Genomic DNA, 288,358 nt, shown 5'->3' with positions numbered 1-288,358 from the left:
TGTAATCTAATTTGATTATTTTTGTATTCAAATTATTTTTTTCAAAAATAAATTCATAAATATATTTATATATAAAATATTTTTTACAGTGATTTAAAATTGTTAAAATATTTCTATAAAATAAAAATTTATGTCATAAATATTCTTCAAAAATATAAATCAAACTTTTTTTATTTTTTGTTTTATAGTTTGTGATAGCGTAAAATGTAACACATAATAATTTAATAATTTTCTTTTTTTTTTATTTATATACGATTATCTGTTTTCATTTTTTTTTATAATTTTAATGAATTTTTTGCACTTAAAAATGATAATTTAATATAGAATAACTTAATTAAAAAAAAATTTTAAGCTTTTTTATTTTAGCTATAATTATTTTTTACCAATTGCATTTATTTTTTTTAAAAAATGCTATTTATGTTTTTTTTAAATGACCTATCGGAAGTGTTGAAATAAAAAATATAGAAATCTTAAAGGATACTTTACTCCAATATCTTTGTAGAAACTATTTAATTACTGCGTCTAAATTGAAAAGTAAACTTATTTTCTAAATTTTTTAATAACTTTTATACTATTTTTTACCATTCGTTTTATTTAATATTATTATAAAATGGATGTCACAGATCACATTGAAGATTTGGAAGAAGATAAAGTCCCTTACAATGCAGAGGAAGCAAAAATTCGTGAAGAACAAAATCAGGAGATTCTTGAGGATGATATTTTTACATATCTTTGTAACTGTGGAGCTTTAGCTGTTGTAAGTGAACTTCAATTGGAAAGACTTCCTTTAAGAAAAGATGATCTTAGTCGAGTTTTTGATGTAAATATTCATAAAATTAAGCCTTTTTTTATTGAAGGTAAAATTGTATATTTAAAAAGGTTAGTTATTTTAAAAAAAAAATATAATTTAGTTATAGAGGGCAGGATAAATATGAATTAATAAGCGTAAAAAATTGCTCAAAATGTTTATTTCCAATATTCTATCAAAGTTTATCTTCTCCAACACAACAACCTATGCCAACAACATATTATATAATTCATAATTCAGTACGTTTAAATAAATCAGAAAAAGATGCAGAAAATGAAAAAACAATATTAAACAAAAGGAACATTAAAGGAGGTGGAAAAGGAAAAGTTGTAGTATCAACTATGATTGAGAAATGTTCTGCCAGTGATGAACCTGATTCAATTAACACAACAGATAACTACAACCTTAATGCTAAATTAATAAAACAAGAGCTTGAAAGAAAGAATGTATGGTATGCAGAAAAAATGAATCAATATAAAAAGTTAGGTGAAAATAATTTAGCTAAAAAAAAACGTGGTACACTTTGTATATAAGTTTTTATGCTTGTACTTACTTTGTAACACTTTAATTATTTTATATTGCATATTGTAAATATGATAAAAATTGAATAAAAGGATTTTTTAAAAAAAAAAAAGTTTTTTTAATTTATTTCTTTTAATTTTAATTCTTTGAAACATTTGCATAACATTAATTTGAAATTTTAAATATGTTTTAGTGATTTCTTTTAGTGTCACTGACATACTTAATTAATAAGCAATAAATAAATTAAGTACTCGAAAAGTTATTAAAAATTTTTTTCATTTTATTCAAATAAAAAAAAAATTCTTACATAAATAATCAAAGTTATCATATAAATAAATAAAATTAACAAAATTGGTGGTAGATTTTTCAATAAAATTTTAAATTCATTTACTTTTTTTTAATTTATTTAATATGTTAGTTTTAAAATTTATTATAAAATCATTATTGTATTTTTAAGAAAAATTTCTAATACAAACGTGAATATAAATTAAAGCTATTGTTAATTATTTAAAAATTTATCCCATTTCAAAAGCTATCGAATGACTATAGTGGCATATTCAATTTTTAAAAAAAGTTGCTTTTCTTTGTTCTTATTTTTAGAGGTAAAATCGGAAAGCTAGAAAATTTTCAGCCAATTTTTATATCTCTGAAAATATTTATGTAATAGCTATGAAAATTAATATTCAAGACCTACTTTTGAAAAGAAATCGAATGAAACTGGTCCCATCTTCATAGAATAAGTATTTGCTGAGATACTGGAAAGTCAGGAACAATGAATATTTTAGAAAAATTTTCGCCTTTGTTTATATCTCGCTTCAAAATCAAGATAAATGAAATCAGATTTTTGCAGATAACTTCAAATGAGTTTTCAAATGGGGTCTACCTTCAAAATTTTTTTATATCTTAAACCACTTTCGAGATATAAAAAAATGGTGACAATAGATTACGCGCGAAAAAATACCAAGCATAATATTTCAAGAACGGTTGAATATTTTAAAAACTTTTCAACGTAGGGTACACCTAAATTCACGAATAAAGCACAGCGCATCAAATTTCATGGACCTGTGACCTCATTAACTTGAGTTATCACTTAATTCTTAAAACTTTTGTTTAATCATATTTCTTATCATATCTTCATTTTTAGAAGTCCTATAAAGATGTGGATAGGCTTAATGAATTTCTCATAAAAAACTGATCTAGAATAAAGTATTTATTTTTTAAATTTACAATGTTATCATAAAAATCATGATTTACAAAAAAATATTCCCCAATTTCGCCCGCATCTTTGAATCCTTATAACTCCTGAAATTTCAATTTTCGAATATTGTTGATTATATTCAAAATTCATCCCATTTCGAGAGCTATCGAATGACTATAGTTGCATATTCAAATTCCAAAAAAAGTTGTTTTTTTTAGTTCACATTTTTAGAGGCAAAGTCGGAAATCTAGAAAATTTTCAGCCATTTTTCATATCTCTGAAAAAAAAAATGTTATAGCTCTGAAAATTAATATTCTAGACCTACTTTTAAATAGAAATCAAATGAAGCTAGTCCCATCTTCACAGGATAATTATTTGCTGAGATACTGGAAAGTCGGAAACAATGAATATTTTAGATAAATTTCCGCCCTTGGTCATATCTCGCTTCAAAATCAGGATAAATACAAGCAGATTTCTGCAATCGTCTTCAAATGAATTTTCAAATCGGGTCTACCTTCAAAATTTTTTTATATCTTAAAGCACTTTCGAGATATAAAAAAATGGTGACAATGGATTACGCGCGAAAAAGTACCAAGCATAGTATTTGAAGAACGGCTGAAAATTTAAAAAACTTTTTAACGTAGGGTACACCTTAAATCACGAAAGAAACCCAGCGCATCAAATTTCATGGACCTGTGACCTCATTTACTTGAGTTATCACAAAATTCTTAAAACTTTTTTTTAAACATATTTCTTATCATATCTTCATTTTTATAAGTCCTATGAAGATGTGAATTGGCTTAATGAATTTCTCGTAAAAAAGTGATCTAGAATAAAGTATTTATCTTAAAAATTTGCAACATTATCATGGAAGTCGAAATTTACAAAAAAATATTCCCCAATTTCGCCCTCATCTTTGAATCCTTATAACTCCTGAAGTTTTAATTTTTGAATATTGTTGATTATATTCAAAATTCATCCCATTTCAAGAGCTATCGAATGACTATAGTAGCATATTCAAATTCCAAAAAAAGTTGTTCATTTTTAGTCGCAATTTTAAAGGAAGAATCAGAAATCTAGAAAATTTTCAGCCATTTTTCATATCTCTGAAAAAAAAAATGTTATAGCTCTGAAAATTAATATTCTAGACCAACGTTTGAATATAAATCGAATGAAGCTAGTTCCATCCTCATAGGTTAAATATTTGCTGAGATACTGAAAAGTCGGGAACAATGAATATTTTAGAAAAATTTCCGCCTTTGTTCATATCTCGCTTCAAAAACAAGATAAATGCAATCAGATTTCTTCAATCGTCTTCAAATGCGTTTTCAAATCGGGTCTACCTTCAAAATTTTTTTATATCTTAAAGCACTTTCGAGATATAAAAAAATGGTGACAATGGATTACGCGCGAAAAAGTACCAAGCATAGTATTTGAAGAACGGCTGAAAATTTAAAAAACTTTTCAACGTAGGGTATACCTAAATTCACGAATGAAGCACAGCGCATCCAATTTCATAAACCTATGACTTCATTAACTTGAGTTATCACTTAATTCTTAAAACTTTTTTTTAATCATATTTCTTATCATATCTTCATTTTTAGAAGTCCTATAAAGATGTGGATAGGCTTAATGAATTTCTCATAAAAAACTGATCTAGAATAAAGTATTTATTTTTTAAATTTACAATGTTATCATAAAAATCATGATTTACAAAAAAATATTCCCCAATTTCGCCCGCATCTTTGAATCCCTATAACTCCTGAAGTTTCAATTTTTGAATATTGTTGATTATATTCAAAATTCATCCTGTTTCAAGGGCTATCGAATAACTATAGTTACAGATTGAAATTCCAAAAAAAGTTTTTTTTTTTTAATTATTTATTTTTCTTTATTTATTTGTTTTTTTAGTATAAAAATTTTTATTTAATCAACATTGTAATTTTAAAAAAAATTATACACATGTATAATCTTCAAATGTTCAAAAAAAAAAATTTCTACTAATTTAGTGGATCAAAAATTTAGTCAAGTTTTAGATTCTATATAAAAAATTATGAAGAAAATTTACTTTATAGTAGAAATATTTTATTATAAAGCAAAAAATATATTGTTATATTTTATTAAATCAAATTTTAACATTCATGATATTAATTTATCATAAAGAAACCTTAAAAATGCAAAAATATTTGGAGATATGGGGAATCGAACCCCAGCCCTCTCCCATGCTAAGGGAGCGCTCTACCCCTGAGCTATATCCCCAGTGACAAGGAGGTTTTCTTAATTACACACAAAATAACTCAAATATTAAAAATTTATATTTTAATTTACTTATTTTAGCAAGTGACTATGATAATTATATATATATGCTCTTAATAAGTCACATATTATAAAATTATAATTTTATATTTATTTTTCAATTTTAATGACTTTTTTTTATTGTGACCAACAAGAAAGTTCCTCAAGAATGCGCCACATTGGCTCAGTGGTAGTAGCGTCGGTCTTGTAAACCGAAGGTCGCTGGTTCAATCCCAGCATGTGGCAATTTAACTTTTTTTTCCATTTTATAACTATTTTTAATAATTGCAATATTTTTCTCCATGAAAATATAATATATTATTCGATAATTTTCATAAAATATCATTTTAATATTAAAAATTTATAAATTCAATCACAAAAATGTCACTAATATAATTTTTTATTCTTTAAATCAACCTACTTTTGTAAATAATAAAACATTTTCTAAAAACATTATTTTTTTTTCATAAAATATATTTATCTAAAAAATTATTTTTTTCTAGATTTTTATAGTTTTAGTTTGAAAGTAAAAATATTGTGTAATAAATATTAAGAAAATTTGAAGATATTAAATTAAAAAATAACATTTTTATAAGCCAAGATTTATTTGAATAAAAAAAGTAATAAATAATCCTGGAACTTTATATAACTTAATAACATTAAATAACAAAAAAAATACTGTTTTTGTTTTGTTTGTTTTCTTAATTTTTAATAGAAAGTTGATGATGAATCAAAAAAAATTTAGATTATAAAAGTTAAAAATTTTTTTGATGTAAATAAGATTGTATAAAAATTAATGTGCATTAATTATAATATCACATAATTTTTTTGGTATCTTTTTAACAATTTTTATTTTAAGGCAATATTTCAATCTAGTTTTATAATATTACATTTTCCATTATAATGAATATATATCTAAAATTGGTTTGTTATAATTGAAAGAAGTTTCACACTTTAATCTTTTTCTTGCCATATATAAAAGTAAGTGTAATTGTTTAGCTTTATCAACATACATAAAAATACTTTGAACGAGCATTGTTATTTCTGTAAATCTTGTTGCACCTTTAACTTCACCATATTCTAATTGAAGATATTTTAATAGAATTGATGAATAATATTCTTTTTCAAGTCTTATAATTTCAAGTGATTCTTCAGTAAATGATGTAAGATTTCCTGACAAAAAAAGTAATATTTTTAGTAAACAAAATTCTTCTTGTTTTAGCTCAAGTCTAAAAAATGGTTTGAGTGAATTAATATTAACGTCAATTTCTAACGGATGTGGTTTCTCAAATAATCTTATAGGACAATAACCGTCTGGATATGATATGTAATGTTGTTTTTTTTCAAAAGCATAATAACAATTAACCAAAACATTAACAGCAATTCCTGTACTCATATATAATTCAATTTGTTCTTCATTACTCAATTTACTAAAAAAAGGGATTGTTTTAATGAAATCTAAAATTAAACTCATATCATAAGCTTTCCATAATTTATGTTCAAATTTATAATTTTTTCTTTCTTCTTGATACTCTTCTCGAGTACATGTAAATATATGATGTTTAAATGTTTTTGTTTCTATTGGCCAGTTTGAGGGTTTTTTAAATTTATCAACTCCTGAAAGAACAGATTTTTTTTGTAGTAGAAAATTAAGATCAGCACAAAGTAAAACACCAGGATCATAAGAACTTTCACGTACAGCCTTGAATTTACTTTCTAGAACACATAATTGTTTTATCGTTTTTAACAAACTTTCATTTTTAAAAAGTGGTGAATTTTTATTAACATTAAATTGTTGAACTTTTAATTGTTCATTACGATCAAATATACTTAGTACTTTCATACTATTATTTCTTGAGCCAATTATTTTTTTTTCATTTTTAACAGCTTAAAATATAATTTAAAAGTTTAATATAAAAAAGAAATAAATCTTACATAGTGGTTCCATACCCATTTCTAAACATTTAACAAATCTACAATATTTACATCTTTTATTCTCATTAAGATTACATTTTCCTGTTAGTGATTTGCATTTATATACTTTTCCAGTAACAATAATTCTACGAAAAAATTGTTTACATCCATTACATGAAGAGATACCATAATGATAAAAAGATGTTGGACCATTACAAATAACACACTTAGTTGGAGCAATTTTATCTGACAAATCTTTTGTCGTTTTCAAATCATTAGTAACAACATTCGTAGAAAATGTTTTTACCATTTTAAAAAATTTTTATTTACATCAAAATTTTCTACAAAAAGAAAAGAATTTAATATTGAAAATATTAATATTTTTTAAGATGTATTAAAGAAATAAAATGCGCATATATATAAAGTACATAAAAAATAACTATTAATTTGTGAGAATATTTTTTTAAGTAATCATGCTTTATTATTTTAAATGAATTTTATTAGATATGTATATTTATTAATGAATTAATAACTAAAAAAACTTTTTAATATTAAATATTTAAAAGTAATATTATTAACAATTATGAATAAGAATAAACAAATTTGAAATTATAAAATGAATAACATACATATTTTAGGATAACTTTTTTTATTTTAAAAAGTTAAAATAAAAAATAAAAACTTGATTAATTTATATAAGATTAATGATAAAAAATATTGGATATGAATATTAATTATCTATATTGTATAGTAAAGATATTTTTGTAAAAGTATTTAAAAATAATTTTTATAATCAAATGACAGATGTAAATAATATTGTAATATAATTTTATAATATAAAACCTAAATGTAATAAAAGACAAAAGTTTTAATTACCTTTTTTTTATATTTATTTAGTAATAAAAATTTTCGCAATAATTACTAGAAAAAATTAATATTCAATTATAGAATAATATGACTATTACAAGACATATATGTCCTTCAAATAATTAAAGATACATTTTAAATATCTAATTATAAATAAATATTTGTGTATATTTTTAACAAACATTTTGTAATATATGTCTTATTAAAAATGTAATATTTCATTTTTTGAGGTTATTTAAATCAATTCTAATCAAAACAACGAACCATGACAAAATAGTTGATAATCATTTTTTCAATATTTAAAAACAAATATTTATTTTAAAACAATATGTTTATTTCATATTTTGATAAAATATATTAATAAAATAATTATTAGTCTTGTTATAAATTACCTTAAATATAATTAATTTTTTTAACTTTTTTAGATATAAATAATTATAACTAACATAAAATCAACTTTTTATATTTTTTAAATATAACAAAAATAATTTAAAAATAATATTTTAATAAAAAAAATGTATTAACTTTATACAAAAATATATATATATATATATATATCTTTAAAATTTTTACTTTTTATAATATGTTACATATAACTAAAGAAAACTATATGTATTCATTTTGTAACTGTCAATAATTTAATATTTTTATGTCAAAATTTTAAATTATACTTTGATAAATTACAATACTATTTAAAAATTATTTAACTTTTTTTTAACTAAATAATTAAAAAAATACTAATTTTTTTACTAGAAAAATATAAAAAAATATTGCAGTTTATTAACAATTTTAGTAATTTAAACAAATATGATCTATCACTTTTGTTGATTAATCTAGTTATACAAGTTTCTTTTCTAATATACATATAAATTTGTGTCTGTCTTGTAATAGTGATTACTATAAATAATTTTAATTCTTATCAAATTCTTTGTAGTAGTTAATATTTAAACTACTATTTTAATTTTAGTATTATAACTTTTTTTTTTAATTTTGTTATCAATATTTTATAAATAAATTAAATTACTATTGACTTTATAATTTAGTATATTTTAAAAAACTGTTTAAGATTTTTAATATTATTTTGTAAATATTAACTATTATAAATAAATTTTTTTTTAAAAATACTTTCATTAGACTTGTGTATGATAAAAATTTTTTTTTTATTCATAATATCTATTTATAAATTTTTTCAAGATTTACATTTTTAATTTTAATAAATGTCATGTAATTTTCTAAAAAAAATGAAAGTATTTGTAAACATTTAAAAATTTTATAAATACTGTTTATCTTATAACACTATTTGAAAGTTAATTTAAATAGAAAATTTTTCCGTTTAAAAAAATTTATGTTTATTTTACAAAAATTTAAATGTCTTTTTTTCTAATATATATGTTATATATTATCAATGTACTTTACGAAATTTTAATTTCGAGTAATAACTCAAAATACATGAAAATTGTCACATTTTTACTTTTAACATTTAACATGAAAAAATATTTTAAATCAATGGAATTATTAAAATATAAAATAACTTATTACTTGGTAAATAATATTCGTTTTTAAGTTTTAAATGAAAATATTAGTATAAAAATTTTTTTAATATATATAATAATAAATTATATAAATATATATGAAAAAATCGGTTTTTTTTTTATAAGGATTAAAGTTCTTTATATTATTTTAAAGGAAATACGTATTTTTACATAATTATTTTATACAAACTATGATACAAAAAAGATTAGAAATAATTTTTAAAATACAGTATTATTAATTTACTCAAAAATAAATTAAAATATAAAAAAAAATTTATTAATATTATAATTACGTAAATTTAAATTTTTTATAATTTTTGTAACATAAGTATTGATAAAAATAATTTATATTATTAAATTTCATTAATTAAAAAAAAAACAATGTTTATTGAATTGATACTTTTATATTTATTACATAAATTTAATTAAAATTTTATAACTTTGATTTCAATATTATTGTTATTTGTTATGAAAAACTTTTATTATTAATGTCCTAAAAAGATTTTAATTTTAAATGTAACCATTTTATTTGTATCTTCATCAAAATAAATTTCATTATTACCTGTTTAATTAACCAATTATTTATTAATTTTTTTTTTTTTAATTCATATATAAAATTTTTAAAACATTATTATTTAATATCTAACAAAAGATGAATGAATATCAAGAAAGGATACGCAGTGAAACAATTGGTGTAGAAAGATATAGTTTTCCATATATGATTAAAAGATTTTCATACTTATATAAACCATATTTATTTACTGATGAAAGAGATAAATTTTACAATGAATTTTTTAAAAATTCTAATAATTATATAACTAATGAAATCTTAGAATATGAAGAAGTACATTTATTACGTAAAAATATACAAAGTTATGTTGTTAAATATGCATTATATCCAAATGAACTATTTAATTTATCATTAGAAATGATAAAAACAATCTTTCCTTATGAATTTTATAAAAATGTTAATGAAAAACAATTTTGTATGTTTATATTAGAATGGTTAAATTATCAGATAAATGTTTTAGAAAAACCAATAAAAGAAAATGTTATGGAAATTATAAGTTTTATTAATTTAAGTAGATTTGACAGTCTATTTATAAAAAATATTATTTTTAAAAACAATTACATTAATCAATGTGAATATGCTTTAATTGAGTTGTTTTTTAAATTATCAGAAAAAGTAGATTTAATCAATAGTGATGATGATATAAATATTGATGATATATCTATATCGTCTAATATTTTTACAGTAATAGATCTTTTTAAAATTTGTGGTATAGATGACAATTATGATTATTTTGAACCATATGATGATTCAACAGAATGTTTATTTTTTAAGAAACCACTTAAACCAGGAGATCGTTTATATATTTTTGGTGGTTTAGATAATGATAACAAATATTTTAATTATTGTATTAGATGGAATATTCCTTATAATGTTATAACATTATCTAAAGAAATTTCATTAAATTTATATGGTGGTAATTGTATTGTAGAAGAAATAAAAGGTAGAAATGTTTATTTATTTGGTGGATATGAAAAGAATGAAAGTGATATAAATGTGTTGTCAAATAAAATTATAAAATATGATTTGGTTGATGAAACTCTCGAAAATATAGAAACTAATTTAATGTGTAAACGTGTTAATGTTGGTTTATGTAAAGAAAATGATAATTATTTTATATATGGAGGATATAATGAACATGAAGATGTATGTTGTGAAATTGAAGAAATATCATTCCCCAATGATTCAACTAAAATTGAAATTAAAATAATAGGAAAAGCTTCTTTTAGAAAATTTGACAAAGTTGGAAATGGAATAAAATGTGAAGATTTTATTTATACTATTGGAAAAAGATTTAATGAAAATTATCTTGTACAAATTAATTTTAATGTAGATGATAGTAAATGGAAAATATTTAAACTTCCAAATTTATTTTTTGATTCTAAATTAATTCCACACAAAAATTTAATTATTTGTACAGGGGGAACAAATATATATGGAGAGATACAAAAAACTGCTTTTATGGTAAATGTTGATAATGGAAATATTATAACTCTTCCTGAAATGAATTGTAAACGAAGAGAACATGGAATATTTATATTTAATGATTATTTATATGTTTTTGGTGGGTCAACTGAAGAGAATATGTCTTGGGAAAGAATATTTATAAAATCTCCTGATCAATGGAAGATATGTTACTTTGAAGGTCTTAAAAACATAAGAAATTTTTGTTTTACAACTTTAATTAAAAGTTAAAACAATTAAATTATTTCATGGGTCTCTTTAAATTTTAACTTCTTTTTTAAACTATTTTTTAATAATAAATAAATAAATATTTAAAATTTTCTATTTTATAATTTATATTTTTATATTTTAAGTGTCTTTCAATTATGTTTTAAAATGATATTTAAGTTATTTTTATATTATTTTTTATTATTGAAATTTATTTTTGTTTTTTAAATACACGATATAATATATTTAGCACAAAAAGTACATTATTAAGAAATATTATATTTTTTTAAAAAGTTTATTATAATAATTCATGAAGAAAAAGTATAAAATTTAACTGATTAGTATTCTGTTAAATGAAATAATAATGTTATAAATTATTAACGCTATAAAATATTTTATGACTTCTTTTTATCAATTAATTATATTTTCTTTCTTTTAAATTATGTATTATTTGTTTTGATAATACTTTAATATAATTAAATTAATTATTTATCACTACTATCACCAAACATTAGCATAAACTTTAAAATAACTTTTTTGATCGTAATCCATTGGAATAAGTGTATTGTTGGCATTAATAATTTTTAGACTTTGGCTTCCGTTATTTTTCTGACTATTATCACTGGTTTTTAATGCCGGATCATTGGTCTGTAAATTTAAAACTTTATTCCTTCCTAAACGATATTGTAGATTAAGTCTTTCTTTATATTGATATAATATAAAAATAAAAAAACATATATAACAATAAGCAAGAGATCCATAGTTAATTAAAGTTATAATTTCATCTTCAGTTGGTGTTAATGTATATATATTAAAAATTATATTAAATGCATAATTATCTAGTACAAATAAAATAGATACAGGGAGACTAATCTTAGTAAGTCTAATATTTTCAGCAACCTACAAAAAAAAAAAAATTCTTTTAATAATAAAATTAATTTACAAACCTGAAATTTTTCAGATAACGTTAACATTTTTTTATGATGTAATTGATGAAGTTTTCTGTTTAAAACTAAAAGAATTATAAAAACAATTAATATTGTACAATCAAATGCTATACAAAAATTGACATAATTTTTTCTAAAAAATGGCCATGCATTACCAATATTATCAATATTAAAACCATAAGCAAATGGTGTGACAATAATTATTAATATAAAAATATAACTATTATAATCTTCATAATTTTTCTTTTTAATAGTAGCAACTGTTCTTTCAATACCCATTATCCATATACAAATTCTAACAGTACCACAACTTCCTTTTAAAAGTAATCTTGTTACACTATAAATTCCAACTAATTCAAATTCAGTACCAAGAACAGGTACATAATTTATTTTAAAAATAACTATAAAAATGATTATAGAAGATAAACCATGAATAATAAATGCAACAACTAATGATGAAAATATACTTCTATAATAAATGTGCCATTCTTTTCGGTAATAAATAAATTTTATAATTATAGGTATACATATTAATAATCCAATATTTCCAATTGTTTCCAAAATTACAAAAATAAGAATAACAATTTCCATAATAATATAATTAATAAAATACAATAAAACAAAAATATTTTAATTTTTTAGACTTATATTAATATATATATATATATATATATTAATATGTATATATATTCTACAATTTTTTTAAATATACTTATATAAAAAAAAACGTACTTTTGAGAAAGACGTAGATTACCATATGAAGTATTCTAAAAAAAATTATTTTATATAATTTTTTAATGCTTTTAAAAAAAAAATTAAATTTAGACTAATTGTTATGAAGTAAAATATTTTTTTCATCGAAACTAAAAGTAATTATCTATATTAAACTACATAATAAAGGTTTAATTAACGCAATTTTATAAGAATACAATATCTTTTTTAATTTTATTAAAATATTTGTAGAAAATTTTAACAATTTAATTAAATATATAATTTAGTCAATGAATCAAAATATTTAAATTGATTATCAAAAAATAAATAATTTTCTCAAAATACAAAACTTTTCTAACATTTTTCTTCTTTTATATTACAATAAAAAAAATTATTCATAACATTAATTTATAGAGGCGGAAAGTTTACTCTCAGATTTTTTTAAAAAATAAATAAAATTAAAATATAAAAGATAAAAAATTTAAAGTAAATACGATATACTATAATTTTATAGTAGTAATTTTTATAGTAGTAAATTTTATACATGACCACATTAAATTTTATTTATATTCAAATTAGTATCTATTAAATGTTAATTTGTGATATCTCAACATAATTACATTAATAAATTTGCTATTTAAAAAAAAAATAATTTTGATAAACATTTGATTAAAAATCAAAATAATTTTTTTAAAGTACAAATATTTATTATAAAAAATTTTATTTAGATTAGAAATTAATTATGAAATATATTTTAAAAATGTAATAGTAGCTGTATTTTTGAGAAAAATGATAATATTATTATCAACAAAAAATGTTTAATGAGACTTAAATTTTTATTCATAAAAAACAAAAAAAAAACTATTTTAATTTCTATTATATGTGTGATTTTTTTGAAAGTTTTCTAGTAAATCCATTTATTTTTTTCAACAACTTGGTTAGTAACTATAATTTAGATACTGTATAAAGTTATTAATAAAATTGTAAATTTTTTAATTTCGTTTGAGTAGTTATATTAATATTAATTCAAAAACATTTTATATAATAATAAAAAAGTTTATTGTTAATAAAATGAATAAGTGGAAATGTTAGTGCTATTACAACCAGACGAAAATGAAAAAAATATAAATTATTATTTGAATACTTTTGTAGTAAATAGCGGATTAATAAAATGATAAAAACAAAGTTAGATGATAATAAAACTTTTTTATGTTTATTAAAGTTTAATTTTTTTAGGGAATATTTATTTATTATAAAGAATTATAATAATCAGATATAAAAACTATTATTTAAAAAATTTTATCATAAATTTATGTTTCTAATAATAATTTTAACAATTAAAAATTTATACTATTGGTATAAAAAACTTTAAAATAAAAAAAACTATTGTTCAATAAAAAAGTTAATAAAAAAAATGAAATATAATAAAATGATTTTAATATTACTTCTTACTATTGTATTTTTATGAAAAACAAATGTAATAAATAATATTATTTTTTGTTAAGTAAAAAAAATTTAAATATATTTATTAAAACTTTTAATAAGTAGTTTTTTAATTTGATTTGTAAATAAAATTTTTTGTAACTAACAATACAAAAATTTGAGTTGATTTTTTTAATAATAATAAGGAAAAAATTAAATAAAATGTTTTGTAACATATATTTATCATAAAAATAGTAATATTTTTATTCTTAAACCATATGATTTAAAATTTTTAGTTTTACTAAAAAAAAAGTTTTTTAAAAGAAAGAAAACTTGTTAATTAAATTATCACATAAATTTTTATGACAAAAATTTTTATAAAATTTAAAAGTTAAAAATAAAACACTCATTTATAAAAAATAACAAAATAGAACAATTAAATATTCATTGGTAAATGTTACATATATGGCAGAAAATTTTTAAAATATCTTTTTTTCTTTTCTTTATTGCAAATTAATATTTTAAAAATAATTTAATGATGATTTTTTTTTAAATATTGAATGATTTAAAAATATAAAAAATTTTTTTTCTATAAAAAATATAATACTAACTGTTTTAAAATGTAATAAAACTTATAAATAAAATGTTAATTAATATATTTTTATATTTTTTAATTGCAATTTTTTCTTTAATTACGTAATAGAATAAAAATAATCGCATAAAAAACAATATTTTTTAAATATAATTATTATTTTTTTTTTCTCAAAAACGTATTATTTATTTTATTGTTTAATTTACCAAATCAACGTAGTTTCTTTTTAATTATAAAATATAGTTTTATTTATTAAAAATATACATTTTTATTTACATAATTATCAATAATTTATTTTTTTTAAAATATATTTTTCATAATAATTACAAATTATTTTTACACCTGTTCTAGAAATTCAATTAAATAATAACACTAAAATTTGTTAAACAAACCAATTAATATATTTTAGAAGTATATAATTTAGTAACTATATCTTTTATACAATTTAATTTTTATAAATATCATAAATTATATATTTTACAAAAGATTTATTTTTTATATTTACAAAAATTTAACTTTAAAAATAATGAATATTATGTTTTTGTTATATTTTTTACAGTTATTAAAGTTTTTTTTAATGATTGTTTCCTTAAAAAACATAACTTTTTTAATTGTGAACTAGAAATAAATATAAATATAAAAATAATTTAAAAATACCTAGTAATACATGAGAGATAAAAAAGTCCAAAGGTAGCTGCATCAACAACATATGGAATAATTTGTTGGCCAATAATAGCTATTAATTCTATATCAACAAAAAATGCTATTGCTCGTGATATATAAATAGTACCAAAAATAAAAAATATAATAAAACTTATTACTGAAAAGTATTGTAAATTTACATCAGCTTTATTATTTATTGATGAATCAATTTTTTTCATTTTTAATTGACCAACAGCAATTGAATTTAATATTAAAGATGTTATTAATAAAGGAAGATATAATCCTAATGTATAACCAGCTATAAAATAAGATGAATCTGAATTAATATAAAGTGGTAACAATCTATCATTTCCTAAATCAAAAACATATTTACTTTCATAAGTTGCTGAAACTGAACCAATAATTAATCCAATACAAATAGAAATTACAATATATAAATAAATTTTTTTATTAGAAACCCATAATTCATATTTAGTTGGTTTACAAATAGCTATTGCTCTTGTATAAGAAGTTATAAACATAAGTTCAAACATTATAGTATAACATGTGGTAGTTAAAAAATGAAATACATTTAATAGATAATTATTATTTATATAAAAAGAATAAAATTTTGATATAGTTGTTAATCGTGATAATAACATAGCAGATATTATGTCAATTATATCAACACATCCTTTAGCAAATATAAGAATAAAAAAAGAATTTTTAAAATTTGAATCTTTTTTTACTATTATTTTATTACCAAGTCGTATTAAAAATATACTGTACAATATAAGTGAAGGAATTGTATAACACCATTGAATAATCTCAATAACATTCAACATTTTATTAAATACAAAAATATATTATATGTATTTACCATAAGTTTATTCTTAAATAATAAAAAATGATATTAGTAGATTTTATTGTTGTAAAAAATTTTTTTAAAATGCTAAAGTAATTATATATTTATAAATGTTCAGGTTTGTTTTTGAAAAAAAAAATAATTTTATTTTTTTTTCTGTAAATTATTAATTTAATTACCAATAAACAGTTAATGACAATGTTTTATATTTAAATCTTTTATATATAAATAGTTAGAAATATTTAAAAATATTTTGTAAATTAAATTACATTGAGTAAAAAACAAAATAATTAAGTTATTAGTATCATAATTACTTTGCCTTTTAATTAATAGTTTTTTTATTCTTTTTTATATACTTTAAAAATCAATTTTAAAGTTTATTTTTTTTAAGATAATCAATTATTATATTATTTCTTAAATAACATTATTTTACTAAAATATATATTATTATATTTTAAGATAAAAAAGACAAAATTTTCTTTGACCATTTTTCTTTATTATAATTACTATTATTATTTTAATGATATTAAAGCTATAATTATTAATATTAATATAAATATTCTAAAAAAAAATATGTACAAAATTTAACATCTAATTTAGTAATATTAATTATATAAACCAAAAACATTTATATAATATTTGTACTTTTAAAACAAAAAACTTTTTAAACAGCTTTCTTTTATTCAATATCAAAATCTTTTTTTATATGTTAGAAAAATATAAAAATCAAATAAAAGTTTGTATTATTTTAAGATTTAAATATATATTACTTTCATTGTTATATATTTTATCATGTTATAAAAGTAAATTTAATATATTATTTTTATTTGATATGTAAATTTGTAAAATAAATGAAGATATTTTTTTTACATTGTTAAAGTTAAAAAATTAATATTATTTGTATTTGTATGACCATAAGATATTAATAATACGAGAGTATATAATAGTAACTTTTAAATTATTATAATATTCATTTTACTATACATTCTTTTATAAGAATGAGGAAAAATATTTTAATTATTTTTCTACTGATAACTTTTTTTACAATATTTATATCGGTAATATTATTTTACAATAAATTTTTATTCTAATAATTTTAGACGGCTGAGAATAATTCAAAAATTCCAGCTGAAGATAGAGGAAACTTTGAAATTACAAAATATATTCAAAGTTTCTTAGGCAAAATTTATTCATTCGTATTTGGAGGACAAAAAAAAAACGATGAAAATAAAACCAATAATGTAAATAATAGATCGTTAGAAAATAACAATTTGTTTGAAGGTGACATAATGCTTACCGAAGAACAAGCTGATGATATTGTTGATAAGGTTGTTGAAAAAGGAGCTGAAGATGGAATTGATATTTCTAAAGTATTAGAAAATGAAACTGATGTTAGACTAAAAAGAAAATTAGTTGCTAGTAGAAGTAATTGGCAATTTCCAATTCAATTTTGGGTAAGAAATAATAATGGAAAAGTAATCCGTAATGCAATAAAAAAAATTGAACAAAAAACATGTATTACATTTGAAGAAATTTTTTGGCAACCATTTGGTAAACCAGGATTACAATTTATTAATGGACCCGCATGTTATAGTTTTGTGGGAAAAATTTATAATGACAAATTTCAAGATGTAAGTATTCCAGCAGGATGTGATACACTTGGAAAAGTTCAACACGAAATTATGCATGCTTTAGGATCAGAACATGAACAATGTAGAACTGATAGAGATAAATATTTAACAATTATACCAGAAAATGTAAAACGTGGAATGATGGTTAATTATGATAAAATTCAAGCTAATGATAGCAAAACATTTGGTATAAAATATGAATATGGATCAAATATGCATTATCGTGCACGTGCTTTTGGTATAAATGATATGATAACTATGTTACCTAAAGATGGTCTTTATAATAAAACAATAGGTCATTTAGGTGGGCTTACTTTTCTTGATACAAAATTATTAAATCTTCAATATTGTTCACATATTTGTAAAGATAATATGAAATGTTATAATGGTGGATATCAAAATCCTAAAAGATGTGGTTATTGTAAATGTGTTAGAGGTTATGGAGGAAGAAAATGTACTAAGATTCAAGAAAATATAAATAAATGTGGACAACAATTATATTTTGTAAATTCAACTCAACAAAATATAAATGTTATAGGTGAAAGCAAATGTCTTTATCATTTAAAAGCTAATTATGGTAAAAAAATTAAAATAGATGTTACATACTTGTTTGGATTTTTATTAAACGAGAGATATACTTGTGATAAAAAAGATGCTGTTGAAATAAAATACTATAAAGATAAAACATTAACTGGAGCTTTAATTTGTCAAACTATGGGCAATGTTTCTATTGTAACTGAAAATAATCATGCTATTATTCATGTTAGAAGTGCAGAAGATTTTAACAAGATAAATATGACTTTTTCACTTTATTAATTTTATTTTAAATGAAAAAGTATCTAAATTTGGTCAGTAATATTTTATTAATTAAATAATTATTATATAATATTACAAATTTTATTATACTTTATATAATAAAATATTTTTAATAATAACATATTTAACTATATATTTTTTTTTATAAATTAACTTTTTTACTATGCAAAAAAAATAATTTTAATTACAACATGATACATAAGTAAAGTAAAAATTACAATAAAAAATATATTTTTTTTTAATAATAAATTGTACTAAAGTTTTATCATAACATGCTTTAAAAGTACATGAAAGTATTTAGGTAAAAAAAAATATTATTTATTCTAACAAGTTATATAATTTAAAAAAAAATTTACATTAAAATAATATTAATTAGCACATTTAGAATAGTCAACTTTTCTTTTAAATTAAAAAGTGGATTACAAAAAGCTTATATATATTTTTGAAATAATAATAATTTGTTAATATATATAAAATAATAAAATAAATTTTAAATTATAATAGATTATCAATTTAAAATAAACATGGAATTTTTTAATGATATTATTATTTGCTGTTTATAAATTTTAGACTTTTTTTATATTATAAAAGATTTAAAAGATTATCATTATTAAAGTTTTTTTTTAATTAAAAATATGGGAAATGTTTTTGTTTAACATTTATTTTTGATATTATGAAATATTATAAAATTTTATTATTATTATTAATTAATTTTATAAATATTTTATCTTTAAATTTAACTGATATTAGTTATATTAACGATAATATTAAACTTTTCCCTCCTTGCTATATTTGTAGTATCATAAATCGATACCTATCAAATTACACATATGATGTTTTAGGAAGTTTTACAAATTCTTCAACTACAAATGCAATGACTTCTACAGTTATTATACCTGTTACTTCAATACCATACATATCTAGTAATTTTTTAACTTCTACAGATATTATTTCAAGTACATTAAAAGATGAAAATGTTTCTACAACATCATTTCTTTCAACAACCTTACCATCAACAGATATAATAAAATTAACTACATTATCCATATTTCCAGTGACAAAAAGTAAAATTGCAAATCCTTTTTTAATTAAATTAAACAGAACAACATCACAAGTACCCCTCACATCATCTCCTTTAACATCAACTTCTAACTCAACATTATCATTAACTACAACAGAAAAAACAATTGAAAATATTATAGAAATTCCTATTTTTTCACTCAAACAAATATCTAATTTAATTTCAAATATTGAAACAAATATTACAAATATTATTCATAATACTAATTTAACAAATATTCAAGATATTAATTCATTTTTAGCAACTTTTAATTCTCAAATACAAAGTGTTTTTATTAATAGTTTATTCATTCTTAGAAATGATATAATTTTAAACAATACCATTTTTCAATGATCTGAATAGTAAAATTATAAAATTTGTTTTATAATAAAAATGAATATTTATCAAATTAAAAATTATTAAAAACTTTTTTTTTTAAAAAAATTTATATTAATGTATTAAAATATAATCATATAAAAATAAAAGTTTATTTATGATATATTAAAAATAATAAATAATATTTGTTGAAATAACTCCATTGTTATGATAAAAATTAATATTTTAAATATATTTTTTCTTGATAAAATTTGTCGTTTATTCAATATATACTAAAATATAGTTTAAAATTTAATTGTTAATATTATATTAACAAAAAAGCATACCCAAGATAGATATAATTGTAATAAAAAAATTATACAAGTTATGATGAATGCTAATACTTTAAAAACATACATATTCATATATTTTTAAAATAAAATATTATTCTTACATGATTAAGCTTTTAAATAACTTTTATTATGAAAAGATTTTTTTTAAGTATATACTGATCATGAATTAAAGTACAACTTCTAAAATATTTATTGTTAATAAATATTTTTCATATTAATTATTTATATTCTTGTATCAATAGTAATAAATTTTAAAAATATTAAACAAAAATGTCTTTAAAAAAAATTTTTTTTTTAATAATATTCATATAGTAAGAAAGACATAGTTAATTGAAAATAAAAAAAAAAGATAAATTTTAAAATAATAAAAAAAAAAGTATTATTAATTTTATTTTATTTACATAATTTGTAATTATTTTCTAATTTAAATTATTATCTTTATAATCTTTTTTAACCATAAAGTATTTTCTATATGATTTGTTTAAATTTTATTAAGAATTAAAATGATAAAGTTTAGAAATATGAATCAAATATTTTCATATTTTATTTATTATATTTATGTTACATACTTAAAATAATATATAGTAATTTTAACGTTTTTAATAAAAACTAAAAAAAAACAACTATGAATAAAATTTATTATTCTTTAATAAACTATTCAAACATAAATAAATATGTAATGTTAATTAAAAAAGATTATTTCATTTTTATAGTTAAATTTACTTCCTTATATAAATCATAAAAAACATTTTTTAATTTTTTTTAAAATTAACAAAAATTTTTTTATTATCCTTCCAATTTTTCACATTCATTTTTATCTACAACCACAATTTTTTTAATAGTTGTAAAACCATTTATTTTGTTACATGTTTTTTTTGTTTGTAAATGATGAACCATATTTGGATTGACAAAATCAAGAATAGCAAGACGAAATGGTTTCATAAAACAAACCAAAAATATTGGATTTGATCCACCAATAAATGATAATAATATTTCAGAGATATTCCATAATGAACGTGAAACATGAGCTATTTTAAAAAAAAACAAAAAATGAAGTAGAAATGTTAATAATGAGGCAACTATTGGTGGTATAGAACATATTATTAATGAAATAGTTACATTTTTTGTCATTTTATCTGTACTTGATAATGTAATACTTTGACCACATCTATTTCTTACTTTTCTTATAATTTCAAAAATAAAAAAGAATGTTACAAATGGGGAAATTATTTGTGGCCATACAAAAACAAAAAAAATAAATTTATATGAAAATGTATAAGTTTGAGAAAAAATATCACCATCAATTAAATTTTTTGAGACTAAACTTGAGTCATACAATTCAATACCATTTGGTAACAATAAAACAATATATATTACTGTACAAAATATCATTGAAATATATTTTCTATGAGCAATCATCATATATCTCCAGAATGATAAAATAAATGGTGTTAAAAAAATCATATTCATACCAATATATCTTAAATGTTCAACAATATTAGTTAAATGTATTGATATAGCCTTATCTGTAAAATATGAAAACCACCAAAAGTAAGTAAATAATGCATATAAATTTCTTGATATAAATGTAGTTATTGTATTAAAAAGAATTATATTAAATACTTCAGGTAATGATCTTAATCTTTTTGAAAATATTGTAAATGAAAATATAATAATATTTATAGGTAAAAATAGAATATGAAAGAATGTTATTATTAAAGCAGAATTAATATATTCACTTCTTGCTTTTACTTCTATATCATAAATCATTTTGAAATTATACTTAAATTTAATAAAATAATATCTTATTAAAATATTTCTAACTTTATATAATCATAAGTTAAGTAATTATTAAAACATATGTTGTTTTTAAAAATTTAATTTTTTTTATTAATATTTTACTATATTATAATGTAAATTATTATCAGTAATATTTCTTTCATATTCTTAGTTATTTATTCTTTACATTTGTTGTTTGATGCACTAAATTTTTAAATATTTGTATTTTCATTAAAAATAATTTTAATTTTTAAATAAATCATTTTTTTAAATTTTATATTAAGAATATATTAGAAAAAAATATGAAATATGAAATTTATAGAAGTTTATTAGTTATAAATTTTAGTAATATCAAAATGAGTAGGAGTTTTAACCATAATATTTGTACTTTTTTTAATAATAACTAATCGTAAAACATTTCTTTTAACATAAAAAACGTAAAATTTTAACAATTTATTATATTTAATATTCATTGATATTAATATATTAAAAATATTCGTATCTATATAATTGTGAATCAAATATTACTGTAAATATTAAAAATATTACGAAAATGATATATAATATTAAAAAATAAAAATAAATCTATGATCTATAAGAAATTTTATAATTAAGATAGTTTGAAAGAAAATTACTAAAACTATTTTTTAGATAATAGAAGTTTTTTACAATTTAAATTTTATTACAATTATTTAATATAATCTTAACATTATGTAATCAGTTGTCACTTTTAATAGGTTGATTAATAAAACTTACTAGAAGTATGATATTTTTTTATTTAATCAAAAAATTTTAAAAATTTAACTTACTAACAAAAAAAAAATAACATAAATTCTTAAATTTGAATTGTTTACACTACTATTAATATTTAAAGTATCAAAGTACAACATTGATCAAGAATAATTTTTTAAAAAAATTGTCACATCTTTATTATATTTTTTATTAATATTGATAATTTATTTAAAAATTTTAAAATATTTTAAAATACAAAATGTTTTTATTGTATTTTTTTTATCAATTTCTCTTACTTCACATATAGTTTTTAAAACATATTATTTTTATTCAAAAACATTTCATAAAATAATAAATAAAGTAAGAAATATATGTTAAAAGTTATTTAATTTTTAATGATTGTTAAAATTAAAAAAATATAATGATAAGCGAATTATAAATACTGATCGTATCAATATACAAATATTCGAATGTTTTTATAAAGAAATATAAAATACATATTTATAATTTTTTTAAATAATTAATTACATTTAAAATTCATAATACAAGTCTATATTTTACTAGTTTCGTAACAATTATTGTACATAAAATTTTGAAAAGAAAAAACATATGACTCTATAAAGTTAAATGTTTCTAACTATTTATATTTTTATTTAATAAAAAAAAAGTTTTTTTTAAACAAAAACAATTTTGATAAACTGATTTTAAAACTATTAATTGATATTTACAGATATTATATTTAAAAAGAAAAAAATGTGATTTTAAATTAATTTTTCATGTAAAGCATGAAAGTTATTTTAAAATAATAAATACATTTTTTTGTAAATTATATTTTATGTTTATATATGCATAAATGTTATTATAAAGTATTGAAAAATTTTAAGAATTTTAGAAAAATAATTTTTTATTACAATAAAAATGATTTTTATATACTTTTGTACTGTAAACTTTAAAATTTATTACGTAAAAAAAATTTTTGATTATATAAAAATTAACAAAGAAATTACTTACTTTTATCATTTCAATAAAACATTCAAATTAGTATGCAAAAATATTTTTTTAAAAATAAAATATATTTCATTATTTAATATTATTTAATGTTTGTACAGAGATTATTCATTAATGTTTTTTAATGATTAAAAGTAAATTAAAATAATAAAAATTAAAGTATTCAAAAGCGAAAATGTTCAAATTTTAAAGTTTTCACAAAATTATACATAATAATAAATTTAATTTAAACAGGTGTAAAAAATTTTTTATATAATAGAATTTTATTTATTATTTTATATTATTAATCACTAATAAAATGATATTAATCAACATATTAACTTTATTAATTTATAATTATCTAATAAAAGCAACTAAGGTATGGTAAAAAAAATTAAAGTTGAATGATATATCTTTTTTATTAATTAAATTTTATTTCATATATCATTTTTATTATAATTTAAAATTTATTCTTTTTTTATAGAAAAAAAAATATTATTTAAAAATTTATATTTCAACATTTTATTATACTGATTATATGAGAAAAAAAAATATTTTATAGAATAGTTTTTATTTCTTAAAATATTGAAAAATTAAATAATTTTATATTTTGTAGATAATAGATTATGAAAATAATTTTTTAATTCAAAGAAATAAAAGAGCTATACACAAGAATTCAGATTACACCTGGCAACAATATAAAATATATTATAAAGTAGATCCTACAATAACAGATCAATCAAATATACACTTTGCCTTAGAAGAAATTTCATCATTGTCATGTTTTACATTTGAAAGATTATTAAGAAATGATAGTACTGATAATAGAAAACAAGGTTTATATTTTCGTGTGCATGATAACTATGGAACTCATTTAGGAAGAAAATTAAATTTTGGCCGATTTCAAAATATTTCTTTAAATGCAGCACAGTCACCTGCTTTTACTGTTATGAGATGGGTATTATATGCTCTTGGTATGGATTTTGAGCATAACAGACCTGATAGAAATGATTACCTTATTATTAACAAGGATAACATACAAAAGCAATTTCATAAATACTTAAGAAGAAACAAAAAAAAAAGAATGGAAACATTTGGCTTAAACTATGACTATAATTCTATTATGTCACTAGGTGAATTTGACATGGGAATAGATCAATCAAAAAAAACTTTTGAAAGAATACAAAAAGTAGATTATCGTTTAAATAAAAATAACGAACATCTTTCGGAAAATGATGTTTACCTTTTAAATAAAAATTATTGTTTAAGACATTGTGAAAACAGATTGTATTGTTTTAATGGTGGAATTCAAAGTCATAGAAATTGTTATGCATGTCTATGTCCAAAATACTTTAAAGGAAAATATTGCCAAATGTTTATATTTAACACAATCTCAAAATGTCCACTTCTTGATTTTGAAGCAAAAGCTGAATATGATCAAATAACCATTCATTTAATAAATCAATGTACATATAGTTTAACATCAAAACCAGGAACAATAATTGAAATGAACTATGAATTCTATGAAGTTAAAGAGAGAAAAGAATATTTATCGGATGAACATAATATTGGTTATATTGAAATTTTATTTGAAGAAGATAAATCAAGCAAAGGAATTGTCTTAAGTAATTCAAAAGCGAAAGGACGACTTTATTCCGAGGATAATTATATTATGATAATGGCAAATGGTAGTCTACCAAATAAAATAGTTGTAGTTAGATATCGACAAATTCCACGTAACACTAGAACTGATGATTTAGAGACTAAGACATAGAGATGATTGATATTTTTATGACAAGAAAATATAAAAAAATATCTTTTACTCTTTTTGCAATTAAAACATTTTTTTTTATTTTATAGTAAAAAAGTAAAATTAAAATTCTATTCTAGTAAATCAAATTTATAATTACTAAGTATTATGCGTTATTAATTAAAAAAAGAAATATAAAAGTTCATATAAACAAAAACAAAATAGTACAAAAGAAAAGTTAAAATCACAATAGTTATATTTAATTATATAATTATTTTTTTATAAGATATTTATACTATTTGTTTCAAGATTTTTTTTGTTTGTTAGAAAAAATTTATTTTTCCTAATTTTGGAATAATCATATTAAATAAAACTAAAAGTCTCATTTATTTAAAAAAAATCAGATGTTGTTTAGTTATTTTTTAGTTAACAATAACAATCATAATTTATATTTTTTTAATAAATAAGTTTTATTTCTTTTTTTTATATGATACAAAAAAAGAATGGTAAAAATAATTTATAACGAATTTAAATTTCTTTAAAAAAATGTGAAGTTTTTTGAATTGATGTATTATTTTTGAATTTTTTAAAATTTTTGATAAATTATTTAAATATTAACTATGTGTTTATACAAAATTACAACCAAAACTAATTACTTTTAATCAAATTTATATTAAAAAAATTAAAAAAATTGTGTTAACAAAAAATTAAAAAAAAAATAATTTAATTTAAACAGGTGTAAAAATTTTTTTATATAATGGAACTATGTTAATTATTTTAAAATTTTATTTACTGATAAAATGATATTAATCAACATATTAATTTTATTAATTAATAATCATCTAATAAGAGCTTTTGAGGTATGGTTTATTTAAAAAAAAAATATATATATATATATTTTTAAAAATTAAAATTTTTTTAGTAAAAAATAGTTATTATAATTATAATTTATTTAATAATTTAAAAACATATAATTTAAAAAAATATATTTTTATATTTATTGAATATATTATTTTACAATACATAATAAAAAAAAAACTTTTTTTTAATATAATTTTTATTGATTATAATATAAATAAAATATTTTTTAGAATTTAATATATGAAAATGATTTTTTTATTCAAAGAAATAAAAGAGTTGCTTTAAGAAATTTAAATTTTAGATGGAATGAAACAAAAATATATTATGTGATTGATTCTAAACTTGGTCATTCTTTTGAATTACATAGAGCTATTAGTGAAATTGCATATAAATCATGTCTTAAATTTGAAAAACTTCAAAACAATGAATTTAATATTAATAAAACAGGTTTATATTTTCGTTCAGGACAAGAAAGTGATAATCTTTTTGGAAGAAGACTTAAAACAAATTATTATCAAAATATTACAATAAATATAAAAAATGCAACTCCACTTAATTTTATAAGATGGATATTATATGCTCTTGGTATTGATTTTAAACATAATAGACCAGATGCAGATGATTATATAATTATTCATAGAAAAAATATTAATGATAGTTTTCTTAAACATGTAAAACAAAAAACTAGAAAATTTGTAAATACATATGGATTAAAATATGATTTTGAATCTGTTATGGCATTAAATGAATTTGAATATGCAAAAAATAATAAAAAAAAAACTTTTGAAGTAATTGATTTCAAAAATAAAAAAAAAAATATTACAAATCATTTTCTTTCACAAACTGATATATTAATTTTAAATAAATATTATTGTGAAGATAAATGTAATCCAATGTATCAATGTTTAAATAAAGGTGTTCCAGATTATGATTCATGTAATAAATGTATATGTCAATTTACTCATACTGGAAGATATTGTCAACATCCTACATATCTTAGAACAAAATATTGTCAAGATTTAGATTTAAAAGCAGATAAAAATTATAAAGAATTTACATTAGATTTAAGTTCTAATTGTTCAATTAGTATAACATCATCACCTGAAACATCAATTATGATTGAATATACATTTTTTGGTAATAATCAAGGAAATGAATATACTTGTAATACAAAAACTGGTTATATTGAAATTAGATATGAAAGAAATAAATATCATGAAGGACTTATTTTATGTAGTTATATTATAAATGGAGGATTTTTAACAGAAGATAATTATGGTTTATTATTTTTTCGTGGAATAAAATCAGGACAACATGTCAAAATTAAATATAAAGAAATAAGTAGTGATAAAATAATACCTCCATCAGCAGATAGAACAAAAAAATAATTATAAAATTTTAAGAAAATAAAATAATATATAAAAATTTATGTGAATTATGAATTATCTCATAAATTTTTTTAAAATATATTCAACATATTATTTATATAAAAAAAAATATAATTTAACAAACTTTTATTAAAATCATCTGTTATCTTAAGTATTAAAATTTATTAAATTTATTGAAATCGTATATATAAACAAAAATAATTAAATAGAAAAAAAAACAGTAATATTTGAAATAATTATAAAATTATTTTGACTAAATAATTATTTTTATATAATTTAAGAATGTCTTATGAAATTTGTAAATATTTTTTTTTACTATTTTTAACAAAAAAAAACTTTTGAATGATTGATGTTAAAATCATTTTACAATAATTTTGAAAATGATTATTTAGCTGATGAAGATGTTTCTTTAATAAACAAACATTATTGTAAAAATAATTGTTTTTCATTTTTCATACGTCTTATTGGTGGAAATACAGATTTTACTAATTGTGATAATTGTTTTTGTCATAATAGATATAATGGAAGATATTGTCAAACTCGTAGATCAACGGTATCTGATAAATGTGGATTTTTATATTTGACAGCAGTCAAACATTATATGAAATTAAGTCTGTTATAAGTCATAATTGTGAATTTAGTATTACATCATCACCTGAAACATTTATTCATTAAAGCTATATTTTCGATAAAAACTAAATTTCATTATAATAATGATTTTAATCAGATAAATAATTTTTTTAATTTAAAATGTGAGAAAGATAAAATTGTTATTAGACTTATCTTATGTAATTTTATGAAAGCAGAAGTTTAATTATTAAAATTTAAAAAAATTGTTATTAGTTTTCTTTTTCTAAATTATTTTTTTACTAATTATTTACGTAAAATAATTTTAAAGCTTTTATTGTGTCTAACTACCCGTTTCTAAAGTATTACACATTATTAAATTAATTGAAGTCGTACAAATTTATGTAAACAAAAAAAAGTTTTTTAAAATTACAGTAATATTATATTGATTTTAAAATTATTTTTATTAGATATATATTTTACTTTTGTTGAATTATATTATTTCAAATAAACAAAAGTATAATTTAATTTGTTTTTTAAATTAAAAAAACACTTATTTTCACCTTAGTAAACTTTATATTTAATAAAATAATATAATCCCAGTAATGATTTGTGAAAAGATATATTAAAAGCTCCAAGAAGATTAATTTTTGAAAATATACGCATAGTTTGGCAAAGTATTTTAATTATTATAAACAATGTTTAAAAATAAACAAAAGTATATAAATAAATGTGAAATAGGGTAATCTCTCTTTTTTATATTATGATGCCTCAGACATTACTGTTTGATGACAATATAAATTTCTTATTTTAATTCAATATAAATTATTAATTAATATTTAGTTATTTTTTTGTTTTACACTTACAATTATAGTTTATGTTTTAAATGTTTTAATATTTATGTATAAAAATCAATTAATTATTGTTAAATAAGATTTAAAATATTATGTCTATAATATAAACACATGATTAAATATATTTAAAAAATTTTTTTAATTCATTAGTTATTTTGATTTACTTGACAGTATATTAAAGTCTTAGATTAAAAAATATTTATACAAATTATCTTTTAAAATAACAAATGATTGAAAATTTTTTAATTTTGTAAAAACTAATAAAAAGTTTTTATACTATTATATATTCCAATCTGTCTGAAGTGATAACAATTGTATTATATGTAGAGTAAAACTAATTATAATGAACAATAATCACATTATTTAGTAATATATTAAACTTCACTTTTATCTATTATGCAAAAATTGATATCATTATCAATTTTTTTAAAAATATATTGATATCAAATATGTTAACTTTATTTAAAACATTTTTCTTATTTAATAAGCACATGATATAAATGAAATACTTATTTTGTAGATAATTAACTTTTTTATTTTTTCTAATTTAAATTGTTTTTAATAAAAATAGATTTAATAATAAAATTATAATATTAAATATTTTATATATATTAAAGTTTAATACTTTTAAGAAAATTATATTCAATTAAGGCAAATAAAAAAAAATATTAAAGTTTATTAAAATTAATGTTTTTTTTTAATTATAGCTTAAAAATAAAAAAAAATTACTATAAATATTATAAGTGAAACAATTGAAATATTGTTAGAGAAACTAGCAATTTTTGTAACTGTTTCAATAGTTTTAGTTGTTGTTGTAGTTATAGTTACATATGGCATTAAATTAGGAATTGTTGGGAATTGTGGAGCATATGTGCTGTTTGGAACATAACAATTAACATACCAATAATATGATGACGAACCATTTTTGGATAATGATTGAAAACTTGTCTTATCAACACAAATAGGTCCAATATTATTTAAGTTTAAAAGTAAAGCATCATTAAACATTACATTATAATTTTTTGATATAACATAAATAACGTTAATTAAATCATTTGGGCAATATTGAAATTGCAATGAATTTTGACTTTTTCCTTCTAGTGTTATAGATGCAATCTCAGCCATTGCACAATATCCTTCACTACAAGTTGAAATTTTCTTATCATTCATACATAAAACAGGAATAGAATCAATTAAAGGGGGATAATATTTTACTCCTTGATTCAAATATAATTCATTTTGTTTATAACAATGAACAAAAAAATTACCTGGACCTGTCATTGTATTTATAATATATGGTTGATCTCCATCTAATGAACGCTAAAAAAAATTAAATAAAAATTTATTAAATTAAATTTACCTCACAAAGTAAATTATGATCAATTATTTTAGTATTATTATTAAAAATATTCTTAAATTCTGCAAGAAGATCAGTTCTTAAAGCAAATATTCCACTTAAAAGTAAATCTGCATTTTCAGGACAACCAGAAAAATATCCAATTACAAAACCAGGAATATTTAATGATATATAAGTACAAGTATCTTGTTCATTATTACATGGTAATGTTGTTGTATTAGAATTATATACTTTACCAAGTAATTTGTAACTATTATATGTAGTACAAGTGCCGTTAACGTGATAAAATATATTAAATAATATTATAAAAATATAAAATATTATCAACATTATTAAAAAAAATTATTAGTAAATAAATAATTTTAAATAAAATTTTTATCTTATATATACTTGAGTATTTTATTTGATAAAATTTTATATGAATCATATCAATGTATTAGTAATATTAACGTTTTTCTTAAATGTCAATATAATTATATCGTTACTTAAACATTTTGTTTTATAAATATATGATAAAAAAATTATAACATAATGTAGTATTATTTTATTAGTAATATTGCCATGAGATTTGTAGTCATCAAAATTATTCTTCAATAGTTAGAATATTAAAAAATTTATCATTTAAAAAAAATGTAAAAATATTTCTATAAAATATTATACCAACAATGAATTCTATAATAAAATAGGATTATATTTTAAATATTTTTGAAATTTTTTGAAATTTTAAAAAATTTAAATTGACAAATACTTTTTAAATACTTTAAGTATTAACATATACTGAAAACAGTTCTCGAAATGATGTCTGTCAATATTTGTTATATAAATAAAATGATCCAATATTAATGCATCACCTAATACTGTAAAAAAAAATTTTTTTAATTTTAAACCAAATTTTTATTTTTCTAACAATTATTGAAAAATTTAAAAATTTAAATGTAGACATAAATATAAAGGATATAAAAGCTTAAAAAATGAAAAGTGATAATAAGTAATATTTAAAGAAAAATTAATTTTTAAAATAAAATTAATAATATTAAAATTAAAAAAAAAATTATATTTAAATTTATCTTTTAATATTTTATCTATAAATTTTTATACTTCAAAAGTTTTTAAAGATATAAAAAATTATTAAAAACTAAATTATATTATAAAAATTTATAAAAAATTAAATAAAAAAAATACTTGTTTTTATTATAATTTAAAAACAAAATATAATCATAAATAAAAATGTTTTTAAATATTTTAATTGAAATTAATCATATAATGAAAATATTTTCTTTTAAAAAGTTTTCCAGAATAAAATATATGTATTGAAATCTATTTTATTGTTTCAGATATTGGTTAAAATAATTCTAAACTTTAAACGTAAATATTAATAAATTTCTTTATATTTTTTTGTTATTAAGATAATTTACAAATTTTTTTTTTATTTATTATAAAAATTTTTAATATCAATTAAAAAAAATAAAAAAAGAATAGAAAAAATGAAAGAGAAAATGTCAAATAAACATTTGAAGATGAATTTTTTGTTGTTGTAGATATTTTTTCTGTTGTATATTTAGATTCTTCAGAAATTGTTACTGATGTCATTGATATAGAAGTAGTAGTATCTCCTGACATTGGTTGATTATTTAAACTAGGAAAAGGTGGTAAAACTGGAATACTACCAATGTTTGGATCATAGCAATTTGTATATAAATAATATGAAAATGTCTCACTATTTGAAAGTATTCTTGTACTACTTTTTGCAATACAATGACTACATGCATCTTCTGTTTTTGATTGAAAATCTTTATTTGAAATTAGATCATTAATTTGACTAATTTCATAAACTTTATTTACTAAATCATTAGGACATGATTGATATGTTATATTAATTTGTGATAAGTTAGATTGTGAAATATATCCAACTTCCATCATTCCACAATAACCTTCATAACATATTGTTTTTTTAACACCATCAGAACAAGTTACAGGAATAACAGGACTACTTGGAGGATAAAATGAAGTTGGTGGTGATATATATATAATATTTTGTAAATAACAATGTATAAAAAATTCTGATTTTCCAGTTAATGTTTCAAACATTATAAATGGTTTTATTTCAAAAGTATACTATTAAATATATATTACTATGTATTTTTTTAACTTACTTTACAAAGTGATGGTATATCAATTTTATTTGAAGTACTATTTATAAAATTGTGAAAAATATTGGCTAAATCTTTTCTTTCATTAATTATATTTGATAAATATTTTTCAACACTTTTTTGACAGCCTGATATTATACCTATTGCATATCCAGGAACATTAAATGTAGTATAAATACACATATCCATATCATTCTCACATACTTCTGTAGTTGTAGTTGTATTTGTTAATGTACCAAGAAAATTATAATTAAATGATTTTGTACAAAATCCACATACATTATAAATACAGTTAAATAAAATAAATAATAAAAATATAAAGTTCATAATTTTTCTGTTATTTCCTGAATAAAAACATTTCTAAACATCAAGTTTATAAATACTCAAGTTTTTGATGATAAGATTTTAATACATTATATCAGTATTAGTAATATTAAAGTCCTCTTCATAATACTTATTATGATTTCTTTTAAAAAAAAAGTTAAGCTTTGCATATTATAATTGTGAAACATTTTAATGATTCATATGATAAAAACTATTATTTAATGTACCAAATAAAAAATTAATTCAAGATAAATTGTGCAATCTTGAATATACTCGTTTGTTCTGTTATCACAAATATACTCATATTATGATTCATAATATACCAAATGTTGATAAAAACTATTGTTATATCTATGCAATTTTACAATTGTATCATTTTTACCTTATTTTGTATTAAATACAAAAAAAAATGGTTTTTTTTTTCTAATAAAATAAACAACTTAAATTTTTAAAAAAAATTATTGTGTAAACATTTTTAAATTTCATTGTTTTAAAAATAAAAAAATCTTATAAACTTAATGAAAAAAAAATGGCATTCTAATATTTTCTTACCTAAAAATTTTTTTTAATTTATATATTAATTTATATATTAATTTAAATAAAAAAATAATATAAGTTTACGACATAAAAAAAATTGTTATACTGTATAATAATTGTTATTAATAATAAAAATATGATACAGTAAATTTATGTAAATATTTTTTTTGGTATTTAAAAGTATTAATTTTATATCATGTTACTATATTAGTGAACCAATTTTTAATTGAAATATAAATAACTATTGATGTCATTTAAAATGATAAAAGTTAATTTTCTAATAATATTGTTAAGATAGTAACTTTTATAAATAAAAGCTTTACTTAAAAATTATGTAAAAAAAATTAAAATTTTTTTGATAAAAATAATGCTTAGATGTAAATGTTTATCAGTTAACTGTTGTTTTAATTAAATTTTGTACTTATAAAATCTTTTGAGAAGTTTTTATGTAATTAAATCTTTAAATAAAGTAAAGATTATATGGTACTTCATTTTTGATAAAAAAAAAATTTTTATAATTAAACAAAAATACATGCAAAAACAAATTTTACTTTACTTAATTGAATAAACTATATTATAATTTAAATGTTTTTTAGTTTTTTAAATTTAAAACATTTTAAATAATACAATTTTTTTAAATGATTTTTATTAAAAAATTTTTATGTATTCTCTTTATCTCTTATTAAATAATAATCAATTAAAATTATAAAGATTTTTAAATAATTTAAAAATAAATGAAATAATTTTATTTATCTTTTAAAAATAAAATGTTAAAATGCCCAACAAGGATTAGGACAATATCTTATATATGAAACATATTCTCCTGTAGTTATTGACATTAAAGTTGAATGAACTGTTGTTTTATTTAATGTTGGTCTTGATGATAAAACTTCAAAAATACCTCTCATACTTACACTACTTTTACCAAGTTTTTTCATACAATTATGTCCTGGTGTTCTTCTATCATCTAAATATAAAGGTTTCTTATCTGGATCATAATTTGTTTGAAGAATATACCAACCATCATTATTAGATTCATTTAATTGAACTGTTGCATCAACCCAACTATCATTTTTAACTAAAACACTACCAATTCCTGGTTGTGATCCACCAACAATAAAATAGACACCTGTTAATTGTGGAACAGAAGATAATTTGGCAATTGCTTCATCATATGTATTACATGTTTCCATAACTTCACGTTCAATCCACATTGCAAAATGAACATCAGTTTCACCACCCATTAACCATGTAACAACATTACTTATATCAGGAACAAGTCTAGAATTCATAGTTAATGAAAATGCACCAGGTTTCATAGAACTTATAAAACCAACATGTCCTGCAAATGTAGTACCCTTAAATAAAAGTTTGCCATTTTTTATAAAATTTAAATTAACTGATGCTTTTTTTAAAGTATCTGTAAGTTGATAAGATTGAGATGATATATTCCAAATAAATAATTGACCAAAGTCAAGATTTCTAGCATGAAATATTTCATTATTATTATTATCAGCAATAATAGAAGTACAAAATCTTGATAATTCATAAAAAATATTCATTAATGCCATATCAGCAATAGGAACTCCACTAGCCTGTGATATACCTTCAATTTCTTCTCTATATGTAAGAGGAAAATGATTTTCATAAGCATTTTGCATAACATTTTCTAATATTTCCATAGGTAATGGTCCAAGAATACCAATCATTTCTTTTAATGTTGCTATAACATCTCTCATTTCTTTACCTAAAGCTCCAGCAACAATTTTATATCTTTCATTAGGTGGAAGATCTAAATTAATATTAAACCAGGGAACATGTTGTAATGTTTCAGGTGTATATAAATTATTTCCAACTTCACAATGTGGTGTAAATTCTTCACCAACTCCATTAACTTGATAATTAGAAATAAATAAAAAAAATATTATAAAAGTAAACAATATTTTTGATGTCATAATTATATTTATATAAAAATATACTATTAAATAACATTTATTTTTAAATTTATTAATTTTATCATTCTTCATTAAATTTCTTATCGTTGATTATGTATATTATATCATTAGGTGTTTTATATAATATTTCATAAGTTTTTGAATATATTTTTATCAATCTATCATATTAATTACTATATAATAAATTATAAATAAATTATTTATTAAAATTTTTTTTCTTACCATTTCTTATCATTTCTTAACAATTGATAAACATTTTTTTTATCAATAATAATGTTAATTTTGTTTATAATAAAAAAAGGTAATAGTTAATATAGTAATATCTTTTATAAATATTTAAACTTAATTAATTGTTATCTCAGAAATATTTTTAATCTTATGCTCATTTGAAATAGATTCTTTTTTTTTAAATTTATTTAATATTTTATTGACAACCATTTTCATTTCTTCAGATACAAGAAGAATAAAATAAAAGTCAGATAAATATACAATTTCATATATTATTTTATCAAGATATTTATATAAAATAATAAACAAATTCATTTGAAAGTTTTTTCCAACAAAGCATGATATCAAATATATTTCCAATAAACATAACATAATTAATAAAAAAAAAGTATAAAAAAGATACAATATTTCTCTAGATGAGATTATTACACGATAAGAGTGGTTATCAAAAAATTCTTTAACAGCTAATAAATTCATCATAAATGTTATAAATATAATACTTCCATAAAAAATAAATATACATACAAATTCATAGTACAAAATATATGAACTATTATATATTGCTACAACAAAACCACTCTCAATTGAATAAGTATAATAAGATTTAAAAAAAAATGATGGTAATGAAAATATAATACTTAAAATTAATAAACCAAAAAATGGAAATATTTTTAATTTAAATATAACAATATTATCAATTGATGATGAGAATCTTGATGATAAATATCTATTAAATGCAATAAAACAACTTATTAAATATAATAATGTTGTTTGTTGTGTTGTTAAAAAAAAATAAAATGATGATAAATAGTAGTAATTTAAAAATGATATTTCATAAATACCAATTTTAGGTAATTGATAAAGAAAATGATAGGTAATAAAATAAAAAATACTATTTATATGTTTTAAACATATAAGAAGATATAATTGTTTTTTAAAAGAAAATGTTTTATCTTTTACCTGATAAATAAATATTATAATTGATGGTATCATCAAGATAAATGTTATTATTACAAAAAACATACTGATATAGTTATAATATATTTTTTTTTAATAACTTTCTATTTTCTAATAAATAATTATATATAAAATAAATAAAAAAAATGTTGTTTGTACATTTAAATAAAGATGATTTATTTAGTAATTTTTTTTTAAAATAAAATTTATATATTGAATATTAAAGAAATTGTTATATAATTTTATAGGTATATTAAGTTTTTTTTTTTCTAATAATAAAATAATCTCACGCAATACTTTTATAGAAATAAAAAAGGTTTAAGCTTGTAGTTGCTTATATATATATATATATTCATAAACATATATATTTAAATATATATATAAATGAGAGTTATGTATAAGAAATTTCTAATTTTATGTATAGAAGATAATTACTTACATTATATTAATATACCATTATATTTAAAAGATTCTTCTTTTAGTAAATATTTACATTACAACATTCAATAATAATAAATTTTTTAATTTTTAAAAAAAAAACATAAAAAAGTAGTTTTCAATATAGTTTGCAAATTAAAATTAAATAAGTAAAAAAAAAAGTTTCTAAAATAAGTCAAAAATTAAAAAAAAATATATATTAATAATAAAAGTTAATATTTTAACAATAAAAAATTTAAAAATAAAAAAGCTAATATAAAATACTATTAATAATAATATTTAAAAATAAATAACGTTACAATTTAGAGTATATAATTCTATCAACTATTAAAAAAAATTATACTTAGCTATAAATACAAATAATTATTGTTAAAAGATTATTAGTTATTTATCATAATAATTCTTGATCTTTTAGACTATTAAATTTAAATTAAAGTCATTTTAAAATAATAAGACTTATTTGTAAAATTGAATTTTGCATAAAAAATGAAACAATCAACTCTAATAATATTAATTTTTTTTTATTTTGATAATCATTTTTATGAATTAAATATATATTTTTAACAAAGGAAACATTTTAGAATATATTTTATTTGCATATATTATTTGATATATTTTATAAATTAATTTTTTGATTAATATACCAAATAGTAAATAATAATAAAAAATTAGTAATATTTTAAAGTTTTATTTTAAACAAAAAAATATACGTATATAATAAGAATAAAATAATATAAATTGTTTCTAAAAATTCATGAGAAGTCAAGTAATTGTTAAAATAAATTGTAAAATGAGATTTTAAAAAAAAGTATTTGTTTCATTTGTTGTAAATATAATACTATAATAATGTTAAAGAATATGTCTAAATATATTTTTTTTATGTAATATCATGAAAACATAAATAAATTGAAGACAAGAAAAATCATTTTAAAGAAAAATTTTAAAAAAAAAAGACTGAAAAAAATTATTTATGTTAGAGAAAAAGAAAGATTTTAAAAAAAAAAGTTTGAAAATATTAACAGTTTATTTATAGATCAATAAACCATTTAATAATAAATTAAATTATTTTTTTGTTATCACACTATAAATTAATTAAATTTTATTACCTATAAATATTAATTAAATACTAAAATGATTATAAATATATATATTTTCATTGTTTTTCATTCTTCTTCAACTATATCTGATTTTAATAAAAAACATTTATAAATTATAACTTTTTAATGTATTTTATGAAAAGTACTTGTTATTTTTATATTGTTTTTTTTTCTTCAGAAATATTAGTTAGAAAAATATTTTTTTTTTATCAAAAAAGAAAAATTACATTCTTTTAGTCATATCTAAAAATTTTTTTTAGGTAAACGTTTATGCATACTTTTAAATATCTGTCTTCTTAATATTAGCTGATGATAATAAATTTTTAAAAACAAATATTATTTTTATATACTATAATTTAATATATATTCAAAAATTATTTTTTATAAAACTTTTTTTGTTAATTTTATTTAATACTACATAATAAAAAAAGTACATTCAGATTTTAATATATATTCAATGTGGATAAATATAATTATAGTATATGATATTTAATAATTATTTATAAAATAATTGTTAACATTTAAATAATGCTTTTTTTTTAAATTGATAAAGTAAAAAAATATTTGAATATTCATATTAAATTTAATAACATAACTATACTTATTAAAGTTTAAAGAAATAAAAAATATTAGTTAAAAATACATAATTATTACGCATTTTTTAAAAATAATAATAAACTATATTAAATAACTAATGTTAAAAACAAATTTTTCTTTATTAAAAAAATTATTTAATGATTCTGTAATCAAAATCAAATAATAAAACTTATTATTATTCAAAAATTCACCTTAATGTTATCCAAAAAGAAATTTTTATAAAATATTTTTAAATCTATGTTACACTTCTGAAAAATAATTATAATTTTTTTCATAAAAATTACATTCTAAAATTTAATAAAGTAATGAAAATTTAATAATTTTAACAACGAATTTACATAAAAATACTTTTTTTTTTATAAAAAATATAAAAGTAATGATAAGAATTAGAAAATAAAAATAAACAAATATTGCAAACTTTTTTAATTATATATGATCATTAATTTCTTATTTAAATTCTATTTTATATATTATTATTGAAATAATAAATCAAAAAAGATAATCATTTATATGTATACTTTTAAATTCTTATTTTTAGTTATATTAAATCATTGATTCAACATTTGAATAAAGAATTATTACACCATGAAAAAAACTAGTAATAATTATAATATTGTAAATAATGAAATATTAATTTAATAGAAGTTAAATAAAAAAATCACATTTCTATAATACTTCACCTAGATATAAAACTTTTTCACCTATTTCAAATTATTCAACTTATTGTACAAAGTATATTTATAGTAATATTTTTATATTTATAATTTATTTTTATATTATTAATATATATTATCATTTTATAATATTTTATTGATACTATATTATTAAACTAAGAAATAAAATTCTTTACCACAAATTAATCCCCAATAAATAAAAATAAGTATAATTGTTAAACATTGAATAACCAAATCAGTTCCCATATAAAAAAGAAGAAAACCATCAATCATTGTTCTAGGCAATCCAAATTTACCAACTGCTTCCTCTTCGGTTAAATTAACAAACTCTTAAAAGAATTATGTTAGATATTAAAAATAGAAACATACGATAAAATTTGTGTTTTCCAACAATCAATAACCAATCAGAAAAGAATGTTGATATAACTTGAATTGTTGATATAAAAAGAAGAATTTTAACAAAATGTGTTTTTCCCCACATACAAAAAAACATGCACAAAATTATAGGTATTTTTAATAAAGCAATAACATCAGCAATAAACATATAATTTCTCCATTGAATCATGTTTCTATTTTTTGTAGTTCTTAATTTTAAACAAATATCTATTGTTCTATTATCATCTGTTGTTACAATAAGGCTAACATTTATTGAATCTACACGTAAACCATACTCTTTTGGATCCTTTTTAGAGTAGTAACAATTATTGTAATCATAATAAACATAACCTTTTTTAACTACTTGATTGTCAACTTTTATAATTGTTTCATTAGGTAATTTTTCAATTTTCACAGCATAAGATAAATCTACAAATAATCATCAATAGTGATAAATAAAATTTTAAATTTACTTGGAGAATAAAATATACCATTAGTATTATAATAATATTTGGATCCTAATTCATAACAAGAAGATATAAGTATAATAATAAAAACCCAAAATTTTGCTCCAAAATTCATATATATATGTGTATAAATATTATCTCTTAAATGATATGATATATCCTAAATCAAAAATACATTAAAATACAAATTGTAATAAAGAAAACCAGTCGTCATTAATATAATATTTTAAAATTAAAAGTCATTGAAGATAATAAATAGAACAAATAATAAATAATTATTGAAAAAAAAAATAAAATATTTATAATTTATTATCATGATAATATCTATTTTAAACAAAATATTTAACACATCTTGTTTAATATTAAAAGTTTTTTTTAATGAAAACATGTGATTTTAAAAAATAAAATTGAAGACATACAAAAAAGTTTGCTCTTTATTTAGAATGAAAAATTATTTATTTTATGTACTAACAAAATTATAAAAAAAAAAGTGAATTCAAATGTAATTTGACTGTAACATTATTTTTCACATGAAAAAATAACAAAGATATATTTTATAAATAATATTAAAATGAATTTTTGAAATACTATTTGTTAGTATTGTTAAATATAAGATAATTAACACATATAAGACAGTTTTAAAGAAGAATGATTTGATAAAAACATATCTTTTATTTATAATAAACAGGAAATTTTTATTTATAGTATTTTCTGATCACGTTATTTTATAACAATCATTTTTTTTACATTCTTTTAAAAAAATTATGGCATGTTTTATCAGGATGTCAATGCCATCATAATTAACAAAATTGTTTTAAAAAATTACTAATAATTTTTAACATGATAATTAACTTCATTAATATTTATTTTTATATTCAAAGGCCAAAAAAATATTACTTATAAAAATTTTTTTTTGGAAATCATTAATTGATTATATCTTAAAATTTTTTAAAATAAAAATTTAACATTGTTGTTTTTTAAAATGAGATTAAATTTTTAATAAGTCCAATAATAAACAATTCTATATATCTACATTAAAAATTTATATTTATCTCTAAGTATGAAGTATTATATACTTCAAACTTTTTTCTACAATTTTTTAAAATCAGATTGTTATTACTTTGATTTGAAAAGATATGAAAAACGTCTTTTTCTTATCAATTATCTTTTTTAAATTTTTCTTGTCAAGAACATAGTCTCAATAATTAAATTTATTTTATATAAATTTTATACAATTTGTAAGAGTTTGGTTGCAATAAATTTTTTCATTTTGTAATTTTAATATTTTTAAAGTAATTTTTTTCTTTTTCATATAACATAATTAGATGATTTTACATCATATGCCAGTTTATTTTTTGCATTTTAAAAAAGACGACAAAAGTTAACATAGAAAAATTATAACCATACAATTGCATTAACTATTCATATTTTAATATATAAAAAAAAAATAATCAACTTTAAACATTAATATTTATTTCTTTTTAAAATTAAAAATAATTGTCATCACGATTATCTCATGGAATAAAGATAATTTAAAAAAATTACAGTTATATAGATAAAAAATACTGATTCCCAATAATATTTTGTTAATTCTTAGTCAAATATATTTTGCAAAAAATGTTATGGCGATTTAAAATTTCTTTAGTTCTAATTTTTAGTCAAAAAGTTAATTTTTCTAATTTTGCTTTGCGTTTTTGAAATTATATCTTAGCCAAAATAAAATTTTCTTTCATGAAAATCTTTCTCTTTGTAATCAACGCAATTTATCTTGACAAAAAAGTTTATCAAAAGTTTGAAAATCATAGAGTTTATCATTTTGTCTATATAAAAAAAAGAATTATTGAGATCAATAATAAATAGTTAGTAGTATAAACAATAAGTAATAAAAAAAATGATCACCGATTAGTTATTGGACTCGTGTAACCAGAAGGCATTTCTTCATCATAATCAGGTGTCCACCAAATAAGATCTGTTTCTGCTGTTATTAGCATAAAATAACTTTCATGAAAAACAACTTTTTCTATAAGACCACTGTGAGATGATTTGAATGTTTTAAGAAGATGACCATTATCAGCATTATAACAATGAAGTTCGCCAAAATTGCTACCGGCTATAATATGTGTATTACAGGGTGAAAAATCAACTCCAAAACTTTTTTTATCAGGGTTACTAATGCCTTCAAAAAGACGTTTTTTTTCTCCGGTAAATGCATTGTATGTATAAAAATAATTACCATTAGTAGTTATAAGAATTGTCCTACCATTAGGAGAAAATTTTATGTTATTAATTTTATGTTTAGATGATTTAATTTCAAATGTTTTAAATGGTTGACAATCAAGACCTCTTGAATCATAAAGTTTTACAATATTTGTATCATCAGCTACAGCAAATATTTTTCCATAAGGATCATAAGTAACTTTAGGATTTAAATGATTATAATTAGTTCCACAACAATTATGACTTCTGATATCCCATAACTTTATTGTACCATCTTTACTACTTGATAAAAATTGTTTACCATTTGGAGATATTGTTAATGATAAAACAGTATCTTTATGATCATCAAAATATCTTATATATGCTTTATTTTCTAAAGATAAATATCTAATAACATTATTTATTTTTGTTGATGTATGTAAGGCATTAAAATCTCCTTTCGTAAACATTACATGATCACAACCGTATTTTTTACTTAATACCTAGAAATTTATTTGTTTTATAAAAAATTAAAAATATAAATATAATCTTACAACTTTAATTTCACATCCTTGTAAAATATCAAATACTGTCAATTTATCGTCATCATCAGAAGTAACCATGTAATTTCCACAGGTTGAAATATCTAGCGAATTTATTCTTCTTGTATTTAAATCAAATTTTTTGCGCATTTCAAACATTTTGTAATCACATTTTGTAAATGGTACCAATTCAACAGCACTAAAATAAAATAGTCGTTTTTTTATTGTATAAATAAAACTTACTCAAAGTCTCTACCATTTCCATCTACGTTAGGTGATTCAATCTTATCATAATCAACAATTTCTCCCATAATATTTATTTATCACAATAAATATAACTTTGTTTTACTTAATCATACACATATTTCCAAGAATGTTGCAAGAATTTAGGGGGATAATTTTTTTTTAATATAAAAAAGTTTTTAAATTTAAAAAAAATTAAACTTTCTAAAGATATTTTATTTTATAATTTTATTAAATATGGAAAAATACTTTTTGATAAATTTGCATAATTACACACTTTTATCATTTATAAAAAAAATATCTTTTTTTAATCGTTTTATTTGTTCTTATTATTATCAAGAAAGTTATTTTATTTTATAAAAATGTTACACTTAGGTTTATTTATCTAAAAATAATTTTACCATATATTAGTCTTAGTTGCAACGTAATAAAACTTAGAAAAAATTTTCATAATAATTATATAATTTGCATGAACAATTTTCTATTATTTTTAATTTTTAAGCACGAATATTTTAAAAATATTGTATTTTATTTGCAAAAATAATGTTTTTTGTATCTGTTTAAATTTAAAAAGAAAATTTTTTTAAAATTATTTAATAAAAAAATTTATTATTGATAAAAATAATAATAATTGCATTCTTTAATAAGAATAAAAATTATACCTTTCTAATTAACATTTTAATATATAGGTGTAAAGTAAGTATTGTATTATTTTATTAATTTTTAGTTGAAAAGTTATATAATTTTCTTTAAACACGTAAAAAATATTTCTTTTTTATCGGTTTATTTTTATAAAATTTTTTTTTTTTTTAAATTTATTCACACGTAAATGATTGTAATAATACAAATAAGGGTAGATAATAAATAGTTCTATGAAATTAATTGAAAAATTTTTTGTTTCTTAAAAAATGAAATAATCATATATTTATATAATTGAATCTCTCATGTAATCATGATGTTAAGTTTAATTTTTTGGATATAAATTAGTAAAAAAAGTAATATAAATTAAAAATAGAGATAATTATTTAATTTATTTAAAAGTAAACACTTTTAGAGAATGGTTAAACCATATTTATATATTTCAATTATTACAAGTTTTATTTCTATTGGACTTACTATTGTCTCAATATTAATTTTATTTAGAAAAAAGGTAAAATTTAAATTAAATCATTTTATACAATTATTTTAGATGTTTGGAAAAAATTTTAGAATTCTTCTTTTTTTTAATTTAACTCTTTGTATTTTAGCTCAAATTTTTTCTCTTGGTAGAGAATTTTTGTATACCTATATAAAAAATTTATTTTTAAGCAATATTTTTAATGAAATTTCTTTAACATTCTCATTAATGGTAACACTGTCTAATGTTACAATTTGTGTAGAAAGAATTTATTCTTATTTATTTAGAAAAAATTATGAAAAACATGAAAATAAAAAAATTACAAAATTGGTTGTTATTTGTATAGTTTTTATTATTATAGAAGCTCCTTTAGCAAAAATTTTAGTAATTAAAAAGTTTTTGTCTTCTTTGTTTAATATGACGTCACATTTATTTTTGCAATTTACATTTTTAATTGTAGGTTTTTAATATTAAAAGTAAGTATCTTTTTAAAGTTACTATGTATTGTAATATATAAAAATAACAAAATTTATCAAGCAAAAATGACAGAAAATGGCATTCAAAAATCATTGTCTGAAAAATATCAAATAGTAGAAATGTACAAAACAAGAAAATCAATATCATTAATTGCATTTGTTAGCATTTTATTTTCATTTTCTACAAATATATACTTAATAGTAATAACAAAAGGAAACTTTAACTTTTTATTAGCATATGATAATTCTTTAACATGGCAAATCTTTTGTAATGTAGGCCTAATAATAAAAACAATAGTAATAATATTTACTGATGAAAATATTAGAAAGTTCTTTGTTAAAAATTGTTTGATAATAGCGAAGACTAATAAACCAATTAATGATAACCAAAATAAAATTTGTGAAAACGGGGAGATATATTTCAAAACATACGCTTCCAATTGGTAAAAAAATTATCTTAATAAATTGTTTTATACAAAGATTGATTTACTATTTATTAAAAGATTAATGATAAATTCTTTATAATTAGAATAGATATATAACATATAATGTTTTTTACAGTAATCTAAATAAGAATAAAAAATGATTATTGTTAATAAAGTAAGCCGATGATAAACTTTGTATTATTTGCAATTTTTACACTAAAAATTTCCTATTTCTTCTCAGTTTTAAAAAGGAATTCCGATGCCGGGAATCGGACCCGGGCCTTGCGGGTGAGAGCCGCAAATCATAACCACTAGACTACATCGGATGGTAACCTTGCATTTCTAATATCATTATGTTTCTAACTTTATACACATACATATTATTATTTTTTTTTAAAAATTTAGAAGTAATTATTAAACATATAAAGTAAATATTATATTTATTATTAAAAATAAATTTATTTTTAATGTGATAACGTTTTACAAATAGTTTTTCGTAAATTTAAAAAGAAAAAAATTTATAGTAATAAATAAAACTATATTTATTAATTCAATATGAAAAAATATAAATTTAAGAAAAAAAAAGTATGACAAATGCGTTTATCGGGAATCGAACCCGAATCGGCCGCTTGGAAGGCGGCCATGCTGACCATTACACCATAAACGCCTGATCTTCCTTCATTATGCTACAAAATATCTTCTAAAAATATACCAAAAGTGGTTTTTTTCTTTTAAATTTTTAAATGGGTTATTAAAATACTTTTATCGTAAAAAGAATAATAAATATATGTAAATAATCATTTGAATAGTTATAATCACATGTATAACTATTTATATGTATCATTAGAAGTTTTTTCACAATACTTTTTTTCTCTTTTATGCTATATTTTTAAAATAACTACTTTTTATATTGTTAGTTTAAATACTAATAAAACTTATAAATAGAAATATCATAGATAAATATTTTATTACATTAAATAACTTCTTATAATAAAAAAATAGTAAAAGATTTTTGTGTTATTTAAATTATAACTATTGAAAATATATAAAAGAATAATTTTTTATCTTAAAATAATTTTATTTTACATAACTTAAAGAAAAAAAAGTATTTTTATTGGGTATTTTAATTAAGCAAATGTTGCAACTGCCTAAAAAAACGTCAATTAATTTAATAGTTGCAACACAAACCGTGACAAACGTGTGTTGCTGTACACTCAAAATCAACGTGTTACTTGTGGATAAGAATACGAATATTGCCATCTACAATTGAAATTATTTTTAACTTTTTTTACTTTGGATTCATTCATTATGTCTTTCATTTAAAAATCTAATGGCTAAAGAAACTTGAAAAATTATAAAAAAATATCACCACATATGGTTAAAGACTGATAATATTTTTTATTTTTGTAAATAACAGTGTTTTTGCTGAATAAAAATTGTAAATTTGGCAACTTTAGTTAACATATGTGTTTTAATTGTAGTTTATTCGGTTTAAAAATGAGTATGATAAGTTTAAAGTCGTAGATTCGATTCCTGTTGGCACCAAAAGATTTTATTTTCAAATTATTTTATTTAAAAAACAAATAGAAGTGTTCTGATTTTTTTTCAAAAACTTTATGTTACTAAGTACAATAAAAAACATGAATGAATAATTTATAATTAAAAATATTACATACAAGTAATTTATTTAATCAAAATTAAAAGTTTTAGACAATCGAATTGGAATAATCTTTTTATTAAAATAAATATTTTAGATCAGCAACGTATTATTCAATACATGTTTATTGCTGTTTTATCTTTGTCAAATATATGAAAAAAACTTTTATTAAAAAGATATAACACAAAAATTAACTAAAATTAATATTATAATTTCTTGCTTTTAAAAAAATTAGAATAATTTTACACTTATTAAATTTTTTATATAATTTATTTTTCAACGATAACACAAAAATTATTTGTTTATTTAATGTTTTTAATTTAATGTGTTTAATAAATTATTCTGATAGATTTTTTTAAGAAAAAAAAAAGACTACTTTTACAAATTTATTTAACTTATATGAAGCATGTTATAATGATATTCACTTAAAATAGAAAAAAAATTAAAAGAAATTTTTAAAGTTATTGAAATTAGAAAAATATAAAAAAACAATAAACTATTTTGCAAAAGTAAGCATTTTTATGATTATAATAAATAATTTAAAGTACAAAAAAAGACTTTGTTTTTATTAAATAAAAAAGAAATTCTTAAAATTGTTAAATTTAATAAAATTACCAATATTTAAATTTATTAATAGAATATTTTTTTTTTTAAATCTTATTATTTTGATGAATAACTTTAGAAACTAAGTATAATAATATAAATGTTAATTTAAAAATTAAATGTATGTCGTCATGAAGTCAAAGCTATTATTAATGTACAAAACGTGTTAAAAAAGTTAAATATCTGTTTCAAGTTTTATAATACCATGATTATATAATCTATATTTTTCCCCTTTAATATGAACCAGTTGTTTTTTTTATCATTAGATAATTGTATCTGGTTACCATAAATATTATCTGAAAATAATTGACATGTAGCCGTAGGGTTCCAATTTTTTTAGTATAAAAAGATTTTTTTTAAATTTATTTATTTATCATTATATATTTTTATTACATTTTCTTTTTTTGATATATAGTAGAACTTTTTTTAGTATGAAATTTTTAAAATTAGTCACTCCAATTCTTATTGGAGCAGTTGTCTCTGAAGCATTCCTCTTTGGAGGTGGTGGTGGTGGTGGAGGTTGTGGATGCTCAGCACCAGCACCAAGTTGTGGAGGAGGATGTTCTGCACCAGCTCCAAGTTGTGGTGGAGGTTGCTCTGCACCAGCTCCAAGTTGTGGTGGAGGCTGTGGAGGAGGTTAGTTATTTTTGAAAAAAAAACTTTTATTATTGTTTTCAAAAAAAAATCAATGTATTTTTTTAAAATAATAATTATTCTAGGAGGTGGAAGTAGTTGTGGAGGAGGTGGCGGTGGAGGCTGCGGAGGTAAGTAATTTTTATTACAAATTCATTGGATTTTATCAATTGAAAAAAGTTTTCATGGCATTGTAATTAATAAATGAATTTTTAGGAGGAGGAAGTAGTTGTGGAGGAGGTGGCGGTGGAGGCTGCGGAGGTAAGTAATATTTTTAGAAATTTTTGTAATTTTGATCTATTAAAAAAATTTTTTTATGATATATAAATTACAATTGATTTTTAGGAGGTGAAAGTAGTTGTGGAGGAGGCTGTGGTGGAGGCGGCGGCGGTGGTGGCTGTGGAGGTAAGTAATATCCTTTTAAATTTATTAGATTTTTACCTGTTAAATATTTTTATTATCTTTTGTAAAAATTGTTTATTTTATTTAATATATATATATATATATAATCTTTTAGGAGGTGGAAGTAGCTGTGGAGGAGGTGGCGGTGGAGGCTGCGGAGGAGGTGGCGGTGATAGTTGTGGAGGTAAATATATTAAAAATTTTTATGTTTCAAGAGTTAAAAATTTTGCATAGTTTCAAATATAATTATATAATTTTTTTTAGGAGGTGGCGGTGGTTGTGGTGGAGGATGTTCTGCTCCAGCTCCAGCTCCAAGTTGTGGAGGAGGCTGTTCTGCACCAGCTCCAGCTCCAAGTTGTGGTGGAGGATGTTCAGCACCAGCTCCAGCTCCAAGTTGTGGAGGAGGTTGTTCCGCACCAGCTCCAGCTCCAAGTTGTGGAGGTGGATGTTCAGCACCAGCTCCAGCTCCAAGTTGTGGTGGAGGATGTTCTGCACCTCCTCCACCTCCTCCTCCTGCTCCAAGTTGTGGAGGAGGTTGTTCTGCACCAGCTCCAGCTCCAAGTTGTGGTGGAGGATGTTCTGCACCTCCCCCACCTCCTCCTCCAGCTCCAAGTTGTGGAGGTGGTGGTGGAGGAGGATATTCTGCCGGACCTTCAGGAGGTGGTGGATGTGGTGGAGGTGCCCCAATGCCTCAACCAGCTCCAGCACCTATGCCTCAACCAGCTCCAGCACCAATGCCAGCACCACAAAGTTCAGGTGGATACTCTAGTGGCGGAGGTGGTGGCGGAGGCGGAGGTGGAGGTTATTCTTCCGGTGGTGGCGGAGGTGGAGGTGGAGGTTATTCTTCCGGTGGTGGATTCCGCAGAAAATATTTCAGATTTGCTCGTACTTAAATATATTCAATATACACCTATAAATTTAGATGCCATTAATTTTGCAATAAACTTTTCAATACTTTTATTTAATAATTTTTGTAAAAAAAAAAAAATTTTTAAACATTTTAAATTTTATTTACTTTTATAAATTTAAATGTACATTAATATATATGTAAAAAAAAATTACTATTAAATTATTCATTAGTAAATGAACGTGCTTGCACCATTGTACATGAAGTTTCTCCTGTAGGGATATCAGTTAATTTAAACATTAACTGATATGGAGCATCATTTTTTAATAGAGATATAATTGATTCAAACTTTGTAAAATCAATTGTAACTTTAAGATTTTGATTTTTTCCCGATGCTATTGGACAAGGAACACCATGTTTACAAGCATCTAAATTTGAAAGAAGTCCAAAAGTTGGAATTTGATGCCATGAACAACCTTGCCATCCTCCCCATTGATACAATTCAAGATCAAGTCTTATTGAACTAAAAGTATTACCATTGTTATCTATATTAACATTAACATAAACAGGCTCCTTTAATTTAATTGGATATTCTTTATTATTATTTCCATCAACTGTAACTACAGAATTAAATATAACTAGTTTTGAATCTGGACAATTAAACCAATTTAATTTTGTATCTGTTCCATTTGGAAAAGTTTCACAACAAATGGAATACTGAATTAAAGCAATAATAAATAGAGAAACAATTTTAAAAATCATTTTAAAAATACCTTTTTAAGAAGTGTAAAATTTTTTTGTTACTAATAATTTATATAATAATATAATACGGATTACTTCTAACCTATTAAGATAAGATAAGGAAAAGAAATTTTTACTACTAAGTAAAATAAATTATTTGGTGATAATTCAAAAAAAAAAATTATTATACATATTTAATTCTTCTTTTATAAATTCTTTATACTGATTGAATAATATTTTAACATATAGTAATAAAAGATAAGTTTCTTAATGAACTAAAATCACATGTCACAATATTATAATGATGTGATATAAATAATAAAGTTATATATAATTATAAAAAATAGTATTTTAGGAAAACAATTTTTTAAAGACAAAATATATTTAATTATCTTTCTGAAAGATTATTTATTTGTTATATAAGTTCCAGGTGTAATTTTAATAGTTTTTTAACTCTAAATAATATTTTTTTAGTAATTTTCTAAGCAAATTTTCTTTTTAAAAAATATGATGCCATTTTTTTTGTCAATAAAATGCTTATGAAAAATATAGATAAAGTAGATGAATAAATATTTTCTATTAACGATAAGTTTTATTTTACTAAACAAATTATTGTACATATTACTGAAGTAGTGTTGTAAGTTTATTAAAATTCACTTTCTAAAAATAAAAACCATTAATTTTGTCAAATATTCTAGCTATAAATAATTTTTCTACTTATGTTTTAAAGCTTAAAAATTTTAAAACATTTATCTCTTTAAATAAATTATTTAAATTTGATGCATAAAAACAACGTTCTTTAAAATTAATATTTTTTTTTGAAGAATAATAATAATCCTTTTCTTTTAGCTAATAATATTATACTTAATATTGTTATTTGAAATTTCGTCTTAAACAAAAAGTTTTTTTTTCATAATAAATTTCCATACTATTTTTTTGTATCTAACGGTATTATTTTTAAATTTTTAACAATATAAAACTTTAAAAAAAATTTCAAATGGAATTCATTATTTCTCAATATAGTGATAACACTTTAAATTATAATTTACAATATTATTTAATACTCATAGAAAAAAAAATTTTATTTTATAATTTTAATAAGAAAAAGAAGTATTATTAGGAAAAAGTAAATTCATGTTATTAGCAGAATCAATAGCTTTTGATACTTTAAAAAACTTTGCAACTGCAGACCAATTAAAATTCTTAGTTAAAAAATCAAAATCACCAAAAATAAACAATGCACATCGTGCTCTAGAAATAGCAACATTAATACGTCTTGAATCTCCTAAGAAATCAGAACATTTATCAAAATTATTCTTGGCAGTTTTTGAAGTGCAAATAATGATAATGTCTTTTTCATTTCCTTGAAAAGCGTCAACAGTATCAATGGTTATTTGTGGATTTAATAAAAAATTGTATATTTTTGATACTTGAGCTTTATACATACATATAATTCCTATTTGTGACGGTTGATATCCAGAAGCTAGAAGCAGCTTAACAAATTCCGTAGTAAAATAAGCCTCTTTATCATTTGATGTTGATGTTTTCATATCCATACGATGTTCACATCCTTTTGTATCAAACCATGCCATTGGGGAATTGTTTGGCATTTTTAAACGACTGACAACAATACTTCTCATAGTTTCAGGAACACCTGGAAACAGTTTATTATCATAAAATGTACGTGATACAAGACCGAGAAGTTCTGGGTGCATTCTATAAGATACATTAAGTTCAACTTTTGGTGTCTCATCCATAAACTCAAGAAAATCAATTATAGAATATGTCAAAACTCTATGTGTTAATTCAGGAGTGTATTCAATTGGTAAATATGGAGGAAGTTGTTTTGTATCACCAAAAATTGCAAATTTAGCATATGGGAAACAAGCAGCAAGAAGTATAAAATGCCACAAAGACATTTGACCACCTTCATCGACAATAACTACATCGGGATCTTTGCAATCACTATAATTTCTTTTGAAATGTTTAACAGCATATCTTGTTGTCATAATATAAGCATTTGGATCATATACTCTCATAAATATTTTTGATCTTCTATCTTCTAATACTGAAAGAGATTTTTTTAATTTAGATATTTCATTAAATGTAAGTTGATGCCTTTTTCTTTCTTCAATAACTTGTGATACTTTAGCATACTCTGACAATACAGAAAAATCAACCGGAGATAATTTCTCAGAAAAAATAAATTCTCTCGAAAGTTTTAATTTTGACTCACAATAATTACTTATATTTCTTTTTTTGATCTTAGCTGTAGCTGAGTAAATTCTTACTGGTTTAACTTTTTTAGCATTACAAGCATATAAATCATTAAATGAAGAAATATATGGTCGCATTTTTTTCATCTTTTCTATTGTATCAGAAATTGCATCACATCCTTTATTTGATTCAGCGGTTATCACATATTTATATTGTGGATTAGCATAAACAATTGAAGATGCAGTAGTTGTCTTACCAGTTCCTGGTGGAGATTGTATAAAAGAAAGAGGATATCCATTTTCAACAAGAGTAAGAGCATTACTTTGTTCTTTGTTCAAACCAAGAGCTGTAGCAACCCAGTGTTCATTTGTGTTGAAATCTTTATATACTTCATGACAATGAAAATATCCATCAATTAAAAGCATTTTAAGAGTTCTACCAAGATTTGTTTTCCAAAGAGGTTCCAAAAAAGAACACATCTTATCAAAAGATTCAAAACAAATGCCATTTTCAGGATCTAACGATATTTTGATAATATCTGTCTCAGCAATTAATTTTTTTAACTCTTCTTCATCTTCTGGTGCTCCAATATTTCTTTCAAATTCAAAAGATGCTTGAATAGTTTCTGACATTTCATCTTTGAATTCAAGAAAGCATATGTTTGCATAAAATTTAAGAATTTTTTCATATTCATTGTTTCCTTTTTTTCCTACAACAATAAATTGTAATATGCAACGTTCACCAACTTCATATCCTACTTTTGATAATGAATAAAAGTCAACTGATCTTTCGAAATCAATATAACCTGATAGGCGAGTGGCACTACAGTCTTTCAAACAATTTTGGTATTTTGGATAATCTAATGTATATTCAGATAAATCTTTGTTAAGTTGTTCTAAATTACGCATATTATCAGTAAATTCATAGCATGAAGTCAATAAATCTTCCATCGATTTAAATGGACGTTTTTTGGTATAAGATGGAAATAGTGTATTAATTTTTTTTTGGGTAATATTTGCATTATTTAAATAATCATTATGTTCAGTATCTTTGCTAATAGAAAGTGCCTGAAGTCTTTGAGATAATATTCGCATCATCTCATCATCAGAAGAAGACCATAAATCTTCCATTGTGAAATTTTTTAAGAATATACTTTATTAAAACTAAATAATTTTTTACCGTTATAAAACAATATCATACCTATATTTTAAACATGCAGTTTTGTTTAAAAAAAATTTAACAAATCATTAAAAAAAATAATACAGGAATCTGCAGCGACTAAAAAAAAATTAAAAAATTACTGATAAAAATAAAATATTTCAACCAATATATATCCTGTTGTAGTAGTAGCTCTTAAAAAGAAATTTTTCAAATAGTACTCACTTCTCCAAACAAATTATAATTTAAAATAATTATTTTTTGTATAGTAGATTTACCAGTAAAAGTTTATAGTTATATGGTTTAGGTAAGTCTATTACCATGGTAATTAGTAATTTCAATGTTTAGAATGCCTACTAACGAAGAACTCAATAAAACGCTGGAAAGATATATTAATGAACTGCAAGAATGTACAACCGATGATTTGGTAAAATTATCTGAAATAGAAGAAACATTAAGAAATGAAAATGCATTAGATTACAAATTGCTTCATACTAAAAATTTAATAGATTTTTGTGAGAAAAATTTTGACTGTTGTCTTGGATATGATCTTTTAAATGAAAAGGCAAAAGAAGAAGATCTTACAGATTTTATAACAATATCTTTTTGCAAAAATTCATTACTTTCTTGTCATAGTTCAACAAGACTTATTGCTTTAGAATTTTTAAAAAAATTTAACCATGCAAATGGTGAATATTTAGATTATCTTATTAGTGGTGAGAAACAAATTGCGGATCTTAATTATTTTCAAGAAAAAGCTAAGATATTTCGTAAATTACAATATGGAAATCATAAAAAGTTTATTACAAATTCAGAGGATGAAGAGATTATTTTACATGTTTTGCTAGCACAATACTCTGTTAATTTTTCAATTTTTTGGCCTAAAATTGATGAAATTGTTACAACCTATGCACGTGGGATGGAGGGAAACAAATTTTATAACATTTGGAAATCATTTTATGATTTTACTACAAAAAACAAAGATATAGATCCTTATGCTGTTTCTAACATTATTTCAAGTAAGAAAAACAAGAATCAAAATCGTGGAGATAGATATTTAATAAGACTTTCATTAGTTAAAACACTCTCATTTTCAGTATCCGTTATGGAGAACAATTTTGTAGATATTGTTAATCTACTTAGTGATTTATACTTTAAGGAGTTTAAATGTAAAGATCCAAATTTGTTTCTTACTGTTAATTTAATAAATCCAATTATCAAAGAAAAAGAAATTCCATTAGATGAAGCATTAGCACATGGTCGTGCTATTAAAACAAAAGATACGGTTATTGAATTTTGTAATCATTTGGCTAGGATACCAAAGTTATTTGCTCATGACAAAAAAAATATAGTCAAAGATATTGTTGATCATATGTTATTAGATGGTGATTCAAGACTTCTTAATCCAGCTATTAGTGTAATTAAAAATTTTCGATATAAGTATGTTCATTCATATATTGAAACATTTGAAGGATTAGGAGATCAACATAAGTTTAAGAATACATTATTAAAATTTCAACTTGCTTTTGATGAATTGTCAACAGATAAATTTGTTCATGACAATCATAGGAGTGAATTGATGAAACTTATTGTGAAAATACTTTATGGAAAAATAATTCATTCTAAGGCTGATTTAAGAAAATCAATTTTTCAATTTCTTGCGGTTTTAAATAAAGATGAAGTAAATATGTTTCTTGAACTTATTTACAAGAAGATTATTAATTATTTTGGTAAATACTTTGAAAATAATAATTTTAATGTAGAAAAATTTGAAAATGATTGTCTTAATTTTGACATGCATTCTTTCATTAATCCTTATATTATTAAGAATATGCTTGATTATACGGGTCTTATTATTCAAAATATGCGTATGAAATTATCTCCAGAAAATATTATACATATATCTGATGTTTGCTTGCTAATGTTAGCCTGTGTTACAAAATATTTTGAATTTTTCAAGAAAATAGAAAAAGAAGATAGTAATATTTCTGATGAAATACATATAGATTTCAAATACAATGGAATGTTAAAAGACATTCGAAAACAAGTGACTCAAATTTGGGTTCAAATATTTTCAAATTTTGGACATCAACCTTTTTTAACAGAATCAAAGTTTAAATTTTTTTGGAATGAGCTTGTAACAAAGCATACTGCAATGAAAATTAAGTCAGTTGGTCATTTAGATTATTCAAATTCAATTAATGTTATTTTTCCAGACCATATCTTAAAGTTTTTCAATCCTTTGTTTGCCTTCATAGATATGCTACCATTATTCAATTTGAAGATTGCATTGAAGAGTAGTAAATATTCTGATATGTATCCTATTTTGTTTAATATAGATGTCACTGAAGTATTAACTAACTCACTACTTTCTAATTATACAATGGCTCCTCTTAAAGATGAGATAGTTACTGGATTTTGTAAGATTGCTGAACTTTGTGTAGTTCAGAAAACTTCTGATTTTCTAGATAAATATAATACTATTACAGGAAATAACTTAATTAAAAAATATGCAAGAAATATTGGAAATTATCTTTCGTTGTATTTAGAAAGCAATGAACCTTATAAGAAAATGAAAATTATAGAATTAAAATTATTATCAATAATTAGTAGAAATATTCCTCATGAACTGGCTAGCCAATTTATTAAATTATTTATTTATTATCTTCAATATAACTCTTATTCTGATGAAACAGTTGTTGTTGATATTTTAAAAATAATTTCACAACTTCTTGTTCTCGTTAATGGATCGGCAAATAAAGATAACTATATTTGGATGATACCTATAATTATTCCTTTAATTTCTTCAAGACTTTTGCGTATTGGATTTATCAAAATACTTAAAACTATTAAAACTTTAAAAATTATTATAAATGATAAAGACTTGATTCAACAAATAGATATTCTTGAAATGTTAAATGATCCTGGAACAAGCAATATTGGATTTGAAACTTTTGATAAAAGATTGGATGGATATGATTTATTAAAAAAATTTGATGAGACTAAGAAATTGCTCAACAAAGATATATTCAAGTCTCTTCTCCTTGTAAATGACTTTTTTATTACAAAAAATACTGATCTTTCCTGTAATCAATCTGCGGAATATTCTCTTTCAGATCTTCTTATCCACTTAGCTTCTAGCTCATATACAGAAGAGTACAAAAAAGAAATATTAGCTTTGTATGAATCATTGATTTCAAGAAGAGTTCGGGCTAAACAAGAAGATGTGCGAAATAGTTACATTAAAATTTTATCTACATATGTAACATCATTTCAAAATGGTTATAAATTCTCTCCTTTATATGCCTTGAAAACACTTGCTCCAGATTTTGATTTCTTTGAAGAGATAGTTTCAATTCAATTAAATATAAAACAGAAAGCATTTACACTTCTTACAGATTGGATTCGTAAAAATGGGAGCATGCTAAATGAAGTTATTTTTTATCAAATTATTGTTCCTATTGCTAAACCTTATATGGATGATATTCATAAAGATAAAACAACATTATCAGATGAAGCAATAAAGTTGTTTGGTGCTGTTATAGAACATACAAAGTGGAACAAATTTAATTTTGTTATAAATGGACTTATAGGTAGATTGTTAAAAACTACTGAAAATGTTCAAGTTAGATTACTAGTAAAACAGCTTAATGTCTGTTTAGATGGATTTAAAACAGATTTGAGAAATATTAAAGAGGAAGAAGCATTATTTGATACATCTTTGGAACGTAAAAGGCGTAATGATGAGATGGATGATGTTGTTATTCATGATACGATAGAAGATATAAATACCTGTGAAGAGGAAGAATCTTTAGAAAATATGGATGTTACAGAAGATGAGACAATAAACGAAAATATAACAAATTATAATGAATCACTTAAAATTGTAAGACAATTTGAATTATTTACAATACCAAAATTAGTTTCCATTATAAATTGTGATAATTTAAATATCAAAAAAAATACAAGTGATGGTAAAAGAGTTTATATGGAAGACTATTATATTCTTCGTGCACCAATAGTTCTTCCACTTGTCAGAGTTTTAATTAAGATGCCTGAATATGTTATAAAAAAATATAAACATGGAGTTGTTAGCAAATTATGTTCACTACTTATTTGTCATACACCAGAAATTCGTGAAAAAGCAAGAAAAATAATGGTTGATGTTAGTTTAACATTTGGTCCATCTTACCTTTCTTTCATAATATATGAAATAAGTAGATTATTAAAAAAAGGTTTTCAAGCTCATGTTGGTATTTATACAATTCATACAATTCTTATTAGTCAGAAAAATCTTAAACCTGGTGATCTGGATAAATGTTATAAACTTTTAATTGACAATTGTTTTCTAGACCAATTTGGTGTTGTTGCTGAAGAAAAAGAGGTTCAACAAATTATTATAAAATGTCCAGAAGCTAAAGAAAATAAATCTAAATATATTTATAGAATTTTAGGACAAAATTGTAACATTGATGCTTTTGAATATTTTGAAATGATGTCTTTAAATCAATTAAATGAAACTCCAGATTCAGAAACATTTAGAAAAATTTATAGTAATTGTGAAAGTTTAGCTCATGGATCAGCTAAAAATATTTGTATATCTCCTAGTGATATGATGAAATATGCTTTAAGTATTTTTGATAAACATCTAGAGAATTGTTTAAAAAAAAATAATTCTCAAAATGATGAGGATGAATGGGCAAATCGTAGACCAAGAGATTGTTATTTACTTGAAGCAGAGCCTAAAAGATTAGGACAAATGGCAAAAACTGCACAAAAAAGTAGGAATACAGTATTTATTGCACTTGCACTTCAATTAGCTGCCGGTACTTTAGAAAAGAAAAAATTAGATTCAAGTAAAGAGGAAAATTTAAAAATGATTGAGAAATTTGTACCAATTTTACTTAAATGTATGGAGTTACGTAGTGACAAACTTCAAAATTATAGTTTAAATTGTATTCTAAATCTTTTTAATAATTTTGATCTTCCTGTTCTTTATAATCATATGAATGACTTTTTAAATCAATTGTTTGTAATTCTTAAAAATGTTTCTGGCGTAACATCAACTAATAATGATTTAAAGCAAAAATTATTTGTTGCCTTTAAATTGTTTGTAGGAAACAAAAAACCAGTGTCTTTTTCAGATAAACAAATAAAAATTCTATTTGCAAATATCAAGATAGAAATGTTTTCACAAAGTGTTCAAGCTAATGCAATGAATATTTTAAAAGAAGTAGTAAAATCAAAAATTGGTTATGATCAAATTGGAGAAATAATGGAATTTTGTATATCACAGGCTATTCAAAGTACAATGGAAAAATTACGTGATGCTACAAGGAATGTTATAAAGGTATATGTTAAACATAATCCTAAAATTGATCACAGTAAATTAATGTCATTTGTTATGGATCAATTTCAATATTCATTACCTCATGGTAGAAAAAGTGCTTTAGAGTTGTTCTTAATTTTTTTAGATTATTTAGATAATTCTACATGGGATAAAGAGGGTTTAACTTGTTTTATACGGTTATCATTACTTTTTGATGATGATAATGATGAAGTTCAAAATTATGCAAGATTAACAATGGTTAATCTTTTTGAAAAATCATCTGGTTCTGTTCAATCTGATATAATGGAGGGAATAATGAAACTTATCTCTAGTAAAAAGATTCAAATCTTTTTGTCGGGAATGAAAGGATTAGTTTCTATATCACGTTCTTCCTGTTCAAAAAATATTCCAAAAGAATTGTTAGATAATTTTATGAGAATTATCAAAATAAAATTTGCTAATGCATCAACAATTTTTACAGACAAGTATTTTGAAGTATTTATTCAAGAATTTTTTATGTTTTTTGAAAGAATGCATTCTCACTATGAAATAAAAGATGTTTTTGATAACGAGTTTCTGGAAATATTACTAAATATAACAATAAGTGTTGAAAATGAACATATTATTCAAAATGTTTATAAACTTTTTTTTATATATTTCAATTTAAATCAATTAGAAAGTAATTGTTATGAGAAGTTTTTTGAGGGAATCCATTTTCAATGTCAAAGTTATACTTTTAACCTTAAAATTGTTAATGTTATAGCAAAAAATTTAGTCTTACTTATTAGTAAGTCTAATGATGATAATTTTAAGACAAAAATTATAAAATTACTGGATGATATTGGGAAGGAAGATTTAAAAACTCCTACTACAACATTTACCAAAAGATGTCTGACACTTCTTGTCCTCCAACATCTTATTATAATAAAAGAAAATATCAGTGATAAAGAAATGGAATGGAATAGAATGTTGTTTGATACTTTATTTCATTTTATTTATAGACACGATGTTATTAAAAAAAGTGGATCACTTGATGTTCTACCCACTCATCAATCAGAAGTGATAAAAGATTTTGAAGAACTTGTCAATGTTAACATAAAAAAATTTAGTTCATTGTTAGGTGGTGAATATACCACGCGACTTGGTATAATAAAAAATCAATTAGAAAATAAAAGATTAGAGAGAAAGAAAGCTAAATTTGAGGAGAGAATTCGTGATCCTCAAAGAGCAGCAGAAAAAAAGATTTCAAATAAACAAAAACAAATGGAACGTGAAAAATTGAAAAGGAAAAGAGTTCAAGAATTAAAGTCAGCTGGTGTTTATGAACACAAAAAAAAGAAAAAAAAAAGTGTTCAAATTTCTTTTATTGAATAATCATATTTACTTACATATAATATATATGTATGTTATTTGTTATTAGTATATTTTGTTATGTTTTAATGTTGTTATATATAAATATAAATGTTTTGATGATGAGAAATTTTTTATCGTGTAACTTTTTGCTTGATATATAAAATTTTAAAAGTAATAACTACGGTATTATGTTTTAAAGTTTATCAATAAATATATATTTTATTTTAATATTTTTTTATCATTTCTTAGCTTTTAAAAATAAAATAATTAACCAAGCAAAAATATTTATTAAAAACAACAAACTTTGAAATATTCACTATTAAATAATTATATAATGTTTAATATATAACAATCATTAAAGATTAAAGATTCTACTATTTATTTTCAACATACAAATCATTGCACAAAATTATTTTCATTATAAGATTAAACTGTCATGATAACTTTATAAAAAAACCACTTTTGTTTAAATTCCATGTTGAAAATTTAGATATAAAATCTTACAAAAGAAACAATTTTATGACAACCTTTAACATTTTATGTAACAAAAAATATTTTTTAAAATTAAAAGATTAAATGAAAGAAAATAGAAGTGTAAAAAAAAAAAATAAATAAAAACAAATGTGTGAAAAACAAGGATTATTATTATTATCGAAAAATAAAAAACATTTTTCGGGAAACATTAAAAATCATTAAGTATCAAATTTTTCTCATTAGAATTAAATATCTCTGAATCATTTAACCATCAATAAAAACAGATAAATACTTTAAAATATTAATTTAATTAATATTATAAAAATTAAAAAATAAAAACTTTAAATTATTCAAAACATTTTAATTTAAATAATATACAAAGATACTTTATGTTAAAATATCCCATTTTATTTATTAACAACATCTTCAATTTTTACTAAATAATTTAATTTTTTTTTCCAAAAAATTAATAACGCATGATGATAGATTTATCTTGCATGAATAATTTTTTGCTAAAAAATGATAATAGAAAAATAACAAGTTGGTAAAGAGTATACAAACGTTTAATTTAAACCAGTAATGATAGTATAAATTAAACATTTTAGAAAATAAAGAAAAAATATTAAATTAATTACAATGAGTAAAATATAATAACTAAAAATAAAATAATCAATTTTATAAAATTTAAATTAAAATAAATTTATCTAGACTATTGAAAAATATTACTACTTTTTTTTTCTTCTCTCATTGAAATTTTTAGTAGGATTATATAAATGTTTAAAAAAATTGACTATACATAAAAAAAAAACAAAATTCACACTTAGTTTGAACTATAATCAAAAATTTATAAGATAATTAAAATAATTTTTTTAAAATAAAAAATTAATATTTATTTTTAATATATCTTTTAATTTAAATTAAAAATAAAGTTTATCTTTAGTATAAAAATTGTTAAATGATAAAATTCTATTTATTTATGTTTTAAAGTATACCCTTAACATATTCATTCATTAATTTATCTAAATGAATGACATATTATTTTTTACAATCTTGAAATCACAAATGAATTTAACTAATAATTATATTGTGAATGTACATTATGCAAAAATTTTGAATCATGTGACAATGGCAAAATGTTGCCGATTTTTTCTTAAATTTGATAATGAAAATTAAAAAAAAATTAACTAATTTAAAAATTTTATTCTTACTAGTAAATTGAATTTTTTGCTGAAGTGATAAATTTTATTAAAATAGTTATAAAATATGATACATTAAAATATTATAATATTTTAAGAACTTTAAATATATTTGATTTTAATAACAGCCTAAGGCACCATAACCTGTAGTAAAATCAGTGGTCCATTTTTTTTTTCAAAAGTATTATTAATTATGTTTCTTATCGCATTTTATATAAAAACTAGTTTTGGTCCGAAATTATTAAAGGACACTTTTTACAAGAAAAAAAAAATTTTATTCAATAAATGGTCATAATTTATTAAGCGCTTAAAATTACGTGAACGGCCAGACAATAACACTACTACTGTTCACTGGATATATTTAATAATGGAAATTTACTTTAAATAATATCACTAATATTTAAATTTTTTAAATAAAGTTCCATAAAAAAGTAGTATTTATTTTTCTAATTAATTAAAGTGAGATTATCATAATTCATTTATTGTTAATTATGTAACTTTCCATCATTATTTTTTTTTGTTATCACCTCTTGTTGATTTGTTATCTAAATATTATAAAATAAATAATGCTATAGAAACATAAAGTAATGGAGATCCCATCGATTGTTTTTTTTTCCATTACATATGTAAGATATATAGAATACATATATATAACCCCTTGAAATACCAGCTTCAAATATTCGCGCAGGGCATGTCTATAATAGCTTGAACACCATCAAAAGGCGCTTCAAACATAAGTTACTTTCCCAAATAGACTATAAAAGGCGGTGTTTTGTTATTCTACATTCACATTCAATTGTTTATTCGTGAAATTGGTGTTCTCTGCTAACACTTTATATTTATATTATTTTAATCATCACAAAAATACAATGACGTCTAATATTTGTAATATTGATGAACTTGCGACTTCCTCTTCAACTAAATCATCCATTTCGATAGAGGGTATGTTTATTTTTCTATATATTTTATATTTATATTTAGATACAAAAAATAAAAAACATATAGTACTAACTAATGACTCTGAATGTTATGCATCATTTAGAATCGACTTACCACAGTGTAGAGAATTTCTTATCGAACCATCTTTAGAAAATATACCACCTTTAAATAAAAAAATTGTTACCATCTCCAATTGTTGTAAGAATGAGGCAGGAGGAGTTGTTAATCAACTTATGACTACGAATACAAAGTATGTCACAGAATGTGCTGATTGCATTACTTTTGGGACCGCAGCTGAAGACAATAATACTAGTAAACGTTATTTAACTATTATGTCTCCTGAAGATGAGGATAGTGGAATTGAAAATTCTATTTATGATAGTAATAATAATGACATAAATATTTCAATGAATAGTTTGTCAACAATTTCACTTGATAATAATACTCTATCAAGAACTGTTTCAGAATCTTCTAGTGAGGATATCTTTTGTGAGTTATCTACACCAATTGTTTTATTTCATTGTGGTAAAAGTTATATTGTTCATAAGACAATTCTTCAATCAAAGTCAAAAAAATTTGATAGAATATTTGAAAAAGACAATGAAATATGTAGGTATTTTTTTTTTAAACCAAATTATTATCAATAAAAATAATTTTACAGCATCTTTTAAAATACCTCGTCCATTTGTAAGTGAACATGTTGATGAGATGATCAATTATCTAACAGTTAACCTTTGCAATTTTTCAACTAGAAATATTTATGGTATTTTACGCCTAGCTCTTTACTATGAAATTGAAGAACTTGTTATGGATGGAGAAAACTGGGTTGAAGCAAATTTTTATTACCTGAATTTATCTGTTTTATATCATTTTCTAACTGAATTTGAAAGGGAAAATTTAATATCCTCTTTACTAGAATATATTAGAACAAATTTTGAAAATCTTCTCCAAAATGATATTTTTATGGAATTTGATTTTATATTTTTTTCAAAAATTTTTTGTGAAATTATTCTTCCTGATGTCGATATACATAAAGCAGTTGTTATTTTTATGGAATGGATTAATTATGATTATGTTAAACGTTTATTACATTTTAAATGGTTAGTTTCTTTAGATGAAATGAGATTTTTGTCGAAGAATTTTATTATGAATATGGGTACTTATTATTTTCATTTTATGAGTGATATTGACTTTAACATTCAATATGTTATTCTTCTAACTAAAGCTTGTGGTGGTTTGGAAAAATAATCCAGATTTCTATTAGATCTGGTGTCCCCTAAAATATATTTTTTTTAAATAAAATTTTTTTTCAAATTTTCTTACTTTTTCTAAAATAAAAACACATGGGGAATCAGATAAAAAAGAATTTGAAGTTTTAAAAAAATTTTTTTTTTACACTAAGTAAAAAATATTTAGTGGCGCCCACACTTTATTATTGTCTAGGTATAAATTCAGAAATTCAAAACACAATTAACTTAATTAATATTTTATTATAATTAAATTATAATAATACAAAACAATAGAAACTGTGATATATTCAAAATTATGATTTTATGAAATATGAATGATAAGAAGAAATAATAATATTAAATATACTATTTAAATACCTTTAATTTTTATATATTATGTATTGTTTTTATTGTTGTTAATAAATGAAGTTTCCTTCTTAAATACACTTCAAAAACGTTTCTATCTCTTCCAAATGAATCCATAGAAAATTTTTACACAATAAAATAATAACTTACTAATTTCTACTAAATAGAATATTTTGAGAACAACGAATTTCCCTTATATGGGATATACACAATATTAAAACAAAACCCCTAAAATAATTAATTAAAAGTATTAAAATTTCCTAAAAAAGAAGAGATGAAACAACTAATAAAATAATAATAATATTTTACAAAATTCAGTCTTATTATATAATATTTAATAATTAAAAGATACAAAGTATCTTAACTTGATAGTTCACAAATCACCAAGACATTTAAAACATTACACAATAACAATAATATAACATAGTTATATTACTATTAAAAAACAAAAAAAATAGGAAAAAAAATTTTGGTACCTTATAATTTTAATCCCCCCTTCATTTTCCGTTTTTTTTTTGCATTTTCAAACATTACATGATAAATTGTAAAAAATATTATAAATTAATGAAAAAAGTTAATTGATAATTGAATTTTAATAAATAATTTTATAAACAATAAAATTTGAATTTTTTGATAAAAAAAGGTAATTATTATTTAATTTGTACTAATTACTTTCTAATATAGTTAAATTATTTTTAGCTTGCCATCAATTTTTTTAATCTCTTTTCTGTTCTATTTTAATCATTTTTGTTTATTACATAAAAAATTTTTTTTAATTTCTTTAAAAATAATTTTTTTTACTTTTTTAAAAATTTTGAAAATATTTTTTTTTAATTACAAAAAGAAATTGGAAATGAATCTCATTTTTCAAAAAATAATAAAAAAAATGAATGTTGAAGGAAGTTATGACAAATATAAAATGGAGGAATAAAATTATAAAGTACCGAAAATCTTTATACATTTTGTATACTCCATATAGATTTGAACCAGGTTTCATTTATATGCATATTTTTAGATAATAAATTATATATATTATCTTATCAATTTTAATGTGATCATTATTACTGAGATTATTGTTATATTATTAATGGACAAAAATAAATTTAATTTTCGTGGTGAAAATTTTGCTGAATCAGTAAAAGAACATTATATAAAACAAGAAGATGCTGAAAAAAAAAGGAAACAATACAGATATTGGATTTTTGCAATAGGAATACTTGGTATTTTTTATTTTTTAATGACATCAATAAAAATTCCACAACATAATAAATTTATTTCTAAAAACGATATTGAAAAATTTGTTAATAAAACAAAGTCAAATTTTGTTAAAGCTGATAATTGTAGTAAATGTTTTAGTCAATTAAATGAAAATAATTTTTTAGGAAAACATTCAAATTTTCGTGTTAATATTAAAGAGCTTTGTAAATGGGATGACCAAAACATAACTATTGAAACTCCAGAATTTCCGGTTTCTGTTATTTTTAAAGCTACAAATAATCTTGTTATTTTTGAAACTGAATTAAATTTGATCTATCATCCAAAACATTTTTATTGTATTATTATTGATGATAAAAATATTTCTGATGTTATTAGAAAATATATATTGAGAATGAGTCAATGTTTACCTAATATTTTTGTAACAAATAAAAGAGACAACATCAGAGGTCATGGATTAGAATGTTTAGATATTCTAATTCATTATAAATGGAATTATACAATTATATTTAATGAAAATGATATACCAATAAAAAGTATAAAGGAAATAATCAAAGATTTAAAACTTTTAAATGGAACATCTGATGTTCCAATATATTCTATTTATTCTAAGAATATTTTAGCTTCTCAACAAAATACTTATAGTACAATTGGTATATTTAAGGACAAAAATATACTTATTAATAATAATTATATTCGAGATAAAGAATTAATGATAGCAAGAACAATTGTTTCAATAACATTGTCACGAGATGATGTAGATTATTATTATAATTATTTAGATAATGATAATTATATTAAATTTATAAATTTAAATTCTATAATAAGAAAAAATAATGTTTTTTGGCCTACATTACTTGCAAATAAGGAACTAAACTTTCCATCACATAATATTAAATTACAAAATAGTCCTTTTATAAATATAGGATTTTTAAGCTTTATGAAAAACAAAACATACTGAAATTTACAGTCAAAGTAAATAATATTTTATATCTTGTTTCACTATAATTTATCAAATATAATAAAAAAATACTTCTTTTTTTTAATTATATTTAATCTTAAGACAAATTAATTGGACAAACAATTTTAAATAAATATAAATGCAATAGAAAAAATAGTTTAATTGTTTGATAAAGAACAACTTGATAATTTTTAAATCAATTAGATGAAATTAATAATTATTATAATAATAATTTGACTAAACAATTAATTGTTTACACAATTTAAATGCTAACTACATATTACTTAAAGAAGATTAATTAAAATGAATAGGAAGCATTTATTAAACAAATTACATAATTATGATTATTAAAACAAAAAAAATAATAAGATAAAGTATTATCCAAAGTTGTATTATATAAATTAAAAAATTTTCTTAGAATAATCCAATCTTTTAAAGTATCCAATGAATATGTCATTGTAATTATAAAAAATATTTCATCTAAAAGCAATACTTAAAGTTTTATAATTAATGCTTATTATCAAAAAGTATGTCTTACAAACTTATACCCTGTCATTAGTTTACATAACCAATAATAATGTATAACTATTAAAAAATAATTATCTTTTAGATTAAAAAATTTCACAATAAAAATAAACAATTTTTATAAAACTTTTTTTGAAGAACAAAAAAAATTGAAATTAATCTTAGTCAGTGTGCCAAAATTTGTGAAACCTATGAAATTTTTTTTCCAAAGAGCAGCAATTAAATAAGAAAGTGACCATAATATGTTTACCAATAAATAATTCCAGATAAGCTTTTAAAAATATTAATATGAATCACTATTTTTGTTTTAAAAGTAATGTATACACTTGTTTTAAAAAGAATAATTTTTCTGTTCCAATTAATGATAACGCTAACAAGTTAATTTACTTTTATTATAAACTCTAATGTTGCGTAGTTATTTGTCATCTCTACCTGATGTTAAAGAAATATAAACAATATTAGGATTAAAAAAAAAAGTGATTATATAATATTGTTTAATAATATATAGTTAAAAATTGTTTTTATTTAATATAAATTACTAATTGTTTATTTTTAATAAATTATTATTGTTTTTATAAATAAATTGATATATTTATTGTATTTTTATAGTAAAAAAAAATCTTTTAAACTTTTTAAAATTTATTATTTGCATTAAAAGTTTTATTGCAAAAAGAAAATTGTAAAAAGTTTATGTAGAATTCAATAAAAAAAATTTTTGGCTAAAAACAAATTAAGGAATGCTATACTAAAAAAAAATTTTCTTTTGATTCAAATTCATAATCATACTTTATCATATAATTTTTCATTCTTCTTTTTTAACATATTTTTTTCTGATCTCTCTCATTTTATATATTTTATATCATTTACATTTGTAAAATGAATGTTTGAAAAGCGTACCGTTTTTCAGGATTAAAGTTGTATGTGCAAATTTATCAAATTAATTTATGATAAAATAATTACATCCTGAAAAGGAAGGATCAATTTATAAAGTATCAAAATTATTATTTTTTTACTTTTAATAATATAAAATGTTATACAAGTAAAAATATTTACAAAGCAATGTTTTTAAAAAAGTATACATTTAAATCTGACTTTTGAAATTATCTTACATCTGGTTATAAACTGTATATGATATAGAACTAATATACAGTAAAAAAAATTTTTTTATAAAAATAAATTTAAATTAAAAAAAAATTAAATTCGAGAAGTCAAATTCATTGCCGAGATTCATTGATTTCTTCATTGACTACTATTACAGTTAGTACATATAAAAAATGCTTACTTTTCAAAAATTTGGCTTTTGAAATTTTTATTAGTTTGCTTCCAGAGATTCTCGAATAACCAAAGTAGGATTTAAAAAAGTTTCATTGTTTTTTTTTATTTTTAACTACATCTTTTTTTCACTAAATTTTTTTACAACTTCAACTACCTGCAACTCTATTCAAGCAAATTTCTGCTCCATACAGTTTCATTCTTTTTTTCATACTTTTGAAATTATTCTTTACTTTCTCTAAGGATTGGATTGCTTAAAAAATTTTACCATCTTTTTTCATTTTTATTTGAAGATAAAATTTAATTCTTTTTTCAACTTTAGTTTTTTTCTATTTTTAATTCTTAAACAAAAATTTTAATAATAATAAAATAAAGAAAAGTATCAAAAACAAAGTGGTTTTTAAACTTATTTTTTATCAATTTTATAAATTGTTGCTACAAAATCATCTTCGCTATATTTTTTGTTTTTTAAGCTTTCTCTTGACTTCTTCTTGAAAAATTATCAGAAAATTCAGATTGATCACGTTTTATACTAAGGATTTTTGTTTCTATTTTTATAATCAAATATTTAGTTAAACTAACAGATAAATTTATGTGAAATTTTAATTCTTATGTATCAATTTTTTTTAAACATACTATGCATATTATCTTTTATCCTTTTAATAAAATATCTTTTTTAACAATATTCAATGACCAATTACCATATAACTTTTAAATTCTGTTGACTTTATTTTTTTTATATGTAAAAAATCTACTTATTTATTGTAAAAGAAACATTCATTAACTGATAATGCATTATATTGCTTGTTACAAAAGATTTGAGAGGTAAAAAAAATTAACAATAAGAATAGTTGGTTTTTTTTATCATTTATCACAAACTTATTTATATAAAAATATGTAAATTTAAACAAAAAAAATCAGAATATCACTTTTACTATGAAATTAAAATAAAAAATTTATTTTTTTAACATAAATACATTTTAAAAACAATTAAATATAAAAAAATTTAAAACAATATTTTTTAGAAAATTAATCAAATTATATATCATAATAACTGTTCCCTTTGTGTATATAAATTCTTTGTTCTTTACAGTCAGAAATTGATCCTTGAATTTAGCAATTTCGATTAAGAAATAAGAATTTCATCTTATGAATAACAACAATTTTTAAAAAAAAATTTACTTTTGACAACTGTTATAAAGTTTTTAGTTGAATTACAAACATTTTGAATATGAAAATCTTTTTAAAAAAAAAACTTATTTTATTCAAAACCTTTGCTTATTAAATCATAATCTAATCTAAACTATATTTGTCCAATGTTACATTCTTTCAAACAATATTAAATTGATTATTTTAAAACATTTTTATTTAAATTTTTTTATGTGTTAAGTACTCATTCAATAAAAAAATTTTTAGCAGTATTTTAATTGTATACCTGTACCTAAAACACATTTCTCTAATCACAACTGTATAGTTTTAGAGTAAATATATTGGTTGTATCCTGTATGCTAACTTTCACTGGTAACCGGGTATGTTATTAAATAATAAATTTTGTATCTTTCCACGAAGAGCCCAATGCATCTGTGACCAATCAGCTTTTTTGAATGTTTCACATTCTGAAATACTACCATCATTTCTTTCGTATAACTTTACCTCATTTGGGTAATCTCTAAGAACTACTGCTTTTCCAGTTATATCTGGTCTACTATCTGTATCTTTCAAGGAAAATACAAATTCATGTTGATTGTTATACGAGTATGTCATTGAAATATCCATATCTTTGGCAATAGAAAGAAGATTATGAAAACAATTTTCATCCGCTAGGACAAATTTTGAATTTGACTGACCAGAAGAAATTTCTTTTTTCGGAGTTACTGGAACATTTTTATTGAATATACTTAAAGGACTACTTTGAACATTATTTGATATTTGAGCTAAAATATTTGGTGTAACTGTATTAGAATTTTGTGCCATGGTTGTTGAAAAAAGTAATGGATTTAGTGCCGCTAACTTAAGAGCATCATTAAGTCTTGAACCCTCTGTTTTTTTAACTTCTGATTGAGCTATATTTATAAATGTATCAAAATTAAGATTACTTTGCTGATTTTCTACTGCTTGTTTCACAAATGGATCATCATTCTCTGTCTTTTGTTTAAAAACGCCATTAAAATTATCACTATTAACATCTATAGTTGGACTTTTTCCTATCTGATTATTTGCAGCAAGTGATGCAAACAATTCAAGTGGATTAATTCCAGTATTGCCTATACTACTATTATTACTTATCTTCGATGGAATTGAAGGTTGATCAAACCCCTCATTAGCTCTTTTTCTTTTTGCATATGGTTGTGTTGGAGTATTTGCTAAAGCTTCGCAATATTTTTCATAAATTCCATCTTCGGCATGACATTTCTTTAAGTGGATCTTGAGATTATTTGGACTTTTGTCGGTACCTTTCCAATCACAATGTAAACAAACAATGCCGACATCATCTAAACCACTATCTTTTAGATCTTTAAAAAATAACCATACAGGATGAGTTTTTTTTCTTCCTGGTGCTCTTCCCCAATTATTAGAACCATTTGGATCATTAAAATTATCACCACTACCATTTATACCACCCTCACCGCTATGTGGTGAATTTGATTTACTTGAATGCCCATTTTCCTTTTCTCCATATAAATTATTTTGATTATCTATTGTGTCTCCATGATCAAGACCTTCTGTACTGACATTTGAAGAAGTTTCATCAGCTGACATTTGATCACCACTTTTTAATACATCTCCTAAAGTTCTTGGTTTAGATATATTTGAAGAATTTCCTTCCACCCCGCCATCAATATCACTTTCCATAGATTGTGTTACAAATTTTAAAAAAGAAAGTGAATTATTTGATAGATCAAAATCTTTATTTAGTTGAATATTCGTTTCTGTAGGTACTGAGACCATTATATTTTCTAAAAAAAAAAAAGTAGTTAACAAAAAAAAAAGGCAAAAAAAAATTTTTTTTAAAGGTTACTACACAATGATTAATGTTCCAAATAAAATAATAAAACTTATTTATAATAAATATAAATGAAACAAATCAAGATATTTATTATTGTATAGGCTAAGATAATATATAATACAAAAACAAACACACATACACACACAATCATAAAACATTCACTTAATCGCGCAATATATGGGGGAGGCCTTAAAATATAATAACAAAATGTTTGGCCACCCTATATCTCTCGTAATAAAACAATTTTAATTACGAAATTAGGTCACGACAATGCCCATCAAATTTACTATCTTGCCATTTTTTTTAACCGCGCTTAACTCATAACTTTAATTATATATACATTTTATTAATATAATCTTACGATATATAAAAACATAGGCGGGTTTAAATGTATGATATAAATTATTTATTAATAATATCTTACTTTCACTTGATGTAATAAATTGCCTTCATAAAAAAGTAACAATCCCCAATAGGTCATCTTTTTTAAATATAAAAAAAAACAAACAACTTTATTTTGTGAACGGGATAACATTACTTTTAAACATACTTAAAAGGTGACAATCACTGTGTTGTTACTGTGCCAACTTTTATAGTAATATTATTTAAGTGATAAAAGTTTTCACATCTTTTTTTTGTTAACATGAAAAATGTTTTATAATACAGTTTGTTCAAAACACATTTAATAATATAAAAAGAAAGTTCATAAATAAAAAAATCTTTTTATAATATTTATTCATTAAAGTTTTTTACTTTTTTCTCAAATTTATAAATTTCAAAATTTCTGATTACTTCACAAATTTTTTAAATATCAATTTATATAATTCACAATTGGAAAATGAGGATACACACTTCCAAATTAAAAAAACATCGTTTTAGAAAATATTCATTGGTATTTTGTCTCATTCTTCTAAGATTTTTATCAACATTTCTTAACACTTATTAGTTCTTTAAAAATTTTTTAGTTAATTAAACTAGCAAGATGGATCCAAAAAATATGGGATTTGCAAAGAAGATTTTATCTATGGGATCAGGAAAAGGACTTCCAATAATGTCTTTAGCTTTAGCTGGTGGTATTGGATATGTGGGAATGCATTCTATGTATACTGGTATTTTATAATTATTTTTATTTCTTTTAATAAAAATATATTTTTTTAATATTTTAGTTGAGGCTGGTCACCGTGCTATTATGTTCAATAGAATTGGTGGACTTGGTAATGAAGTTGTTAAAGAAGGTTTACATTTCCGTATTCCATGGTTCCAATATCCAATTATTTATGATATTCGTGCTCGTCCAAATCAAATACGTTCACCAACAGGATCAAAAGATCTTCAAATGGTTAACATTGGTCTTCGTGTTCTCTCACGCCCAAGTCCTGACAGACTTCCAGATATGTATAGAGTTTTAGGACAAAATTGGGAAGAAAGAGTACTTCCATCTATTTGTAATGAAGTTTTAAAATCTGTTGTAGCAAAATTTAATGCTTCTCAACTAATTACTCAACGTAGTCAAGTTAGTATGCTTGTAAGAAAAGCTTTGATTGACAGAGCAATGGAATGGAATATTATTCTTGATGATGTTGCTATAACTGAACTTGCCTTCTCACCACAATATTCAGCAGCTGTTGAAGCTAAACAAGTTGCAGCACAAGAAGCACAAAGAGCTACTTTCTTAGTTGAAAAAGCTAAACAAATGAGGCAAGAGAAAATTGTACAAGCTGAAGGAGAAGCTCAATCAGCCAAACTGTTGGGAGAATCAATGAAACATGATGCTGGATTTTTGAAATTACGTAAGATTCGTGCCGCTCAAAAAATTGCATCTTTGATGGCTGAATCTAATAACAAGGTTTATCTTCCATCTGATGGTTTAATGCTCAATATTGCTGATGAAGATTACATCAAATCTTGTGATATAAGTAAGAAACGTTAAAAATTTGAAAATACCTATCATATCAATAATTGTTTTTTGGTTATCTGTTGATTTATTATATTTTGTGTCAAAAGGTTGGTATTTTTAATTTAGTAAAATGAATGAAAACATTTTTAGTAGGATTTATTTTAAAATATTCATTGGGAAATAAAATTGTTGATAACATTTCATTTAATATTTGTAGGTTACTGAATTATGTTAATATTTACATTATTAGTTGACTCTATTTATTAATTGCAATCATATTAGCACTATAAATTTTTCTTTTTCTATGAAGAAAAGCTAATACTTGGTTATTTTCAGATTTAGATAATTTTTTTTCTTTTATTGGTACTATAGTTACTATTTCTTTTACATTATCGTAATCTTTTGAAACAATAGTAAATATACCCTCTGGTTCTTCTTCTATATCCTTTTCATCTTTAAATATTTGTTGAAATCTTTTGATATTTCCAAATGCTAAAGTATCACTCATTCCATATAAAGTTCTTTCTTCTCTTTTTTTAATTGGAATAGAATTAAGGCTTGATGGGAGTAAATAATTACTTGTTGCTGTTGCCAATTCTTTAATGGACCCATTTTTTCTAATATGAAATTTATTCGTTGGATACCTTTTACATTTTCTTTTTGGTTTATTTTTTTCCATCGGAATAATGTCTTGTAAAATTTTTGGTTTCTTTGCATCTGCTGTATTTTCTTTTTTTGATTCATTTTTATTGTTTTTCTCATTTTTATTATTTCTACTGGAACATCCGAAAATAAAATTAAAAAATGTAAACAACGTGATGGTGGCATAAAATATTAGCATTAATAACATTAGTTAACATTATAAATTTAAAAATAAATATAAGAGACATATATGTATGTAAGTTAAAATTTAAATTACCAATATTATTTGGTTTAATAATTTTAAGAAATATTTTGAATTTCTAATATTATTTTATTCTAACATTTATAAAAAAAAAATAGTCAAGTTATGTTCAGTAAAAATGGTGATTTAGAGTTGTCAGATGACAATGAAAGTTTAGAAGATGAAGTTATTGATAAGAATGCCAATGAAACATGTCAAATTTGGATTTTACGATATTTAAAAATGTTTTTAAATGATGTAGAGGAAGAATATTTAATAGATTTCATTCAACATAATGATATTTCACCAATGAAAAATTTTATATTTAATTTTTTACCAATGTCTGTTATATTTATTAAAATAAGAAGACCTAAGAAAATTGACAAAATACAAAAGGTTCCTGAAATTGTTTCTCAACAATCTGAAACATTGTTAAAAAATCTTGATGAAAAGAAAAAAAAACGTGTTTATTGTAAATTTTAAATTAATAAAAATTTATAAATTTTTTTAGCTATGAAAATAAATAAAAAAAAGAAAAGGAAAAAATCCAAAAAGAAAGAACAAAATAAGAAGGGAGAAAAAATTGTTGAAGATATATCAATTCTGAAAGAAGATGTAGAACCAGCAGAAATAATTTTAGAATGGAGTTTGGATAAACTTATACCTAATGATGAATTTATTTTTATTACTGTTCAAAATTTAGCTAAAACAACTGAGACAGAGTTAGATGAAGAAAACGAAGAATCATTTGATAATAATTTTTTTGTTGGATATGTTGAAAATACCTCTAGATTAAACAATCTTTTTGATATAGGTAGAATATTATTTGGGGATGATTTTAATTTTAACTCAAAAATGGAACTTTTGATAAGATTTATATCTATCAATTCAACATGTTCTTTCTCTGAATATCAAAGATGGGATTGTAATATTGACCAATTTATGGATTTTATTTATGATTGTATTGTTAAATCATTTACAAGAACACTGTCAATTGAAATTCTTTCAGACTTTATAATGGTTGAATCTATAGAAGAACTTCTTAAACCACGAATTGATAACTTTGTAAAACATTGTTTATTAGAAAAACGCAATCAAATATTAATGGAACTTTCACTTTTTGAATTAAAATATATTCCAACAAATCCTTCTCTAGTTTGTACGGTAAATGATATAAACAGAATTTTAAAAACTTTACTTGTTCTTTACAAATTATTTACTGATGACCAGTCAAATGAATGGTACCGTAAAATTTTCTTTCGGCTTGTAGAAATAAGTTGTGGTTTATATGGAGATTTTTTAAAAGCTAAATGTAAATGGTTACTTATTGACATTGAAGAAATAAGACCTAAAAGAATAAATGTTAAAGAAATAATATTTGAATCTGTTAAAAATATTATTGAACTAACAATTCAATATGCTGTTAAAGAAGTAGAACAAAATGTTTGGATGGAAAAAATTAAATCATGCTTAAAAATTATGATAGTATTAGAAGAAGAATTAGATGAGTTATTAGAAATTGCTGATTTTATTAGTGATGAAAAATGGGATACATTAATTGACAGAAGTGTTATTAATGAATGTATTCAAAAATTTAAAGATATTTGGAAAATTATTGAATATAGTTGTATAGAAACAGCTTTTGAAAGTGGAAATAATGAGGCATTAAAAGAATTATGCTTTTCTATGATGAAGGAAGCAGAATCAGTAAAAAAAATTATAAAGATTGGATTTATGAACGGAAAATTTAAATAATGTTATATTATTCACTTTTTTTTTTGAATTTTAAAATATAAAGGATTTTAAACAAATATACATTTTAACAATCATCTAATTTTAATGTATCTCATACTTTGGATATTATTATTAATGTTATGGATATGTCTGGAACCATCAAGTGAAGAAAAGTTTGTTTTTAATAGTTTTAATAAAAATGTTAACAAGGACTATGTTAAAATGTTAGTTGATGAAGCAATTGAACGTCTTCAACAAAAATATGACAAAGAAACATTGACATATAGAAAAGCAGCTCAAGAATATTATAAATATTTAGATGATAAAATAAATACTATTAAAATTAATAATAACACACTATTAAAAGAAAATGAAATTTTAAGAAAGGAATATAAAAGAATGAATAAAAATTTGTTTTATAATGAAGATTTTATTGAAATGCCTGAAGATTATGAAATTGAAATGAAAAAAAAGAAATATAAAAGTTTCGAAGATATATTAACGAAAAGATATACCTCGAAGCAATTAACAGATATACAAAATTCACAAAAAAATAACAGAATAAATACTAAAATTAAAAAAATAGATTCAAATATTAAATTAAAGACCATTAAATCTAAATGGTATTTATAAAATTTAATTTTGAATTACTTTTAAAATTTATATATTTACATAATTATAAAAATATTTAATTAATTATTATACAATAATCAGAATTACCAATATTTTTATTAACATTATAATTATATTATAGTATGTATGAATGAATTCTAAGATTAATTTTAAAAAAAATAATATTCCTCTGAAGTTAAATGGAAAGGTAAAAAATTTATTGATATTTTAACTATTATTGATAATCAAAAGTTAGTTAATTTTCAAACGCATAAACTTAAAAACTTTTATATTATAATCAAAATAAAGACTTTAAAAGTTAGGATTTTTTTTAATTTTTTTGTTTTGAATTAATATATTTTTTTTAAAAACAAAGGATTTTTTTCAAATTCTTAGTATAATGTACTTCAAATCCTTCTTCATCGTCCTTGAAATTAGATTGATTATATCTTCATCTTTCAAGAAATTAAAAAACTTTTTTTTCTTATCAATTAATTTTTAAAAATTGTTCTGTTAGAAACAAAATTTCGAGAATTAAAATAATTTTTACCCTATATTTTATTTTTTTGTTACAATAAAACAATTTAAAATGATATTTCTTATCGTTATATATTTTATTTTGATACTTAGAAATTTTATATGAAATATTTTTTGAAATTTAACGGAAAAACATAACTTCACTGTAAAAATCTATTTTGAGTGATAGTTCTTTTGTAGTTTAGAAAAATTGTTTATTCTTCAAAGATTAAAAAAAACATCACAATTTAAACTAACATATTTTAAATATATAAAAACTTTTTTAAAAAATAAAAATCTATCTCAAGTACAATTTATTAAAATCTTAGTAGATAATTAAAAATTGACATTGAAATTAAATAAAATAATAAAAAATATAGTTTACAAAAATTAAACAGTACCAAAATGTTTTTCTTCATATGTATTAAAGTAAAAATTTCGTTGAATAATAAGTTTTTAGTTAACCATTTTGTACACCAATAATCACTATTGCTTTTGACGGGCAAAATTTGTTTTTACCGTTGACCCTGATATCATTTTGTGATTCAACTAAAATTATAGTTATTAAATAAAAAATTAAAAAATACCCCTGTAACAGCTTTTTCGGCACTTTCACGATTATCAAATTCAGCAAAAGCAGATTTTTTATCTTGTGGGATATAAATTTTTATAATTTTCCCATAAACTTCGCAGGCTTCTTTAACATCAGTATATATTAAATCGTTTCCACGAATATATATTGTATTAGAAGTAACACCACTCCTTTTTCTTTCAGTTGATGATGTTTCTTGTGAAAGATCTGGAGATCTAATAGGACTATTTATCTCTCCATCACTAAGTTTTTCGTCTTCTTCTCTTTTTGAGTCAAATGCTACTGTTTCAATAACACGTTTATTGCCTACAAGTTTTGATCGTTTGAATGTTTCTTTTTTTTGAGATTTCAATTCTCCAGAATGAATTAGCCGTGCTATATCTGCAGCTGTACAATTTGGTGATGTTTCAACAGATCTTTTTAATCCTCTTTTACTAACATCATCAATTAAAATACTAGCTGATAAAGGTTTTTTATTTGCAAATTTTTCAGAACTTGTTTGTAATTTCTAAAAGATTACAAAAAATGTTTCATAGATTTAACTTACAAATTGTTTAAAAAATTCAAATTTTTCTTTTAATCTTTTTTCTTCATCAGAAAAATGTGATGGAACAATAAGCATGCTATTTGATGGCATAATTGAAGTAAACAAATGCCTTTTTTATTATTGGACTAACGTGTATTTTGAATTGAAAATAGATTAATAGAAAATGAAAATAATTTTTAATCGGTACTTTTGAAAGATGTTAAGATATTTTTATAGGTATTATAAATTGACAAAGGTTAAAATTTTTTTTTATTTTACAACTTTTGATATAATCATTTAAAAAAAAACAAAGATTTTTATTACAGTTTTTTTTCTTCTAAATCATTTCAATGAATAATAGTTATTTTTTTATTATTAAAACAGTTAATTAAAATTTTATATGGTGATAAATTATACCTATTCAATTTTAACTTAAAACATCATATGTCGTAGTTTTACATTCGATTTAAAAAATACTTATATTTCGTACATCAAAAGTATCATTTTTAAATCCAACAGATGATTGTATTTGATATATTAAAGGTTAAATAATCGTATATACATTTTCTTAACAAATATACTATAAAATAAAGTTTCAACAATTATAAACTATTTGCATCATTTGAACATAATAACTTAATTAATTTTTCCATTTATGTATAAAATTATATGTTAAAACATAATACGATTATTTATTTCAGCATATGAATTTGTAGATCAAGATAAGAATTCTAAATACTTATTAATAAATTATTAATACGTTATTCTTTATGTCATTTAAAAAAAATTTTTTTTTTAAATTTAATTAATGTATTATTTGTATAAAAGTTTTATATTAAAAAATTTTGGCATTAATCATAATTTAGATTAATATATAAATTTTTAAAAGTTAATATCAAAAAAATATTATCAATTTCTAATGAAGTTTAATGCCGTTATACTTATTTTTATTTTACAATATTTGAATTTACAATCTAATATTTATATGTTAACTTTGTTTGATGAATTTTTAATACATTAGTTGATATTAGACATAATGTTACCTAATTCTTTGAAACATAATCCAAAAACTAAGTATTTAGGTGCAAATAAGGAAAAAAATTTATATTGTACAAGCAGATCAAGAAGTTTTAGAAATATAAACTAATGATACAAAAAGTGATAAAGTGTGTGAACTTTCAGATTGTTTTTGAGCGCATTTAAATATATGAAATGCATCTAAATTAACCTATAATTAAATTAAACCATTTTTTTAGATGATATCAAACATGTTTGAAGGTCAATATAAAGCTTTTATCAGCATTTTTAATAACAATAATCTAGATAAGTTTATTAAGAGTCAACAATTTGATTTAGAAATAGGTGAATTGGTTAATAATTATATGTTTGGACTTTTAAAAGCATGAAATATTAGTGCTAATACTTTTGTTATTAAAATGTCTTTGATGAAAATTGTTACCAAGACAATTAGATTGCACTATTCATCGAGTGATTTATCAAATTATAATAAATCCATATAAAAAATAAATTGACATATTTTCAAAAACATAATAATATGTTATTAACCACATTTTCAAGAGTAGCATTGCGTGTAATTTTTTCATAAAACATTTTTATAAGACAGTTTTAAGAAATATATTGTGTTGGTTTTTTCATACCTAAAAGTAAATGTTGATAAATTGTTTTTATTCATAAACTCAAACTCTTAATTTGATATTCTTACTTTATGGCCACTAAAAATGATAGATATTTTAAGTTATGCAACATTTAAAAAGAAGTTATTACATGGTCAACTGAATAAAAAATTATCCACTAGAATATACAATGATCAAAGTTATTACTATGTTACAAAAAAAAAATTCTTAAACGTAATAATTATTTGGAAATATAAATTTCTGAGGATAATTTAGCACATCAATAAATGTCAATTTCAAAGTGGAGTTCTTTATTGTAATAGCTTATCATACATTACAATTCATTGTGACTTAAAAATATAACTAAATTTACTTATTCAAGTACTCCAAGCATTTTTAATCTAAATATTTGAAGATCAGTTGAACAATTTTTGCTTTTTAGAAAATGATGAGAATCATCTTTAGAGAAACTAATGTACTAAATTAATAAAAATAAAAAAAATAAAGTATTTAATAAGTTTTACAAAATTAAATTAAATATATAGTAAATGAGGTATTTGATAGTTGAAAGAAAGTCTAAAGAATTTTTATCATATTCAAGATTTAAAAAAAATATTTACATAAATAATCAAAATTATCATATAAAAAAATAAAAAAACAAATTTTTATTATAAAAATATTTAAAAACTATTTACTTTTTTTTATTTATTTGTTTTACATGTTAGTTTAAAAATTATAAAAAATCATTATTGTATTTTTAAAAAAAATTATACATATATTTAATATTCGAATTTCAAAAAAAAGTTTTTATTATGTCACATTCTTAGAGGTAAAGTAAGAAATTTAGAATATTTTCAGCCAATTTCCGAATTTCTGAAAATAATGATGTTATAGCTATAAAAATTATTAATCTTGATCAACTTTTGAATATAAATCGAATGAAACTAGTCCCATCTTCATAGGATAATTATTTGCTGAGATACTAAAAAGTCGGGAACAATGAATATTTTAGAAAAATTTCCGCCTTTATTCATATCTCGCTTCAAAAACAAGATAAATGCAAGCAGATTTCTGCAATCGTCTTAAACTAAGTTTTCAAGTGGGGTCTACCTTTAAAATATTTTTATACCTTTAAGTACTTTCGAGATATAAAAAAATGGTGACAATGGATTAGGCGCGAAAAAGTACCAAGCATAGTATTTCAAGAACGGTTGAAAATTTAAAAAAGTTTTCAACATAAGGTATCACTTAAATTATGAAAGAAGCCCAGCGCATCAAATTTCATGGACCTGTGACCTCATATACTTGAGTTATCACTAAATTCTTAAAACTTTTTTTTAAACATATTTCTTATCATAACTTCATTTTTAGAAGTCCTATAAAGATGTGAATAGGCTTAATGAATTTCTCGTAAAAAGTTGGTCTAGAATCAACTGTTTATTTTTAACATTTACAATATTATCATAAAAATCGAGATTTGCAAAAAAATATTCCACAATTTCGCCCCTCATTTTTGAATCCATATAACTCCTGAAGTTTCAATTTTTGAATACTGTTGATTATATTCAAAATTCATCTCGTTTCAAGGGCTATCGAATGACTATAGTAGCATATTCAATTTCCAAAAAAAGTTGTCTTTCTTTGTTAACATTTTTAGAGGTAAAGTCGGAAATTTAGAATATTTTCAGCCAATTTCTGAATCTCTAAAAATAACAATGCTATAGCTATGAAAATTAATATTCTAGACCTAATTTAGAATATAAATCGAATGAAACTAGTTTCATCTTAATAGGATAATTATTTGCTGAGATACTGAAAAGTTGGGAACAATGAATATTTTAGAAAAATTTCCGCCCTTGGTCATATCTCGCTTCAAAAACAAGATAAATCCAAGCAGATTTCTGCAATCGTCTTAAATTGAGTTTTCAAATGAGGTCTACCTTTAAAATATTTTTATACCTTTAAGTACTTTCGAGATATAAAAAAATGGTGACAATGGATTAGGCGCGAAAAAGTACCAAGCATAGTATTTCAAGAACGGTTGAAAATTTAAAAAACTTTTCAACGTAGGGTATACCTAAATTCACGAATGAAGAACAGCGCATCCAATTTCATGGACCTGTGACCTCATATACTTGAGTTATCACTAAATTCCTAAAACTTTTTTTAAACATATTTCTTATCATATCTTCATTTTTAGAAGTCCTATGAAGATGTGAATAGGCTTAATGAATTTCTTGTAAAAAAGTGATCTAGAATCAACTATTTATTTTTAAAATTTACAATATTATCATGAAAATCGAAATTCAAAAAAAATATTCTACAATTTCGCCCCTTAACTTTAAATCCTTATAACTTCTGAAGTTTCAATTTTCAAATATTGTTGATTATATTCAAAATTCATCCTGTTTCATAGGCTATCGAATGACTATACTGTCATATTCAAATTCCAAAAAAAGTTGCTTTTTTTCTGTCATATTTTTATTAAAAATGTTTTAAATACGTCAGTTATTTTAAAGTTATGCCAATGATGAAATTAAAATTGTAATATGGAAAGAATTTTTTTTATGCATTATAATTTCTTAGCTAAATATATAATGTTGAAAAATTTCATTTATAAAACAATAATATAAGTTATCCAAATTTTTTTATGATAAGAAATTAAATATCATAACTTTACTCATTAAACATATATATTGCACTCATAAATTTTATAGGTTTCAAATGTTGGATTTAAAGTGCAGATTTATGTATAATATTACTTATCATAATTTAACTATAATTCTACTAATTATTTTAATTATCATTACAATTTTATATTTGACAGTAATTCTTCTTCTCAAGTTATTTTAAAAATGTTATGAAAGTTTGGTTAAAACAAATCAGAAACCAACTTGTATCAATCACATTTATCGAAAATTGTCACTGTCTAATTCATAACTTGTAATTAAAGTATATTGAAATAATTAACAAAAGTTATTTTTTACAAATATAGTTACAAAGTCCAAATGATAAAAAAAATATATTTAAAAAAATTAACAATAATTAAAAAGATTTTTTTTTTAAAAAATTTTATTTGATAAAAAAATTAATTATAAATTTTCTCGTTGGTATTCAGTTTTTGAAAAAAAATATGTGTTTAGATTTTTATTGAGCCAGTTTTCAACTATAGCATATTTATTTTGGAAAAAAAATAATGTTTAAGAATATTAAAAAGAATCTTAGAAAGTGAATCAATAAAATAAACTATTTAAAACTTATTTTAAAGCCATGAAATAAGTGTTAATTGAGTAATTATGTGATGTAACATCATAATACATATTTTAAAACAATTTCTATATTTGAAAATTGGATTTTGAAATTAGTCTTTAACAATGTAGTATTTTTATGAAAATATTAATAACTTCTTTAAAAGTAATTGATACGAAATTTTATATAAAAGATAAATAAAACTTTGGATCATATGATATTAAAGATTCAGAAACAATTTTAAATTCTGAAAATAGTTATAAAAATGTAAATTAAATAATAAATTTATACATTTTTATATGTGTAGTAATATATATTTAATAACTTTTTTAAAATCCAAAATATTAAGAATTTGATTTAAGATTCATCTTACGATATAATCAATTAATAGTTTTAAAAAACATTCTTCAAAAAAAATTTATTTTGATTTTTTTAAATTTAAAAACAAAAACTAAAATTTTATTTTCACATTGAAAATTTTTAATTGTATTTCGAAATATTTTTGTTAACTATGGTAATTAAAGATACACTTTTATTTGCACAAACATTACTTGAATAAATGTTATCTGTACGTACCTAATGATAAAAAAAATACTACTTTTTTTTTTAAAAAAAAATTTAAAAAAATAACATAGTATCAATTAATATTATGTAATTTAAAGTTGTCTATAGAATATAAAAGTTGTTTATTGTGACATTGTATATTGTAAGTTGATAAAATTATTTTTATCATATGTTTGTATCAAGAAGAATATAAATAATTTAATGATATTTTGTAAAAACTTTTTTACAAATTAATAATATTAATTTATGTTAGTTGATTAAAGAAAATATCTTAACATATTTATCGAGAAATAAATAAGAAAACCATGTGATTTTTTTGACAGACATTATTATATATTAAAAAAAAAATTTTTTTTTTTAAATAAAGCTTTTAAAAATTTATTTAATAGTTATATTAAAATAATTATATAATATAAATGCAAAAGAGATATAGAGACAGGAGGTGTTTTTTTTTTGAGTTTATAATACAAAAATTTAAATAATTTTACTTAAATGATATAGGCTTGTTTTATTATTTTGTGATCCATTTGCCATATCAAATTCCATTGTATATAGAAATGTTACAATAGCAAGGCAAAGAGTAATACCAAGTAATTGACGGGATTCATAATTTAATTCATCAATTGCTTGTCCAGAGACAAACTCTGGAATTTCACTTCTATTTTTATACATTCCTGTTAATAAAAATAATACTTTTTGAAAATCCGTTGGTCTAATAATTTTATGTGAATTTGTACTCGTAGTATGTAATGTTTTTGATTGTAAATTACTAAGATTTGATTTTTTCATAAAAGATGAATAGTCACCAATTTTATTATTCTTTAAAAATTTATTCTTTATCATACATTAAAATATGATATAACTTACAACATGATCAGAATCTTTATTAGATCCTGATATTGAGTTAATTCCTGCAGTAGAATTTCTTATAAGAATATTCCTAATACTTTTAGGATAAATATTTCTCGTAACATAAATTATAGGTTTATGCATGTTAATTAAATTAATAATTATAAAAGATGAAATGTGTCTATAAAATGAATATATGTAAGCTTTCATTTATATACCCACAAACTGACAATTAAATACACATTTAGATCACCGTAATATTCATAGACTTGAAAAACATGTTTTCAAATTTGGGCTTCCCCCTTTAGCTCTAGTGTAAATTAATCATCCCACAATATAATATTTCCAAATGTAAAGAAAGAGGAATGTCTATGTTTGGTGTGAGATAAATATAGTGAAGCAAATAACAACATGGGGTGCATGATAGTGTTTAACCTTTACTTATTCATCATAGATCATCTAAAATGACAAGATATAACAATAAAGAGAAAAGTTTTTTTTTTTTTTAATAAACATTATAAAATAATTTAAAAGGTTAAAACCAAAATTATTTATCTTAAGAAACCTAATTTTTTAAATATAATTAATCTTATATTATTTACAGTTAATCTTGTTTAACATAAATAATATTAATTCTTCATAATAAGTATAATTTTATTTATTTAATATTCTATTTAATAAATTAATCTTCATCTAATAAATATGTTTTTTTTACAAATAAAAAATTAGCAATAAAGTTTTATCTTAACTTTAATTTGTTTTATATCAAATTGCATTAATTATTACTCATTTTTTACAAAAAAATTCTTTTTCAAAGAAATATTATATTTAATAAATATTTTTAATCTGATTCTTACCATTTTATTAAAAACAATTAATTAATATTACCTTGGATTGTTTACCCATACCATTATAAAATTTAAAAGAAAAGTAAATATTCTTAAAACTTTTTTTTAACATTCTCACATATATATAATATATGCATATATTATATAAATGTTTAATAAACTTCCAGTTAATGATATAATAGGCATGCTGTTTTCATATGATTTACTATATATGAATGTCTCAAAACTTCACGTGCTTAAAGTAATATAAAGTATAAAACTTATTTTTTAATATACAAATAAAACTTTATTTATTGATAATTTTATTTAGAGTAATAAAAATAAATACCTTTTTAAAAATTAATAATTATATTTTATTCATATGTAATAATTAAAGTAAAGGTGGCAAAATTTTTGATTTTACAGAAGTCAACAATTTATTATGAAATATTTTGAAATTAATTTTTGTTTAAGATAAAGTTTTATATATAAAATAAAATTTTACTAAAAAAAATTTTTTTTTACTATTATTTTATGTAATTTGTAATTAGTTTTTATTGGAAAAAAAAAGTTATTTTATCAAATTGACATAATTAAATGTAGACGTCCATGAAAAATAATCATACTTTCTTATACTATGCAATCATCTACTTAATGCGAAAAAATATAGAAATTCACTTGGAATGATTCCATTTTTTTTTTGGAAATATCGTCTAATCAATTAGTATACTAAAGGGGTTTTCTTTAAAATAAACTGGTGTTGTATTATGAATCAAAGTATTACTACTATTTTAAAAAACGGTGTTTTCTTTACATTTACATTTTAACTTTATTATTCATTATATCATTACAAAAAAATATAAATGGATATTACAACGTTTTTATTTTAAAGTATAAAAAATCTATTATAGTAATTTAATTAAAAAAAAAAACATTTTATAAAAAAATTGTTTATATAGTAGCACTTTTAATTCAAGTACAAAAAAATTATAATGAAACAAAAAAAAAATTATTGCATCACATGTATCAATTTAAAAAAATAACATGTTATCTATATTTTCTTTATATTTTATTTAATTTAGTAAAATAAATTATTGTTAACTATTATAGTAAAAAAAATATTAAATTTTGCAGGACGACAATTTTTTTTATTTTATGTGTTTTAATAATATTATATTTGTGTTATTTTTTTATTTTTTATAATTGTAAGCATGATTGTTTTTATAATGATGAAATAATAAACTTTTAAAGGACAAAAAAGTAATAGCAAATCTTTTTTTTTTGATCATATTTTAAGATGTTTTCTTATTTACCTGCATCTGATAAAATGATTAAAAAAAGGGCAATTAGGGTAAATCAAGTTTAAAACTAAAGTACACATAAATGTTAGAATACATTTATCAAATAATTATAATTAATTATATATAATAAAATTTAAATAGTATGTTAAATAAATTTATTTAACATAACTATTTTCCTTAATTTTTATTAGAAAATCTGATTTATAACTATTTAACGGGAAATTAAAAAAATTTTTTAATTGTAGTCGCCAATAGGAATTTATATAATTATATTATATATATAACCACAAACTTTCGCCAAACTTTTATCAAGGACAATTTTTCATAATTTTATTATTACCAGGTATTGTATGTGTAAAAAAAAATATGAAATATTACAATTGACCTCAAAGAACATATATTTAAACAAAATGTCTATTTGTATTGCAAAAAAAAAGAAAAAAATATATTAGACAATATACTTATTTAATTGAATTTTTTATTTTATAAAATTTTAATTAATAATCTAAAAATCAAAATACTTTGATCATTTATTTAATAAAACCATTATAAAATAGAATCATTTGATCTACTTCAATTTTATATATATCAAAATGTACTAATGTTTCATTAATGTATCACTATTTAATGTATATGATGTGTAACTTTCTTTATGTTTAAATTACATGTGAATATAATGTGATTTTATAATACAACGTAAAATAAAAAGATTTATAAAAAAAATAATATTATTAAAACTTGATTACCATGGAATACTATAGTTATACCTAGAAATTATTTTAAAAAAAAAAAGAAAACTTTTTCCACATTTTTAAAACATGTTTATTGAGTAATAAAATTATTAAAATAAATTTATGAAATTTTTTTTTATCAAAAAGTTTTTATTTTTTATATTACAAATAATATTAAAAAATTTTTTTTAAAATCAAATATTTAAAATGTATATGAATACAAAATTTCAATTAAACATATAACATTAACTTTGAAATAATAAATAAAAAAAAAATTCTTTAGAAAGAATAAATTTATTTATTTGGTAGATAAAGATATTTACCAAACAATGGAATAAATAATTATTATATATGTATAGGAGAACGGAAGATGTAATATAAAATATTTTGATCAGAAATCATTTGAAAATATATCAAACAAGTTAAAATATCAATCTAATAAGTATGTTGTTTATATACTTAAAGAATATTTTTATGAACGTGAAAATTATGATATAAGGTAAATTTTTAATTTTAATGTTTTAATAAAAATTTTATTATCAATAAAAATTATTTTTTAAAAGTATTTGATGCAATGAAAAAATGTAACAATTATAAATGTATTCAAGAACCAATTATGTAATTATGAATATTTTTATCTTTTAATAAAATAACTGATAATTTTATGTTAAAGTTTTCTGGTAACAATTATAAAGAAAGATTTTATTACAATTTGCAAACTTTTTGTTACCTATTTAGAAAATGATGTTTATGATAGTAGATTTAGATCATTTATCAAAAGGATATTGTCTCTTTTATCAATTGATTTTGAGATATTTTAAGAATGTGTATACCATTTGACTAGGGCAAAGTCAAAACAGAATTATATATCAAAGAAGAGTATCTTTTTTAACTATTAAATAATGTTTACCAAAATATAAAAATAATGAAAATTCAATCATACAAAATACAAAAAATCAAAGTATTAGAAACTTTATTTTAATTGATATTTCTGAATTAATTTGTACCACTTTAGTTAATATAACCTGTGGTTATGCTGCACAATCAAATATATTTGAAACTGGTCCTATTTTGAGAACACAAATAATTACAAGAAATACTATAATAGCTGCTGTAACTATTTTAGGCACATATTTTGAAATTACTAGTGTAATTTTAACAGGTTATAAAATAAAAACATGTATGAGTGATACAAAAAATATTAAATTTATTCTAATATCAAATAAAAAAAATTTTCATACATTGATAAAAATTTCTGATTAATTATTGAACATAAAAAAAATAATATTAATAGTAATATTAATTTTTTATTAAAAGGTAAATGTAGAAAAAGAATTTATAAAACAATGAAGATGATTAAGAATTACAAAAAAGTGATGTATATTTTCTAATGGAAATAAAACTTTTAAAGTCTGAAGATTAATTTAATATTTTAAGTTAAAATTTAATAAAAACTTAAACATTGTCAATAATTCAAACGAAAATTTCAGATGTTATTTATAATTCATAGAATATTAGCAAAAAAATTGTAAAGTTATTATTTAAATTTTTGATTTGTCAGATAAATTTATTGAATCCTATGTTATTATTAGAATTTTCTGTTAGCTTGCTTTTTATATTTTATTGTCTTAAGAAAATTATTGAAAATATATTTAATTTACTTTGTACACCAATTGTAAAACTACCAGAAAACTAAGAAAATTCTTCCAAAGTTTTTTCTGAACAAAATATTAACGGTTATTCTACCAATGACTTAGAATTAAATTTTTTACATGGTATAATGAGTTTAAAATTTTTCAATTATTGGTAATCAACTTAATAAAGTTTCTCATAATCAGAAGAATGGTTTATTATAATTTGCCAAGTGTTTTTGAAAGGCATTTTAAATGTAGAGATAAGGTAGACATTATTATGATAAAAAAAAAAGTTTTAAGACTCATGAATGATATTTTTTATAATCAGAAAAAATGTAATTAAAAAAAAGTAGATATATCAATATTTTATAGAACTTTTATAATCATTTTTTATTTTTATATTTATTTATTTACAAATTGAATTATCAATTGTCATCTAAAAAATGTTTAATTTTATAAATATTGCATTATTTATGATCATGCGATAAACTAGTATGCAATTATTTTAATTTCAATTTTTATTACATGGATGTATCACTTTTTTGTTTATAAAAAAATAATAATCTTTAAAAAAAAATGATGTCATTTAAATTAAGTTATATATAGTATTTCAAAATTTTGGTGGAAACCTTGATAATACTATTTTTAAACAATTATTATACTTAAGTTCCGGTGATTTTTAAACTATCTAAATTTCGAAATTTTGATATTTTTAAAAGAACAAAATTATAGTGATTTTGTTAGGTAATAGTAAACAAATGTATAATAATAAAATATAAAACTACATTAAGGGATTATATGAAAATATTATATTAAGAAATTTAGATAATATTTTTATTTGGAATTATCTTAATTAATCAGAATATAAAATATTTTAATATTAATTTCCAATAATTACTTGGTACTTTTAGTTTTGATAGGGACAGTATTTTTGTAACTCTTATATAAAATAAAATGTAATTGATAAAAAACTATTTTGTTTTGATAAAAAACTTTATAATCAGTTTTTTTTTTAAAATTTTAACACATTAATTTTTTTTTAAGCATTTGATAAAAAAAATTCTTAGCAAGGACAATTTTTTTTTCTTTAAAATATGTCTTTTTAAAGCTATAATTCTAGCAAAAAGTATACTATTGACTTTCTAGTGAAGCAAAAGTATACATGTTGTAGAAAAAATATATCCAGAATATATTCAATAAAGTTTTATTAGGAACAAAAATAATAGAAAGTAATAAATATAGCAATTTATATCTATAAATTTTATATAATATAATGTTTTAATTATCTTATTAAATTAAATTTTTTATTATATAATTAAAAAAAATTATTTTTTTTACTTTTTCGTAGCTAAAAGTATTATATCTTTTAAATAAAAAAATTTGATAATTTTTTATTTTTTTTGTATATTGATTTAAAAAAATAATTGTTCCTATTGAAACTAAAAAGTTCCATTTATTTTCTATAATATTATATTTATATAGGACGGTACTAGATAAATAATAGTGAAAACTGCTGATAAATTTACCTTTAAGGAATTCTCTTTATCTTTCAATTAAAGATATTCCAAAACTATTAAATAATAGGTCAAACATTATTTAATGAATAAAGGCAATATATTGTGATAGTGATATATCCAATTTATAAAAAAGTAATTTTTTAAATAATTAATAATTAAAATAGGACGGTTTACTGTTTCATTTAAACAATTACTATGTTATTCTTATTGTAAAAATTTATAAAACATCTTCTTTCAAATATTAATGAAATTTTGTGATCTGAAGTATCATATATTAGGTCAATTTATGACCGTTGGCAAAAGTTTATAAAATGTATAAAAGAAATGTTAGCGAGATATATCATGATATTTTGTTAACATTTTAATTATGTTGCATAAAGTTTTCCTTTTTATTATTTATTTTGTGACTTTATTATCAACAACTTATGGTTGTATGTCATCTAAACCAACAGATTCTCCAATTGTAAGTACAACAACATCTGCAACCATAACATCATCAACAACCACCAGTCCAAAATGTCAAAAAAAAGACAATAAAGTTATGGTTTATCTTGATCCTAGTGTTAATGCTGCAAATGTACCAAATCCTGCTATTGCTGGATCTAAAACTGGAACACGTATGTTTTTTCTATTTTATTTAGTAAAAAAAAATTTATTATAGCATGTCCTGAATGTGCAAATACTCAATACTTTGATCCTGCTGCAGCTGATACTTTTGCTGGTACTGATGCTATCAACACATATCAATGTCCAGATGCTCAACCATTATGTATTTGTGATACAAGTAAATGTTACAAAGAAACAGATAAATCAGTTTCAGTTTCTCTTTATCCATACTGTACTACAGGTAAGTATAAATACTTACAAATATATTATATTTATTTTTTTTTTAGCTGCTGATTGTAATGCTTACGCTATTCTTTCAGCACAACAAGATACAATGGGAGTTGGTGGTGCTACTGGTGGTCCAGTATGGACACCTGATGGTACACTTGATGCAAATTTCAATTTTCTTCCTGTTTCAAGTGGTAAATTTATGAAAGTTAGTGCAATTGGTTGTGGAACATGTCCAGTACCTTTAGATAGTCCTTCTTGTTTACCAACAACTCTTACAATGGCCTAATTTTTATTTAGAAAAAAAATATTTTATATAATAATTTTAATAATTGTAGTTTAATTAGAATTAAATGTTTTTTAAATTGATATGTTAACAAAATTTATTATAAACTTAACAATATGTTTTATATGTAATATTAATTAAAAAGTTGGCTGATTTGGTAAACATTTCTTATCTGATAAATTAACTGGGCATCCATTACATGAAATTGCTGATACTTTTTCAAAAACTCCCGATCTTAAAAAATATTTACTTTTTAAAAAAAATTTTTTTAATATAAAATTTACCTGACACTTTTAAATGTAAAATTAGGAGTTGTTGTATTAGCTGGAGTCCATCCTTTACCACCACCAGAAGGAAATACACCATTTGCGTCACTCTGTAAATTTATTATAATAATATAATTATAATTATAATTTTATTACCTGTGCAGAAAGTATAGAATATACATAACAACTAGTAGCTATAAATATATTTAAATAAAAAAATAAAAATATTTTAATAAATTTACGTGTTGTACAGTATGGATATAAAGTTGTTCCTACAGTAGGATTATTTTCCTCAAAACACTTAAAATTTTGATCACATAAACATAATTTTTGATCAATAGGACACTTAAAAAAAATGTAATTATTTTTATTATTTGTTTTTTTTTACCTGATATGTATTGATTGCTCCAGATGTATCAGAACCATCAAATACATCACTTTGTGCGGATGCAAAATATTTTGTATTACCACATAATGGACATTCTAAAATATTTAATTTAATTAAAAAAAGAAATTATTTAATTATATACCTATACCAGCTTTAGTTCCAAAAATAGAATTTGTTACACCGGTAGCTGTGGCACTAGGATCAATGTATAATCTAGCTCTACCTCTTATATTTCCACAAAATGGTCTTTTAGTAGTTGTAGTTGTAATAGAAGCAATAGTAGTACTAGTAGATTGCCTTCTTGTTGTTGTTCTGGTAACAGAACGTGTAGTTGTACGTGGAAATCGTCTTGTAGTTACAGTATCATCAATCCGAGCTCTAATGCAAGTCTCAATAAAATATAATTTACATAAAAAATAGATTAATAGAAAATTATTTACTTTCATAATTATAAAATGGAAAATTTATTAACACCTAATTGTTTTTATATAACAAAAAAAAATAGCGTTTTTTTTACTGACCTACCTACACAACATACTTGTTTACTTTTTTTTTGAGATATTCTAGTTATTTTTTACTTATTTTAAATTTAAAAAAAATATTTTAAATAATAGGATAAAATTTACTTATCATAATAATTTTATTTAAATCAATCGTTGAATTATATATAAAAAATAAATAAAGGCATAAATAATAATTCCTATAATTGTAAACAATTGATCGGTTTTTTTTTTTTTCAAATTTTGAAATGGTATTCCAGATACTTGGTAAATTTTTTTTATTTATAAAAATGGCATTTTATCTTCAAACTGTATGTTGATTGTATGAAAAAATAGAAATTGGAAACTTTTTATGTCTAAATGCTTAATCTTATATTCAATATTATCTTTATTACTTCATTTGGTTATTTTTGCTTCTTTTTGTTTTTTTTTTTTTTAAATTTATTTGCAAGTTTTCAAATACTACTTAATAATCTGAAGAAAACATTACTTTTAAAAATTGTATTAATGTTTGTTACAATAATTGCTCTTATAATTAAATTTATTCATTTATATGCCTTTCGAAGCAAAAATATTGGGATTGTTTTAACTATTTAATAAATAAAACTAAATTTTCTAAGTTTCTTTTTAATTTGTTAAATTTTTGGAAATCACATTTATTAAGCTTTCTTTTCTTGCTGTTTATAAAGTTTTTCTAAAGCAACATTTTCTTAATTTTATTTATTACAACCATCTTAGAAAGTTTTAAAATTTGCCATAGAAGCCTTTGAATTTTAAATATAATTCTAAGTGGTAGTTATTGCAACTGAATATTTTAATAATAATTGACTATGTTTTTTAGCAAATTTTTTATATTCCAAGGTTAAAATTTTTTTTATATAAAAAAATGAAATTTCATCTTAATCTTTAATTTATTATTTGATAAAATCTTAAATTCTTACTCCAAAATTTTGATTTTTTTTTTAAAATTATAACTATTCATACAGTTACATTTTATTTTTAATTTATCTTCGTACCTTTTTATTGTGATTTTCATATTTCATTGGGACTTTTTTTTATCCATTTTAAGATAAATAAATATTTTGAAGATTTAGAATATATAAAATGATGAAAAAAAATTTATTACTTAATATTATGGAATAGTAAATAAATATAAAACATAAGTGGACCATAATATATTACTGGTATGCAAAAATATAATGACAGTTTCATTAGATCAAAATAATTGTACTTTCCAAGAAAACAATTTATATTAATTTTTTTATAAAAAAAAGTTTACATTAACTTAATTTTAAGCTTTGCTTTTGTAATTTTATATACGGAATTAAAAAAAAAAAACTAAAAGACACATTAAACTTTTATATTTTATTTGTTTTTTATGACGTAAGATTATCCATTATTTTATCCACTTCTTTTTTTTATTAATACCAATAAATCTTTTTAAAAATTAAATATAAAGAAAAAATAAAATATCAAAAATGTATTTTTTTTTTTAAAAAATGATATAATTATTTTTTCAATTCAATGTTAATAAAATAAAATGTTTAAAATAATTTCACACATTTTTCTTATTTGTTTAGTATATTAAATTTCTTTTTAATTTCGATTAGATAAATTATATCTTTTAATGACATTAATTTATTTTAAACAAATAAAAAAATTGGCATTAAAACCGGAAAAAAAAAATAAATTTAATAAATTTTGAATTTTTCTCATTGTTTTTTCTTTTTAACCTGGATTAATACTTCGTTTTAATGTAAATGATTTACTGATACCAAAATTTATCAACTGCATAATAACAATAATGATTATCATAAATATTTATACTCAAAAATAATTTTATCAATAAAATAACTTTGTTATCATCTATTAAAATGTTATTTTTTAAACATTTTATAATAATTAACATATTTTTTATAAGTTAAATTTTACTTTTAGTTTTTAAAATATTATTTATTTCTTGAAAAAAAAGAAACTTTTTTTGTATTTCTTCTTAAAGGAAAAAAAGAATTTTTTTTAATAAATTTAAGTACAATCGTCTTGATTCATTTATTGATTATTTACATGTTTTTCTGTGGCCTTTCTGGTGCTTCTAGTTTCTACTTTTTTATTGTTTGGTCTTTTTATTTTATTTTTTTGAATCATATTTTTGTATTTGGTAAATGTGATATATTTTTAAGACAATTTCAACGATTTATACTTAGCTTTGAATGAATCTACATAAACAATTTATGATTAATTATATCTTTAAATACTTAAAAAGAGTTAGTTATTAATTGTGGATCAGTTAAAATTGTGAAACTTTTATTATTTACCACTTTTTTTTTGTTATATAATTAATTTTTATAATTTTTATTAATTATAAATGACTTTACAACAGATTTATAAACATTCATAAAAATAGTAAAATGAAATTAATGATATAAAATTTGTTTTCTCTTTATAATAATTTTTTTTTAAATTTACACTAATATTTTTTATGCTAATAATTTCTGCATTTTAATAGATCAGAACATTTTTTTAGCTAATTTAATAAAATGTTTAAAAGAGATATTTATCATTAATAAAATAAAATGAACAATTTATTAGCTATTTTATTTCCTTATTAATATTAAATACATAATTTTTGTTTAGTTGAGATTTAATGACGTTTAATATTAAATTGTTTCTGGAAAAGAATATTATTTTAAATTTAAAATAATTATTCTTAATAATTTTTCTATTTTTAATATTGTTTTTTTTAATTACATTTGTTTACTTCAATTTATCAAATTATAGTATTTTTCTTTAACAAATTAAAATTTTTTTGATAATTAATATTTATATTATGCTATTAAATAACTAAAAATTTTAAAGATGAAACACTTTCAATGAAATAATAATTTTATTTTTCATTAGTATGCTACATATTTCAAAGAAGGATAATATTTTTTGTTTTCATTATTCACTTAAAATATTTTAAGTAGCACATGATAAAAATTGCTTTAATAATGAATAAACAATTTACAAAATAAATAATGTTTTTAAAATATAAATTTATCCAATTTTTTTTGTTTTATAAGCATATTCTAATAACAAAAAGCATTTTAAAATAATTTTAGAAATTTGTTTCAAACATTATATTTTCAATGAAATAAATTATTATAATTATAAAGTATAAATAGTATATTATTTTTTTCTTCATAAATAATAATAATTTAAACATACATTTTACTTTTAAAAATAATTTTTATTAAGATAAATGTTTATTTTTTTATTTGCAACAACAAGAAATTATGTATATATCTATTTTTTATTTAGAAACAATTAAATATATACATAAATATATATTACGCAAGTATTATAAATATGAATAGTGATAAATTATTTGAAATGACGTAATTTTTAAACAGGAAATATTTTTAATATGAAATTTAAAATAAATAAAAAAAAAGTGAAAAAATTTATATATACAATTATTATTTCATTAAAAGAATTTTATTTTTATATTACAAACAATAATTATTTCTAAATTTAAATTTCTGAATGATTAATAATTTTAAAATGTAATTTGCTTATATTATTTAAACAAAGAATTAAAAATTAATGTTAATTATATATAAAATTATATAAGTCAAAGAAAAATAAACATAAAAATGCAAAAGAAAAAGAAAAAAAATATATTTTTTTATTGTTTTTATAAAAATCACATTTGATACATAAAAGTTTACAATTATACATAAAATTTCTACATTTCAAAGAAGAATTTAATTTTAATTATCAAGCAAGAATATTAGTAACAACTGCATTTTTTAGCTATAAGATTATTTAATGTTCTTGTCTCAATAGTTAGACCACTTTTGAATATACTAACATTTAATGGAATATATTCTGTTGGATAGCAACAACTTTTGTGTTCAATATCTTGAAGATGCTTTAATTTATTTAAAACACCACTAAGTAACATATTGTTGCTAGAATGATAACAATCACCTTGACAAAATTGTGCTTGAAAATTTTTTGGTGATACTATAAAATTCCAACCAATTTCTTCAAAATTAATATTTGATTTTTTTATACAACATAAATTTTTATCTAACTCATTATCACAACTTTTTTCATTATGTCGTTTGACACGATCATTACTATCTGTAACTACTGCTTCAAGGTACACGTTTTCTATTTCTATTATTGTTGGAATTGTTGTTTCTTTAAATTTAATTAAAAATTTTATTTTTTCTCCAATTTGAGAAATAACATTTTTAAAAATTGTTAAATTTAACGGTATTTGAAGGGTAAAAGTTTTTTTTGAATTAATATTTTTATTGTATTTAAAAATAAAATCACCAAGATTTTCTTTTTCATTATCAATATCATTTAACAATAAAATTATTTTAGCACTCAATGGTTCTTCATCAAATTTATCTATAAAAATATAATCAATTTTTAAGGATAGGCTAATAATATTTATAGAATCTTTAATTAAATCAACACTTCTAAATACAATGAAGGGATGATCATATGAAATAGGTTCAATTTGTAAATATTTTTTAATTTTATTATCATTTTCTTCTATACTAATAGTATTTTTAATATTTCTTGTTACACTTAATAAATCTTTTTTTGGAATATCAAGATATATTGGTTTTTCTAGACCAAAACTTTTTAAAACTTGTTGTAATATTGTATTTCTTTCTGGATCATTATACCATGTTTCAGTTGAGATTTGTATCTATTAAAAAATTAAATATTATTTGTATTTTCATTATATAAACATACCTGATAAAAAACAATCGAAACAATTACCATTAAATATAAATATTTCATTATTTTATTTTTAAAAAAAAAATTAAAAGACTTAAATGGAAAAAATTAAAAGAATGGCAAAAAAAATTTAGAATAAATTTTATTTATATAATGAATAAATATTCTGTTATTGTGGAAAGCTATTGTTAAGAATTAAAAAATATCAATTAATTAATTTTGTTGGCAAAGAATTTTTATTCTCAAAACATTATAATTATTATATGATTATAATTTAACAACAAAAAATGTTTATGAAAACGAAAATACTAATAAATGAGTTATATTCATAGTAATGTTTGGATATTGGTGAATAAATATATATATATATATACAAATATACATGATCAAAATATAATTATTGATGTATATTTATATTATGTAAAATAATTCTAAATGATTTTAAAAAATAACTTTTTTTTTTGTGGTATTTTAAAGAATCACTATAATTTTTATCTAAAAGTACTTTTATATAAAAATTGAATTCTTAAAAAATATATTTTAATTTTTAAAGTTATATAGAATTATTTATGCCTTATTTATTCATCTATATTTAATATCATTTTATTTATGTCCACCTCTTATAAATATCCCTATTTTCATATTTGTTATTGTGATAGATGAATATTTTCAATAGAAAATAAAGTAAGAAAAAATTAAAATGTAATAACAAAGTTTAATCATCAAATGAAATGTAAAGCAAAATAATTTTAAGATACATTAATTGTATTATTTATCTCTACCATATTTCATGAGTAAGTATTTATTTTAATATAATAAATTATTATTAAATTTAAAAAAAAATAAAAATATATGCATATTAACCTATTTTTAATCTTTAATGTATTGTAAATTAAAAAATTTCATTCTTACAAAATATAAAAAAAATTTTTTAAACTATTATTTAAAATTTTTTTCTGTTTTTTTGTTACAACATATATAATTTATAAATAACTTACCTTCAAGTATATGAAACATAATTATTAATATTTTGTTAAAATAATATATACATTTACTAATGTTTATAATAATTACTAGATCTTTAAGCTTTATATTTTAATAATAATATGTTTCATGAAAAAAAAAAACTTTTTTTTAAAAAATTAACATATCATGTATTATTAACAAACTGAAAAATAAATTTAAAAAACATTTAATTATTTATTTGTAATAACTTTTTTATTAATTTATCACATGTTCAATAAAAGGAAATATCTTGAATTTGTCATTAAATTATATACATTCTAAGAAAAAATATATATTAATTGGTAGCACGATAAAACTATTAAGTTATGCTTAATTAATTATACCAACTTTTTTTTAAATTTTTAAAATAAATTAATAAATAATTAACCTATAATTTTTCTCGGTAATTAGAAAAAAAAATGTTAATTTAAATATAAAATATCATAAAGTTTAAAATTTATATTTTATAAAAAAAAAAAATTAAATAAATATGATTTATTTCTTTATAGTATATTTGTATTAAAAAAATAGCAGTTTTTAAATTTTTATTAAATTAACAATTTATATAAAATTATTTACACCTTAAAATTAATAATTACTTTACTTAAAAATTTAAAATTAGTAATTAAACAAACTTATAAATATTAAATGTTTTTTAATTTGATTACGTTAATGTTAATAAGATTACAATCGTGATATCATTAAAATTAAAAAAATATGGTACAAATTATTAATACTTATATTATTAATTTTTTTTATATTTTTATTAATCATAATTTATATCATTGTATTTTCATCTTCAAAAGTTGTTCCATTTAGTTTCAATATAAACTTTAAAAATTTTTTTAAATTATAGTTTTGTTATAGAATTAATTGGTAGTTTTGAAAATAAATGGTTTTTATTATATACTAATTTTCAAAGTGCAAAAATATAATAAAATTGTTTAATATTAAATATACTAACATTATCAATTTCATATTTTAAAGATAAACTTCCTGTTACATAATAATTTTTTTTTTAAAAAATGTTTTAATATATGTTTTTAAAAAATTATCTTTGTATTACAAATTTTTTTAAAAAAATAGTATAAATAAATTATTAACTTCATTGCAAAAAAAAACAAAACTATGTGATTTAAAAGCAAAATATTTTTTTGAAGATCAAATTTTGAACAATAAATATAAAATTTGCGTACTTCTAAAATTGAAAAATATATACATTTTCTAACTTACACAATATTCTTCTGATTATATATAATACTTTAATAATATAATATAGTTATAAATAACTTTAGTTCATAATACATTTTATATAATGGTTTTTAAAATTAACTTTATTCACTGTTCATCTATTATTAATAACAGATATATAAAATATTTTAAAATTACTATGATTTTAAGATGATATAAATATAATATAATAGTTGGCAAAATTTTTATAATAAACTTTAACATCGTTGATGAAGTTAGATCTGTCATATAAAACAAATGAAAACAAACTTTTTAATCATTTTAAACTTATCTCTAATCTACTATATTTTTAAGCTTTGTTTATTAAGAATAAATATATCTAGTAATTGACAATGGCATTTATATACCATTTTATTTTTTTTTTAACAATGAAACAACTTTTTTAGTAATATTTTTATTTTATTTTATGATATTATTTTAGATATTTATATAAAGAATTAAAAAAAAATGAATGAAGAAGAAGAAATTCCATCTGTCAAAAAAGCATTATCAGAAAATTTAATTATTCAATCAATTTTAAAATATTTTGATAGTTTAACAGACTTACAAAATGTTTCTTTAGTTAACAAATTTTTGTATGAAGAAGTAATGAAAATTCAGGTACCTGAATGTATAATAAAACCTTCAAATAAATTAGAAATAAATTTTGACTATACCTATGAATCTCATTTAGTTGGAGAATTTTGTGAAGAAAAAGAAAGATATCAATATTTTGATGAAATATATAAAAATTTATCTTTATACTGTAAAGAAGATTTATCATTAACTAAAGAAATAATTATCTATTATGCATTTAATATTGGGGAAAATAATGTATCTGTTCTGGAAGAACTTGGAAAAGAAGGTGCAAATTTTATTGATAAAATATTTGATTTATTTGAAAATGCTGAATGTTTACAATTTATTGATAACTCATCTGAGAATGAAGGAGCATTATTATCATTTATTATAAAAGAATTGAAAAGTAAAAAAATTAAAATTATTAATGGTATTGATATTAATTCATTGGAAAAATTTTTTCTTTATTATGATAATAATGATGATGATAAAAATGAAAGTTGCAAAAATATTTTTTATAATATTACTAATTTAAAAGCTCTTTCATTAAAAAAATGTAACAACATTGAAGTATGTAATATTGAAAGATTAATTAATAGTTTAATGAACAAAGATGTTATTGTTATTAAATTAAATATTTTTTTTAATGAAAATAATATTAATTTTTTAAAAAATATTATTTTATCTATTCCTAACGATAGTGAAATACAATTTGATTTAATTTTTGATGAAGAAATGTCTTTAGAAAAGTTAGAATATTTTATGGAGTCAATACCAGATGATTGTTATGATAAAATATGTTCTATTACTGCAACATGTAAAACAATTGAAGTTATAAAAAAATTAAATGATTTAATAAATAATTTAATTGAATTAAGATCCCTTCATCTTAAAATAATGTTTGTTAATGAAGATTCAAGGATGTTTGATGAATTAATCCAAGGAAATGGTCATTATGAATATATAAAAGAAAATTTTTCTTTAATTGAAATTAAAAAAAATATAAATATTAAGAAAGTGTCAATAACATTTAATGATGCAAAGTCAATGTTTACCAAACAACAAATAAATGATAGAGAAATGGCCAAATATTATTTTACAAAATCAGTTTTATCTTCAACACCTTTCATTGAGACATTAGAATTAGATAACATTCAACAAACAGATAAATTAGCATCTGTATTAGTTGATAATAATAGAAAATTAACTAATCTTCTTCTTTATAATGTTATGTTATCAGGTAGATGTTTAACTGAACTAAAAAGTGTAAAATTTTTATTTTTATCACCACCAAATTTAATTCCAATTCCAAATTTTATTGAATTATTAATTGTTGTAATGAAGAAAGGAACATATATGTGTGGTGTTGATTCATCCCAAAGAATTATTCAATTATCAAATGAAGAATTACAACTAAAATTAAAGAAAAGATATAAATTTAAATATGTATCAAAAATAATTAATGAAAATAAAGACACATACTTTCTTTTCTTTAATAATCCACTTTTTTTTAAAAAGTATTTGAAGAATAATGATATTACAATTTAACTATATCATCATACTTTTTTTTTATGTTACCTATAAATATAAAAGTACATTTTAATAAAATATAGATAAATGAATTTTTATTGAATATATTTTTTTTATTTTATATTTTTTTTCCTAAGTAAACTTAGTTTGCCACGTTTTTTTTAGTTAATGTATTTCATTTCAAACTATTTAAAGAATCCATTTATATTGTATAATAAATAGTTTCAATAAGAAATTTGTTTTTAATAATTATTTTCAAAAAGTATATGCAAATATTAATATATATAAATACTTTTTTAAAAATTGATTTTTTCTTATTTTATTATTTCTATGAAAATTAAATTTTACTAAAATAAAAATTTATATAGTATATTTTGCTATAAACTTTTAATATAACTATACTTTTGAACATTCGAGAATAATAAATTATTTTTGAAACTAATTTTAATTATTCTACTTCCACAACAAATTAACATAAATTACCAAATTATATAAAAATTTTTTTATTGTTATTGTTAACACATATTATTTTCCAGAGTTTAAATTTTGATTCAAGTTAATTAAAAATGTGTTTATATTTTATAATTGATATTTTAATTTTTTTTTTTTATGAAATCTTGATTCAAAAATATGTTAGTATATCATATATATTATAAATTTTATTTTATAATCAAAAAATTATTCGTAAAATTTTTTTATGAGTGGGAGAATAAATGATGATTAATTACATATCAATTTACGCTTCAAATGTTATAGAGAAGAAATAAAAAAAAAATTAAATAATTTTAGTTAAGAAATTGTATTATTTATTGATCAATTATTAAAGATCTACTTAGATAGAACAATGTTAAATTCTTAAAAATTCACAAAATATGTGGAAATTTTAAAATTATATATAGATTAAAAATCTTAGAATAAAAACTCGATAACTGAAACTTTAAATTATCAAAATACTTTGTTTTAATTAAAAAAAAATTTTTTTTATAATAGATCAAAAATTTATATATGATACATTTAAATAATTTGATTGAAATTAATATTATTGTTTGTAATTTGCCATTACTATCAAATAACTTAAGTTATATTTATAGTTTTGAAAATTATTAACAATTTTGCCATTTAATTTATTATAAACATTTGATAATTTTATTGTAAATAATATAAATAATTTTTTGAAGAAAAATTTAGATGTCTCATTTGTATTCAATTATTTTTCCAAGGTTGTGTTATTGTAAAATTTTAACACATATACTATGGGCTATTTCAGTGGATGAGTTTGACGAATGATATGATATTTAAATACATCTAGTATAAAACTTAATTTTTTCCTTAATTTCTTAAAAATCATATTATCCATAATCGTTAAAATATAAAAAAAAAAATTTTATTAAAAATATATAAACTTATATGTTTCAAAACAATTGGTGTTGTAATTTTTTAAAGTGGTTTAGAAAAATTAATTTACAAAATTATTCAAAGACATATTTAAGATTTTTATAAGTATTTATTATATTAAATGTACAATATAAATATGTTATTTATATCGAGGTTATATTAAATTTTTTATTACGTATTTTTTAAAAATGCGTATTATACAGAAAAATCGGATAACAGTGTTAATCATATTAAAAATTATCGTTTAAAATATTCAGTAAATTCTCTTAAAATATTAGAATAAATAAAAGTTTCAGTAAAAAACATTTTTTTTTGTTTTAAAGCTAAATCTTTTTTTATTAACAACATAATTATTGATGACTTAATAATATTATGAAAATGTTTTATGTTTAATAGATAATAATAATAAAAAAATTTTTGATATAATTAAAAACAGTGTCAATTAAAAAGCCTTAATAAAAAGGATATAAATAAATATATTAAATTATAAAAAAAAAATCTCCCTACATGAATTGTTTTTTGATGTTTTTTTTTTAAAAAAAATATTTAAAAATAATGTTATAGCTGTAATTATATACTTGAACTATTTTGTATTTGTACTATCACTTATTTTCTATCTACTTATCAAAAATACATTGTAGATAATATTTTTTTATGCACTACTTTTAAGATTAATATTATGTTATTTTTTATTTTGTTAAGTATTAAGCCTAAAATTTTTTAATTTTTTTTTTTTTTGCACTTTATAAGTTTATAAAAAAAAAGTATAGCTTTTAAAATTTTTAATCACAAATATAGAGTTTACACAAGATATTTTATTAAAATTATTTAGATTAACTATTTGCATTGTACTATTTTTACATTTTTCATTGCTTTTTTTAATAATGATAAATAATATGTATGTATATATATATCAAATATTCCATTTGAAATTAACAATTATTATTATAATATATTACTATCATACTTTTGATTATTATGTAAAATGCTCATATTGTTAAAAAAAATACTTATTATTTTAATTTGCTTTAATACAGCCTTGATAAATATATTTTTTGTATTAATTGCCATTTATTTTTTAAATAACTTTTACTTTTTCTTTAATGATAAAATTTCTTATCCAATAAAATATTGTTATTAAGTATAGGTTATAGGTAAGATAATATATAAAACATAATTAATGTTAGAAATTAATAAAAGAAAAAATAATAAAAACATTAACATTAAAAAAAAATCTATATTCTTACCATAAAATATAAATTTAAATTAGGTAAAGGTAAATTAAAAGATAAGAAGTAAAGATGAAAAATATTTTTTTATGTTCCTATCTATCTTTTTAACCTGTCATAATTATTTAATAATACAATAAATTTTGATAAAATACAAAAATCTCCTACAAAAAAGGAATAATGAATAGTATTATAAAAAAAAAAAGAATGATGTTGAAATCAAAAATATTCATTTTAATTGACAATCATGTTGAATGATGTTGTTAATATTATTAAGTAAATATTTGTTACAACGAAAAATTGTTTTGCAATTTTATTTACAAAATAACAAGAAAAATTTTTATTACCTTTGATAAAACATATGAAACATCAATGATTATTCTTAAAAATAAATAAACAAAATATAAAAAAATATTTTTTTTTGTTCTTTTATTTATAACAAACAACTTAATTTTAAAAATATATTAAACATTATTTAATAATACAAAAAATATAATTTCGATAATAAAAGTAAAAAAAATTTATTATTTTAAAAGAAATTATTATTTTATTTTTGTTTAAACTTTATTTTATCCTTCATTTTATCCTTCATAACTTTTTTTTTCCAAACAACAAATGTATAGTTATTTTTAAAATATTTACTAAAAAAATTTGTACTTTAGAAAAGTATAGATTTAAAATCATTAATATAAAAATGTTATTCTAAAATAATTACAATAAAAGTTGTCTATTTGTTATCCAATCATTATTTATAAGTTTTATTGTTATCAGAAACAAGTATTAAAGATTGATTAATAAAAAGTAATATTAACTTTAAAGTTTCATTTTTTTAACAAAAATAATTAAAAATTTTTATTTAATGATTGATATGCACGAAAAAAAAATGATAATAATACAATGAGTTTAGAAGAAAAGTATAAAAATATAACAAAAAAAAATGGATAAAGACTAGTTTAAAATAATTAAAAAATAAAATTAAAACTTTGTTCATTAAAAGAATGCGCTTTTTTTCTCTTATATTTAGAAATTAAGTTTTTTTAAAGGAGATCTAACAATACCATCAAGACGATCCTTTCCTTCTTCTGCCTCCAAAGGTACATTATCATTTCTAATTGTTGTCAAAATGACACGTTCTCTATTATCTGGATTAGCAAGAATTGGATTTGTAGCATCAACATTAGGCATAGTATCTGTTAATTTAATTACTTTTCCAAATCCATCACTTCCCTCATTAATTGGTTCTTCATTTTTTAATTTAAATTCAAAAGAAGAATCATTAGGTCTTTTTTCTTGTTTTGATAAATTATAAACTTTTTGAAAACCATCTACTGCAGCAGCAAAATTATCTGTTTCCTCTTTTTTTTCAACTAAAAAAGGTGATGGTAAAGTTGTTGTACTTTTTTTCATCTCTTCAGATGATGATGTTCCCCAACCTGGATAAAGTTTAGGATCTTTAACACATATTGGTACAGATTTTTTTTTACAACATGATTGTTCCCATAAACCTGTTGAGGTATCAATTTTAATACATCTTTTTCCTCTTCTAAATGATGGTCTTTTACCATAATTCCATTTTTCATAATTAAATGGTGAACCATCTGCATAAACATAATTAGGATTATTTCCAAATTGTGCAGCTCCAACCCATATATATTTACCAATACGTCTTCCTAATTCCCATAAAAATTGATTTTGTTCTAATGAATGAATTGAAGCAAGATGACCACCAATAAAAGCACAATTATATTCTCCAACATTCCATCCAGAAAGGGTATTTGAAACTTTATAACATTTAGAATCATGAGGTGAAAATATCCAACCATCTGGGCATCCACAAAATATACATTGTACTAAAACATATAATTAAATAATTAATTAATATTAAAAAAAAAACTTACAAATTGATAAGATAATAAAAGTAACAAAAATTAATTTCATTTTTTTTTGTTAATGTTAATCTCTAGTCAGTTATATGTCTACAATTATTAAAGACAAATATAAAAGAAATTTGTTGAAGAGAAAAGATTATAATGATTTTTACCCTTCCAACTACCGTCTTTATATAATAACGAAACTTAGAAGCAATTAAAGATAGTTCAAAGTTCTTACTAATATAATTAAAAACGTCCTAAAATGAATAAGGCTATTCTTTTGTTGTATACAAAAGTAATAACAAAAAAAAAGTAAAGAATAGGCGTAACATATTGGTATTATTAAAAATGTTTCTGTCCTTCATAACAACCCATTAAATAATTTTGATATATCTTTTCTTCAATACATATTTTTCATTTATAAAAATATTCGGGAATGATAGAAAAAAATATATAAATATATAACATAAAAATTTTGTCTCTTTTTATGGATAAGTAATACTTGTTGAAAAGATAGTTTCTTACAAATTTTAATGAATAGATCATCCGCCTCCGTTTTCCTATTAACATTTTTATTTTATATCATAAATAGAAATATATATATATTTTTTTTCAAGTAATAACTGTCTTATATTGTATTATTTTAAATGATTTATACAAACCAAATAATATGGTGAACATTTCTATTAATTTTTATTTTTTGCTAAAAAAAAAATAAAGGTTATCTTAAAATAGTTCCTTGTTAAATAACAACAAAAAAATTATTTATATATAAAAAAAAAAATATATAAATATTTTATTTTTAAATTTTCTTTAAAAGTATAATTTAATTTGTAATTAATTTGCAATAATCTATACAATATTGTAAGAATAATCTTCAATCATTTAAACAAAATATTATTAAAAAAAATTTTTTTATTTAAAATATTTTATGTGTATGCCTGTTAAACATCAAATTCTCGTATCATAAATTATACTTAAAAATGAATATACAGGAAAAGTTGTCTTTTTCTTAGAAATAAAATTATAAATGTCCTTGATCATCATATTTAAAAGAATTTTAACATTTAATTTTAAGTACAAAAAGTTTGACACTAAAAAAATTTGAAAGAATTGAAACATGATTTATTAAAATTTATAGTGATATATTATAAAATTAGCAAAAAAATTTTTTATATTATTTAATTTAATAATTGTGTATATTAAAACTAGTCTTGAATATTTTATAATTTTTAGTATTAACGGGTAATTAAAAGAATTCATAAATCATTATATTGATTATACTTTTTTTTTAATTTTAATTACTTTTTAGATAATTAAAATTACTAATGAAAAAAGGAAGTTTAAAATGTAGACATTTATTTTTAAGAAAATTTAATTTTTATAGTTATCATATTTTATAATTTACTTCCTTATATTTATCAAAAGTAATGAGAAATAATTTTTATTTCAAATATTTCAGCATTATTTTTATATATTTTATTTTAATAGATAAAGTAAACTTTAAAAACTAAAAAAAAAGAATAATAAAAGAATAAAAAATAACAAATTATGCAATTTCATTTTTTTAATTTTACAAATATTCATCTTTATTTTGATATGTTATTGAAGAATCATTAAATAATTCTTTATTTTCACCATATAAATCAATTATTTCAACAATACTTCTAATTTCTTCAATTTCTTTTTCAGTAAATTTTCTCTTAACTTGATGTTCTTTAATTGAAGATATTTCAGGTATTGAAAACTGATTTAATAAACCACAATTTTTTAAAAAATGAGTTATTGTAATATAGGGATCAGATACCTATAAAAATAATTTTTAAAGTAATATAATACTACTAATAAAGAAATTTTTTTTTATTATTTTTTAAAACTAAAACAGGAAGTAATTATTTTTGGGTAATCAAAGATCTTTCAAATTTTAGTTATAATACAATTAATGTTATATTAAAAAAAATGTCAACGAAATTATTCATATATACTAAATAAAACTTACAAATTGTTCATAATAAATAATATTATTAATAAAATACTTTTTATGTAACCTATAATCAAGTATTGATTTTGAGATCAATGTTAATGCCAATTGAAGAGGATTTTGTGGTTTAACACGATTAAGAATTGTTTCTTCAAATGATGTTTTCCATGTAAAAAATGTCATTATTTTTTTTAATTTTTTTCTCATAACTAATAATTCTTTTAATTGTTTATCTTTATAATCATGTTCTTTTAAATAATATAATATTGCTTGATCAATTTTATCTCTTCCATAAAAAGCATATAATATTGATGAAGTTGATGGTGAATGAATATAAGGAATTAATGATATACTTTCTGATGCCATTTCAATAATCCATATTTCATTACTTTTTTGATTTTTCATTATACATCTCATGACATTTAATAAAATTTTTTTACATTCTTCATGTGTTAAATTATCATTAGTATTAACTAATCTTAAAACACTATTTAATGATGAGTAATCTTTAAATATTTTAATTGTTTTGTCATCATGTTTTGGGGCTGGTATTAAATTATATAAAAGTGAAAGAAAATCATTAACACATGAAAAAGGCATATCATATAATATTATTGATTTTCCATTTAAATTTTTGATAATATTTGTTGTACTTAGAAAATCAGATGCATTTACTTTAGCTAAAAAAACTCCATTTTTGAAAGTGTACGTTGTGAAAGAACTATTTGATTGAAAAGTATATGATTGTGGGAGATAAATAAAGTAGGCGTAATAATTGTTAAGTGAATAAAAATGCCAATTATTTGATGAAATAATTTTATCATAACTTGTAAATGAATTAAAAAAACATATAAAATCAGTTTCTTTTGATGGATCAGTATGATAAAATTTGTATCTAAAATATGTTTGTTAAATAATATAAATAATTATAAAAAAAAAAAAAATTTGTTTTATGAATATCAGTTGAATAAATAGATATAGAAAAAATAAAATTTAAATATTAAAATTTACCTCATAAGAATATCATAAACTTTTACATCTTTACCATCATCCTCCTCTTTTTCTTGATATATTATATTTTTTAAAATCATCCATATTAATGATTCTATATGAATAATAGTTCTTATTATACGGAAAATGAGGTATATTATAATTTTTATAATAAAATATTGAAATAAAACTTCTTTCCCCATAATATTTTTATAAAACATTTTTAATTTCTATTTAATAATTTTCTTATATTATTATTGATAACCGAAAGAATATATATATAACTAAAGAATTTTATTGTATCTTTAGTTAAAATAATGATTTAAAAAATTTTTTTAAATATCTTCTATTGCTATCAAAAGCATTATTATATATCTATTAAATAAATCTTGTCTCTCTTTACAAAATCCGTGAATAATATCTTATACAATAAAAAAAAAAGATCGTTAAAATTATTCTTATTTACTTTAAGATAGTAATGATAAAACTGTGGTTAATAATAAATTGAAAAATTTTTCTTTCTTCTTACCTTAACTAATTTTACATTAAAGAGAGTTAAAAAGAAATTTCAAATTCTTTTTTTTTTTTTTCTACTAAGATAAGTTAAAATAAAATATTATAAATTAAGTATTAAATTATAAAATAAAAACGTCGAGATAAAAATTTTTAAATATTTGATTTAATTTTTTAGAAAAAAAATTTTATTATAATATATATTAAAATTATTAATATTATTAATCTGTTTTTCTGAAAAAAAAAATTTAAAGAATTCTTTAGTAAGTTTTGAGATAATAATATAAATTTTTGTAAATACTAAAATAAAGATAATTTATGTTATCAATAATCATTGTTCTTTTTATATATCATTTACCTCTTTGTATATTATATATACATATATAAATTAATATGAATGGCAGAATTTATTACTCTATTACACATTTGATAAATATTTTATTAACTTTTATTAAAAAAAGATTTAACATAAATTAGTTGGTATAATACTTTTATAATAACACCACATTCTTATTATCTTATTTCATATGATATTATAATTATATTATCATTATTTTCACTTGTATCTATATAACATTACATTATATATAAATATATATATATATATATATATATAAATGATAAGAAAATTAGAATGAAGAAAGAGGTTGAATGAAGAAAAGTAATTTTTAAAAATGTTTCTAAAGAGAATATTCTACAAACAAAAATTTAACCTAGGAAAGGAATTTTTTTTACTTTACACTTATTATAAGAAAAAATCGTTACATTTCTTATCTTTTTACCACTACTATCATCACATAACAATCATTAAAATTATAAAAAGAAGGAGCCGTTCATATTCTACCTACAATTATTTTATATATATATATAAATACAAATGTAAAATATATATTTAATATTATTTTATCATACCAACAAAATTTTTAGTATTTTAAATATTTTATGTAGATATGTATAGTATATATATTAAATAATCTTCTTTTTATCTGATTTTTTAATACTATATTAATAACATTTTAGCAAACCTTCCATCAATAACTAATATTAATATTATTTATTTGTTATATAAAGAATTAATAAAATGATTTTTAAATATGTAGAACGCTTATAAAGTTATAATACCTTTGAAAATTTTAATAGCTTTCTTTAAATGTAATATATTTCTATTTGTTGATTATATCATTATTTAATAGGTGAAATTTTTTAATAGTTTAATAACTATTTTATTAATTCAATAACTATAAAAAATAACTATATTTTCTTATAATCAAAAATATTTTTATAATTTTATTGGTAAATTTTATTATAACAGTTATTTTATGTCATCCTATAATTGATGTTTATATTAAAATCACATTTGATTTCTTATCATCATATATCCCAAAAAAAATAGTTGACGATAAAGAAATTGATAAATGTTTTCTATATATTAGATTTAAATGTCTATTTAAATAAATGTTGATAATTTTATTTTAAAAATAATATTATGGTAAAAAGATCATAATTTTTTTTTTTTTTAATATTTATGATATTGTTTATAGATATTGTATTATATTAAAATATTAAATTATTTAAAATAAAAATTTATTAATTGATAGTAAAAATAAAAAAAAATATTAATTATAAAAACATTATTAAATATTTTGAGAATACTATAACATTATAAGCACTTTGTATATGAATATTAAAAAAAAAAGGTAGCTAAATGTTAACATTTTTGTCATAAAGATCAGTAGTCAAAATAATATATTTTTGAATGTTGGATCCTTTTTGTTAATGTTTATATCATTTTCTATTGACTTTTGACTATTCACAAATTTTAAAAAGAAATGTTTTACTAAACATATTGGTAGAAAAATAATATATATATATATATATGCATATATTATATATTTATTTATTTGCTACTTTGTACATAAAAATTTAAAATGTGGAGATTTTTCTATTGAAAATTCCATGTCGTTGTATTATAATTTTAATAATAATAATATTAATGTTATATTATTAAATTATTATTTCACCACATTTAAAATAAAATGTTAAATATCTTTTAGGTATAAAAATGTTTCTCAAATACGTTTAATTATTAAAATGTTATATATATATATATATATTTAATTTTTTAGCATTTTATTGTACCACTGAAAAATACCACAAAATTTTTATCTATTTATATTTCAAACCAGTCATTAGTATTATTATATATAGAAAGAATGTCGTGAATAATTTGTTGATGTATGTATCTTTTTAATGATAAAATCATTCAATATAAGTTACCTAAACTATCCATTTATCAATTAATTTAATTTATATAATTAAAAAAAAAAACTATATTATATAAAAGTTTTTTTTTTTAACTTTTAGAAATATATAAAGCTAGAATGAAATTATAATTTAAATCACCCTATTTTTTTCAAAATTTAATATTATATATTTATATATGTTTTAACATACATACTGTCACATTTAGAATCTAGAAAAAGAATTATCATGTACATTTTCTTAATTCTTTAACACTTTCAAATACCTTTGAAAAATGTATTATTTATATATTTTTAAAGAAAGTAATAGCGTACATTTTTTTTTCTCCCAACATCTTTTGGATTCTCTGCTTTTTTTTTGAAAATAGTTTTTGTTAACATAACAGTTGAAAGATAGCTTCTTACTAGTTTATGTATACTTTTTTTATCAATCTTTAAATAAGTATAATCTTAGGAGTGGCGTTATTTTGTAATGACTGAGTCTAAATTCATATCACACACCTTTATTTCGTAATACTTTTATAGTTAAAATGATATTTAACTTTTATTAAAATATCTATATTATTATATATTTTACATTAAATGTTTTATCTAATAATTTAACTTTTTTTTTTTTATTTTTCATATTAATCGAAATAAATATATAAATATTTGACTTTTTTTTTTGTTTTTCTTAATTATTTAGAAAAACTATTAAGTGTATGATTTATTATCTTATAAAATAATGGAGGAAAATGTATATATACATATACATTATATTTTTTTAAACCAAAAATAAATTTATAAATATAAAATATCTATTGTTACACAATGTTTTATTATTTTTTAACGATTGAAGTGTTTAATATTAACTTGCAGCTATATTATATAAATATTTTTAAAAAAAAATTTGGTTTATGAAGACAAAATATTTAATTAAGAGAGTTTATTGGTCGTCAAAGAGAGAAGTGCGAGGTGAAAGAGAAAATAGATACACTTTAAATTTCCATGCATATGTTGGTTTGGTAGTATATTATCATTTTTCAATTAAACAAAAATGTAATCAAAATATGGTTATGTTTGAAAAAATGTGATATATTTTCAAATAACTGATAGATTTTGTCATTTTCAGTATATACGTGTATTTTTTTTTTAAAATAAAATAGAAAACAGAATGATTTAAATGGTAGTTTCTTTCAACAGTATGTCTATTTCATTCATATGGAAGATGGAAAATTTAAAGAAAATAAATATTTTAAAATATTTATATTAAGATTGAATAAGAAGGTGATATTATTGTTGTAAAATATTTATTTCATATATATTGACAATACACTCCTTTTCGTTTGCTAATATTTGTTTCTAGAAAATATAGGAAATGAATAAGGAGAATATTGTTGATAGGTTAAATGATGTCAGTATTATTTTATTTTAATACTTTATAAATTTATATATATTATTTTTTTTTGTTTTGAAATTATATTATTTAACAAATATAATATTAAATTTATTTTCAATTATTTCAAGTAAGTTTATATCATATTTAATTACATTTTATCAATATAAACAATAATCAACTCTTTTTATTTTCTCATTTTAAGAAGAATACTTCATATAAATATATATACAAATGCTTCATCCAAATTATTTGAAAAACTTCTAATCATCAATATATATATATATATATATATATCGAAAACGAAAAGTCATTCTCTACAAAATGAATAATCTTGAATTTCAAGTTATATTTGCACATAACTATACATAAACGATACGTTATGTTAAGTTGATTGACAAGAACGGAAAACTTTATTATATATGTATTTTATTTTTAAATATTATTAGAAATGTTATTTTAAAATTATATGTATATATATACTATTGTAAAATATTTGCTATTTACCTTTTTTTTATATAAAAATTAATGATAGTTTTTTGATAATTAAAATAATTTACATGATTATATTTTTAAAAACAATAGTTATTTTTAAAATACAATCTAATGTTATAAAATGTTTTGTGGTTTTAAATATTAATTTATATTTTATATAACATTCAAGTTGATAGATTTTTTTTTTTTCAAATCAATTTTTTTTAGTATTGAATTTGATGTAAGATCAATGATGGTTAAAGAAATTAAAAGAGACCAAATATTTGACAATATATGTTATTATTGAATGTCGTTTGAGGTGAAATTTGTAAGTAATAAATATGGTCCACAAATATTTATATTAATGCAAAAGAAGGAGAAATAAATAGTGTATACATATGTATATTAATGACAATAAAATGCTTAGTTAACATTAATAAAATTTTCTTATTAAAATATAATAAAATAATTTTTATTTTATAATTTACCTAAAAAAAAAATAAATTTCTATTAATATTTTTATAATATTAAAAAAAAAATAATTTAATTTATTGGTATATTTCTTTTATTAAATTATCTTTATCATACCTCAAATCTCCTTACCTATTTATCGATTCCTTATATTGACCTTCGTTTATCATATGCCCTTTATTCCTCACAACTGACAGCCGGTTTAATCAAAAGTTTTTTTTTTTTAAAATAGACATGTTCACTTTTATGGATTGTTTATATATAAATATATTTTAAATAAAATTAATTTTTTATCCTAAATTAAAATCAAATTAAATTTAAAATATTCATTAACCTAAAATATAAATTCTTACAACTATTATTTTATTATATTTTATACTAACTATTGTATATAAAATTACCTCAGCAATATTTTTGTAATAAAAATGAAAAAGAAAGAATTTTAGAAAAATAAAAACTATTTTTACTCTTCACTAGTCAATTTAACATAACTATTTTTTTTTTGTATATAAACTAAAAATTTTAGTTTATTTTGTATTATAATAATATTATGTAAGAACTAGTTTCAGCAAAGTGTTGCTGTTATTAAATACCTATAATTAAAATATGTCTTATTATTTTATAAAATAAAACATATATATATATAATATAATATAATAATTAATTTTTAAAAAAATTTTTTATTTTTTTTATTATTTATAATATATTTTTTTTTAATCTACATTCTAGCAACATTTGTCATAATTGCCTAAAAGAAATTTGTTATCATTTAATAATCTATATAAATTAAATTTACCTGTTCTAAAATTCTATATAATTTTCCCCATACATGTATTTTACATTCTTTCATATTATTGTCTCCCATAATAATTGTTAATGCATATATCAAAGCATTATTAAAAGCTTTTCTAAATACCATAGGACATATTGTAATTAAAGCATGATTAAAAGTAAAATCAGTTAATAATTCTGGTAAACTAGCAAAACCATCTGCAAAAGAGTAATGTTGTATTGCTATTTGAAGACCATAAATAAGTTGATGAGATATTTCTTTAATCTTTTTATATTCTTCTTCCATATCAGTTGGTAATTCTATATCCATATTTTTAAGTATCACTATATATTTAAATTTCATTCTATTATAGATAAGATCACCTATCTTATCAAGACCATACATTTCAATCTTTTCCCAATCATTTGTTATCGTTAACATATCATCTATTGTGATTGCTGTTTTAAGATAGGTATGTCTTTGTAAAGCAACTCCATATGACATATTTTCTTTTAATTCTTCAAATAATGCATTCCATGATTCTTCTATTTTTTTATCAATTTCTTCTGTTGTATTAACTAAAAGTTTTTTAGCTGTAATCATAAAATAAGTATGAAATAATTCAAAATGTGGTTCAAATGCTTCATAAAAAAAATGATATGAACCAAATTCTCTTATTACTTTAATTAAAGATTTATAATCATCAACATTATCCATCATTATAGTTATAGCTGCTTGAACTGTAGATATATGATTATTAAATTTATGTTCATTATTAATTTTTAAGTTTGCTGTTATATATGTTGAACTGTCTTGAAGAACACCTGAACTTATAACTTGTTTAACATCTTCATCTAATGATTCTGTATCATCTTCAACATTATTTACTTTTATTGTTTCAAATGGTTTTGATGTTCTCATAAATATCCAATAAGGTTTTAAATGTGGATGTTCATCAATTATATTTAAAAATGTTTGAGCAATTATTGTATGCTATAATTAAAAAAAAAAACTTAAAAATTATTAGTAACTTTTTTTTTTTATATTAAAAAATATTATAATACTTTTTGATAAGTAAGTATATATTTATCAATTATATTTATAAAGAATAAATATTAAAAAAATAATTAATATTGATAAGATATTACCTGCATATTAACTTTAAATAATTGAATCCAATGAGCTCTTGCTATATAAAATAATTTTTTTTGTTCATCATATTGAGTAAATTCATCATATTTCTTTTTAAATATAGCCATAATTTTTATAATATTAGCAATATAAAAATTTTTTTTTAGTATTTTAAAATTATAACTTTCTTATCTGGATTTTTATTTTTATATAAAATGATATATACATATAAATATATGAATATTTTGTTTATTAAAATTCATATGAACTAGAATTTAAAAAGCATTTGATAGATGACGGAAATTTATGCTAACGTGCATCTTATGGTTTAAAAATTTTTATCATTTGACTTGTTATTATGAGAATGATTATATATCAATTCTTTTAAATAATTTTAATGTATTATATTATATTTTTTTTTAAAAGTATACATCTTAACTACTTTTGATTACATTTTAAAATAATATTTAATGTTTATTTGATATTTAATTAACATTTAACAAATTTTTAAATAAGAAATAAGGTTGTTTATGGATAAGAGATGTTTGCTTTAAACTTCTCTGACGTCACAAAATTTTTATTAAAGTAACAAATTTTTAACAAAATAAAAACAAATAATGTTATTTAATGTACTTGTAATTAATTCACTATTTTTATACAAATCTTACTACATTACAATTACTTTCCTTCATAGTATATTAAATTAAAAACAAACTAATATTAGTTAATAAGTTAAAAAAATAATCTACTGTTATTATGTAATCTTTCTTTACATATATCTTTATCCAGCTTATCATTTCTCACAAATAATGTGAACAGTTTTCTTGTTTTATGACGTAACATTTAAATAATCTACTTTTCCATGTAATAATACAAATTTGATCTCTAACTTTTTTAAAAATTTTATTAAAAGATAATCGTATCATAATATCATACAATAAAAATTTTAATAAAAAAAAAATATAAATCATTTAATAATGTTATTAATTTTTGTTACATATTTATTAAAATTTTTATTGATCTACACATAAATAGAAATATTAAAATCAAAACTTTTATAGAAGAAAAAAAAAGAAATAATATCAAAAGTTTAATAATAATATTGATAATAATATTTTTTCGATTTTTTTTCTGAGAAAATAATATATTACAATATTTTTCTTTTAATTTTTTTTGAATATTTTATATTATAATTTTCCACATCTTTTTTAATTTTTATTGATGTTATATTATCATGCTCATTCATAAATAAAAAGTCAAAATTTTTTTATTTATTTCGTGACCATTTAAAAATATATTTAAAATTTCTAATTGAAATATATCATGAAAATTACTAATAATTTATCACCATATTTCTTTAGTCGAATGCTGGGAGGAAATAGACAGCAGGATATAAAAAATCTTCAAAATGAAAAAGCTGAGTTAAGAGCTCAGTTGGAAAGAGAGCAAAATGAGAAACAAGAACTTTTTACACAGGTACTTATCACAATATTTTTTCTTTTATAATTTGCTACCTTTTCGGTATCATCAAAAAAAAAAAGATTTTTCTTGTCTTCTTTTTTGTCATTAATTAAATATTTTTTTAGATGAATGTTCTTATTGCGGAAGTTGCCGAAATGGATACAAAATTACAAGTGGCAGAGATGTCAAAAAATAGTTATGAATTAAGGAGAGATGAAATAGAAAGTGAACTTCAATTGTTATTACTTGAAAAAAAAAAGTATGAGAATGAAACTCAAAAATATAAAATGGATTTAGATTTAAAAGAAGAACAAATTGAAAATATTAAAAAAAAATATGAAGAAGAGAAGAGAGAACTTGAAAAAGATATACAAATGAAAACTGCAGCACTGCAAAGTTTAAAACTAGCTAAACAAGAAAAAAAAGAAGATTCAGATAAAGTATTAAAATTAACAAAAGAAAAAGGTGAACTAGAAATAGAAGTTGAACAATTACAAAAAGAAATAGAAAGAAAAAACAAAAATATTTCTAGTAATGAAAAACAAATTTTAGATTTAGAGGAAGGAATAAAATTAAAAAAAGAAGAAGTTGATCAACTGGATAGTTTAATACAACAAAAAGAAAATTTATTAATTGAAGCAAAAAAAGAAAGTAATATAATTAAAGAAAAACTAAAAAATTTTGAATTTGATAAAAAAACATCTGATGAAGTAATAAAAAATTTAGAAGAAAAACTTGAGTCAATGAAAGAGGAACTTCACAAAAAATTACAGAATGATGATGATAATGGTAAAGAAAAACTTGAATTGTTGTCGAAGATAGATAAGTTAGAAGAACTAGTTCAGATTGGAAATTTAGAAAAACGTGAATATGAAAGTCAACTTAAAAGTAAAGAAGATGAAGTAAAAAATTTAGTAGGTGAAAAAGATAATGCTATAAAAAAACTTAATGATAAGATTGTTGAATTAAAAGATTTAATTGAAGCTAATGAAAAAAAAATTATACATTTAGAAGAAGAAAAAAAAATAACAACCAAAAAAATGGAAGAAATGGAAACAAAAAACGATGAAAATAAGTTATTATTAAAGAATAAAAATGGTGAAATTTTATTATTAAATGAGAAAATAGAAAGTACAAAAACAGAAGTGCTTGAAAATAATGATCGTGTAAATAATTTTGAAAAAGAGATAAAACAATTAAATGAAAAGTTATTAAAACTTACAAAAGATTATGATGATTGTAAAGTTGCTTTAGAAGAAGAAAAATCTAATAAGGCACATTTAATAGAAAATGAAAAAAAAGAAAAAAAAAAGTTGTTGAAAAAAGTAGAAGATTTAGAGAGAGAGATAATTGAGAAAAAAAATGAATGGATGGAAGAGAGAGAAAAATTGAAAAAAGATATAGAAGAACAGTTACAAAAGATGATTAAAATTGCTAGTGAAAATGAGATGTTAAAGAATGAAGTTAAAAATGATGCCAAATTAGAGCAGGTAAAGAAAGATTGGGAAGAGAAGGAGAAGATACTTCAAATGAGTTTGCAAAAACTTGAAAATGAAGCGTTATCTCAAAAGAAGGATCTTGAAAGTCAAATAAATTTTTTGAAGAATGAATTAACCAGTGTAAATAAGGTAAAAGATGAAGAAATTCATAATTTACGAGAAGAGAATGCTACTAACTTTGATTTGGTTCAAAAACTTTCCTCTAAAAATGAACTCTTAACATTAGAATTAAATTCTGAAGATAAAGTAAAAGCAATTAAAGAACAATATGATCAAAAAGAATTATCATTAATTGAAACGCATAATATTGAATTACAAAAGTACAAAGATATTGCTGAAAAAAATGAAAAAATGAATGAAGAAAATCATAATCTTATTAATACACTTAAAGAAGAAATAAATAAACTTAAAAATGAAAATGAGAAAAATTTTAGCCTACTAGAAAAAATTTCATCTGAAAATGAACAATTAAAAATAGAACTTAAAAATGAAGATAAAATTAATAATGTTAAAGATGAATTTGAAAAACAACAAAATGAATTATTAAATTCTCATAATAATGAAATTGAAAAATTAAAGAAGATAATTGATGATCAAAAATTAGTTATTAAAACATTAAATGAAGAAGCAGCAAACTTTGGTGTTGTTATGAAAAAGATGAGTATTGAAAATGAAGAATTAAAACATGAAGCTATAAATGAAAGTAAAATAAATAGCGTAAAAAATGAATTTGAGAAAAAACAAATGAAATTGTTAAACACTCATACAGAGGAGGTAGAACAATTGAAAAAAATAATTGAAAAACAAGAATTAGATATTAAAATATTAAGAACAGATGCAGATAATGTTGATAGTATTATGAGAAAATTAAGTGTTGAAAATGATGAATTGAAAAAAACAGTAAAAGGTTTAGAAAATATTAATGAATTAAAAGAAGAGTATACAAAAAAAGAAAATATTGTAAATAATAATTATTCCTTAGAAATTGATAAACATTTGGCACAAATCAAAGAAAAAGATTTAGAAATTGAAAAACTTAAAGAAGAACTTTCAGAAAAAGAAAATTATGATAAAATGTTACAAGAATTACATGAACTAAAAGAATCGTTAGTTAAATCAAAACTTCAATTAAAAAATTTAGAAGAAGAAAATACAAAATTACGTGAACAGTATGTATCTGATGAAGAGATAGTTGAATTAGAATCAGAACTTTCAGAAGTTAGAACAGAATTAGAAGAACGTGAAAAGGAAATTGTTAAATTAAAAGAAATAGTATCTAAAAAAGAGATTGAATGGAAAGAATTGTTAGAAAAAGAAGCTCTTAGATATCGGGAGTTATCAAAAGATAAGAGAGATCTTGAATTAGAAATGTCTAAATTAAGAGATGAAAATCATACATTGAAAAATGAATATCAATCAAATCATATCATTAATAATTCTTCTTCAAATAACATTGTATTATCAGAGAAACAAAATAGTGCCGGTCAAAATTTATCACAATACAAGAGAACGATGTCTTCAATGACGACAATGTCAGTCAAATCTCTTCATGCTTTTCAATATGATGGTGATGATATTAATGTATACAAAGATTATATTCAGAAGTATGTTTTACCTTTATCATATTATATATTTAACAAAAATTTATTAAAAAGGAATTTTTTTTTATTCTATTTTTTAACACAGATATTATTCTCTAGATAATTTATTTACTTTCCCTTTTATGTAATCAAATTTCAATTCTTTTGTGTATTTAATATAAATTTAATACATATCTAATTATCGGTAATTGGCCTTTGAACATAGATCATAAGTACAATATCGGAAGTTTTTTTAAATTGTAATGAACTTATTATTATAAGTGTTTATATTACATAAACTTTGTCGTTCATTCTTTTATGAAACAGTAGTTAGGATTAAACAAATCACTTCCGGTATCTCTTTTAAAAAATTATAAGTACCTATACCTTAATTATAATTTTTCTTTTATTATGACATAATATTATCCTTAAAATTATGTTTACTTATTATTTTTTAAAACTTTTTAAAACATTTGAAATTAATAATAATATTATTATTATATATAATTTTTTTTTTATTATTATAGACAAATACGATTGATTGCTGTTTTGAGAAAAAAACTTCAAGGAACGAAAAAATAAATAGAAGAAATATTTAATTTTTAATCAAGAAATATATTTTTTCACTATAAATATTTTGTTAATTTTATAAATAATTATCTTATTTATCAATATTTATGTTATCATATAAAAACAAAAGTATATAAAAAGTTTTTATCAAAAAATTTTCAATCGTTTTTTTTTTTTGTTATTTCACCCCTTAATCACATGAATGTTATACCTTCCCTTATTTCTATTCTCAATTATATATATATATATATATATATATATATATATATTCTCATCTTCAACTATACCAAAAAGTCTAAGTCATCTCAATACTGTGTAAATATTGACATAAGCGAATTTAAATGAGGAATAGAAGGGTGTGATAAAAGAAAATTATCGAGGTTAAGTCTTTTGCCAGTATATGACGATAGTGATGATTGTGATGATGAAGATATTCATTCATATATATACGTATTTTATAGGCATCATTTACTATGAGAGAATGTTAGAAGACAATTGTTATTGAAAAAAATTTTTAGAAGAAAGAGAAGAAGATTATAGTATATATGTATATATAGAATACCCATAAATATATTTATTATATTTATATCACTGGGTACACACATATATATATTCATTGATACTCTTCACGTACAACCACGAGATTTTTATGATAATAAAAAAGAGAAAAATTTAAAGTTAAAAATAGAATTTGATTGATTTTAAAAAGAATAAGTTTTATAGCAAATAGTTAAAAAAAAAAAAATTTTTTTTTAACATAAGCTAATACATATATTAGTGTGATTTCATTTTGTTTTTGTATTAAAAAAAAAAGAAGATTACTGTAAAATCGTTGACTTATAGAAGGCAAAATAAAATTATTAGATTATATAATCTAGGTAAAGTAAAAATTAAATTTTTTTTTTATAGTAAATATAAAAAGAGTAAATGATTATATAAAATATTATTTATTAAATTTAATAAAAAAAAATTATTAAAATTTTTAATATAATAAAATAAAAAATATTACATAAACTGTTAACAACAAGGTAAGAAAAGGTTTTTTAAAGAAAAATTGATACTAAATTTTTCTTCTATCGTTTTACTCTTAAATACAATTATCCTCCCAACTTGATACACAAAGTCTGTTTTAAAAGCTAATATTTGTGTTTTCTTAAAAATATATGAAAATTATATTTACAATGTATTTACGCATCCTAGAAATTCTTTTTACAAATTTATTGATACATTTATATTTGTACATCAATTTCAATTAATATTTTATACACTTAAAAAGTATACATTCAGCTTCTTATTGACATTTCTCATTTTAATTTTTTCTTTAATTAAAAAAAAAAACTTTTTTTTTTGTTATTATTTGTATAATATAAAATATTTTAACACCTTATACAATTTTATAAATTGAATAAGATTATGAATAACTTTATAATAATATAATAACAATTGTTTAATTATTAATTAATATTTATTTATATAAGATATTTATAAACTTTTTTTTTTTCACATACTCACATTAATCTATCCTGCTGTTCGTGATTGCAAATAATAAAGTTCATTTATAGTATAATAATTAAAATTTTTAAAGATAATATTGTTTGTTTTAATCATCTATATTTCATTACTTATTAAAAGTTAAAAAAAAATTAATATTTCAAGCTGTGATTTGACATTCTCTTAAACAAAAAATACATAATATACTATTCAATTAATTTATATTATATATTACTTAAATTTTAATTGAACTTTATAAAAAAAATATTTAATAATAATAAAAAAAAGATTTTATTTTCAATAACATATATATATACTTAATATTTACAAATAAATTCTTTCAAGTAATTAAAAAAACATTTCCAAGATATGATTATATTATAGTTATAAAAAAAAAATAAATGATACTGGGATAGGTAAAATTAATATGCCTTGAAACATAACTTATAATATAAAATGGAATAAAAACAAAAAAAATTTATAGTAACTTGAAAGAAGATAACAGGAACTAGTATTATTAAAAAAAAAACAGATATAGTTATTTTTTTTTATAATAATAATATTTTTTAATTTTTTTTTTTTTGTTAATTTTTAAAACAAGTAATTGATTATATATATATAAATATATATTATGAAAAGTAAAATTATAGTTGAATAAAACGATATTTAAAAAAAAAAGATTAAAATTTTAATTTTTAAAGACTTGATTGTTGATTATTGATACTTCCATTATCATTATATAAACTTTGTGTATAACTACTATAATCTAATACATTGCCACTATTCATTGGTGTAAAATATTGTATTTGATTTCCTGTTGTATAAAGATTATTTTCAAAAAATGTTTTAGAATCCATTAATGAATCTATAGTTAATTGACTTGCAGATGTATTGACAGTATTACAAAAACCACCACCTATCGTTGTTGTAGGAGTACAATATAAATTTTGAAATGATGTTGGATTTGTATATTGTTGATGTTGTTGTTGTTGTGGATAGGTAGTCGATGACATCTGTGGTAGGGATGCTGCTGAGGAGATGACAGTTGTTGGTGATGTTGAGATTACCGTACCAATAGGTTGAAGGATGGTAGTGGCTGACTCGGATTTCAGTTGTTGTGGAATAATTGAGGCTAATTGAGTACCGGGAGAATTTGTTGTTGATATATTTTCAATATTTGAAGATGGTGATGCTGTTGTTGGAGAGTTATTGAGATTATCTACTTCTTGTTTTGTTGATATCATCCTATCATCTTTTAATGTTACTTCTCTTTGTTGTTGTTGGTCCTCTCTAGGTGAGGCATTTGATGATGATCTAATAATTCTTCTATTTCTTTTTGCCTCCTTATCTTGTAGTTTAAATCGTTTTTGTCTTCTTAAATAACAACCATTCTCAAACATATTACCACATAATTGATGAAGTGTCCAGAATGAACCTTTACCTGGTCTATCAGGTGTACGGGGAACTTTAACAAAACAATCATTGAAAGATAAAGAATGTCTAATACTATTTTGCCATCTTTGTTGATTTTGTCTATAGTATGGAAATAAATCCATAATCCAGTTATATATTTCACTTAAAGTTAACATTTTACTTTCACTTCTTTGTATAGCCATTGTAATTAAACTAATATAACTATACGGTGGTTTAGCTTGCCCATAACCATTTTTCTTAATTCTAGCTAACTCTGCAGCTGTTAAAGTTTGCTCACCAGACTTAATGTTAGTTGTTGAGGTAAAACTATTATCGCTATTATTACTATCAGTCCTACTTTGTTCAGACATATCAATATTACTATGAGTCATACTATTTAAAGTTTGTCCATTTTGAAAGAAGGCAGGATTTGTTTGAAAAGCACCATAATTAGTACCATTTGTGGTTGTGTATGGTGTAGTATAGGCAGCAGTTACAGGATTGTATGGATATGTATAATTACTATATCCATTTAATGCTGCAGTTGAGTATGAAGGCATCATTGCGGCTGTTGTATAATCTTGACCAGCCATTATATATATATAGATATATATATATTCTAAAATATATTTATTTAAAATTTAAAAAAAAAAAATTAATAATAATTAGTAAAAACAAAAAGAAAAAAAAAAACTAATTTAAAATATTTATCTATAGGTATATATTTTTCATTATATATTAATATATAAAGAATTTTTTTATTTTTTTTAATATTCATTGATGATTAAATATTAAAGAGTATGATGATGTCTAAAACATTTTGATAGAGATAATTTTTAACTAATAATAAAAAAAAATGGAAAAAGGCGTAAAAGAATAATATGTTTATATATGGAGAAGGAGAATGAGAAAAAAAAAATAAAATTAAAAACATCATAAGAATGAAAAAAAAAGGGTTAAAAAAAAATATATAGTTCTGGAAAAATTTATATATAATATTTTCTATTTATCATGTAAACAGTATGTATCACTATAAATATTACTATTATTATCCTAAAAACAATAATAAGTAAGGCAAAAAAACAGTATATTATTAAGGGCAATGTATAACTAACATGTGTTATCAAAGGAAGTTTAGAAGGTATCGGATGATATATGATAAGATAAAAAAATTTATGAAGAAAAGGGTAGAAAAGTGGATAGATTGTTGAAGACTAATAATAGTGGGTTAATCATTATTTTTTGATGAAGCGTCATTTTCTTACTATATAAAAGTTTTTGATTAAGAATATAAAAAAAAAATATGTGAAAAAGAATATTCTTAATAATATAAATAAAAAAGATTTTAATTATCATTACATTTAAATAATAGTATTTGTAGTAGTTTTTTTTTTTTTTATTTTTAGATATTAATTTGAATGCTTGAAATATATTGGTAAACTAATATTAAAATAAAATTATGCTTCTATTGGTTAGGTAAATTTGATTTTACTCAAATTTAAAAAAAATAGATAAATGTTAATAATTTTATAGTGTTTTATAATATTTATATAATAAAATGAGAACAAAAATAAAAGAATAGAAAGATACTTCATTTAATAGATAAAAGAACGTTATTGTAAATAATAAGCATATACCCTTTTTAGGAGGTTAAAAAAAAAAAGAGATAGAGAGAGGTAGTTTTGGCAAAGATAGGACCATAATGTGATTGGATATGATAATAGTTAGTATATAGAAACTCTCTATGTATATAAATAGTAGGGACATTCAAGTATACATATATACAGCTATATATGAAGAAATAGGAGGAGGAAGGCAGAGTTTATTGTTAGTTATGAGAATTATATATTGGAAGAAGATATAAATGTAAATGAGAGTAAAAGTGAAGCTAACAAAAATCATGAATATATGAAGATGGAGATAGAGAAAGACATATATATTTCAATAAAATAATAGAATAATATCAATAAATATTAGCTTGTGACAATCTTCATTACTCATATAAATATATATATATGGGATGTATGAATGTATATTAAAATTTACCAAAATAAAATGTTGTAAAATCGTTTTGTGGATAGAGATTAAACAAATATAAATTTAAAAGAGAATAGTCAACTTAATCTACCTTTTTTTTTTCTTCATATACATATATGTATCATGATTCTTTATAAGAGGTATATTCAATTTAGATTTAAAAAAAAAAAATAGGTAGTAAAAATATTTATAATAAATAGGATGAGGAAAAAAAAAAGAAGAAGAAAAATAGTTATAACTAAATAAAGTAAAAACTTTTAAAAAAATAATGATAAAGTATGATTATTTTCTTTTTTTTTAACTTTATCATTATAGTATGCAAGTAACAGTAGGAAGAAATTTTGAAGTAAAAGTGTATCGTATTAATATATATGTAAATAGAGAGTATAAAAATAAAAATCTTTCCGCAAAAGATTTTTTGACAAATGCTTTGAATAAGAAAATAAAAGTATTAAGAATAGAAAGTAATTGTGAGTGTTGTATCTTGAGTTTTTGGTAAGATACAAAAAAAAAAAAAAGAAAAAGAAGAAGAAATGTATAATATATTATTAAGAAATGTATAAGACTATTAAATTGAAAGAGAGAGATAGATAGATAGAATGGTGTGAGGAAGTAAGGGAAAATAATATATCTGACAGGAGAAAGAGATGATAAAGTAGAAGAAATCAAGTTTTATTTAAAGAAAAGCTTTTCAAGAAGTTTCATTTAAGTTAAAGGTATTGATGATTATGAGAAAACGGTGATTGTGTGATAGAAGATATATGTTTAAGAAATAATACAAAATAACAGGAAGAAGTTTTTGGGTGGTTTTTGTGCTATTCAGATAGGAAGTGTTATTTGTGTATGTGGTAGTGGTCTTGTCAAAACTAGGTAATACTAGGATACTAGTAAAAAAGAAGTAGATAGTGTCTCATTTTTGAAGGTATATATAATATATTTATTGTTAGTAAAGAAAGAGGATTTAAAGAAGTTTTTCAAGAATGATAGTTTTCTATAAAGACTAGTATTTGATTATTTGAAAAAGTATCAAAAACACATTTCCTGTTCCTTATTATTATTTTACAATACATGTAACTTTCTTATATAACGTTACTTTAATGATACATCTTTTTTTCTTTCTTCTCTTTTTTCATTTCAACAATTTTCAAGTTAACACTATATATATATATATATTAGTCATCAACAAAAATTTTTAAAGTTTCAATATTATTTACTATTAGAAATGAGGGACATATTCATAAAAATTATTAGTATTAACAAAAAAAAAAAAAAAGAAGAAAGAAATAGAAAAAAAAAATAATACATATATAGTTGGAGAAAAAGATTATAAAAGATGTTAAGAAGTTTTATCTTCCATTTACGGAGCAAATTTTAAGCCGGAAAGCCACTCTTTAAACAAATTCTTAAAAGGCGTTATAACAAGAAAGTTTCAAGTTCACAGCCACCTGATATGCAGGTTTTTGAATAACCGTCAATTTTTTGTTTACTTATCACTTTGTCGGAAAATCATGTATATTTACTTACCTTGGAAGTAGTAAAACGGCAAGAGTACGTTAATAAGTTATGAAGTTTATTAATTTAATTCTAACTTTGTTCTCTTTTACTTTAATTAACTCTTTTTTTTTTCTTCTGTTATTCACATTTATAAATAAAAGTTCAGAATTAATAGATTTTCCGGATTAGGTAAAATTTTGTTATGTAATCATAGTTCAAATTCTTAAACTAATCCTTAATTATGTATACACTTATTTATAATTAAATTTTCTTTTTTATTTTCTTCAAATAATAAAATTTATTAAATGAATTGCTTGTAATATTGAATCAATTTTGGTAACCTTCTTCCATAAGACATTGACATGGTAAAAAAAAAAAGAATTGATATAAATATATACATATACATTTATATATATATATATTTTATTTTTGTGTCATTTTCTAATGATTGATATTAAAATAATAATAATCAGTGATACTGTAAGTATCACTTATATGGCATTCAATGACCTAAAATATGTAATAAAAGTATTTAACACATTGATGGTGGTCATAAAATAATTCAAAAGAAAAGATATGAAACATGAAAAGAAGATTGTTATGTGATGTAATTATATTAATATGTAAAATGAGCGGCTATTATTTTGAAGGTGGTAATAGTTATGATAAATTTTTTTTTAATATCTTCTTTTAATATCTATTTATATATATAAAAGAAATAAAGAAAGGTAAATTATTTAATTATGTTTTTTTTATATATTAATGTTTTTATAATAATAACATAGTTTATTAATCTTTTATTATTATTATTATTTGATTATAAATTTTATTTTATTATTTTATCAATTACTAGTACTCTTTTAATTAACTATACAATTAGTTATATTATAATAATAAAATTATGGCTCATATTTCAAGATAAATGTAATATACATTAAGAGGTATGTGTTTATCCTATATATCTTAAATTTTTAAAAAGCAAAATGTTATACATATATATAAAATTTTTTCCTTTTTCATATGTTTTCCACTGTCATTTCTCATATTATAAAATGTAATAATGATACTGTGTAAATATTTACTTAAGCTCTGATGGAAAAGGGTGGGGGTATGAATGATTATGATAAAGTGAAATCCTACATTTTATATAGAGTAATATATATATATATATTTAATGTTTGTAATCATATATGGAATGTTTTTTTTTTTCCTTAAATTATAGATGGATAAAAATTTTAATTTAAAACTTTAAGGTATAAAGAAAATAAATTTTTATTTTTATATAATAAAAGATAATAAAGAAAATATATATATATATAATATCATTAAAATTTATATATATATTTAAAATATTTTACTATAATATTATTAAAAATTTTATCTTTATCATATAAATAAAATATTTTTTAATATTATATATTAAAATTCAATACAATAAATAACAATATGAGTACTAAGATAAAGAAAATAAAAAGAAGTAATAAGTTTAAAGAAATAAAAAAAAAAGTTTGAAAAATAACAATATTTGGCAAAAAAAAAAAAGTATATATATTAATGGTATAAATAATAATTGCGATGGTTAACAATAAAACGAAAAGTTTATAATGTAGGGAGTATGTGGTGGAGCTTCCATCTTATAGTAGCGAAAGGCTAATATTTGTTGATGTAATATTTGTCAATATTAACATCTCAAACATTTACATTTTGACCTTTGGAGAAAATAAGATTAAATTGAGAAAAAGAATAATTAAATTATTATATTTAAAGATAATACTTATACAATATATATATTTTTTTTCATCTAACATTATTAACATTATAAATGATAATAATATTTTAATAATACCCAATCTTTTTTATATTATTGTTGATTATATGAAATATTATTGTTACTAATATATTTATGATAAAGTTATTTATTTTTAAACAAAAGCAAATGAGTTATCTATTATATTATGTTATCAATTCTTTAAAAAATTATGATGACATTTTTATAATATATATATTTATATATATAGATACTCTTTTTAACAACAGTCTTTAATATAGAAAAATGATTTAACAAAAAAAAAAAGGCAACTATTTAAAATTAATTTTGTTTTTGACATATTAAATTCACAGTTTTGTTTTTTGAAGATAAAGGTTATAATTAAAAAATTAATAAGGTACATAATTATAAACAATAATTTTACAGATTTTTTTTTATATAAAAATATTAATCAATACCGCATCTTATGATTTTTTAATTTAATTTCACTTTTTTTGTTTTATATTATTTTTAAAATCTGTATCAATCCAAATTTGGTATAATCCTTTGTTCAAGATTTTGTCCTGATGTTGTAGCATACGTATTTTGATAGGTAGAATAACTATTATTATTACCGGTACCTTGATTAGTATACATATTGAATTGATTACTATTTCCAGTTGTATAAAATGATGATGGATCTAAAAGATTTTTTCCATCAAATAATGTATTAATGGTGAAAGCTGATTGATTTGGAATATTTGTAGTAAAATCTTGTGAACCATAAATATTTGTAAATGTTGAACCATTATATGGTATATAGCTAGCAGACATTGATGGTAAATTACCAACTGATGTTATAATAGAAGGACTACTTGTTGCTGTTATAAATGATGTTGGTGAAACTAATGATGTTGTATTGTTATTATTATTAATTCCATTAATTATTGGTGAAGATGACTCTTGTTTAATTATTTGATTAGGACTATTATTACGTGAATGAAGTGATGACATATCAGTTGTTGATGTTGGACTTGATGATGCTGTAATATTTGATGAATTTTGTAACTCATCAGAATTATTTAACATTTCATTTTTTAATTCATTATCTGAACCTTCAGAGTATGTCTGCGATTGTGAACCATTTGATGATTCTCTTTGCATTTTACGGGAACTTTTTTCACGATTTGGTAATTTAAATCGTTTTTGTCTTCTTAAATAACAACCATTTTCAAACATATTACCACATAAATGATGAAGTGACCAAAATGATCCTTTTCCTGGTTTATCTGGTGTACGGGGAACTTTAACAAAACAATCATTAAATGATAAAGAATGTCTAATACTATTTTGCCATCTTTGTTGATTATTTTTATAATATGGAAATAAATCCATTATCCAATTATATATTTCATTCAATGTTAACATTTTATTTTCACTTTTTTGTATAGCCATTGTTATTAAACTAATATAACTATATGGTGGTTTAGCATGACCATAACCATTTTTTTTAATTCTAGCAAAATCAGCTGCAGTCATATTTTGTTCACCAGGTTTACAAGGAAGTTTTGTAACAAAAGAATTTTCATTAACTACAAAATCAGTACAACTATCTAATGAAGATAAACTATTTGATGTTGTTTTTTGTTGAACTCCTGAGATCAATGTACCATTTCCTGTTTGAAAGTTACCGTAAGCCGTTGCCATATGAACACCATTTCCTGTTGTTGTAACATAAGGTGTTGTATACGCAGTTGCTGCTGTATTATATGGATAGGCATATGTATTATAAGAATTTAAAGCTGATGTTGTATAATTAGGTATCATAGATGTAGTATAATCTTGTCCTGTCATACTCTAAAATAAAACAAAAACATTCATTTAACTTTTTTTTTTTAAATATAAAAGTTTAATAGAAAAAAAAAGTTTTGATATATATAATTATAATAAGGTGGAGTTATTATATATTTCAGTGTTTTCTTGTCTTATCATTTTACTATTGCGCATAAAAAATTTTTTTATAAACTTTTTATGTATACTGTTTTAGGTTAACAAATTTGATAAGATTATTCTTATCATTGACATTTGTAAACATTTTTTAATATATTTTATAGTGGTATCAAAAACTTACAACAGATGTTGTTTGATAAAGATTGTTAGCATCAAGGGTTAATCCTGTTGCTGCAGATCCACTTGTTGTTAGCATTCTTTTTTATATTAAAATTGATTTAAAAAAATATATAATGATAAGAAAATGAATAAAAATGTTATTTTTGACACTTATTTGTAATATAAATGCTTTAAAATTGTATAGCTGAATATTTTTATCTAAAATATTATAATAATGAATATTTTTAATAATCATATAAAAAACAACACGTGGATATATTATGACGTTTTATTTTAACAAAAATTGATAATATTAAAAAAAAAACTACTGCTAAAAAGGTTAATAATACAAAGTTTTTTATTTATACATTTTTAAATATATATATGTATACATATATATATATATATATATATATTCATATATATTTGTAATTGGTCAAATTATAAAATAAGAATAATGAGAATCTTTTTAATAAAAATAAATTATTAATATAAAAAAAATTAATAAAAACGAAGCAAATATTTTTAAATTAAACGACATTTTAATCGTTCTTCACTTTAACACTCATAAAATTTTTCCTCAACCACTTCAATAAAAATAAATTACATGGTATATAATCATTTTATCTCTCTCCATTCTCCCTCTCTATACATTTATTTTATTTTTAATAAAATAGTAAAGAAGTAGAAAGAAGAAGACAAAATTTTGTGACGTTTTAAGACTTGTTCTCAAGACTGGATTCATGAAATATTATCATGTATTAAGAAATAAACTTTTCATTTCAAGAAAAAGAAAAAAAAAAAATTTCTTTTTTTTTACTTTAGTTATCTTATTATATAAAAAGGAAGATTTTATTGTATTTAAAGGAAATAAAAAAAAAACATTTTAGCAACTAAAATTGTAGATTTCTTTCTTTTAATTTCACAAGATACAACTACATCTGATTATAATTAATAAACTTTTTTATCATTATACATTTTTTAAAAGATGATAATAATTTTTAATTATATAGGAGCAGCAATTTAAAAAAAAAAAGTCAAAAAGTCTTTTTTGTTATCATAATATTGATATAATCTTTGTTCTATCATATAAAAGTAATAATATTTGTTGATAAAATAAAAAAAAAAGAACATTTTGTAAACATTATTTGAAATGATGCCGAAAGATATTAACCTATTCATGGTTCTCCTTATCGTATATTTGTTTAAGACTACTACAATTTAAAGAAACAATAATTGTAAACAAAAGATATTCCTTAAAACTTAAAAATTTGTAAGTAAAAAAAAAATAAATAGGTATCAATGGCTTTTTTTTTAAAGCAAGTATAAAATTTATAAAATACGAAAATTTAAGTTACTTTGTTGGAAGAATAGAAAAATGATGTGAGTTGGTTAAGCAAATAAAATACATCAAATAATTACAGGAAGGAACGATATAATATAGAAGGCAAATGGAGGAGTTTCTTTTTCTCCACCTCAAAAACTGGCGGAGTCTTTTCTCTTAGTTGGCGATTGTAGGTGGAGTCATGGACAAATGAAGCAGCCAATCTTCATGATGTATAGAAAAAGTGTATGCATACATACATACAAATCTATATTAATATTATTTGAATGCGCCTCTATATCTGATGAGGTTTTTCTTCTCCCATTCTTATCATATGGAGAGTCTTTAAAAATACTTTTTAAAATAAATGAAATAAGATAGGGAAAAGGAAGAAAACATCAAATGTACCAAATAATATGAGAAAAAAAGATATTTTTTTTTATCTATCATACTAGAATTATATATATATTAATAAGAGTGTGTCAAAAAAAAAAACATATATTTATATAAATATTTTGGTTCTCTTAAGTGAGTAAGAAGATTTACTATACTCTTCTCACTACAAATCTTGATTTTATTTGTTACAATGAAAAAATATATGGAAAAAAGATTACAAACTATTTCTTTGCACATTATTAGAAAAGATTTATTATAAGAAGTAATGATCATACACATTTCCCTAAGATTAAAAAGTTTTTAACTTATGAGTATTTCAAAATAAATATAAATAAGATATGAGTATCATAAAGATATATTTATAACTCATATTATGATTACTATAAAAATATTTCTTGAAATAATTACTTTTAAATCACAAGAACTAACAAAAGAAAATATTTATATATGATATAATATTCTTTTTAAATGTATGGTAATAAAAAAAGATTTTGATAAAAAAAAAAAAAAGAAATCTATCTAATAATAAGAATCTTATTTAAAAGAAAAATTTGAACAGGTGAGACAATTGAAAACATGAACTCATTGTTATTTGTTGATCATTATTAATAATATATATTCTCATTGAAATTTTATTTTAGATAGTGTATAAAAACTGTGAAATAGTTGTTATGGCACTTTTCTATTGTTAATGTAAACAAAAACTTACATTAATAATTGTGAAAAGATAGGACACTTGTTAAGTGATCATATCCTTCTTTCTTATATCCAGGCTATATATCTACTATTATATTTGTTTTTGAATTATTCTCTTTCTCTTTTATTATTTCAATAAATATAAAAGTTTTACCATATATGTATAGATTTATTTTAATATTATAGAATTTAATGAAGAGGATTAATATATCATAATAAATGTTTACATACTACATTTTCAAGTACCTTCTTGATCCTAATAATAATTTATTAAGAGGTGAAGTAAAAAAAAAAAATGTATAACATTTTGGTAGTTAAAAAGATATTATGAATAACTGTAGGGTATTTACTCATTAAAGTATTATTGAATAATGCCACTAAGTAGAGGTGAATTTTATTCTAAGAATTATATTAAACTCTCAATATTACACTTTAATCAAACTGGAGGGTATGAAATATTCGCCAATATGAGATTGTACTACAAGGACACTTATGAAGTGCCAATAATGATTGTAGGGTACTTGTTTACTAGTAATATCATAGGAAATGAAACCTTTAGGAAATATTTTATTACAATAATAATACTGTATAATAAAGAAATAAAAGCTTCAGGCAGGTTTATAAGGACATAATAAAAAATATTATGGAATATATATATATATATATAATATATCCATTATTTCAATACATATATATATATTATCTGAAAATGATACATCAGGAAATAGTATAAAATAGATATGAAATGAAAGTATAAAAATAAGAATTATAATATTCATTCTTGAAATCTTTTTATTAAATTTCTCATATTTATAAATGTATATATAATATATATATATATAATATATATATTTTGAAATATATAAAATTTTAAAAATACAATAAATGATATGCTTATATGAAGACTATGATAACAAAGATTATGCCTCACTACATTGTTAGCTCACCTGTTATATTGATAATTATTATATAAAAAAATCCACGTAGCTTTATATGTATAGAAAATTAAATGATATATATGTATGGAGGAGTACAGAAGTTAGAAAAGATACCGACGACAGGTGATCAAACTTTTAAAAAGAATATTTTTAATGTAAATAAATTGAAAATGATGAATTAGTTATATTAATATCATCTAATTATTAGTTCCTTTTTAATTTAATTACCAAAAATCAAAAAATTTTTTCCCAATTTTGAAAAGATGATTTTATATGGCATGATTACTTTTTTTCTTTTCAATTCATTATTCTCATTCTTTATATATTTTTATTAAAAAAAAAAATAATTTCTTTTTCCTGTTCAATAGTCCAGAACATACTATTTAATTGGGAATTTTTACTTTATCGGCATTTTGAGATGTTTTATCTTAGTAAAAAAAAAGTTTAAGAGAGGTAAAAGAGGTAATTGAGTTGAAGGTTATTAAAATAGGTACTTTAAAAAAGGAGTTAAAAGTATTTAATTATTAAATTATAGTGAATAACTTTAAAATATTTACATGATACCATATAAGCTAAATAAACAAAAAAAAAGTTAAAGACTTTTGATGTTGTGGAACAGTTATTTGATAAGTCTTGTCGGTTTAATAAAATTGTTAAAGAATATTAAATATGATATATCAAGTTACATGAAAAAAAAAGTTATATAAGATATATTAAAAACTACATTTCCGATATAACAGCTGTATTGATGTATGGTACATTTATATTAAAAATAGTTGATTATATAAAGGTTTCAGACAATTTGTTAAAATTATATATAATTTAAATTGTAATATTATAAATTTTTTCATTTAAATATTATTATGTTGATAATATTATTTTTAATATTGCTATTAGAAGTGATGTCATCATTGTCATTGTCTTGTATTCCATCTTGGTCAAACTGGTCCACATACTCATCATGTACTGAAGATTGTGGAGGATGTGGTAAACCAGTTTCAACTCGAAAATGTATTATAGAAAAAGATTGTCCGGAACAAGAATGTCTGTAAGTTATAAAGTTTTTAAACTTTTTTTTATTTAACTTATATAAGATTACAAGTTATTTTTTTTTTCTATCATAATTAATTTTACACATTTTTCGCTTCAATAATTATCAAACTTTTACTTCTTATTACAAGATTTAATAATAATAATAATATAATGCTACTCATCTTTATATAATATATATATTACTTTTAGAGGTGATTGGCAAAGAATAAAAAATGATACAGAATGTGATGCGGCATATAATATTGCTTGTAAAGCACCAAAATCACTATGCTGTGAAGGATACAAAATTGTGATTGATAGAAATTCAACAAACCCTAAAATTACTTGTGCTTTTAAAAAAAATAAAACTGTTAATGAAAAAAAAAAACTTAAAAGAAATACTTTAAAACATTATCATTTATAAAGTAATTTATTGAATTTTTTTTTTATCCTTACATAATATTAAAAATAATTTGTTTATATTATATGATATTTTTGTAAAAGGTGATAAATAAAATTATTTGATTTATATTTCTATTTATATTTTCACTGGATAATAATTTTACAATATTACTTTCAATTGTTACTCATCAATATTTTTTTCTAATAAAAAAGAAAAAAAAATATATATGTAAATTTTTTTTATTTGATTATTATTTAATGTGAATGATAAATTGATTAATCATAGATATTTTTTTATTTTTAATATATTATAAAGTTATTATTAAAAAATGTGTTAAATTAAAATTAGTAATATTAACTGCCTACAATAAAATATCCTCTTATGGAAGTGTTGAAAGAAAAGGGAAACAGCAAGAGATAATATTAATAAATTTCTGCAAACAATATATTTTAGGGGTTAAAAATTCACCTAAACAACAGATGTTTTTGTCAGCTATTTATTATTATTAAATAAACATATTTATTTTTATTTCATATTTATTGTTTACAATTAAAGGTACCTTTATTTGTGAAAAAAAGATTTGAATTTATTTATTAAGATATAGATTATCATTTTTAGACTTTTTTTTTTATTTTATATACAATTATAAATAATAAAGTTAAATTTATTGAGATTAAAGTATCATAATACATTTACATATTGTTATGTTATTAATAAAAAAAAATATTTAACAGAATAAATATTATATATGTTTAATAGAATAGATCATTTTTTAAATTTAATTTTGTTAAAATAAATTCAAAATTATAAAAAAGAAAGTTTGACTGTTAAATAAAATATGTTACTTGCTGATAAAAACTTTAAACGAAACTGTGGTAATTGTAAAAAAAATGTTGATTATTGATGTTCAAATTGATAGATAAAGTTATTATTAATAATTATTATTTAAATAATATATTGAATTAAAAAAAAAGATATACTAGAAAAAATTGTTGTTTTTTGTTTAATTATTTAAAGCTTCAAATATTTGCATGATTAGGTTATTTTAAGAAAAATATTTAATTTTTTTACTGACTAGACCTAATACATACTTTGATATCAAATGATAAATTTTGTTTTTTTTTTTTTTGTAAATTTTAAATTGAAAAAAAAAAGTTCACTTTTTAATGTTAATTTAAAATAAAAATTTTGTCAAGATAAAGATAAACTAATAGAAAAAATTATTACTATTATAATAATAAACATAATACATTATTTTAAAAACTTCTTTAAATAAAAAAAATATATATATTATAGTTGTGAATAATAATATCAAATTTTTTTTTAATATCATCTCCTAGTAACAAATATATATTTTATTAAATATTATTTGTTATAACATGAAATTTATCATTATCATTTTAAAATTTTATTTAAAATATTTTTTTAACAAAAATATATGGTAAAAAAATATAATAATTTTTTCCATAAAAATTTTTTTTTTCTAATTCTTTGATACATTTCTTTATTACTATTAATGTTATCTATTATTTGTGATAAAAAAAATTTATTGATATATTGTAATAAAAAAAAAAGTTAGTTCAAAGTGTATATATAGTTTAAGTAACATTTAATATATTATTTACAATGAAGAATAAAATTATGTCAATAATGTTACCTGTTAAAATATTATTTTTACTTTTTCTTAAAAATGAGCTTTATTTGATTAATTGCTATGTTACAAATATACAATGTTTAAATAAAGAGGCTTGCAATTTTGATAATGTTAAAGGTTGTACTGATAAAATAATTGGTATTAATGAATATGATGTTTCATGTATCTGTACAGATGAATATCAAGGTAAATGTTTTTTTTTATTAAAAAATTGTTTTATTAAAGTACAATTCAGGTTAAATTTTTTTTTCTTTTTTTTAATTTAAAATTATTATATATTTTTAAAGGTAATACATGTAATGAAGTAGATAAATGTTATTTAAAAATTGGTGGACATATTTGTAGAAATTTAGATCATAATGCTAAATGTAATCCAACAACTGATGGTAAACTTAATTGTACATGTAGTGATCAAACACTTTTTACTGGAGAAAATTGTGAATTTTCAAATGATTATTATAATCAAGCATCAAATTTAATTAATTCAAATGAAAGATTTGAAATTTTAAAATTATCATATGAACAATCATATATAATGGATGATGCATTTCCATATTTTTTAGCTGAAACAAAAGCATCAAATGAAGAATTATCAAAATTAAGTTGGGATTTTGATGAATTTATTATAAAATCAACATTTGATAGAAGACCTTTTGATGATAAGTTATATTTTAAAAAAACTTTTGATCCTGCTTTAGGAAATTGTTATACATTTAATCATTTTGAACAAAAAGATTTATTTAGAACTTTTTATCGAGGTGTAAATTATGGACTTGAAGTGATTTTTCAATTAAAAGCTAATGAAACATTACCATGGATTAAAAGTTCAAGTGTCAAAATATTTATTCATAATAATAATGAAGTTTTTACAAAAAAAAATATTAATTATAAAGTTGGAGCTTCTAAGAAAAGTGAAGTTTTTATTTATTTAACAGAAAATGTAAAATTACCATCACCATATTCTGAATGTGTAGAAAAAAATAAATTATTTAAAAATAATTTTTATTTTAATGGTTCATTTAATGAAAATGGATGTTTCATATCATGTTATATAGATTACATGAATAAAATGTGTAATTGTCAAGATCCAACATATGGAATTAATAAAAAAATTAATGATTATTGTTTCATAAAAGATAGAAATTGTATTGAAAATATTTTAAAAACTAAAGGCGATCCTGTTTATTGGCCAGAATGTAAATGTTCTGTACCATGTAATTATTTTGATTACCAAGTTGCATTAACAAGTGCATCATTTTTAAAATGGGTAAAAATAATTTTTTTAAATTAATTTTATATAAAAAAAAATATTTTAGATGCCAGAATGTACAGCAATTGATCCAATGAATATGAAACCAGAAAACAATCCTGACTCAGTTATTTGTCAGAATATGTGGAATGATCGTGTATGGATTCAATTAACATTAGCTAATACAGTTAGAACATACACTATTGAAAAATCAAAACAATCAATATCAAATTTTTTTACAACACTTGGTGCTTTAACAGGAGCATTAATAGGATTATCAATTGTTACAATTTTTGAATTGATTATATTTTTTCTTCGTTTAACTAGAATATTATAAACAGAAAAAAAAATTATTTTATTTATTAGAATAAATTAAGCAACAAAAATTTTACTTTTACAAATGTTTGTTAAACCAAATTCTATTTCATCTCCTGACACCACGTTGGATATTCCACTTGGAGTACCAGTTAACAATATATCACCTATTTCTAATGTTGAATATTGTGAAATATAACTAATTAATGTTGGTATATCAAAAATCATATGATTAGTGTTACATTTTTGACGAAGTTTTCCATTAACTTTACAAAAAAGCTCAATATTTTGTGGATTTTTAATTTGATCTTTAGATATAAATGGCCCAATAACACATGAAGTATCAAAAGATTTTGCCAAAAACCATGGTTCTCTTTCTTTTTTAGCTTCATTCTAGAAAATAATAAATAAATACAAAAAAAATATTATTAATAAATTTACCAAAAAGTCATTTGCTGTCATATCTAAAGCAACAGTATAACCACCAACAAAATTATTAGCATCTTTTTTTTCTATTTTGTAACCTTTTTTTCCTATAATAACAGCTAACTCAACTTCTTGATATAAATCATTACAACCATATGGTATTTGTATTTTTCCTTCTTCACCAATAATAGAATTTGTAGATTTTAAAAAAAGTAATGGTTTTTGTGGTATAGATTTACCTAAAGTTATAATATTATCACCATAATTTCTCCCTACACAAATAATTTTTTTAGCTAAATGACGAAAGTTTGATAATGAACCTGATGTTACCATTATTATTATTTCTCAATATATGAATAATTTTTTTTTCTCATTATGAATTATATATAATCATTTATTTTTCTGATAAATACAATCATTTTCTCATTGACCATAATAAATATATTTTTTATCTAATCAAAAAAATTACATTTGTTATTAAAGATTATTTTTAGGTTATCATCTATTTACTTTTATTATATAGTTAAAGATTGTAAAAAATAAATCAAGATAATTAATATTTATTATATTTATGTTCAATTTTGTAATAAAAATATTTTTATATAATTAGATAAAATATTATAAGAATTTAATGTAGTCATAATCTTGAAATAAAATTAAATAGATAATCATTCATGCAATTTATGTCAATTGAATTTTAATGATTTAATTTTATTTACAAAAAGATTAAGGTAAAACTTATTTTTATTTTATAAAAGATAATCAATATTTTGTGATTATATAACAAATAAACGAGAAAAAAACTTACAATCAATTTTATTCATTTAAAAAGATATAATTATGTTAAATTACATCAAACAAAGACAAAAAATTAATATAATATTTTTTGAATTTTTTTCTACTTAAACTTTTTTTTAATTTTTAATTTTTTATAATTCTTAAAAAATATGTTTATGATATTTTTTCTTTATCAAACATAACCTAATAATTGATTAGAATTTATTTTAAAACAAATAATAAAACATTATAGATTCATTTTCAAATTCAAATTTCTATTATAAAATTATTTATTTTATTTAATAACATATAATATCTAAAAAAAAGTACTAAAATCATGTTATTAAAAAAATGATATTTGAATGAACTTAATATTATTTTTAAATATAACAATAAAAAGATTTAGAATAAATTATAAGATTCATTGTACAATATAATATTTTAATTAATATATATTAATAAAAAATTTAATAATTTTTTTCTTTATTTCAATCTGTTTTAGTGGCTTCAAATTAATTTAAATATCATTAAAATATTTGTAGTTTATTTTGAAATTCAATAGTAAAAAAGTTGTACAATTAATATATTAAAGTACAGATAAGATATTAAATTTTTAATATATTATTAATTTTGCATATAATATTACTTTTCTTCCAAAAAAAAAAAGAAAAAAAATATTTTTACAAGAAGTAATGTAAACTGAAACTTCAAGTTAAACTTTTTTTTGACAAAATTATTGTTTCTAATAATAAAATTTAATAAAAATCTTTGAACATTGATATTTTGTTAAAATTTTCATAATTTAAAAGTTCCTTAAAACTTTGATAATACATTTTAATAAAAAATATATTAATTTATGATCAGAAAACTTATTATAAATTTAATGAATGTTTATTAATGTTTTATATAAAAAAAAACTTACATATAAAAGAGCAATTTAAGAAAATATAATAGTTATCTTTTCTTTTTTTTTGATTTAAAAACTTTTTACAATGAATATTATTATAATATTATTAATAATATTACAATCAACATTATCACAAGATTCTATAGGAAATATAGAAGTTGGTTTATTTTTTCCTGACAAAGATGTAATATTAATAAATTATATGGGCTATCAAAATTCAGCTTCTGCTGTTACAATTGCATTTGAAGAAGTTAAAAAAGAATATTCTATACTTGATCAAGTTAATATAACGTAATCATTTAAATAATATATTATATTAATAATTATTATTTAAATATTATATTTTAGATTTCATTGGGCATATAGTGAATGTGACTCTTCTGAGATATCAGGAAAGATATATGAATTAATTAAAAAAAATAAAATTGATGTTTTATTTGGTCCACCATGTAGAAAAGCAATAGATATAGTTTCATCAATCTCTACATACTATAATCTTTTAACATTATTTTGGGGTAATACTTTTATGGAAATTAAAGATATATTAAATGAAAAAAAAATAATAGGAAATGTTATGGGTACATATTTAGACATGAATAATTGTTTAGCTAATATTTTATTAAAATTTGAATGGTAAAAAACAAAAATATTTTAATATAATTAAAATTATTAACTTTTAAGGACAACTGTTTCTGTTATTTATCAATCATCAGCTAATAATTTAGAAGTTTGTGGAAAGTATAGTAAAAGTTTTCAAAATGATTTTACTTCATATTATGGTAATATATTAATTGCATATCGTAAAAAAATTTCATCTACTGATGAGGTAGAATTAAATAAGATTGCTAGAAATATAAAACTTGTATCACGTATTATTATAATGTGTTTTGATGATAAAGAAAAGGAAAAAAAAATGATGTTACAATTTTATAATAATAATATGAATAATCAAGATTATGTTTACATTAATGTGGATTGTAGTATGAATCCATTAATAAATTTTAAAAATCAAAAATCAACAAATATTACTGAAATGGAAATTAAAGAAAATGAAACAAAAGTAATATCAATGTATAGATGGATGTATTATTTTCAATTTTCACTTGATGATAAAAGAAATGATTTACTTAATAGTGTAAGAAAAATGATACCTATTTATATGAAAAAAAGTCCTTTTAATTGTGGAAATGAATGTGATATATATAATATATCAAGTATATATTCTCCATATTTATTTGATGCTTCATTTATATATTTTACAGCAATTGGTGAAATATTATCAAAAAATAAAATAGATAATTTTACTAATATGTTACATGTAGATGTTGTAAAAAAAATTCCTGGCAAATATTTAGGAACTACTGGATCATTTACAATTAATGAAAATTTAATTAGAGAAACTAAAGTTGTTTTTAGTATGTATGATTCTCAAAAAAATGATATAATGCCATTAATTAAAGCAACAAAAGTAGATAATGATACTGTAAGTTTTAATGACTAATTAATAATTTTAAAGATTTTGGATTTTTTATATACTGATCCAGCATCAACAATATGGTTATATAGAAATGGTAAAAAACCTTTAAATTATCCTGTATGTGGATATTCTGGAAATTTATGTTCACCAACATTTATAAAATCCAATCCATTTCTTTTTGCTGGTATTATTATTGGTTGTATAATAATAATAATAATAATTCTAGGAAGTATTTTATATAGATGTCATTCAAAATATAAACATGAAAATATACATAATTTAATATGGAAAATAGATATACATGATATTAAAAAATATTCAGATCATACAACATCATCATCATCAAATGAAAGACAATCTAAAGTTTCATTAATATCATCATTATGTTCAAATGAAAAAACAAATTTTCCAATTTTAGAAGAAAGAAGTCATACTCTTTATGTATATAAAAAAAAAATTATTGTTGGTACAAAACATAATGTATCACCTATACTTAATAAAAAAAATAAACTTGAATTAAGAAATATGAAAATTTTATATCATGAAAATTTAAATAAATTTATTGGATTTTATTATTCACCAACTTATTGTATATCATTTTGGAGATATTGTTCAAGATTAAGTTTAGTTGATATATTTGAATCAGATCATTTAAAAAATATAGTTGATAATTTTTTTATTTATTCATTAATTAAAGATGCTATTGATGGTATGGATGCTATTCATAAAAGTCAAATAAAAGTACATGGAAATTTAACATTAAAAAATTGTCTTGTAGATGAAAGATGGAAATTAAAATTATCAGATTTTGGTATAGGATTTGTAAGAAGTTTAGAATTAAATGATAATAAACATTTATTATGGACAGCACCAGAATTATTAAAAGGAGAAATTCTTGAACCAAATCAAAAATCAGATATATATTCTTTGGCAATTGTAATGGTTGATATAATGAATAATAATATATCTTATATTAATTCAAATAGTATAACTGGAGTTGATGAAGTTATATATATGTTAAAAAATAAAAAAAATAATATTTTTAGACCAGATATAAATCCTGTTGTTGAAAATATTCCTACAAGCGTGGTAATTATTTTAGTATTATCTGTTATAATATTATCTTTTATAGTTTCATTTAATAGAAAATATGTGGTCACAAGATCCAAATTCTCGTCCTCCAGTTGAGGTTGCCAAAAAATTAATAAAAAATATGAATCCTAGTAAAAGTACTAATCTTATGGATCATATATTTAATGTTTTAGAAAATAATGCTTTAATTCTTGAAGAAGATGTAAATGCAAGAACTGAAGAATTAATTGAAGAAAAAAAGAAAGCAGATTTATTGTTATCAAGAATGTTACCTAAACAAGTTGTTGAAAAATTAAAATTAGGTCAACCTATACAACCAGAAAATTTTGACTTGGTAACAATATTTTTTTCAGATATTGTTTCATTTACAGTTATTGCAAGTAAATGTACACCACTTCAAATAGTTGATTTATTAAATAATTTATATACACTTTTTGATTCAACTATTAGTAATCATGATGTATATAAAGTTGAAACAATTGGTGATGGTTATATGTGTGTTTCAGGATTACCAAAAAGAAATGGTGATTTACATGTTAAAGAAATTTCATGTTTATCTATTGATTTAGTTAAAAAAATGCCAGAATTTGATGTATCATATTTACCAAAAGGTACTGTTAAAGTACGTATAGGAATACATTCTGGAAGTTGTATAGCAGGTGTTGTTGGTTTAACAATGCCAAAATATTGTATTTTTGGTGATAGTGTTAATATAGCTAGTAAAATTGAAAGTAATGGTAAAGGTAAATATAGATAAATATTATTAAAATAATTTATTTTTAAGCTAATCATATACATATATCTGATAAATCTCAATTTTTATTAACAAAAAAAATAGGTGGTTTTGTAACAAAATATCGAGGTGAAATTATAATTAAAGGATCAGGAACAATGGAAACATATTGGTTACTTGGAACAGAAGATGAAATTATTTATACTCCAGATGATTAAAAATTATAAATATTATTTATATTTATAAAAAAAAAAAATCTATAAAATATATAAAGTATCTATAAAAAAAACATAAATATTGTACAAAAAAGTTATAAAACTAAAGAATGTACTATTTGTAAACGAATTCTTTTCTTTTCAATACCACAATGTTCAGAACAAGAAAATAAAAGTTAAACTTTTCTTATCCTTTAAGCTATTTATCCATATGATTATAATATATTCACTTATTGTGTATTGTATTATATATAATATATATATATATATATACTATACAAACCTGACCATCACTATATTTTTGTTAATTAGCCTTATTTTAATTGATATAAAGATCATTTAATTTCCTTTTCACATTAATATTTTATTTTATTAATAATAATATGAGTGATGATGTTGAAAATGAATGTATTGATTTTAAAAAATTTAAACGCCAAAAAAAGTATAGATGTTTATGTCATTGTATACATATTAAAGTAAGTAAAAATAACATCTAATGGTTTTTTTTTTAAATTTAGAATGGTGCTTTTATAATGTCATTATGGGCAGCCTTATTAGTATTTCTAAATATTACTGTTAAAGTTATTGGTTTCTCAGATACAGATTGGAATTGGATGCTCCTTTTTTTAATAACTGATGGTGTTGCTGTTTTATCATTAATTTATGGTATCAAAACAGAAAAACCAGCATTAATACAACCATTTATAGTTTTAAGTGTAAGATAATTTTATAATATATTATTTGTATTTTTTTTTAAGTTATTAACAATACCATTATTATTTTTATTGGTTATATTTTTTACAACAGCCATTTATGATCAAGAATCATTTGCGGGTCATTATATAGAAACTGAATTTATAAGAAAATCATTTAAAAATTTTCACAAATTTTCAAGCACAGATATTAAACATGGTATGTTTTTTAAATTAAATTTAAAAAAAATTTATTTATTTTTTAGAAATAAAAATTTCAGCCATTTTTTATGTAACATTTCTTTCAACAATAGCATTACTTCATGTATGGTTTAGTTGGATATCATTTAAATGTGCTTCATACTACAGAGATTGTGAAATTTTCTTATCAAATTTTAAAAATAAAACAACTGAATAATTTATTTATTTTATATATTATATTTAATATAATTTTACCCTATTATTAAGAAAAAAAAATAAATTAAGAATAACAAAAATATATATATTACAATTTTTTTAAACATTTTTATTTTGAAAACAAAAATTTTTAAATTCTTTTTCCATTTGTTCAGTTAATGGTTTATTTAATAATTGTGATAAAATATCTAACAATTTATTTAAAGGAATAGACCAAAATTTGGCTGATATGTCAATATCTTTAGGATATGTTAAAAATATTCGTTGAAATGCCTCTTCAACAGTTTCTTTACTTTTTATATTAATAATTTGAGAAATTAAAAATTTTAATCTTAAAACAAACTCTTCATTAACTTTTAAATTATTTAAATTCAATTCTGAAATACTTTTTGGTTGTATAAGAATTCCTTTGATTAAATTTGGATCTACTTTGCATTTATCAAGTTTTGATAATTTTGTTGTTGTATATTCAGGTAAAATCATGTTTGGACTGAATTCATTACAATTAAAAGAACCAATATCTTTTATATTGAAAAGAGTATTTAAAAAAAGTGATTCTTTTATTGTTGATTTAGAGGCAGTAGGTAAGTTATTTTTTACTGAAAATATTTCAATAAATAACCTGTAAATATGTTTTTTTTTTAATTTAAACAAAAAAAAATAATATAAACTTACTCAGGATTAATAAATGTTATGAAAGATATTTTAGTTTTAGTTGACAAGAGTGGACTTTCTTTTTGTGAATAAAAAGCAGAAGCTTCATTTTTTAAATAATTAATACAATGTTTTTGACTTAATGAAGTATTTGTTGCAGTAATAAAAACAGTATTCTTTGAATAAGGAATCAATTCATTATCATTAAATCGAACTAAAAAATTTTTATTTTTAAAAAAACTTAATAATAAGAAATTTTCTTACATACAACGTTCTTTTGGATGTTTATTTTTGTAATCATTAGAATTGAATTGTAAAATTTGTTTAATAAAAGTTTTACTATTTTTTTTTCCTTGTTGTGTTGTATTAAATATCTCCTCCACATTAGCATAAAGGACACATTTTGAAGCCAATAAAATAGATGGAAAATTTTTATTTGTATTCAAATAATTTTTATCATGTATAGCATTATTATTTAACTTCCATTTATTAAGAGAATTCTATAAAAAAGATTTCAAATTATATAAATTTAGTATTGCTATATATGTCTAATCTATTTATATATTTTATCAATAGCAATTTTTATGGATATTGTATATGTTTATAAAAAGTCAAATACCTTCATTATGTAACGTTTTGTCCCTTTAACGATAAGATTTAATTAACTTTGGACCCTTTCAAATAAATAATATGAATAAAGAGGGCATAACAATAAAAAGTATTGTGTTAACAATTTTTTAACATAACAATGATGTTTAAAAGAGAACAAATTTAAATAAGATAAAAATACATGGAAAAGATTTGTTAAGATATAACTATTATATATGTCATTTCAAGTATGTCTAGTTTGGGAAGTTACATAATATTTTGTTTTTTAATAAAAATTTGTTTATGTTTACAAAAAAGTAATTATAATTCTTCAAACTATACAAATCCACAAAATAATATTAGACATCATAAAACTATTATTAATATGGGTAAGTTTACTTATAATAATAAAATATAAAATAATATATAATTTTTTTTTATATAGCAAGATATGCCTATATAATGCCAACAACACCAAAAACAAAAAATCATGTATTAAGAGAAAAACCTAAAAGTAGTATACATGATTTTGGAGAATTTAAATTACGATGTCCTATGATACCTAAACATTTAAGATCACAAAAAAATTTTAAAGTTGAAGTTATATGGACAAAAAATAATATAGAACAGTGGGTAAGAATAACAATGGATGGAAAAATTCAAACAAAATTAGCTGATTGGGTAAAAAAAGAAAAAGATGAAGATAATCAAATATGGATACGTATATCAGCATATTATGAAAGATATATGTTTTATATAAATTTAAAAGAAAATAAATATGCAATGGCTATAAAAAAAGCTTACCTTAAAGAACATAATGATACATGGCAATGTAGAATAATGGCAATAGATAATAGAGGAATCATATATCATTTTTCAAGTAGAAAAACAGTAAAATCACGTGAAGGATTTACAAATAAATATTATTTATTTACATCAACACCTCAAACAATAGATAATCCTCAAAATGTATTATTTTCTAGAATAGATAGTGATACTGATGAAATATTATTTAGTAAAAATTTATCACCATATGATTATAAAAGATTAAGAAAAGAAGTTAATGATATTAAAGCTTTTAGAAATTTTAGAAATTCATCCTACAAAATATTTTTATCATTTAAATTTATAATACCAATATTACTATATTTTATTTACAAATTATTGTAGTTATTAAAATAATTTATAATATAAAAACATACCACTTGCCATCGATGATATTTTTTGTCACCTTCAACTATTGTTACATGTTTTGCACCCTTATTAATAATTTCTAAAGGAAAATCAAAGTTTTGCATATCAAACATTATAACATGTGTTTCATTAAATTTTCCAATACTTTCAATTGATGATATGATAACATTTTTGATATTATTGCTTTTAAATCTTCCAAATAAAACATTTTTCATCTTAATTTATATATATAAAAAATATAATATACATATATAAAAATAATATATTTTTATAATTCCTCTCAAAAACACTATTCATCAACTTTCGTTTTAAGATTTTTAAAATTTATACAAAAAAAAAATTATAAACTTTTTAAAATAATCTTTAAAGAATAATTTTAAAAAAAAAAGTTTAAAATTTTATTGACAAATTATTTATAAAAACAATATTTTATTATTTTTACAAAAAGTATAAAACATGCATACATATTGTTGAAAGAAGTTTTAGTGATAAAAATATTTTGTAAAGAAGTTGGTTATCAAAAAACATTTAACTATATTCTTTCTATATATTTTTAGAAATCAAATATATATTTATAAAAAAGTTTAAAATAAATTTATGATATTTATTTATAGAAATAATTATACAAATTACAAGTAAAAAATTTTTTTTAATAATATATTTATTTATTTAAAATATTTTGTAAACTATTTTTAATAGTTTAATAAATTTTTATTTTAATAATACTTGTAATAAATATCTATTTTGAAATTTTTTTATTATTTATACATTTTTATTTATTAAACTTCATTTTATAGTTTACACAGCAGATAAATATTTTTTTTTGTTATCAATTTACAAATAATTGTTATTTTACAATAAACATAAATTTTTTTATAAAAATCTATTTTCTTTTAATAATATACTGATACTAAAAAAGGTTAAGAAATCAAATTTTTTTTGCCTTAATTTTATGTATATCATTCATATTTGGATAAAATCAAAGTCATCCAAAGGGTATCAAATCATTTCAATGTGCTGTAAAACATAAAGATGGAGTAAATGGTTTAAAATGTACTAATGGAGAATTTTATGATAGCAATACAAAATGCTCAATATTTTTGGAGGTAAAAGTAGGTTATACATCTCTATAAAAAAATATAAATCTGAAAATATTAAATATGCCAATAAATTTTTCATTGATTTAAAAAGTGTTAAAAAAGGAGTAAAATTTCTTTAAAAAAATATATTTAAATAATATTTTTTAAGATATTTCAAAAAATTATTGAATACCACACAATACATGAAGCTGGTCTACTTAAAATTGATAAATATCTTAGAAAAAAAGCTTTAAACAAGAGCTATTGAATTTGGTGCAAGTGATGGCTCAAAAATTCTAGCTGAAGGTGCAAGAAGTCATAATTTCGTTGATAAAAATGATGTTTGAAAGCACAAAATAAATGTTATGAACAATATAAGAATTATAATTTATAAGAGTCAGAAAGTAATAATGAAAAGAAAACAAACGATTTTTTACAAATAGTTTGGAAAAGTACAACTTTTCTTGAATGTAGTGTCGTTAACATAGAACCAAATATTATTTCATTTGTAAATATTTTCTAACAGGTAATGTAAAGGGCAATGTAAAAAAAATGTTGGAAAACATTTTCAAACAATTATAGTTTGTTTCAAAAGAAAATAATTTATTGGAGGCAATTATAGTAACTTTTGATTTATAATAAAAAATTTTTACTAAATTTTATTTTATAAATAAAGTATTTTTTTAAAAATTTGAAATGTAATAATATTTAATTAGATATAAACTTTAAAAAAGTAGTTAATATTTTGTGCTATTTCTAAAAAAAAAAACTTTATTTATGTTTGTGCTTTTATATGTTTTCAAACAATTTTCTAATTACTATCAACTGTACTTTATATATATTTTTCTTATTAAAATCATAACTTTTAATATTTCTAGTATAAAAAGTCAATTTAAATCGTATTAAAAAAATGTTTTTATACTTAAAAAAATTTGCACATTCAATAGGCTAATAACAATTTTAATTATTATATATTATGATGAAAATACAAACTCTTTATTTTAAGACTATTTATGAAAAACTTAACTAATAGAAAAAAATAAATTAAAGTTATAATTAAACTGAACAAAGATTATTAATAAAAATTTTATTATATAAATAAAGTTTTATTTTTAATTTTTGTTTGTGTAATTATTTAAAACCAAAACTTTTAAAAGTTATATTATTAAGTTTATGTATTTTATATATTCAATTCTCAATCCCGCTCATTAAATAATATTTAATTAGATTAGAAAATAATTTTAAATAAATTTTTTTTATTTTTTTTGATTAACAAATTGCACATAATTATTATTAATTTTTTAGCGTTTATTTAACTTAAAAATATTAACACGAAACTTTTTAGAAAAAATTTTTATCTATTCATAAGACTTTTTTAATAAAATTTTACCATTTATAATAATTAAATAAACTTTATTCTACTAAAAAGAAACATTTAAAGATTTTATCATAACAAAAAAGTACTTCAATTATATGTTTTAGATTATTAAAAAAACGAAACAATTTTCAAATTATTATTAAATCTTTTTTCATTTATTTAACAAATACATTATCACACTTATTTTTTTGACATTTAAAAAATCTTTTTAAATATTTTTTTCCTTCATTACTAAAAATAAAAAAAACTATACTATGAAAACAGGTATAAACAATTAAATAAATATTTAAAAAAATTAAAAAATATTTAAAATTTGTTTTACCAAGTATTTTTAAAATCATTTGAGAATGAATAAATAAAACTGATTGAAGTTCTAGAAAAAATGAAAGAATAAATCCTTGAATTAAAATTCTTTTCTCAAAACAAAATTTATCACAATTTCTAGAACCTTTAAAATCTTTGGAATATTTAATTCTTAAAAAACATACTATATATAAAAATAAAATAAGTAAAGGAATTATTGTTGATTTGATTAATATAATATAGAAAAATAAGTTTTTTTCATTAGAAAAATCACTAAAATTAAATATTATAATATATTCTGAGTAATGATGTTTTTTTCGTTTAACATATATTTTGTCAACAATTAAATTTATAATACCATAAATCCATGAAAATAATATAAGAATGTAAATATGTTTTATGTTTCGTTTTTTAGTTACTTTTTTAAATGTTAAAAATATTATAAAACGATCTATTGTTATTGCTAATGTTAAAAATATACCACAATGGTATCCAATTGTATTAACATCAGATAATATTTCATAAAAAAGTGATTCTTTATATTCTAAAAATGTTAATAAATTTTATTTAACAAGAAAAATCTAACCTTTTAATTGTCCAGAACCTGCATATGTTGAAGGAATAACAACACCAAATTGAGATGAAATTATTAAAAAACTTGATAAAATCAAATGATAATTAAAACAATATATAGGTTTTTCTTTAAAACTTTTTTTATAAACAAAAAAACAGTGAATTGAAAGTAAGTTTGTTATGAGGCTAACAACATTACCAATCAAATAAATTGAAGCAATAAAAAAATTTTCATCCATTTAAAATAATTCTTAAAAAAAAAATTTTATATTATTTTTTAGAATAATTAAAGATAAATTTCAAAGTAATAAAAAAAGTTTATATAATAATGATAATTACTTATAAAGGACAATCATTAAAATTAAAAAGATAATTGTTTAATTTTTTTTAACTACTATATAATAGAGAGTACAAATTTTCTACAAGTTTAAAACAATCTAGTAGTTTTTTTTTAATGTAAAAATTAAAAAGATTTTCAATGAGTAATTATTTTTAAAGTAACCTAAAGTAATTATACAGTTAATGATGTTAATACATATATAGATAAATGAGATTATAAGATATATATTTGGATAAAATTTAAATTTTTATTAAAAAACATATTTTAAAATAAAGATTAAATATTTTATTCTAAAAAATAAAAGAATAAAAGTTTTTTTTTAATATAAATTAAGTATTGTATAAATAAAAAATATTTGTGTACTTTAGTTATAGTATAAAATATTGTTTATAAAATACATTTGGAAAAAAATATTTTTTTTCAAAGAATACAAATAAATTTAATTAGAAAACATTACTTTATAAATATCAAATATTGTGATTAAATTAAAAAATTCAGAAGTACATAATATTAAAATTATAAAAATAAAGCTATTTTAAATTGTGTCATTTTAATCTTCCAATACCTGAATCATTTTGATAAAATAACAACATTTGGTCAAATAAATATACATAAATAATTTTTTATGCCATTAATTTTTTAATGCCATTTAATAGTAAAATGTAACTTATTTTAAATGTAAATTTTTTTAATGTTATTATTTTACTTTTTTCATAATAAACAATAAAAATGTTTTTTTTTAAATAATGTAAGAATAAAAAAAAACTATAACTTATTTTTTAGACAACTGTAATTAACCTCATAAATTTAAATATTTTTTTATCATTACATGAAAACATTATAATCCTTTTATTATAATTATTAAAAAACTGTACTTTTTATTTAATGTATATTTTCAAAATATAATTGAAAAACATTTACAAAATATATTGATAAATAAAAATTTTTTTTTTTATTATTTTATTTCTTAGAGACTTGTTAATTTATCATTTTATCATTGAAACAATTTATTTTTTAATCTATATAAATTTAAATAATTAAAAAAATTAATAGTTTATTATAATTAAAGATATATATTAATATAACATAGTCTTGAATAATTACTTTTTGTTGCAAATTATTATTCTTATCTCTTACAGATGAAATAATTTTTTAAATCTTCTTTAGCTTTATCAATAAATATATACATAGCTACACTGTTGAAGCATGTAAAAACAATAATGAAAAAATTTAAAATAACAAAATAATATTTTATAAATTGTTTTCCAATTATTGATAATATAAAATCTCTTTGATAAAAAAGTAAAGCTTCAATTTCATAAAATAAGGCAAATGTAAATCCCTGAATTAAAAGTTTTCTCTCAAAACGTCTGCTTTCAAATGTCATAGCATTGTTTTTAACAAATTGTTTTACTCTTATTATACAAAAAGCATATAATCCTAGTATAATAAATGGTACTATTCTAGAAAACATCTGAGTATATGAAATAAAGAAAACTGAATATAAGCTAGAATTATTTATATTAACAATTATACAAAAATTTTCACGATCATATTCTTTTCTTATTTCAAAAGTATTATTAAGAATCATTATAATTAATCCATAAATCCATGAAAAAATACAAAAAAATACTATACGAATCTTCATTTTTTTGATTAAAAATATGTTTAAAAATATAATAAAACGATCAATTGTAAAAGATAAAATTAGCATTATACTACAATTGTATCCCACAGAATCTGCTTCCATAATAAAATTATAAAAAAATGTTTGTTGATATTCTAAAATATATAAATTTTTTTATAAATAAATATAAAAAATTTATAATTATACCTTGAAGATTTTCTAAATCAGCATATGTCAATGGTACAATAACAAATATTTGAGCAATATTCATTAAAAAATTTGAAAAAATTAAATTATAATTAAAAATAAAATGAGGTTTTTTTTTAAAATATGAAAATTTTTTATAATATGTACGAAGAGCAAATATATTAATAGCTATACTAAAAATATTAGCTAAAAAATATAATATAGCTATTATTTTTCTATTCATTTTTCTGTATCTTAAAAAATTCGTATAGTATTATATTTATTAGTAGATAAAAAAAATAATATTAAAAATTTAAATTAATAAAAATTTTTTTAGACTTTATTAATTATTATTCTTGTTGTCAAAATATTTTATAATACAAAAAAGGCTTATATTAATTAATTTTTTAAAAACAATAATATAAATTTTATCCTGTTTTTAAAAAATCTCAATTTTTTTTTATTCCACTTGGATTAATTTGTACTACTTTCAAAATTTATAATATTTTATAAAATAAAATAATTATTACTACAAATACATATTTATTTTTAATTAAATTAATAATAAATTTAACTTCAAAGTATTTGTAGATTAATTTTGATCATTAACTAAAATTTTTTTTTTAAAATACTAGAAATAATTTTTTACTTAAGTTTGATACATTTAAAATAAAATTTTCTTTTGTTATTAATTATAATTTTATTTATCATTATTTTTTCAATTTCCATATTTAATAAATAAGCTTTAAAAGCATGTAATATTATAATTTTAAATATTTACAAAAGCATGATTAATTTTAATTATAATTAGATATTTTTTAAAATAATAAATATTACAACTAATAAACATAATAAATTGAAAAATAATTTTTTTAACAATTATTATATAATAGTTATATTAAGAAAAAGAGATTAATTTAAAAAAAAAATGTAAAAATGTTTTTATATTAATATATGAATTATAATGTTATAAGGTAAAAAAAAACATTTTAATCTGTTTGCTAAAAGTCTTGAATATATTTAGTGTTAATTAACTCGATTATTCACATTTTTATCTAGAATAAAAATTTTTGCTTGGTATAAAATATTATTTTGCATTAATTTATGTACAAAGTCTTTGCAAAAATTAAAATAAAATGAAAGATATGCTTTATTTTTTTTTCAATCTTTACATTTCTATTTGACATTTTTTTTTTTTAAATATTATATTTAATAATCCAATTTATAATATATAAGTAACTTCTAAATTGGACTATTTTTTAAAAGCTATCGTTTATTTAAAGTGAATATAATTTGTTTTAAAGTAAAAATTTTTTTCGTTAGATTATTACTTAGCTAATTAGAAAATAGTAATATTGTTAATAATGTTATACGATATAATAGTGTGCTTTCATACAATACTTTTTTACTTTTGCCATTAACTAATTAGTAATTTTAGAAGAACTAATTTTGACATAAAAATTTGTAAAAATATTTTATTATTAACAAAGTATTTTTTCTTGAGATTTTCTTTTTATGTCAAAAGTAGCTATCAAGATATTATTTTTGTTACATAGTTTTATTATAAATAAATTTTGTATAAAAATTATTTTTATTTTTCTATAAAATATTCATCTTCTTAAATAGCTAATTTGAAATAATAAGTAAATGCATCTAATATTTAGGCAACCAATTAATATTTTTACTTCAATTTATTCATTATTTTTATAAAAGAAATAATTTTACTTTTATTTTAAAAAAAAAATTATTTAGTCAAAAATAACATGCTTAAATAATTATTATATTCTCATTATAATATAAAATTTTCTCTTTTAATAATTTTTAAAAATATTGTATAAGAGTGAATTAATTGAAGTAAGTATAGTTAACTTTACTCTTTTTATCTATGTAAAAAGTAACTTTTAATTTTTAATTAGTTTCATTTTTTTATATATATATAATGTTATACGAATTAATTATGCATTTTATTTAAAAATTTACAAGAAAAATTAATTTTTTTTATATATTGAATAAAAGATAACGAGGAATATCGTTATAATTTCTGCATTTAAAATTTTATCTATCATTCTTTTTTATAACATAAAATATAAATTTTAAGTATTCATCATAGTTAATATAACTATTATCATTATTTTTTAATCAATTTAACTAACTTTTTATGTTATATTTTTATTTGATTTCCTAACTTTACTATTAACAAAAAATATTATCAACATACTTAAAAATAATATATTTTAAAAAAATATAATGAGATGTTGGAATAACATAATATAAGACAATTGTTATTCTTTTATTAAAAAATTGCATGGTCAAAAACAAACTCATTTCAATTTTATGCATACGGTTGATAAGCCAAAGTTGCAAAATTGTGTAAACAAATAGAAAAAAAAAATATTTTCATAAAATTTATTTAACTATACCACTTATCTTATTTTTCTATATATTTTTTTTTTGTTTTAATTAACATTTAAAAAAAAAAAACATACTTCTTTAACAAAACCATCATATAAAGCATTTTATATTCTTTTATTATAGAAAACGTAAAATGGAAAATGCAAAAAATATGGAAACTGTCTTTAGACAAAATCATTTATTATCAATAATATTAAATGATTTACAAGAAACAAAAAATATGGATTCACTAGCATTAACTTCAACATTTTTTTATAAACTTATTAATAGAATAGAAAAACGAAAAAAAGTTTATGATGAAGATTGTTTATATAGAATACATATTTTTAATAAAAATGGTAAAGAATATTTTTTAGTTTGTAATTACAATCGACATCTTCCATTAAGATTTTATAATTTTGATGAAGAAATTATATATCTACAACAATTACCAAAAGATTTTTTAAGATATGATAATGAAGTTATTATTATTATTGATGATCAATTAGATAATATTTCTGAGGAAGATGTTGAAAAATTTGTTACAAAACTTTCTAAGTTTATTGATAACTTATTTAATTTATTTATCAATGCTAATATGTTAACATTTGCATTATCAATGCCAGGAGTACGATCATTTGTAATTGGAAGAATAATTAATCAATTAAAAAGTAATAAGATAGAAAAAATTAAATTGATTGGTGAGGATATATTTCAAAAATTTGATGATCGAAAAAGTTTATTATTTGATGATATTTTTTGTAATTTACCCAATATGAAAGAACTTAAAATAAGTGGATATATTTTTAATAGAAATAAAAAAAATTGGAATGATAACAAAAATTTACTTAATAATATTTTTAAAAGTTTATCAAATAAAAATAATTGTTTATTAAATTTTGAAAATATTGAATGTAATACTGGAAATGAATTTTTCAAAAGACTTTTAAAATTAGCAAAAAAATATAATATACAATATAATGCAAGTAAACTTTTTTATTTTCCATATAAAAATATACTAGCAAGTATTATTCCTCCAAAAATGGCACAAATTTCTAAAGTTCATTTATTAAATGGGGTCAAGTTATATATTAATAATCTATCAAACTTATATAATTATATAACAAATCTATCAGAATATTGGAATATTAAGTCAATAGAATTAATAATATCATATAACTTTATACAAAGATTATTATTAATTCCTATTAAAAAAATGAAAAAATTATTAATGAAAAATATTTGTACAAAAAAAACATTAATACATTTAAAATATTTAACAACATTTTGTATTGTTTTTGAGGATAAACAAAAAGAAAATTTATTATTTAATCATGGTGATTATTATAAAATTATAAAAATAGAAATATTTAAAAATATTTTACTTATTCTTCCAAAAAATATAACAAAATTAAGAATTTACAATTTTGATGAAATAAATTCATCATTTACAGAATTTTTAAATTTTCAATTACCAAATATAAAATTATTAATGATAGCATATACAAAGATCAACGATGATAAATGTATATTCAATTTAAAAAACATTAATTTTTTATTTATTGAAGGTTATCAAATAGTATCATTACCATCAACAATTAAATTTTTTCTTATGACAATGACTATCCCAGCAAACAAATTTTATAAAAAATTAAATATATTTTCAAAATTAAATCAAGATGATGTTGAAAAATTATATCAAATATATAATCGTCAATTTTTATATTCAACTTTTGCTATTAACAACAAGTACGCCTACTTTTTTAAAAATAATTCTGATTGGAATCAATATATAAAATGTATTCAATATTTTCTAGAATATACAGGAACCCTTGTACTTCATACAGTTAGTAATTTTTAAAAAAAAAAAAAGAAATATTTAAATTTAAAAATTATCTTTTTTTTTATTAAAATTATTTTTAATTTTTGTATAATTATTATTTGATATTTTTATTTATAATAGTTAAACAAATGTCTCTATTTTTTTTTTAAGTATTTTTATTTAATTTACTTTTAATCTGTCTAACAATTAAAACAATATAATATTGTTTAAAAGCATCATCTTTTAAATTTATATAAACTATAAGTTTAATAACTAGAACACAATTAGGTTAGGCTAATTGTGTGCAAGGGACCTTACAAAATACTTGTACTATATAAAGCCAACTATTTTTGCGTACACTTTCATTTAACCTAATTTTACTTATCCGCATTTTATGTATTATTCTTATTTATTATTATTATTATTATTATATTAAGTTATGATGGTTTCTCTTGCTAATAATGATACAAAAAATATTATTATAAATGATAATTTTGATCCTACAAATATTTCTAATTCTATTTATAATTTACTTAATAAAACACCAATAAAATCTGATGATAATACTGATGAAATAACTGATACTGATAAGAAAAAGAAAACATTAGGAGATTTATATACTAAATTAAATGATGACATATCAGTTGATGAAACATGTTCAACTAATAGTGTAGATACAATGGAACATCATGATCAATGTGATAGTGAAAGTCCTATAGACAAAGGAAATAATGACGATTCACAAAATGCAGCATCATGTAATAGACCAGCTGGAAGAAAAAAGACTCATGCTGTTTGGAATTTTTTTAAAGACCTTAAAGATGTAGATCCTGAAGCGAATGGCGCTATGTGTTTACATTGTGATTGGAAAGGAATAGAAAAAGGACCAAATAATTTAAAGATTCATTTAAAAAAATCTCATACAGAGGATGGTATTTATTCACAGTATTGTGATGCTGTTGCTAAAACACCAACACAACCATATTCTAAAAGAAAAAGAAATACAGATATTGGAGATAGTAATGGAAAAAATCCAAAAGTAGCAAAGACAAATAATATTGACTCATTAAATTTCTTAAGCCTTTTTGATTCTATTACAGGTAATCCAAATGGAGAAGATGAACAAGAAAATGAAACATCATTAAAAATGCCTTTATTTGATAATCTTCAAAAAGCATTTAATTTAGATGCATTAACAGGTATGGTAAAAGTTGAAAAAAAACAAACAGTTGATAGTTCTTCAGTTGGAGAATCACAAAATTTAAATCCACTTTGGTTGGCGGCATCCATCAATCAACAAACATTACTTAATAACATTATAAATATAAAAAAAGATGGAGTTGGGTCTTGTCAGGGGCAATCAGATGACAATTACCTTTCAATATTCCCGATTTTAGCAAAAGATCTTAATTTAATGATGACATATATATACAATAATTATCATGAATTTACTTTTTCCTCAAAAAGTTTAAATAGATCATCTGATGGAATTAATAAGACAATTAAAGTAAAAGATATAAATAATGAATTAAAAATGTATTTGACAGAAGACGGTATACTTCAAGAAATTGGTACATTTGAGAAGGTTGATAAAAATCAGTTAATGTGGGCAGTACGCGTAAAGATGCAGGCGATACTTTTTAATTGATATGTTTATCATAATAACCTTCCGGTTTTCTTTTGTTTTTTTTATCATTTTTAAATGATATATTTTTTTTCCTTTTTTATATATATATATCATTTGTTTTATTTTATTATATAATAAAAACCATTTTTGATAATTTTTAATTGAAGACATAAATTTTATAAATGTCAAAAGTTTGAAAAAAGTTTTTTTCTTATAATTTAAATAATGGAAATTTTATTGGTAAAAAAAAATATTTAATATAATAGGTATAAATAATGTTGGAAAAAAAAATATTTTTGAATTAGAGTTGCAAAAATTATTGTCGTTACAAAAACAAATTGTTTCATTATTATAACTTTCAGCCATAAAACAACTATTTATCTAAAAAAAAATAATTATATTTATTTATTTTTAATTCATACAATATATTCTCCATATATTTTGCCAATATCTTTTTGAAATTTAGAGAAACAACCTTTCCAGATGGCAGTGTCAGATTCATCAATTTGAATTGTATATTTTATACAAATATCATTAAAATAGCAATTTACATCTGCTTCTGGTGAATCTGTCAAATTAAAATATTTTTCAATTTTATTCATTTTATTAATATAACTATAACACTTTATTGGATCAAATGCTTCTAAAACATTTTTATTATCTGATATTAATGTCGTTTTTCTAAAAAAATTTGAAATCTGTAAATTTTTTTTCAAGTCAAATATTATAATTAATTTATTATCCTTCACATTTGTGTTATTAGAAATAGATTGATGAAATAAAAGAAATATGGTAAAAAATAATATCATTTAATTTTAGAATACTATTGAGTTACAACTACTGATGATAATAATATATATACTTTTTTTTTTATCTAACTTTTCAATTTTTTTTATTACCTTAATAAAAATTATTGTGTTTTATACCTTTAATAATAATAAAGTTTTACAACATATGTAAAAAATGACTCAGTTGTTTGATTTTAAAATATTAAGTCTTAAAAATAATAATATTTAAACAATATAATATTAAACGTTATGAATATTAAAAAAAGTTTTACCAATAAATTTAAAAACAATTTATACCAATACATATTTTTGTGTACAATTTGATCATAATATTATTTATACAAAAAAAGTGAGTAATTTATACAATTTATACTTTTGTAAAAATAAATTGTCATACTTATTTTATGTTACACAAATATTTTTTAATATATATATTAAAGATTATTTTTATGTAAAAATTTATCAAATACTACAATTATTTTAAAATATATAATAAAAAGAATGATTAAAAATTTCAAAAAAAAATTAAAATTTTATTAAATTATACATTGTAAAAGTTTAAATGTAAAATATTTTGTTTATTGTAATTTTCAACTGAAAAAAACTGTTTTTAATAATTGAATAATTTCCACTATTTTGAATTAAATTTAACATAAAATTTGAAGAAAATTTTTTGTTACGTCACATACTTTCCTTGTTTTTTTTATAAAATTTTTATCAAATAAAATAGATTAAAATGTATTTAAAAAATTGATCAATCAACACAAACATACATTAAATTTTTTAAAAACAAGAAATAACAACTTAAAAAGTATTTGTATTAAATTATAATTTAATGTTTTTGTAATAAAGTACATTTTAATATATAGAAATATTTGTATTAAAATGTTCTTTGTTAATTGTTTTTAATTTTATTGTATACTTTATATATAATTTTATTTTAATTAAAACATAAAAATTATAAAATATCTTTTTTTTTCAAAAATGTTAAATATTACAAAATATTATTTAACATTAATAAAACTTAGTTATATATTTCTTATCAAATAAAAAATTTTTGATCATTGAACAAAAAATTTTTAGTAGTACATTTTTACAACTTAATGTTTAATAAAAATCATTAAATTATTAATAAATAAGATCTAATTACTATGTAAATTTAAAAAGTAATTGAACCGTTGCCAGTTTCATAGTGTAGTAGTTTATTATTATTAACAAAAAGTTTTGTATTCATTTTTATGAACATAAAATTAATGATATACAATAATATCTATTATTAAATTCCAAAATAAAAGAAATGTAATATATCTAACTAAAGAAATATAGAATTTATACATCAAAAATATATCCAAATAGATTATTATTATACTTGTCAACTATATAAACATTACATCTTAAATTGTTTATTTATATATATTTCATAATTAATTAAAATATATAAAGTTTTTTATTGTCAAGATAAATAATTACTATTGCAAAAACATTAATATTAAAATTATACTTAAAAAAAATAAATCAAGCAATTTTAAAAATTATATTAAAACATTTTAAGTCAAATATTTACAATGATTAGTTTTTATTAACAATTATTTAATAAAGCTTATCAAAAGTAAAAGAAAAAACTTTTAATATTAACAAGGTAAATAATTTATAAATAATTTTTAAATGATATCTCTAAAAATTACAATCTCTAACATTATTTTATTTACACATTGTTTGAATATGTATATTACCATTTAACTTTTATCTGTTAAATTTTTGATAAAAAAAATTAGAACATTATTAATACTAAATAAACTAAAAAGGTAAACTTTATTTACATGTAAATATTTTTTTATTTAAAAAAAATTATACTATTCATGAGATTGCGGTGACTTGTATCTGAAAAAAAACTCAAAAAAAATTTTTTCGTTTCTACTATTTATATTTTATATGATAAAAAATTATATATAACATACTTAATTTCTAGAAATATTTATAATGTAAATAATATAAGAATGAAAAATTTTATTAAAAGAAAACTTAGAAATTTAAAATAACAGAGAAATTCCTAGGTTTATATTTAGACTACTTATTAAACTTCTTTTATAATAATTGCTTTTTGTAAAAACTTTTTCATTAAATTAAATTATTAAAATAAATGCTATTTTATATTTTAAATCTATACCAAATATATTTGATATATTACTTTTATATCAGACTTTTTGTTCATTAAATGCAAATATTTTTAATAATTTAAAGAAAAAAAAAAGGATAGAAAATGAAGATTTTTTATTAAAAAACAAGTTTTTAAAAATAAAACATCAATAATACAAAATTTTAAATATTAAAGATATAATTAATTATTATTAAATTATTATTAAATTATTAAAAGATAAGAATTCTCATACTTTAATTAACCGTTAAAAGCTAAAGTTGACAGTGCCATAATCTTTCTTAACGTTAGAAGAATATTGACCTCGTACATTACCTGGTGGGTAATATTTACAAACAATACAATATTTTGAATCTTTGTTTGCGATGCCACATCCAAGAGATTGCGAACTCCTCCATACCATCTGTGAAAAGTCACCTGTTTCGTTTTCGTTATTATCATCAGGAGATTCATATTTATATTTATTTCCTTCTTCATACCAATTCTTGACTACACTGTTAATTTGACTTTTATCAAGACAAGCACGACTTTCCCCATTTTCTTTGGGAATAGATGAATCATTTATATCTCCAGAATCAATAAGCTTATTAGCAGTATTTTGAGCATTTTTCCTAAGATTTTCGTCTTCTTTTAAAACTGGTACCTGATGTTCTTCTCTTTTTTGATTAATCTTTTCAAGAATCTTAAAAAATTATTAATATTTTACAAGATACTTACACCTTGTTTTAGAGTTTTCAGATCAATTGGCCAACCAGTACTGTCTTTAACAGAGTCAGGTTCCTCTTTTTTAAATGACGTATAACTACCACTTCCATAAGCATCATACATTTGCTGTTCATCAGAGTAAAATCCTCCATTATTACATTGCCATCCACTTTCTCCGTTTTTATGTGCCCACTCACATTTAAAAGGATTTGTATCAGCATTAGCAAGGGCAGATTTTAATAAAAAAGGTGTGAAATTAATTAAAGTAAGAGTAAGTAAAAATTTCATTTTAATATTAGATATAAAATATATTCATGTAATCATCTTATATATTATTTTTTATTTGTAAAAAGTTTAAATTTTATTAAAATAATCTATTTGCTTTGTAATATATTTATAAAATATCATCGGAAAATTGAATATTTATATTGCCTAAAAAAGAAGTTCAAACTTTTTTTTTATAAATTAAAATTACACGTTTTTAAATTGGATCATCTGTATAATATGGATTCTTTTTTAAATTCATCTTTTTATATCAAATTTAAAAGAAATAACTATTATAAGAAATATTTTTTTTAAATATATTTTTAATTGTTACATAAAAATGAACCAAAAAATAAGTCAAATGTATTCAAAACTTCTATGAACAATAAAATTTATATAAATTTATTATTGTCTTATTATATATCTGTTTGTTCAATAAAAAATGCAGATTTTTAAATATCAATTGCTTTGTTTAATTTTTTTAAAATAACTATTTTTTTAAAAAAGTTTTGTAATTTGTTAGATTCTTTTGAATCTCCTATACACAATGACTTAAAAAATGTTTATTTGTTTATTTTTTTTATCATATTCTAAATGTAATTTCCTAACATTTTATTTTAAAAGGTCAAAAAAAAAATAATTGCAGCAGTTTTAGCAAAATTTTGGATCTTATTTTGGAGTTAATTTTTTAGTAGTTTTATTGTAAAAAAAACTTAAAAAATTCGGATTGAGAAATAATAATCTTGAGAATGCACATAGTGGAAAACAATTTTAATTCTTAGTAACAGTGTTTTGAAACATGATTTTGAAGCAAATTAGACGTCAAAAAACTTAGATAAAAAATTATAGAAAAGGTTAAGCTAAAAACAAATGTTATCTTTTTGAAGTCTATTTTTTTCAAATTAAAAAGTTAAAAATAACTTATTTTTAAAATGAAACATAATCTTTTATATTAATTGGATTCTATACAACAATAAAATCTTTTTGAAGCAATTGTTTTATAAAAAAAATGTTTTATAATTGTATATTAGAGTGATTTTTTTAGTAAAAAAAAACAAATTCTTTTTCACAACAATTTTTGCTTGCATATTTGAAAATTACGCTTAAGAAACTGAGCGTAATTTATATATGAAGCTTTATTCTTATTAATTTTATTTTCTAGATCTTTTCCAACTTGTTACATTTTTTTAAGGTCTATAAAATCTCTTGTGAAATATTTTATTATTTCCAGAAACTGAAAATTTTATTTAAAAAAAAACAAAAAAAAACGTTTTACTTTTAGAACATTTTGGAAAATCTAATGAATTTAATTTTAAAATAATTAATTTTGTGTTGAACTATGAACATTTTAAAATTTATTTTAAATACTGCATTTTATGAGGGACAACTTAATATTGTAGTAATTATTATATTTTTTTTTGTTATATATTATTAATAAAATATACTATTTAATAAAATTCATTTAAATTTTACAAAAAAAAAATGTTATAAAGTAGTGTATATTATTATAAAAAAAAGTGATAAAATATATGTAAATATATTTTTTTTATAAATAATTTTATTCAGAAAATGTAAAGTACAAAATAATTACACATATTAAAATGGCTAATTTTATGCAAATATTTTAAGCACATATATGTCTAATTAAATATTAAAAAATTTGCAAACAAAAAATAAATATTTAGTAATGAAAAATTACAGCTAAATAAAACCAATAATTAATTATAGTAAGTATTCAAGGCTTTATTTTTCTTCTAACAGTTATATTGCTTTGCAATAGTAGTACTTAAAAAATAATTTAATGAATTAAATTATTTATAAATCTTCAACTTTTCCAACCAATTTTTTAAATACAATAGTAATAGCTAAAATATATTATTATAAGCTATATTAAACATGTACTTATAATTTTTTGCAAAATTGTTTTTTTATATAATAATTATAATACCTAATAATATTTTATAATAAACGAAAATTTTAAAATTAACTTGAAAATTATATTTTAACAAATATTGCTTTTTTTTTTAAGATATATAAATATTTTTTCAAAAATCATTAGTCAAAATTGATGTATTTAAAAATAAAATTTTCTATTCAAATAACAATTAATTAAAATATTTCTAAAACTAGATATTAAAATATTTATAATTTATATTATAATAAAAAATAACGAGTTAATTTTATTAGTAGTTAAAATTTCAAAATAAAGTGCTTATCAAAATGAAACTAAAAAATATGAAAGCACTAAAGATGTCAAACTTTTTGAAACGAACATACGAAAAAAAAAATGTAAAGAAAGTTACAAAATATTATCTGGTTATTTCTTTAAAAAAAATTAACGTAATGATAACAAAACACGTGTAAAATTCTTGAAAACTGCAAAAAATTTATACAACATAAATTTTTATATTAATAATAAGAAGTTTAGCGGATGTTTGACAAAAAGGAAATAAATTTAAAAATGAAATCAAATACTATTGAAGAATATTTAAATAACGATTGTAGAAATCTGCATCATTATTAATTAGAAAAAAATTTTGATTATTTTTTTTTGCAATTTTTAAAGTATAATTACTTTTAGTAGTTCTCAGTATTATTTGGTGATTAAATTGTTTTGGTTAAAAAAAACCAAGTTTTTTAATTAAAGGTAATTAATTATTTATTTTTTTTAGTGTAATTTTACTTATATAAAGCAAGAAGACAAAAAAAAAATTATTTTTACTGTAAGGTAATTATGATAAATTTATTTTGTAACCCTTTTAGTAACGCAAAAAAATGAGAGCCGTAATTTGTGATCAAAAATTAAAACTTAAATAAAAAATTCATGTTTCACTAAATTTTTTTTTATTTATACCCTTTTAGAATTTATTAAAATTTGATGTTTTTTTGTTCAATACAATGATTAAATGTCCTTTTTGTTTTCACAACGTTCATAAAAAATGAATGGAAATTGCATATAAAACGATCACACTTCAGAAATGAAAATATTTTTATTGGAAAATGTTTAATGAATAGTCGTTTAAATAAAGATACAAAAAACAGAAATATTTTTTTTGTTTTACTTTTTTTTTGTTAGCTTTTTAAATGAATTTCAAATAATAATGTTCTCTCTCAGATTAACAGATAACAATAATCAAAAAAATTTAAAAAAATAGATATTTATTTTAATACTAGATCAATTTTAATCAGTGAAAACTTATAAAAAAAATTAGTTTTAGAAAAAATGTTCTCAAAAAAGAACCTACTTTTTATTAATTTAATTTTCAATTAATACAATCAATTATTATTATTATTTGTAATTCTTATTTTGTTGCTTAGTTAATGTTATTTGAAATTATTAATTTTATTATCAAAATAGAAGAAAAGAAAAAATAATAAGTTTGACCGACACCATAAGAATGGTGAAATATAAGGTACTATTTTGCTTTGAAAAATTATTAAAATATAGAAAAATCAAAAATATATATATACAGAAAAATACAAGAGATGGAAATTTCAGAATCTTTTTTTATATATATTAATTATATAAAGACTTTGCTTCTTATACATCAAGTCCATGGAATTCTTTATATATACAATAATAAAACTTTTTTAAAGATTATAAAATATATAAAAAAATAATATTTTTATTATTTCAACTTTATATAATTTTTGTTATTCATTGAATAAAAATATTTTTAATGATTGAAGCAAAAGAGAAATGAAAAAAGACTTAAGATTTTTATTAAAAAACAAGTTTACAAAAATGAAACATTAAAAATACATACTTTTAAAAATTAAAGATATAATAAATTATAATATAATGTTAAAAAATAAACATTTTATATTTTAGTTGTTTTTAAAGTCAACAGTGACAGTATCATGATCTTTTCTTACATTTTTTGAATACTGACCTTTTATATTACCTGGTGGAGAATATTTACAAACAATACAATATGTTGAATTTTTGTTTGCAATACCACATCCAAGAGATTTCGATTCCCCCCAAACCATTTGTGAAAAATCACCTGTTTTATTTTCATTATTACTATCAGGAGATTCATAGTTATATGTTTTTCTTTGATCATACCAATTCTTAACTACATTGATAATTTCTTTTCTATCAAGACAAGCACGGCTTTCCCCATTTTGTTTGGGAACAGATGAATCATTTACATCTCCAGATTGAGCAAGTCTATTAGCTATTCCTTGAGCCTCATTTTTAAGTTTATTGTCTTCTGTTAAAACCGCTGCCTTATGTATTTTCCTATTATGATTAATATCTTCAAGAATCTTAAAAAGAATTATAAATATTTTACAAGATACTTACGCGTTGTTTTATATCTTTTAAATCAATTAACCAACCAACATGGTCTTTGACATAGTCATGTTCCACTTTCTTTAATGACGTATAACTACCATTTCCATAAGCAACATACATTTTTATATCATCATCGTAAAATCCTCCATCATTACATTTCCATCCACTTTCTCCGTTTTCATGTACCCATTCACATGTAAAAAGCTTATCATCATCAGCAAAAGTAGATTTAAATAGTAAAAGTGTAAAATAAATTGAAATAAGAGTAAGTAAAAATTTCATTTTAAAATTAGATATGAAATATATTTATTTAATTATCTTATATATTATTTTTTATTTGTAAAAAATTTAAAAATTTACTCTGTAAACTTTGTATACAATAATATCAGATAGTTGCATGTTTATATTGTTTGACAAAGAAGTCCAACCGTTATTTCTACAAATAAAAATTACACTTAATGTAGTTTAATCATCTGTATAATATGAACTTTTTAATAATCAAACGTTTATTTTACCATTTTACATTAATTTTAAAACAAAAGTTATGTTAAATTTTAAAGAATAACTATTATTACAAATGTTTTTTTTTCTAAAAATATATTTTTATGATTACATAAAAGTGCATTAGAAAAATAAGTCAAATAATTTCAAGACTTTTAAGAATAACTATATGCTTATATTTTCTATATTACCTTTATTCATATTACAGTGATTATTCTTTTTTTTTATATTGTTAATTATATATATTATTTAATCAAATATATTAAAAGTTTATAAAAAAAAAAATTCTGGAAAATTAATGTGTATTATTTTAAAAAGAAAAAAGTTATATAATTTATATATATATTTTTTTCTAAGTAAAAAATATAACTATACTAACTTTAATTTAAAATATTATTAAAAAAGATGTTTTAATGTAATATTTTACAAAATCAATTGATTAGAAAGATTTTTTATTTATTACAATTAGTTTAATATTATTAATAAAATTGATTAAATAAAATAATAAACAATATAATAAAAATATATAACTTTGGTATTAATAATAAATGGTTGCCACTGTTCATATTACATAAATCATAAGAACATACACAAAAAGTATAAGAATATGAAAAACCATTAATTTCCACATATTTATTTTTACAACCAATTGTTATCTGATAAAAAAAAAGTATTAATTAATTTTTTTAAAGTTTAATACATACATAGTTATTTGGATTGTAAGTAACGTTAATAAATTTACTGTAATCAGAAGCACAACCTAACCAAACCATTTTTTGATAATTTATTGTTGAGTTTGCATGAATACATTTATCACCTTTTTCATCACACTGTACTACTTCAAGTTTTTTATCTTTATAATTTTCATATCCATGTAAATAAGAATAACATTTTAAATTCTTATTTACTTTTAAATTAGTTGTTTCTAAAGAATTTTTAACTTTAATTATAAAATTTTTAAAGTTACCAATTAAATTTTTAATATTATTAATACTTTTATTATTAGTTAAAATATTTGTAATATTTCCATTACAAATATATACAAAAGATAACATTAGATATAAACATAATATTATCATAATTCAATAATTATTTATTTAACTACAAAAAATAGAAGTTTTTATAAATTATTTTAATAATTTAATATATTATCATTAGAAAACTTATATGACTAATATTTTATCAGAGTTTAGATAACGTTTAAAATCTAGATAACAAAAATAACTTTATCATATTAATAGATTATGTATTATTAACATACTATTAAATGGCAATATCTTTTTTTTTAAAATAAACATTTCTTATTGAGTTTTTTTGTTATATTTTAAATTAATAAGAAAAAAAAGTAATATTTCATAATTTTTATAAGATAAATTATTTTGTATTAAGTAAAAATATTTTATTGGAAAAGCTTTATATAATGGAAACTATAAAATTAATGTATTCACATAAATATCTAAAATAATTTAAGAGGTTATTTAACTCATTCTAATTAATTATTATAAAAGTTTTTGAAATTTATGTTTAACTAAGATATTTATAATGCAATAAATTATAAAGTTTTCTAAAAATAATATTATTAAAATGTTACTAAATACGTCATACCACTATTATAAATTTTTATAATTGAAAACTTCCTTGTTATATCTGATTTTATAATTATTTTTTGTTATCATGTTTATTCTACTTGTGAGAAACATCATACTTGGTAATTTATGTTCCGAGGTAAATTTTACACTCAATTTGGGAAAAATTAGTTGTTTTTTTTTTATCTAAAAAATAGTATTTGTTAGACAATAACTTAGAAATGCTTTTAAAATTACTTAATATTACAATAATAATATAATATTTAGTGATTTTAATATTGAAATATAAATAATATTATAGATAATTATTTAAAAAATAGTTATTTTTATACTAATCATAATAAAAAGAAAAGATTGATAATATTTTTATAAATGATTTCTTAATATAATCTTGATTAAAATTTTATACATTTAAATATATTTTCTTTACACTCATTTTTTATTTTTTATATCAAAATAAATATATTCTCTTTAAATAGTTAATCATTATTCAATCAGATTTCATTCTAAAGATAAATTATGTATAAACGATATAAAAACAATCATAAAAAACTTTTTAAAACTTATTAAAAAAACCAATATATGCATAGTTTAATATAATATTTATTTTAAAATTTTATTTAATAACGTTATAATCCAAACAATTTTTGATTATTGTACCTAATATTTAAAAATATTTTTTAATATATATCGATTTTTTTTATCATTTTATTAACTATAAAAATATAAAGCAAAATAAAATATTTATTTATTCATTTTTTAATATTGTTAGTTATAATAATTCAAACAAAATTAAAAAGAAATTTTAATAGAAATATAAACGATATTATAAAAAGAGAAATTTTTTGTGTATATGTTGAAATTCCATTGTCAAGATAATATCTTTCTGTGTTACAAAAATTAGTTGTACAAGCACATACTGTACTTAAAACTGATTGTCCATTAATCATAACAATATTATTATGGCAACCATCTTCCTATAAATATATTTATTTAAAAATTTTAAATAATAAATAACTTACAACATAGTATGACCATGGATCGTATCCTTCAGAAATTAATACTGCTGCTGAACATCCTAAAAATAAATATTTTGATGGACCAATATTGGCAACAATAGATATACATTTATCAAGACTGTTAAAATTACACGTTACACTATCATATTGTCCATTATTCCAATCGCCATTGTTGGTTGAATAACTATAACATACAGGTGAATTAAATGAATTAGAATACATAGCTTTCATTCCATTATGATAATATCCTTTTTTTGGTAATTTTGAAATAAAATTTGTATGATTTGCTAACAATTTAGAAATATTATTTGGTATTTTAGAATCATAAACATCACCATGAATATAAAAAATTAATAAAAATATAGTTATAAAATAGAAAAGATTCATCTATTTTTTTAAATAATTTTAAAAATAAATCTTATTTACAATTCATTGGCTTTTATATAATCCACATTTTTTAATCAATTCAAATATTTATAAATCAGCAATCTAAAACTTTTAAATTAAAAAAGAACACGATTAAAAATATTTATCAAACCATAAAAATCATTTAAATATGACTAAACATAAATAGTAATTTGTAATGACACATGAAAAATTTTGAGTCATATCTTTTGTTAATAATATCATTTACATATTTCATTAAAGAAGTTAATGGTACCACAATTATTCTATTATGTTATTATTTATCAAACTGATTAAAGATATTATTTCCTTACAAAATTAAAAATTTTTTTTTATATAAATATATATTTCAATGACTAATAAGGTAAATTTATAAAATTTAGTATTATGATTTATTTTATATTTATAAAAATATATTGTAAAATAATAATTTTGTAGTTGTAGATGTACTTTTAATTCAGATAAAACAAATAAACAATTTTATTTAAATTTTATTTTTTTTTATTTAAACAAAAGTATACAATATAATGTAATAATAAAATGTGGAAAAAAAAAATTTTATAAATGATTTAAAAATAATTCAATTTTACGTCATTAAATAGCAATAGAATTATTTCATTGTTCCTAACAAAACAATTTTTTCTCAAATAACATGAACTACAGGTGAGTGCATTTCATTAGTATAAAATATCAAATATAAACTGTAAAAACAATTAAAGTTTTGTTTATTTAAAATTATAAATAAAATAACATAATTAATATAAAGTTTTGTAAATATTATTCATTTATATAAAAATGTTTTTTTTATAAATGTACTATAAATAATAGATAATTAATCTATTATTTTCCTTTAATTATAAAAAAATACTTTTAGAATAATATAAAAATAATTATTTTTATTATTATATTATATTAATTTCATTTTTTCTTATTTGATGCAAAAAATTTTTTACATTTTTTGTTCAATTTACAATATAATTCTTCTCTTATGTTGTATTGGATTACATATTCTTAAACCAATTAAACTTACATTTCATTTCAATGTTAAAATAATTTTTTATTGTTTTGAAATTGCATGTTTTATAACAGTGATTTCTTCAACAATTTTATCAATCAGTTTATGTATTACAAATGAAGAAACTTATATCAATAATATTTTTAATTGGTTAATTACTTTTGGAAATAAATTAAATAGATTATCTATATTTTGTATTGCTTTTGAAAGACTTATTGGTACATGTGTTATAAAACGTTATGAAAATATATATTTTAAATGTTTTGGGATCATAATTGTTTTTTTAACCTTTTTTTTAAATTTTATATGGAGTGTTTGTGGAATTATTGGTAAATATTATAGTAATATATTTTTTTAAATAAAAATTTTTTTTTTTATTTTAGAAATAATTAGTTTTGAATTTAATATGTTATTACATCAAATTTTCTCAACTTTTTCAATAGTAATACTAATTTTTACATTAACAGTAAATAAATTTCTCCGTAAAAAATTGATGACGATTAATTTATCTAAGAAATGTCAAATAAATGAAAATGTTGAAATTTCACAAATAATTTTACCATTCTCAATTTTTGCTTTATGTATTCAAATTATATCATATATATTAACAAAAATTTTATTAGAATATATTTATACAAATTATACCCAAAAAGAGTATGAATTTATTTTTCAAACAGTAAGTTTTTAAATAAAAAAAATTTAATATTTTTTTTAATAGATATACAATTTTCAAATATTTTTTTATTTTCTTTATTTTGCTCTTATAAAAATTTTAAATAATATTGTTAAAAAATTTTATCAATTAAAGAATACCAAACATGTTGCAGACATTCAAAATAAAAAAGTAATTGAAAGAGATACATATTTTGAGTCATACAAGAAAGCATGGAATTAATAACGATAATTTAAATAATAAAATTATTATCATTTATCATTTAAAATAAAAACAATTAATCAAGTGAAAATTAAATAATGTTTATTTTTAGTTTCTAAAATAAAATTTTTTTTAGTTTCACAAATGGAACTGGATAAAAAAAAAGTGTTACTGTTGATTTTAACAATTATCTTTTTAATAACTAGTTTTAATTTACATAAAGCAAGTTTAAAACCAAATTAAAAGGGATAGCTATTTCAATTTATTTTTTTGCTATTTAAAAAGATATTTATTAAATTAATATTACTTAAAAAAGAATATTTTATTTACCTATTTTGAATGACGTTTATGAAAGAAAAACTTCTTAAAATTGTTTTAATATTTTTAATTTCTATTAATGTTATTTATATAATATCTCTTTTTTCAAACAATTCATATTTATTCAATAATAAAAATAGTAGTTTTAATGATAATTGTTCTGATTTTAAAAACAAATACAGTTATTATAAAAATGACGTTCAAATCAATAAATATTATAATACTTTACCTAATATTTTTATGACACTTCGTTGTTTAGAAAATTCTGTCTACAAAAAATTTGAACAAAAGCCAATTATACCAATCAAAATTTATGAAAAATGATAATAAGTTTAACAAAATAATTAAAATATTAATTGTCAATACTTTTTCAAATATTTTTATATAAAAAAAAGATTATAATAAAGTTTTTAATTGTATCTATTAATTATTTATAAATTATTATAATTATTAACAATTTACTTTTAATTTTAATTTTAAAAAAAAATGACAGGATGTTGCTTTTATTAATTTACTGTGATTTATTTTATAATTAATAAATATATATTAACTTTTATAATTACAATTATTTAAAAATTTTTATATCATTTCCATCAATGTTATTATAAAAAATCTTTTAAATACTTCCTTTAAAATTTATAAGAAAAAAAATTTTATATATTATTAATTGCAATAGTTCTTGTTGTTGTTGCTTTTTTAGCATTAAAAATTTGTGTTGTTTCTCCTAAAACAGGAATTCTAAAATCTTTATATATCACGATTCTAAATTCTCTGATAACAAAAAGAGACAATAAAATACAAAATGCCTGCCCAAAATGATAAATAAATATGATAATAACATCAATAAGATAATTTGATTTGTAAGCTTTAATAAAAGAAAAAAGAAATTAAAAAAAAAGATGATAAACATACTGACTAGTTGATAAATAATTAGACAAATTCCAGGAAATTGGCAACCAAAAGGATATAATGATTGAATTGCAATACTTCTAAACAAATTTCTATTTTCAGTTTGATTTTCTCTTGCTGTTATTTTATTTTTTCTATATACAACTAATTTGTAAATGATATAATTTAAAACAAATCCAACTATTGGTATAAAAACAAGTAAAAAAAAATTAAAAATTTGTACTTCAGCAAAATATGGTATATTTGAATAAATTTCAAATGGACATCCAGTTTTAGGAATATAATAAACATTAATTTCTAATAATTGTGGTATAGTTAAATATAAAAGTGCACCAAAACAAACAATAAAAGTTATTAAAATAGTAATAATATTAGTTGATTTTTGTAAAATAACATTATAAAATCTAACAATATTAAAAAATATTGGTGTCATTATAATTATTTGATTGAAATCAGTATCTAATATTTGAAATTTTGAACATGTATTTACATGAACTTCTTTGTTACTGTAGAAATAATATAGATAAAAACAATTAAATGATATATGTGAAAAATTTATAATAACATATTCAATACACATTATCATAATCATATTTTTAAATATTTTTCTATGTTTGAATGGTTCATATGTAAATGTTTTTTTTAAAAAATAAGCATTTACAATAATTGATAAAACATTACAACATAAAGTAACAAGAGAGGAAGTATAAAATGACTTTTCAACTAATGAATATTCTGGAACCAATGATTTATTCATTTTTTTTTAATTTCTATAATATCAAAAATATTAGTTTTATTATATTAAAAAAGATATAATAAATACGTTTTATGATAAGCTACAAGGAAATAATAATAACAAAAAATTATACAAAATTTCAATCAAACAAATTATAGGATATGAAATATATATTTATTGTTATTTGCAAATATTATCTTTAAACTTTTAATATTATCCTTATCATAGTAATAATTTTTTTTTACTTCCCTATATTTGAAATTAAAATCTTTAATTAAATTGTAAAAAATGTATTTTTAAACTTTATTAATATTATTTAATAAATATTATGGTGTTCAGGTAGTTAAGAATGTTAATATTTTTATCATAAAGATAATATAAATGATACAATTTTAGTTTCATTAAACAATTATATCAAAAATTAAATTTCAATAATAAATTATAACATTACATCTTAACTATAAAATCTATTGTTTAAAAATTTCAGGAAAAGAATCATTATTACTTATATATGTTATGCCATCAGTTAACTAATGAAGTGTAAATTTTTTTTTAATAGGAATTTCTAATTACTTATAGTTTTACATATACAATAAATATATTTTAAAAATAGTTACTTATTTTTATTAATAATTTATAATCATTTATAAAAAGAAAAAATTTATTAATAGAATTATTTAATGATGAGACATTATAAATTCTTAGTTACTTTATAAAAATGTAATTAAAGTTCTATAAATAAAAAAAAATTTATTAATAACTTTTTTTTTTATAAAAAATTATAACTTTATTATCTTAAATGATTGTAATTATTTACTGTATTAAATTAATATTAAAAAAAGGTTAATTAATGAATAAATAAATACTTGATTAAAAAAGTATAAACTTTTTACTATATTTTATGATCTTATCTTTAATGGATAATGACATATAAATAACTTAACCGTATTTGAAGATAAAATAATGTATAGAAAAATAAATAAATGATATATATTTTGGTAATTTGAATGATCAAAATATTTTATTCTGATATAAAAATAAAAAAATATATATTTTTAAATATTTTAACATTTTTGAACTAAATAAACTATAATCTAATTTACTAACGCCAATGATTATAGGTTTTTTTAATAAATAATATAAAATTGGAGTAAAAAATATAATATATTTGTAGTTAATCTTTCTCAAGAACATTTAGTTAAAGTAAGGGAAATACCATTATTAAGAAAAAATTAAATCATTTAAATATTTTAGAAAAAAATTTATCATTAACAATTAATAGTGAGAAATAGTTCAAAACTTATGAAAAATAATAAGGAATAAGTGTAAATTTTTTAAATATTTAATCATTTGCAAATAAAATAAGTAGTGTCGTTTAAAAATCATAATACAAAGAATAATAATACATAATTAATTATTATAAAATTTAATAAATTACAAGAATTTTTAAATAAGAAATTTTTTTAAAATGGCAGGAAATAAAATAATTAGCTACTACTTATGTATAAACGTCATAAGAAAGATAGTTTTATATAATATATTATAAGAAAAATCATTTACTGATAATTTTAAAAAGATTAAATAACAGATGGTTGAATAAAATAAAAAAATACATAAACTGTTGATAATTTATAAGAAAAAAAGTCATTTAAAAATAAAAGAAAAAGGTTATGATGTTATATTATTTTTTATAATATTTATTTTTTTATGCTATAAACAAAAGTAATCAGCAATTTAAAAGTAACTTAGTAGTTGATAAAAAAAGAAAGAAATTATAACAAATACTATTAAGAATAATTTTGAAGATAATGGAAATAAAAAAAAATCTTTATAATACTTGTACTGTAAATATTAAAATGTACAAATAGTTATATCAATAAATAATTAAAAAAACAAACAAAAGTCAATAATAATTCTGGTAAAAAAATTTATTATAAAGATAAATGATATTTAAATAATTTATTTAACTGTAATATTTATCATATTTTTAAACTTATTCTATCAATTGAAGAATTATATTTCCATCTACAAAAAAAATCATTTTTTATCATTTTTCTAAAATATTTAACTGTAATTAAAGATAAAAAAACACAAATTCCTTGACCACTGTAATACAAAAATTGTACAATAATATTCCATTCTAAAGCTATTTTTTGATCTAAAAAAATTATATATTTATAATTAATTATTAATAATAAACATACAAAAAGAATAATATAATAATGCCATTACTGTTGGTACTTGACAAAAAAATGGAAATAGTGATTGTATTGTAATTGATATAAAAAGATTTCTACTTTCATTTACTGATTCTTTTAAAATAATATGTTTATTTCGAATTTTTTTTATCTTCCAAAAAACATAAAAATTTATAATAAATGATATTAATGGTAAAATAATAAGAATCACTAAATTTTCTGTTTCAAAAAATTTATATAACCATATATTTGATGTTATTCCATATGTACAAATATTATTTTTTGTATATTTTAGTTGTAGTTCAAAAAGTTGTCCAATAACAAAATATAAAGGTGGAAATAAAAGAATAACAGCAAGAAAAAATATTATAATAATATTTGGTTTTTTTTGTTTAACAACTTTATAGTAACGAAAAATATTAAAAAAAAATGGTGATAAAATAACAATTTCATTAATATACATATCAACAGTATCTAACTTTGCACAAGTATGTTGATAAATTGATTTATTTCTTACATAATGATATATAATATATGAATTATAAAAAATATGAAAAAGGCAAACAAATATGTATTGACATGATAGTATAATTACCATCAAACGAAAAAATAATCGTTTTTTAAAGTTTGAATTAATAATACTTTTTATTAAAAAATATATATTCATAAAAAATGAAAAAATACTACATAAAATTACAATAATATTAATAGGAATATATTCTTTATTAGGAGTAACATATTCTGGAACACTTTTGCCATTTTGCATAATGTTAACAAATAAAAATAATAATTTTATTTTAAATAACTTTTAATGTTCTTATTTCTTTTATTATTTTAATTTATAATCTTTTATTTACTTTTTCTTATAACAAATAGCTAAAAATTGTAAAGATTAGTATAAAAGTTTCATTAAAAGAACTTTTACATTAAATTATTTTATTATTTCCTTAAACTATCTCACATATTATTTTAAAAAAAGTTATGCTTTTATATTAATTAATACATTTAAACATAACAGTTATTATATAATTTCTCATGCAAATGCAATTAATTTTTATATTATAATAAAAACTTAAAGAAAAATTATCCAAACTTATAACATCAAAAAATAAAATAATTAAAAAATATTTTATTATTATGAAGCAGTATAATAAAAATTACGGTATTTAATTTTTACACTTGGTAGTGTTATATTTATTTTAAAAATAAGTAGTCATCATTTAAACAAAGTTTTTGCTATAAACCATATTATAGTAACTTTGTAAACAATGCTACTATTTTTATTTAATTAATTAAATTATATAAAAACATTAAAAAATTAAACAGTAAATAGTTGAATTTTTTCAAAATGTTAAAAAAAAATTTTTTTCATTAATTACACTTTGTTGATTTTTGATACAATTGCAAAGCATATTATTTCTTTTCATATTTATTACAAATTTAAGCAGCCATAAAAAAAAAGTTTATTTATGAAATTTAATTAAATTTTTGAAAAAAGATTGACAGCATTTTTTTTAGTGAAAAATATCCATTGATTATTTAATTTTATGATTAAATTTATTTTGATTTTTTTTTCCTATATAATAGATAATAAAAACAATAACTTTAAATAGGAATAAAAAAAATGATAATTTTTTTTTGTAAGTTAAAACGCTAGAAATTTGCCGTTTTTTTTAACTATTTTTCCAAGTTTAAAAAAGTGGCAAAATGATAAGTAAGATATAAGCAGGTAAAAAAAATATATGAAAAATATGTTTTCATATATAAAAAAGTATACCTGCTTTGGAATACATTTGATATGATAGATTTATATTCTTATATAGAAAATTTTTTCATATCTTTAACATGAAAATATTATTATGAAAACAAATGTTTACTTTAACAAGAAAAAAATGTTACGCCTATTAATAATTATATATCTCCTAATTTTGTTAATAAAAAAAAATAATTTTAATGTTTTTATAATGTTCATACTATTAAATTATTTAGATATATTTTTTATGTTAATTAAATGGAAAAAAAATAGAACTTAAATGATAGAATATTTAATAAATTAAATTATATTTAGCACGTATTCTTAAGATTATTTAATTTTGTTCTTGAATCTCTGACAACATCAACAAAGTCATGAATTTCAGTAACATAATTTCTATTATCATAATTATTTGAATTATGTAAAAGTAATGAAATAATTGTTTGATCAAATCTATAACAAATATTGGTTGATGAAAAAATATTTTTTCTAGTAAATCCATCACAACCATGCCATTTTTCGGCTTCAATACAATTTTTAGTTAATGCACATAATACTGCCCATTTAAGTACTTTTTTAACAATATCTTTTGTTTTAACAGTTATTGAAAATGCTGCATCATATTGACGATGAAGATTATTTGTTGTATTACTATATCTATGAATATTAGTTGGAAAATATTCTAAAATTGTTGGATGAGTTGTTGATAAAATTCCATGAAATGTTGGTATTGTTAATAACATATCAGATTTATAACAATGATTAATATTAAATTTATAAACATTTTTACTGAAACCAGAATATCGATACTTCCAAAAACATCTTTTGCATTTTAAGTGTCTATATATATTTTTGAATTCTTTTCGACCACGTACCTTTTCTATTGCTTTTTGTTCTCCATATTTATAATTTAATGATTTATCATTTTTACAATTAAAAAGATTATAAATATATTTTATTTTTCTTTTTCTAAATCTAACACTTGCATCTGCCCATATAACTGAACCATATTCTTTTAAAACTTCCTATAATATATAAATATACTTTAGATTATAAAAATTTTTTATCATTCTTACAGCTAATACAAGAATTTTAAAAGAATAATTCATAATATTTGAGACATGCTTAGGATACTTTTTAAAATTAAAATTTCTAAACTCAACAAAACATAATTTTTTTAAAAATTTCTTAGTTTTTTTTTTCAATCCTAAACTGTAAACAATTATCTTTTGTCCGGGAAAATGTTTTTTGAATGATGCTAATAATAATGCTGCTTCATCACGATGATTTTCAGAAAAAGCTGTCACAACTTTTATTTTTGGCATACGATTATTTACTAAATCTACATAATCATCATCATCTAACATTTTAAAATAATTTAGATATTTTAATAAATGACAAGAAAAGGGATGCCCTTTAATAGTAATATTACTATGTGGTATATTATAATACATTGAATATAATTTATTTTTATATAAACATGTACCATTTTTAAATGATTTTATTATTTTTAATTTCTATAAAATAAATAAAGTTATTTAATAAAATAAAAAATTAAAATATATAAAATATTTACCTGACTTTTTTCACTGTTTACATACAAAAAAATTATTAGAAAAATTTGTAATTTTAGAAGAAACATTATTATTCTAATAATAACTTCATAAAAAAAAATAAAACTTTATAGAAAAATATTTTTAACTTTATAACAAAAAAAAATTTTTTTAAAACTTAGATTTATAAAAATAATAAAAATAAATTCACTCATCAACCTATATACATAATAGTTTACAATCACAGAGGTTTCTTATCTAGTTTTTTTTTTCTTTATTGTTTAAATAATGCCATAATCCAGTATTAATACAATTAAAAAAAATATATAAATTGATAATATTTAAAGATTAAAAAAAATAAACTTTTTCCTCAAAAGAAAAATTAGTATAGCAGATGATTTTAAACATGTACTTTATTTTCTAAATAATATCACTTTTTTAAAAATCTTGTTTACTAAATACAATCATCTTTAAATAGTAATTGTCTTATCAAACTTCTATTATTTCAGTGATCAAAACTTTTATAACCAAAAACAACAAGATTTTTTTAAACTTGTTAATGAAGAATATAATAATAATTTAAACATAATATATATATGATAAAATAAGATAATAAATAAAAATTTACAAATATTATAATTTAAAAATTTAACATTATTTAACTTGCTTATTATTATACTTTCATTTTTTTCTTTTTATAATTGCTTGAATAATAATTATAATATAAATCATTGAAGATGATATATCAAAAATTATTAAAAACAATCTTTTGCTATTAAGTCTGATAACAGGGAAATTATTTTCTATAATAATATTTGCATCATCAATATTAAGGATTTCTAAAATAAAATAATATAAATAATATATGAGAAGCTTTGTAATCATACCATAAAAGTATAAATTCTGATAAATTGATATTCCGTAACTTAGTAAAATTAATAAAAAATGAAAAAATGACGAAATTAATATAGATAAGATTGTATTGAAATTGTTTTTTGATAATAAAAATATTGGTAATGTTAATATTATTTTAGTAGTATTCAAGAAAAATACAAAAAAAACAAGTTGGTTTTTGAAATATGAAATTAATCTATGATTGTTTAATAATTTATGACAAATATTTAATCTGTTAGTATTAATTTTTATCATTAAATAAATGTTTTGGCATGTCTTTTTTAAATTGTGTATTGCTGGATCATATGGAGTATAACAACACTCATGATAATTAAGAATTATATATCCATCTTGTACTTTTTTATCATCAACAATAACATATGATGTATTTGCAAGATTTTTAATATTAATTGTCATATTTGAATCTAATAAAAAATTAAAAAATATTTAAAAAAAAAATACCTAATCGGTTTGTTGTTATTTTTTTATTTGCAAATAAGTAGTATGACATCATTTCAAACATTCCAATTGTTAGAATTCCTAGTAACATAATATTTCTAGTAGTATATTTTTTTGAAAAGATCATATTTTAACAATATATTAATAAATGCATAATTTTAAAAAAAAAATTAAATCTATAAAATAATTTATTTGTACATAATATTTACCAAACATTAAAAGAAAAAAATTCTAGGTCAAATATCTTTTTATTACAACTTTATTATTTAAAATAAAAATAACTTTAACTACAAAAAATATTTATTATTATTATATCTTCCAATACATATCAAATAAATAAATGAATAAATAATTATATTTTTTAATATTTTTTTTATATTTTTTCTACTACTGGAATAGGAAATTTGAATTCTTTGAAATCGGGATAATATATTCTATGTAATAATTTTAAAATAAATTCATTTTTATATAAATTATCCGTAAATTTTATTGTAGCTTTTTTTCCTGAAGTTGCATGATAACTTTTTATTGTATGAATTTCCTCATTTATATAATCAACTTTTTCACTTGATATTTTTCTATTATTTAATATTTTTATAAGTGATTCATAAAAGCTTGTCAAATTTGATGAATCATATTTTAAAATTTTATAAAAATTTTTATATTGGAAATATTCACATCTCCTAAAATTAATGTGGCAATTTTTTTTATATTAATATATAATAATTAAGTTTATATCTTACCATGTTTGAGGGAAAAAATGTTGTTTAATAAATAAATCAGTATTATCAATAGTTTTATAATTTGATGTTGTAACTCGGTATAATTTTTTAACAAAACAATTTAAATTACCATTGCAATAAAAACATTTTTTTGTATATTTATATGATCCTAATTCTTTTGAACAATGATGCATATATCCACTAATAAATCTTTCAATTGGTTCTCTAACAATTAATATTGATATCCAATTTTTTAAATAATAATTTTTATTATTTTTAGCAAATTTTTTAATTATATTTTCATTTGATCGAACAAAATTATGACTTCTACATGCCATATTTGACCATTCATTATCAGCAAGATGTTTGTGTTTTTCTAAAAATTGTTTATCATTAAATAAATAACACATTATTGCTATCATCATTGAACTAAAATTTTTTTGTATAACACATGCTGCTAACATATGTTTTGGAGAGAAATACATTTCTTGATAATTTAATTTTACAATACCAGCACATTTTTTTTTAATATTTTTTCTGGAACATTTTATTGCTTGTGCTTTTTTTAATATTCTTAATGTTGCAATATCTCTTCGAAAATCATCTAATTCATGTTTTATTGTATTATTAGTAAAATCTTGACATAACACCAATTGTAGAAAAAAAAGTTTTAAAAATAAATAAATACTAATTAACATAATAAAAATAGAATATTATATAACAATGATTATATAGAGAAAAAAAAAATAATATTGAAATAAATATATGTTACAGAAAAAATATCCAGATTTTAAATAATTATATAGTGAATATCTGCAAGCAAATTTTTTTTCTAACCTTTTTATTAATATTTTGGTAAATAAATGTAAAAAAAGAATAGTTTTTTTTTTAGTGTAAAAATGATAGATAAATGAAATTGATAATTATTATGATCTTTTTTTATATAAGAAAATAATATATAAATTGACAAATATATATCTTTAAAATATCCAATATTTTATTTAATAAAAAAATAATAGTATTTTTTTTTTAGCAATTATCTTGTTTATTTTGAATATATTTAAAAAATAAATTCATTTAATAGAATGTTTTCGTTTACATTATGATATACAACGTATTAACATTTTATAATAAAATAATATTATAAATTTAAACTTTTTTATAATTATTCAATTTTAAATTAAAAAAATATTAGAAAGTTATCAATAATTAGAAGTGATTAAAAAATTATACATAATAAATATAATCTATTATTAATTTATAATTTATATTTTACAAATAAATTAATATTATTAAAACCACTATCAATATGATTAATTTAAAAATAGATATTTATTTTATTCATAACCTTTTAATATTACTTTTAATTTTTTTTATAATAGTAACATCATTTTTTTATCAATTTTTTTTTGTTTTTGGCAACATTATTTATATTAAATTAGACTGGATAAAAAAATTTATTTTATGTTAAATTTTAAGATAACAATAAAACATGTATGTAAAATATTTCTTTGGTTTTTATAAATTAAAAAAAACAGGTTCAAGATAATATTTAAAAATTTCTTAAGGCGTTAATTAATTATAAAAATTTTAACAAATTATTTTATTGATAAAATATTATAAACTTTTTTTATTTTATAAAATTTTATCAACAATTTTTGTATAGAACTGAGAAGTTTTTATATTTTAAAAATCACTTTAAGATATTCATTAGAAGTTCAAAAATTTTTAAATATAAAGACTTTAGTAATAATAATAATTATATTTTTTAACAAAATTATTATTTATTAATTTTTGTATTTTAATACATTTAATTTAAAAAATAATATCAATAATTTAATTTTGATAAAATTGTTGAAACTAAAATAAATTGTTTTAATAATATTTTTATGTATCTATCATATGTTGATTTTTACATTAATAATATTTTGTATCAATTTATTAAAAGTTTTTAAAATGTTTAATAAATATGAAGGTAAATAGATTTGGTGAATTATCCGTATCAATACTTTTTTTGTTGCTTAAAACCTAATGATACATTAGTAATCATTTATTTAATTTATTGAAAAATCAAATATTGTCAATAGAAGATGATTTATAAACAAAAAAAACCTTAAACTTATTTTTCCACTCTACATATTTTAAATAATATGTTTAACTGTTTAATGGAAAATTTTTAAAATAATGTATATTAATACTTTTTCTAAAAAAAATTAACTTACAAAATTATGTTAACAAAATAATATTTTGTCTTTTAAAAAAATTTTCTCTATCTTGTTTAATAAAAAAAATAATTATACTAAGTAGTACAATATTATTTACTTTTAATAGTATTTATAATCTTTTTTTATTAATTAAAAAGATAATCACAACAAAAATTGAAACTATATAGCAATATATTTAATTGAAAAAAAAAAAACTTTTTTTTTTTATTTTTTAAACATTTCTTATTATTGTTTAATTTTTGTTATAATATTTACTTATCTAACAAAATTAGTTTTTTGTTATATTACTTTAAATTGATAGTTCTAAATCTGGTTTGTAGACATTCTTTCTTTTTTTTACTTGAAACTTATATATTTTATCTAACCACTCATATTTATAAAATCTAAAAAATTTTGTTTGTCAAATTGAGTTTATATTTGTAATTTTTTTAAAAATATTTACTTCAATATAAAAATAATATTTATTATACAATCTTTAAAAAAATATATACTTTTTAGTGATGCATTTAAAATCATTTCAAAAAAATTTTTATAAAGAACTATTTTATAGTATAAAAATATGTTGAATATACAATTTTTTTTTTAATTTTATAAAAAAAAAATTATATAATGGATATTTATTTATTTTTAAATCACTTAAACGTTGTATTTTAATTAATATACAAAAATTACTTTGACATACTAAAATACTTTTAGAAACAATTTTTATAATACGGTAATTACATAATTCTACAAATTATATATCGTTATTTTTCTTTCTTTTTTTTAAATAATTATCATTTTAAAAAAGAAAATTCAAACAAATAATTATAATGTTAAAATTGCTTAGTAAATTAAATTATTTTTAATTTAATTTTATTATAATGAAAGAAATTTATGTAATCATTAATTAAATTTACGTATAAAAAAATTAAAATATATAACAATCATTTTATTTAACTAAAAAATAAATATATATTATTATAAATTTAATTCTTTTCCCAAATATTTTTGAGCCTTTCAAAATATACATCATTAACTTTATTATTTAGAATATTTTTCATTTTAGTAGAATTTATATTACCATTTTTTATCCTTTTAACATCTTTTGTACTATCTATAATACTTGTCCTTTTATTAAAAACTAATGATATTTTTTTATATAGGCAAACATATAGTTGTAATGAAATAAAAATAAGAAGTTGTACCATATTAAAACAAATATAATATTTTTTTTTTCTTTCAATAGTATTTATAATATTAATTAATACTAAATTTGATAAAAATAATTGTCCATTTGTAAAAATAATAACTGGTAAAGCAAGAACAGCTATATGAAGATTTTCAGATATTTGATATTTACTTGTTAATGTTTTAGACATTATTAATTGATGCTTTTTGAGATGATAATTTTTGTATATTAAATATATTATTAAAATAATCAATAAAATATCAAAAAATTGATAAATAATAATATAATAATTATTAAAATTTATGAGTAGGCGTATTCCAACAAAAATAATAGTTAAAAAAATAGTTAAAATAAGGATAATTGGTATTACACATGGATGTTTAAATTCTTCATATTTTTCATATTCGTATGTTGAGTAAAGTCTATCAAAAAATAAAACCCATTGCGTTGATCTATATATATCAGTAAAATATGGTTTTAAAATCTCCATAGTAGTAAAAACATTAAAATTATTATCTTTTGTATCATTATTTTTAACTTTACTAGAAATAATATCTAATAAAGAAAAAATAAAACTGTTAAGTGAAATTAATATTGTTGCAATAGTTAACAATACTAAAATTAAACGAAAATAAACATGAAATTTTTTTTTTTTACATATTGTCCATATAGTAAAAGGAAAAATACAAATGTTGATAAGAAATTCAATTACAGTAATATAATCAAATATTTGTTCTGTGTTTCCATTCATTTAAAATAATCATTAAGATAGAAAATAAATAAAAAAAGCTAATCAGATTTTAAAATTAAAAAAATTGGTTATAAAAAAATATAGTTTTATAAGTTTATAATTTTACATGAAATTTAATATATAGTTATTATTTAATATTATCATTTTAATTAGTAGGTTTGTTAATAATTACTAACTCTATAATAGTTTTCCAAAGATAAAAAAGATTTGAAATTTTTTTTATTATAAAGGTTTTTAGTTTTGTGACATTATATATAATCACTAATTAATTCTTAAAGATTAAATGATATTTTTCAGTATTTTTACTTAACATAATTTAGTATTTATTATTAATTAAGAGAAAAAGAGAGAGAAAGATGACAGAATTAGTTTTAAAAATTATATTTTCCCTTTAAATTGTTAAAGAAAGTATTTGAATAAATAATCCTCAAATAAAATAGTTAATTAATTATAATAACATTAGTCATTTAATTTTTTAATGTACTTACTACATATAGTGTATTAAATAAACAAATCAAAAAATTTATAAAAAATATTCATATATTTAAATTAAAAAAATAAAATCAAATTAAACTATAACTTTTAAAAAAACATAAAATACAGTATCAAGTAAAATAATTTCTTTTAAAATTTCCAAATACACTTTATTGAGACACAATTTAAATTTTAACATAAAAAGTATACAATTAATAATTAAATTAATATTAAACTTATTACATTTATAAACTACCATAACATGAATATATTGTTTTAAATTTAAAAATTATTATCAAAATGATTTTTTTAAATATTTAAAAATTTTGTAGTATAAAAGTATTTTATACATAATATTATATTTAATAAATTTGCAAATAATTAAATTTTTTCTAATATAGTAAAAAATTTAAGAAATATTTACAAGAGTATAAATAGTATTAAACTTATTTTATGTAAATAAATTTAAAATATAATTATTAAAAATAACAAACAAAATAATTCAATCCAAATCATTTTAATAATGAGAGTGAAAAATATTAAAAAAATAATTTAAAAAACTATTTAGAAAATAAAAAAAAAATCTTGATATTATTTTAATTATAATTATCTATGAAAATTGATTGTATTTAACATTTCATATGTATTGATAATAAATAGTTCTTGATCATTATTGAAATGATTATTCTAACAGATTGTATGATTTCATATAATTATAATGTATACATTATTCAGACTGCTAAAATTGTTTATTTAACTATTTTTTCATAAAATAAAATAAAATTTTTTAAAATTGATAAAATAAATTATTATTATTACAAACTATAACTCTCTTAACATTAATTTTTTATCTTTAAAAATATCATAATTTTTTTTACAATACATTAAAATTACATTTCAAAAATGAATGGGAAAAAAAATGTTTCAATTTTTATTAACCAAGATTCTTTGAATATAATTATAAAAACATTTTTCTAATAAATAAAAAATTTGATTTCAATTATATTACCAATGAAAAAAAAATGTATTTTCTCAGTAGAAATATATAACTTTTATTTTTTCCATCTATCAATGGAATATATTTATTGTTATACTTCTAAAATTTATTATTATTAACAATATATCTTAATGGTGTATATTTTTATTATGCAAAAACAATATTATTTCTAACAAAAAATTTATTAAATATAAAAATTTCTAGTTATTTACTCATTTAAGAATATACATTATGATATATTTACATTCAATATGATAAATAATAAATTTAGTGGTAATATTATATAACTAAATAATCAATCAACACATAATTGATAGAGTTAAATAGAAAATTATTTTCACATTGGTTATTTAAAAAAAAAAAATTTTTTTTTTTACATTTAGTAATTAAAAAAAAAGTGTATCCAAAAGTTATTCAAGCATTAATAATGTAAATTTTTTGTTAAATTTATAAAACTACAAAAATTTGTTGTAACATTGCACAAGAATTTTTAAATATAAAAGTTGAATATTACTAGGAGAATTTTTTTTATCAAAAATGAATTAACAATATGAATGATAAATATATAATTATTATATTCATTTTATATTATTAGTTATTCATTTGTTATATAATAAAATAATTTTTTTTTCTTGATATTGATAATTATACAATGTCATTTTAAAAATATTCTATTTAAAATTGACAATGATTAGTAAAATTTTAATATTTTCTGATTGAACAATAGATAAATTTGTTCTAACAACTTTTTCAAAATTGTATAGTGATAATGATTATTTTATTATAATAAGTTAAAACAAATTAATAAGAAAACTTTTATAATTCTTATAATTTTAAAAAAAAATTACTTGATTTTCTTTTCATGAAGCAATTTTATAAATATAAAAATAAGAAGTATAATCATAATAATTTTGAGTGAAAGAAACTATTAAATAAAATGTACTGTTATACTAAAAAAAAAATCACTAATTTATAGAATAATTTTAGATGATGATGATAATTTTAAGTGATTATTAATAGATTTTAAAGTTTGGTTCTTAAAAAACAATTTCAATTCATGTATACAATGTGAAATTTAATCACACTATTACTATAAATATATTTAATTTTTTACCATTTTTTTTCTTCAAAAAACACTCAAATGCTTCATTTATTTATTACCCTAAAATGAAACACTTAATTTATCATTGATATTCAAATTTAAACTTTTTGTAAATACAAGCAATTATATAAGAATATTTGTTAAATTTTTGATTATATTTACTATAACTGAATATAGAAATAAATGTTTTTCAATTTAAGTTTTTCTATTCATTTAATCATATATACTTGCTATAGTTCTATAACATTTTTTTATCAATAGTTTTGATTATGTAAAAACAAGACTGTAATAATTCATATAAAAAAGTTTTAAAAGATTTAAAAACTAATTTTAAAGAAATAATATTTCAATGAATTTTTTTATCATGAAATACAATATATAACAAAAAAAATGAAGTTTAACATAATTCATCTGAAACTATAATTTTTATAAAAGAAATAAATTATATATTTTAGATCCAGATATTGTTAGAATTTTTCCCAATAAATTAAATTTTTATAATTGTATTTAAATATTTTATTTCATATGATTACAATTAATATTTACAAATTTCTTCATTAATATATAAATTTTTTAAAAATAATACTTTTCAAATTTATTTTCTAACTCTATACATAGCAACACTTTAATGATTTATATTATCAAATTATATATGAATCATTCATCAAACCTAATTTTTTGAAATTAATTTATAAATGTCTTTTTTAATTTCTTTAATTTTATCTTTAAGTCAATTTTTTTAGTTATATTACATATATCCAAATAAGTTGTATTTTAATAAATCAAATTTATATAAGTAATGAAAAATTTTATTAATTTAACCATATGGAAATTATTATATTTTTAACAAATATTTTAATATGTACTTTTTGTTTATCTTTATTTATTATAATATGATATAAATAAAATTTATTTTTTTAATTCCAAAAAATTATATAAACTATTATATATATATATATATATATATATATATACTTAATAATTTGTGTAATATTTATTAAGCTTATACACTACAATGAATAAACTACTTTTATTATTCACTTATCAATAAACAAATGAATTAGTCATTTCTTTAAAAATAAAACTTAGTGCATTAAGATCAATGAGTAATATTTTTTAATCGATTATCATTAACCATAACCAAAAAATAATATAAAAACATAAATAAAAAATTAGACAATTGATATATACACATTAATTACATCAAGTTTTTTTTTGTTGTATTTCTTTAACTAACTTGTTACCACATTTTTTTATGTAATTATTTTTCTACTAACATCTGTTTTTAAACTAAAAATAGTACATATTTAAGAAGTTTATTAATAAATTGTACTGATATTTATGATGTAAAAAAAAATTTAATTTATTATATGATTTTATTTTTAAGATTAAAAGATTGCTAATACTGTTAATAAATAATATTTTTTTAACTTTTTATTATTAAGAACAATCATACAAAAGATAAAAGTTAATTTTTTCTTTGGTTAATTGTACAATAATATCAATTATAATATGAATTGCTTAACAACATTTTAAAATTTATTTATTCTATCATTCATAAAAAAAAATATATAGAAACTAACAATTTAGACTGTATTTACTATTTGACTTTCACGGCTACAAAATTGTTCATTAAATTTTGCGAATAATTACCCTTTAAATAATTTATTTCATTTTAAAAAAAAAATATTAATAATGTTGTAGAAATTAACAACTTTTACCGTAATAAATTATGTCAATATTTCTAATTTTCAATTTATTTTGTTTTCCAAAAAAGCATTAAATAAATACAAAATTTATATTTGTAATTTAATTATTTCTATTTTAAGTATATATCAAAATTTGGTAAAAAAAATTACACTTGTGTTATAAAATTGTATTTTTAAAATATTTAATAATTTAAATTTTTAAAAAATAAAAAACAAACATATTATTAAAAATTACTTACAATATGATAGTGTTATTTATCATTTATAAAATTTTTAACTAAATTTAAAGTAGTAATAGCTTTTATCAATATATGTATATAGAAAGAAATTTATAATAAGGATTATTAAATATTAATACATAAATTATAAATTACCATTTGTTTATTATAATTTATTCTAATAGATTTTATATACTTTTATACCAATAAAAGTTAAATTAAAAATATTTTTGATTCAATTAATGTAAAAAAAAACAAAAATTTATATAAAAAAAAGTAAAAATAATCAAAGCTAATGTTAAACTTTTGTTTATACAATTTTTTAAAATCAACTTAATAAAAGATATAACTAAATTCATAATAAAGAAAATATTTCACACATCTGTTATAATTTTTGCCTAAATATTTAAAAATAAATTTGTTTTTGAAAGAATAAATTCTTTAAAGACAACTTGAATAATCTAGATTTAACTTAAAAAACTAAAAAAAAAATATAAAAAATAATGATAAAACTTTAAAAGCTACTAATAATTATAAAAAGAAAATAATAAAACTATATAATGAAAAGATTTTTTGAAAAAAATTTCTATTGATAGAAATAATTTTTTTTAACACAAATTTATAATTTTAAAGTATTTAAAGATAGATAGGCAATTTTTTTTATATTTCAAAAAAGTACAGAAAACCAATGTACAATAATTTTCATAGCATGAATTTGTATTATTAGAAAAAAAAAATTGCGGAAGAAGTATACATTAAAAAAAATAATTTTTTTTAAATAGTATATGGTCATATTTCATGATATATTTAAAATTTGTTTGACATCCTTTATCTTACGTTATAATCAATTATTATTATTTAAATGAATTATTATAAACTTTGAAGATGTAATGAAAAAGTTAAATAAACATTTTCTTATATTTTTTATGTTAATCAGAATCATTTATTATAAAAAAAAAATTGTAAGTAAATGTTAATTTTTAATAAATTCAAGTAATTATACTTGATAATAAAAATATTAAGATAAAGTACAAGAGTTTAAAAATGTTTTTATCAAGATTTTATTTTGAATATATTATTCAATAAAAAAAATATTTTTTTTTAAATAATGATTTTTGACATATATATATTTTGTTTCAATGTTATTTTTATGAATAAAATTTAATTCATATATTTTTTTAATAGCGTCATTTAATATATAAATATAGTATTATTTTATATGAGGAAAAAAAAAATATTTTTTTTGAAATATAATTTATTGTTTTTATAAATACATATGACTTTATTTTTACTACAATATATTTGTTACTACAACTAACAACTATTTCATTATGTGTATTTTAAAATAATTTTTTTTATGCATTACTATTATTTTACAAAATAATACATTTTTTTTTTGTATTTAAGTGTACTTTAAAAATCCATTTCTATAGTACAATTATATCAATAAGATCAAAATACTAAAATAATAGTTAACATTTAAAAACATAATAAAAACAATTCTTGCGAAATAACAACTTTTCAACTACTTCATTATCACCATGATATAGCAATTAAAGATAAATTTTATGTCACATGCTTTAGAAGATAGCTCAAAAATTAGGAATTATAAATCATTTCATAAAACAAAATTAGAAATGTTTAATATAGTTGTTTTTTTATTTATTGAATTTACATTTTATTAATAATTATTTATTTTTTAAATGAGTTTGTTTTTTAACGTCTCTCTTTATATTTTATTATATTTTGTACTAAAATATTCATTAAATTAAGTGTATATATATATATTAAATATTTATTTTAATTAAAAAAATCAATCGTTATTAAATAATTTTATTTAAATTAAACATAATAACAACTAACATTTACGGTATGTTATTTATAAAAAAGTTTATTTTTTTTTATAAAGTTATGCTAAACAATAAAAACATTAATAAGGTATCAAATGATAAAAGATAATTGATGTGTTTATCAAAAAGCAAACAATAATATTTTCTTAAAATATATACAATTATTTTTAATTTTTATAATTGTATCTTTAAAGAAAACAATATATAATTAACACAAATGTATAAAGTCCATTATTTGATTTAAAAATGGAACAAAAATAAAAGAAATATTTATAGGATGATTCATTTACCAAACCAATTATGTTATTTTTAAACAACTACAATAACAATGCTATATTCAAATAAAATACATTATGTATCATTTATTTATTCTTCTTTTTTTTTCATCTCTTATAATAACAAGCATATTATAAAAATATGTTTTTAAAAACCTTTTCCAAAAAAAACACCATTGTTTTGTTATTTTTATATTAAAAAAATTTAACAAATCCTCAAAATAATATATATGTTATTTTTTTTTTTTTGAAGAATACTTTTATTAAATAAAATATTTTTTATGAAACATACAATAAACAAGTTTTTTTTTTGAATAGTCCGTTATCTTTTAATGAAAAAAAAAATGTATTTGAAAGAGATATATAATATTTAAATTTAATGTAAACTAAATTGTCTTCTAAAATCAATCCATTTTATTTTGTTGTTACACATCATTATTCTAACTTATTATATGTGTATGATTTAAAACACAAAGGTAGAAAATGTTATTTATAATTTATTTATGTATGGAAGGGAATCTTGTTTTGAGATCTTTCAAGTACAACTATAAATTTTTTTTTTCTATATGATTTAAACTTTTGCTTTTTTTTTTCATCACTATCATTCCACCATTCCTTCGGACAATTCTGAATTCTTTGCTAATAAAGATGGAATGTCATTATGAAAAGAAAATTGAACAAAATTATCTTGTAATTCTTCTGTCTCCTCTAATGTTGGTAATATACTTTTTCTAGCTGAAGGTGGAGTTAATTGAACAGCTTCTCTTGTAAATTCTATGTCAAAATATGAGGTATCTTGTTCATTTTTTAATGCAGGTTTAAATGGTGGTTCAATTTCTTTTCGATAAAGTCTCTCAAAATCAATAGGTTTAAAAAATTCTTGACATATAATTTCTTTTGCGTCTTCAGGACCACCACCTAAACGAGTATTTGGGTCTTTTATTAATAAACCCGATAATAATACACGTGCTTCAGATGATAATTTTGAGGGAAACCTCAAATTACCACTTAAAATTAATTCAAATAATTTTTCATGATCCTTTGAATAAAATGGTAATCTTCCACACATCATTTCATACATAACAACACCAACCCCCCACCAATCAACACTCCTACCATAATCATTATCTTCTAAAACTTCTGGTGCAATATATTCTGGTGTACCACAAAATGTTCTGGTTCTATCTCCAAAAGATATATCTTCCTTACATAACCCAAAATCTGCAATTTTAATATGCCCATCTTTATCTAATAATAAATTTTCTAATTTTAAATCTCTATAAACAATATTATTTTCATGTAAATATCCTAAAGCTAAAACAATTTCAGCACCATAAAATCTAGTTCTAGATTCTGAAAATCCTTCTCTAAAAATTTGCACTTGTTTATTTAAATGATAATATAAATCTCCACCAATAGCAAATTCCATAACAAAACACAATCTATCAGCTGTTTGAAATGAGTAAGTTAATTCCTATAAACAAGTTGATTATGAATAAAAGGGCAGGATATATATTAACTTACAGTAAGGAATGGATGTTTACAACGTTGTAATACACGATTTTCAGTTAAGGTATGTGCTACTTCATCCTTTTCAATAATAACTTCTTTTTTTAAAATTTTAATTGCATATAAATTTCCTGTTGTTTTTTCACGACATAATATAACTTTTCCAAATGTTCCTTTACCAAGAACTTTAAGGAAATCAAAGTCTTCTAAACCAATTTTACGTTTTTTGTTTTTGATATCTTGATTATTAATGTCATTATCTATTTTTTGTTGTTTTACTTGCATTAATGAATTATCCTTAATACTAGCATTTGAAATATCTTTTTTAATATTTGTTGAAAAACTTATTGAACCACCATTTCCTTCTTCCATTTTTTCAACTTCAGATAATGGAACAGAAGTAAATAATTGAGTATTTTGAAGAAAATGATTAACACCTGGAATTGATGAATCATTATGATTATTACAATCCATCATTTCAACATCATTCATTTGCTTTGACTTTTCTTTCATTTTATCTGAAACTTGCTTTATAGCAGTTAACCAATGTTCTCTTATTTGGGCATTTTCTGCATGAAACATTCTTTCAATAACCGTTGTCCATTGTAAACCTCGAACAATAAAAGAATTTGCCTTTGGACGTTCAACTTTCATAAGCTAAAATTAAAATAATTATATTTTGTCATTTAATTTATAAAAAAAAAACATAAAAAAAATTTTTTTTTTGTTTTAAATAATACCTTATTATCATGAGGTTTTACAAAATGATCAATTCTTCTATTCCTAAATCTTTTAGAGTACATTGAAGACATTGATATAAATAAATATATATTACATAAAAATATTGTGTATTATTAAAATAAAATATGAAAGAAATAAAGCTTTTTGAATCCAAACAACTCTTATATCTGTAATATATTAAAAAATATTTTTGTTATTTGACAAAATTTGGGAGTGCACTCAGTAACGATGAACTTTTATTATTCGAAAATAGAAGCCCTACAGAAAAATGAAAAATATTTAAATGCACTTTTGTTTGAGTTAAACAATTTTAGACATTGGCACGGAAGTAAAAATACAACGACCGCCTAGTTTCTTTTCTTTATTCTTGCCTCTTTGATATGAATTTTTTTAAAGCTCGATTAGAAGCTTAGTTGTTTGTGTAAAAAATACGTCGCATTAATAATTAAAAAAACAAAATCACATTTTATGTACTTTTCTTTCCTTGTTTATATGCAATTGTTTGTTATAGTAGTGTGATCAAAACAATTTTTTTGACTAATATGCTTAAAGTTACTCTATTAAAAATGATGTTTTTTAATACTATATAAATGTACCCAAATATATAAACAATTTTATTTTATGATAAATAAAATATTTTTTTTTTTTTGATCTCATCAATTTAATAAATATTTCTTTTTTTAAATATATATATATACATTTTTTTTTGTATAAAAAAACAGTAAATTCAACAATAGTATATATATAATATATATGTAAATTATATGTTTTTTTAAGTATAGTATATTTTTAATATGATAAAAAAAAGTACTAACACATCTCAATTTCCTTAATCTTGTTTAATCTATAGTTACTATTAACAATTGAATCTTTGAGAAATACTTCAAATATGGGAAACAAAAAATACATTTAATCTTTGTTATCTATTTTAATATGTATATAAAAATATGAAGAATAAAAAATAATTTAGCAGAAGTAGTAAAAAAAAATTTTTTTTTTTTTGATTTTATATAAATATCTTTACTGATAATATAAGAAAAATGTTTTGAAAACAAATGTTTCTCCGATTAATATGTACATCTAATAAAAATATTATATTAATCTTGTTTTCAATATAATGATAAAATAAAAATTATTATATTAAATAAAGTTATTTATAATTTATGAAAAAGGAAGTTTTTTTTTAAAACTATATTTTTAAAATTCATTTCAAAAAACATTCATATGACCTTCGAATGTTTTTTGATATAATTACGAGTGCACTTAGTACAAATAAGTTGTAATTTATAAAGTTTAAAATTATACGGAAAATATTTGCATAATAATAAAGATAACATGATTTTAAGATATATAAAAAAAATGTCAAATTAGACCAAACTTAATAAGTTACTTATTTAGTTAGGCATTTAAATAAAATATGGAAATATAATTTTAATCAAGAAACTATAAGGGAATGCAAAATAATATTTCAAAAAATATATAAATCATCATTCTCATAAACATCTTATTATTATTTTTATTCATTCTCTACACTCCTATTTAAACTATTTCTTTTGATCTTGAAAAAAAAAAAAAATAATAACATTATAAATATTTTTTTGGCAATTTTAACAAAAACATGCTTTATCACATATATTCATGTTTTTTCTTACGCCAATTACTAGATTCAAATTAGTCCGGATAAAAATATAAATGGAATTACACATAGTTGTGAGTGTATATCAAAACAAAAACATATTTTTGTTTTCAAAGTTTGTTTTTTATGTTTAAGTGTTTTAATTAACCCGTAAAAAACATACGAATTTTTTAAAAAAAAAATTTTTTTTCTCTTGGAAATAGATAAATTTTCAAAATATTTTTGAATAACACACAATATATATATATATTTATATGATAAATATATGGATATTATTATTTTTCAAGGTATTATTTGTTCATAATTTAAAAATATTATTTAAAAAAAAAATTTTCTTTTGTTATTCTATTTTAACTTACCTGAACATCTCGAACTGTAAAATCATTTAATGGATCCATATATTGTGATGTTTCAGGCTTTTGTTTAAAACCAAGTAATGCACCATCATTAAATAAAATAAAATAACGTGCTCTCCAATTTTTAATATGTTCTCCTCTTTTATATAACCAACCTTCATAGATAACATCTTCGTGATTTCTACTAAGTTTGGCAGTGGATCCCATAGTTGTTGCTGAACTGAATGACATTTTTTCTTAAAGATAATAATGATGGTAAAAAAAAAAATCTTTAAAAACAAATTCTATAAATAAAAAAAAAATTTAAAATTTATAAAAATTATTTTATTTCTATAGTTATAATATTATATAGTTAAATGAAAAAAAAAATTTATTTATCATTTATAAAATTTTATAATCAAAATAAAAGAAAAGAAAACATAATTATTTATATTCGTATAATATATTTAATTGAATATGTGTAATACAGATAAATCATTTTTTTTATGTAAATTGAAAATTATTAATAAACACCTTAACATAAAGATAATAAAATATAATGTATATTTATTTACATTCTTCAGTCTAACCAAATATCAACAAATATATTGCATTAACTTTGAACAAGAAGACAAAAGATAGTAACTATTTGTTATACTTATGACATAATTATATATTTCCTCATTTTAATAATTATTATCTTATTGATATATATATATATTTACAAGTATAAAATATTTTAAATATTTATAATAAATAAACTTTTTATTAAGATAAATCTTAATAATATTTTTATTTACAAAAATCGCATATTTATACGTACATATAAGTGGTACATAGATAAGCCATACTGAAGTTTTTCGCTGTAACTAAGAAGCTGATGATAAGAATAATCTACTAATCTTTTAAACAACAGACAATTTAACTATTATAAATTTTATGAATCTTAAATTTTTCCTTGTTTTTATACTATAGTTTTATATTCACAATAAAATTACTACAATTTTTTTATTGCAAAAATTCATAACATTATTAAAAAAAATATATGTGATGCTAATCTTATGTATTTACGGTTGTAAATTCCAAATATTAAAATTTATATTTTCTTTTAAAGAAACCTTATCATTTAAAAGATAACAATTTTTTTTTTCTAGAAGAACTAGGAAAATTTTCTATCTTATTAAAATAGTTTCTTTCAATGATCAAAACTTTATAAAAATATATCTTTTCTATAAATGCGCATCAAAATATACTAAAAGTTAAGTAATATTAGTTAAAAAGCATTGGAAATATATATAAATACATATTGATAAATTATAAGCAATTCCATATATATATATATATATATGCACATCATCCACAAGACATTAAAAACAAATTTCTTCGTCATAAATTAAAAAATCCTTACAGAATGTTATCAACCTAGTGTATAAATATGTAATTAAGGAAATAAACTAAGTGCAATACAAGGACATCCCAAACATTTCAAAGAATGATTTGGTAAAAATAATAATATCTTTAAAAAAAAAAAACAACTTTTTAATAATGTAAAAAAAGTAATAACTATATGTATACATATGTATATGTGTATATCTAAGGCACAATTTTTTTTTAATACTTTTTATAAATGACTAATAAAAATTCACACAAAAGACATCTTTTAAAAAAAAAAAAAATTATACTTAAAAAAATATTTTAACAGGAGAGAAGCTGACAAAATATTATTAATAGATAAAAGTAAAATAAAAAATGTGCTACTATTAATGTCCTAAATATATTTTCTAACATTATAATTAAAAAAAAAAAAAAAACAGAGTATATTTATGGATTTAAAAAAAAAAATTTAAGTTTACTTCCTTTTATATGCAACATCACAGTACATTTTTTGATGGTTAATAATAATTTTATCTATTAGTTTATATGTGAAAATTCATTTCATTATTAATGTAGTGAAATAAAAGTGTGAATGAAGTATAATTTTTAATAAAATTTTCCAACTATTTTAGTTATTATAATTAAAGTATAATTAATAATGTAATTAAATGTTATATATAGAAATAAATATTAATTTTATTCATATTTAATTGTAATACAATAATTATATAAATTTATTAAATAGATAAATTACACAATAATATAATGAAAAATAAACCTTTTATCATATTCTGATAAATGATAATTAAAGTTAATAGAAAAAATAATTAATTAAATATTAAAAGAAATTTTGATTGAGTATAAAAATAATTTTTTAAATGTGATGTGGTAAAATATAACAAAATTGTCGCTGTAAAATATTAAAGGCATGTAAACAAGTGGAGTTTTGCGACATATGTCTGCGACAATCTTTTTCGTGCTATCTCCTACTATTATATAAAAACGCCAACGCAACTTTAATAATGTTTCACAACACTCTCTCTTTCTCTTGATTGGAAAAAAGTTTTAGTAATTTAAAGAGAAAATATCTTCTAGATCTTCCATATAATTCCTCCTATTAATGTTTACTTGAGCTACATCAATGTTAGCATCCCTCTATTAATTGTGACCTTTAAAATGTTACTTTTTCATATAAAAAAGAATAAATAAACAATTAACAGTAAATCAAATACTTATTTAAGATGGTACTATGTATTACCGGGTGTTTCTGTTTATATCTTAGTATAAAATTTCTTTTTATTTAAATAATTATTTTTCAAAAATTATTTTATAAAAATCATAAAAATACTTTTCAAATATATAAAATGTGCTTTGTGTATTGATCTTTCACTGAAAAAAAATAATCTTTTAAACATTATAATAGCAATTAAAATATTTTCTTTTTATCATACTATTATTATTATTATTAAATCTTCTATAATTTCTTCAAAAATACGCACTTTAAAATAGTTTTAAGTGTACTAATAGTATACTCTTTCAATCATAAAAGTAACGACATTTTAATAAATAAAAATTACTTTTCTTTTAAATATATTCATCTTCTTATTAGTTACATGCTATCTTTGAAATTTTATTATATTTAAAATATTTTAAAAATGATAAACACATTTTATTACTAGTATTATCAAGAAATTTAGTAATAATATTTAAGAAAAAAAAAAGAATTTTTTTCTAGATTTTTGCAAAAAAAAAGGAAAAAATTTCTTTTTTATTTATTTATTAATAAAATTTTAATATATATTTATATATGTTATTAAAGCATAATACATAATAATTTATTTAAAGCAAAATAACATTTCAATGAATTATAAATAATTATTATTTTTAAAATGATAAAAAAAAGGAAATTAATAACTGATTAATTAAAGATGTTTATCTTTATTTTAAAAATATATTTATAAAATTAAAGTTCAATAAAATACTGATGAGACAATTAATACATAAAAAAATATGTGTTAATATAAATTTAAATATATTAAAATATTTAAAAATTTTAATCAAATAAAGTGAAAATTATTAAGGATAAATGGAATGAGAAGGCTTTTTAGGAAATGAAGTAGTAATTTCCAATTACTTTGTACACAGGTCTCAATATGTTATAAAATTTCTTATTTATTTTTTTTTTGTAAGTTTATATTATTTTTAAATAAACTTATTTAGTAATAAGTTTATTAGCACGCTTATTAGCTGATTCAACACGAACTTCATTTGATTGAGCCTTCTCTTGTATTCTATCTAACTGCCTATTTTGATTAGATACTTCAGTACTCATATCAATTGCCATATTTCGTAAATTACCAACCATTGTTGAAACTTGTTGTATATTTTCATCCATCTCATCTTCTCTAGCATCATTTGTAATTCTAGTTATATATCCTCCCTGAGGACCCATTCCAGTGTCACCAACTGTTATTCTTGGTTGATCACTTATTACACCACCATCATCATCCTTTTTCCATGCTTTAGCATATTCAGAATTTTTTTCAAAATCATCATTACGATTCCAGGGTAAAACACATAATCCACAACATTTTTCCATACCTTTAAGATGTTCTTCAGCTTCTTTCATATCTTGATTAATAGTATCTAAATTTCCTTCAACTCTTTCTAATTGTTCACCTTGGTCATCTAACATTACTAATGTTTTGATACCAGCTTCTTTACTTTCTTCACATAATGCTAACATACGTCGTGTTGCTTCAAGTGACTAAAAATTATAAAATAAATTAATAAAATAAGATATTAAAAGAAAAATATAACTTTATTGGTTTCACTATCTATATTAACATTTAATAATTTTAATTCATCAGCCATATTAGATGGTAAAATCAAACCATTACACGAAACAGCACCATCTCCATATGGAGCAAAGGTAATAGGATTTTCTTTCTCCTTATCAGTATTAGATTGTTTTAATTTTTTAATAGCATCTAACATTATATTTAAATAGTAATAATATAATATAAAAGAGTAATATACTAATAGAAAATATATCAAAAAAGGTTATCTTCAAATTGTTACTTCTCCCTACTTGTAAATATAATAATATTTTTTAAGAATAATAAATATATATAACAATAGAAAAGTTTTGTAATACTACATAAAAGTTATTATAAAAGTAAAATTAATTCATTACTTTTAAACTTTTATGCTATATATATATATGTATATTTCTATTTTTATTAATATATTATTATATTTTGTTTAATGAAAGAAAAATTGAAAAATACTATATTTTAAAGTATAAAAATAAAAATAAATATATGAAAAGTATACTATACTGTTTAGATATCCTTCAATAAATATAAACTTTTTTTTTTATATATGAATTGTTAAAGGATTATAGTTATTTTGTAGGAGAAAAAATTTTGAAGATACCCTTTTATATATATTATTTTAAAAAGTATAAAAAATAAGAGTGTTAACCCTTCTATTATATATCTATAATATAGATGGATATATATATATAAAAATAAATATATATTTTTATACATAAAATAGATATATCTCAATAAATTTAGACTATTTTTGTAATTATTCACTTTTTTATTATTTTTTTTTTTGGTTACATAAAAGAATAGGCAAACTAAAGAAAGCTATTTGACTGTTTCTTATTTTATATATGAATATTAGCATAAAGTTAGTTATACCAAGAAGTCTGTTATCAACTAATGAAGATGTCATTGCGCATATATTTTATGCTTTATGCATTTATTGTTCAAGATGGATGATGATGTTTTGGTGGCAAAGAAGTTAAATTATGTGAAAGCATAAAAAGATATAATATATTTTTACTATTATTTGAAAAGTTTTAAAATTTAAAAAAAAAAAAAATTTTTTTTATCAAGTATAGATAGGAATAATGATATTTGTACTTACTTCATCTGCTGTTTGATTAACACGAAGATTAATCTCATCCAATGAGTCTGGTATCCCATCATCAATTGCCATTTTTTTCAATTTAATATTTAATAATTAATAATGTTTTTTTTTTGTTTTACTTTTTTTTTGTAAAAGTAGGAAATTAATTCCTAAAAAAAATATTTATAATAATTATATAATAAGTGGTGTGTTATAAAATTTATAATGTATTTATTTTAAATATTGGAAGCACCGAATTTATGATATATATATGTAAATAACATAAAAAGACATTAAAGACAAAATAAAAGAAATAATAAATGGAAGTTAAAAGAGTTTAGTTTGATGGATGATAAGTTATTATAATAAAGAAAAATAAGAAAATGTATTTAAAAAAAAAGTTTAAATAATGTAATTCTATCAATTTGACATTTGAAAAAATATATTTACTATGTCTTATGAAAATCTTCTATTAATAACAAAAATGGAAGTAAGAAAAATATAAATTAAAAAATATATTAAGAATAATTTAGTTAAAAAAAAATATTTTCCTATTAAAATAATATATTATAATTTATAAAATTAGTTTTAAAATGAATAAAATTTATATTTTATTACAATGTAAGAAAACTTTATATACAAGAAATGAAGAATTATATATTGATGAATATAATTTACTAAAATAATAAATAATGAAAAAAAAATAAAGTAAATTAAGAAACTACTTATAATTTAAAAATAAAATTGTTAACCTAAAAGTTCAAAGAAATACAATACCTTTTTAAAAACAATAAATATTTTAAAATATTTATAGAAAATTATAAGAATTTTAATAAAAAAAAATTTTTTTTTTTTAATAACATAGAATAAAATATTTCTTTATATATTTTTATACATATCTGCCAATAAATAATTTTTAAGAATTTATTTAAAATTGACATAACTAAATTTTTTTAAACTTTTTTTTTTGTGATTGTTTAATATCATAAAAACGTTTTAAATAAAAAAAGAAAAAACGATATTCAAATGTGAGAATTCCATTAATAACATGGGAATTCAAATGCATTATAATATGTCATGTTATAAAAAGATATCTATATATAATTATAAATAAAAATTTAAACATTCTTATATTATAATAAAATAAAAATGTAACATATTAAATATAATTAAATAATAAAAAAAAAAAAATTTTAAAGGTATTATTAAAAATAAAAACCTTTATTTTCAATATATAATAAATATATCCTATACATGTTATAATAAAAAGTATTCAAATATATGTTATATATATATATATATATACATATATCTTGAGTCTTTCATTTCTGCTATAAAATAACTATAACTGACAACTTCCGTTTATATATAGCTATGGGCATCTTTTGAAGAGATATATAAGATTTTCTGCTTCTGTGCCAAAGAGACAAAACTCATCAAATTTAGAGTTTTGTTCATGTATATATATATATATATATAGCTATATTAACTAAACATTATTTTTACATCAAAGAATATATATATATATATGTACATAGCGTTTATATTTTGTAATAGAAAGTAAAACTTTTATAAGCTTCTCAACTGTTATCAGTAAATTTTTGAGTTAAAATAAACATTGAAATATTTTATATTTATTATTTTAAGAATAAAAACTATTATACTATTAAGATTGCCATTATAAAAAGAATTAATTTTAAATAAAGGATAAATTATTATTTTAAAATATTATACAATATTTTATATTATATATATATATATGTATATTTTAAACCAAATGGAAATATATAATATTGTGAAATATTAAAGTATTATAAAATATTATACTATATTACATCTTAACAACATACCATAAAAGGTAGATATTATATATATATATATATATATATAATTATAAATAAAATTTTAATGTATCAAGCTTCTTGTAATAACTGAAATAAAAATGCTTCTAAAAATAAGACATATTAATTTATTTTATATATTAACATATATTTAAAAAATCTTAATATATGAAGCATTAAAAAATGATTTTTATTATTATGACAAATTATCAAAAACTCATATAATACAAATGTAATGTTAACAAAATAATATTAACTAAAATGACACATAAATAGTTAATGTTTAGTAAAAAAAAAGAATAGAAATTTATTTATATTTTAAAATAAAAATAAGAAAATATTGTAAATAATAAAAGTTTCTACAAAGATTTTTATTATGTAAAAGCTATATAAGCTTAAGAATGGAATATTTCAATGAAATGCATATATATTTTTTTTTTTTAAATTGAAAAAAAAAAATGAAATAAACAAGGCTAAGGAAAATGAATTATGATGGTTTATATTTTTTTACTGATAATATTTATTTTTTTTTTATATTTAAAATATTTTTACTACATAAGAATATAAAAATTAATTACTAAAAAAATAACTTTTTAATTGTTTTATGGTACAGATAATTTATTTTGTACATAAAATATCAAAGATTAAAGATATATACTCTTTTTTTTTTTCTTAATTATTTTATATTTTCTAGTATCTTATTAGTAATTAATATGATAAAAGAAGTTTACACTCAAGGATGTTTACAACTTTTTTAATATTATAATAAATAATATAATTTTAAGGTTTTCTTGTTTAATATTAGATATTTATGTTACTTCCTGTGACATCATTATATTAAAAGAAATATCATAGATTTTATATTAAACTTTTGTTGATCAAGAACAGTTGATGTAAAAATAACTTTAAATGATGTCATTTATGAACTATATTTGTAGATCATATTAAAAAGATCAAAAACATTTTACTAATGGGTGGATTATTTATGTTATTATAAATAGAATTAGAAATATACTTTATATATATTTTTTTCTTATTTTTGTTTTATATATTTTAATTATAAAAAAAAATTAGTTTTTTTTTATATTATAAAATTATTTTATTATAGTTAAAGTAAATGTTTTCGTCTTAACATTAACTAAATGTTAAATTTTAAATATTTCATTATTCATATTATATAATAGTTAGTATAAGAAATAAAATTGTTATTATAAATTATTATTTTTAAATATTTTAATATTTAAAAGTTTTGTGAATAATGCTGTAAAAGTTATTCATTTTTTATATTTTAATACATATATATATAATATTATTTAAACTATTCTCTGATCTTTCTAAATTTTAAACTATATACTATTTTTTTTTTGTCTATTTTTATCTTTTGAAGAAAGAACAAATAACATTATTAAAAAGTATTTCTTTCACGTTCCATATTTATATTTTTTCTATCTCCATAAATAATTTGATTTATATATGTTATATAAAATATACCATTACATTACTATTACCAATTTTTCAAATAAATTTTTTTAATACTATCTTTTAAATTGTATAAGAAAAGAGGAAATTAATATTGTCCTTTAAGTATTAACGTTGTTAAATTGCTAATTATAAATACATAAAATGTTATCATAGTATTTTTTATTAATACAAAATGATCGATTATGTTTACAATTTAAAATATTTTTATTGTTAATTAACAATAAAAAACTACCACATACAATAAATTATAAATCTTATAAATAATTTTCTTTTTAATATTTTTAAAAATTAATTTAAAAGATGCATTATTGTATAACAATACTTTTCATAAACAAATTTTTATTTCATTTATTATTTATAATGGAAAATGACTTATTTATTTATATTATTTTTTTTTGCAAACTTAATATTTTAAACATATTGTTTGTTTCTTTTTTTTTTTATTTTTAAAAAACAAATTAATACTAAATATTGTATTTTTCAACTAACTCGACTTAAAATAAATATTTATTATTTTATGTATATAGAAAATCCGTTTCTATATAATATTTACTTGAATTAAAGAAGATGTGAGGTACAGTTTTGGCAAAACAATAATTTTAGTTAAAGTCGTTGTCTGATTGAAAACACACTAGATAGAGAAAATGATGAAAATAAAATAATTTTGATTGATATTGAGATATATATATATATTATATACCCACTCTATTTTTTTATCATTATTTTTATTTTTATTATAAATATATACTTTATATTTAATAACATTTAGAAAATTTTATATAAGGGATAAAAGTAGAAAGGTTAAAATTACTTAAAAAAAAAAAAAAACAGTTGGACTTTTTACCATGATTACATTTATATCTAATACTTTTTTTTTATTACTTTCTTTTATATGTATCTTTCTTCTTACTCTCTTTTTTTTTTGACGTTAATAGATATAATATGTAAAGGGAATTTATTAATTTTCTGATCACAATTATATATTTGTCTTATTTTTAAGAAGTGTCTTATATTTCTATTAGTTTTAACGAAAGTGCTATCACAATTTATCAACAAAACTTAGGGTCCCTACATTATTATACATTAACAGTCTTTTTGGAGGAAGTTAAAATTGCATCACCCTCTTATAAATTTTGTTACCCCTCCTTAAATTTTTCTTCTTAAGTCTCATTTCACAATTCTTCTTTTATATTTGTAAAGTGTACTCTATCAACTATTTTTCTTGATTCATCTCATTATAATTTTTTTTTTTTTATGATATATAGTAATTTATTTAATTTTAACTATCATATTATGATGTCTACCTCTACTCTATCATATTATTTTTATCATTATTCATATTTTTTAGTAAGAGAATAGTAAAAATTTTATATGCCATTATTATGATAAATTTATTCCTTAATACTTACTAACACGTCATGTCCAATTCTATTATTTAATAATACATTTAAATCATTATTTTTATAATACTACAAACAAAAAAAAAGTCGTTTTTTTTTTAACTTTTAAGAAAAATAAATAATTCTATTTATTTTATAAGTTTATTATATAAAAATTATTTTTGGTACCCCATAAATTTTTATTTTTATACTTAATTCTCTCTTTCACGCTATTTCTATCATAACACTATCTAAGAGACTTCTAGCACTTCTATTTAATAATATTTCTTGTTCTTTTATTTTACATAAATATACATACATATCCACATTTAAACATATAACATAAACGTTTTGTGAATATATCACTTTTATCTACATCTTGTTATAATATACCAAAAAATATGAAAAGCATTTTAACATTTTCATTCTTTTTTTTTTTTTCAATATAACGTTACAACTTACCAAAACATCTTTTATACATAGTAAGATATATCAACTATCTTCATTTTATAAAAAGTTATAGGTTTTAGAAAAAGCTTAATAAAAACATTCATTATATAATAATAATATTTTATAAAATATAAACAAAATTAAAAGAATATAAATCAAATATTTTTTTTTTGTTGTTGATATTTTTGTCTTGAGATTTTACTAGAAAAATTTATAGATAAAAAAAGAAATTTTTATTTACAAGATAAATAATCTTATAAATATATTTATATATTATTGGGAAAAAAAAATTTTTTTTTTTTTTAATTATAAAAAGTAAAATTTAAGTGTAAATATGTGATTTTATAAAAATTTAAAATTACTTTTTAAACATCAAACTTATTATTATAATTTTCTTTATATTTTTAAAGAGTTTAATAAGAAATTTTTGGCATTTTAAACGTTTCGTATTTTTATTTGTATATAACATATGTTTTAAGGCAAAAAAAAAAACAACCAACAAATATAATGTTAAATGGCATTTTTAGTGTGGTAAATATGTATGTATAAGATGATTCAAAATATATTTAAGAATGGTGCCTTTTATAAAACTTTTTTTTTTTTTGATAGAAAATTTTAGTCTTGTTGATGATTAAAGCAGGTTTTTGATAAAAATTTTTCTTTTGAGGAAAGAAGAAGATTAGAATAGAAAAATTTTATTTTAAATGTGTATGTGCTTATACATTTTATAAAGAAAAATATAACGGGGTGGATCTAGAAGGAGAAGAAGAAGAAAAGATGTATTTTTTTTTGTTAGTTAAAATGGATTGTGTCTTTTTGTAAAATAAAAGTATCTTATTTATTAATTTCTCTTGTTAATGATAAGAAAGTTCTTTTTTTTATTTACAATATTTAAGTTTATCACAATAGATTGAGAAAGAGAAATATAGCTAAATATCTATTGATTTACGAATAAAGTAGAAATTATTTAAGTTTCATATTCCAATGTTTAGATGTATTATTGTTGTTACCTTTATAATTTAAAAAGATATAATTTTTATTACTACAATATAAGTATGTTATAAGAGATAATACAATGTTTATCGTGATACAAAATTCGTTGACTATTTTTTTATTTATAATATTGCATGCATATATCTACTTATATCCTAAAAATAATCTTTAAAATATATCGCATTGAGCAGTTAGAAATAAATAAAATGTTTGAGAAAATATTAAAAATTTTGATATTTAAAGAAAACATTTTTTATTTCTTAAATATTTAAAGATTTACATTAAGTTAAACAGTCATGTTTAAAGTGTTTTTTTTTTTTTAAATTTTTAACATAAATATTTATTTAAAAGATTATATTTATATAAGATTATTTCTCAAATATCAAAGATAATTTACATGTTTTTATATTCTTTAAATTTTTACATATTTTAATACTTTTTTAATACTTTTAAATATATTTTGTTAATTCTAATTTAATATAACATATATTTTATTTCGATCTTAGTGTTAACAATTTGTCTACACTTATCAATAAAATTTGTCAAATTAAACATCAAATAAATAATTTATTTTAGAAGAATGGCAGTTGATTTAAAACAAAAATTAGACTTCATCGATTTCTTTGGACCAATTGCTGTATGGATTTGTTTCTTCTCAGTTGTCTTCATAATTTCTGTCACCTGTATTCTTTGGTGTTGCGTTACAGAAAATGATGACAGTACAGTTTTTGCTAAGGTATGTTTTATTTTATAAATAAAAATTTATAGATACAATTATTTTAAAAAAAAATGTAGTTTTAATTATTTTAATAATAGTAATTTATTATAAAAAGTGACAATTTCACAAATTTTCTTTAGTTATTATTATGAAATATTATAGTAAAATGTAATGAAGATAAATTACTTTTTAAACAAATGCGCATCTTTTTTTACTTTTTAAATTATGTAATTATTATTTTATATTTTTATCTTTTATTGACTTATGCTTAGTAGTTTTAAGCTTTTATTTAAATTTATCATATAGAATTACAAGAACTAAAAATAATAGTTTAAATATAAAAAGTATAAATATAAATTATATAAATAGTAGATTATGTTTAACTAAGTTCTATGTTAAAGTAACAATAAAAATATTCTTATCTTTTATTATTTAACTAATTTTTTTTCATTTCAGTGGGGAATGGGTCCAAAACCAAAACATAAGAGAGAACAAAAGTATGCAGTTAATAATGAGTGAAGTCAAATTTAACATGTTTTTTTTTTCCTCATAACAAAACAAATCATTCCTTAGACTTCTTCAAATATCCTTTACTACTTTTCTTTATCTATTCTTAAATTTCAATCGTTTCTTTCAGATTATTGCCTCAAGACACTGCTTGAAACACTTGTTTTTGAAGTTTTATAGAATGTTCTTGTATGCCATAAAATAACAAATTACTCGTCATACTGTTACTTTTTATTTTATCTTAACAAAACAATTTTTACACTTTAATTCAATTTATGTAAAAAAAAATATAGTGCACTTGAAAAATTTATCTCTCTCCAATCATTGTAAAAAGGATGAACAAAATTTTTTTTAATAGAATTATTATTTTTCATTATAAAATTTTAATAATTATTTTTATATAATATCAAAAAACACGTTAAAGTTGTTTTTGGTATTAAATTTTAAATTGTATTTTTTATGTTCTAGATTAGATGCAATTTTTGTTGTTTATCTTCTTTTTTAAATATATACTAAATAAAGAATACAATTTTTATTGTTTTATTTTGAGAATTTTTTAAAGTTACTATACTTTAAATTTAGTAACTTATTTGTCATAAAATGGCGGAAGTAATTAAAATATTTTTTTTGTAATAAAAAAAGTAACATCCAGTATTACTTAATCATTTTTATATGATTATAAAATTTAATATGATAAGAAATGTAAATAAATTTTTTCCTTCACAAAAAAGTATAATAAAAGGCTGTATGGATTCAAAAAAAGTCAATCAAAAAATTAATGATTTTAAAAATGTATTTATTCAAAAAGTTTATTGTAATTTATAAATTAAAATGAATTGATAAAAGATGTTATCTTAAAAAATGAATGTATATATTACATTAATATTTTTTAAAAATTGTATTTAAAAAAGTAACACATTTTAAATAAGAGAGAAAAAATCAAATTAAATATTTATTATTTGTACAATGTTTTTAAGCAAATAGTTCAATAATAAATAATAATATTAAATTAAATAAAAGAAATCTTTAAGTATTGTCGTCATCTCTATGCCTAATATTCCTTGATTTTGATGAACGTTTTTGAAATGAAATAGTTTTCTTTTTTTTTGAAACATCTATAATTTTATCAGTTATTTCTATAGGTTCATCATCATAAGTTTTTAATGCACTTTCTTCAGCAATAATATTTGCTTCTGGAGGTAATTCTTTACTATAATCTATGACTTTTTCATTTTGAATATCTGTATTTTCTTCTTCTTTTTTTATTGTTATCCAAGGACCTAATGTTATAGGTGTTGCATAAGTAATTTTAGGAATTTCATAGTCAAAATTATGTTCAACTGCTTTTTTTTCTTTAGGTTCTTCTTCTTTTTTAATTTCTTTAATTTCTTCTTTTATTTTTCTTTTTTTTGTTTTATCTTTTATAATTCTACCAATACTTTTAGGATCATACAATAATTCTTTTTGTTTTTCTTTTTTTTCTTCTTCTAATTTTTTATAGGTTATTGGTTCTGATTTAATTATAGGTTCTTTATCAACAACATTTGATATATCATCTGTAGAAGGTAAATAATCCTGAGATTGAAAACTCTTGCTTATCATTTCCTCATACTCATCCTGAGTATAAAAACTTTCTGGTTTTTCCCATTGTGTTAAATGAGTAAACATGTTAAAATAATATTTTCCTTGAGCAGAATTATACTCAACCCAACACCTCATTGATTTAAATGTCTCTTCTTCAACATTTTCATTTGTCCACAAAGAAGATTTTTTACTTTCTTTTATAAGTTTTTTTATTTTTTGTTTAAAGTCATTTACAGGGGAATTATTTGTATTAGAATTAGATGTTGATGGTATTGATGTGGATACAACAGGAATAAATGGACCAATACCATCAACACCATATCTTCCACCACCTTGTTGAAGGGCACTTAAATTTGTGTTCCCTGATTTTTCATTTCTCATAGATGCCAAAGCAGCTTGTTCCATTTGAATAATAGCATGATTAATATCACTTTGTTTTTTAATTGTATCTTCAGCTATTTTAGCACTATTTCTCAAAGCACTCCTTAATGAATTTTGATGTTTATTGCTTCTTTCATGATTTGTTATTCCAATATTATTTCCTGCATAAAAACATTTACATGTTGTACACCATAACTTTGGTATTGACTTCCAGTAATCTGCCATTTATATAAAAAATAAATTTTATTAGAAAATATTGACTATTGTAAATAAAAACAAAATGTTTCTTAAAAGTTTCTTAAAAAGAAAAATTTTAAATATTGGAATTATACTTATACTATTTTTAATAATTTATTTAATAGTATATCAATATTATGAATGTCTTTTAAAAATTAATTTTAATTATTATATTATCAAACAAGTTGTTTTTAATAATTAATTAAGAAAGTTTTATTAAAATAACATTTTGAAAAACATATTTTTTTTAAAAAATTATTAATAGTTAAATAATTATTTATAATATAATTTATTAAAATAAATTAAACAATTAATTAATATAAAACTAAATTATATTATTTAGTTTTGATTTTAAAATTTTTATTTTTTAAAATCTGATGGCAATCGGAAAAATGCAGTTATTTCTTTTGTTAATTTAATTTCAAATGTATTTTTACATGAGGTTTTATTACAATCAATTTGATTATCTTTACAAAATCCACAAGTTTTTGAACAATATTCTTCCATAAATTTTTTATATTTAGGTTGATAACAAAGTTCTGATATTACTGAACAGGAGTATGCTTGATTAAAGAAACCTTTATCAATACATGATTTTATAATTTTATTAGTTGTTAAACTTTTACTTGTAGTTGTAAAAGGTTGAATTGAAATTGGAAGACAGGTTAAAGAATAAGGACTACAAATTTCACCTGGTTTAGTACATTCATTCATTTTTAAACAATTAACTTCATATGCACATGAATTAATTTTTGTACCATCAATGTCTAGTGATTTTTTACATTTTTTACCAATACCACATTGATAAATATCTTCCCCTTCAACACACTCTTCAATACAATAATTTTTATTGCCAATATTAACACATGCAGGTTTAAGACCAACATTACAATCAGCTGTAAAAGAACATTCATCAAAAAGAGTTGCAGTAAAAATTACTGAATGTGTTTTAAATAGTAAAAATATAATATAATAAAATTTCATCATTTGTAAAATAATATATTATTAGAAAAAGAATTAAATGATAAAACCATTATAAAAATTTTGATTTTTTTTATGTATATATAATTTTTAAAAACTATTAATTGAAAAAAAAAGCTATTCTATAAACAACAGCTGGTCAATTATTTTTTATTTATTTAAACATGTATTTAAATAATACAAAATATACCATAAAAAATTTATTTAATTATAAAAAAAAATTATATAAAGTAGTTTAATTGTGTTAAATATTTACTTATAAAAACCGATCTTAATAATAACAATATTTGTTGTTAAATATTGATGTTTTTTGGTTTAAATTTTTTAAATAGTATGAAATTATAGAAATTATTAAATTAAAAAACAAATCAAATTTGTTAAAGTTAGCAGTATTTACAAGTTTTTTTGCAAATTAATCTCATTAAATCTTTGTATAAATTTGATTTACAAAGATAATATCGTTCACTACATTTTGGTTCATAATCAGCACATTTTAATGGTAATTTGGTAGCTTTATCATCAAACTTATTACATTTTCCACAAGTTTTTGGACAAAGATCTTTAAGAATTGCAAGGTAATTTGAATCATTACAATATCTTTTAAATGAAGGGCAACCATGTGGACCATCTGGAATTTTATCAATACATGATGGTTTTGTTATAGTAGTGCTTTTTTTACTGGTACTTTTTTTTGATGTTATTTTTTTACTAGTGATTGTTGATATTGTAGAATCTTCATTTTTATCTTCTTCAGGTTTTGTACATTTAAGATTATATAAATTACAAGTAGATTTTGGTGAAATATTACTACATTCATTATCTGTTAAACATTCTTTTTGTGTTTCACATATCCATTTATCAACTCCTTCAATATCTCCCATTTCTTTACATAAAATGTCTTTTCCACATTGTTCTTTTTCTTTACTTTTTTCACATGGTAAAACACAATAATTTTCTTCCGAAAAACTTATACATTTTGTATTGTCTGAACAATCACTAGAGTAAGAGCAGGATTTTGAATTACCAGCATGAATATATTTAATAAAAATAAAAAATAAGAAAGTAAAAATTTTTATTGTTATTGTAGCCATATTTAAAATGTTATAATTGTAATATATTGATATCAAATGGTAAAAAACTATCTTTTTATAGTAAAGTTTTAATTGGATTTATAACTTGAAGATTCAAACCTAGAAACAACTGTTATAACAAAAATAAAAATTTAATCAGGTGTAAAAAAAAGATAAATAAGAAAATAAAATTCTTGGAAAACAGATTAAAAAGTTTTAATGTTAATTTTGTTAGGATTATTTACTTATAACATATTTTCATAACATTTTTTTTAATATTTAAACATAACAATGTTATAATACATATATTTTATTTATTCTAAAAACTAAAAAATAAATTTTTATTTTAATAATTTATCTAATATTAAAAAAAAGATTTTAACTATAAAAGAAAAATAACAGTAGTAATATATTTATTTAAAATGTTTAGCAATATCCACAAGTGGCAGCACAATTTGTTTTCATAAAATTTCTGTAAATAGAAGATTTACATAAGTATGCTTTATTTACACAATCAGACAATGCATTACGACATGTAGAAGTTCCTAATGATCCAGATAAATTTCCATTGTTAAAACAATATCCACATGTTTTTGGGCATTTTTCTTTCATTAAATCAACATAAAGTTCATTGGTACAATAAGAAGCCAATGCTGAACAATCATTTGGTCCACCAACAACTTTATCAACACATGGAGGAGAAGTAATAATTACTTGTTTAATTGTAGTTGTAGTAGTTGGAGTAGTGGTATCAATTACTGTAGTATCACTTGCAACTGTAGTTGTAGTTGCAACAGCAGCTGCTTCACATTGTAAAGTATAAAGATTACATATAGGTTTTGTTGCGTCAGCAGTTTTACATTCAGTATCAGTTAAACATCCTTTTGCTGTAGCGCAAATTTTTACTGTAGCACCATCAAGATCAGTTACATCACCACAAGTAGCTCCAGTTCCACATTGTGTAGCAACATCAGCAACAGTACATTGATCAACACATACACTATCTGCTCCAAGTGTCACACATTTTAATGTACCAGTACATTGACCACCACCGGCAGTACAAACTACTGAATCTCCAGCATAAGCAATTGGAGATCCCAATAAATAAAGAACAGCAATAAGTAAAAGTTTTGATGATTCCATTATTTGTTAAATTGAAATAAATAATTTGATGCTAATTTTCAATTTCTTTATATAGAAAAATTTTTCCAAGAATATTTAAATAAGAAACAATTATATTATTAGAAAGATATATTTTTTTATTTTATCAGCTGATAAATTATATAACTGTAACATTTTTGTATCAAAAATGACACATTATAAAATTGTCTAGACACATTTGAGGCAAACAAATTTTATTTGATACTTCTTTAGTTTTAATAAGAACAATTTTTTATATTTAATATAAAAAAAAATAAAAAATTAAAAAATTTTAAATTCAAGAAGTAATTTAACTATTATATTCTTCAAAATTTATATGTATAGATTTCTATTTTTATTATATTCTAATTCTTTTTTTTTGAAAAAATTTCATTGAGTGTTTTTCAATTATATTTGTTAATTAATAAGTATGTCATTTATCTTTATAAGAGACTAGCAGTATCTTTTTTACCAAAAAAAAGGCTCCAAATATCCATTATTTAAAGAAAAAAACGATAGTTGTTTGGTAAAAATTTATTTATCAAATGATTATTAAAAAAAATTTTTTTATAAATTTTTTTTTACATATTTTTTGTTGTTATAAAATGTCTCTCTCAAAATTTAATAGTACTATTATTTTATATAAAAGAAAAGAATAACCTTTATTTACATACAAATTAAACAAATATAATTTTGTAAATAAATATAAACTATTTTTCACAATAAATATAATTTTTATTTAAAATTTATTAATAAAAAAAATTTAATAAATTAACAATGTTAATAATATTTAAAAAGTAAATTGTTTAATTTAATTGTTTGTTCATAACATTCTTAATCATGTGCTTGTAAAGTTTTATTTATAACAGTATTTTATTATTTATAATTCAATTGTTTACTACATACTTTATTACTTTTCATTTAATTTAAAGTTTACAAATTTTTATTTAACTATTTAAAGTATATAAAACTTAAATATAAATATTCCAAATTTATGACTAATATAATGTTTAAAGTTATTATGTTATTTTTAAAAAAAATAATAGTTGAAGTTTGCTGAAGTTTACTATAAATAATATTCTATTTAAATTTAATAAAAAAAATTTTTTTATCTTATTTTTTAACAGTTTCATTGTAATAAATTTTAATTTTTTTTACTATAAAGTTATTAAATGTAAAAAAATGTTTATTATTAATCAACTATAAATTAAAGTTGTAAAATAAAAATGATCGTTTTTCTTTAAAATGTTGTCTAGATAAAAAGCCTAATTTAAGATAATTATTAAACTTTGAAAAATTATATTAAGATTTTGAAGTTTTGGTTTAAAATTAACTTTGATTTAAAATAATAATACTTTAAAGAATTTATGCCATAATGGAAAAATAGATCAAAATATTCTTTTACATGCTAGTCAAAAAAAAATAGTGTTATATAATAAGAATTTGAAAATAAATTACAACAGTGCTTTTTTTTAATATATAAATTAAAATTCTAAGTGTTTGCTTCATATTATTAGTCGAACAAAACTGAAGAACTATTTAATAAACATTATTTTTATATTGCCAGTAAAAACAGTGATTGTAAATATTACCAAACAGAAAAAATTTATAGTCGAATGCCATTTACATCTATACCAATTGTAAATGTAAGAAAATTGTATGAAAATAATATTCCAAAAGATTCATTTATTGCAATGGATGATTTTAAATCTCCAAGAAAATTAGTCAGATATTTGAAATTTTTAATTAAAAATAAATCCAAATATTTAAAATTTTTTGATCATAGAAAATTAGGTTGGCAAACAGAATAAATATTGACAGGAAAATGTCATTTATGTCATGATATTGTTAAATTTATTCAAAGTAACAAGAAAAAAGTTTACTTTGATATAAATGATTGATTAGAAAAATCAACTTTTTGTTTACATGATAATTATGTTATTAATTTTTGGAAATTGAATCAAAGAAAATTGAATTTAGAAAATAAATTGTAAAGTTAGTAAAAAAAAATTTAAAAATAAGTGTATAAATAATAACTTGAGTAATAAAAAAGTTTATCAGTAAAAATTATTTTATAAAAACTTAATTTAGATGAAATTTGTCCGATAAAAAATTTTTATTGTTATAGTTTAAATACATATAAAAGTGTTTTGTTGATATAAAATATTTTAACAGTACTAACAACTTTTTGGTGTAAAACTATATTAATGTACCCATAAAATAGTAGTTAAATTAATTTTCATATCTTTAATATATTAAAAAGTTAATGTGACACAAATTTTTTTTGAAATCATATGAAAATGAAAAAGTTTATTTAATTATGAAAGTAATGAAGTAATTTTAAAAAAAATTTTTATATATTCTAATTGATTATGTTTTTAATGATCATATAAAGTGCTTTTTTATAAGCCAGAAAAAAATTCAGATATAATTTTATTATAAATTTTTTTTTTTTAAATTTGGTAAAAAAATTATAAAGTATAGCTAAATATAATTCTTTTTGCATACTTTATAATTATATTATTATAATTATATATAATCATGACTTATAAGATAATCATTTTTCTATTTGTTTTATCAACATCTATTGTTGTCAAAAGTTGTTTTTTTATTGGAAAAACACAATCTGTTAAAGCTAGAGGTCAAGTTTTTTGTAAAACTGTTCCAACTGCAAATGTAATAATTAAACTTGTAGAAAAAGATTATATAACACGAAACGATATTTTAAGTACGACAACTAGTGATGTTGATGGATATTTTAAACTTAAAGGATCATGCAAGCAATTTAGTACAATTGGTAAGAAATTTTTTTAAATTAATAATTAATTAATCAGATCCTTTTCTTGAAATACATCATAGATGTGGATTATATCCACCGAATTGCCATGGTGTTGTTACAATGGAAATTCCAAAAAATTATATTACTGATGCAAGTGAAGCAACAACATGGTTTGATGCTGGTAATATAAAGTTAGGACCGACTGCAAGAACTTTTTCAAGAGTTATTTGTAGAAGATAAATATTTATAAGATAGGAAAATATATAATTAATAACATTAATAGAAAAAAGTTGTTTTGTAAAAATTATTGTATTTAGAATCAAGAAAAAAATAATTTAAATATTTTATCAATTTATAAACAATTCATTTTTTTATATTAATGTAAATGAAATTAACAAAAGTAATTTGTTAATTTTCAATATTAACAATACTATTACTCTATTTTTATAAATAATTATTATTGTATTATGTTAGAAAAAAAAAATCTTGATATAAGATTGTTAATAGATATACTTTTGTGAACAAGTTTATATATTTTTAAATTTTTCACCAACAAATTTTTTTTATCATAAAAAATGTTTTAATGATTTAAGAAAACATTAAAATAAACTTAATAATTAATTTAAAAAATAAAAAATTTTTTTTGTAACTCTTCATTTAAATTTATAAATGTTAACTTTATTATCTGTATATCATTTTAAGAAAAAAATAAATATTAATACTAACTTTAAAATTATATTTTTTACAAGTTATTTTATAAATGTAATAGAAACATTATACTATTTAACAGTTAAATTAAATGTTATTTCATAACTACATTTTTTTATTTTTAAAAAAAATTTTTAGAATTAATTCAATTTTTGTAAAAATAAAGTAAGAAAATTATATTATGTTATATTAGAGAAGAAAAAAGAAAAGTTTTAAAAAGGAAAAGAAAAATAAGAAAAGGAAATTGATATTGAATCGCTAACTGACTCAACTAATATTCTAATTTATTTTATATAATATATTATATTCTCATTATTATATCAACTTAATAAACTTTTTTTTTATTATAATTGTTTCATATAATTTTGATAAATAAAGAGAAGGATATCATAGGAAAAGAATGTCTTTTAAAAAACTCTTAAATCTTAAAGAAACAAAAAAAAAGTATCACAGAGATTTTAAAGATTATCAGAATACTCAAATGCAAAAATATAGTTATAATTAGACATAAAACAATTTATATTAATAATATATAATTTAAATAATTTAAAATAAAATTTCTTAAACTTTACAATGTATATAAATTATTAATGTATAGTACATATTTCTAATAAACTTTTTAAATAGTCAATAATAAATTAAAATGACATAAATAGATGATTGAATGATTAAAAAGATATATGGACATTTACTTTTGATTTATAAAAATTCAATATAAAGTAATTATTGAGTTCTTGAGCATAAACATGAGACTTAAAAATTTTGGAATGAAGTCAAGACTTACTTCAAATAATTATCCTATTGTTAAGAAGAATTTTCAAATTAAATATTTTAAAGATATCTGATTTATTTTTATAATTTAAAATAAAATTCAAATTTTTACAGTTTAGAAAAAAAAATTATCATATTTTTTTTATAATATTATTTTATTTTATCTAAATTATAAAACTTTTTAATTACTATTCATTAAATTAAAGTTACTTTTCATGGTTAAACATTGTTTTATTTTTAAATGAATAACATTAATTATTTTATTAAAAATAAAAATGATATATCACTATTATTTATATTAAGATTAAAAACTGCACACTTAAAACAATTGATTCAACAAAATTTAATTTTATTAATAATTTTATTATCAAAGATGAATCAAATTTTGAAAAGTATATTTTTTCATAAATAGTTAAATATCAGTTGAAAAATTAATAATAAAATATTGAAAATGTATATTTATAAAAGGAAAGAGTAAAAATTTAAAATAAAAAAGAAATAAATAATTTGTTAAATAATTAAAAAAATTTTTAAAGTTATATAATAAAAATATTTTTTAAAATTAGTTTATTGGTTTTAATATTACTTTAGAAAAGTATCATTAGTTGTAAATTAATATTATTTCTTTAAATTTTTTAAAGATAAAATAGGTGAAGATTTACTACTTAAAAAATGTATAAATTATTTAAATGATCAAATAATTCATTTATTCTAATTATTGCTGAAATTAATATCTACCTTTTATTAATTGAAGATATTAATTAAATTTACTATTAAGTATTTCTTTTAATGACAAAATTAAAAATAAAAGTAAAAAAATATATTTAAAAAAAAAATGAAAAATATACTATTTTTAATAGGTGAATTTTTTTTTATTATAATTACAACAATAAATACAGAATATGCTAATTTAACAAATGTAAGAAAGTAATATATTATATTTATTTAGATTATTTAGTATGTTATTATAAGTTGGAATTGGAGAAAATGGGAAGATTTTGGATATTGTGAAAAGTATAAATGTCTCTTTACAAAAGATAGAAAATATTTAAAAGATGCTGATGCAATTTTTTTCAATGATTTTTATAATTCAAAATTAAAATACGGAACAAAGTTAATTAAACGGCCAAAAAATACAACATTATTTGTAAATTCGATAACAGAAAGTTATAGACGATTAAATCACAAGAAAAAGTTAAATAAAATTATTTATCCAAAAAACTATTTTAATTTAACATATTCATATCTACCTAACGCAGATATTGAACTAGCTGTAATAAATAAAAAATGGAAGTTAAATAATATTACAAGAGAGGAAATAAATAAAATTGACAAAAAAATCAATCTTATTTTTAATAAGAAAACAGAAAAAATTATTTGGCTTGTTTCAAATTGCAAAACACCTTCCGGTAGAGAAAATGCAATAAAACAATTAAAAAGGTATATTAAAATAAATCAATTAGGAGAATGTACAGGAAAACGAATTAAATTAACTCCTCATGAAACTGAAGAACTATTTAATAAACATTATTTTTATATTGCCAGTGAAAACAGTGATTGTAAATATTACCAAACCGAAAAAATTTATAGTCGAATGCCATATACATCTATACCAATTGTAAATGTAAGAAAATTGTATGAAAATAATATTCCAAAAGATTCATTTATTGCAATGGATGATTTTAAATCTCCAAGAAAATTAGTCAGATATTTGAAATTTTTAATTAAAAATAAATCCAAATATTTAAAATTTTTTGATTATAGAAAATTAGGTTGGCAAACAGAAGAAATATTGACAGGAAAATGTCATTTATGTCATGATATTGTTAAATTTATTCAAAGTAACAAGAAAAAAGTTTACTTTGATATAGATGATTGGTTAGAAAAATCAACTTTTTGTTTACATGATAATTATGTTATTAATTTTTGGAAATTGAATCAAAGAAAATTGAATTTAGAAAATAAATTGTAAAGTTAGTAAAAAAAAAATTTTTTTTGTGATTCATATGATTCACCAATAATTAAATTATTATGTTGAAAACATTCTTATTTTGGTTTTATTTTTTTTCTTTTTCTTTATTACATATACTCCTTTGATTTTGTTATCAAATGCCACTTTTCTTCTGACATCACAAAATTTTTTATATAAAAAGTTTTTTTAAAATAAATAAATTTTAAAATAAAAATTTTTAGATATTTTACTGATAAACAATATTTTTTTATAGTTTAAAAACATATAAATGTAATTGTTGTTTTAATATATTTGAACAATATTCACAACTTATTAGTTTAAAAATATATATTCATATGTATACAAAAAAAGTAACAAAAAAAATTCTCATATTTTCAATATATTTTAAAATTAAAAAATGTAGTTTATTTTATTGAGATCAATTACTAATATAGATTTTTTTAGCATTGCATTTGATTTATCATAAAAAAATTTTTTGTATAAAAGATAATTTTTATAAAAAAAAAAAGAATTTTCAATAGCTGATTAAAAATAATAAAAACTATTGAAAGTAATAGTTAAAAAAACAAAAAAATATATATATATATATTAATTGATTATGTTTTTTAATGATCATATAAAGTGCAATTTTATTAGTCAGCAAAAAATTTAGATAAAATTTTTTTAAAACTTTTTTCATTTAAATTTTATAAAATATAATTACATATATTTCATTTTGATTAATTTTTAGTTTTTTTATTATAATTATATATAATCATGACTTATAAGATAATCATTTTTCTATTTGTTTTATCAACATCTATTGTTGTTAAAAGTTGTTTTTTTATTGGAAAAACACAATCTGTTAAAGCTAGAGGTCAAGTTTTTTGTAATAGTGTTCCATATAAAAATGTAATTGTAAAGCTTATGGAAGAAGAATTTTTTACATCAAATGATTTTTTAAATGGAACATATACGGATGGTGATGGATATTTTTCAGTTAGAGGAGCATGTAGAGAAATAAGGTCAATTGGTAAGAAATAATTTTATATTATTATTAAAAAAATTAGATCCATTTCTTGAAATACATCATAGATGTGGAGTAATGCCATCAAACTGTTTTCATTTACTTAAAATTTACATTCCAAGTAATTTCATTTACTCAGGACCAAAATCAAGAGTATGGTTTGATATTGGTATTATAAATCTAAAACCAACATATAAAACATATAAAAATTATTATTGTAGACGATAAATATTTATAAAATCAGGAAAAATATAATTAATAACATTAATATAAAAAAAGTTGTTTCGGAAAAATTATTATATTTAAATTAAGATAAAACATAATTTAAATACTTTATCAATATATATATATATATATAATTGACTTTTTTTATATTAATGTAAATGAAATTAACAAAAATAATTTTTTATTTTTAATATTAACAATACTATTACTCTATTTTTATAAATAATTATATTTGTTTTTTAAAAAAAAATGATAATAGAAAACTTATTTGAATATAAAATTTGATCAGGTATATTTAATTGTTTAATTTAAAGATATCAAAAAAATTTTTAGAATGAAGCATTTTTTTACTACTAACAATCTTTTAATTTAATTTTATCAATGCATATATATAATTTTTATCAATTAAAATATATTTTATTTGTTAAAAGTAATATTAAATAACTGGTGTTAATTGTTTTTTAAAATTAAAATTGTTTTCATCTTTCTTATCATTTTAATTTAATTAAATAATTTATATGTAGATAAATAAATTTATATATCAGAAAAGTTTATTTATTGAAAATTATTTTATTTTAAAAAAGGTATTAATAAAATAATGTTTCGAAATTATAAATAATTGAATAATATAATTGTTGATTTAAGCTTTTTCTTGTCTCAATTTATTTTACATTTAATAATTTACCATTAATATTAATTGTATTTTTTTAAGTATTAAATAATATACTAAAATTTGTGATAGATTTTTTTTAATAATAGCTTTGAAACATTAGCTGCAAAATTATTTATTTTTTACTAGTTAAAATATTAATGTACTAAAAACATCATAAAAATCATAAATTAAGCTAATTGTTAATTTATAACTACATATCATATAGCTTCAAAATAAAAGTTTACTGATTGAATTTAATTTTTGTAAAATAAAAGTAAAAAAATAATGTTGAAGAAATTTTATAATTTTTCATATTCTTTGTTTGACAAAGTATATCTAAATTTTAGAGTTTTTTTTTCTTTTAAAAAACTAAATATTTATAAAAACAATTAAACAACTTTTAATTTGAAAAAATTAACAAATTAATTTAACCCAATTAGTATATTATATTTATATTTTAAGATGATCAAAATATTTTGTTCATTATTGAAAAAATGCTATGTTTTTAATTTTTTTTTATTTTAATTCATATAATAATTTAGTTATCACAAAATGTTTACTAAAGCAAAATAAAGTATTTTTTTTAAAATGTAACATATTGTTACTATAAAAATATTGTATTAGATGATAAGTATAGTCTTAGTTATAAATAAACTTTTTTTAATATATTATATCATTATTTAAGTAGAACTTAATATAGTGAATAAAACATTTCGAAATATTTTATCATACTTTGTTACTTAATATGATATGAAACACAAACTTTATTATCTTTTGTATATAAATAATAAATTTAATTTTATCAAAAAAAAATTATAATCAAAGGTTATCAATATGTTATAAAGTAATTTTTCTATCTTTGTTTTAATAATTGATAAAATTTAGTATTTAATATTATTAAACTTGAAATATTTATAAGATATTAAGAATGCATATTTTGAGATTTTTAATATTTTCAATATTTTTAACATGTTTAAATGGTTATAAAATTTTAATATATAATCCTAAATTGGGGCATTCTCATGTTAACTTTATGAGTCAAATGACAAAACTTTTAATAAATGCAGGACATGATGTAACTGTTTTGTCTGCTAAAATTGATGAATCTTTAAAAGATCCATATTATCAAGATGGTAAAATATATTATAGTGATATAGATCGAGAACTGGCTGATTTAGTATCTGGTGAAGAACAAATTAAGCAAATATGGAAAGTTTCAAAAAATCCAGCAAGCAATAAAAAGGTATTATTTTAATTTTTAATATCACAATAATTTTGTAGATTTTTAAAAATTTTCTAAAACTTAAAAGACACATGGGAGAAACAATATTAAAAGATGAAAAATTAAAAGAATTTATTATATCACAAAATTTTGATGCTGCAATTGCAGAAGGTATGTATCCATTCTTATTTGGAGCTTTTAAATATTGGAAGATAGAAACAACAATTTTAACAACATCAACTGCTATGTTTGATACTTTTTATCCAATGTTTGGTATTCCATTTCCGATGTCTTATGTACCGTCAATATTTCATGGATCATCAGACAGAATGTCATATTTTGAACGAGCAACAAATATGTTTTTATATTATTATTTTGTATATTTTTCTGAATTTAATACAAAATATTCTGGCTTGAATGATGTTTTTGATGAGAAATTTGGAGTTGGCTTTTATGATTTTAAAAAAACAATGACTAATGCTTCATTTGTTTTGATAAATTCTAATCCATTTTTAGATATTCCTACACCTAAAAGTCCAAAAATGATTGAAATATCTGGTATAGGAATACCAAAACCAAATCCAGTTTCTAAAGAATTTGATGAAATATTAAATAAAAGAAATAAAACAATTTTAATATCTTTTGGATCTGTAGCTAAAAGCACATATATGGAACAAAAATTAAAAGATGGGATATTGAAAACAATAAAAAGTTTTCCTGATATAACATTTATTTGGAAATATGAAACACCAGAAGATGGTCATGGTTCTGGTATTGATAATTTAATTCTTAGCAAATGGGTTCCACAAAATGATTTATTAAATGATGAAAGATTAACACTTTTTATTACACATGGTGGAATGGGAAGTACAACAGAAGTTGCTTTCAGTAATACTCCAGCTTTAGCTATTCCTGTTTTTGGTAAAAAATTTAATTTTTTTTTTAAATTTTATAATATATATTTATTATAGGTGATCAATTAAGAAATGCAAAATTACTTGAAAGGTTAGAAATTGGATTAACTGTTGAAAAAGAAATTCTTGCAAATTCTGAAAAATTTAGAGAAAAAATATTAGAAGTTTTAAATAATAAAAAGTATAAAATTAATTCTTTGAGAACAGCAGAAATGTTAAATAATAGACCAATATCTTCGGAAGAATTAGTAATAAAACATATTGAATTTGCATGCAGATTTGGACAACTACCACAATTAGATTTAGCTTCTAAAGATATGGGAACTATAGAATATTATAATCTTGATATCATAATTCCTTTTATTACTATATGTATAATTGTTATTTATGGAATTTTCAAATTAATTTGTTTAATTGCTTCAAAAATGTTTTATAATAAGAAAAAAAAAGATTAAATAAATTATAATATTGATATACTTAAAAATGTTATTATTAAATTAGGTAATAATTTTTTTAATAAAAATTGTACTTTTCTTTAAAAACTTTTGATATTTTACACTTCAAAAATTAATTTTCAATTCAAATTAAAAAATTTCCTTGTACAGTATGAATCATTACAACAACAAATTTTCGAAGTTTCATTATAATTTTTATTTCTTTTTAGTAAATCTTGACAAAATACTTCATCATTTTTAAAAACAAACTACTAAAAATTTATAAAAAAAAATAAAAAATACAATACCTGACAATTGTCCTCAAACTTTTTTTTGTCAAATTCATGAAAATATTTGTTAACATAACTAGAAGTTTTTGAAAGACAATCAAGAATATATCCATAAAAATTTTCTTCTGGTATATTAAAAAAAATGTAAGAACATGATTTACATGATCTATTTAATGCTGGTGTTCTTCTAACTGTCAAACTTTGTTTCTCATATTTTTGTAAAATATCACAGATTAAACTACATATTGGAAAAGCCAAATGTAATAATATTGTTTTAATTAGTCACAAAATAAGTTGTTTATTCATTTTAAAAATAAAAAATGATCTTAGAATTGTATTTTTGAATTATATAACTTCGGTATTTTTGTATTTAATAATATTTTTTATGACTAAACTAATAAAATATATATATGATTATCAATAAGTAATGAATGATTTATAGAAAAATTATTTATACAATTATTAATATTAATTTTTTTAAAAATTATTGTCATTGATATTTGTGTTTAAAATATTGTATTATATTCTTACAAAACTAAAATTCTCAATCAAAAAAAATTTTTTTATTTCTATTATAAAATAACTATAAAATATATTNTCCAAAAAAAATCGTTTTTTTTTGTCACATTTTTAAAAGTAAAATCGGAAATCTAGAAAATTTTCAGCCAATTTTTATATCACTGGAGATAAATATTCTAGACCTACATTTGAGTAGAAATCGAATGAAACAAATCCCATTTTCATAAGATAATTATATCTTGAAATACTGCAAAGTCGAGTATAATGAATATTTTAGAAAAATTTCCGTTTTTAGTTATATCTCGCTTCATAATAAAAATAGATACAGACAGCTTTCTAAAATCGTCTTCAATTGAGTTTCCAAGTGAAGTCTACCTTCAAAATATTTTTATATCTTTAACCACTTTCGAGATAAAAAAAAATGGTGACAATGGATTACGCGCGAAAAGGTACCAAGCATTGTATTTCGAGAACTATTGAAATTAAAAAAAAGTTTTCAACGTAGGGTATACCTTAATTTACAAAAGAAGCACAGCGCAACAAGTTTCATGGTTCTGTGACTTTATTAACTTAAGTTATCACTAAATTCTTAAAACCTTTTTTTTAAACATATTTCTTATCATATCTTCATTTTTAGAAGTCCTATGAAGATGTGAATAGGCTTAGTGAATTTCTCGTAAAAAAGTGATCTAGAATCAACTGTTTATTTTTAACATTTACAATATTATCATAGAAATCGAAATTTACAAAAAAATATTCAACAAGTTCGCCCTTCAACTTTGAATCCTTATAACTCTTGAAGTTTCAATTTTTGAATATTGTTGATTATATTCAAAATTCATCCCGTTTCAAGGGCTATCGAATGACTATAGTAGCATATTCAATTTCCAAAAAAAGATGTTTTTCTTTGTTCACATTTTTAGAGGTAAAATCGGAAATCTAGAAAATTTTCAGCCAATTTTTATATCTCTGAAAATATTTATATTATAGCTATAAAAATAAGTATTCTAAATCTACTTTTGAATATAAATCGAATGAAACTAGTCCCATCTTTATAGAATAAGTATTTGCTAAGATACTGGAAAGTCGGAAACAATGAATATTTTAGAAAAATTTCCGCCTTTGGTCATATTTTGCTTCAAAATCAAGATAAATGCAAGCAAATTTTTGCAATCGTCTTTAAACTACTTTTCATATAGGGTCTACCTTCAAAATTTTTTTATATCATGAACCACTTTTAAGATATAAAAAAATGATGACAATGGATTACGCGCGAAAAAGTACCAAGCATAATATTTCAAGAACCATTGAAAATATAAAAATGTTTTCAACATAAAGTATAGCTCAAATTACGAAAGAAGCACAGCGCAACAAGTTTCATGTTTCTGTGACTTCATTAACTTGAGTTATCACTAAATTCTTGAAACTTTTTTTTTAACATATTTCTTATCATATCTTCATTTTTCGAAGTCCTATAAAGATGTGAATAGGCTTAATGAATTTGTCGTAAAAAATTGATCTAGAATAAAGTATTTATTTTTAAATTTACAATGTTATCATAGAAATCAAAATTTACAAAAAAATATTCCTCAATTTCGCTCTCATCTTTGAATCCTTATAACTCCTGAAGTTTCAATTTTCGAATATTGTTGATTATATTTAAAATTCATCTTATTTCAAGAGCTATCGAATGACTATAGTAGCATATTCATTTTCCAAAAAAAGTTGTCTTTCTTTGTTCACATTTTTAGTGATAATGTCGGAAATTTAGGATATTGTCAGCCAATTTCTGAATCTCTAAAAATAGTAATGCTTTAGCTATGAAAATTTATATTCTAGACCTACTTTTGAATAGAAATCGAATGAAACTAGTCCCATCTTCATAGCATAATTATTTGCTGAGATACTGAAAAGTCGGGAACAATGAATATTTTAAAAAAATTTCCGCCTTTGTTCATATCTTGCTTCAAAATCAAGATAAATGAAGATAGATTTTTGCAATCATCTTCAAATGACTTTTCATATGGTGTCTACCTTCAAAATATTTTTATACCTTTAACCACTTTCGAGATATAAAAAATGGTGACAATGGATTACGCGCGAAAAAATACTAAGTCTTATATCTCAAGAACGGTTGAAAATTAAAAAATCTTTTCAACGTAGGGTATACCTAAAATCACGAATGAAGCACAGCGCATCTAATTTCATAGACCTGTGACTTCATTAACTTGAGTTATCACTTAATTCTTAAAACTTTTTTTTAAAGATATTTCTCATCACATCTTCATTTTTAGAAGTTTTATGAAGATGTAAATAGGCTTAATGAACTTCTCGTAAAAAAGTGATCTAGAATAAAGTATTTATTTTCAAAATTTACAATATCATCAAAAAAATTGAGATTTAAAAATAATATTCAACAAGTTCGCCCTTCATCTTTGAATCCTTAAAACTCCTGAAGTTTCAATTTTCAAATATTGTTGATTATATTCAAAATTCATCCCGTTTCAAGGGCTATCGAATGACTATAGTAGCATATTCAATTTCCAAAAAAAGATGTTTTTCTTTGTTCACATTTTTAGAGGTAAAATCGGAAATCTAGAAAATTTTCAGCCAATTTCTGAATCTCTAAAAATAGTAATGCTTTAGCTATGAAAATTAATATTCTAGACCTACTTTTGAATAGAAATCGAATGAAACTAGTCCCATCTTTATAGGATAAGTATTTGCTGAGATACTGGAAAGTCGGAAACAATGAATATTTTAGAAAAATTTCCGCCTTTGGTCATATTTTGCTTCAAAATCAAAATAAATGCAAGCAAATTTTTGCAATCGTCTTTAAACTACTTTTCATATAGGGTCTACCTTCAAAATTTTTTTATATCATGAACCACTTTTAAGATATAAAAAAATGATGACAATGGATTACGCGCGAAAAAATACCAAGTCTTATATCTCAAGAACGGTTGAAAATTAAAAAATGTTTTCAACGTAAGGTATAGCTCAAATTACGAAAGAAGCACAGCGCATCCAATTTCACAGACCTGTGACTTCATTAACTTGAGTTATCACTTAATTCTTAAAACTTTTTTTTAAAGATATTTCTCATCACATCTTCATTTTTAGAAGTTTTATGAAGATGTAAATAGGCTTAATGAACTTCTCGTAAAAAATTGATATAGAAAAATGTAATTTTTTTCTAAGTTTACAATTTTATCATAAAAATCGAGATTTACAAAAAAATATTTTCCAATTTCGCTCTCGGCTTTGATTGCTTATAACTTCTGAAGTTTTAATTTTCGAATATTGTTGATTATATTCAAAATTCATCCCGTTCTAAAGGCTATCGAATGACTATAGTAGCATATTCAAATTCTAAAAAAAGTTTTTTTTTAATTATTTATTTTTTTTATTTACTTGTTTTAGTATAAATAATTTTATTGAAGGAACAATGTAAATTTAAAAAAAATTTCTATTACGTTAGTGACTATTAAATTAAGTCGAAACAAACTATTAAAAATTTATAAAAAAAAATAAAAATTACAATACCTGAAAATTGTCCTCAAACTTTTTTTTGTCAAATTTATGAAAATATTTGTTAACATAACTAAAAGTTTCTGAAAGACAATCAAGAATATATCCATAAAAATTTTCTTCTGGTATATTAAAAAAAATGTAAGAACATGATTTACATGATCTATTTAATGCTGGTGTTCTTCTAACTGTTAAACTTTGTTTCTCATATTTTTGTAAAATATCACAGATTAAACTACATATTGGAAAAGCCAAATGTAATAATATAGTTATAATTAATCCCAAAATAAGTTGTTTATTCATTTTAAAATTAAAAAATGATCTTAGAATTGTATTTTTGAATTATATAACTTCGGTATTTTTGTATTTAATAATATTTTTTATGACTAAACTAATAAAATATATATATGATTATCAATAAGTAATGAATGATTTATAGAAAAATTATTTATACAATTATTAATATTAATTTTTTTAAAAATTATTGTCATTGATATTTGTGTTTAAAATATTGTATTATATTCTTACAAAACTAAAATTCTCAATCAAAAAAAATTTTTTTATTTCTATTATAAAATAACTATAAAATATATTTTAAATTATTTATTAGCAAAAAGGAGAAATACTAATATTTTTAAATTTATGAATCTTTATTGATATTAAAAACTTTTCTTTTTTATTTCTATACAATCAAACAAAGTAATTTTATATTGTTTTAGTTTTAGATTATTGAAGAAAATTTTTTATAATTATTCAAATCAATTGAAATATATCTTTTAAATAAGGCTTACACATTTAAAATGACACTTCTTTTCAAATATATATAGTTTATATATTAAATGTTTTTCTTATAAAAAAAAATATTATATTTTGTTAGTAGATTTATAGAAATAAATCTCTTTAATAATATTAATAATTTTCAATGATAAGTATTAGAAAAATCAAATATATCAACGACTCTGAATACATTTTGTTTATTAAGTAAACACAAAATTCAATTAAATAAGTAATTTATTAACAATACAACATGAATTATTTTAATTAATAATATCTTAGTGTTTATATACTAAACAGTGGGTTAAGTTTAACTTGATTCAATTTCTTTATATAAAATATATATAGTTATTTAAAATTATTTTAAAAAATTTTTTGATTTTTTTTTTCATAAATTTTCAAATTAATTATATTGTATATTTTGATATATTAGTTTTTATGTGATCAAAAAAGTTTATGAAATAAATTTTGAACAACAAAACTTTTAGTATTAAATATGTCAGTTTAAAAAAATTAAAAAAATAATATAAAAATTTTTATTACCAATAAGTTTTAATACTTTAAAAGTTAATATTAAGTTACGATTAATTAATATTTAGTAAAATTAGATTTTTAATAATTAATGTTTAGACATCCGATTAATTCTTGTTGTTTCAACAGTATTACTTTTTATTGGTTTTTTTTTTAATTTTGATAATATATGCTTTTTAACATCATTATTTAATAAACCAACAATAACACCATCCATAAAATGATGAGACATCCAAAAAAGTGATGTTGTTACAAAAAGTAAATTTATATTGTCTAAGACAAGATGAGAAAAAAAATGAAAAGATATCAACATTAAGATAAGAATAATATTAGATATTACGGTTCTTAAAAAAATATCTATATCTGTTTTTATTTTACTACTTTTTTGTGATTTTTGTGTTCTCCATATTGATATACTTTCTGATTTTTTAAATTTTCTTTTTAATAACATTATAGCTGTTATTATATCAATAAATATAATACCGCTTCCAATAATAACTCCATAAAGAAAATCTTGTATATATGCGACAATTGAACAAAATTTAGTTGTTTCATAATTCCATATACGATCAACATACACAAATGAACATGAATCTCCAAAACTAAGAGGAGCAATCATTGCCAAACCAATTATCCAATTAATAATAAGCAAAATAGATGTATGTTTATTTGAAAACATTTCTTTATATTTGAATGGTATGTGAATAGCAATATATCTATTAAATGATAAAATAAGTCTACTAAGTGTTCCTACATAATACCCAAAAATTGTTATTTGTCCAATTCTTTCATTAATAAATAAAGATGGAATATACAAACTTGATTCATAAAATACAAGATAAAAAAAATTTGGAGTTAAGACAAAAACATTTCCAGATATAAAAGATATACAAATTAAGGAATATGGTTGTTTTTTTTTTAATACAAAACAATAAAAATAAAGTGTGTATCCATTAGATAATATTCCTAGAATAACTATTAGATAATACAAAATAACTAAAAATAATAACATTTAAATTAAAAATTATTTTTTAATTTATTTTAATTTTTTATTATAAAATTTATATATATATATGTTTTCTTTTCTAAAATATATAATTATATAAAAAATTATTATTTTTACCATTAGTATTCTCATGAAAGTTAATATACTGTTTATATAAACAAAAAAAAAGTACTAAATGGTGTAATTTCCGGCATATTAAAAATATTAAAAAAGATTGAAAATTAATTTTTGAAAAAAAGTTGCTAAAATATAAAAATATTATAGATTAAACTATTATGTATCAAAACAAATGTATATGTTTAACAATTTTTCAAATCTTTTTAATATTAACAATATAATTTTTTTTATCAGATATAATATACATAAAAAAATATCTTGAAAACAAGAAAGTACGTTTTATAGTACTGTCTACAATCACTCTCCCATAACTAATTATTATTTTTTTTTATATAGAATAACATTTCTGTTTTTTTCTTTTTTTTTATCTTCTTCTGAAAATAAAAGTTTTAATAAAAATATCAAAGATCTTTTTTTTAAATAATAGAAATTAAAAAATCTTATATTGACAGGTAAAATTAAAAAGTAATAAAAACTTAAATAATTTTATATTTTTAAATAAGAACAAAATTAAATTATATATTATGATAATAATAATTTATCATAAAAATATTACATTTTTATAATTTAAATGTCAAAAAATATATAATATTTTTAATTCTGTATGTTCATTTCATATAATGTATTAAGTATAAATTTTAGAATTTTTTAAAGTTACAATATACATAAAATAGGATACTTACAATACAGGTTAACATTTGTTGAAAATTTTTATCACTGATCAAATTTATTTTAACTTTCTTTTAAATAATTTAATGAAAAGTTTTTAAAACTGTTTTTTCTTTTTTTTTTTTGACAATATATTATGTTAAAAAAATTAAGCAATAAGCTCAGATGTTTTTTTATAATTTTATGTGAATATTTAAAAATTTACAATTCAGTAACTTTAATTTCACATTTTTTTTATTTGAAAAATATTATTAATAACAAAAACTGATATTAAAATGAATAAAAAATTATTTAAATGATAATATTTATGTTTATTTATAATTAAAAAAGTTTATTTAACAATTAACACCTCCAGGGAAATTTTTGTATGGTTCAATTTTTAATTCTCTTCCACTTTGATAGAAATTTGAAAATCCATTAAAAGGTATTGGTGATGAAATAACACTTGTTGGCATTCTGAAATACAAATTAGCATCAGGATTGATAACATTTTCTCTTGGGATTTTATTGTAATAATCAGATAATGAAAGATTTTCATTAAAATAAATTTCTCCATTAATAATATAGATAGAAGTGAATAAAAGAAATAATTCAAGTTTCATTTTTTTACTAATTTTTGTAATAAAATTCTTAAAAAATTTCTCTCCTATATACTCATTATTTTGTGTACTTTTATTTGAGTAATCAAAGTATATTAATAAAATAGGTAGTAAAAAGATTTAATTATGCATAATAATATTTTATAATAATAACTAAATATAAACTTCATAAATTTATTTTAAAACAATAAAAAAAAATGAAAAAAAATAACATTTAAACTTTTTTATTACTAATGACTAATTTTATTTTAAGCATACATGTACTTAACACATAAAAAAAAAAGTTTATTATATATTTTAATGATTAGACATTTATCATTAAAAATTAATTATTCTATTTTATTAAGTTCTTAAATTAATATGAATATTATTATTACATAACTTTTTTTTTAAAAAATATGTTTATATGTACTATTTGATAAAATTAAGTAGTACTAAATTAAGTATAAAATTTACAATAATATAAAATTTGTTTTTAAAAAAAATAATTGACAAAGTTTATTTTTTATAGAATAAAAATAATTTTGTAGATGTCGGATTTGTGTAATAGCTATCTATATAAAAATTAAAATACAATATTTAATTAATTGTTTATTTATTAAATTGACTTGGCTGTCGTTTTAAAAAATTTATTTTATTCTTTTTCCATAAATATCTTGATTATCTAAAATTTTTTCCATTAAAATTTTTATTAGAATCAGGTATTATTTTTGATTTTTGATGAAAAATATATTTAGGTTGTTGGTATCTTGGTAGGCGATAAATTACAGGATGTATAACAATTGGGCTCTTGTAATATGGTTCATGATCATACATATATTCTTCAGAAGAGGTAAAAAATAAGACAAATAAAATAATATTTAATAATTGATACTTCATATCTAGTGTTGACTAAAATTAACGTTTACAATTTTTCTTTTTATACTAAAAATATTTTATTTACTATTCCATAAATAGATATATGATAATAAATGTTTTGTAAAAAAAAATATGGATATAACTGATTTTATAAATAATTAAATTATACTTTAAGGAAAAGAATTTTTTATTAAATTACTTTATTTTATTTAATTAAAACAACTTTCTTTTAATGTTATTTTAAAATTGTTAATATAACAAAATTTTGTTGTTTAATTTTTGTCTTATGAAAGTACAAAAATCTTATTTTATTAATGATAATTTTAGATTAAATAATTTTTTTTACCATTTTTGATGCTTTTCAATTTTTTTTAAATGCGTATTGCTTAGATGCTTTTTTTCATTTTTTCATTTTTTCTTATATAAATTAAATTAATTTTATAATAGTTATTTTTTAATTTTATTTAAAATTTTACATATTTTTATCATGAGTATTATTTGCCAATACCATAATTATATAAAAAAATCTAATTATTTTCCTTTATAAATTCAAAATAGAAATTATTTTTATATTTATAACTAAAATATTTTTTTAAAATCTAATTTTTGTTGTTTAAAAATTTTTTTTTATATATAAAATTTATTGTTACTGTATATTTAACATATAAAATTAATAAAGTTTTAATAATAATAACTTGTAGGGCAAATAAATTTTGGAAGTGATTTTGTGAATAATATTATTATATAGATAGTGTAATAATTTATAAAGTTTTTTTTTTATTTCACAATCATAAAAAATTTTAAAGTAGAACATATATGTAATAACTTTTATATTAAAAAAAATGATAAAAACAATTTGATTGTCTTATTTTAGGTAGTTTACTTAAATAATAAAATCGTAAAAAAATCTATTAAAATTATAATTTTTATATATTGTTGATTAAATTTAAATAGGTAAAGTACAAAAGTTATGTTATAATAAAATTTAAAATTGCCATAATTTATAAGTTTCATTCGCATAGTAAATAACATTATGTTATTTAAATAGAGAAATTGAATTTTTATTAATTATTTTAAATACTTTATGCATATTTTAATTTAATAGTTAAATTTAAAAATCATTTTGTAATAAATAAAACTTTAATTATAATATACTTTCTATATAGATTATTATATAAGAAAAATATTATAAAGAATTTTACTTGCTTCTTTTATTTATTTATAAATATCAAATTGATTGTAACTGTTTTATAGTCTAAAAAATTTAAATTAAAATAGTATTACAAATGTTTCATTTTATGGATAATAATTAAATATAAAAAAAATTTTTTTTTTTTTTAATTTTTAAAACTTTTTTTATGGGAAATTGGAATGTAGTTAAAAATAAACTATACTTTAAAAATTATTAATATTATATTAATAAATACAAAATAATAATTATATATTTTTTTTATAAGACAGAAATTAAAATCAAAATTTTATTTTTTTAAATCAATTGTTTTATTGTATGATACAAAAAAAATGTACAAGAAATTAAGAATTATTAGTAAGTTTTACATTTGATTGAGCTTGCTGTGATTCAACACCTTTATTTTTATTGCTTCCAAAACCATAGTATGATGTAGCAAATGCAGATGGATAATATGAAGCATATCCAGGATAAGCAGCAGCATATCCAGCATAATTACCAACATATCCATTAAGTCCATTGTAATATCCTCCATAATAACTTCCATATGGATAATAGTATTGAGCAGAGACTGTAGCAAAGATAATAGCAAAGAAAGCAATAATCAATTTGGAGTTCATAATGTTTTTTATTGTTGTTGAAGAAGTTAAGATGAATTGAATGATTTTTGAAAAAATTTCTCTTTTTTTATATTAAAATATTTGTTTATTCAATAGAAGTTCAACTAAAAATTTCCGATAAGATCAAATACAAAACTAGACAATAACTGTTATATTTTGCAACATCTTACATTATTATATTTACTTTAAATTTATGATATTAAAAACTATTCAATATTTATCTTAAAAAGTTTACTAAAGAATTTTAACTAATTAATTTTTTTTCAAACAAATATATGGTAAAAGGATATTAGTAGTTTTTTTTTTAATTTTCTACTAGTAAAAATTCATATATCGTTTTTTCACTTAGCATTTTAAAAATAAATTATCTTTATAATTTACTTTTAAAATAAATAATTAAAATTATATAAAAAAAAATTTATATGATCAAATTAATAACTTTACTTTTACACATAATAAACTTTTATCACTAAAACTTTTCTTAAATGACAAATATTATATAATAAATTATGCATATTAATATCTTTTTTTTCAAAATAACTAAAAATATTAATAATAATTTTTATCACTAAAAACTATGTAATAATTTTATAACCATCAAAGATCGATTAATATTATGTTATAAATTATTTTCCTTGTATAATTATTTTAATATATTTTTATTAAATAAAAATTTATATAAACAAAATTAAAAGATAAAAATTTTTTTAAACAAATAGCTAAATGTAAAATGGTTTATTAGTTATTTATAAGCTTAATAACATGACTGTGTATTTTTTCATTACTTTCATTATCTTTTTTATTACTTTCATATCCATAAAACAAGGAAGTAAGAATTAATAAATAATTATATATATATGTGCATATATGTTTTATAATATTAATATATTTTGACACATGGATAATAAATTGTATAAAATACATTGCAAATTGCTGGATAATAATATTGTTAATAAACTAAAATTATCACGAATGCAATAAAAAGTAATAATAATTTATGATCTCATAATTTATTGGAAAAAATTTTGTAACAATTGAAATATCATATTCATAAATTTAACTTTGTTTTTATATTAATAAATCATTTATTAAAAAAAAAATTTCTTTTTAATATTTTTATTTAAAAAAAAGCATTTATAACTTCCTTAGCTTTAAAGAAATTAAAATATTAAAAGTGTGCTTTTTATCTTTAAGATATTATCATTATCATTATTATATTTTTATTTTAAATATCAAAATACCGTATGCTAAAATCTTAGTTTTTTTTTTCATAAATTTTATCGATACAACAATTATTATTTTGATTAAATGACATTACTTTTCAAATTGCATATTTAATTATACATTTCATTTCCTCTTCATATATATATATATAATCATAGTTATTTAAAAAAGATTATTATGATTCATAAATTATTTATAGATAAAATAATTATTATGACAAAACAGTTAATTTCTATTGAAAAGATAATTTTATTTAAACTTTAAACTATTAAATTTTATAATATGAAACAATTTTTTAAAAAGAAAAAAAAATAAAAATTATCGAAATGAAATGATTTTATTTTGATAAAAAAAGATAAAAAAAAAGAATGTATATGAGTAAAAAAAATTAAATGTTGTTAGTGAGCTTTATATTTGATCCAGCTTGTTGTGAGTCTCCTTTTATTTCAGCAGCTGTATTTCCTTTATTACTTCCAAATCCATAATAATATCCGTAAGATGGCCAGGCTGAAGCATATCCATAAGATGGGTAACCATATCCATAAAGTCCATTATAATATCCACCATAATAACCTCCATATGGATAGTAGTATTGAGCAGAGACTGTAGCAAAGATAATAGCAAAGAAAGCAATAATCAATTTAGAGTTCATGTTTTTTTAATAAGTTTACTCTTTGAAAAGTTAGAAGATTGAATGATTTTTCAAAAATTGTTTTCCTTTTTATACAAAAATTTTTATTTATATAAAATATTCGGAATTTAACAAGTTAATATTTATCAAGTACAAATATTAGGTAAGTTAATAAATAATTTAAAATATTCCAGAAATATTTTTAGTAGTTTTGCAAACAAACTTTTAACTCATGGTTTGTTTCAATATTTACATCTTAAAACATATCGCGTGAAGAATAAAGAAAGTTTACAAATAAATTTTACTACAAACTTTTATTTTTTACTTCTAGAAATTTTTAGTCATTTTCATTTTTTAAACACTTTTCATAATTTTTATTTTTAGTAGTAAAATTTATTTAATCAAATTCGTTAATGTCAAATAAAATTTGAAATATTTTTTTTATTTAACTATTATATTTAGAAACTTTAAATAAAAGTGACATTTTCAAAAATATAAATTTTAATGAATACCAATCATTTAAAATAAAAAAGAAATTTTTAATGATATAATTTCGATAAATATTTCAATATTTTTTTTTATTATACTAGCAATATAAGATATATCTTTTAATTAAAAAGTTAAATATAAAGTTTTAAATAGATAATATTTAATAACTATTTTTTATTAAAGTAATAAATATATTGTATCATTTTAAAGTATATCATAAAATATATTTATTTATTACAAAATAGTATTTTTTTTAATTCAAAACTATTTACTTAACTAAATAAAATGAAAATTGAAACAATCACATATAAATAATAATAAAAAAAATATTTTTATTATATAAAATTATAGCTTTATTTGTTATAAAAATAGTTACCATTTTTTAATAACTAAATAATAGAATATCAAATTATTATAAGTTTAAAAGAATAAAATTGCCATTTGAGAAAAATATTTTCACAAAAGATTTATTGTTATTATTAAAATTGTATTTTTTTGATAAAAATTGTAGTTAGTACAATACAAATAAATAAAATATTTATTTAAAAAAATTAATAAGTTATTGATGGTTATTAAAAATTATTAAAATATTAAATATTTATATAACATTTACCTAATTCATGTGATATATCTATATAAATAAAATTTTGGCATCATAATACTTTTTTATTTAAAAGAATTATTGGTATTAAAAAGATGATTGAAAGTATTTTTATGACATTTTAAGATTATTAAATATTTAATAATTTTTTCACGTTTAAATGTTTATAATGAAGACATTGATTAAAATTTCAAGAAAGATTTTAATTTTATCTGTTACTTTTTCAAAGAAAGAGATAAAAAAATTTTTTCAATATATATTCAAATATAAATAAATATATAAAAGTTTAAAAAAATTTACTTTAAAACTTTATAAAATTTGTGCATATTTTTTTCATACTACATCAGGTAATAAAAAACAATTTCAACGCATATGAAAAACTATACTTTTAAAAATTGAAAGTGCAAAATTTAGAAATAATTAAACTTTAAAACATTTAATAGATTATTAATCATTTTGTAATTTTAGAATAAATTTTAAATTAATCGTATATATTTTAAAATATTTTTATTAAAAAAATGTAAAAACAAAAATTTTTAAGCAAAAAAAAATATCATATTCTTAAATTTTACTTTTTGTTTTTTTTTTAAAGAAAGGTAAAAATTTGATAAATTATATTAACTTTTTGTAGCAGTAGTTTTTATTTTAAAACAATATTTTTATTATATTTATAGAAAAAAAAAAACTTTTTTAATATTATACTGTAGTTTCTTTTTTATGTGGCTTCAATGAATTTGTAAATTTTATCTTTTTAACTATATTTGAAAATTAAAATTTTTAATATATGTTATAGAACAGTTTTATATCACTTAGTTAGTTCTATCCTTTCTTTTTTTTTAATCTATGTTGAAGAATATTTGATCCTAAACCATAATACATAGATGAGAAAGATGAAGGATATTTGACTTCGAGTGGTAAAGTTGATAAAGTATAAATATTAGTATATGGTGAATATGTTTCAGGGTTATAAGGATATTTCATTAATGTTAAACGTAAATTTCCATTAGCATATGCTAGTAAATTTAAGAAAAAAATCGCGTAAAAAAGTTTCTTCATTGTTTATCTAAAAAATTTGAAAATTAATAAAATTTTTATTTAATCAAACAAGAATAATAAAGTAACCAATAATAAAACAATTAATAATATATTAAAATCAGCGTAAAATATTTTATTTAAAAATATTAAATTTATTTAATAAGTTTTTTTATAGACTAAAATACTATAAATAAAATATGTTGATTAAAAAAACTTTTTTTTTAAATTTTTATAAAGTAAAAAAAATATAATTAGGTATAATAAATGAACTTGAATAATTTTTAACTAACTATTTTATTAATTTATGTTTCAGTTTAACAATATGTAAAATATACTTCTTTATCTATTTCATATTGTATAATAGGCGTGGTTTCATTTTGTATTTATAGCAAAAATTTAATAAATTGATAACTTTATTAAAATAAATATCATTTATCTATTGCCAATAGATTTAAGAAAGTTTGATATATTATAAAAACATACACTTAAATATCTGGATTGTTTTTGCTTTATTTTATTTAACAAAAAATTGAAAAAGATTGATTCAAAGTAAATCATAATTTATTTATATAAAAGTTTATATAATAATTAAATATTCATCAAAAAATGATTTCATAGTTTTATATTTTTACAATAATTTTTTATTTCTTTTTCATGTGTATTTTGTATTAATTAATTTTTAAAAAAGTATATAATATCTTTAAAAAATATATTAAAAATTTTAAATAAATTAATTTTTGTTGTGTTTTTATTTTGAAAAAAAAATTGAATAATTATATTTCAATAATCATTTTAAAGAAAAATATTATAAAATAAGTAAAAATATGGTTATTTTTCATATAAAATTATGATAAACATTTAAAATAAAATGAAATCCTTAGTTTACACTTTCTAAACCTTTTATTATCAAAAAAAAATATTAAATTTATTCTTTATCCACAAAAATACTTTTTTAAAAGATAAATTATTTATTTGGTAATGATAATAAAAAAAATAAAATTGACATCAATGTAATCAAATATTATACAAAGTACATTTTTATCATTATAAACTTATATTATTCATAAAAGTGATTTTTATCAATTATACATAAAATAAAAATAACAATAATATTATTTTTTTAATAAAAAGAAAATTCTCCAAATGTTAATATGCAATAAATAGTATTTTTTTTTTTAATTTTCTTAAACAATAGATATATCTTAAAACATAAAGTATATAAAAATGTGTACTTTATTTATTTTTATAACAATCCTAAATATATTATTTTTAGTTAAATGTTAATATTATTTAATTATTTATTTAATATTCCATTCTTTATTGTATACTCAAATTTAGTTAATCATTATTCTAGGGTTATTTATATTAATGATATATTAAATTAGATGAAGGACCATTAATTTACAATTTTTAGGATATAATTATAAATAAATTTTTATATTTATAAAACTCAATTGATATAATATTATATCAATTAATATTTACTTTACTAAATAAAAAAAAATGGTAGATTTATTTAATAAATAATATTATTTATAAAAATTACGTATATTTTTTTTTTCTACAAATTTTTGGACATTCATTGACGTCATAACAAAATTTATTTAATTTATAAAAGATAAGCGTTATACCAATAAGCGCCAACACAACATATTTATAATGTTTATCGTCTGTTGTGGTTGATAAAAATATTGTTTTTTATATTGTTGTTATCTTTACTCACGCGACATATTTTGTTTAACATTGAATTCTTATCTTTTTTTTTATATATATTTTTAATAATATATATATATTTTTTTTAGTATATTAAGAAATGGCTCAAGCTGCCACAACAACACCATTACCAATGACGGAATCAACTACTGCACCACCAAAAATTGTTTTTGAAATACATGAACAAGTATGTTTAAATATTATTAATTATATGATCATATATAATATATATTTAGATTTTGGCATCTGTGGTCTTATATAGTATGACACTCCTTTGTGTTATATGGGGTTCTGTTAGATCTTTAAAATACATTAAAAAGTGTATTAATAAAAAAGAAAAAATTGAAGCATCAATCTCAACAAAAAAAGCATTAAAATTTCCAATTACTGCTTCTATAGTTTTGTTTTCATTATATTTACTATTTAAATGTGATACAGAATGTCGTATGAATGCTTTTGATAAAGTTAAACAGTATGTACCAGAAAATGCTGTGAAATTTTTTACTGATTCATATGACGTATATCAAAGTAAAATTGAAAAATTTTTACCGAAAGAGAATAGTGAAATTGGTGAAGTTAAACCACCAACAACAGCTGTGGAGAAGGTAAAGTTTTTCTTTAAGAATAATGTTAAACCAATGATCAACAGTGAAAATATGATGTTTGCTCTTTTAATTCTTCTTTGTTATGAAGGTTCAGTTGCATTGGCTAACCTATTTCATCCAATGGTTTCAAAGATTTTCCAAATTCTTTCATTTGGTAAATTTAAAAGAAAGAATTATAGAATTAAATTTGATGATGGAACTAAGGATATGACTGAGGATGAGGCTGAAGATGCTTCTGAGGAAGTTTGGTCAAATACCTCTAAGATATACTATGATAATTATTATATTTATACATTAATGTTTTTCGGTCTTATTGGTCTTCGTCATGTTTTAGAAAGACATTGGATAACAAATAATCTTATTGGAATAGCTTTTTCAATTGTTGGAATTGAAATGCTTCATCTTTCAAGTTTCAAAGCTGGATGTATTTTATTGACAGGTCTTTTCTTCTATGATATTTTCTGGGTTTTTGGAACTGAAGTAATGACAACAGTAGCCAAAAATATTGATGCACCAATTCTTCTTCAATTTCCTCAGGATATTCTTAGAGTAGGAATAATGGCTAATAAACATAGTATGATTGGTTTAGGAGATATTGTTATTCCTGGAATTTTTATTGCACTTATTTATAGATTTGACAATAGAGATTATCTTTTAGGAAAAGAACAAGGAAGAAAATTTTTCTACTTTTTTATTACTATTATTGCTTATGCTATTGGGCTTTTAATAACTATGGGAGTTATGCATTTGTTTAAGGCAGCTCAACCAGCTTTGTTGTATCTAGTTCCATGTTGTATTATTATTCCTTTTGTTGTAGCTCATCTTCGTGGTGATTCAAGCTCATTGTGGAATTATAATGAGGAACAATTTGTTGATCCTAAAAAAGATGAGAAAGATGAGAAGAAAACCAACTAATAAATTTATATTTATTTAATATATAAGTAAAAAAAAAACTTTTAAAATTTCATACTGTTTCTAATGTTTCAAATGAATTTACAATATACAACTTTTTTCTGTCTATTCCTTTTGATTGTTTTTTTTTTAAAATTGTTTAATGATTCAGTAAAATATTAAATAAGAATGGTGTTCAAAGGACTACTTGAATGTAATATTATTGCATATTTTTTAGCAATACTAAATGGTTGTTTTTAAAATATAACAAACAAATATATAGCTATTTTTTTAAGATAAATTATTAACAAAAATAAAGTAAAAAATATTTACAGTTGAAGATGTCTTGATAATCAATTATTTTGTGTTAGTTAAATTTATATAGTATATAAAAATAATATTTAGAAGTTTTTTTACAATTTGATTATAAGCATCTGTTTTAGAAGTTAAGATGGTTTAATAGAAAAACAATTTTAAATTTTAATAAATTCAGAAAAAAAAACAAAGTAAAAAATTGTTTGTTAATATTAATTTTATACAAATAAAATAATCCTTAGTCACATTTTTATATATTAATTATACCTTTGGAGCCATATTAAAAAAAATCATTATGTTTTTTCAATACTACTAAACAAATTATATTTGATATAAGTATTTATTTTATCATGTACATTATATTAATTATTAAATATAATGGTCAAAGTTAAAAAACTTTTTTTTAAATAAAAAATATATTTATTATTAATTATTTTTTTAACCATCATTTAATAATTATATATGTTTAAAAAATTTTCATATACATATTATTTTACAATAATGTTTTATGAAATAAGTAATATCAATCAAAATATGTGTACCAGAATAACTATTATTAAAAAAAAATATTGATATTTATATCATATTGTTTAAAATGTTTGTTTTTTTTTAAGATACATATATAAACGTGCAGAAATTTGGATTTCATGACTCTAATTGCTTCTGTTTGTCTTAAAATTACTCATTTTTAAAAAACTTTTTTTATTTTATTTCATTTTTCATGTACCATTTATGAGATAAAAAAGTTTTTAAATAATCATAGAAGATATGAAAAACATATTAGAAAATAATTATTTTATTTTAAAATTTTTTTTTATATAAATAGAATAATAACTTATTTTTAATTGAATGAAAATGACAAAAAAAAGTTTTTTTTTTATATATATTTTAAAATACTTTTATAATAATTTGATTTAAAAAGATCAATATATTTTAAGCTTTTTCTATAATAACTTTTTTTTCGTATTCATCTTCAAGATGAACAGATAACGTTTTGTAAAATGTAATTATCAATGTTATGTTAAGTATAACTAAACTAATTACAACAAGAAAAGATATTTTTGGTCCCCAATATTCAAATATAAAACCTATTATAATTGAACCACAAATTTTGGCTATTGCTCCTGATATTTGCATTATACTTTGCATAAAATCCTTTAAAAAAATTTTTAAAAAAATATATATGTTATTTTTAAATGAATATTACCTGTCTATTGTTACCTAATTTTAAAGAATATAAAGTTTGTACTGTATTTCCTAAAAAAAAGTGTCCAATTGTTGATAAAATAATATAACTAAACGTAAATATTTGTAAATTTATTGGATGTAACTTTTTGCACCATAAATAATTTTTATGTATACAAATTTTATGATAACTTGTTTCATGTGAAATATTTTTATTAATTTCTTTTAATGTTTTTCCTTCAAATGAATAAGGGTAAATTACAAGATATAAAATAATAAATATTAATAGTCCTATTGTCATAAGTAACTTGTAATTCATTCTAAAAATTTATTTATAAATAATATTTTTTAGATAAATTTTTTTTCATTTATTTTTTACTTACTTTGTATCAAGTTTAAATGTAATAAAAATAAAAAGTAATAATACATTCATTATAGTACTATATAATAAATATGATCCAATATTTACAATTGCTTCTTGCGAAGTCCAATTGAACATTATTCTTGTAAAGGTAACAATAACTCTAAAAAAAAAGAAAAATAAAATTATTATAATATATTTTTAATGCTTACGAATCTATACTTGCTTGTATGAAACCTCTTGTAAATTTAGTAAATAACAAAATAAAAATAGCAGTTTTATTAGTTTCTAAATTAATAATTTTTAAAAATGATTTTTGCATTCTTTTTATAATATTTTGATTATCAAATATTTCTTTTCTTTTTTTTTCATTTAAAACTACATTTTGACTTTCTTTAAAAAATACAATAATTAAAATTATTGATAAAATATTTAATAATATTGCTATATATGCTGGAACAGTATAAAAATTAAAATGAATTTTGTTAAATAATGATGGACCAGGATATTTAAGATTATTTATAATAAATTTTTGTAATGCTGGTCCAATACATATTCCTAAAGTATTTGATAATGTTACACACATAATGGCACGAGATCTACATTTTGGTGATGATACTAAAGCTATATATGCATTTATTAAACCGTTCATAGATTCACCCATTCCAGTAAATATTCTACCAGTCATCAAAACATACCCTTGAAATGGTTTAGTACATTCAGAAAGAATATATCCTAAATGTCCAATTAATACTAGAAATGAACATAGTAATAAAGGTTTTTTTGAGGTTTTAAATGTTTGCCCTATAAATCCAATAATAGGAATTGAAATTAAACTTCCAATACTGTATGATGCATTAACATAACTAAAAAATAGTTGATTTGCTTTTGGATCAATCTAAAAATATATAAAAAAAAAATTAATTAAAATAAAAATTTTTACCTGAAAAAGATACTCTGAAAGAGATGTATTTAGAATGTTTCCTTGTAATGTTCCAACAAACAGTAAGAAACTAGATAATATCACATTAAACCAATTTGTTGAATCATTATCATATTTTTTATTGATATTCCTAGAAATATCTTTAGAAAAAATTTTCATTTTTAACAACATATTATATAAATGTCTATCATTCTCTATCTATTTCAATTATATAAATGATAAAAATTTTATTTGATTTTTATTTTTCATAAAAAGGTTCAGCCTTATTTTAAGAATAAAACTCTTATATTGTGTTTGATATTTATATAATTTGTTTATATAATTCAGTTAGCTTTCACCTAAAAAAGATGAAGGTTAATTAAATGTGAATATATGAAAAAATTGATTAAAAAAATACGTTTATCAAGTTATTTAATAAATAAATATGTTAATTTTCTTGAATATAAGAAAACATATATTAAATATTACCCAAACTTGTCTAGATATTATGGTTGAAAAAACGTAATTAACAATATTATTATTTTTTAACAGGTTTTAAGCTTTATTTCTATGTAAAAAAAAACAAAAATAAAACTTGTTTTAAAAATGATTTTAGCTACAAAATGATAACCTTTATTATTATTCATGAACTATATGTCCTAAAAAATTTCAAATAATTATTTTTTTAATGTTAAATGGAAATATAATATTTCAATCAGTTTAGTTACTTTTTTTTTAATATTTAAATTAGATGTTTTGAATTCATTAAAAAAATAAGAGTTACATAATTAAAATTTATTAATAATCAAAAATTAATGAAACAAATATTTTTTTTAAGGATAAATTTAACTGGGAAAAAAATATTTAAAATTTTATTCTTAAAATTTAATGTATACAAAGTTTATTATCACTATATGTTTTAAACTTTTTTTTTATTTTTTCTATATCAATTAATAAAAAAGTTAGTAAAAAAAATAATTCAAATGATTTTTTTTTGCTATTAACTTTATATTTAATTAAATATTAAAATTTTATAATAATTATAAAGTTAATAAAAAAAATTACTTTTTTTACTTACCCCTTTTAATATAATGAATATAAAAAAATTATTAAATATTAGAAATTATATAAAAATCAAATTGATATTTAAATAAAGCTCATCATTATTATCAGATATTAATACTAGAAAAATTCATTTTAAATGATAGTTTCCAAATATTATAAAATACTTCCTGAAATTTTTTAAATCTTCTTATAAATAAAATCTAAAATAATTATTCAAAAGACAATATTAAAAAGTATTATATTTGATTAAATTTTTCCATACAAAAATTTGTAATAACATTTTGGAAAATAATTTATTCATTCCTTGAATAAGTTTCTAACTATTAAAAATAATTTTTATAGAAATTATGTTTATTTTATAACTTTTAAATTAACATATTTATGTAAATTAGATAAATTGTCTTTAATTTATGTATAAATTGTTTTTTTTTATCTATTTACATATAATTATTACAGGTATCGTTATGAAACAAAAAATTTACGACAAGTAGGATAACTTGAATTTAACCTTCTCTAGTATTTTAAAAAAAAATAAATTTTAACAAAATATTTATTATTATTTTAAATTAATTTCCGTGATAGTATAATTAAAAATTTTTTAAGCAGTAATATCGTATAATGAACTTAAATTAATAAATTGTTCCCAATGAAATATGTTGTTGAAAAAAACAGATACTTGAGAATGATTTGAATTACTATAAATAACTGAATTTTTATATTGATTTTTTAATAATGAATACAAATTACTTTGTAAAACAGTGTCATCTATTTTCTTATCTGAATGAGATGTTTTCATAATTATTGAATTTTCATGAAAAACCACAACAATATTTATCCAATTTGGAATGACCAAATTTAAATTATATGGAAAATAAATAAATTTTAAATTTTTTAAGTATTTTAAACTTTTTCTTGGTATAATACAATTTTGGTTGATAAATAATTTTGTTAAATTTGGTAAATTTTTAGAAATTAAATAAAAAAAATTGTTATTTTTAATAGGAACTGATGCTAATGATAATAGTGTTACAGAATTTGGTAATATTGAAATTAAACATTCACCTATGTATTGAAATAAATGTTCTTGAAGTTCTTGTTTATGTTTGTTAATCTGTATCCAAATCATATATGGAAATTGAAGATAAAAAAATTTCAAATTTTTTAACATTTTAAAATTTAATTGGTTAAATTTTGTGTAAATTATCTTAATACAATTAGATGTTGTGCGGTTTTCATGTACTAATATTTTATAAAAATCATATTGAATATGAACTCTTAGACATTTTAACTTTTTCATTAAAATTATTCCTTTATTTATATTAGTAATTTCTGAAATATTTGTTAATGAAATATTTAATTCAGTTATATTTGTTATATTCAAATAATTCAATTTTTTCATGTTTAAAAGTATTGAATCAAAAAAATCATTAAAAGAAAAAGATAATTCATTGAACTTAACATTAACGTTTTTTTTTTGAGCATATGTTACTATTTTTATCAAAAAATCATTTGATAATGAATGGTCAACACGATAAAAGCTTAAAGTACATTCTTTTTTTTTTGACAAACAATCTATAAGATAATAGATATATTTTTTGACTTTAGGATGTTGTGATAATGGATTAAATTCAATTTGCTTAAAAATATTAATTTCAGTTAAATTTTTTAAATTTCTAAATACATCAATTTTTTCATTTTGATTATTAAATGAAAAAGTAATAATATCTTCAAAAGCAATTCCATTAACAACTTTAATATTATTATTTTTAAGATTCATTAAAAAATAAAATATAAATCCATTTCTTTCTTCATTTGATAAATGTATAATTTCAAGAATTTTAGCATTGTTAAAAATTACAAACAGCTTGTCAACAAAATTAGCTAATTTTTCTCCGTAAAAATGACATTCAGTAGGTGTTATTTGGTTAAAAGCATCTGACAAGGCAATTGTTATTTTTGTTACATTTTCTACATTTTCTCTTGACGTTTTAAATAATCGGTTTATCTCATTATCAATGTTAACATTTTCTTTAGAATTAAAAAAGCGTGTAATTACATAGTCAAAACTATCACTTTTTTTTGATAAATTTATATAAAAATATGAACTTTCACATGTAATAACTTTGTTTATTGTAAAATTTGCTGCATTAATATAAATGTTTTTAGAAAGTTTACCAACAGCAATTATATCAGATAATGAATTAACGTATCTAAATATTGGTTTTGCAATAATATTTTGTGAAAATACCTTTTTGCAATAAATGTTTTCATCCATTTCTAAAATAGTTAAAAAAAAAATAATAAAAAAATGTCAAAAAATAACCTTTGTTTATAAAATGTTTCTTCTTTGTAAAATAAAAGAAGTGATATGTTTAGTATTTACAAAATTTTAAAGTAAATATCACATAAAAGATAACTGTTTATTCTGTTTATAAATTATCAGTAAAAATTAGTTCTAAATAAATATCAAAATTTTTACTGTTCTATTATCATGAGATCAAAAATATTTACATAAACTTAATTATTTTTATATATTAAAGTGAACAAGAAAAGATTAAAAAAATTATCATTAAAAAAAGTGTAGTTTAATGTAGAAAATAATGTTATTTTTCTATTGAATAATTAGTACAATAATTATTATTTTTTCTAGAAAATTACATTTTTCTAAATAAATAAATTGACTGATATCAATTTATATCTTCAAAAAATTAAAAGTAAATTTTTTTTATTATTTTCAAATAATTGAATATAAGAAAAAACACGTCTAAATCAACATTTGTTACATATGTCTTCTGTTGATGTATATATATGATTTTATGCTTACCTTATGTTTTTAAAAAACACTAAAAGTCATGTTTTTAGTGTTTTAAGATTTTTAATCTTATGAATAAATATAAATTTATCATTTTTCTTGATACCATTATCTTGTATTTTCTAATGATTGATATATTAACAATATTTAGAAAGTAAAATTTTAATAAACATTGTATGATTCAAAAAAACAAAAGCTATAACTTTATGATATTTTATATAGCATCATTTATTAAAAGTATGAATAATTTTAGATTCACAACAAATGAAAAAATTTTTTTCTTGTTTTGAAATATTAATTTGTTATAAGTTTAAAGAATAATCTTTAAGCATTTAGATAAAATTATAAAATTTATATAATGTACTTGTCAAGATAAGAATATTATTTTGATACATAAGCAATTCTAATATATAATTTTTTTTTTAATTTTATTATTTCTGTATAATTTACTATTTTACGCTTTTTGAAGATATTTTTATTCTAAAGTTATATTAATTAATTAAAAAAAAATGAACAATAAGATAAAATATAACAAATATCTACAATAAATTTTAATTGATATTAAATTATTTTTGAAGTATAATTTGTTAAAAAAATTTAATATTTATATATATTTTTTAACAAATAAAATGAATTAAAATTATTTCAATTATTATTAAATAATTTTTTAATGTATATCAAAAGAAATACACATTTCAAAAAAAAAGTTTCTACAACAATTTTTAAATAAAAAATAACTCTCGTACATAAAGTCGTTTATTTTTATTTATATCTAAAGTTTATTATATTTTATAATAACAAAATTTAAAATAAATTGTTATCAATCAAATTATTGTTGTTATATTCTTTTATGTTAAAAAAACATTGAATAACAAAAAATCATTGAAAAAAAATATAAATGGTATAAAATTTGATTTTTCATAACAATATTTTACAACAATTTTTAAAAATGTATTTATCTATTTCATGAGATAAATATTTTATAAAGAATAAATTTTAATAAAAATTAAAAATTATTTTTATAAGAAAGATATAACCAGTATCTTATTTAAAAAATATATATTAGATAAATTTTTGAAGAGATAAAACATACAATTAATATTCATTAAATATAATAACTTAAAAACATTTTTTCATATAATCTTTTAAACTTGCAATTTTTATTTTTAAATTTTGCTGTTAATAGTATTTGTTTTTTTTTAATTATTTTATTGGATATTTATTTTTTAAGTTAAGATAAAATTTATTGTAGAATTTAGTTATTGAAGAAGATAAGTACATTTATTTAAAAAATGATCATTTTTTTTAAAAAAAAGTCACAAAAATTGTAAAAATAAAACTTAGTTATTTTGATTCATTTATATTTATATAAAACATAAGAATATTTAATTTATTATCAATAATAGTCTATCTTTAGTCCTCTGTTTTTCAATAAAAAATTATGATAATGAAGAAGGACTAGGTGTACTTGTATTGCTTTCTGAATATCGTTGGCATTCTTCATAATCAGCCTTTGCTTCAGTAATTTGTAAATTAAGATTTTGAATTGTTATATTAAGTTTATCTACATCTTCTCTTAATTGAGCTATTAATTGTTCAAAACGGTCAGAATCGTATTTTTCATATCTTTCAATTGTTCTTAATTTTTGATCTCTTATTCTAGTAGTTGATTTTAATTTTTGTGTAGAATCATATAATTTATTTATGTTATTTAATTTACATTGTGCAGTTTTTAATTCATCAACATTGATATATTTTAAATTTTTAAGTAATTCTCTACAATGGAAAAATTCTCTATCATGTCTTCCAGTAAAATCATTTATGCTGTTTCTATCAAAAACTCTGTCACAATCTCTTATTACTTTTATTATGTAATTAAAATCTATTTTATGTCCATGTTTATGTGGTCTAAAATGGTGATGACCATAACCATAATCATAATCATGTCCATGTCCATGTCCGTGTCCGTGTCCGTGTCCATGTCCATGTCCGTGTCCAAATCCATGTCCATATCCATACCAATAATTATATGGATAATAATTCCAATAATTAGGGTAAAATCCGTAATATGGATAGTATTGATTATAATAACCATAATTATAACTTGGATAATATCTTTTATTTGGTGGACCATAAGCACCATTTACTGTATTGCCTCCATAATTGCTTACAAGAACATCATTATTGTTAAGATTTTTTTCTAAGAGTTCAGAAACAGCATTTTGTTCAAGATTTTTAATTTCACTTTCAGAGTCAGTGAAGACGAATACAGCAAGACTTAGAATAAGAAATGTAATATAATACATTTTTATTTGTTATGCAAAGAAAACGTTTGAAATTGCAATTTATATTAATTTTTAATATGAAACTTTTATCTAAAAAAAGTTATTTCATATTAATCACATTATTTTTTTAGAGCATATTTTTTTTTAAAAGAATGTAACCTTTAAATATGCTAATTGTTTTCCTAAATCAACATTCACACTTAAAATATAACATTTACCTAAGATAAATTTTTATTAATATTTTAGGAAAAAACACTTACAAAAAAACATTTTTATAATTTAATTTAATATTTGAAATATATAGAACAATGATAAATTTTTTTTTTGGAAAAATTAAATTTGATATATATTTAGAAATAAAATTTAATGTTTTCAGAAACTTTCTTATTCATTAAAGAGTGGCACAATGTTTAAAAAGTTTTGATATTTTTATGCAAAAGAATTTTGCAACAAATTTTAAATTTTTTCATCTATTATTAAAATTGGAAGATTTTTATAATTACAATTTTATCAAAAAATTGTTTCATAAAATATTTTATTTTAAAAAATATTTTAAATATAGTTTTAAAAAAATAGCAGTTGACACATTAAAATGTTTTTATGTTTTATAGCTATATTCTATCATGTAAATTAAATATTTTTTCTTTTTTTTTATTAATTCTTTAAAAATATGTATTTTTATGTAATATTCAATTTATAGAACTTAAAATAAATAATAATAAGAAGTGTTACATTTTTTCTTACATAAAAATTTTAATATATCAAAAGATAATATTTTTTTTATCTTATTAAATCCTGTACAGGTTTATAACATAAAAAATAAAAATTTCTTCACAAAATGATTACTTTAAATTAATAATTTATTCTTAATATTTAGTATTATGAATCAATTCAGAATTTGGTTTATATGCTTATTTCAAAAAAAAATTCCTTTACTTTTAAATCACTGATATAAAATTATTTAAAAGATAGAATATCTTTTTGTACAACAGTATTAAACTAAAATTTATATTTATTTTATCATTTTTTTTGTTATTTTTTAAAAGACATTAATTTTAACAGATTTTTAAACATAAGAGTTATATATAAAAAAAATTTTAAAGATTTAATTATTTTATGCATTAACTCTTCTGTTGTTAAAAATTGATTTTCTATAACCTAATTCATCATATACTTCTAAAAGATCATTATCATAAGAATAATCTTTATTTTGAGCTTTCATAGTCATTCGACCACGATCGGCATATTGATTAGCAATGTAGATAGGAGCTGGTAAACTTATTGGTAAATTTACAATTTGATAATCATATGACAAAGCATTTGTTAAATTTTCAATTTCATCAATTGAATAATTATTATCATCATAAAGAACACAATATCTAGGTGTTTTAGAAGTATTTAGAAGACCAGAATGTGAAGTAAGGAAAAATTCACAAACTTTTGTTCTTACAACATCATTATCAACAACTGTTCCTGGAACAACATTTTGATTTGGTGGTCTATCATTAGAATTAATTTCTTCTTTAAAAAAACGTAAATTATGATTCTTCTCAATAATAATAAAAGTTAACTTGGCATTTGGAGCATAAGTTTGTAAAAGATATTTAACATAAGAAATATCCCAACGCATATATTCATCATATTTGCCTTCTGAACCTGATGTTCTATATATGATAACTTCTTTTGGTTGACCATTAAATTTTAAATAATTTTCAAAAACTGTTTCTAAAATTCGAGCATAAAAATAGATATTTTTATTATCTTGATATTTTGTAAAACAAACATCTCCCACAAATTCAATAGGATTTTTGGTTGTGTTAGCAGCAAATCCTACAGTTGATAATCCATCATAAGTACCACTTCTTGTATGATTAAAACCAATTCCAATAATAAGTTTATTTTTATTAACAATTAATTCCATTTCTGAATTTATTAAATTATAATTTAATCCACCAACTTTAACATTAGTTTTCATAAGAATATTATCTAATGTTTTATATTGTTTTTTAAATATTACATTCTTAACGGTATTTTGTCTTAAATCTTGAGTTGTTACATTGTATTTTCTTTCATATAATTTAATAAATTGATGCATTTCTGTTAATTTATCAGGTGATAAAAATAAAGCAAAATCTGCTTTTTCTTTATTAAGATAAATAAATAAATCTTCAAGATGTTTCTCATTTGAAGCAACTTGTTTTATTTCATAACAATCCTCAATATAAATACCTTTTTGTCTTGCTTGACGTGTATAAATATCAACAAATTGTCTAATATCAGATATTGTAAGTTTTCCAATACCAACTGGTTCAAAATAATAACATCCCCAATTAGTAATTTTTGAGGGTATAATATATTTATCTTGAGAACCAATATCCCATGATTTATTATCGACTTTGGTATTAACAAGACGATTATTTGCATAAACAATTTTTGGTGATTCCAATATACGTCCAGAAACTTTTATTGGATTATTTTGTATTTTTAAATTATGATAATGAAGAAATTCATTATTTGTTACTTGGAGAGCTTTAAATAAACGTTGTATGTCAAAACGTCTAGTAGAAGGATTTGTAACACATGCTTTTATTAAACATCTTATTTGATCTGGTGTTTGAGATTTTTGTTTAACTCTTTGATAATCTGCAACTTCTAAAAGTTCCATTGGATAATAATTTAAACTTTTTGTCTTTTTACCATTTTCATTTTGTTTAATTTTTTGTATTATAAGAGGATGTGATGGAAACTTTAGATTAATATTATATTTTTTTAAATAATATTCTTGAACTGTCATTTTTTCATTATTAATAATAATTTGTCTAGTATCAGCTCCATAATCATCAATATCATGAATAGTTATTTCTTTTCCATCTAGATGAGTACAGTGACAAACTAATCCTTTAAAATTATTTAAAATTTTTTCATAAACAGTTCCACAAAATTTCATTTTTTCAATTCTTGCACCTGTTCCTGGTCTTGTTATCATTTCATCAAATTTTTTAATCAATAATTGTGGTGCATGAAATGCAGTTCTTATAGAATCAACAACATAAATGAAATAACTATTATTTTCTTCTATGCTAGCAGCTTGCCTAACACTACTAAAACTTCCCATTCCAAGATATTTTGCATCAGGAAGTGGTGGCATATCACATTCTTTAAATTCATATTTTTCTGGATTAATAAGATAACTTTTACCATTGTTATAATTAGCCCATTCCTCATAATTTAAATTTTTTTTGATATCAACTAATAAATTTAAAAATTGCATTCCTTGTTTATCATTAACAGAGTCTTTAAATAAACAATCAGAAAAATCAAATTCACTGGTAAGCTTAAATTCTAACTCAACTTTTTGAAGATTTTCAAGTGATTTAGGTGAAAGACTTTTAACAAAAGGAATGTATTCATAAGGAACAACAACATTCCATAATCCTTTTTTTGATTCAACCATTCTTTTAAGACTATCATCAGTTGTAAAAAATATGCGATGAAAGTCAGATATTATAGAATATTCTGAAATTTGAAGTTGATCTTGCAAGATGTATTGAATCATTGGAAAAAGTTTGACCATTACTATTTTTAATTTTTGAAAATAATAACTATAAAATAATAATTATAACATTATATTTTTTAAAACTTACTCTTTCATTTTAAAACCATCAAATTGTGTTTTATTAAGTTCATATCTTATTACTTGATCATTTTTTCTTTTAATTGAAATTATAATTCCAACATCAAATTGATAAACCCATGTTTTAACATTATTTCCAGATATTTCAAAAGCATTAGTTACAATATTTGTACTAATTCCAGAATGTCCGGTACCTTTAATAGGAGCATATTCAACAGTACCTTCAGGAATCTATAAATAATTATATATATTAAAAAAATCGTAGCAAACTTACATCGAAATATTTTAATAATTCAGAAGGTAACATATTGTCAAATTTTTCTACATCTATACTTCCACTAGAACTTGAAAATTGTGGTGCTGGTGCCATTTTTTAAACTAAAATTATAAAATAAAATTTTCATTAATAAAAAAAAAATAAAATTATAAATGTAACGATAAAGATAAAATGTAAAGCTGTTATAAAAAAAAAATTTTAATTGAATCAAATAGATAACTTTAATTGAAGCAATGAACTGATATAACTCCTTATATACTTTTACGATGTAAAATTAACACCAATGAATATAGTCATTTCTACTTAAAGAATCAAAGAATATTGCAAGAAGAAGAACGTAACATATATCTATGTTATGATATTTAAAAATAATTTCATTAGATGAGATTTTCAAAGGTATAAAGTACATTATAAATTATTTCATTCAATAGATTCACTAATCTAATAACCGATAATTTTTGGAAAATTGTAAATATTTCTTATTGAAAATTTCAAAATAACTTAAAATATGTTACATGCAACATATATTTTAATTGTTTTTCCAATAAATTCATTAGTTTTTTTTTGATAATAAAATGAAATTGTTAGATGAAATATAAATTAATATAAAAATTTCAATCATTTTTTAAATATTATTATACAAAAAAAATTTTTTTGTTATATTCAAAACATATATGCAATAACTTTAACTACAGTATTTCAATATACTATTTAATATTGATAACTGTTATGATATATCATTGAAAAAAGTTTCAACCACAAAATAAGAATTTATTAAAATAATAGAAAAAATAATATATAAAATCTAAAATATCATATATCAATTTAATTTATTTAAAAACAAAATAAATTAAAGTTAAAAAAATGATTATTTATATAATTGATAAAAAAAAGTATTGAAAAGCTTTCTTGTTATTAATAAATTGATATAAAAATTTATAATTAAGTAGATATTTTTCTACATAAATAAGTTCTTATTTTTTAAATTATATTAATGTTAAAAAATATTATTCTTATTATTTATATTATTTTAAAATTATTGGAAGAAAATTATTAAATAAAATATTCACCTTTTTCTTTACTTTTTGTGTAAATATAAGAATTTTCGTTTGTATAGATACATATGTTATGTATACAATAAAAAAAAATAAAAAAATGATATTACGAAAAATATGTCAAATAAATATTTGCTTTTGGAGATATAGTACTTAATTTAATTAATAGATATAAATGAATTAGTCGATTGTGATTTTATAAGATAAAATAAACCAATTGCAACATATATATTTTAAATGATTTATAATTAGAATTTTGATTTTGAATGTAGCAGTTTTTTAAAATTAAAAATAAATTTTAAATATCTACTGAAAAATGTAAATCTAATTTTTTTTTAATATTTAAAGTAAGATTTATAAATCATATTTTATACACTTTTGAATTTTATAATTAATATATATTGTGATGTTTTTTAGTTATAAAAAGACAAGTAAAATTATCACATGTTACATTGAGAGATAATAAATTGTATAAAAGTAAAAGATCATAAACAATATTTTTATCTTCATTGTCTGTTAGTCAAAAAATTTTTTTTCTATTATTTATAAAAATAATAAATTTTATCAAATATATTTAAAAAACATAATTTTCTTTATTCTAATAAAACGAAAGTTTTAAATTTTAATATTAATTAAAAAAAAAATAACATTAATTTTAAATTCTTAATTTAATGACACTTTTTATTTACATAAATTTAAGAACGTTTTTTTATTTTTTTTTAAATTCTAAAATTTTTTTTTTAATATATAAAGTATTTTAAAATATTTTATAGAAAATAATTTAAAATTATGTCATATAAGATTATGATAAAATTTCTTATTATATTTAATCCTCATCTTATATAAGATAAATTATTTTTAGCACTTTTATTGATATAAAATCAAGAAAATAAAGATATTTACGATGAAACAATTAAGTAAAAACAGGAAACATTTGACCTATTAAAAATGAAAATTTATTTAATTTGGACGATAATATTAATTACAAATGTTTTGATTATCATTATCTTCAAATTTCTTTATTAATGAACAAATTAATATTATTTTTATTTTTATTTTATTTTACTAATAATATTAAATGTTATGAATCTGAAGAAGATGATGAAACCATTGAAACTATAAAATTAAATCAAAATGAAGATGCTTATAATAATTTTTTGTATAAAAAAATGGTACAACATGCTGCAAAAACAATAAAAAATAAAATTGTTACAGGGGCAGAGAAGCAAAAAGATATTGTTTCAAAAAATTATAAAATTCCTGGTCCATTTGAACCATATCCAGGAAGATCATTTAATGGTGATTATTTACCATTATTTCCTTTTGTCAATCAGTATAGTGGTGGTTTTGATTATGATCCATCTACAGCCAGAGTTTGTTATTTAAAATTTTTTTATTAAAAATATTTTTTTTTAGCATATTGGTGGTGATATAAATGTTCCAATTCCTTCATGGGGTATTTTAGATATTAATGGTCATCATTTCAATAGAATTCGTGATACAACAACTAAATTTGGATTTATGAATCATCCAGTAAATATGTTAGGATTTGATAAACATGACTTTATAAAACTTATGTCAAGTCCATCATTACAACATAATAGAGAAATGCAACCAACAATACCACTTGGAGCTGTTCCAAGAAGATATGCACCTATTTCATGTAAAGCACCATTTTGTAATCCTTATACTGGTACATTTATGTTTGGTGTGGAGCATGATATTGGTGGTCATGATGGTAATGATGGTGTTATTGATGTACCAATACCTGTATCAAAAGATACTGCTTATAGATTTCCATTTGGTGGTTATTATTATTATGGTAAGATAAAAATTTTGATAAATCTTTTAAATTGCTTTTTTTTTTAGCTTTGGATAATATTACTGTTACATATGGACAACATTTAAGTCCTATTGATCCATATTCATCTTATTTATTTCCTGATTCAAAAAGTAACTATTTTGAAAGATTTTTTGAAAATCAAAATAAAAGAATTAAAAGATATACTGATGATGAAAATACATACAAACAAATGTATCAAATTAAATTAATTCCAAAATATATTAATATTCCAATAGTATATAAACCTTATCCATGGTTGAAACCACTATACATAACATCAATTAAAAAACCTATAAATTCTATTAAAATGGCAAATGATATACATTTTTCAAATCATTTAAAATATCCTTTTAAAATGAAAAAATATCCTGATTATAATTTGTATAATGTATATAGACAAAATATTGGTAAAAATTTTAATTAAAAAATATTTTATTGTTTAGTTTGTATTTTATTGTTTAAATTGTATTTTATTGATTAAATTGTATTGAATTTCAGGTGTATTATCTTTTGATTCTATATGTGAAAGACCATTTAATATTATATCAATACTTTCAACTATATGACTTGTTGATTTTCCTCCTACATAATCATTATTTTTTATTATTTCATCATCTAATGACCACATACTATAAACACTAGAAGATGGTTTTCTTCCTAAATTGTTTAAATTTTCTAAATATTCACTATATGGTATTTCATTTGTATTACAATTTAAAGGTAATGAATGTGTTTCACATGTTAAGCAGGTCCCTGTAAAATCACCTGGCCAAAAACCATTTACTTTACTACAAGTAGGAAAATAGTATGAATTTAAATCTGAACAAGAACATAATCCATAATTTGCACCAGATATACCAATAAAAGTATCAACTATGCCTGAAATTGTTGATTTATAAGGACATGCATCAACTCCAATTATTGCTCCTCTACTTAATGTAACACCCATAGAATGTGCAATGACATTTACTTTAGGTTTTTGTGTATAAATTTTAACTGCTTCAATAAATCTTCTAATTCTAGATATTGTTTCACAATCATGTACTCTTAAAAAAAAATTCTACTATAAAAATAACTTAATAATTTACCTTGTTGATGTATCCATTATATTTCTATTACCCCATGTTATAGCATAAAGTTCTCCAGATGTATAATTTTTTGATAAAAAATATTCAATAGAACTACTCCATCCTGTTTGATAGGGTGTTCCAATAGATAAAGCACTATCAGAATTACCATGAATAAATATTATTGGTAAATTTTTTATTTTACTCATTTCATTTTCTTTACCACCATAACTTCCTGTATTTCCAAGATCATTTCTTGTAAAATTAAATTGATCATATCCATTTTCTTTTAAAAAGTTTTGAAAATTTTCTGTAAATGGTCCAGTTATAGATGATAAAATAATTGGTATAACCAATAAAATTTCTAAGAATATTTTAATAAAAACGTTTTTCATTTTTATCTAAATATTTAATAAATAAATTAATTTTTCATTGTATAGATAATGAAAAATTGACAACAATACATTTTTATTGTAAGGATGTTAATTAAAAAGTTAAAAATGTGATTGTAGAACTTTAATCAAAAATAAGTTTAAAATTTCATTGATTAAATTTTTAGTGATAAGAAAAATCAAGAACAATTACTTTATTTAAAAATATTATCCACAAAAAAAATATTATAGTAAAATTGTAGTATTATTATTTTTTAAAAAGTATTTGTACTTATTTTTTACAAGAATAGTAATTTATTTAATTCATTTTGACTCTTCACAGCATTTTGAATCAGCACAACTAGTATCTTCACATTTACAATCCTTACATTTGCAGCATGTACAATCTTTTCCACACTTACATTCATCACCACATTCCTTTTTACAGCAACCTTTAAAAAAAAATTTATATTAAATTTTTTAATAATAACAACTTACAACACTTTTTTTTATCACTTGAATCCATAATAATTAATATTATAGTAGAGAACTGACAATAATTAAAAAAAGCTACCTATTTATACACATATTTTGGTAGAGCTTTGATCATGTTTACAAATTAAGTTTACTGACTCTCAATGTCATTAAGAATGGTTTTATAAAATTAAACTATAGAAAAAATTATCTCTAGCTAATTTGTCTTTATAAATTAAGCAAATATTTATATAGATGAGATAGTATAAAAAATATTATTGATAGTATTGTAATACCAACTAAAAAATTAATGATATTAAAATATAGATCTTATGATTTCACTAGTATTAAAAATTAAATGGTATTTTGATATATTATTATTAATAAAAAATTTGTAATAAAAACATGTGATTGGTGTTTTAAAATAACTAACTCATTATTTATTTTGTTTATAATTATAATATATGGTCAAAAACTAAGTATTTTTTAAGAAGACTTGTTTTTATATTATTAGAAATTTCATTAACTATATTTTTTTGATTAAATAAAAAAAATTCTTTTAAATTAGGCATAGTTTTATTTGAAATAATTCATATTTTATTAACATAAATTAACTAAAGATCAATTATTTTTTTGTTATTGTAATATAAACATTATTTATTTTTAATTATTAACAATAAATTTTTTTGTGAAATAATTAATTGTTTCTGTAAGATAATAAGTACAACAATAATTTTTTATTTTTTTTTAAACAATAACAACTATAAAAGTATTATTTTGTTCACTTACATAATAATTGTTATTAAATTGTTTTTATAAATAAAATTTTTTATTAACTAAAATACTATAACTATAACGTTTTTTTTATTTTATATTATTATAAATGTTCCATATAATATCCTAGATTAAAAAACATTATCACAATAAATCATGTGATAATAAGAGCAAAAATGTTATCATAAAATGATTTCTTATAATTAATAAGCATGTAGATAGAATTTTAAAAACAGTGATGATATATGTGCAAAAAAAAACAGTTAATTTTAATTTCTAGTTTTCCAAATTCTACAACAAAAAAAATTAAAATAATATTTTACACAAAAATATTTTCTTACAACAATCATTTTTTTTTTGTAAATAAATCGCTTTAATTTAAAGAATTAACAATTTATATAAAAAAAATTTTTAAGTGGTTATTTATTTATTATAATTTAAGAAGCATTTTTTAATAATAAAGTAAGAAAATTACAGTAATCTTACAATTTAAAACAATACATTAATCAGATTTTAAAGTATCCAGACAAAACAAAATGTATTTTTGTTATTGTTATAAAGTTTTATGTTTAAAACTTAAAAATATTATTTTAATTTTTTTTTTATACTTTTTGTTTTAAAATTATTCTTATATAAATATTTGTCTTAATTTATAAAGCATACATTTTTATTTCTAAATTAATCTTTTTTTAACACACGACATATTTTAATAATCACTTTAGATAAAAAATTTTTATAAATGATAATTTTATAAATAATGATTAAGTAAAATTTTTATTATTCAAATAAATTTGGTAAAGTAAAAATAGTACTTATCATTACATTTAATTAAAATATAATTTAAAAATAACATCATTTTACTTTTTGGCTTAATTTACTAGTATTCTGATTATAAACTTTGTTTATACATTTTTTGATAAGTGCCTAAAGATTTAAATGCAAGAGATAAGTATTTGTACAATCAAAAAAAATTATATAACTGTTACGACTAACTAACTATTTTCTTTTATTACATATATAAGAATAAAAATATGTTATTCTTTATATTAATATATTTAAAGATTCACATATTTTTTTATCATTTAAAAAAACATTAATTTGTTAATATATTAATTTAAAATTTTATTTTTAATAATTAATGTAAAAGAATTATTGTGATATAAATGAAATAAAAATAAAAAGTTTCTTTATAACAAAAAAAAAGTAATCTTTTAAAATAGTTTTAAACAATTAAAAACAATAACAATATAAATTTTTATATTAAAAAAAATATTTAAATAATCCTATTCTTTTATTCATAAAATTAAAAATGTATAATTAATTAATATAGCAAAAATATGATATATTTTCAAAAAAAAAAAAAAAAAATACTTTTAAAATCATTTTTCAAGTATTCATTTCTTTTGTATAAAATCTATTCGTTATCATAGGATTTAATCCAAATATTTCATTTAATTTAAGTACACAATCTGATCTTATTATATAATGATCAGGTTTTGTAGATAATCCAGTAAAAGTACAATTGTCACATTTAGATAAATCAGGTCCACTTGTAAATGCTATATTTGGTTTATCACTATACATTGCAACTAAATAATTCATTGAAATATCTTCACAATTTGTTAAATTATCAATTCTTTTTTTAAATTTAAAAGGAAAATTATAAGTATAATAGTATAAATATTTCTAAAAATATTTTTAATTAATATTTTTGTTTCAACTTACTCTATCAACAAAAGATAAACTTGTCAATATAAGATCAAATTCTTTTAATTTACTAGCAAAATAAGCATTACCTGGACCATTTCCTGTTAATCTTTTATAATATCCAACTAGAACATCTCTATTTAACTTCCATACATTGAAAAGATTATATAAAAGTGATTCAGTTAATATTTGATCATCATCTAAAATTAAAATTGAATCTGTTTTTATAATATCATATGGAAGAAATTTATTATTCAATGAATTTGCATTTGGTTTTACAAAAAATACAGGTGCTACACTTTTATTCCATTCATTTTTTTCAGGTAAATCTGATAAATCAAGATCATTCCATATTACTATTATTTTATCAACATCTGTGATATTATTAAATTGTGATAAAGAATAATTTAATCCTGGAATTCTTTTATATGTAGTTATTATTACTGTAAATTTTTCATCTAACATTGGTTTCAAACGTTCATTTTTAAATAATTCTTCATCTTCATCATATAAAGTTTGTGTTTCTACAATTTTGTCAATAATATGGCCTGTATATCTTTTCTCAAAAAATTTTAACATATTACTAACAATTGGTGTTAAAATTTTAAAATTCCATGAAAGAAGTTTTTTACCATATCTAATTTTTTCTTTAATATTATAATTAGACAATGGACGATTATTAAAATAATATGGATTTAAAAAATCAATATCATCCAGTATTACTAATGCTTTTGACCATTTAAATTCATTATCAATTAATAATAATTCTAATGACCATTTTTCATTTATAACAGGAATACAATTTGACAACATCAAAATAATTAATAATTTATCTAAATATATTGGATTTAATATTTTACAATAATTTTTATTAACTTCAATTAATCCATCTTTTTCAATATTTAATATTGTTTCAATATTTTCAATTTTATTAAGATGAAAATATTTTTTATCAATAATAAAAAATTTCTTTATAATTGTTTCATTTTCAATTATATAAATTTCATCCAATTTTATGTTATAAAATTCTACATTATTTGATTTGATAATAATATTATTATTATTTTTTTTTGTAACTTTAGTATAATTTCCAATAAAAATATTTATACAATTTTCTTGATCTCCTGAATATAATATTTTCTTGAAATGCTTAATTTGTTTATAAATTTTATTAATAGAAAAATTTGCTTGTGATGAATAATATACTGAAAATTGAAATTTTTCACAATTAATAGTTGGAAATATATATTTTTTTTTTGTTGTATAGCATAAATCTTTAACACCATAAATATATATTTTTTTTATATGATAGAAATCATTTTTGTTTTCTAAAAAGTTATTAATAAAATATATTGTAATTGAAATATAAATAATAATAATAATAATAATATTACAAAATTTTTTTTTATTCATCTATAATATAAAAATCATTTGTTGTAAATTAATATTAAAAATTGCACATTTTAAATATATTAATAAAATTTTGATTATATAGTAGTGAAGTTTTTATTATATACAAAAGTATTATTGCACTTTTATACTTTCAAATCTTACATATACAATGTCATTTATTTATCCTTCGTAATAACAATAAACATTAAAAATTGATTTTTATACATTTTTATTTAAATATAGCATTAACGAAAAATGTGTAGTTAAATACTTATTAATAAAAAAAATTTAAAAATAAAAATGTATACAATCTTAAGACAAAAATATTAAAATATTAAACGCAAAAAAATGTATATTTTTTTGTAATATTTTTATATTTATATTGAATTAATCACAGATGACCTTATCGTAGCTGTGATTCAAATTTTATCAAAAACAGTGAAATAGTTTGATTTAAAACATTGTTTTTACATTTTAAGTACATTTAAATTATTTTAAAAGATATTTTAGTAATTATTGTGCTTTTATATTTTTTTTTAAATTGAAAAAAAAACAAAAAAAATTTAATCCAAATTCATCTAAGCTCATCCACAATGCATTGGATAAAAATAAACGAATTTTATAGAATATTTTTTGATATTAATAAAAAAATGTTACTTAATCTTTATTGATTATAACAAGATTCTTATTATTAAAAAAATGATAACATTTAAGTTTCAACTAAATAAATTTACAATAAATTTGATATTTTTGTATCTCAAAATATAATTAATATTATTTTAATTTTATCATACATTAAATTTACTTTTAATTAGTTAAACTAATATAATAAACAAAACATCCAATTTACAAATAAATACCATTTAGATGTTTTAAAAATTGAAACAAATAATTATAATGTCTTTTTTAAGTCGATTATATAAACTTTAAACAGATTTTATGTTAAAAACTAAATTGATACATGTTTATAAAAATTTTTAAAAACATTTTATGTAAAAATGTTGTAATTTTATTTTTTTAACATAATTAATAACATTTAAGTAAAATATAAATTAGTAGTTATATCCTAGAATTTTTAAAGCCAAAAAACCCATAAACAATCAATGAAATATACATATTTCCAAAAAAAAATAAATATTTTAAAATCATTTTTCAAGTATTAATTTCTTTTGCATAAAATTTATTTCTTATCATAGGATTTAGTCCAAATATTTCATTTAATTTAAGCACACAATCTGATCTTATTTTATAATGATCAGATTTTGTAGATAATCCAGTAAAAGTACAATTTCTACACTTAGATAAATCAGGTCCACTTGTAAATGCTATATTTGGTTTATCACTATACATTGCAACTAAATAATTCATTGAAATATCTTCACAATTTGTTAAATTATCAATTCTTTTTTTAAATTTAAAAGGAAAATTATACGTATAATAGTATAAATATTTCTAAAAATATTTTTAATTAATATTTTTGTTTCAACTTACTCTATCAACAAAAGATAAACTTGTCAATATAAGATCAAATTCTTTTAATTTACTAGCAAAATAAGCATTACCTGGACCATTTCCTGTTAATCTTTTATAATATCCAACTAGAACATCTCTATTAAACTTCCATACATTGAAAAGATTATATAAAAGTGATTTAGTTAATATTTGATCATCATCTAAAATTAAAATTGAATCTGTTTTTATAATATCATATGGAAGAAATTTATTATTCAATGAATTTGCATTTGGTTTTACAAAAAATACAGGTGCTACACTTTTATTCCAAAATTTTTTTTTGGGTAAACTTGATAAATCAAGATCATTCCATATTACTATTATTTTATCAACATCTGTGATATTATTAAATTGTGATAAAGAATAATTTAATCCTGGAATTCTTTTATATGTAGTCATTATTATTGTAAATTTTTCATCTAACATTGGTTTCAAACGTTCATTTTTAAATAATTCTTCATCTTCATCATATAAAGTTTGTGTTTCTACAATTTTGTTAATAATATTACCTGTATATCTTTTTTCAAAAAATGTTAGCATATTACTAACAATTGGTGTTAAAATTTTAAAATTCCATGAAAGAAGTTTTTTACCATATCTAATTTTTTCTTTAATATTATAATTAGACAATGGACGATTATCAAAATAATATGGATTTAAAAAATCAATATCATCTAGTATTACTAATGCTTTTGACCATTTAAATTCATTATCAATTAATAATAATTCTAATGACCATTTTTCATTCATAACAGGAATACAATTTGACAACATCAAAATAATTAATAATTTATCTAAATATATTGGATTTAATATTTTACAATAATTTTTATTAATTTCAATTAATCCATCTTTTTCAATGTTTAATATTGTTTCAATATTTTTAATTTCATTTAATTGAAAATATTTTTCATCAATAATAAAAAATTTCTTTATAATTGTTTCATTTTCAATTATATAAATTTCATCCAATTTTATGTTATAAAATTCTACATTATTTGATTTGATAAGAATATTATTATTATTTTTTGTAACATTACTATAATTTTCAAAAAAAATATTTATACAATTTTCTTGATTTCCTGAATATAATTTTTCTTTTAAGTATTTCATTTCTTCATAAATGTTAGATAATAATGAATTATTATTAAAAGATAAATATATGTCTAATAAAAGTTTATCACAATTAATTGTTAAAGATTGATTATTATTTTCTTCTATATTATATAATTGGTTATTGTTATAATTTGGGAATTTATAAATAAAAATATTTCCATTATTCCAAATAGAATTTATAGATATTAATATAATTTCTATACATATTAAGACACAAATTATAGAAAAACAATATTTTTTTAGTAATGATGGATAAATCATTTAATATTAGGTATTCAATAAATATTTGTAAATGTTTAAAGTAACTAACTAAATAATGATTAAAAGTAGTTTTAAATTTTAATAATATATACATATATTATGTTTATATAGATAAAGCTGCAATTTTCTAATCAAAAGACATTTGTCTATGCCTGCATGTGTTACAAATAAAACTTATTAAATAAATAAATTTTTAGATATATTTTATAGTTCTATCTATATATTAAAGTAATGTTTCTAATAGTTACGTACATATTTAGTTTTTGAATCATATACATTTTTCTATATTGAATCATACGAATATAGATGTAAATAGTACTTGATTATATTGTTGATACAACATTAACTATTCTATGATTATATTATACATGTCATTTATTAAAAATATTTAACAATATGTTGTTTTCTAAAACTTTTATTTATTTTAAAATGTTATATTTTACAAATATTAAATAAACTAAATTTACTTGTTACACATTTATAAAATTAAAAAAAATATTTGTTAAAGTAATACTGATGCCTTATTTATTCGACTTTCTTAATTTGAAATTATAATATTTAAAAATCAATTTTAGTAAATTTATTTTTTTTTCACTCATATAGTTTTTTTTATCGAATTTTAAAGAAAAAAATTTAACTTTAAAATTATATCTTTAACGTCAATTTAAAAAAGATAAAAGATTTAAGTATTATTTTCTTAATATTTAATATTAAAATAAATATATCAATACTTTAAATATGAAATTTTGTGAAACTGATAACTATTTTATACGAAATAGCTTTTATAATTATCAATTACACAGATAAAAAAATTGACAAAGTATAAAACATAACATCACAAGCCAACACGGATATCCTTTTTTAAAATCTTATGAACTTGGATAAAAAAAAACAAAATTGTAAAGATTATTTTTAACCAAAAATTTAAGACTAAATATTTATAATTTTTTTTACCTATACCATCTTTTCTAGTTGAAACAAACTACACAATTTGAGCTTTCAAAAATTATTTTCATGTACTTTTTATATTGGAATCATATGTTTAATAAGATTTTTTTTTACTTTTTCTATAAAAATTACTTATAATAATTTTTTTAGATAAATTAAGAGTAAAATTAATTAATATATTAAATTTTAATAAAGTTATTTTATCTAAGTTTAGATAAAATCGGATAAACATTTTTTTATAATTTTTATATTATTTAAAAAGAAATTATAAGTAAAACAAATTTTATAATATTATTATTGTTAAAACGTCTGAAAATATAGTTTATACTATTATTAGATAATAAAAGTTTCTCCAAGAAGTCTAATTTTTCTAATTTATTTTCAAGTCACTTTTAATATCTTTTTATGAGATTCATGCAAATCAAAGAAAGTTATAAATAAAAAGTATTCTATTTATATTTATATATATAAAAAATAATATATTAAGATTTTGAACATTTAATGACCATTATATTATTATATTTTTTATGAAATTTTTAAAAATTCTTCATTAGATTATAGGTTTTTAAATAATATTAAGAAAACTATTGGTAGAATTTTTAATACAACAAAACATTTTTAGATCAACTTAAAATTAATATATTCACAAAAACATTTTATCATTTTTTTTTAAAATATTGTCAATGGTCATTGTTATTGTAAACATTCTAATAACATAATTTTTATTTTATTATCAAAATTAAATATAATTAAACTTTGGAAAAATTTATATTTTTCCATTGGATATTCATTTATTATTAAATTTAAAAAAATGTATTATTTTCATATTACAAAATTTATAAATGAAAGATGGTTTTTTTTTTAAAATTGGCATAGAAATTTAATTGTATTTTTAATTTTTCAAACTAATAGAATTAATGATAATTTGAAATATAGATGAAAAGAATGGTAAACTATCAAGGTGAAATATTCAAAACAAATGATATAGTTTTCATAAAATAAAAGTATCTTCAAAGACATACAAAAAAGCTAAAAACTATGTTAGAAATTTTTTGAGTTTACTATTTATTAATTTACTTTAAAAATTTTGTTCAAAATATATAGTCTTAATCTCAAATTAATTTGTTACTAAATAAAGTTAAGGATTTTTACAAGTCTGAGTTAAGGAAATGATTAAAATATAATGATTACAAAAGTAGTGATAATTTATTTTGTAATTCTTGGAATAAAAATGATAAACATTTTAGATTATTAATAAAAATAAAAAATGTTTGGAATACAAAATAGAAACAATACTTTTTGAAAAGTATAAAATAAGATGAAAATAAAATATTATAGATAACAAAAATTCAAAAAACAAAAATGACTGATGTATTAAATGGAGGAGTATGATTAAAATTATATTTGACCATTAAGCAAGAATATTTGGATTTCATTAAAACAGTATTTTTTATTATTTTTTAATTTATTTAATTTTGTTACTTCATTAAAATACATTAAAGCATAAAAACTATTCTTTAATTAAGTTATAAATTATAAGAAAAAATTCAATAAAATATTTTCAAAGTTAATTTTTGTGAAAATTATCACAACTCTTGTACAATAATTTTAGTAACATTGTTATTTTTCTATGTCATTAGTTTGATAAAAATAAAAAAGGTTAAAGAAATAATTATAAAATATTAACTTTATTGCTTTGATTTTTAAATGTTAGTACTACTTTGTGACATGAAAGTTGTTTTATCAGTTTATTGAATTTGTAAATAATATAGGTTTAAATTTATTACAAATAATAAAAGTATAAATTTTTAATTATTTTTATATTTACATACATTTGTTCGATAATATATAATAAGTTGATAAATTAACAATTAAATTTTTTAAAAATTATAAACAAAAAAAATTTGCATACAAATTCTTAAAGAGTAAACTTGATTGCCTAAAAATCAAACCACTGTAGAAGAAATTTTATAAAAAAATTAATTGTTTTTGTTAAATTTATTTATTTTAAAATTTAAATTTAACTTTATCAATGACATAATTATATAAATATTAAAATATTCAATATACATCCAAATCTTATCTAACATAATTTTATAATTATTGAGTTCAATATCTATTAATTAAAAAATAAATTTTAAAGTAAAATATTTAACAGATCATAAAATATATTTAAATTGAATGAAACTTAATTATTTTTTGAATTTTAAAACAACAAATAATAGCACTTTAACTTATAGTTTTAAATTATTTCTTACATTAAACAAATACTATTTAATTAATTATATTTATAGAAATAAAATAATTTAATTTAATACACCTCTATTTTATTATTATGTATTAAAAATATAATCGTTTATATCATATTTTATAAAAACTTTTTTTACAAATTAACTTTTTGTAGTTTAAAAGATTTAAAAAACTTCTCAAAACAATTTAACATCTATATTAAAAATATTTTTTTTCTTAACTTATTAAACTAATATTATTAATAAAATTTTTAAAATTTGTATAAAATAATTTTTTGATTTCTTAAAAAAAATACATAATAAAATTTTTATTTATTATATGATCACTAGAATAAGTACAATTAAATGATTAAAGTTTATTTATAATACAGTAGTTTTTAAGTAGTAAAAATTAATTTCATTCTAAAATAAAAATTGGTAAAAATGAATATTTATTTAATAAACATTTATTCTTAAAATCATATTTACAGTTATTTTCTATCAATTTAATTCTTGTCATGTTATCTTTTTTCATAAGTATTTTATCAATCATAATTTAAAATTTTTTTATTTTTAAAATTATCAATAGTTTTTTTTAAAAAAAAAGTAGATTTTTTTTATTTAAACAGAATAATTTAGCAAAACATTTAAATTATTTTATAAAAAAAATGAGGTTTGATAAAATTCAATAGATAAGGATAATAAAATTAATATTGGCATGTGTAAAAATTATCATTAAAAGTTATTTTAATATTTCATAATATTTGAATGAATTTTACATTTTATTTCCTGTAAATATAAAATTATAAAAATTTACATTGCTTTGTTTTTAATTCTTTTTTATTGTGTACTATATTTTCATTAAAAAGTGACAAATAATTATTTTAATTATTTAATTAATTTAATATAATTAATAATGTAACTGTTCAAAAGAATATATACTTTATTTCTAATTATTTATTAATAAAAAAAAGATAACATTTAACTTGTTATTTATAATAAAAAAAAAACTAAATATTTAAATCATAAAATTTAATTTTTGACGAATTAACATTTGATAAAAAAAAATAAACAATGAACTACTTTTTTTAAAAAGGTAGCTTTAAAAAGTATTTTTGACAAAAAAAAATGGCAAACTTTAAATTAAAAAAAAAAAACCAAATACAACTTTGTAAAATAAAGCATTGAGTATATTGATAAAAATATTACTTAAATTATGTTAAAGATAAAATTATTTGAAAAATGACTACTTTACTTATCTTGACACTTTTTTATATGTTTAATTTAGTTGTACTATTCTTCTAAACTTTACTTCTACTAAAATGTAGTATTGAGCCGTCAAATTAATTATTATAATGTTATTAATTATAAATAAATTTGCCAAAATTGTCAAATTTCATAATCATAAAATTAACTAAATACTAAAACAAAAATAAATTATACTTTTTTTATTAAATGGCATTTTAAAAATTAAAATAATAAAATTTTAATAAAGAAAGTATTAAAAAACAAAGCTAATATTACAATTAAAAATTAAGAAAATTTTACATATGTACAATTTAATAAAAAAAAGTATTTTAACTATTAAAAAATAAAAAATAAACGTCAAACAATTATTTTAACTGATAATAATGGTTATTACTAGAAAAAACTATTAAATGATCACAGTTAAATTAATATCTAGTACAATTGTCAATATCATTTTTCATAAAAACATTTATTATTTAATATTTAAAATGGTTAATTAAATAATAAATTGATATAAATAAGGAGAGATATCAAGCAAAGTATCATATTTTCTATTTTTAATTCTTTAAAAATGAAAAGTATTTTATTAGTATTTATCTTTATTCTTGCTATAGTCTGTTTAACTAATGCCCGTCTTAATAGAAATGGTTTAAAATTAAATTTGAATTTAAATATAGAAAATGGTAGATTGGTTAGTAAAAGTGAAGATAATACCAATGAAGAAGATGATGAATCTTACACTTCCGATGAATCAAATGGTAATGAAACTTATAGTGATGAAGAAGATTATGATGAATCAAAATATGGAGGTTCGTATGAAAATTTAGATAAACTACTTACAACCTTAATGGATAAATTAAAAGCATTGCTACAAAATGTTTCTGGTTTTTGTAGTTTACTAAATCATCAAGTTGGTCAAAATTTAGTAAAAACTGGACGTTAAGTTTAAATAGCAAAAAAAAAGATAGCAAAAAATCACTGGTAAATAACAAAAGCTACTGTTAAGTAAAATTACAATATTAAGCTACAAAGTAAGATTTAAAAAAATAAAATTATTATATATTTTATTTACTTTTATTTATTACTAACTTTTTACAACGATAAATATTACCGATAATTGTTAGAAATTTTTAAAATAATGAATAAAATATATTATTTATCAGAATAAAAAATTGTTCTATTAAATACATTAAAAGTATATAAATAAAAAAGATTTAAAATAAAAAATTTTTCATTAAAGCTATATTATTGTAATTATAAAATTATACAATAATAAATGTAAATAAAAAAAATTTAAACTAATCTATACAATTATTTAATAATATATTTCTACATACAATTATAATAAAAAAAAATTTAAGATTTTAGAAAAAATCAAAAGTAATAGCTTCCAAATGAGAACTCTTTACCTAATTATTTATTTCACAATTTATGTTTTTTATTATTAATAGCTTCAAATTGTTATTCTTTTTAAAAATTCTATTTTATTAGCTTATTATAATAATTAACTGAAAAGTAAATAATTGAAACCGTTGCAATAATAAGAAGAACAAACTTTAGAAGAAATAAAAAATTTTTAATTGAATTTTACAAAAAAAAAAATATTTAGAAATATCTAAGTAATATTATTTATATTGCTATCATTAATTTTATATTAATAAAAATTTAAAATAACTTATATAATATTAGTATAGATTCACATTGGTAATACATATTTTAAATTTATATTACAATTCTAAATAGTACATTTATTTTTTTTTTAAATTACGGCATAAATTATAAACTTTTATCTAAATGTTTGAACTTAAACTATTTTTTAACAATAACAATTAATTTATAATATAATAAATTTTATTTTATTTATTAAATGATATTGTTTTTACTTAAATTGATATAAGTTATTCAAAGTATATAATTTAAAAAAAAATGATTTAGTAATATAGCGTTTGTTATTTAAAACATAATAATGTGAAGTTAGAATTAATCTTTTTCCTGTAGATAAATTTGAATAGATATGCTTTCATTTGATAATTGTTAATATATTGCATTGAAAAAAATGTACAATTGTAGTAAATTTAATTTAATTGAGACAAATATGTTTTAATAGTTAAAATAAATGTATAAAAAAGTATTCAATAAAAATAAATATGTTTTAGTTTTTTTTTTTAATTATAATATGTAAAACAAAAAAAAACACATTTTTAAATTTTTTTTACTATTTCAATGAAACTGTTTTAGTATATGTTTCGTATTATTTTTAATAAAAAAAACCCTGGTAAAATTGTTTTAAATTTGTTACAAAAAAAAATAAATATAATGATATACACTTGATATATAACTTTTAAGTAATTTTTACTCATAATGATGTGTATTAAAATAGTCCTTTTTTACAAAAAAAAAGCAAAAAATAAATATTATTTAATAAAAAAATAGAAAATGAGCCAATAGGAAACTATATCCCTTAAATAAATAAAAGATATAGCTTTTTGATTTTATAATTTTTTCATGTAATAAGATTGTGATTTATATTTTGATAGAGATACCATCTTAACCAAAATATAAATATTTTTGACTTGAAACTACTAATAAAACTTTATTGACAGTTTAAATAAAATTAATTAATATATTTTATTTTTTTTTTGATATTTAAAATAGATTTAAAATTTAATTTTAATATTTTTTTTTTATAAAATCATTCAAAATAATGTAAGCAATATTACAGTAAAAATATTTTTCATCGCATAATTCAAAACAATTATTAATTGAAGTATATATATTATTCATTATCAAATTTTTTTATATTTTTTGAAATCATTGTATATGTAATCATTCTATTACAAAAACATTAATGTAGATTAATCAAAACCGTTTTTATTAATAAATAAATCTGTATTAGTAATTTTTTTATAGAATTATTTAAACATTTTTAAATAAATATTACTTTAAATATATTAATAATTGCACATCAAAGAGCCTTAAATTTTAAAAATAAACGAATTCTAGTGACACTTTAATGATTTATAGTTTTATTGTTCAAAAATTAAATGAATAAAAAATAATATATGTAAATTTAGATAAAGTTTTATTTAAAAAGTTTTCATTATATCTTTTTTGTATCATAATTATATAAAAATTTATTTTAGAGTATAAAAGTTTCTAAACATTTTATCTTTTATTTTTAAAATATTGAATAGAAAAAAAAAAGTAAACCTTATATGAAATGTTTCTTGTTAACATTTTATATGTATAATACTTCAACTATCAAGTGTACGTTTTCATGAATCAAGCTTTTTTGCAAAAATATTCATTCTAAGGTAAACATTTTATGTATTAATTTAAATTATATTTTAACATTCTTTTTTTTTATAATATTACAAAAGATTACAAATACCACCAAGATAATATAAATTACTATATTATGATATTTTTTTAATGATGTATTTTAAGTAATTTAATTTTTTTTCACTAAACACTAAGTATTACTTTTTTTTAAATATTCTTTAAATTCTAAATACTTTTTATACATTATTTATATGAAAATATTTAAAAACTAATTTTTTTTTGTTAATGTATAGAAGAAAAAAAAAAGTCATTTATTTTTAATATAAAAAATATTCTAGAAATGTAAAAATAAATAAATGTAACAATATTTATAAAACTTTACAATAAAAACAAAAATTGTTATAAAAAATTAATCATAAATTAATTAATTCTATAAATAATTAAAAAAAAAGAAATTTAAAAATTTAAATAAAAACTTTCACACTATAAGACAACAATTTTCAAAATGATTTTAAGAATATATTGATAAAAACATGTCAAAATTTAAGTATAAACAACTAATAAAAACAAACATTCTTTGTCTTTTTTTTTATCAATTAGACAAAATAACAAAATCATTAATGCATAAAGAAAAAACATTTAAACAAAGAACCTTTTCATTATTTTTAAAGATATATAGCTTCATTTACCATAAAATATCATCTTTATTTTGACATTCAACTATTTTATTTCTTTTTTCAATATCATTTCATTTTAAACTACAATTTATATATTCACATTCATTAGATGTGGTTAATAAAAAAAAAAGACATTATACAATATAGTGTTAAAATAAATTTATTAAATTAATTCTTCAAAAAGGTAAAAATATATATCTATTGCTTTTCTTTCTTATTTAAAAATTTTTTCTACAAATATTTGTCTTATTCACTTTTTTTATAATAAAATGTAATGGTAAATATTGTTTATTCCATAAAATGTCATAAAACAATATAATAAAATTGTTATTTTTTATGATATAAAATTTGTATTTTATTATTTGTTTACATCTTATTATAAAAAAGAAATACGTGTACTTATATAAATTAAAGTATTCTTTTTTTTGCTATAAAAAAAAATTTTTAAATACTTTTATTGGAATATATTTATATATATTAAGGTGCTGTTTCAGAATGATATTATTTAACATTTAAATCATTTTAAAAAATTTAAGAAAAAAATATATTATGTACAAAAATTGTTTTTTTTTTGTTAATTATTATCTTTCTATTTAGTTTTATTATCTTTAGCATTTTTATTAAACTATTCTCTATAGAGATTCATTATTTTTTATTATTACGATTTATAAAATAAAACCATGGTGATTCATATATTTGATATTTTTAGATGAAAGCTTAATCATGATATTTAATATAATCATTACATTATTTTTACAACATAAATTTTGGTTAATAATATTATTTGCTGTAAAATATATTTATTAATTTATCTAAATTTTTTTTTTGTATATAAACTTGCATTTTTGAAAACTATTTATTCTTTATTTATATATATTTTCTATTTAGCATAATTTCTAATTTTTTTTTTTAATAAAAATCATTAAAATGATAACATCTGTTTTCCAGATGTTGTTGATCAATTTATCGGCAATAAAAATTATTAGTTAGTTAGTTAATAATGTGTAAAACTCAAGGTTATTTACTAATGTCCAGAAAAAAAAAATATTATAAAAAGGAAGAGGACTAAAGTACAGTAGAAATTTTTTTTTTAATTGTAACTATTTCTTAGATGGTAATATTATCAAATGCTATTTATTTTATCTTATTCCTAGCAACATTGCATCTAAAAGTTAATTTCTCCATTATCTTTTAAAAACAAGATTGTTAACTTTAATAAAAAAAAAAAAACAAAAAGTTATTTTAAATTTTTTAACATTATGAACAAAAATTCATAAGGGACCAAAATACATATATTAATAGCGATAAGAATGGAGATAAAGTTATCAATCAACAAGGAAGTAATATGGAATAAATAGTAATCGACTTATTTACAGTTACATTATATCTTTCAATTAATATTATTCAGTTAATATATGTGAAAACCATTTAAATGCTACATACATCAAAGTTTTCTCCATTACTGATTTCTTATCTATAAAATTTTCTAAAGATTTTTTTGTATGATAACAATTTCTATCTTATCCAAGAATATTTTTAAAATGAGAAGCTTTGTGCTTATTCTTTGTATTAGTTAAGATAACATAATTTGTATTACAAAATATTTTTTTTATTTTTTGTTGAAAAAAAAAAAAAATCTTTTTTTACTTATTATAAATAACTTTTGATGAAATTGATATTTATTAAGTAAATATTTAAGTTAACAAATATTATTTCATAGATAAATTTGTAACTAATAAATATAACAATTTGTGTAATCTATTATACAATGTGTGAATTTTAATAATTTTATCTAATGTCACTTTTTACAATTTTCTATATACCACCTTTTAAACTATTAAATTTCTTTCTTTTATTTATATTTTTGTTCATTGTGTCGTTGTAATATACCTTTTTTCTTTTTTTTTTTTATAATTATTTTCATATAACCTTTACCATATTTTATACATTTAAAATAAAATAATTATTAAAATATAATATGTAGAATAATATTTCGTACATATATCTATATTTATTTCATAAATATTAATAAGTATATATAAATTTGTTCAATATATATCTAACTTCCTCATTTTATTTGATCATTGAGCAACTATCTTAAAGTAAAAGGCTTCCCTGATTTTTTCATTAGTTTAAAAAGTAGTTAGATAAAATTAATTGCTTGAAACAATTCTATTATTTAAAATAATAATTTATTTGAAATTTTAACACATTATCATTAAAAGGATAGAATCATAATAAAATATTGTGGAGTTACCTTTTAATTTATTTATTTGTTTCATTTGATTTATTAATGAATTGACAAATGGCAAACTAAATATTTTATTCATTATATACATTTTCCTTATTATTCTATCTAATTAGTTATTTTTACTAATTTAAACAACAATAAAAAATAATAAAATGAAATAAAATAAAATGAATTGGAACTTCTTTATGTAAAAATACTAACAATAAATATAGTTGTTTGATCTTTAAAAATTAGATATATCTTATAAATTATTTCTTTATATGCAATTTTATAGTCGTTATTCTTAGAAAATTGATCAATGATCAATTAAATTTTATAAATACATTTCTTATTATTTTGTGTTATACAGATAAATATCAAAAAATGTATATGCATATATTATATATATATTAATTATATAAATAAAAAAGAATTTTTTTTTTCATTATTTAAAATTTGTCTCTTTTGTCATGTTATATAATTTTTTTTCAAATTGTTTTAATAAAGAATTCTATATAAATATATAGAAGAGAATGACTCTTGTTTTTATTCTCTCTCTCCTTTTTTTTTTCTTTCTTCAATACTTCTTTATTTCATTAATACATTTGTAAAATTGAGGAAATACTAAAAATTTATTTAACAGACCCAAAAAGTAAGATAAAAACTTATCATTGTTTGTATAATAATTCATTAAAATTATATTTTATTCATTATAATGATATGACTATTTAAAATTAATGTAACAATTTTGATTTTATTGATAAAGATATTTTATCAAAAAATAATATAATATAATTCTTACCTAGAAATTTTTTTTTTTTTAGTTTTGTACTTTTAAAAATATATACTATTAGTTTTTATAGATATATTAAATTTTAAATATTTAACATGATATTTTACATTATATAATAATAAAGGATAATATATATATATATTTATATTGTTATTTATAAGTGATTTAAAAAAAAATTTATATATAATATTTATATTGGTTCATATAATAAGGGATAATTAGTTTTATATATCTTCAAATATGTATAATGTATATAACATTAATAAAATTTTTAAATGACTATATATAAATAAAAATATTATAAAATTTCTTATTTTTATTAATATAATGTTTTATAATATTTTAATAACAATATTAATAAAAATAAAATTTATTTATTTTAGATATTTCTTTTTTTAACCTTATATTGTTATTTAATTTTATAAATATAATTTTTATATCATTGCCCAAAAAAAAAAAAAAAAATAATTATACATAAGAGAGAGAAAAAGAGAGAGAGAAAATAATAATTTAAGTTTAGTAATAGATTTTTCAGTTAACTCCTAAAAAATTAACTCACCAAAGACCAAATTTCTTTTCCTATTTTATTATTAGAATGAATTGATGTAATACATATACAAAATCATTCATAAAATGCTTTTTTCATGGGGGTTTTTTAACCTTCTATATCTATTTTAATTCTGATGGTGCATACTTTTTACTTCCATACTATTAACATATGTATATAAATTTATACAATTATGTATACATTATTTAATATTTTTCAAGTGTATTTATTTTGATTAATGATCAAGAAAAATTATATTCATACAATAGATTTTTTTTCTTTAAACTATTCAAAAATTTTGTTGAATTATAATGGGGCATAAAATTTTCTATTATCAATAGATAAGTTTTTTTTTTTAATTTAAAATCATTCTCTTTTTAACTTTTTAAATGACATTAAAATTGAAAAGAATATTAATAATATAAAAATTAATCAGTCCAATTTTTGGTAATGAAAATTTTTTACTATAATATTTATTATAAAATGATTATATATATACAATAAATTTGTCTTTTTTAAGCCAAAAATAATATATTTAAATATTTTTATTTGTATATATATATATATATGATTTAATATACCACAAAACTTAATAAGGTTTTAGTAGAAAAGATATATGTGTACTCATGTGTGCTTTTGTTTTTCTATCAATGAGGAAGTTTAAATATATTATGTACGGAAAAAGATATATATTGTGTATCTTTGTCCTTCAAGGAACTCTAAAAAATCTTGTTTATTTTTAAGTATAAAGAAAACTGATTATCTACAATTTACCGAAGTACATTTTGAAAAATAATTATTCAATTTCACGCATACTGCTTTTTACAATGTAGTATTTTAACTAATTTTTTTTTTGTATTATTAACTTTTAATTTAAAGCATGTTTTTACAAAATTTTGTAGGCACAAATTAGTTAAACTACTTTTAGTAGATGAAAATTCTAATAAAATATATATTACTTATATATTTTAATATCTTTTTTTTTTGGATGAATGATTTTTTGTTAACCGCATAGAATTTTTATTAAAAAGGTAATAATATTTTATTTAAAAATATTTATTTAAAAATATAAATCACTTAGAATAAGGTGTTATTACATTTATTGTGTTATTTTGTCTATTTAATTATCTATAACAACCCCATATTAATAGTAATAAAAAATTTTTTAAAATGATATAATAAAAAAACAATTTTATTATATAACTTATTTCATTATTAGTATTTTATCTACCATATTCATATTATTTTTATTATAAAAATTTATATAGTAGTTATTAAGAGTTTTCATTTTATTGTGTCAAAAATTAATTAAAATATTACCTCTTTAATATATTTTAATATTAAACATTTACATTTTGTGCAAAATTTGAATGGATGGTAAAAACTTGTTTTTATTTTAGATAAAGAATTGTGAAGTTGATTATAAATATTAAAAGTAATAGTTAATTGAAATGTTTTATAAGAATAGAACATTAATTTTTCCAATGACATACTTTCATAGATATTATAAGCATCTATTTATAAAAATGACGTTTAAAGGATGTTTAAAAAAAAGAAGAATTAATATTCATCTTACATTATAGATATAATTTTAAGTAATTGCACAAAATACTTTTTATACTTTTGCACTTTTATTTTTATCTATATCCTCAAAATCTGGTGGCAATTATTATTCTTACATATCACTAAATATAAATAAATAAAATTTTTTTTTTTAAGTCCATATTTAATTTAGATATCTAAATTTTAAATTTATTTTAATAAATAACAATAATTTTTATCTAACAATAAATTAATAAATTATTACAAATTCATTTTCAAATTCAAATCATTCAATTGTTATCTTTAACAATCTTAATAAAACTTTGAAATATGTTATTAACATCAAACATGGTAAGATAATGATAATAGAACAATGATATATATTTATGATTAAGTTAACATTTAACAAAATGTATTGTCAATTACATATAAACATTCGTATCATTCTTTTTATTTCATTAAATTGGCAGTTTTTAATGAATGTACTTACTTGAAAATGACACTTTCTGCCTTGACACGTCTCCTGACGGTTTGTAATATATGCATCTTTAACTTTATAATTATTATATGGAAAATTTTTTTAAATTTTTACCATTATCATTAATCATTTTATATAAACTGTCTAGCTATTACAATTTTTATCAAAAAAAAAATAATTAGAAATTTATTCTATATTTTGTAAAAATTCATGTATTCTAAAAAAATTAAGTAATTTTTTTAAGTGTATTAATTAAATATTAATTAATCGCTGTATGATATTTAGACTGGTTTTAAAATAAAAAATATTATTGATATTATAAATTGGAAAGAAAGTTTCTTATGATTAATGCCAAAAAAATTGGTAGTCATGATAAATTTACCTACTAATTTTACACGCACCTATTTGATCTTTAAGATGTACTATTTAAAATTATAATTTATATCATTACAACAAAAATATTACTTCATTGGTGCCATATTTTTACTCCACCTCTTAATGTAACATCATATTATCATTAATAAAAAAAAAATATATATATATATATAAAGTTAAACCTTGATATATGCTAAAAGATTATATAAGAATATTAGTTAAATATATATATAACATTTTGTCGTTCATTCTTTTGATTAGAAAATTAAGTTACAATAAAATTATCTTATCATTTTCTATACTTTTTGCTTCTTCATTATCATGATCCAAACATTTTCTTTATCATTTTTTTTTGTTATATATTTATATCAACAAATTTACGAATTATAAATTTTATATAAAATATAATATATAACGTGATTATTTTAAAAAAAAAATATAAATTATTAATCTAAATTATTATATAATTTTACAATTATTAGTTACAAATACTTTTATAAAAGAGACATATTATATATTATCATTTCACCTTCTATTATTTACTATTTTTTTTTATATTATTATTAAAAATGATTGTCGATCCATTTATCTTTAACAAGTACCTCATGCCTCAAAAATCATATTTCAAACAATTTTTAATGTTATTATTATTCTTCTTTAACCTTAAAAATTATATGTTTTGTAAAAATTTGTAAAAATATCATTAAGAAAATATTTATTCAATGCTCTTTGATGTATTATAATAATAAAAAAAAAGCCAAATATAAAATTACTAAATATAATCTTTCGTCTGAAGTTACAAAATAAGCTAAAATTCTTATAGCTATTCTGTAAACATAAATTTTTATGAACCATAGACCTCTTCTTATCCGTATTTTTTTTATATTCCATCATTTAACATTTATTTCAAAATGGATGCCTTCACATACATTACTCAAACTTTTTTTTTTTTCTCTCTCCAATTCTTTTATATATTAAAATATATTTTATCTTAATTTTTTACATAAATTATATGTATATGTATAAATATATATATATAAAGACAATTTTAAAAGCCATAAATTTATATATTTAAATACTTAGATATGAAAAAAATATATTTTTATAAAGTCCACAATATCTTTTTGATATATATTAATGTTGCTTGATCATTGGTATTATTTTATAAAATAAAAATAAGATATAATATCCAGGCTATTTAAATAATGGACCAAAAGTCAAAAAAAAAAATTTTTTTTTTCTATGTAACATTTATATTATAATAAAATGAAACATAGACAACAATAACACACCAATTCAGACACACGTGTTGTATGTTATTTTTAATTGTAGATTAAAATGTTATTACAACTTCATAGACCAAATCATTTTTTTTTTTCTAAATTTAAATCAAAATATTTATTTTGTAAATTATATAATTTACCTACTGATTAAAAATCAAACTAAAATATATATATTTTTTTTTAACTATAATCATTATAATATCACAAATACCCACTCATATTAAAATATAATCAAAGCAAATGATTACTGATCTTTCTTGTTTTCTCTATCTTTTTGACACCCTTTTCTTGACCACAAAACAGCTGTTCAATAAATATATACAATTTATTATCTATTCTCTTATCATATGGCCATCATTTGACCAATACATATAAAAGATATTATTTTGGTATTTATTTAAAAATTCTTTATCAATATAAATACTTATTCTATTTTTGTTAATATAAATTTATCACTACATTATTGTATTTTATATTGTAAAAGTAAATTTATCTAAAAAAATTTATCAATAAATCTGAATATTTAATAAAATATAGTGTAAAGAAAAAAAATTTAATTTTTGATCATGTTGTCTCTTTTTTCTTATAAAAAAAAAATAGTAAATGAAACAAGATCTATAAATATAATTTTATATATATTTATAGAATGCTTATTAAGTACAATAGTGTTAATATTATGTCAGTTGCTTTTATATTTACCAATTACTTATTCATATATAGAGAGTGTTTAAAGATATATAATTTATTTAAAACTTAAAATAATATTACTATTTTTTTACCTGTATATTTAAGAGATAATTTAAATTATAGAAAAAAAAACAAATTATATAAATATATAAAGATTTACCGTCTTTTTTTTTACATATAAAATATATTTATTTTTTTTATATTAAATTATAGTAGTGGAACAAAATTTATTATTTTTTAATAAAAAAAATTGTTTAGCCATACTTAATGTTAAAAGATCAAAAATCATAGTCGTTTTAGTAAAATTCTCTTTGTCTTCATAAAGGTTATTATGATTATTTAAAGAGAAAAATAATTATTTTTTTTCAAGTAAATAGTAATTTTAATCATTTTTATATATTATATATTTTTTTTTCTATAAAATAGATAAAGTAATATCCATTAATTATAATTTGAATTTCTTAATTAAATATTGAATAAAAAAGTAGATTTAATTAAAAGACGATGATAAATACCGGTAATTCAGCATTCATATATATATATTACAACCTTATTTTGTCACAATTTAATATTATTGAAATGAATCAAATGAAATATATTGAATAATTTTTACCTTTTTTATACTTTTTTGTTTGTTTGTGAAACACTAATGTACTTTTTTTAATACAATTAATGAACCTTTTTAAATTTACTTTTTTCTTATCTTAAAAATTTAACAATCTATTAAATTTTCTTTTTTTCTTATAAAAAAAAAACAAATTTAATTTTAGTTTTTTTTTTCTTCCATAACAATAATATAAAATAAAATTTTATTACATTAAAATAGTATGAAATATCATAAATGAAAAAAAATAGTTATAGTGACAATTTTTAATAATTTATAAGTATTAATTTTTTTTATTAACTTAATTAAAAAAAAAACATCTTTACTTTAATTGTATAAGTTATTAAAAATTTATATTTATAAAAATTTTATAAATAGAAGAGTTAAAAGAAAAGACCATAGATTAATATTTAAAGTCTTTATTTTTTTTTTAATTTATTAATCAAATTCTTTATATTATAAAAGTTTATATGTTAGTTAACCAAAAATAATCTATTTTAAACCTTATTTTGCATTCAGATAAACAATTTTAAAACTAACACTTTTGATTCAACATAAATATATAAATTTATACATTGGACAGACAAATAAATATTATATATATATATATGGCCATACATAATAAAACTTATTGTTTGTGGCAGTTTTACAGTAAAAGTAAAATTAGTAAGAAATTTTAACTAAAGCTATAATTTGATATATATTCTTAAAATAATAATTCACAGTTAACAATTATTTTTGCCATTGAAGAATAGTTAAAACTTTCAACCAAAAACATTATGCCTATATACATTTTAAGCTTATTTTAATAAATAAAAAATAATGAGGTTATTACATTTAAATAGAAAAAAAAAATATTCATTTTTAACAGTTGAAATTTGTCGCATTTAATTCTTTATTACACTTAAAGTCTTATCATTTACTATTTAACTATCCTATTTACATCTCCCACTTCTTATTAATTATCTTTTTGTTGTTAAAAAAATTGTATAAGTATGTTTGTTATCATGAAACTATAGAAAAAAAAAATTTCCATTTATCTTAAAATTAATCATTTTTTTTTTGTGTTTCTTATAAATGTATAACAAAAAATATTTAAATGTTTATAATAATAACAATGTTTATTAAAATCCATAATTAATCATTTCCATTTCCGTCATTATTATTAATCTCTTTTGAATAAATTACTCTTAAACAATTAAATGTTAAGAAGTACCAATATATAATACAAATATTATTCTAAACATTTTATTTTATCAATCTTCTTATATATTTATACTTAAAAGTATTCATTTCAAAATGTCAATAGGTTAACGTATTGGAGAATTTGAAGGGTATTTTAATATTCTTTCAATATATCACGTTCCATTTCATCTATTTATTTTTTCTTTTTTCTATTAATATCTTTTATATCAATGCATCATAACCTTCCTTAACGTTCCATTTCATTTTATTACCATAAAATTTCAATTGATTATACCTGTATAGTTGTATTGTGGTTAT

General features: G+C 18.9%; 81 protein-coding genes across 81 annotated transcripts; 32 read left to right on the top strand and 49 right to left on the bottom strand.

Annotated features, from left to right (window-relative positions):
- Positions 1 to 610: 610 nt before the first annotated feature.
- On the top strand, positions 611 to 1,341 carry SRAE_2000483200 (UPF0428 protein CXorf56; the record flags this gene model as incomplete). The annotated part of the gene is made up of 2 exons (XM_024643761.1): positions 611 to 879; positions 918 to 1,341. 2 exons carry the CDS (start codon positions 611 to 613, stop codon positions 1,339 to 1,341), a joined length of 693 nt encoding a protein of 230 aa, XP_024509397.1.
- A 4,360-nt stretch (positions 1,342 to 5,701) lies between these two features.
- SRAE_2000483100 (Transcription factor HNF-4 homolog) lies at positions 5,702 to 7,047 on the bottom strand (the record flags this gene model as incomplete). The annotated part of the gene is made up of 4 exons (XM_024643760.1): positions 5,702 to 5,738; positions 5,837 to 6,539; positions 6,654 to 6,710; positions 6,759 to 7,047. 4 exons carry the CDS (start codon positions 7,045 to 7,047, stop codon positions 5,702 to 5,704), a joined length of 1,086 nt encoding a protein of 361 aa, XP_024509396.1.
- A 2,741-nt stretch (positions 7,048 to 9,788) lies between these two features.
- SRAE_2000483000 (Galactose oxidase/kelch, beta-propeller domain and Kelch-type beta propeller domain-containing protein) lies at positions 9,789 to 11,402 on the top strand (the record flags this gene model as incomplete). The annotated part of the gene is made up of 2 exons (XM_024643759.1): positions 9,789 to 10,008; positions 10,168 to 11,402. The coding sequence occupies 2 exons, from the start codon at positions 9,789 to 9,791 to the stop codon at positions 11,400 to 11,402; spliced, it is 1,455 nt and encodes a 484-aa protein (XP_024509395.1).
- A 477-nt stretch (positions 11,403 to 11,879) lies between these two features.
- Positions 11,880 to 12,916, bottom strand: SRAE_2000482900 (7TM GPCR, serpentine receptor class e (Sre) family-containing protein; the record flags this gene model as incomplete). The annotated part of the gene is made up of 2 exons (XM_024643758.1): positions 11,880 to 12,278; positions 12,326 to 12,916. The coding sequence occupies 2 exons, from the start codon at positions 12,914 to 12,916 to the stop codon at positions 11,880 to 11,882; spliced, it is 990 nt and encodes a 329-aa protein (XP_024509394.1).
- Positions 12,917 to 15,583: 2,667 nt separating this feature from the next.
- SRAE_2000482800 (Hypothetical protein) lies at positions 15,584 to 16,246 on the bottom strand (the record flags this gene model as incomplete). The annotated part of the gene is made up of 2 exons (XM_024643757.1): positions 15,584 to 15,668; positions 15,708 to 16,246. The coding sequence occupies 2 exons, from the start codon at positions 16,244 to 16,246 to the stop codon at positions 15,584 to 15,586; spliced, it is 624 nt and encodes a 207-aa protein (XP_024509393.1).
- Positions 16,247 to 17,555: 1,309 nt separating this feature from the next.
- On the top strand, positions 17,556 to 19,004 carry SRAE_2000482710 (Astacin-like metalloendopeptidase; the record flags this gene model as incomplete). Its single annotated transcript, XM_024643756.1, has 2 exons — positions 17,556 to 17,615; positions 17,658 to 19,004. 2 exons carry the CDS (start codon positions 17,556 to 17,558, stop codon positions 19,002 to 19,004), a joined length of 1,407 nt encoding a protein of 468 aa, XP_024509392.1.
- Positions 19,005 to 19,878: 874 nt separating this feature from the next.
- Positions 19,879 to 20,418, top strand: SRAE_2000482600 (Hypothetical protein; the record flags this gene model as incomplete). The annotated part of the gene is made up of 1 exon (XM_024643755.1): positions 19,879 to 20,418. The coding sequence occupies one exon, from the start codon at positions 19,879 to 19,881 to the stop codon at positions 20,416 to 20,418; it is 540 nt and encodes a 179-aa protein (XP_024509391.1).
- Positions 20,419 to 21,518: 1,100 nt separating this feature from the next.
- SRAE_2000482500 (GPCR, rhodopsin-like, 7TM domain-containing protein) lies at positions 21,519 to 22,154 on the bottom strand (the record flags this gene model as incomplete). Its single annotated transcript, XM_024643754.1, has 1 exon — positions 21,519 to 22,154. The coding sequence occupies one exon, from the start codon at positions 22,152 to 22,154 to the stop codon at positions 21,519 to 21,521; it is 636 nt and encodes a 211-aa protein (XP_024509390.1).
- Positions 22,155 to 24,549: 2,395 nt separating this feature from the next.
- SRAE_2000482400 (Astacin-like metalloendopeptidase) lies at positions 24,550 to 26,004 on the top strand (the record flags this gene model as incomplete). The annotated part of the gene is made up of 2 exons (XM_024643753.1): positions 24,550 to 24,609; positions 24,847 to 26,004. 2 exons carry the CDS (start codon positions 24,550 to 24,552, stop codon positions 26,002 to 26,004), a joined length of 1,218 nt encoding a protein of 405 aa, XP_024509389.1.
- A 776-nt stretch (positions 26,005 to 26,780) lies between these two features.
- On the top strand, positions 26,781 to 28,229 carry SRAE_2000482300 (Astacin-like metalloendopeptidase; the record flags this gene model as incomplete). The annotated part of the gene is made up of 2 exons (XM_024643752.1): positions 26,781 to 26,840; positions 27,072 to 28,229. 2 exons carry the CDS (start codon positions 26,781 to 26,783, stop codon positions 28,227 to 28,229), a joined length of 1,218 nt encoding a protein of 405 aa, XP_024509388.1.
- Positions 28,230 to 28,578: 349 nt separating this feature from the next.
- Positions 28,579 to 28,851, top strand: SRAE_2000482200 (Hypothetical protein; the record flags this gene model as incomplete). Its single annotated transcript, XM_024643750.1, has 1 exon — positions 28,579 to 28,851. One exon carries the CDS (start codon positions 28,579 to 28,581, stop codon positions 28,849 to 28,851), a length of 273 nt encoding a protein of 90 aa, XP_024509387.1.
- A 1,507-nt stretch (positions 28,852 to 30,358) lies between these two features.
- SRAE_2000482100 (Hypothetical protein) lies at positions 30,359 to 33,346 on the bottom strand (the record flags this gene model as incomplete). Its single annotated transcript, XM_024643749.1, has 5 exons — positions 30,359 to 30,867; positions 30,919 to 30,970; positions 31,011 to 31,257; positions 32,626 to 33,122; positions 33,161 to 33,346. 5 exons carry the CDS (start codon positions 33,344 to 33,346, stop codon positions 30,359 to 30,361), a joined length of 1,491 nt encoding a protein of 496 aa, XP_024509386.1.
- A 1,442-nt stretch (positions 33,347 to 34,788) lies between these two features.
- SRAE_2000482000 (N-acylethanolamine-hydrolyzing acid amidase) lies at positions 34,789 to 35,973 on the bottom strand (the record flags this gene model as incomplete). The annotated part of the gene is made up of 1 exon (XM_024643748.1): positions 34,789 to 35,973. One exon carries the CDS (start codon positions 35,971 to 35,973, stop codon positions 34,789 to 34,791), a length of 1,185 nt encoding a protein of 394 aa, XP_024509385.1.
- A 4,141-nt stretch (positions 35,974 to 40,114) lies between these two features.
- SRAE_2000481900 (Hypothetical protein) lies at positions 40,115 to 40,921 on the bottom strand (the record flags this gene model as incomplete). Its single annotated transcript, XM_024643747.1, has 3 exons — positions 40,115 to 40,293; positions 40,334 to 40,768; positions 40,813 to 40,921. The coding sequence occupies 3 exons, from the start codon at positions 40,919 to 40,921 to the stop codon at positions 40,115 to 40,117; spliced, it is 723 nt and encodes a 240-aa protein (XP_024509384.1).
- A 1,780-nt stretch (positions 40,922 to 42,701) lies between these two features.
- Positions 42,702 to 43,855, bottom strand: SRAE_2000481800 (WD40 repeat and WD40/YVTN repeat-like-containing domain and WD40-repeat-containing domain-containing protein; the record flags this gene model as incomplete). Its single annotated transcript, XM_024643746.1, has 3 exons — positions 42,702 to 43,505; positions 43,557 to 43,743; positions 43,788 to 43,855. The coding sequence occupies 3 exons, from the start codon at positions 43,853 to 43,855 to the stop codon at positions 42,702 to 42,704; spliced, it is 1,059 nt and encodes a 352-aa protein (XP_024509383.1).
- A 4,641-nt stretch (positions 43,856 to 48,496) lies between these two features.
- On the top strand, positions 48,497 to 49,993 carry SRAE_2000481700 (Hypothetical protein; the record flags this gene model as incomplete). The annotated part of the gene is made up of 6 exons (XM_024643745.1): positions 48,497 to 48,701; positions 48,785 to 48,829; positions 48,915 to 48,959; positions 49,044 to 49,103; positions 49,216 to 49,284; positions 49,365 to 49,993. The coding sequence occupies 6 exons, from the start codon at positions 48,497 to 48,499 to the stop codon at positions 49,991 to 49,993; spliced, it is 1,053 nt and encodes a 350-aa protein (XP_024509382.1).
- Positions 49,994 to 50,169: 176 nt separating this feature from the next.
- On the bottom strand, positions 50,170 to 50,709 carry SRAE_2000481600 (MD-2-related lipid-recognition domain and Immunoglobulin E-set domain-containing protein; the record flags this gene model as incomplete). Its single annotated transcript, XM_024643744.1, has 1 exon — positions 50,170 to 50,709. One exon carries the CDS (start codon positions 50,707 to 50,709, stop codon positions 50,170 to 50,172), a length of 540 nt encoding a protein of 179 aa, XP_024509381.1.
- A 1,073-nt stretch (positions 50,710 to 51,782) lies between these two features.
- Positions 51,783 to 54,035, bottom strand: SRAE_2000481500 (Regulator of nonsense transcripts 1; the record flags this gene model as incomplete). The annotated part of the gene is made up of 1 exon (XM_024643743.1): positions 51,783 to 54,035. One exon carries the CDS (start codon positions 54,033 to 54,035, stop codon positions 51,783 to 51,785), a length of 2,253 nt encoding a protein of 750 aa, XP_024509380.1.
- Positions 54,036 to 54,403: 368 nt separating this feature from the next.
- Positions 54,404 to 56,364, top strand: SRAE_2000481400 (Down-regulated-in-metastasis protein domain-containing protein; the record flags this gene model as incomplete). The annotated part of the gene is made up of 2 exons (XM_024643742.1): positions 54,404 to 56,229; positions 56,280 to 56,364. 2 exons carry the CDS (start codon positions 54,404 to 54,406, stop codon positions 56,362 to 56,364), a joined length of 1,911 nt encoding a protein of 636 aa, XP_024509379.1.
- Positions 56,365 to 56,377: 13 nt separating this feature from the next.
- Positions 56,378 to 60,766, top strand: SRAE_2000481300 (Armadillo-like helical domain and Armadillo-type fold domain-containing protein; the record flags this gene model as incomplete). Its single annotated transcript, XM_024643741.1, has 3 exons — positions 56,378 to 56,483; positions 56,760 to 59,498; positions 59,538 to 60,766. 3 exons carry the CDS (start codon positions 56,378 to 56,380, stop codon positions 60,764 to 60,766), a joined length of 4,074 nt encoding a protein of 1,357 aa, XP_024509378.1.
- Positions 60,767 to 63,284: 2,518 nt separating this feature from the next.
- Positions 63,285 to 64,602, top strand: SRAE_2000481200 (BTB/POZ-like domain and BTB/POZ fold domain and BTB/POZ domain-containing protein; the record flags this gene model as incomplete). Its single annotated transcript, XM_024643739.1, has 3 exons — positions 63,285 to 63,357; positions 63,397 to 63,963; positions 64,016 to 64,602. The coding sequence occupies 3 exons, from the start codon at positions 63,285 to 63,287 to the stop codon at positions 64,600 to 64,602; spliced, it is 1,227 nt and encodes a 408-aa protein (XP_024509377.1).
- Positions 64,603 to 66,036: 1,434 nt separating this feature from the next.
- On the top strand, positions 66,037 to 67,125 carry SRAE_2000481100 (Glycosyl transferase, family 14-containing protein; the record flags this gene model as incomplete). Its single annotated transcript, XM_024643738.1, has 1 exon — positions 66,037 to 67,125. The coding sequence occupies one exon, from the start codon at positions 66,037 to 66,039 to the stop codon at positions 67,123 to 67,125; it is 1,089 nt and encodes a 362-aa protein (XP_024509376.1).
- A 3,312-nt stretch (positions 67,126 to 70,437) lies between these two features.
- On the bottom strand, positions 70,438 to 71,871 carry SRAE_2000481000 (Zinc finger, BED-type predicted domain-containing protein; the record flags this gene model as incomplete). Its single annotated transcript, XM_024643737.1, has 1 exon — positions 70,438 to 71,871. The coding sequence occupies one exon, from the start codon at positions 71,869 to 71,871 to the stop codon at positions 70,438 to 70,440; it is 1,434 nt and encodes a 477-aa protein (XP_024509375.1).
- Positions 71,872 to 72,911: 1,040 nt separating this feature from the next.
- On the top strand, positions 72,912 to 73,859 carry SRAE_2000480900 (Prohibitin-2; the record flags this gene model as incomplete). The annotated part of the gene is made up of 2 exons (XM_024643736.1): positions 72,912 to 73,038; positions 73,096 to 73,859. The coding sequence occupies 2 exons, from the start codon at positions 72,912 to 72,914 to the stop codon at positions 73,857 to 73,859; spliced, it is 891 nt and encodes a 296-aa protein (XP_024509374.1).
- A 223-nt stretch (positions 73,860 to 74,082) lies between these two features.
- On the bottom strand, positions 74,083 to 74,505 carry SRAE_2000480800 (Hypothetical protein; the record flags this gene model as incomplete). Its single annotated transcript, XM_024643735.1, has 1 exon — positions 74,083 to 74,505. One exon carries the CDS (start codon positions 74,503 to 74,505, stop codon positions 74,083 to 74,085), a length of 423 nt encoding a protein of 140 aa, XP_024509373.1.
- Positions 74,506 to 74,835: 330 nt separating this feature from the next.
- SRAE_2000480700 (Hypothetical protein) lies at positions 74,836 to 76,464 on the top strand (the record flags this gene model as incomplete). Its single annotated transcript, XM_024643734.1, has 2 exons — positions 74,836 to 75,181; positions 75,221 to 76,464. The coding sequence occupies 2 exons, from the start codon at positions 74,836 to 74,838 to the stop codon at positions 76,462 to 76,464; spliced, it is 1,590 nt and encodes a 529-aa protein (XP_024509372.1).
- A 114-nt stretch (positions 76,465 to 76,578) lies between these two features.
- Positions 76,579 to 77,076, top strand: SRAE_2000480600 (Hypothetical protein; the record flags this gene model as incomplete). Its single annotated transcript, XM_024643733.1, has 1 exon — positions 76,579 to 77,076. One exon carries the CDS (start codon positions 76,579 to 76,581, stop codon positions 77,074 to 77,076), a length of 498 nt encoding a protein of 165 aa, XP_024509371.1.
- A 981-nt stretch (positions 77,077 to 78,057) lies between these two features.
- Positions 78,058 to 78,800, bottom strand: SRAE_2000480500 (RNA recognition motif domain and Nucleotide-binding, alpha-beta plait domain-containing protein; the record flags this gene model as incomplete). The annotated part of the gene is made up of 3 exons (XM_024643732.1): positions 78,058 to 78,120; positions 78,159 to 78,671; positions 78,711 to 78,800. 3 exons carry the CDS (start codon positions 78,798 to 78,800, stop codon positions 78,058 to 78,060), a joined length of 666 nt encoding a protein of 221 aa, XP_024509370.1.
- A 5,810-nt stretch (positions 78,801 to 84,610) lies between these two features.
- SRAE_2000480400 (Protein of unknown function DUF1075 family-containing protein) lies at positions 84,611 to 85,129 on the bottom strand (the record flags this gene model as incomplete). Its single annotated transcript, XM_024643731.1, has 2 exons — positions 84,611 to 84,955; positions 85,004 to 85,129. The coding sequence occupies 2 exons, from the start codon at positions 85,127 to 85,129 to the stop codon at positions 84,611 to 84,613; spliced, it is 471 nt and encodes a 156-aa protein (XP_024509369.1).
- A 6,299-nt stretch (positions 85,130 to 91,428) lies between these two features.
- On the top strand, positions 91,429 to 92,118 carry SRAE_2000480300 (Hypothetical protein; the record flags this gene model as incomplete). Its single annotated transcript, XM_024643730.1, has 3 exons — positions 91,429 to 91,612; positions 91,657 to 91,842; positions 91,889 to 92,118. The coding sequence occupies 3 exons, from the start codon at positions 91,429 to 91,431 to the stop codon at positions 92,116 to 92,118; spliced, it is 600 nt and encodes a 199-aa protein (XP_024509368.1).
- A 134-nt stretch (positions 92,119 to 92,252) lies between these two features.
- Positions 92,253 to 93,215, bottom strand: SRAE_2000480200 (Hypothetical protein; the record flags this gene model as incomplete). The annotated part of the gene is made up of 6 exons (XM_024643728.1): positions 92,253 to 92,349; positions 92,400 to 92,491; positions 92,538 to 92,575; positions 92,624 to 92,726; positions 92,770 to 92,864; positions 92,912 to 93,215. 6 exons carry the CDS (start codon positions 93,213 to 93,215, stop codon positions 92,253 to 92,255), a joined length of 729 nt encoding a protein of 242 aa, XP_024509367.1.
- Positions 93,216 to 97,041: 3,826 nt separating this feature from the next.
- SRAE_2000480100 (LD29161p) lies at positions 97,042 to 98,057 on the bottom strand (the record flags this gene model as incomplete). The annotated part of the gene is made up of 2 exons (XM_024643727.1): positions 97,042 to 97,980; positions 98,028 to 98,057. 2 exons carry the CDS (start codon positions 98,055 to 98,057, stop codon positions 97,042 to 97,044), a joined length of 969 nt encoding a protein of 322 aa, XP_024509366.1.
- A 2,658-nt stretch (positions 98,058 to 100,715) lies between these two features.
- On the top strand, positions 100,716 to 102,374 carry SRAE_2000480000 (Hypothetical protein; the record flags this gene model as incomplete). The annotated part of the gene is made up of 1 exon (XM_024643726.1): positions 100,716 to 102,374. One exon carries the CDS (start codon positions 100,716 to 100,718, stop codon positions 102,372 to 102,374), a length of 1,659 nt encoding a protein of 552 aa, XP_024509365.1.
- Positions 102,375 to 106,000: 3,626 nt separating this feature from the next.
- SRAE_2000479900 (C-type lectin domain and C-type lectin-like domain and C-type lectin fold domain-containing protein) lies at positions 106,001 to 106,918 on the bottom strand (the record flags this gene model as incomplete). Its single annotated transcript, XM_024643725.1, has 2 exons — positions 106,001 to 106,830; positions 106,879 to 106,918. The coding sequence occupies 2 exons, from the start codon at positions 106,916 to 106,918 to the stop codon at positions 106,001 to 106,003; spliced, it is 870 nt and encodes a 289-aa protein (XP_024509364.1).
- Positions 106,919 to 108,424: 1,506 nt separating this feature from the next.
- On the bottom strand, positions 108,425 to 110,043 carry SRAE_2000479800 (Hypothetical protein; the record flags this gene model as incomplete). The annotated part of the gene is made up of 3 exons (XM_024643724.1): positions 108,425 to 108,658; positions 108,851 to 109,727; positions 109,844 to 110,043. The coding sequence occupies 3 exons, from the start codon at positions 110,041 to 110,043 to the stop codon at positions 108,425 to 108,427; spliced, it is 1,311 nt and encodes a 436-aa protein (XP_024509363.1).
- A 5,591-nt stretch (positions 110,044 to 115,634) lies between these two features.
- Positions 115,635 to 116,947, bottom strand: SRAE_2000479700 (Globin-like domain and Globin, structural domain-containing protein; the record flags this gene model as incomplete). Its single annotated transcript, XM_024643723.1, has 3 exons — positions 115,635 to 115,664; positions 115,713 to 116,681; positions 116,837 to 116,947. The coding sequence occupies 3 exons, from the start codon at positions 116,945 to 116,947 to the stop codon at positions 115,635 to 115,637; spliced, it is 1,110 nt and encodes a 369-aa protein (XP_024509362.1).
- Positions 116,948 to 118,142: 1,195 nt separating this feature from the next.
- SRAE_2000479600 (Hypothetical protein) lies at positions 118,143 to 121,941 on the top strand (the record flags this gene model as incomplete). The annotated part of the gene is made up of 3 exons (XM_024643722.1): positions 118,143 to 118,295; positions 118,406 to 121,383; positions 121,887 to 121,941. 3 exons carry the CDS (start codon positions 118,143 to 118,145, stop codon positions 121,939 to 121,941), a joined length of 3,186 nt encoding a protein of 1,061 aa, XP_024509361.1.
- A 2,174-nt stretch (positions 121,942 to 124,115) lies between these two features.
- Positions 124,116 to 125,426, bottom strand: SRAE_2000479500 (Protein fork head; the record flags this gene model as incomplete). Its single annotated transcript, XM_024643721.1, has 1 exon — positions 124,116 to 125,426. The coding sequence occupies one exon, from the start codon at positions 125,424 to 125,426 to the stop codon at positions 124,116 to 124,118; it is 1,311 nt and encodes a 436-aa protein (XP_024509360.1).
- A 5,228-nt stretch (positions 125,427 to 130,654) lies between these two features.
- Positions 130,655 to 132,317, bottom strand: SRAE_2000479400 (Protein fork head; the record flags this gene model as incomplete). The annotated part of the gene is made up of 2 exons (XM_024643720.1): positions 130,655 to 131,968; positions 132,243 to 132,317. The coding sequence occupies 2 exons, from the start codon at positions 132,315 to 132,317 to the stop codon at positions 130,655 to 130,657; spliced, it is 1,389 nt and encodes a 462-aa protein (XP_024509359.1).
- Positions 132,318 to 136,476: 4,159 nt separating this feature from the next.
- SRAE_2000479300 (Hypothetical protein) lies at positions 136,477 to 137,030 on the top strand (the record flags this gene model as incomplete). Its single annotated transcript, XM_024643719.1, has 2 exons — positions 136,477 to 136,622; positions 136,817 to 137,030. 2 exons carry the CDS (start codon positions 136,477 to 136,479, stop codon positions 137,028 to 137,030), a joined length of 360 nt encoding a protein of 119 aa, XP_024509358.1.
- A 1,620-nt stretch (positions 137,031 to 138,650) lies between these two features.
- On the top strand, positions 138,651 to 140,249 carry SRAE_2000479200 (Na+ channel, amiloride-sensitive family-containing protein; the record flags this gene model as incomplete). Its single annotated transcript, XM_024643717.1, has 3 exons — positions 138,651 to 138,849; positions 138,951 to 139,930; positions 139,980 to 140,249. The coding sequence occupies 3 exons, from the start codon at positions 138,651 to 138,653 to the stop codon at positions 140,247 to 140,249; spliced, it is 1,449 nt and encodes a 482-aa protein (XP_024509357.1).
- A 35-nt stretch (positions 140,250 to 140,284) lies between these two features.
- On the bottom strand, positions 140,285 to 140,986 carry SRAE_2000479100 (Acylpyruvase FAHD1, mitochondrial; the record flags this gene model as incomplete). The annotated part of the gene is made up of 2 exons (XM_024643716.1): positions 140,285 to 140,620; positions 140,669 to 140,986. 2 exons carry the CDS (start codon positions 140,984 to 140,986, stop codon positions 140,285 to 140,287), a joined length of 654 nt encoding a protein of 217 aa, XP_024509356.1.
- Positions 140,987 to 142,539: 1,553 nt separating this feature from the next.
- Positions 142,540 to 145,857, top strand: SRAE_2000479000 (Atrial natriuretic peptide receptor 1; the record flags this gene model as incomplete). Its single annotated transcript, XM_024643715.1, has 6 exons — positions 142,540 to 142,628; positions 142,686 to 142,970; positions 143,019 to 143,805; positions 143,854 to 144,903; positions 144,947 to 145,649; positions 145,691 to 145,857. The coding sequence occupies 6 exons, from the start codon at positions 142,540 to 142,542 to the stop codon at positions 145,855 to 145,857; spliced, it is 3,081 nt and encodes a 1,026-aa protein (XP_024509355.1).
- Positions 145,858 to 146,237: 380 nt separating this feature from the next.
- SRAE_2000478900 (Hypothetical protein) lies at positions 146,238 to 146,964 on the top strand (the record flags this gene model as incomplete). The annotated part of the gene is made up of 4 exons (XM_024643714.1): positions 146,238 to 146,330; positions 146,373 to 146,570; positions 146,613 to 146,766; positions 146,813 to 146,964. 4 exons carry the CDS (start codon positions 146,238 to 146,240, stop codon positions 146,962 to 146,964), a joined length of 597 nt encoding a protein of 198 aa, XP_024509354.1.
- Positions 146,965 to 147,062: 98 nt separating this feature from the next.
- On the bottom strand, positions 147,063 to 149,614 carry SRAE_2000478800 (Hypothetical protein; the record flags this gene model as incomplete). The annotated part of the gene is made up of 4 exons (XM_024643713.1): positions 147,063 to 147,585; positions 147,639 to 147,831; positions 147,886 to 148,117; positions 149,408 to 149,614. 4 exons carry the CDS (start codon positions 149,612 to 149,614, stop codon positions 147,063 to 147,065), a joined length of 1,155 nt encoding a protein of 384 aa, XP_024509353.1.
- Positions 149,615 to 154,198: 4,584 nt separating this feature from the next.
- On the bottom strand, positions 154,199 to 154,970 carry SRAE_2000478750 (G protein-coupled receptor, rhodopsin-like family and GPCR, rhodopsin-like, 7TM domain-containing protein; the record flags this gene model as incomplete). The annotated part of the gene is made up of 2 exons (XM_024643712.1): positions 154,199 to 154,854; positions 154,907 to 154,970. 2 exons carry the CDS (start codon positions 154,968 to 154,970, stop codon positions 154,199 to 154,201), a joined length of 720 nt encoding a protein of 239 aa, XP_024509352.1.
- Positions 154,971 to 157,430: 2,460 nt separating this feature from the next.
- On the top strand, positions 157,431 to 160,746 carry SRAE_2000478700 (Zinc finger, BED-type predicted domain-containing protein; the record flags this gene model as incomplete). The annotated part of the gene is made up of 3 exons (XM_024643711.1): positions 157,431 to 158,262; positions 159,536 to 160,297; positions 160,343 to 160,746. 3 exons carry the CDS (start codon positions 157,431 to 157,433, stop codon positions 160,744 to 160,746), a joined length of 1,998 nt encoding a protein of 665 aa, XP_024509351.1.
- Positions 160,747 to 160,959: 213 nt separating this feature from the next.
- On the bottom strand, positions 160,960 to 161,534 carry SRAE_2000478610 (Hypothetical protein; the record flags this gene model as incomplete). Its single annotated transcript, XM_024643710.1, has 2 exons — positions 160,960 to 161,106; positions 161,148 to 161,534. The coding sequence occupies 2 exons, from the start codon at positions 161,532 to 161,534 to the stop codon at positions 160,960 to 160,962; spliced, it is 534 nt and encodes a 177-aa protein (XP_024510885.1).
- A 2,381-nt stretch (positions 161,535 to 163,915) lies between these two features.
- On the bottom strand, positions 163,916 to 164,661 carry SRAE_2000478600 (CAP domain-containing protein; the record flags this gene model as incomplete). The annotated part of the gene is made up of 2 exons (XM_024643709.1): positions 163,916 to 164,350; positions 164,386 to 164,661. 2 exons carry the CDS (start codon positions 164,659 to 164,661, stop codon positions 163,916 to 163,918), a joined length of 711 nt encoding a protein of 236 aa, XP_024509350.1.
- A 3,804-nt stretch (positions 164,662 to 168,465) lies between these two features.
- On the bottom strand, positions 168,466 to 169,219 carry SRAE_2000478500 (CAP domain-containing protein; the record flags this gene model as incomplete). The annotated part of the gene is made up of 2 exons (XM_024643708.1): positions 168,466 to 168,909; positions 168,947 to 169,219. 2 exons carry the CDS (start codon positions 169,217 to 169,219, stop codon positions 168,466 to 168,468), a joined length of 717 nt encoding a protein of 238 aa, XP_024509349.1.
- A 119-nt stretch (positions 169,220 to 169,338) lies between these two features.
- Positions 169,339 to 170,493, bottom strand: SRAE_2000478400 (Hypothetical protein; the record flags this gene model as incomplete). Its single annotated transcript, XM_024643706.1, has 4 exons — positions 169,339 to 169,373; positions 169,998 to 170,094; positions 170,143 to 170,363; positions 170,406 to 170,493. The coding sequence occupies 4 exons, from the start codon at positions 170,491 to 170,493 to the stop codon at positions 169,339 to 169,341; spliced, it is 441 nt and encodes a 146-aa protein (XP_024509348.1).
- Positions 170,494 to 171,806: 1,313 nt separating this feature from the next.
- On the bottom strand, positions 171,807 to 172,430 carry SRAE_2000478300 (Hypothetical protein; the record flags this gene model as incomplete). The annotated part of the gene is made up of 3 exons (XM_024643705.1): positions 171,807 to 172,001; positions 172,047 to 172,093; positions 172,151 to 172,430. The coding sequence occupies 3 exons, from the start codon at positions 172,428 to 172,430 to the stop codon at positions 171,807 to 171,809; spliced, it is 522 nt and encodes a 173-aa protein (XP_024509347.1).
- A 2,878-nt stretch (positions 172,431 to 175,308) lies between these two features.
- SRAE_2000478200 (Hypothetical protein) lies at positions 175,309 to 175,997 on the bottom strand (the record flags this gene model as incomplete). Its single annotated transcript, XM_024643704.1, has 2 exons — positions 175,309 to 175,520; positions 175,568 to 175,997. The coding sequence occupies 2 exons, from the start codon at positions 175,995 to 175,997 to the stop codon at positions 175,309 to 175,311; spliced, it is 642 nt and encodes a 213-aa protein (XP_024509346.1).
- A 4,565-nt stretch (positions 175,998 to 180,562) lies between these two features.
- SRAE_2000478100 (Protein of unknown function DUF1647 family-containing protein) lies at positions 180,563 to 181,893 on the bottom strand (the record flags this gene model as incomplete). The annotated part of the gene is made up of 3 exons (XM_024643703.1): positions 180,563 to 181,276; positions 181,328 to 181,768; positions 181,828 to 181,893. The coding sequence occupies 3 exons, from the start codon at positions 181,891 to 181,893 to the stop codon at positions 180,563 to 180,565; spliced, it is 1,221 nt and encodes a 406-aa protein (XP_024509345.1).
- Positions 181,894 to 183,530: 1,637 nt separating this feature from the next.
- SRAE_2000478000 (Sulfotransferase family-containing protein) lies at positions 183,531 to 184,577 on the bottom strand (the record flags this gene model as incomplete). The annotated part of the gene is made up of 2 exons (XM_024643702.1): positions 183,531 to 183,840; positions 183,901 to 184,577. 2 exons carry the CDS (start codon positions 184,575 to 184,577, stop codon positions 183,531 to 183,533), a joined length of 987 nt encoding a protein of 328 aa, XP_024509344.1.
- Positions 184,578 to 195,252: 10,675 nt separating this feature from the next.
- Positions 195,253 to 199,124, bottom strand: SRAE_2000477900 (RAC serine/threonine-protein kinase; the record flags this gene model as incomplete). The annotated part of the gene is made up of 3 exons (XM_024643701.1): positions 195,253 to 196,125; positions 196,176 to 196,817; positions 198,897 to 199,124. 3 exons carry the CDS (start codon positions 199,122 to 199,124, stop codon positions 195,253 to 195,255), a joined length of 1,743 nt encoding a protein of 580 aa, XP_024509343.1.
- A 3,334-nt stretch (positions 199,125 to 202,458) lies between these two features.
- On the bottom strand, positions 202,459 to 204,257 carry SRAE_2000477800 (Target SNARE coiled-coil domain and SNAP-25 domain-containing protein; the record flags this gene model as incomplete). Its single annotated transcript, XM_024643700.1, has 2 exons — positions 202,459 to 203,013; positions 204,186 to 204,257. The coding sequence occupies 2 exons, from the start codon at positions 204,255 to 204,257 to the stop codon at positions 202,459 to 202,461; spliced, it is 627 nt and encodes a 208-aa protein (XP_024509342.1).
- A 6,635-nt stretch (positions 204,258 to 210,892) lies between these two features.
- Positions 210,893 to 211,692, top strand: SRAE_2000477700 (Hypothetical protein; the record flags this gene model as incomplete). Its single annotated transcript, XM_024643699.1, has 3 exons — positions 210,893 to 211,048; positions 211,487 to 211,527; positions 211,668 to 211,692. The coding sequence occupies 3 exons, from the start codon at positions 210,893 to 210,895 to the stop codon at positions 211,690 to 211,692; spliced, it is 222 nt and encodes a 73-aa protein (XP_024509341.1).
- Positions 211,693 to 212,563: 871 nt separating this feature from the next.
- SRAE_2000477600 (WW domain-binding protein 4) lies at positions 212,564 to 213,727 on the bottom strand (the record flags this gene model as incomplete). The annotated part of the gene is made up of 1 exon (XM_024643698.1): positions 212,564 to 213,727. The coding sequence occupies one exon, from the start codon at positions 213,725 to 213,727 to the stop codon at positions 212,564 to 212,566; it is 1,164 nt and encodes a 387-aa protein (XP_024509340.1).
- A 372-nt stretch (positions 213,728 to 214,099) lies between these two features.
- On the bottom strand, positions 214,100 to 215,811 carry SRAE_2000477500 (ShKT domain-containing protein; the record flags this gene model as incomplete). Its single annotated transcript, XM_024643697.1, has 2 exons — positions 214,100 to 214,677; positions 215,118 to 215,811. 2 exons carry the CDS (start codon positions 215,809 to 215,811, stop codon positions 214,100 to 214,102), a joined length of 1,272 nt encoding a protein of 423 aa, XP_024509339.1.
- A 405-nt stretch (positions 215,812 to 216,216) lies between these two features.
- On the bottom strand, positions 216,217 to 216,933 carry SRAE_2000477400 (ShKT domain-containing protein; the record flags this gene model as incomplete). The annotated part of the gene is made up of 1 exon (XM_024643694.1): positions 216,217 to 216,933. One exon carries the CDS (start codon positions 216,931 to 216,933, stop codon positions 216,217 to 216,219), a length of 717 nt encoding a protein of 238 aa, XP_024509338.1.
- Positions 216,934 to 218,546: 1,613 nt separating this feature from the next.
- Positions 218,547 to 218,741, top strand: SRAE_2000477350 (Glycosyl transferase, family 10-containing protein; the record flags this gene model as incomplete). The annotated part of the gene is made up of 1 exon (XM_024643693.1): positions 218,547 to 218,741. One exon carries the CDS (start codon positions 218,547 to 218,549, stop codon positions 218,739 to 218,741), a length of 195 nt encoding a protein of 64 aa, XP_024509337.1.
- A 730-nt stretch (positions 218,742 to 219,471) lies between these two features.
- On the top strand, positions 219,472 to 219,949 carry SRAE_2000477300 (Transthyretin-like family-containing protein; the record flags this gene model as incomplete). Its single annotated transcript, XM_024643692.1, has 2 exons — positions 219,472 to 219,727; positions 219,765 to 219,949. The coding sequence occupies 2 exons, from the start codon at positions 219,472 to 219,474 to the stop codon at positions 219,947 to 219,949; spliced, it is 441 nt and encodes a 146-aa protein (XP_024509336.1).
- A 2,074-nt stretch (positions 219,950 to 222,023) lies between these two features.
- SRAE_2000477200 (Alpha-(1,3)-fucosyltransferase C) lies at positions 222,024 to 223,160 on the top strand (the record flags this gene model as incomplete). Its single annotated transcript, XM_024643691.1, has 2 exons — positions 222,024 to 222,107; positions 222,147 to 223,160. 2 exons carry the CDS (start codon positions 222,024 to 222,026, stop codon positions 223,158 to 223,160), a joined length of 1,098 nt encoding a protein of 365 aa, XP_024509335.1.
- Positions 223,161 to 223,916: 756 nt separating this feature from the next.
- Positions 223,917 to 224,394, top strand: SRAE_2000477100 (Transthyretin-like family-containing protein; the record flags this gene model as incomplete). The annotated part of the gene is made up of 2 exons (XM_024643690.1): positions 223,917 to 224,172; positions 224,210 to 224,394. 2 exons carry the CDS (start codon positions 223,917 to 223,919, stop codon positions 224,392 to 224,394), a joined length of 441 nt encoding a protein of 146 aa, XP_024509334.1.
- Positions 224,395 to 226,076: 1,682 nt separating this feature from the next.
- On the top strand, positions 226,077 to 227,634 carry SRAE_2000477000 (UDP-glucuronosyl/UDP-glucosyltransferase family-containing protein; the record flags this gene model as incomplete). Its single annotated transcript, XM_024643689.1, has 3 exons — positions 226,077 to 226,286; positions 226,325 to 227,186; positions 227,237 to 227,634. 3 exons carry the CDS (start codon positions 226,077 to 226,079, stop codon positions 227,632 to 227,634), a joined length of 1,470 nt encoding a protein of 489 aa, XP_024509333.1.
- A 4,280-nt stretch (positions 227,635 to 231,914) lies between these two features.
- On the bottom strand, positions 231,915 to 232,256 carry SRAE_2000476950 (Hypothetical protein; the record flags this gene model as incomplete). Its single annotated transcript, XM_024643688.1, has 2 exons — positions 231,915 to 231,929; positions 231,969 to 232,256. 2 exons carry the CDS (start codon positions 232,254 to 232,256, stop codon positions 231,915 to 231,917), a joined length of 303 nt encoding a protein of 100 aa, XP_024509332.1.
- Positions 232,257 to 233,346: 1,090 nt separating this feature from the next.
- SRAE_2000476900 (GPCR, rhodopsin-like, 7TM domain and 7TM GPCR, serpentine receptor class x (Srx) family-containing protein) lies at positions 233,347 to 235,652 on the bottom strand (the record flags this gene model as incomplete). The annotated part of the gene is made up of 2 exons (XM_024643687.1): positions 233,347 to 234,008; positions 235,400 to 235,652. The coding sequence occupies 2 exons, from the start codon at positions 235,650 to 235,652 to the stop codon at positions 233,347 to 233,349; spliced, it is 915 nt and encodes a 304-aa protein (XP_024509331.1).
- Positions 235,653 to 238,040: 2,388 nt separating this feature from the next.
- SRAE_2000476800 (Hypothetical protein) lies at positions 238,041 to 238,316 on the bottom strand (the record flags this gene model as incomplete). Its single annotated transcript, XM_024643686.1, has 1 exon — positions 238,041 to 238,316. One exon carries the CDS (start codon positions 238,314 to 238,316, stop codon positions 238,041 to 238,043), a length of 276 nt encoding a protein of 91 aa, XP_024509330.1.
- A 1,612-nt stretch (positions 238,317 to 239,928) lies between these two features.
- On the bottom strand, positions 239,929 to 240,192 carry SRAE_2000476700 (Hypothetical protein; the record flags this gene model as incomplete). The annotated part of the gene is made up of 1 exon (XM_024643685.1): positions 239,929 to 240,192. One exon carries the CDS (start codon positions 240,190 to 240,192, stop codon positions 239,929 to 239,931), a length of 264 nt encoding a protein of 87 aa, XP_024509329.1.
- Positions 240,193 to 242,080: 1,888 nt separating this feature from the next.
- On the bottom strand, positions 242,081 to 242,317 carry SRAE_2000476600 (Hypothetical protein; the record flags this gene model as incomplete). Its single annotated transcript, XM_024643683.1, has 1 exon — positions 242,081 to 242,317. One exon carries the CDS (start codon positions 242,315 to 242,317, stop codon positions 242,081 to 242,083), a length of 237 nt encoding a protein of 78 aa, XP_024509328.1.
- A 1,792-nt stretch (positions 242,318 to 244,109) lies between these two features.
- On the top strand, positions 244,110 to 245,529 carry SRAE_2000476500 (Minor histocompatibility antigen H13; the record flags this gene model as incomplete). The annotated part of the gene is made up of 2 exons (XM_024643682.1): positions 244,110 to 244,196; positions 244,246 to 245,529. 2 exons carry the CDS (start codon positions 244,110 to 244,112, stop codon positions 245,527 to 245,529), a joined length of 1,371 nt encoding a protein of 456 aa, XP_024509327.1.
- Positions 245,530 to 246,753: 1,224 nt separating this feature from the next.
- On the bottom strand, positions 246,754 to 248,468 carry SRAE_2000476400 (Major facilitator superfamily and Major facilitator superfamily domain, general substrate transporter and Major facilitator superfamily domain-containing protein; the record flags this gene model as incomplete). Its single annotated transcript, XM_024643681.1, has 5 exons — positions 246,754 to 246,975; positions 247,028 to 247,325; positions 247,389 to 247,529; positions 247,579 to 248,264; positions 248,310 to 248,468. 5 exons carry the CDS (start codon positions 248,466 to 248,468, stop codon positions 246,754 to 246,756), a joined length of 1,506 nt encoding a protein of 501 aa, XP_024509326.1.
- Positions 248,469 to 249,951: 1,483 nt separating this feature from the next.
- SRAE_2000476300 (Hypothetical protein) lies at positions 249,952 to 251,624 on the bottom strand (the record flags this gene model as incomplete). Its single annotated transcript, XM_024643680.1, has 2 exons — positions 249,952 to 251,563; positions 251,602 to 251,624. 2 exons carry the CDS (start codon positions 251,622 to 251,624, stop codon positions 249,952 to 249,954), a joined length of 1,635 nt encoding a protein of 544 aa, XP_024509325.1.
- Positions 251,625 to 253,604: 1,980 nt separating this feature from the next.
- SRAE_2000476200 (Hypothetical protein) lies at positions 253,605 to 254,471 on the bottom strand (the record flags this gene model as incomplete). The annotated part of the gene is made up of 1 exon (XM_024643679.1): positions 253,605 to 254,471. One exon carries the CDS (start codon positions 254,469 to 254,471, stop codon positions 253,605 to 253,607), a length of 867 nt encoding a protein of 288 aa, XP_024509324.1.
- Positions 254,472 to 255,564: 1,093 nt separating this feature from the next.
- Positions 255,565 to 258,454, bottom strand: SRAE_2000476100 (Protein argonaute-2; the record flags this gene model as incomplete). Its single annotated transcript, XM_024643678.1, has 3 exons — positions 255,565 to 258,052; positions 258,095 to 258,315; positions 258,359 to 258,454. 3 exons carry the CDS (start codon positions 258,452 to 258,454, stop codon positions 255,565 to 255,567), a joined length of 2,805 nt encoding a protein of 934 aa, XP_024509323.1.
- A 2,131-nt stretch (positions 258,455 to 260,585) lies between these two features.
- On the top strand, positions 260,586 to 261,683 carry SRAE_2000476000 (Hypothetical protein; the record flags this gene model as incomplete). The annotated part of the gene is made up of 3 exons (XM_024643677.1): positions 260,586 to 260,789; positions 260,833 to 261,238; positions 261,286 to 261,683. 3 exons carry the CDS (start codon positions 260,586 to 260,588, stop codon positions 261,681 to 261,683), a joined length of 1,008 nt encoding a protein of 335 aa, XP_024509322.1.
- A 27-nt stretch (positions 261,684 to 261,710) lies between these two features.
- Positions 261,711 to 262,721, bottom strand: SRAE_2000475900 (Lipase EstA/Esterase EstB family-containing protein; the record flags this gene model as incomplete). The annotated part of the gene is made up of 2 exons (XM_024643676.1): positions 261,711 to 262,305; positions 262,348 to 262,721. 2 exons carry the CDS (start codon positions 262,719 to 262,721, stop codon positions 261,711 to 261,713), a joined length of 969 nt encoding a protein of 322 aa, XP_024509321.1.
- A 2,610-nt stretch (positions 262,722 to 265,331) lies between these two features.
- SRAE_2000475800 (Exostosin-3) lies at positions 265,332 to 266,465 on the bottom strand (the record flags this gene model as incomplete). Its single annotated transcript, XM_024643675.1, has 2 exons — positions 265,332 to 265,631; positions 265,671 to 266,465. The coding sequence occupies 2 exons, from the start codon at positions 266,463 to 266,465 to the stop codon at positions 265,332 to 265,334; spliced, it is 1,095 nt and encodes a 364-aa protein (XP_024509320.1).
- A 1,731-nt stretch (positions 266,466 to 268,196) lies between these two features.
- On the bottom strand, positions 268,197 to 269,669 carry SRAE_2000475700 (Exostosin-3; the record flags this gene model as incomplete). Its single annotated transcript, XM_024643674.1, has 2 exons — positions 268,197 to 268,496; positions 268,536 to 269,669. The coding sequence occupies 2 exons, from the start codon at positions 269,667 to 269,669 to the stop codon at positions 268,197 to 268,199; spliced, it is 1,434 nt and encodes a 477-aa protein (XP_024509319.1).
- Positions 269,670 to 274,928: 5,259 nt separating this feature from the next.
- SRAE_2000475600 (Hypothetical protein) lies at positions 274,929 to 275,300 on the top strand (the record flags this gene model as incomplete). The annotated part of the gene is made up of 1 exon (XM_024643672.1): positions 274,929 to 275,300. One exon carries the CDS (start codon positions 274,929 to 274,931, stop codon positions 275,298 to 275,300), a length of 372 nt encoding a protein of 123 aa, XP_024509318.1.
- Positions 275,301 to 288,358: the final 13,058 nt, after the last annotated feature.

Source organism: Strongyloides ratti (assembly GCF_001040885.1).
Source record: "Strongyloides ratti genome assembly S_ratti_ED321, chromosome : 2".
NCBI classification, from domain to species: Eukaryota; Metazoa; Nematoda; class Chromadorea; order Rhabditida; family Strongyloididae; genus Strongyloides; species Strongyloides ratti.
This window is presented reverse-complemented; position numbering and strand designations above follow the sequence as displayed.